The sequence below is a fragment of the Salvelinus alpinus genome, chromosome 30 (assembly GCF_045679555.1).
Source record: "Salvelinus alpinus chromosome 30, SLU_Salpinus.1, whole genome shotgun sequence".
Lineage (NCBI taxonomy): Eukaryota > Metazoa > Chordata > Actinopteri > Salmoniformes > Salmonidae > Salvelinus > Salvelinus alpinus.
The window spans coordinates 15,174,546-15,394,595 of NC_092115.1; the positions used below are offsets into that span (position 1 = coordinate 15,174,546).

At 43.3% G+C, this 220,050-nt stretch overlaps 7 protein-coding genes and 1 pseudogene across 11 annotated transcripts; 3 read left to right on the forward strand and 5 right to left on the reverse strand.

The window, feature by feature from the left end:
- Positions 1 to 572: 572 nt before the first annotated feature.
- Positions 573 to 9,728, reverse strand: LOC139560145 (protein ABHD8-like). 2 transcript variants are annotated; one of them, XM_071376689.1, is made up of 5 exons: positions 9,352 to 9,728; positions 4,439 to 5,238; positions 3,867 to 4,037; positions 3,345 to 3,561; positions 573 to 3,102 (listed from the first exon to the last, which is right to left on the reverse strand). In XM_071376689.1, the coding sequence occupies exons 2-5, from the start codon at positions 5,227 to 5,229 to the stop codon at positions 2,887 to 2,889; spliced, it is 1,395 nt and encodes a 464-aa protein (XP_071232790.1). In that variant the 5' UTR covers positions 5,230 to 5,238; positions 9,352 to 9,728; the 3' UTR covers positions 573 to 2,886. The 2 variants fall into 2 exon arrangements, with proteins under 2 accessions (XP_071232790.1, XP_071232791.1); XM_071376690.1 differs by lacking the exon at positions 9,352 to 9,728 and adding an exon at positions 5,905 to 9,305.
- A 934-nt stretch (positions 9,729 to 10,662) lies between these two features.
- LOC139560146 (uncharacterized) lies at positions 10,663 to 12,139 on the forward strand (annotated as a pseudogene).
- Positions 12,140 to 12,462: 323 nt separating this feature from the next.
- On the forward strand, positions 12,463 to 16,696 carry LOC139560147 (DET1- and DDB1-associated protein 1-like). Its single transcript, XM_071376691.1, has 5 exons — positions 12,463 to 13,038; positions 13,427 to 13,507; positions 13,745 to 13,796; positions 13,982 to 14,043; positions 14,173 to 16,696. The coding sequence occupies exons 1-5, from the start codon at positions 13,030 to 13,032 to the stop codon at positions 14,275 to 14,277; spliced, it is 309 nt and encodes a 102-aa protein (XP_071232792.1). The 5' UTR covers positions 12,463 to 13,029; the 3' UTR covers positions 14,278 to 16,696.
- A 207-nt stretch (positions 16,697 to 16,903) lies between these two features.
- On the reverse strand, positions 16,904 to 40,087 carry LOC139560144 (anoctamin-8-like). 2 transcript variants are annotated; one of them, XM_071376687.1, is made up of 17 exons: positions 39,819 to 40,084; positions 32,405 to 32,515; positions 31,639 to 31,771; positions 31,209 to 31,347; positions 30,990 to 31,086; positions 30,771 to 30,887; positions 30,431 to 30,558; positions 28,010 to 28,171; positions 26,165 to 26,317; positions 21,903 to 22,029; positions 21,193 to 21,248; positions 20,989 to 21,063; positions 20,222 to 20,884; positions 19,780 to 19,971; positions 19,303 to 19,434; positions 18,709 to 18,819; positions 16,904 to 18,274 (listed from the first exon to the last, which is right to left on the reverse strand). In XM_071376687.1, exons 1-17 carry the CDS (start codon positions 39,964 to 39,966, stop codon positions 17,600 to 17,602), a joined length of 3,219 nt encoding a protein of 1,072 aa, XP_071232788.1. In that variant the 5' UTR covers positions 39,967 to 40,084; the 3' UTR covers positions 16,904 to 17,599. The 2 variants fall into 2 exon arrangements, with proteins under 2 accessions (XP_071232788.1, XP_071232789.1); XM_071376688.1 differs by having other exon boundaries at positions 18,086 to 18,274; positions 18,709 to 18,848; positions 39,819 to 40,087.
- Positions 40,088 to 49,283: 9,196 nt separating this feature from the next.
- LOC139560189 (uncharacterized) lies at positions 49,284 to 58,823 on the reverse strand. Its single transcript, XM_071376738.1, has 6 exons — positions 57,927 to 58,823; positions 56,847 to 56,925; positions 55,482 to 56,182; positions 53,619 to 54,282; positions 53,476 to 53,536; positions 49,284 to 50,934 (listed from the first exon to the last, which is right to left on the reverse strand). The coding sequence occupies exons 1-6, from the start codon at positions 58,314 to 58,316 to the stop codon at positions 50,922 to 50,924; spliced, it is 1,908 nt and encodes a 635-aa protein (XP_071232839.1). The 5' UTR covers positions 58,317 to 58,823; the 3' UTR covers positions 49,284 to 50,921.
- Positions 58,824 to 68,031: 9,208 nt separating this feature from the next.
- Positions 68,032 to 85,196, forward strand: LOC139560463 (nuclear receptor subfamily 2 group F member 6-like). 2 transcript variants are annotated; one of them, XM_071377267.1, is made up of 5 exons: positions 68,032 to 69,084; positions 69,382 to 70,161; positions 71,537 to 71,631; positions 75,781 to 76,359; positions 83,383 to 85,196. In XM_071377267.1, the coding sequence occupies exons 2-5, from the start codon at positions 69,893 to 69,895 to the stop codon at positions 83,655 to 83,657; spliced, it is 1,218 nt and encodes a 405-aa protein (XP_071233368.1). In that variant the 5' UTR covers positions 68,032 to 69,084; positions 69,382 to 69,892; the 3' UTR covers positions 83,658 to 85,196. The 2 variants fall into 2 exon arrangements, with proteins under 2 accessions (XP_071233368.1, XP_071233369.1); XM_071377268.1 differs by having other exon boundaries at positions 75,784 to 76,359.
- A 2,516-nt stretch (positions 85,197 to 87,712) lies between these two features.
- Positions 87,713 to 118,537, reverse strand: LOC139559568 (uncharacterized). The gene is made up of 13 exons (XM_071375673.1): positions 118,244 to 118,537; positions 114,119 to 115,335; positions 111,103 to 111,311; positions 110,748 to 110,919; positions 110,400 to 110,450; positions 109,972 to 110,077; positions 106,166 to 106,917; positions 105,606 to 105,767; positions 93,291 to 93,445; positions 89,809 to 90,039; positions 89,378 to 89,549; positions 88,796 to 88,837; positions 87,713 to 88,543 (listed from the first exon to the last, which is right to left on the reverse strand). Exons 2-13 carry the CDS (start codon positions 115,238 to 115,240, stop codon positions 88,442 to 88,444), a joined length of 3,276 nt encoding a protein of 1,091 aa, XP_071231774.1. The 5' UTR covers positions 115,241 to 115,335; positions 118,244 to 118,537; the 3' UTR covers positions 87,713 to 88,441.
- Positions 118,538 to 121,848: 3,311 nt separating this feature from the next.
- On the reverse strand, positions 121,849 to 175,599 carry LOC139559653 (small conductance calcium-activated potassium channel protein 2-like). 2 transcript variants are annotated; one of them, XM_071375835.1, is made up of 9 exons: positions 174,232 to 175,599; positions 150,262 to 150,711; positions 147,520 to 147,615; positions 146,540 to 146,958; positions 135,214 to 135,355; positions 134,841 to 134,951; positions 133,830 to 133,957; positions 129,707 to 129,776; positions 121,849 to 125,618 (listed from the first exon to the last, which is right to left on the reverse strand). In XM_071375835.1, exons 1-9 carry the CDS (start codon positions 175,516 to 175,518, stop codon positions 125,304 to 125,306), a joined length of 3,018 nt encoding a protein of 1,005 aa, XP_071231936.1. In that variant the 5' UTR covers positions 175,519 to 175,599; the 3' UTR covers positions 121,849 to 125,303. The 2 variants fall into 2 exon arrangements, with proteins under 2 accessions (XP_071231936.1, XP_071231937.1); XM_071375836.1 differs by lacking the exon at positions 174,232 to 175,599 and adding an exon at positions 167,104 to 167,216.
- Positions 175,600 to 220,050: the final 44,451 nt, after the last annotated feature.

Genomic DNA, 220,050 nt, shown 5'->3' on the forward strand with positions numbered 1-220,050 from the left:
ATGTATTTTGATTTGTTTAACACTTTTTTGGTTACTACATGATTCCATATGTGTTATTTCATAGTTTTGATGTCTTCACTATTATACTGCAATGTAGAAAATAATTAAAATAAAGAAAAACCCTTGAATGAGTAGGTTTTCTAAAACTTTTGACCGGTAGAGTATATGTACAAATGACCTCAATTACCTTGACTAACCTGTACCTCCGCACATTGACTTGGCACTGTTAGCCTCGTTATTGTTATTTTATTGTTACTTTTTTTGTAAATATTTAATATTTATTTAGTAAATATTGTCGTAATTCTATTTTCTTAAAACTGCATTGTTGGTTAAGTTAAGGGCTTGTAAGTAAGCATTTCACGGTAAGGTTGTTGTATTTGGCGCATGTGACAAATACAATTTGACTTGATATGATTTGATTTGGTGGCATCTTTCTGTGAGGAGGTGAAAAGGCTTGTTTCTTATGTCTGTCACAATAAAATGGTCCTAATTCATTAATTCACACATTAATTTACATTCAATCATTTTCATTCATTCAGTCATTAATTCACAGAAGAACAAAAACAACCATATAATGTAAACATTTGTTTTATTTCATGCCAGGAAAGGCACATTCATACACTCAACTGAACATGTCCATATATCAGAACTGTATATGCACCTACATTCAGGCAGTGCAGGAGTTCTGATGTCAAGGAATAAATGCATTAATGACATTTACACATTTTGAACCACAAATGATAGCACACTGGATAGGACAGACTGGTTTTTTAGACATTTAGCGGAGGAAGCAAATGTGCGCCCTTCAATCCATATAGCTGTCGGAACAATCTATACAGTGCCTAAGCAGACTGGATCAGCAGCACTTCATGGTATTTTGAACAGTCTACATGAATACATCTTCTTTTCAACAGCTAGGTCAAACTCATTTGTTCCTCAACCTACTTGTTTCCATTACTTATGCATTATCTTTATGTACAGTTCATAACTCATCTCCTTAGAAATTGCATAATCACCTCTCATCCTTTCTCAGAATAATGCATATGTGAGTAAAGCATGGTAACAGTCAGGGAGATTGAACCAGATACATGTGTTACTGTGCTTCCTACTTCTTAATCACAGATCAAATCACACACTCTCATTATGAGACAAGAAAACGTTCACAAATGAGCACCTGAAAACTTATATCCTTTAGCTTATTATCATGGATGACCTTTGATATTGCAAGCACAAATAGATTGACTGGAGGGTAGTGGAGGACAATGCTTTGCTATACTATCTGGTAGACAGAAGAACAACATCATTCATAATGGTATTATATCAAATTCAGAGGCAAAATGAGTGTCCCTATTGTTAGTTGAATAACTAGCATCAGTATTTAATAGTAATGTTTATGGACTACTCTTACATTATTTGGATTGCCTATCACCAAAGCTTTGGTCCAGCTTCTCCTCTGTCCACAATGCCGCTTAGATTATACTCTCAGAGGACAGGGGAGGTTTTTGGATTTCTCAACTGTATATTGACAAGAAAATTCTCTAATATCTTAAAAGCCTATTCATGCAGCAACTTCAAATAGTCCAGTTAGGTTAGATAATTCATAACGTAGACACACAGTAAGCATAGGTTTCTAAATGCATAATATCAGACAACACCGCAAAATGTTCTTGAGGCAAAATGCTCCATGTTGGGTATAGATGAATCACTATGTTTCAAAAGCGAACCTGTATCCTAGACTGCAGGTGTGAATAAATGCACAGTGTACGACAAGGTTGACAGATACTGACTGCAACGGACAGATATTTAGTTTGCTTAAGGATATGTTTTAACAGCTTTACTTTGGATTGATTATATTTGATGAGGTTGTTGAACTTGTATGGCCCATTTGTTTAGGTGTGTGGTGTATGTCTTGTAGTAACTTGTTGCCATAACAATGACCAATCCATCCACCACTTCCATCCAGTCAACACTTTAGTCTATAACCTGCTTAGTAGGGGATGATTACCATGACGATGACCTCATGCAAACTGGAACGCAATGTGGCATGACAAATCTTACTCCCATAATACACCACAGTCACTCATTGACTTGTATTTTTTAATTGTCATTTAAAAAAAAACATTTATTTAACCTTTATTTAACAAGGCAAGTCAGTTAAGAACACATTCTTATTTTCAATGACGGCCTAGGAACAGTGGGCTATCTGCCTTGTTCAGGGGCAGAACGACAGATTTTTACCTTGTCAGCTCGTGGATTTGATCTAGCAACCTTTCGGTTAATGGCCCAACCCTCACCTGCCGTATTGTCTGGATAGTTTCACAGTTTTCGAAGTGAATTATTTTCCCCTTTGAAGTGAATCCATAATATGGACCCAGTTTTATAAGATCATCATTTCGTCATGACACCAATCAGCAGTGATATATTACTCACAAGATAATGGATGATAGGTAGCAAGGCGATCCACACACCATTTAATGGTCATGCCTTCCTCGCTTTTGTTCACAATGGTCCACTCACCAACCAAGTTTGGTACTGGAGAGAATTACAAATGGATATTGTGTTTTAATAACATCCTCTGGACCCGAGGTCTGTCTGATTACATACACCAAATGATGAAGCACAGACAGCTGTCAAAGGGGAAAGAGAAACACGCATCTCTGTCAGATTCCTCTTCTTTCCATCCTTTTCTTCATCCTTCTTGCCACAGTCCTGTTCAAATGCCAATTCTAGCTTGGAGCACCAGGTGCCTCCCCTCCACTTCCACAACAAACTCTGGCCCTGTTAATAACAGCTCTCAGCCTGCGAGCAGCCTTAAGACCATGTGCCACCTGCCAAAGACAGGCCCTCGGATTGGGTTTGCTCATGTAAAATGAGACTCATTATTGGTTATTTGTCCATGGGCTTGTTTGGTTTTGGTGTCTGGGCGACAACACCATTGACTATAACAGTCTTATCAGGATCAGTCTTGGCGGCGTTCTTTTTGGACATGTCAGGCTCCCATAGGAAAAACTCGTGCAGGAGGGTGTTGACTGTGTCAGGGCACTCCATCATCACCATGTGACTGCCCTCCTCGATGACTTTCAGAAAAGCAAACAGAAGGATCTAAAATTAAAAGGATAATAGTTACAGTCAAGATATATAAAACATTTTACAATACGATATTAGTCATTGAATATGATGGGCTTGATATAGGGACAGTTCATAATTCATATCATAATTTAATTTAATTCCTCTTTTGTAACAACTTCAAATTGAATTGATATAATGTATATTTTATATATGGGTAGTAGAGCTTCCTAACTCAATTGACATGGATTGGTATTCATAAATGTATGTCTCCTTACCTCGGCCATGCGTTGGTCCTCATCAATGGGCACAAACTTGTCGTACATGCCGTGCACCAACAGGATGGGCACGGTTAGCTCAGCGTGGTACACCTCATCCCCCTCGGGCCAGTACTGCCCGCTCATCATGGCACGCAGCACAAATGGATTCACGTTGAAGGCATTGCCCTGCTTCAGCAGCTGCTTCTCTTTGGCTCCCTGATGGGCAAACCCAGCCCTGAACATGTTGGAAAGACTCATAGCCATCAGTATTACTTGACATTCGAAATTATGTGTTACAGTAAATTCCTCTTACTCTTTGTATGCAGTAGAAGCTAAGCATTGACACTGTACACTACAGTATACTTTCTGTACGAAGAGTATCTTGGTTATGTTTTGTCTACAGCAATAGGTTGTTGTTCTATTTGTAAAGCGATGTGTTGTCATTTTGTCTACAAATGTTGTTTTGTCTGGCAATGTGTTGTTGATTTGTCTGCACTTCAATATTGTTTTGTCTACAAATAGATGAGATGATTTCCTTACTTGAGAAAGCTCCAGGCCAGGCAGGGGGACAGGCAGTGCAGCACACAGGAAGGCAGCTGGAAGATGGAACAGAGGCTGGGCTCCAGAGCTGTGGGCCCCCCTCCATTGATCATCACTACCTTGTGAACCTGGTCTGGATACTCATGGGCCAGGAAGGTACAGAACGATACCCTGAAAGGGATATAATCAAACGTGTAAAAACAATGTATTGGGAACCTGCTGTCTAATTGGTCCCTTCATCATCACATCGTCATAACCCTGCCCTCTAATTGGTCCCTTCATCGTGACATTGCCATAACCCTGTTCTTTGATTGGTCTCTTCATCATGACATCGTCATAACCCTGCTCTCTAATTGGTCCCTTAATTGTGACATCGTCATAATGCTGCTCTTTGATTGGTTCTTCTTCATCAGTCATTGTCAGCACCAGTTTATTATGTGTTTCAAGGCATGTTCAAATACTGTTATTAATTTACTATCATGATATTCCGTCTGTTAATTGACCTAAGACATAAGATGATACTTGGTAATCAATTGACCGTTCATTTTGAACAGAGAAGCAAGCATACTGACCCATAGGAGTGCCCAATGAGGATGTTGCGTTTACGGGCGTATTTCTTGAAGATGGCACGCATGTCTTCGGCCAGGGCGTAGAAGGTGTAGGCCGCCGCAATGTGGGGGGCCGTGCTGGCCCCGTGGCCCGCCAGGTCAGGTGCGATGACCTCATACCCTAGCCGCGAGAAGAAGTCCAGCTGGCTGCCCCAGATGTCCAGCGAGCCGCCGACCCCGTGCACGAAAAAGAGCGCCACGTCCGAGTGCGTCCCCTTGCAGCTGGAGATCTCCCTCTCCGAGTCAATCATCACCATGCGCTTGGGCTTTCGGCGACGCCGGCGAGGCGGGGGTGCGGGTTTCTGCTCCCCGACCATGGACAGGGGAGGCGCGGGTTTGGGTTCAGGAGATGTGGGCACTTCCTTATAGTCGGCCAGTTCCACCTCCACGGTGCTGCAGGGCTCCAGGTCTCCATCCTGGCACTGGACAATCTCCGAGTGCAGCACGTCACCCAGGTTCTCAATGACTAGCTGGCCGTTGCGGTAGACAGTGATCTTGCGCTTGCAGTGCACACTGCTACTGTTGTTGCTGTTTCCGCTGCCCTTCTCCTGCTCTGGCTCCTTTACTTGGTTCTCCTCCGTCACTACTGGCGCCCGGCGCTCGGGCATGATGTGGCGAACCCTGAGGACTCTACCAGGCTTCACTTCTACAAACTCGAAGGTGTCAGCTGGCTCAGAAGAGTCGACGGGCATCACCAGGCTGGCAGCCTTCCCAGTCAGACAGCACAGGATCCCATCTGTAATGCTGGTCAGCATGGTGCCTGCCTGCAGAGACACATCCATGAGAAATGCCAACGAGCTATCTTTTTCATTGAAAAAATGACATTTTCAAACGGATAGGTAGTAAGTACTGTGGTAAGAACATGAGGTAATCACAGGACGCTGGTGTCACCTCAATTGGGGAGAATGGGCTTGTGGTAATGGCTGGAACGGAATGAGTGGAATGGTATCAAATACATCAAACATGGTGTCCATGTGTTTGATGCCATTTCATTTGCTCCGTTCAAGCCATTATTATGAGCCGTCCTCCCCTCAGCAACCTCCACTGCGGGTAACATAATCTGAGTGTCGACAAAGTCTCTGATTATAAAATACTGTTTATACACAACAAACATAGTATAACAACCTAAAAAGGAGCTGTCCTCCCCTCAGCACCCTCCATTGGTAAAAACACATAATAGGAAGGATCTGGTAGGCTTAACAGACAACAAAGAATAACTGTCAACAAAGATCTTTGAGTTAAAAGTTCCCCCTGGCTCTCACCACAACAGTTCACCACACAGAAAACTACAAAACAGTTATTTGTAAATGACATTTGCTCCATGATAAACACCCTAGGGTTTCTCAATCATTAAGCTTTCAATTTAAAAAGTACCAGTTTCACACTGGGTTCAACGTCAGTTCATAGATAACAGTAAAAACAATACCCACTTCGTCTCAGTGTGGAGAAGCAGAATCAATTCACATAATGACCTAGACACAAACTAAGAATAGACAAGGCTCTTCCAAAATGGCCCCTGGACCCTAGGGTATAAATAGAATGTTAGCAATGGCACAGCTGGGTTCATGCCAACTGCTCACTGACTGTATGTATTCCATGTGCCAATGGGGTTTGGTTTTCAGTACACCAGCAGACGATGGTCTTTACGAAGACGGTTATGTCCAATAATGTCTCAAGAGGTTTTTGGCAGTCGGGTATTGGAGTATTTTATATCACACTGTTTAAATATAGACACATAGACTATCAACGGGAAGCAGAACGGAAGTGGCATATCTACAATATGTGTTGGAACTTGGATCCAGACTTCATTATTTCCTATGTACAGTAACTGTGTCTCTGCTAACGTAACCTAATTTAAACTGTTGGTCTATCGTTCAATTATCTTATGTAAAGCTGGAGTTTATGATCTATTTATGCCTAGAAATGATGATCCCGGCCATGCAAGACATTTGATTGAGTTACATTTCCAGTCAATAACGTTCACCGATATTATTAAATCATGCTCATAGCTACAGTCAGTGAGGTCTGGGGAAAACTACCACAGCCATTTTCAATTCTCAGAAAAGTGTTGCTTCCACAACAGGGAGGCTTTTCTAATGACGAGTTTGTGGAAACCCTTCCTATAAAAGCTGACCTGACACACTGGCTTTAATCAACATTTATATTTCGCTCCTGTTATTCACACCAAGGTCACACCATTGACTTATATAAATGTCAAGCCACACACACGCGCACGCACACACACCCACCTCCAATCACCTTCAACCCCGGATTCATATTCTAGCTTTATACATGATTTATTCACAATAAGGGGAGATGTGTCTAAATGATTAATACTCGCGGGTGCATTTTAAACAGACTAAGTCTCATTGTTCTATCTCTTTTCTCTTACATGTAATTGAAATGTTCATCTGTGTAATGCTTGCCATTAAAATGCTGAATAGCAGCAGATAAAACTGCTGTGTACGTATATTACAATTCCCGACCCAGATGTGTATGCTAATCGCTGACGCTGACCTAGCGAAGTTTATTAAGAAAATGAGGTGCACTGGGAAATGAGAGGCTTCTTATGCCAAAAACAAGTTTTGTTTAGCTTAACGATTTTGAGAGTGCAGGTTTGGCGAAGGCAAGTTAATGAAGTTTGGTTTAATATACAGATGGGACATCAGAAAGCAGGTAATGGGGAGAGAGGAGGGGCCATTGATCCTGGTAAATGACACCTCTGCATGAGGTGGAGCTTTATTGCTCACTCTATCCCTGCCTCCACACACACAGGGGAGTTCATTAACGTATTGAAGTGGCACACAGGGATCAATGTTTGGCTGAGGGGGAGAGGGATGGAGAGAGTAAGTGAGATGAGAAAGAGAGAGTGAAGGAGCGGGAAGGTGGATAAGGAGAGGGAAGCAGGGACGAAGAGGGTGCGAGAAAGAAGGAAGGAGAAATAGAGTGAGAAAAACAGAGAGAATTTATGGAGTGTTGTGAAGGTTGATGCATCCTGTACTATCCTGTTTCATCCAGGAGCCAAGTGAAATTTTTGATTGCCTTTCCTTGGTGCGTCAATATGGTGAGCTGCTACAAGCAGTGAGTGAATCATTAATCATATGAACATCTGCTACCATCACAACATTCAGTAGACACATCTAAATGTGTATTTATTTAACGTGATGACCTCTAAATCATGACATTAAGTTTAGGGTTCAGGATAGTGGATAATATGTCTATTAGCACTGCGAAAGCCATGACATATAGGCTTATACTGCATCTCCCTTATGTAATAACATATCATATTGAGGTTATTATATCATCTGATCGTATCAGGCTTGATATAAGACTGAACAGGAAGTATGTTGGAGGTGGACTTCCTTCCAGGGGATGAGGTGATGATTGATAAACTGCGAAGAGACTTGCACTCTATTGAATACTCTATTCGCACCCCGTAGCGCACTAAACAACCCACCGTGGTTCGCAAAAAAGGGTAGTCTCGGTTCCGATTCAATTCGTGCCGTGGTGCGGTTCGCTGCTGGTGAGAACGCAGTCCGTACAAAGGAAAATATTATTGATATTGTTTGACTGCGAGCATTTGATGAAATACACGCAGCATCATAACCTGAGATCTCTGAAACGTTCGGTGAGTAGCAGCGCATTTATGAGCGCATCCGATGAAGATTAGGGGATACCGGGGCTATACCAAGGATATAGGCTACTGAATTCACGTCGCAGTGCTGTTTCCTCCGGTCAGCCCAAAGCGAAAGTAATATGAAGATTGGGACAAGTGATGCTTCATGATAATCACAAACGGTTTTAACGTGAACATTTTTGTCTAATAAACAAATGACTTGCAGGGACACGTGGTTTTGTTTAGGAATTGTAGTTCGTTTACATTTGGCAATGTGAAACCAACCGGACCAAATGATAAAAAACACAAACGATAATAACAATAGTCGAACTCTGATTTGAACTATAGCTCAAAACTATGCGTGAAAACTACCTAAAATGCAAAGGACCTCTCGACTCAACGTCCCCTGACATTTAATCCCACGTATTAAGGTCGAAAATTAAAGTGAGATTTGAATATGAATTCTCGAGCATGGCGCTTGCAACGCTAGGGTTGTGGGTTCGATTCTCGTAGGGGCCCAGAACTGTAAAAAATACGAAAATGTATGCACTCACTACTGTAAATCGCTCTGCATACGAGCGTCTGCTAAAGGACTAAAATGTAAATTAAATGAGTTTCCAAGTGGACTGCCTCTAAATTCTCTCACCCATGTTCCTCAGCCATTTTACTATTTGATCTGCAATGCAGAATTAGGTTGATTATTCAAGCGTCATGTTTAACACACATTTGGTACGCTCTGTGCTCTAGTTTTCCACCCACACTAGGCCTCCAGTAGCCTAATACATTCTGATGCATATGTACAGTATTCAAGATACCTGGTTTGGAGGACCACTGAATCTACGATTACAATAATGTATCAAGTCTGTAAAGAAATGCAAATGTGCAGTTTATAACTAGTTATGTTTGTACTACCTATAAACATATAATGTACCACAGAGCGCAGTCAAATTCAGGTAAGACAATTGAGCATACGATAATTTTTTCAAAACTATTATGAAATATTTAACAATTTGCCAAATAGCCACTACAGTAGCCTTTATATATGGTAAGAGGACCATGAGCAAGATACAGTATATACCAACAACATAAATCAATATGGAGTTGGTGTGTTGCGCATTAATGCATCATGATTGACATCTATTTATCTGAATTCCCATTATGAAACATAAAATATACTGTTTCAGATATGGTATCAAATTGAAACAACATATAGTAATAACGTTTACTGGTGCATATGCCTATTTTTAAACGAAATTCTTACCTTACTGATGATGATCAAGGATGATGAGAAATATGATGCTCCTCTCCCATAAGACGATAGTCAATAGGTTGTTTATAATTAACTGCAGCTGAAAAATCTGTTGCATTGGTTGCAATATTAGTATAATTCAAAAGCAACCTGCAAAGGTCCTTCTGCAAGATGGAGAAGTTGATAATTGGCTTTATCTAAAGATGGTTTACATCTTACTAATCAAACAAATGGAATAAGGCTTTAAATCGAAGTAATGCACACTAGGAAGGTGTGCCAATTGCAATTTTAAAATTACCATAGTAATGACAGATAGCAATGCTTTTTCGATCAGCATCCTTCCGCGCTGCGCACACGGGCGAGATTCTACCAACCCTTTTGCCCTTGTTGTTTTCCGCATCCACGGAATTCTCCTCTCAGCTTCCTTCTGCTGTTGAATGACAAGTAATATAGCGAATAGGCCACAAACATTGGTTCTACTAAAGCCAATAGGATATCTTGTATTCCTGTTGCTATGGCCGGGTGGGGAATTTTCAAATCAAGAGATTCACATACCATAGGCATGTGTGTGTGTGTGTGTGTGTGTGTGTGTGTGTGTGTGTGTGTGTGTGTGTGTGTGTGTGTGTGTGTGTGTGTGTGTGTCTTGATATTTATACAAGTCAATGTGACATGTAGCTAGATGGGTGAATGGATGGATGAACCCATACTGATGAAATAGAAATGTAGAATACATGTGGAAAAAGATGTGAGTGAGATGAGCAGCATCAACACTGCAGCATCTGGGACTCTACAAGACTCCTTCACCTGTCCGGTCAACCAGATCATTGGCCAGGTCCTTCCTGCATGGCAAGATGGTGCTGGGGGCCATGAAAAAGGTTACCTACAACCCCCTGAAGTTTCACAACTTAATTATCATCTGAATTATCAAAGAAATGGCACATAAAGTTGTAATTAATTTAGCATAAAAAGCTTAAAACAACTACTCTCCCACGTGTGTAATACAATCATATTCGAATCTCTGGCTGTAAGCGATAACAGGCTGTAGAAAATATGTTACTATAAGTAATATATCGAAAACATGGTGGTAAATAAAACATGCATTTAGACATATGTTGTAATATGTCTATGAAATAGATAAATAACATGTTTTTTTAAAAACGTTAAAATACAAGTACTTAAATACGCATGTATTTGTCTAAAATCTCCAGACTTTAAGTGGATTATCTCCATTTCAAATCAACATCTTTGCGTTCAAACGCTTGTGACCTGCACTTCGATTGGATGAAAAACGAGAGCCAATCGTAGCTCTGAATGGAACGAGGGTGATTTTGCATTTCGATGACATTCATGTTGTGCTTAGCGCATACCCCAGTGGCCTAGCTAGCTAGCCAAGTCAGTGATAAAACCGTCTAAAATATTGTCTAAAATGAATATTATCAGGTCCTCATTTTCCCGGTTTCATGGAGTGATATGCTCCACCAGGTAAATTAGCTACGATGTTCAAATGAATATGAAAAGTGTATGTTTTAGAAGTCCTCGTGGCATGAGTTTCCACGTATACTAGGTAGCTAGCTAACGTTACTGTTATTTAGCTAACGTCAGCTGGCTAACTTTCTGGATATGTGAATGATGTTGCTGCAGCAGTGTTGCCGGCTTTCTTTGCACGTTTGATGCCACCCTCCACGTCTTACCACATCAAATGTGTTGCTTACATGCTTGGATTTACTTTAAATAATGTTTATATGTTAAGTGAACTAGCTATCCATGAACTGATGCTAACTAACTCATGACAAAACAAACTAAACTAGCTTTACATTTTCACAAACCAACAGCCATATTTTCCTAAAGCTTGAATGCGTTCGCACTCTGCTGAATAGTTTGCATGGTTAAATCATAAAACTAATAGCATCCCGTACGTTTATTATCATACAGGATTGTTGCACCACAGCTTCCAGTATCCAGTGGCCACCAGCCACGAGCACTGAGTGGTTGGGTGCTGTCCCGGGCCAGTGTACCTCCCCAGACCTCTCGGTGTGGACCTCTCACATCACAGGCAGAGGGGGCAGGGGTGTTTCAGCAACTCCCCTGGCACCACCAGCAGATTCGCACAGGGAAGCGGGGCACAGAGTATCAGCCCAAGAATATAAAGCGTAAGAGGACCCATGGCTGGATCAAGAGGATCAGCACTCAGGGTGGCATCGAGGTGATTCTCCGTAGAATGCTGAAAGGGCGAAAATCCCTGTCACACTAAGCACCCAATGGACAAACGTTTTTTGGTGAATTTATTGAAGTACCCAGGTTTTGCCACCACTGTTGAGAAAATGCATAACAACTTCAAGACTGACTGGCCCAGTTTTGTGTAGAACTGAATGTCAGTTATTGGATATGTGAAGGCAGATGTTTGTCCATGTAAATAGATAAATATTTTACACACTTTGACAAATGTTTTCCCATCATGTATTTCAGCAACTATCTTGTAGAGGCTTAGAAGAGTGCAGAGCCTTGCTGTTGCAATCAGTGAATTTGAAATGGCATATGACCTTGTTAATTCATGCAGGAGGAAAGTTGTGATAAAAGACCCGAAGTTGTACATGTCAACATACATTGGTGGGGTTGAACTAGGTCCATAATTTGAATATTGTACTTTAATAAATAGGTGCTGGGCTATAAGCATCTGTGCTATTCAGTTGCTGCTAAAATAGATAGACCTTCTGACCTTCATACATTTTAAAGCTAATACACATGTGTCATTCAAGTCTTAGTCTTGCTCAAATAAAAGCTGTCTGAGTTTCTGAATAAATATACTTTGTTTTGTTGCATGAGCGTGTGTGGTTGGTACAAGTCAGTGGGGTTTGAGATGATGCAACAAATGAAATATATACATTTCTGTGAATAATATCTACTTGTTAGGAAATTACCAATTTGAAATGATACTTGAAATTAAAAATAATGATTTTGTTGCTACTGCGCATGTTTCTGACCACCTTGCCGTCACGTTACATGTGAAGGCATCTGCTCGCCATTGGCGAGCTGGTTTCTCACGGAAACACTAGTGACCCAATGAGCATTGTACTGTGTCATTCTACGATTGTCCATCTTCTCCTGTAGCCAATGGAGCATCAGGCAAGAAGACGAGGAACGCCCATACACGGACTAGGAACAGAAATGGAGTAGATGGACTTGTTATCTTATACCTCAACTCTTGTTACCCTAAATTGCGTGCTAAGCTAGCAGTCAATTAAGTACAGTATGCTTTGTAATTCGATGCAACACAGTTTTATTTGCGTCTAAGTCAAACCTAATTTGACAAATAACTCATCTTTATTTGATTGTAGCATATTCTATACGAATTTGTAAACAACCAGTGAATGCTTAGCTACGACAAAGCACTGCCTATAATAGTAGCTAGCTAACGTTAGCGAGTTGCTAGCTTGATAGACAAGCTTGGCTAGTTAGCTAGCTGGTAGTCTTTGCTAGTTTATGAAATAATTGGAAATGACTTGGAATTGATGAACACATTCGTTGTACTTTGTGTAATCTTGAATATTTGAGAAAGCCAAGGCTAAATATCACTTTTCGCTAGCTAGCTAAGCAGGTTCGTGTTGTTGCTAGCAGATTTTCCACCCGCATCAGCTAACGTTAGCTAGCAACTTTTTTGTCTGTGTTGTCTTTCTGGGGTGAAAAGCCACAATGGATAAGGTAACGTCTCTTTTCTTTTAGGTAGTTATTAAGCTAAACATGTAACAGTTACTAACTAACGTTAGTTGGCTACCATGTTTTTAGTTTGAACTCGTTAACGTAGTTAGGAAATATTTACTTTTGGATCCTCAACTGACTTAGCTAACTAACTGGATATGACAGTTAGAAAAGAGACATGTTTCATGATATAGGCCTAATATATTGTCCCTCACTAACTACTCATCTATTTATTAGCTCGCTAACTAGCTATGTCATATGTGTAGGTACAGTAATTGCTCAGTTGGTTATCCAGGAACATGTTTCCCAATCCTACTGTTCAGACTTGAAGTATCCTAAAAAGTTTGAATAGTCTGAGCCATTTCTCACGCTTGCCACTTTTCCTAAACAGGCAGATTTTTTAAAAGGACTACCTGTCTTCAACAAAAGCAATTTCAGCAGATTTCACGCAGACTCTGTCTGCAAAACTTCAGTAAGTGTCATCCTGCCATACAATTTCTGTACGTCAATGCAATCTCAAATGAATGGGATTGCTTGGCATTTCACCTGTATTGGAGATCATGAATTGCTAAAGTCCAAAATAGATATTGTGCCAAACAATGCCATCATTTAGTTGATCTTTGTTATATTTCTTGATGTTTGAGACTTTCAGTTAGTGGACTCATACTTGATTTAAACTCTTTGTCACTGATTTCTGTATTTGTTTCAGAACCGGAGACCCTCTGTGTATCTTCCAATTCGGGAGTATCCATCAGAACAGAGTGAGTGTCCCCTCCGATTCAAATGGTACTCTGTTGCCACAGTATCTGTGCTGATGTGTACTTTGGATGAGAATTGTGTGAAGCTTGAGTAATAAAGCTTACACATTATTGATCTATATTTACAACATTAATGCATTCTTTGTGATTTATATTGGTTTTGATCTGATATATATATTTCCTTCAAGTCATTGTCACAGAGAAGACAAATATTCTATTGAGATACCTTCACCAACAGTGGGACAAAAAGGTAAAGTAATGGGAAAGTTGATACCTTGGAAAGTCATAATGTATTGTTCCTTTACACGATATGGGCACTGTATTGTTTAATGTATGTTAGCTAGTTTTCCAAGCCCTCCATGTCTTTTTGTCTTAACAGAATGCAGCCAAAAAGCGGGAGCAGGAGCACAGTGAGGGGGAGAACACTGCACCTCCGCGGAAAATTGCCAGAACGGACAGTCAGGAGTTGAATGAGGACTCGTAGAGTGCTGTGTCATCAACATGCAACACACACACAATTATGGATAAAGAAGCACACAAGCAAAGTGCATTTGACAGACAGGACAGACCACTGCCTACATTGTTCAACATGATCTTGGGACGCTGACAGTTTTGTCTCTTTGTATTTTATTTTCCCTTAACTTCGATTGGCACATAGCTGAAAAGCTCTGCCTTGATAACAAAAGACACAATAACATTATCTCCTCCCCCTCAAATTCATCGTTGCTTGACCATGTTTCTACATTTCTATTGCTCTGTTTGCTTTCATTAATTTACTTGTACTTCATCTGTACTTTGACCTGTGTTTTTTAAAGTCACGTCCATTTAATCAATTAAATTGCATGCAATTTATATATATCCTTCTGGGCTTGGAGTGAATAGAATATGGTCTCCATTGCCTCAGTTTAAGTTTGTGATTATACTGTTACACTGAAGGATGCATGAGAGATCCCCAACAATTATTACGGTGACTGGAAAATGACGACAGTGTTTAGACTTTAGATTGAATTAGTCTCAGGTTGTTATGGGGAATGCTGTCTCAAAAGGCTGCATTCGTGAAGGTGTTTATCTCTCCTGGTTTGAGTGATTAATTGCCTTAATGGAAATGTGTTTCTTGGTCATTTAAGGACCCTCCCTCTGTTTACATTGTGATGTCATTGGAGGAAATACACACTGTTAATGAGTGGGTGTGGAGAATGCTTCCACGGGGTCATATTGGGGCTCATTTAAAGGCATACCAAATGCAAACCTTTAGAGCTCGCCAGCTTGTAGTCCTAAAAAAACTGACCCCCAAAACTGTTACATTCCTATGGGAGAAAGAATGGGGTTTTGGGATAAACGCAGGCTTAGGACATCTTAATGGTTTTGTTCAATGAGATAATGAGTAAGTTAACATGACCTTTATGAATTATGAAGCCTTTTTGTCCTTGTTTTAATTACATAAATGCTTCAAATTTCACCAAAAGTGACGTTAGCTGATTAATATTATTCCATGGAACAAAACGTATAAGATTTAAGCCTGTGTTTTCCACAGACCTTATTTTTGGCATTTATCCAAAAACCCTCCCAAAACCATATTCATTTTCCCATAGGTTTTGGCCAACGAGCCATGACTGAGTTAGTGCCTACAGAAAGATGCCATTACTATTGCTCTCTATACAGTATAAAAACAGACCAATTTTGTAGCAATGCATAACAAATTATGCTCAATGTGTTTGTCAAAACTTTGTTTCCCCCTAGACTCTAGCAGCTAGATTGCCATCACATCTAGAATTATCTTGAAACAGATAAGTGTTTGTGGATATTATAACACTTATGACTGTTAACATGGTATGGCTCCACAAGTAAACATATAGCTAGCTGCCAAGACTAAACTTGGCTCAGGTACTTTGATGGCTCCACAAGTAAAACCATAGCTGCTAAGTTGCAACTTGGCATAATCGATCTGTGTGAACCTATAGTATATGTCTTGCTTTAGTCAATATGTGGGATACATGTGCAATTCAGGTGTATAGAACCTTGTCTCAAAGTGGCCCGCCGTATAAGGCATGCTGTTAAACTGTTAATGTGGGGCATAGTTGTGTTTGTAACATTATCGACAGCTGTAATTACACAAGCGGAGAGTATTGTTCCTGATCCGCTCTCTCTATCCTTCTGCTGCTACTTACAAAGATCTGGTATTGTCTAGTGAGTCGTTTATCCTGTCCAAAACTATGGGTTATAAAGTTTGTGTGTATATGGTTTGCTTCTTTAGACCATTATCAAGTAATAGTTCAAGGACTTGCAGGGTCCAGAACCTTTAGATCATTGGATCCTTGTATCTTACCTGTTTGAATGCATGTACAGTTTAAACTCTGCAGGCCATATGTTTAAGGTGGTGTCAGCTCATCTTGTTTGAGTTGATCTTGAGGCTGGCTGACGATCAGCTACCATTATGTTCCTTGGTGAAGCTAGCTGTCTACATGTGTTAATGTTGAGAGTTCTTTCCACAGGTAGACACGTGTTTTGAAGATGATGCACTCCCTCCCTCATTCAGTTCTCAACAGTAAACTGTGTGATGATCTGTATAGACATTGTGTGCTGTGATTTAAACCGTGTGAATGTGGGGCCGTGCCATATAAAAGCACTTGTCTTGGGACCTTACTCCTGTTGATTTCAATGAAAACGCTTAAAATATTTGCCCATGAAATTTTGAGGTCATTTTTTGACCATTGACTTTTCCAATGGGCAAATGTTTATTGATTGTTTCTCTTTAAAACCAACAGCTGCAAGCTAAAAAAAAAAACAGCATTTTTTTTGGTTGATCTCATATGGCAATGACCCTCTGCAAAGATGTGCTTTCAAGAGTACTTTATGTTTCAATACTTTGGATCATTGGTCTCAATAAAGTGATCTGGGATGTGTCAAGTTGCTGATGAACGTTTGTTTGTACGGTCTACTGAGCCTCCATGAGGTTTGTGTTTCCTTCTTATAATATTGGAATTCACCAAAACATATTTTGCATACACGCAAAGGTGGCTAGTAAATGAATATACCTACAGACGGCAGGAATAGGCAGGCTAGGTGATAAAGTTGCCATGGTAGCTGTGTTAAAAACGTGATGCGTTACATTTTCTGTGGTCTCATGGTGAAGTTTATTGAAGTGCGTTTTGCATCATTGAGGTACATTCACTACTTCATGTAATAAAATAATTCATAGAAAAACAAAGTCAAGAAAAATAGAATATCTCTTACAGTCACAGTGAATGTACTTATTCTGTCCTATTGCAGGAATATATGATGGCTTGGTTTAGAAGGTGCTGAATAACTGAAGACATTTATTTCAGGCATGCAGATGATTCGCCATGCTTTTAAGACATCAAATCTGATGAATGGATTGACAAAATCTTTAATGGAAACTGCCATCCAGATCTTACAGGAATGCTTTATGATTATCAGAACCACAAGTCATGCAGTCTTATAAATGTATTTAATGACGGTACTTGGGCTTCATTCAAGGGGTTAAACTGTTACAATTTGTACATAGTATCCACTTACACAGTCAGTATATAGAACAGATATAGCCTATATTTACTGTCATTTGGATTGTGGAGAATTATCCCAAAACCTGCTGCATTCTGACCTTACATTTCATAATTTAGCTTGTTCAGGATGACCTACAGGAAGTGCATTTACCACGGTGACATTTTAACAAGAATAACAATTTTATCATACTCTCCATCTAACATGGTGACATTTTAACAAGGATAAAAATGTATCTACTCTGCTTCCCTTTCTTAAATGTTCCATGTTGCCATGACGATGGACTAACACTTGGCGCCAGAGTTGTCAGTATTGCTAGATAGTCTCGTTTCTCCCTTCTCGCTCTCAGACGAGGGTAGCTCCTCGCCTGACGGGGTTGTGTTCAAGTCCTGCCTGGTGGGCTGGGTGTTAGGAGCGGCCTGGGGGCCAGAATCACCTGGTTTGGACGGCTGAGCTCCGTTTGCACAGACCACTGCACCCTCTGACCTGCTGAAGCTGAACAGCTTCCCTGGGCTGAAGGTCCTGCTGGGGGATTGAGACCTCTCCTGGTTCACGGAAGCAGTCGTCACCACGGTCCCCGGCGCTGGTGTTACTGACAACGGCTCCTTCTTCAACTCCGGAGACTTCCGGAACTTGAAGCTGAGGAAACCGGGTAGTTTTGCTTCTGCCCCGGTTGGGGACTGAGGGGATCGGGCCGTGCCCGTAGAGAACTTCCCCTGCTGGGGGAATATCTGCTTGAGCTTCATCACGTTGTTGTTTCCCAGCAGAGAGCTGGGTCTCTTGGGCTTGTCCCCAGGCTTGCCCTGGGTCTTGTCGTGGTGGTGCTGGTGGTCAGCCTTGTGGTACTCGCTCTCCTGCCGGGCCTCGGCCTGGAGCTCAGCCTGACGCTGCAGCTCCTCCTCCTCACGCCGCCTCCTCAGCTGCTGCTGGAAGTGCTGCTGGGCCTGATGCTCATGCTTCTGCATAGGAACAAGGTAATATACAATATGTGGCATAAAGAGAGCAGACACTTTCTATGACCAGCTTTAGTTTGTGTCATGACTGTAAAGTTAAACACCATATGCTGACATCATCTTTCATGATGTATGAAATTTGTTTAGTCATTAAATTATAATGACAGCGTTATGTAGGCCAACGTTACTGGAGAGTTCAAGTGAAGTGTCAGAGGCATATCCTTTTGATGCATTCAGTACAAAAGGATGCCCTGATGGACTCAAACATAATACAGTGTCTGTATGAAGCCTAATGCAGGCATACATGATTCAAATATTTTTTTTAAATGCTAAGAAAAGACACATAAAGGACACAAACTTGGAGGATGATAGTGATAGACACGGACAGTATATAACAGCTCTGTGGATTTAGCCAAGTGTTTCAACCTATGCAACTGTACCTTGAAAGCCTCCCTTCGACGGTACTCCAGTTTGGCCATCTGGTCTGCGACCCATCCAGGGATATCAGGGATGGCCACATGGATGACGTATTTGAGGAGGATGGCAAAATGCTGTCAGTCCCAAAACAACAAAGGACAGACTGAGCAAACAGTGACATAAAAACATAGAAAAGTGTCATTCATCTATAGAGTGAAAGAGTGTGATGATGCCATGCTGTGTGTGTGATGTGTAGAGGGAGCTGCTTGATCTTTTCAAGCCGGCTAGCTCAGTTGGTATAGCCTTAGACTCTTAATCACAGGGTTGTGGGTACGAGCCCCATGTTGGGCTCATGCCTTTCAGCAGCTCTTGTTCTTCTCAATTACCTCTCAGGTCTTTTTCAATTTTAAAAGACAGCACAATATGCATCTACATTATTGTACAATGCTAAAATTGATTTTCAAAACGAAATGCCATATTTGAGTGAAGGCTGTTGACTTGTGCTTAGACAGCCCCCCCCCCGCATTGTTTTATAGTCCGTAATCTGTGGGATTTATGTACAGCCTCCTTGGTTTTGAGAAAGGTGCTAAAACACAATGTCCACTACATTGTTTTACCTCCAGTACCACGATGGAGATGATGACCATCTCTGGGCTCAGCCAGGGGAAGAGACGCTGCAGCTGACCACACTGGCCAATGAGGTAACAGTTCACCATGATGGCTATCAAGCCCATGGCCTCCATTGCAGTCTGCACACAGAAAGAGAAGAGATTCAAATATCTCAGAGGGAAATTATCTTTATGAAAGAAATAGCTGTTGTCTTGCTTTTTTGAAGAATTGCATGATTTTAAAATGGTTCTCTAAGTTTAAGCTTAATTGCAGGTGAGGTAAATATGTATTTGAATATATGTCCTGGGACATACTGTACCAGGATAAACTCATAATTGGAGAATAGGAGTGCTGATCTATGATGATTTTTGCCTTTTAGATCATAATGAATAAGATTACAGGCACTAGGGGGAGCTGATCCTAGATCAGCATTCCTACTCAAAGATGTCTTTTGAATACGAGCCCAGATGTGAGCGACCACTAACCTGCCACTGTCCGATGCTCTCCACCCTCTGGCCAAAGGGCCTCTGCAGGCCTGTGCAGAGCTTCAAGGCGTCACTCCGGATCTCAATAATGTTGTTGATGAGTGCGCACATGGCAGCCAATGGGAAGGCAGAGGAGAAGAGCACGACGTAGCCAAACTGGATGAACATCTCCTGGTAGTCCTGCAGGGTGTCCTGTTGGTTCAGAGGTCAAAAATCTAAGTCATATAACTGCATGGGCTGTCATTGAATAGCATTTGTGTTTAAATCACTTTTTACTTCAAATCTGAATGCACTGTACGCGGGGTTTTTATGCACCAAATACTAACTCAAGTCCATTCAAATGCAACTAAACGTGTACAATATAAACCTAATGCACTGTGTTGCACTGATACACAGACAGCAGATCCAGTTCATAACAACAGATCTGACAACTAAGCCATACCTCATATGTCTGCATGCAGCTCTCCATCTCTGCTTGGGTGAGGATGACAGACTTGGGCTCCTCAGGCGGGTCAATCCAGGACTTTGTGGATTCTTTCTCTGGGATTGGATTTTTCCGTCTTTGACATACTACCGTGTCATAGCCACTTGGTGGGGAGACACTAGTCTCCTTGGTCTCAGATAACTCATAGTCACTGTCATCGTCACCCATCTCAAAGATGCTGGAAGGATCCATGCCCTCCTCCACCATCGTGGGACTGTCCTCCGGGAAGCTGTCCTCGGGCTGGATCGCCATGGCAACGTCCCTGGCAACGTCCACCTTCTCATTGAAGCTAATCTTCCGCTGCCTCAGTGTGTCATTTATGTCCCACTCTTCCTCTGTGAACCTGTAGCCAGCCTTTAGATCTCCTCTCTTGTTCTGTTCTGTCTGTCCATTCACAGGATGTGTGGCAAGGCCTTTGGGGCCTAGCAGGGATTGGATAGTCCATGAAGCCTGGGCCTTTCCTAGAGCCAGGCGGCTGTACTTGATCACTATGGCCTGGAGAACCTCCCACACAACCTTGGGGGTAAATACTCCTAGTTTGTGGTGCTCGTACAGATAAGGCTGGAGCACCTCCTTGATGTTCTGGAGAAACTGGCGGAAGATCAGGAGAGTGGCTAGCATCTGTGAAGAGACCGTTTGAGTGATTCTGTTATTGCTGTTCTTTAGCGAGAATCATTTTGTTCAATCATGTTTTCCATTATTCAAACCTAATTGACAGATTTTACCTCCTTTAGTCGCTCCATGTCCTTGAGGTAGAATCCGATGTAGAAAAGGCTAAGGTAAGAATTTATAAACTCAAACTGCAAAATGAAGAGAAGGAGTCTGAATGAGACATTTCTAAACATTTATATAACAGTGTTAGTCAATAATACACCCTTTGGATAATAGAGAACAGTAGGAATAAAATAAACATGAAAAGTCTAACTTACAAAAAACATTTTAATGATGAGATTATTCTCATAGGCACTCTGAAGTCTGTAGTTCTCTGTAACAAAGTGATAAGAATCATTAAAATACATCGCTCCATTTGATACTGATTACTGAACAAACCTGTATGATCACTTTGTACTAAACCTGAAGAGATCAGAGCCAGGATTCGTAAAGCGTTTGCCTTGTAGATGACATGGACAGGGAGGGACCTGATCCCAGATCAGTACTCCTACTCTGAGTCCTCACTGCTAGTCTGGAAAACCTGACCCTAGGCAAGACATAGGGTCTGGTTTCAATGATGGAATCTTTTGGCATAGAGGAACTATGTCACTGCCTATGTCGTTCAGGGGAAAATATTCCGGAGACTCTCCTATCAAACCACGAGGCAGACATGCCAGAATATGGCGATTCAAAACCAAAGTTTGCAGGCAAAACCATTGCAGTTGTTTTAGTGAAGGTAGTTGATGTAAACTAGCCACTTGTGAAATGCACTCTAAAAATAACCTCTGATCTCAATCTTGCTAGCTACTATTTAGTATTTTATTTAAGCGAATAAAGTAGCGATGTAGTTCATCTATGTCATAAAGAGTCTATCATTGAAACCAGATCCTAGTCGCTGTTGCCTAAATCGGGTTTTTGAGACTCCCTCATTGCGGCCATAATTACTCACCTGTTGCTCATATTAGTGGATCTCAGCTGAACGGCTTACCCATATCATTGAGCCAATGGGCGATCTTCCTATACACCTCACCACATACAGTCACAACGATGGCCAGCAAAATTTTAGGAATGAATCTTGTGATACTGGGTAACTCCTTAATTTCCATCACAACCTCCTATAAAAAGAAAGAAGAAATCAACCAAAAAAAGAGATATATTTAATTACAGCAAGACAGGTTAATTAACCCTTGATCCATTATCTTTGATCTTAAAAGCGCTTATCCCTGAAAAGTGAATTAGGTTCCTAGTGATTTAAACGGCAGTACACACTCATCATAACTGACACTAAGGGATCCTATAGGGCGATTGTAATTTAAAGGACATATTCCCACATTAGTCGAGACTGCATTTACGGTAAAAGTTGCATACAGTGCATTCATAAAGTATTCAGACCCCTTAACTTTTTCCACATTTTGAAACTAGTCTCCCAGTCCCTGGCGCTGAAAAACATAACCACAGCATGATGCTGCCACCACCATGCTTCACCGTAGGGATGGTGCCAGGTTTCCTCCAGATGTGACGCTTGGTATTCAGGCCAAAGAGTTCAATCTTGGTTTCATCAGACCAGAGAATCTTGTTTGTCATGGTCTGAGAGTCCTTTAGGTGCCTTTTGGCAAACTCCAAGTGGGCTGTCATGTGCCTTTTACTGAGGAGTGGCTTCCGGCTGGCCACTCTACCATAAAGGTCTGATTGGTGGAGTGCTACAGAGATGGTTGTCCTTCTGGAAGGTTCTCCCATCTCCACAGAGGAGATGGGAGAGTTCTGTCCGAGTGACCATCGGGGTCTTGATTCACTCCCTGACCAAGCCCCATCTCCCCCAATTGCTCAGTTTGTCCAGGCGGCCAGCTCTAGGAAGAGTCTTGGTAGTTCTAAACTTTTTTCCATTTAAGAATGATAAGAGGCAAATGTTTGGGTACCCTTCACCAGATCTGTGCCTCGACACAATACTGTCTCGGAGCTCTACGAACAATTCCTTCAACCTCATTTCTTGGTTTTTGCTCTGACATGCACTGTCAACTGTGGGACCTTATATAGATAGGTTTACTGCTGCTCTTTAATTATTTGTTACTTTATTTCTTATTTTTTTAGGTATTTTTCTTAAAACTGCATTGTTGGTTAAGGGCTTAGTAAGCATTTCACTGTAAGGTCTACACCTGTTGTATTCGGCGCATGTGACAAATACAATTATATTTGATTTGTGTGCCTTTCCAAATCATGTCCAATCAATTGAATTTAACACAGGTGTACTCCAATAAAGTTGTAGAAACATCTCAAGGATGATCAATAGAAACAGGATGCACCTGAGCTCAATTTCGAGTCTCATAGCAAAGGGTCTGAATAGTTATGTAAATAGTGCATTTCTGTTTTTTATTTTGAATACATTTTCAAACATTGAGGGGAAAAAATGATTTTATCCATTTTAGAATGAGGCTGTAACGTAACAAAATGTGGAAAAAGTAAAGGGGTCTTGAATGCACTGTACAGTATGGCTCAATCGGAAATGACAAGTACAATTTTTCTGCGCTATACTGTACTGCTGTACTGCTGTACTGCTATACAGTGATCCCTCGCCACTTCGCGGTTCACTTATCGCGGATTCGCTATTTCGCGGATTTTCATAATGCATTTTTTATTTTTTTTTGGTGCATTGTGCTCTGCATTCTGATTCGCTAAAAACTCACTCCCGCTTCTTGTATCAAAACATGCTACGAATTGTGCTATCATTTTGTCGTCGTGCAGTTATGTGTACGTACATAAAACAGCTTGGCAAATTTACATTAAGTTGGCCAGGAAGGAAGGAAGGACTAACGCTTGGTCGCTTAGCAACCATGGTGCGAATGGCCACTGAACTTAAGCGAGTAGCTGAGGAATGGGACCCTTTGATGAGCCGTTCATTACAGTTCTCCAACGTAATCGATGGTGGCATGTCGGTGTACAAGGATCTTTTTGCAAAGAAGAAAAAAGAGCGACAACAGCTGCCTATCACTATGCTCTTCTCCCGAACAAACACACCTGCACCGCGGGCTTCAGAAGAAGAGAACACTGCAGAGCGCAGTCAGGATGCAGCGGCCCAGTCTGAAGAGCAGTGAAACGGCCTACACGTGAGTCACTGTATTTGTATACATGTAATAGTTGCTAATTGTAAAAAAAAAAGAAGTTTTCTATTTCGCGGATTTCACTTATCGCGGGTCATTTTCGGAACGTAACCCCCGCGATAAACGAGGGATTACTGTACTGTACTGCTGTACTGCTGTACTGCTATACTGTACTGCTGTACCGCTATACTGTACTGCTAAACTGCTGAACCGCTATACTGTACTGCTAAACTGCTGTACCGCTATACTGAACTGCTGTACCGCTATACTGTACTGCTGTACTGCTGTACTGCTATACTGTACTGCTATACTGCTGTACTGCTATACTGTACTGCTGTACTGCTATACTGTACTGCTGAACTGCTGAACCGCTATACTGTACTGCTGAACTGCTGTACCGCTATACTGTACTGCTGAACTGCTATACTGTACTGCTGTACCGCTATACTGTACTGCTGTACCGCTATACTATACTGCTGAACTGCTGTACCGCTATACTGTACTGCTGAACTGCTATACTGTACTGCTGAACTGCTGTACTGCTATACTGTACTGCTGAACTGCTATACTGTACTGGTGTACTGCTATACTGTACTGCTGAACCGCTATACTGTACTGCTGAACTGCTATACTGTACTGCTGAACTGCTATACTGTACTGCTGTACTGCTGTACCGCTATACTGTACTGCTGTACCGCTATACTATACTGCTGAACTGCTGTACCGCTATACTGTACTGCTGAACTGCTATACTGTACTGCTGAACTGCTGTACTGCTATACTGTACTGCTGAACTGCTATACTGTACTGCTGAACTGCTGTACTGCTATACTGTACTGCTGAACTGCTGTACCGCTATACTGTACTGCTGAACTGCTATACTGTACTGCTGTACTGCTATACTGTACTGCTGTACTGCTATACTGTACTGCTGAACTGCTGTACCGCTATACTGTACTGCTGAACTGCTATACTGTACTGCTGTACCGCTATACTGTACTGCTGAACTGCTATACTGTACTGCTGTACTGCTGTACCGCTATACTGTACTGCTGTACCGCTATACTATACTGCTGAACTGCTGTACCGCTATACTGTACTGCTGAACTGCTATACTGTACTGCTGAACTGCTGTACTGCTATACTGTACTGCTGTACTGCTATACTGTACTGCTGTACTGCTGTACCGCTATACTGTACTGCTGAACTGCTGTACCGCTATACTGTACTGCTGAACCGCTATACTGTACTGCTGAACTGCTGAACTGCTGTACCGCTATACTGTACTGCTGTACTGTACTGCTATACTGTACTGCTGAACTGCTGTACTGCTGAACTGTACTGCTGAACTACTGTACTGCTGAACCGCTATACTGTACTGCTGAACTGCTGTACCGCTATACTGTACTGCTGAACTGCTATACTGTACTGCTGAACTGCTGTACTGTACTCCTGAACTGCTGTACTGCTATACTGTACTGCTGTACTGTACTGCTATACTGTACTGCTGAACTGCTGTACTGCTATACTGTACTGCTGAACTGCTGTACTGCTATACTGTACTGCTGAACTGTACTGCTGAACTACTGTACTGCTATACTGTACTGCTGTACTGTACTGCTATACTGTACTGCTGAACTGCTGTACTGCTATACTGTACTGCTGAACTGCTGTACTGCTATACTGTATTGCTGAACTGCTGTACCGCTATGCTGTACTGCTGAACTGTACTGCTGAACTACTGTACTGCTGAACTGCTGTACTGCTATACTGTACTGCTGAACCGCTATACTGTACTGCTGAACTGCTGTATTGCTGTACTGTACTGCTGAACTGCTGTACTGCTATACTGTACTGCTGAACTTCCGCGATATGGATTGAATCGAGCCCTAACAATACTTTGTGTTTTTTGGCGAAGGAGCTCCTTTGAAACGTGTCAACAATAAATACTATTAAAGAGAATTAAGCTGCAGTCCTCAACCTTCTTTCAATACTTCAATAGTGGACCATGTTTGATTCCGATGGCTAAGGGCTTGCTTCAATCTGCAGCACGGTTTAAATTTAAAGGTCATTTCCTACTGTGCCGACTTATGCAGGGTTTACCAATGCCTTTAAATGTCAATATATCTATTTTCTGTTGATTTATGTATCTTACCTGCATCTCCAGACAGATGAGCATGGCCAGGAAGACAAAGCAGAGACAGAGGAGACAGATGGGGAGGCTGACCATCCACCTGAAAATCGTCCTCTTCCAGGGTGGGTAGTAAAACTCCTCACAGTCTGTTATGGGGCTACACCGCTTTACACCCTGAAAAACACACACACAGTCAGACACACACCAACTAAAATGCTAGCGCCCAAAGTGGGGCTCGAACCCACGACCCAGAGTTTCACACGCTACCAACTGAGTTAGCCGGGCCTGAGGAGGACAGAGACAACTACTCCTTTAGAAGCCCCAGGAGGCATGAACCCTGCCTCTAACCCTTGGAATTCACACAACACTCTCCAAACCTATATCTCATATTACTCCCTGTAGACCCTTAAACTCTGGCCCTGTAGACCCCCTAAACTCTGGCCCTGTAGACCCCTAAACTCTGGCCCTGTACACCCGTAAACTCTGGCCCTGTAGACCCCTAAACTCTGGCCCTGTAGACCCATAAACTCTGGCCCTGTACACCCGTAAACTCTGGCCCTGTAGACCCCTAAACTCTGGCCCTGTAGACCCGTAAACTCTGGCCCTGTAGACCCCTAAACTCTGGCCCTGTAAACCCGTAAACTTTGGCTCTGTAGACCCATAAACTCTGGCCCTGTACACCCGTAAACTCTGGCCCTGTAGACCCCTAAACTCTGGCCCTGTAGACCCGTAAACTCTGGCCCTGTAGACCCCTAAACTCTGGCCCTGTAGACCCATAAACTCTGGCCCTGTAGACCCATAAACTCTGGCCCTGTACACCCGTAAACTCTGGCCCTGTAGACCCCTAAACTCTGGCCCTGTAGACCCGTAAACTCTGGCCCTGTAGACCCCTAAACTCTGGCCCTGTAGACCCCTAAACTCTGGCTCTGTAGACCCATAAACTCTGGCCCTGTACACCCGTAAACTCTGGCCCTGTAGACCCCTAAACTCTGGCCCTGTAGACCCGTAAACTCTGGCCCTGTAGACCCCTAAACTCTGGCCCTGTAGACCCCTAAACTCTGGCCCTGTAGACCCCTAAACTCTGGCCCTGTAGACCCGTAAACTTTGGCTCTGTAGACCCATAAACTCTGGCTCTGTAGACCCCTAAACTCTGGCCCTGTAGACCCGTAAACTCTGGCCCTGTAGACCCCTAAACTCTGGCCCTGTAGACCCCTAAACTCTGGCCCTGTAGACCCGTAAACTCTGGCCCTGTAGACCCCTAAACTCTGGCCCTGTAGACCCCTAAACTCTGGCCCTGTAGACCCGTAAACTCTGGCTCTGTAGACCCCTAAACTCTGGCCCTGTAGACCCATAAACTCTGGCCCTGTAGACCCCTAAACTCTGGCTCTGTAGACCCCTAAACTCTGGCTCTGTAGACCCGTAAACTCTGGCCCTGTAGACCCGTAAACTCTGGCCCTGTAGACCCGTAAACTCTGGCCCTGTAGACCCCTAAACTCTGGCCCTGTAGACCCCTAAACTCTGGCTCTGTAGACCCATAAACTCTGGCCCTGTACACCCGGAAACTCAGGCCCTGGGACAGCTGTATGAGGTTGCTGATGGAATTTGTACTTTGGCCATTGTCCTGAAGGAACCAAACGGCACTGGTAGTAATCTAAGATCGGGATTCAATCCATGATGCGTTGTACAGCGATGTCGACAATGTGTCTTTTAAAGGCAATGTTCTCAACGTTTGCAGACATTCATGGTAAACAGGGCAGATTTCAGCTCAATCGGAAAGTATCTTTCAAGGTCAAGCGCTCTACAACGTGCCCAGATTGAATCTCGGCCTAACTCTGAATGAATAGGATGCAATAACAGGACGCTCACCCGAAACTGGGGTCTAGGATCTTCAAGGGACTCGGCAGGAGTGTCCAGTGTCCCCCACCTGTATGCTAGCTCGGCTTCTCTCCGCTTCCACCTCTCCAGGAAGAGGGTCGCCCACACCACGTTGAAGAGGGCAAACACCACACAGCAGATGTCCTGGCTGGTCTGTTGGGGAGTGGAGAAGTGGGTGAGCCACATGAGATACATTCAGATTAGGGGAATCTTTCTACTAAATATCAACAAAAAATAACACTGGACATGTATCACAGAGCACAGAGATGGTAAGTGCTATGGTGGGTGAAATACAGTTTTGTAGTCTAGGCCAACACATGCATATTTTTTCACATGAATTTTAATGTGGTGATTAGGAGAGAAAACACAGAAATAGATTCCAACAAGTGAGTCATTTGTATTGTAAAACTGTGAATTCCTATTGTGTATGGTAGCTACATGTAGCCTAGTTCTAGATCTGTTTGTGCTATCTTGCAAACACCTACACTATGTCATTGTCAGATTATGGACTAGGCTAAACTACATTGTGTATGATACAGTCTTAGAAAAAAAGGTGCTACTTAGAACCTAAAAGGGTTAAAGAACCAAATTTGGTTTCAGGGATATCCCTTTTTGCTCTAGGTAGAACCCTTTTGGGTTCCATGTAGAACCATTTCCACAGAGGGCTCTACATGGAACCCAAAAGGGTTATACCTGGAACCAAAAAGGCTTGTACCTGGATCCAAAAAGGTTCTCCTATGGGGACAGCTGAAGAACCCTTTTGGAACCCTTTTTATCTAAGATTGCACTATTGACAGGTACACTACCGGTCAAACGTTTTAGAACACCTACTCATTCAAGGGTTTTTCTTTATATTTTACTATTTTCTACATTGTCGAATAATAGTGAAGACATCAAAACTATAAAATAACACATATGGAATCATGTAGTAACCAAAAAAGTATTTAACAAATCAAAATATATTTTATATTTGAGATTCTTCAAATAGCCACCCTTTGCCTTGATGACAGCTTTGCACACTCTTGGCATTCTCTCAACCAGCTTCACCTGGAATGCTTTTCCAACAGCCTTGAAGGAGCTCCCACATATTCTGAGCACTTGTTGGCTGCTTTTCCTTCACTCTGTGATCCGACTCGTCCCAAACCATCTCAATTTAATTAAGGTCAGGGGATTGTGGAGGCCAGGTCATCTGATGCAGCACTCCATCATTCTCTTTCTTGGTAAAATAGCCCTTACACAGCCTGGAGGTGTGTTGGGTCGTTGTCCATGTTGAAAAACAAATTATAGTCCCACTAAGCCCAAACCAGATGGGATGGCGTATCGCTGCAGAACGCTGTGGTAGCCATGCTGGTTAAGTGTGCCTTGAATTGTAAATAAATCAAAGACAGTGTCACCAGCAAAGCACCCCCACAACATCACACCTCCTCCTCCATGCTTTATGGTGGGAAATACACATGCGGAGATCATCCGTTCACAAAGACACGGCGGTTGGAACCAAAAATCTCAAATTTGGACTCCAGACCAAAGGACAAATTTCCACCAGTCTAATGTCCATTGCTCGGGTTTCTTGTCCCAAACAAGTCTCTTCTTATTATTGGTGTCCTTTAATAGTGGTTTCTTTGCAGTAATTCGACCACGAAGGCCTGATTCACAGTCTCCTCTGAATAGTTGATGTTGAGATGTGCCTGTTACTTGAACTCTGTGAAGCATTTATTTGTGCTGCAGTTTCTGAGGCTGGTAACTCTAATGAACTTATCCTCTGCAGCAGAGGTAACTCTGGGTTTTCCTTTCCTGTGGCGGTCCTCATGAGAGCCAGTTTCATCATAGTGCTTGATGGTTTTTTCGACTGAACTTGAAGAAAGTTTAAAAGTTCTTGAAATGTTCTGTATTGACTGGCCTTCTTGTCTTAAAGTAATGATGGACTGTCATTTCTTTTTGCTTATTTATGCTGTTCTTACCATAATATGGTAAGAAGCAAATAGGGCTATCTTCTGTATACCCCCCTACCTTGTCACAACACAACTGACTGGCTCAAATGCATTAAGAGGTAAAGAAATTCCACAAATTAACTTTTAAGAAGACACACCTGTTAATTGAAATGCATTCCAGGTGACTACCTCATGAAGCTGGTTGAGAGTGTGCAAAGCTGTCATCAAGGCAAAGGGTGGCTATTTGAAGAATCTCAAATATAAATTATATTTTGATTTGTTTAACACTTTTTTGATTACTACAGTACATGATTCCATATGTGTTATTTCATAGTTTTGATTTCTTCACTATTATTCCACAATGTAGGAAATAGAAAAATAAAGAAAAACCCTTGAATGAGTAGGTGTTCTAAAACTTTTGACCTGTAGTGTATATTGACCAGTGTGAGATCTTCATTAGGTAATGTGATGCTGCACCACCTACCTGGTCAGCCTCAGCCAGGATCCACAGCAGGAAGCCGATGACTGCAGGGTACAGCATGGAGTTGGTGTAGAAACCCAGCCAGGCAAAGTACATGCCAATCTTCACCCCAAAGTAATCACAGACGTCATCTGACACACAGACATGACACCAACAACATGACAGACAAAGACAGACACAATGGGTTATTGGCTTCAGTTAGTCAATTATATTTTTAAGAAATGTGTATCTTTCCATTGATATTGTATTTGTAGTGCAAATGATATTCTCTTATTCTATGATAGAATGATCAATTAATTGTAACAATTAAGCATGCTATATTGTCTCAACAGGTGCTGCTCACCCAAAGGCTGTCTTTCACAGACAGCTTGGACCCATGACGTCATCAGCTGACTGAGGATCCGTTGCTCGTGTAGAGGAAACACTTGATAGATTACTCCTCTGGCCATCAGCTCTGGAACTGAGATGAACTCATAGTTATCAGTCAATAACAAAGCTATCTCAGATTTTATTGTGATGCTGTAGAGTCAGGCAATGATTAAATAAAAAAACAACTGTTTACTGATTGGTTGTCCCTCCAGGAAGTGGAAGTTGTGAAGGACTTCTCCTTGTTTGGCTCGCAGGTTGTCCAGCCAGTACTTGATGATGCTCTGACGCTCCTGAAGAAAAGATAAGATCGAACAACCACAGAGTTTCAGGGAACAAGGTAAAAATCAGCAACAGGACATATATCAGAGCTGTTTAAATATGTTTGGAGATCATAGCCATAACTGATACGAACCTGGGAGGTGAAAAAGCACAGCTCGCTCTCTATGTTCTCGTATATATTATCCTCTGCACAGGAAAACCTATGTGTTCCACCTCCATACTGTGGTTTGACCACTTTGCGCATCCCTGTCAGCTCTGCACCACGCAGCAAGCTGAGGAGAGGAAGAGAAGAGGGGAGTAGGACACAAGCTTTATTTGACAGTCCTGTTTCAGACGCTATTTACCTGGTCCCATATCTGACTGTTCTGTCTTGTCAACTCCTCCTATGGTCATTGTCAAACCAAACATTGCAACAGAGCACAAACAGATCTGGAACCAGGCCACTATGTATGAATGTGATGTTTACGAATGATATGGTAACAATATTTGGTTATGACCATGTAATTAACATTTAACCATTACATTTCCGACATAAATGTCATGTAAGAAGTGGAGTGTCTTACTTCTCAAATGTGGTTGTAATAAAGAATGCGTAGCCCTGTGTGTGTTGATGCTGTCGGATCTGGATTGTAACTTGTGGGATTCCCAGTCGGATGTGGTTCAGCAGCCATAGCAAGGTGTGGTCGTCTATGGTGTCTACAAAGGAGTAAATTGTCAGTTTCTATGTCAGAATTTGTATTTCATTTATTTAAATCTATATACAGCCACAGCCCAATTGCCATGAATTAATACTGAAACCTCTGTCGCAGTCATTCAATGCTTGACATTTTTTTAACACTTCACATTCTAGTCATTCATCAGACTGATCACAGACTCTTGGAACATTCAAATAAGGAGGCTGCAACAACAACATTCTTCAATGCTTGACAGAGGTAGCAACGGTAACCGTGGGAGGGTGGACCCATGAAAAGGTCAATACAATCAAAAGAGGTAACCGCCCTAGTGTTTATGGGGTATTAATTTCATCCCATCCTGCAAGAATGAGTGCAATGATTCATATCCAACCCAATTTGATTTGGGATCCATGTGGGAAACTTGCTTTGACTAATGAGATCCATTTGTGTAAACCCACACAACATGTGTGCAGAATCATAGAGTGCCTAACTCTGACACAAACATACAGGTAATGGATATTATTCAATAGTCCCTGCAGACTGTTCTGTGTCACATCAACGAGTGATTGGCTCATTGCCCACATTGGCCAATAAGACTTCCCCTCATGATTGAGGGGACTGAACCGTGGAAGGTGAAGGTGGTGATTTAGCGTACCTGAGAATGTCATTAGGATATCACAGTCTTCCGTGGGCACCATTTTCAGCCAGGATTTATGGGACATGATGTACTGTCTGGCCTGCGAGAGGCGTTTCCCAAACAAATTATCTAAAGGGGAAGAGGTAGAGGGGACGAGAGAGAGAGAGAGAGACAGATGGATGGTAAAAATAGTCCACATCAGTCAGTACAGTGTAATGGGACATCATTTCCAGTCCTAACTTGTAGACTTGTTTACGTGTTGCTGTGCGGTTTGTTGCTAACCTTACTTTGCTACTTGCCAACTTTACGATTTTTACTTTTTAATTAACGTTTCATATTTACATTTTTTCCCTCGTTCAACTTTTTTCATTCAACTTTTTCACCCGGAAGCTTTATCGTCAGGACCTCCACCAGCCGAAGCTAAGTAGTAACATTAACCTTCCAATTGCAATCGCTGTACTCATAATATAACAGAGAACGGTCATCTTATGGCGAGGATAGCTGTGCTGCAAGCCCAGATTCAGACGCAATCGTTAGGAAAGGGTCATTTAAGTGTAGGAAAGGATGAAACAGCGTCTGTGCCACCAGTAAGTACAGATAGTAGTATAAATCCCCTCGCACGGTCCCCGCAGCTGGACAACTTTCTCATGGCTTCTGGAAGAAAATGCTGTAGGAATGCTCAACCGGTGTCGCTCATTCAGCCGACAGAAACTTTCAACCGGTTCTCCCCGTTAAGCAACGGGTCGGAGTCAGAGGCCGAGCCTTATCTGGTCTCTACTCCTCCCGTTACGGGGTCTGAGACGCCAAAGCCTCCCACCATTAGCTCTGACAAATTGAAAACCATGGTCATTTGTGACTCAATTACCCGCAGTATTAGACTTAAGACGAATCATCCAGCGATCATACACTGTTTACCAAGGGGCAGGGCTACCGACGTTAAGGCTAATCTGAAGATGGTGCTGGCTAAAACTGGCGAGTGTAGAGAGCATAGGGATATTGTTATCCACGTCGGTGTTCGCCATAGCAATCTCACTAGAATAAAGACCTCCTCCATTCCTGTCATTATTGAAAGATATTGTGATATCTCAAAATAGGGCTACTTAATGTTAGATCCCTCACTTCCAAGGCAGTTATAGTCAATGAACTAATCACTGATCATAATCTTGATGTGATTGCCCTGACTGAAACATGGCTTAAGCCTGATGAATTTACTGTGTCAAATGAGGCCTCACCTCTGGGTTACAGTAGTGACCATATCCCCCTATCGGACCTTGTAGTCATGGCAGATAATATTCAACTTTTTGGTGAATGTAATATTCACATGGAAAAGTCCACAGAAAAACTCAAAGGCTTTCGGAGCCATCATCGACTCAGTGGGTTTTGTTCAACATGTCTCCGGACCTACTCACTGCCACAGCCATACTCTGGACCTAGTTTTGTCCCGTGGAATAAATGTTGTGGATCTTAATGTTTTTCCTCATAATCCTGGACTATCGGACCAACATTCTATTACGTTTGTAATCGCAACAAATAATCTGCTCAGACCCAAACCAAGGAGCATCAAAAGCCGTGCTATAAATTCTCGGACAACCCAAAGATTCCTAGATGCCCTTCCAGACTCCCTCCACCTACCCAAGGACGTCAGAGTACAAAAATCAGTTAGCCACCTAACTGAGGAACTCAATTTAACCTTGCATTATACCCTAGATGCAGTTGCACCCCTAAAAACAAAAAACATTTGTCATAAGAAACTAGCTCCCTGGTATACAGAAAATACCTGAGCTCTGAAGCAAGCTTCCAGACAATTGGAATGGAAATGGCGCTACACCAAACTGGAAGTCTTCCGACTAGCTTGGAAAGACAGTACCGAGCAGTATCGAAGAGCCCTCACTGCTGCTCGATCATCATATTTTTCCAACTTAATTGAGGAAAATAAGAACAATCCAAAATGTATTTTTGATACTGTCGCAAAGCTAACTAAAAAGCAGCATTCCCCAAGAAAGGATGGCTTTCACTTCAGCAGTGATAAATTCACGAACTTCTTTGACAAAAAGATCACAATCATTAGAAAGCAAATGACGGATTCCTCTTTAAATCTGCGTATTCCTCCAAAGCTCAGTTGTCCTGAGTCTGCACAACACTGCCAGGACCTAGGATCAAGGGAGACACTCAAGTTTTTTAATACTATATCTCTTGACACATTGATGAAAATAATCATGGCCTCTAAACCGTCAAGCTGCATACTGGACCCTATTCCAACTAAACTACTGAAAGAGCTGCTTCCTGTGCTTGGCCCTCCTATGTTGAACATAATAAACGGCTCTCTATCCCCCGGATGTGTACCAAACACACAAAGTGGCAGTAATAAAGCCTCTCTTGAAAAAGCCAAATCTTGAACCAGAAAATATATTTAAAAAAATTGGCCTATATCGAATCTCCCATTCCTCTCAAAAATGTTTGAAAAAGCTGTTGCACAGCAACTCACTGCCTTCCTGAAGACAAACAATGTATACGAAACGCTTCAGTTTGGTTTTAGACCCCATCATAGCACTGAGACTGCACTTGTGAAGGTGGTAAATGACCTTTTAATGGAGTCAGACCAAGGCTCTGCATCTGTCCTTGTGCTCCTAGACCTTAGTGCTGCTTTTGATACCATCGATTACATTATTTTGGAGAGATTGGAAATCCAAATTGGTCTACATGGACAAGTTCTGGCCTGGTTTAGATCTTATCTGTCGCAAAGATATCAGTTTGTTTCTGTAGATGGTTTGTCCTCTGACAAATCAACTGTACATTTTGGTGTTCCTCAAGGCTCTGTTTTAGTACCACTATTGTTTTCACTATATATTTTACCTCTTGGTAATGTCATTCGGAAACATAATGTTAAATTTCACTGCTATGCGGACAACACACAGCCGTACATTTCGATGAAACATGGTGAAGCCCCAAATTTGCCCTCCCTGGAAGCCTATGTTTCAGACATAAGGAAGTGGATGGCGGCAAATGTTCTACTTTTAAACTCGGACAAAACAGAGATGCTAGTTCCAGGTCCCAAGAAACAAAGAGATCTTCTGTTGAATCTGACAATTAATCTTGATGGTTGTACAGTCATCTCAAATAAAACTGTGAAGGACTTCGGCGTTACTCTGGACCCTGATCTCTCTTTTGACGAACATATCAAGACTGTTTCAAGGACAGCTTTTTTCCATCTACGTAACATTGCAAAAATCAGAAACTTTCTGTAAAACATTATGCAGAAAAATTCATCCATGCTTTTGTCACTTCTAGGTTACACTACTGCAATGCTCTACTTTCCGGCTACCTGGATAAAGAACTAAATAAACTTCAGTGCTAAATATGCTAAATTTAATCATATTACCCAAGTGCTAGCCTCTCTCCACTGGCTTCCTGTTAAGGCTATTTCAAGGTTTTACTGCTAACCTACAAAGCATTACATGGGCTTGCTCCTACCTGTCTTTCCGATTTGGTCCTACCGTACATACCTACACATACGCTATGGTCACAAGACGCAGGCCTCCTTACTGTCCCTAGAATTTCTTAGCAAACAGCTGGAGTTAGGGCTTTCTCCTATAGAGCTCAATTTTTATGTGATGGTCTGCCTATCCATGTGAGAGACGCAGACTCGGTCTCGACCTTTAAGTCTTTATTGAAGACTCATCTCTTCAGTAGGTCCTATGATTGAGTGTAGTCTGGCCCAGGTGAAAGGAAAGGCACTTTAGCAACGAATCGCCATTGCTGTCTCTGCCTGGCCGGTTCCCCTCTCTCCACTGGGATTCTCTGCCTCAAACCCCAGGGGCTGAGTCACTGGCTTACTGGTGCTCTTCCATGCCGTCCCTAGGAGGGGTGCGTCACTTGAGTCACTGACGTGATCTTCCTGTCCGGGTTGACGCCCCCCTTTGGGTTCGTGCTGTGGGGGAGATCTTCGTGGGCTATACTCGGCCTTGTCTCAGGATAGTAAGTTGGTGGTTGAAGATATCCCTCTAGTGGTGTGGGGGCTGTGCTTTGGCAAAGTGTGTGGGGTTATATCCTGCCTGTTTGGCCCTGTCTGGGGGTATCGTCGGACGGGGCCAGTGTCTCCTGACCCCTCCTGTCTCAGCCTCCAGTATTTATGCTGCAATAGTTTGTGTCGGGGGGCTAGGGTCAGTCTGTTATATCTGGAGTATTTCTCCTGTCTTATCCAGGGTCCTGTGTGAATTTAAGCATGCTCTTTCTCGCTTTTTCTTTCTTTCTCTCGGAGGACCTGAGTCCTTGGACCATGCCTCAGGACTACCTGGCCTGATGACTCCTTGCTGTCCCCAGTCCATCTGGTCGTGCTGCTGCTCCAGTTTCAACTGTTCTGCCATGACATCTGGTGAACATCTGACATGTTCACCAGATGTTCTACCTTGTCCCAGACCTGCTGTTTTCAACTCTCTAGAGACATCAAGAGCGGTAGAGATACTCTGAATGATCGGCTATGAAAAGCCAACTGACATTTACTCCTGAGGTGCTGACCTGTTGCACCCTCTACAACCACTGTGATTATTATTACTTGACCCTGCTGGTCATCTATGAACATTTGAACATCTTGGCCATGTTCTGTTATAATCTCCACCCGGCACAGCCAGAAGAGGACTGGCCACCCCTCATAGCCTGGTTTCTTCCTAGGTTCCGGCCTTTCTAGGGAGTTTTTCCTAGCCACCGTGCTTCTACACCTGCATTGCTTGTTGTTTGGAGTTTTAGGCTGGGTTTCTGTACAGCACTTTGTGACATCAGCTGATGTAAAAAGGGCTTTATATACACATTTGATTGATTGATTGATTGACATGGGTGACAGATGGAGAAAGAGGATTCTGCCAAAATGCCAAGTCCTCATTGTCAGCTTCCCCACTCTTCTGCCCATCAACAAGGCCAAAGCAGTTTGTGACCTCATTCCGCTGTCTGAAAGTTAGAAATGGACACAGATCATCCCAAATCAGAAAGTATTAGACATGATCATTTTCTACATTGGCATGATTGAAAAAGAGTTTGGCTCCTCTTGTATAACACAGGGTCTGTGTATTTAAGTTGTTTGTACAACAGAACATTAGGCTCAGTATTTACTCTACTAAGCTGCAGTACTTGTATGGTAGCTTTGGAGCACTGCAATTGAAAACCAACCACTACATGGGAGGTACTAAACACAGGTACTAAAGTGTCCAACTTAATCCAGTCAAACCATGTGACACCAAATAATAACGAGAATGGTTGACTGGCAATCCCATAAATGTTCTGTTACTGACATGTCCTGTCCTGTCAGTAACAGAACAGTTATGGGATTGCCAGTCAATGATTCTCGTTCTTATTCCCTGCCATCTCTCTGTCTCTCACTTTCTTTCTCTCTCTCACTGTCTCTCTCTTTCACATTTACACCCACACACACATCACTAGGCTGATTGAGGGGTTGGGTTAAATACAGAAGACACATTTCGGTGGACGCATTCGGTTGTGCAACTGACTAGGTATTCTCTCTCCCTCCCCTAACGTGTGAGCCGTGTCTAGATTGTGAAGTGAAATTAATCTTGTCACTCTAACCAGGTGCCACTGTAGGGCTTTAGTTATGAACAGCATCAACTACTCTATCATTCCCCATTCTTACACAACTAAATTGTATACTTTTATCTTCACTGCCAACACTGTTTATACTTATGACAGCGCTATACTAGGTACTGCTATAGTGCTGGGACTGCTAGGTCTACTAGTAGCAACATGTCAAAAGCCATCTATCAGCAGATATAGGAAATGGGGTCATGTTCCTTTGATTGTATCTACTGACTTTACTGTGGTGCTCTTTTCCTAACCAACACTTTTACTTTATGATCAACACAATTTTGCCCAATAAACATTACAGGTCAATTGTGTGTGTGTGTGTGTGTGTGTGTGTGTGTGTACTGAATGGAGGATAATAGTCAGACAGTAAAAATTATAGAAATGCAGTCCAAAGCCTACTGAATGTGGGTTATCCCCATGTCCCCTCATCCAATAGCATATCTGGGCCTGTATTCATTAGGCATCTCAGAGTAGCAGATACGATTTATAATCGAAAAGGCTAAACTGATCCTAGATCACCACTGTACTCTCAAACGCTTTATGAATACAGGCCCTGAATATTGAGTCATTATCCCCCATCATGGACAACTTTAGCATTTTTGCTAATTAGCAACTTTTCAACTACTTGCTACTGTGTAACTACTTAGCATGTTAGCTAACCCTTCCCCTAACCCATTTAGATAACTATTTGCCTAACCCTAACCCTTCCCCTAACCTTTTAACCTAACTCCTAAACTTAACCCTAACCCCTAGCCTAGCTAATGTCAGCGAGCTAGCTAACGTTAGCCACTTAGCCACCTAGCTAGAATTCGTAACAGCATACGTTTAGAACATTTCGTAACATATTGTATGTTTTGCGAATTTGTAACATATTCTGAGTTTTGCTACTTCATTATGTATATAATACAAATTGTAATTCTAAAGATATCATACGAAATGTGTGATGGACATCCACAAATGGACTAAATGGAGTGTCTCGGGTTTTACGTATAGAATAATACCAAATGCTCTGAGACCAGGTTGATCTCCATCTCCAAATTGATAATAAAGCCATGTCCTGTGCCATACAGTTTTTTTTGGCACTGCTGCTCTTCGATGACTTTCTTCAACCATTGCAAAACATACCAGTCAGTTAGCTCTCGCCTCTACCACGTTGTGACAGAATTTTCAAAAACAAAAGGAAGTGCGGTAAAATGATGGTTCTGATAACTGCCGGCTTGCTGTGATATTGTGATACTGTGTACGGAGTATTTGCGCAAGTGTGGACGTGTAAGACATGTGTGTGATTGCTTAATGTATGCACATTTCGCAATCCATTTTTTTCAGGACAAAGTTGTAATAAAATAGCCACTTTTGGTTACTCATATCCAACATGAAATATTTAGCTTTTAATCGTACTGTTTCCGTTTCAACCCCCTTGTTTGACTGCTAGATTACTGAAATAAATAATGTAATCCATTATTTATTACAATACATAGCCGACATCATAACAATATAATAGACTGAAATGCAGTCCCATTGCCTTGGACCCATAGGCTAGGCTACACCTGTGGGACCACAAAAGACAGCTGCCACATTCGGCCCTGCTCATCGGAATGCGCACAATGCTACCGAACGCGACGCACCAAAAACAAAAACAAACGTGGCATGTAGCCTAATATGAACGGTGTATGTGATTAACCTCAAGTACTGGGGTAAATGGCATTTTGCGTGAATGTTTGAGAATACTGCATCATAGTCTAGTACCACCACAAATAGCATTGATCATTTTCCTCCCTACAACCATCTAACTTGAATTCACGCACCTCACGACGACAAATACTCTATTCCTCAAGACACTCACCCAGGACACCGAACGACATTGAATATGACTGTTTTTGCTTAGTTATCTTGTCGTCTTCAGTGGGCACCATCCTCTCCCCTATCCTGTCGCCGTCCGCGGTGCTGGTTACAGACGCGGTGGGATCAGGTGCCCCAATCGTCACGATCATGGTGCATTAAAAGACAGCGCTTCAACTATGGAAGGTGATGTTGCATGAGCATTGTATGAACAAGGTTGGTGATACCCGCCTACCCTACCTGTTCGTGCTATGACCTGAACCTGGCAGAAAGTGTTTGGTTGTAACAGGTTCTCTCTCGAGCGTTCATATGGAGAAGGTCTGGCCCTGTATTCATAAATAGTCTCAGACTAGGAATGCTGATCTATGATCAGGTCCCCAATGTCCATGTAACTCATTCATTAATATGATTTAAAATACAGAACTGATCCTAGATTAGCACTCATACTCTGAGACACTATGAATACGGGCCCTGATTGTATTGTAGAGCCAAAATAACAAACCATTCAGAGTACTTTTATCTCAAAAGGACCTCTTACCTCTCATCAAAATGATGTGATCTGCAAGTCATTATTATAGATGCTCACGAAGAGAGTCTTTGGATAGACCTATGAGAAACCCGCATTTGCAATAAATATAGTTTGTGTTTAAAAAGCCCCCCTGGAGGGCACCGATTTATAAGAGATACTTCTCAATGCCGGTATACTTTCAGATCCTGCAGTACAATGTTATGGCCGCTAGAGAGCAGTCGTGTTAAAGACGCTTCTTGTCGGTATAAAGGGCAAGAGACAGGATATCCCGATGAGGTGCCAGCCTGCTTGCTACCTTTAGGCCCTAACTAAACTCCTACAGGGAACACTGGATAAAGGATCTGGGCCCGTATTCATAAAGTGTCTCAGAGTCAGAGTGCTGAGGTCCCGCCTGTCCATATAATCATATTCATTATGATTTTAAAGGCAAAACTGATCCTAAATCAGCACCCGCCTACTCTGAGATGCTTTATGAATATGGGCCCAGGTAGCAGTGCTGCTGCTGAGCTGAGTAAATGCTCTGTAATCCACTGTCTCTCCCTACTCTGGCAGAATACCATAGGCATTGGGGCTTTCTGGTTGATGGCTAATCAATGGGGTTGATAGAGTACAGTAAATCTAGTCTGGTGACATGCCAAAATCCAACTGGATTGCCGTTGAGGATGATTGATAATCTTGTTGGGCTTTTGTTGGGGAGAGGCTATTAGTCTATGTAAAGGAAAAAGCTTTTGTATTAAGTATTCATTGTAAATGTTGGTTTAGTCTTCATTTGAATAGGATTGTAACATTCATTTTGCAATGCAAGTGAGCAATTCAGTATACTTTTTAAATTTCTTACAATAACTTGACGATTAAATATGAAAAGATACCAGGCTTCTGAGCAGCGTTACAGTACTAAAAACTCGTAGATGACTGGGTCATCTCAAATTAATCAGGTAAGAAAGTAAGACCCAGATGCAAACAATGTCAAATTAACAATGGTTTAATAATCCAAAAGGGGCAGGCAATAGACAGGTCAAGGCAGGCAGGGGTCAGTAAACCAGAAGTGGGGCAACGGTACCGGACGGCAGGCAGACAGAGGTCAATAATCCAGAGGTGAGGCAAAGGTACAGGTCGGCAGGCAAGCAGAGTGGTCAGGAAGGCAGGCTCAGAGTCAGGACAGGCAAGGGTCAAAACCAGGAGGGCGAGAAAAAGAGAGACTGCGAAAAGCAGGCGCTGAGACAAAAACCCTGGTTGACTTGACAAACTGGCAACAGAGAAACAGAGAACACAGGTATAAATGCACAGGGGATAATGGGGAAGATGGGTGACACCTGGAGGGGGGTGGAGACAATCACAAAGACAGGTGAAACAGATCAGGGTGTGACACACATTTACAGATGTGATTGATAGTAATGCAATGACAAGTGATTGACCTGACATGAGAGGCCAATTGAGCTCAGGTTGTGTTTGACAGATCCAGGGACACCATCGAGGCCCATTGTTTCCTTCCACCTGCTGCTGCTTCCACTCTTAACCTCACTCTCAACTATCAGCAAGAGAGAGGTTTTGCCCACTAATTTGTTTACTAGTCAGGCGGAAAGGTGCCAGGCAAATAGGAAGTGTAATTAGCATTCATGGTCAAAATAGCAACGTTAGTAGCCAGAGACAAAAGTGGTCAGAGTTCTGCAACCCCGGGTAGGAAGGAGGTAGCAATAATAAGCGGCCATTCCATTCTTGCAGTTTGGGTGGAGTAGGGAGATGTGGCCCCCTTGCCTTTATGGATCTCAAATTGTTGCTAAAGACACCCAGACCAGAGAAAACCCAGAGCAAACCCAGCATTCTCAGACACCACTGTGGCTCAAATCTGCATTTTTTAAAAACCTAATTGGCCTCAGATAACTGAGGATGCTCAATAGCAAATGACCGGTGGCAGAGATGACAAGCAGAGATTACCTAAAAAGGTTTTTGCGAATAGTACCCATCACGCTGAACCTACAACACGATAGAGGGATAAGCGGGCAATTCTTCATATATCAAATTAAGATGAGTAAACACAGGTTTAAAGGGGACTTTAATCTAAAATACATATCAAAGTTTTCTTCTTTTGTTGGCTGTTGTTGATTGATCCAGTTTTAAAGTCCATATTTGAGTTATTTGGTTAGTTTCAGCAGCATCTGTCTACTAGCTACTAGCTAACATTAGCTTCATAAGGCAAAAAATTAACAGAATGCATCCAATAGCACACCTCTGGGCAGAGCTCAACAGGGGACATTTTCAACCCACAGTTAGCCAAGTTAGCTAGCTATAGTTATTTGTACAGTTAGCCTAGTTAGATACCACTCCTAAACTCATAGTTTTGCTAACTACCGAAAACACTGCTTCATGCCTCCAAAATCTTTACATTTAGTTGATTGTGACATATCCACTTAATAGGGCATTCAGGCCTGCTTTGTGCTAACCTGCAGTGCAATTTGCACAATCATGCATACGCCTGTGTGAACTCTATCACATGGACATTAAAGTTGCAGTACTGTTGAAGAGTTTCAGTTCTTTTTTTATAAAGTCAGGATTGTGATAGTATGAAATTGCAGTGGTGGTGTGCCAGATATAATTTGTGCTAATTGAATAAAATAATGCTGTTTAAATTGATTATAGGTCATTTTGGAGTTTCCTTTGAGACAGATTTGGGTGGGAACTGACCCTAACCTTAGCCTAGCACAAACAGTCACGTAGTATTCACATACGCAATGTATCTGGTTCTGCATGTCCCTAGATGTCATTCAAGCATGTTATGGAATTTTCCCATTGAGGTAACAATGCTGTTTTAGACTGATAAAGTTGGGATTGCTGGGGTGCTATTTCCAATTGTTTATATATCCCATAGACGATAACAAAAGAAAACGCTGTTTGGTGTTCAAGGCTATTTCAGGGGATGTTTTTTTGGCAAAGGACAGGACATACTGAAGACTTGATGGATTATTCATTCTTCCGCCTCACAGTGTTTTTGTAAGAGTTGTTTCATGTTCTCATTAAGTGTATGGAAAGTTGTGGACGGTAGCCAACCCAGGGGGCATTGTTAATGTTGGGTTTTGTATACACCGGTGTTTGTACATATGTATGATCTTAATTTGATCACTCAGCACAGCAGGAAATGCAAACGCTTCTTAAAGTTTGTAATTTCCACTTGGAATTTCAGTCTTGATTTGCCCTAATGAAATTTTTTATTATAATCCACATAATATTTCACATTTCCCGTTGTTGCAGGATTATTTTCCTGCTTTAGCAAATTGTCTCAAATTAAGATCCCACATCTGTACCTTTCCCTCCCATCTGCCCCAATTGGTCAGACAGGTTGGCAGATAAACATAAACATGCAAATGGTCTTCCAGTAATGTCAGTAACGTTATTATACTCACAATGGGTGACGCAAATGGGGACAAACAAATAATATCCGTCTTGGATGGGTTACATGTTTTTTTTTCTGAAATCTGAGATGTGGCATTCAAAGTAGTAGGGGAGAGTGAGGTAAGTTGTCACACGGGTAAGTTGTCAAACTGTTCATACCTCCAACACTAGAGGCGCTATCTCCAAAATCAGATAGCTACTTTGTGTGACTACATGTTCTATGGTCAACTTCCTGTTCACGTGGTCAAGGTCACTCTAATCTGAGGTGAGCACAAGTTTCTTATTTTTCCCCTTCAAAAGTAAAAAATTGGCACTTTGCATTTTATGCAATAAAACTTTATTAGGTATGAATGTTCAAAATGATAATTTTGCACTGAGCAGAGGAGACAATAACATGTCTTTTGATACTTTAGCTGCAGTCCTATGTTGAGCTAACCTTGAGATTTAGCCAACATGTTAGTTTGGGGCAAGTTGTCTCAATGACCTTGGGGCAAGTCTTCACATGTGACAACTTGCCCCAGTATACATAGACACATAGAATATGCTCAAAAAACATTGTGATATTGTGTAATCAGCTCTGATAATAGTATTAAATGTTACTAAATGGATTATTATATACGTATAGTTTAGAGCAGCAGACATATCCCTGGACTACGCAAGACAGGCTCTGGCGTGTGTGTGTGTGTGTGTGTGTGTGTGTGTGTGTGTGTGTGTGTGTGTGTGTGTGTGTGTGTGTGTGTGTGTGTCTACTAACACACTACATGCCTACCGTATGAGACAGTATATCCACACACACACACTACTTTACACAGTGTCATGAATTTAGTGTGGTGTTATGAATTGCATTGTGGCAACAAGGATAGTAGACAGAGGTGGGTGTAATAAGCCTGTAATGAATTTGTAATTGCAATGAGGAAATGTGTTTTTGAAGGAAAGAAGAAAGGAAGGAAGGAAGGAAAGAAAGAGGGGATGGAAAGAAAGATGGTTAGAAATTATAAAAGAAAGACAGAGAATGGCAGCACACCACCTGCCTTAACGTTAAAGGCTGTGAGGTAGGTGAAGTTGCAGAACAAATCAATCAGGAGTACAGCGAAGGATTTTGACATAAATTACCGTACTCTGACTCGGTATTGTCAAAAGGTTACCAGAGAAGAAATTGAAAGTCAGACAATCATGCCAACAACAGTGGTTGGCTATACAAAGCCACGGCAGGTTTTTTCACCTGATTTGGACATGCAGCTTGTTCAGTGTATTACTAGGTCAGCTGACATTTATTTTGGTCTGTCGCCAAGTGAGGTCAGAAGACTTGCCTACCAGTTTGCTATGGCACACCAGCTGAAGTTCGCGCCAATGTGGGCAGGAAAAGAAAAGGCCAGCTCTGAGTGGTTTACAGGCTTCTTAAAGCGGCACCCAATGCTGTCGCTGAGCAAGCCAGAGGCAACTAGCCTTGCCAGGGCAAGTAGCTTCAACAGAGGAAATGTTCATGCGTTCTTCGACAATGTAGCATAAGTGCTACAGAGATATCAATTTGGACCAGGAAACATATGGAATGTCGATGAAACTGGGGTGACCACTGTACATAAACCTGACAAAGTGGTGGGCAGACGTGAAAGGAGGGTCACTGACCTCCGCTGAAAGGAGAACCTTCGTCACACTGGCCTGTGCTGTCTCAGCCACAGGGAATAGTATACCTCCATATTTTATATTCCCCGTGTCAACTTCTGCGATCATTTCCTGATCAACGGGCACCTGGCAGCAAAAGAGGGGAAAATCCCTCTGGGTGGATGAAAGATGTGCACTTTGTTGACTTCCTGAAACATTTCGTCGAGCATACGAAGTGCTCAAAGGAGAAGGTCTGTTTACTCCGTTTGGACAAAACCACGAGTCTCATCTGTCCATTGATGGACTCAATTATGCCAAAGAAAATGGCATAATTAAGCTGCCATTCCCACCACTTTGCTCTCATCGGCTTCAACCCTTAGACAGATTTGTCTACTGGCCGCTAAAGAGGCACATCAACACAGTGTGATACCTGGATGAGGAACAATCTCGGGAAGACAATGTCAATTTATGACATTCCTGGGATTGTGGCAATCGCCTATCCTCTGGCTACAACCCCCTTGAACATTCAGGCTGGCTTTAGGGTGGCTGGGGTACAACCTTACAACAGGGATGTATTTCTGGAAACCGAGTTTGCGGCATCCTACGTTACAGATCACCCCATTCAGAACCCATCCCTACCAGGACCCAGCACCAACCTGCCAGGCACCAGCACCAACCTGCCAGGCTCCAGCACCAACCTGCCAGGCCCAAGCACCAACCTACCAGGCCCCAGCACCAACCTGCCAGGCCCCAGCACCAACCTGCCAGGCCCCAGCACCAACCTGCCAGGCCCAAGCACCAACCTACCAGGCCCCAGCACCAACCTGCCAGGCCCCAGCACCAACCTGCCAGACCCCAGCACCAACCTGCCAGGCCCCAGCACCAACCTGCCAGGCCCCAGCACCAACCTGCCAGGCCCAAGCACCAACCTACCAGTCCCCAGCACCAACCTGCCAGGCCCCAGCACTATTCCAGCCCTGCCAGGCCCCAGCACCGACCTGCCAGGCCCCAGCACTATTCCAGCCCTGCCAGGCCCCAGCACCGACCTGCCAGGCCCCAGCACTATTCCAGCCCTGCCAGGTCCCAGCACCGACCTGCCAGGCCCCAGCACTATTCCAGCCCTGCCAGGTCCCAGCACCAACCTGCCAGGCCCCAGCACTATTCCATCCCTGCCAGGTCCCAGCACCAACCTGCCAGGCCCCAGCACTATTCCAGCCCTGCCAGGCCCCAGCACAGACCTGCCAGGCCCCAGCAATAATCCAGCCCTACCAGGCCCCAGCACCGACCTGCCAGGCCCCAGCACTATTCCAGCCCTGCCAGGCCCCAGCACCGACCTGCCAGGCCCCAGCACTATTCCAGCCCTGCCAGGCCCCAGCACCGACCTGCCAGGCCCCAGCACTATTCCAGCCCTGCCAGGCCCCAGCACAGACCTGCCAGGCCCCAGCACTATTCCAGCCCTGCCAGGCCGCAGCACCGACCTGCCAGGCCCCAGCACTATTCCAGCCCTGCCAGGCCCCAGCACCGACCTGCCAGGCCCCAGCACTATTCCAGCCCTGCCAGGCCCCAGCACCGACCTGCCAGGCCCCAGCACTAATCCAGCCCTGCCAGGCCCCAGCACCGACCTGCCAGACCCCAGCACTATTCCAGCCCTGCCAGGTCCCAGCACCAACCTGCCAGGCCCCAGCACTATTCCATCCCTGCCAGGTCCCAGCACCAACCTGCCAGGCCCCAGCACTATTCCAGCCCTGCCAGGCCCCAGCACCAACCTGCCAGGCCCCAGCACTATTCCAGCCATGCCAGGCCCCAGCACCGACCAGCCAGGCCCCAGCACTATTCCAGCCCTGCCAGGCCCCAGCACCGACCTGCCAGGCCCCAGCACTATTCCAGCCCTGCCAGGCCACAGCACAGACCTGCCAGGCCCCAGCAATATTCCAGCCCTGCCAGGCCCCAGCACCGACCTGCCAGGCCCCAGCACTATTCCAGCCCTGCCAGGCCCCAGCACAGACCTGCCAGGCCCCAGCAATATTCCAGCCCTGCCAGGCCCCAGCACCGACCTGCCAGCCCCCAGCACTATTCCAGCCCTGCCAGGCCCCAGCACAGACCTGCCAGGCCCCAGCAATATTCCAGCCCTGCCAGGCCCCAGCACCGACCTGCCAGACCCCAGCACTATTCCAGCCCTGCCAGGCCCCAGCACCAACCTGCCAGGCCCCAGCAACATTCCAGCCCTGCCAGGCCCCAGCACAGACCTGCCAGGCCCCAGCAATATTCCAGCCCTGCCAGGCCCCAGCACCGACCTGCCAGCCCCCAGCACTATTCCAGCCCTGCCAGGCCCCAGCACCAACCTGCCAGCCCCCAGCACTATTCCAGCCCTGCCAGGCCCCAGCACCGACCTGCCAGGCCCCAGCAATATTCCAGCCCTGCCAGGCCCCAGCACCAACCTGCCAGGCCCCAGCACTATTCCATCCCTGCCAGGCCCCAGCACCGACCTGCCAGGCCCCAGCACTATTCCAGCCCTGCCAGGCCCCAGCACCGACCTGCCAGGCCCCAGCACTATTCCAGCCATGCCAGGTCCCAGCACCGACCTGCCAGGCCCCAGCACTATTCCAGCCCTGCCAGGCCCCAGCACCAACCTGCCAGCCCCCAGCACTATTCCAGCCCTGCCAGGCCCCAGCACAGACCTGCCAGGCCCCAGCACTATTCCAGCCATGCCAAGCCCCAGCACCAACCTGCCAGCCCCCAGCACTATTCCAGCCCTGCCAGGCCCCAGCACAGACCTGCCAGGCCCCAGCACTATTCCAGCCCTGCCTAGCACGAGCTCAGACACAGACCTGCCCAGTTCTTATGCTAGCACCAGCTCATCCTTACCCAGCAATGTCATTGCTGACAGCGGACTACCAACTGCAGAGGACATCCGGACATATCCAAAAGCTGGCCCCCGAAAACCTGCTTGCGAAGGAAGAAAAATGGCACAAAACAGCAATTCTGACACACCAGTGAAGCAGGCCCTAGAAATGGAAAAGAATAACCCACAATCTAGCAAAAACAAGAAGCCAGCTAAAAAAAGAAAAATCGTAGAAGAGTCATCATCAGATGAAGAAGAGTGCTTCTGCCTAGTCTGTGTGGAGCCATTTTCAAACAGCCTTCCAAAGGAGACTTGGGTGACGTGTGTGAGATGCAACAAAAGGCACACCAGCCATGATGCTTGCACCTCAGGCCAGGCAATTTATGTGTGCCAGAACTGTGACTCTGAAGATGAGTCTGATTAGTCAGATACGGATGTACGTCGTATAGGCTGTTACAAAACTGTGCATTAGTGCATTAGTGTGTTTAAACACCACATCTGTTTTGTTAAGACTTTAAACATTTAAGCAAGTTATCTGCAGCATTACATTACATTCCGATTCCAACAATTACCGTGGATCTATGTGCATGCCAGAGAACATTCGATTTCAAAGTTCAAAGTAAATTGGTCGTGCCACTTAATTCATCTGTGCTCTGCCAGCATTATTGTTTTGATTGAAAGGCATGATTTGCCAGATTCTCTAGGCATGATTGTTTTTATTTTGAGTTCTTTAATGAAGTTGAATTTGGTTTTGAATTTAAAATTAAAATCAATATTCACAATTAATTAGTTGTTCTTATTTGTTGATAATCCAATGTGACAACTTACCCGACGTAGTGTGACAATTTACCTGCTGATGGAGCAAATTGTCAGAAGTGCGCACTTAACGATCTCCAATTCCCAACTGAAATAAGATATGAAGATGTAATGAATACAAAATATGTTCCCAAGACTTCCTTCTTTCGTTTGGTATGACATTTATACCATTGTGATGTATTGTGCCCAGTAAATGTTAGACAGCATGAAAAGTGTGACAACATATCTCGCTCTCCCCGACCTTAAACATGGAAGTCATCACACTTAATTCATAGAACCAGGTTTGCAAGAAGTACTCCTTAGTTTTTAATAAAAGTATATACAGTACATTGAAAACAGCTTATTTACTACTTTTATGCCTTTCTCCTGACTAAATAAACATATTCAAATAACATACATTTGTGGCTGGTCATCAAGGACATTCAAAAAAATGGAATACATCAAGCAGCAGATATTATTTTATGATATATTACAGTGCAACTGCTGTCGGTAGAAATTATGTTATACATACAGTACCAGTCAAAAGTTTGGACACACCTACTCATTCAAGGTGTTTTCTTTATTTTTTACTATTTTCTACATTGTAGAATAATAGTGAAGACATCAAACTATGAAATAACACATATGGAATCATGTGGTAACCAAAAAAGTTTTAAACAAATCAAAATATATTTTATATTTGATATTCTTCAAACCCTTTGCCTTGATGACAGCTTTGCACACTCTTGGCATTCTCTCAACCAGCTTCACCTGGAATGCTTTTCCAACAGTCTTGAAGGAGTTCCCATATTTGCTGAGTACTTGTTGGCTGCTTTTCCTTCACTCTGCAGTCCAACATCCCAAACCATCTCAATTGTGTTGAGGTCGGGTGATTGTGGAGGCCAAGTCACAGCCTTACACAGCCTATGGGTGTGTTGGGTCATTGTCCTGTTGAAAAACAAATAGTCCCACTAAGTGCAAACCAGATGGGATGGCGTATCGCTGCAGAATGCTATAGTAGCCATGCTGGTCAAGTGTGCCTTGAATTCTAAATAAATCACGACAGAGTCACCAGCAAAGCACCCCCACACCATCACACCTCCTCCTCCATGCTTCATGGCGGAAACCACACATGCAGAGATCATCCGTTCACCTACTCTGCGTCTCACAAAGCAAAATTGGACTCATCAGACCAAAGAACACTTTTCCACCGGTCTAATGTCCATTGCTTGTGTTTTTTGGCCCAAGCAAGTCTCTTCTTATTATTGGTGTCCTTTAGTAGTGGTTTCTTTGCAGCAATTTGACCAGGAAGGCCTGATTACGCAGTCTCCTCTGAACAGTTGATGTTGAGATGTGTCTGTTACGTCAATTTATTTGGCCTGCAATATCTGAGGCTGGTAACTCTAACGAAGTTCTTGAAATTTTCCACATTGAATGACCTTCATGTCTTAAAGTAATGACGGACTGTAATTTCTCTTTGCTTATTTGAGCTGTTCTTGCCATAATATGGACTTGGTCTTTTGCCAAATAGGGTTATCTTCTGTATACCACCCCTACCTTGTCACAACACAACTGACTGCCTCAAACGCATGAAGAAGGAAAGAAATTCCACAAATTAAGGAATTCCAGGGGACTACCTCATGAAGCTGGTTGAGAGAATGCCAAGAGTGTGCAAAGCTGTCATCAAGGCAAAGGTTGGCTACTTTGAAGAATCTAAAATATATTTTGATTTGTTACAAAAAATTGGTTACTACATGATGTGTTATTTCATAGTTTGATGTCTTCACTATTATTCTACAACATAGAAAATAGTAAAAAATTAAGAAAACCCCTTGAATGAGTAGCTGTGTCTAAACTTTTGACTGGTACTGTATATTGACAAACCAGAACTCAATATGAGGAGACTGGGTTTTATAGGTTTTCCTCCATTTTCCTCTGTGAAATTTCATGGATTACCCCGATACTCTGCAGACAAGAAGAAATAACAGAGATCCTTGTTCAGTTAATTGCATCGACTGCAGGCAGCAGGCTTTTTGTTAAACATTTCTCTCATATCCATGCCTCAATGGCTTGCTCCCTTACATAATATAATTTACAATTCATAAACTTAACCCCCTATTAAGATGTTTAGGGAATCTTTAGAATCAACAGATTTACCACAGAATTGAAGTTTCTATAGGCCAATTTAACTATTTTTCTTTAAAAAAAAAGAACAAATGTTTTATTTATTAACCCATCCACCCTCTTCAGAGGACAAATATCTTAGTTTTTTATAGCTTTTCTGCTACATATACAGTTGTAGTCGGAAGTTTACATACACTTAGGTTGGAGTCATTTAAAACTCGTTTTTTCAACCACTCCACAAGTCATTTTTCCAACAATTGTTTACAGACAGATTATTTCACTTATAATTCACTGTATCACAGTTCCAGTGGGTCAGAAGTTTACATACACTAAGTTGAATGTGCCTTTTAAACAGCTTGGAAAATTCCAGAAAATGATGGCTTTAGAAGCTTCTGATGGCTTTAGAAGCTTCTGATGGCTTTAGAAGCTTCTGATAGGCTAATTGACATAATTTGAATCAATTGGAGGTGTACCTGTGGATGTATTTCAAGGCCTACCTTCAAACTCAGTGCCTCTTTGCTTGACATCATGGGAAAATCAAAAGAAATCAGCCAAGACCTCAGAAAAATAATTGTAGACCTCCACAAGTCTGGTTCATCCTTGGGAGCAATTTCCAAATGCCTGAAGGTACCACGTTCATCTGTATAAACAATAGTACGCAGGCATAAACACCATAGGACCCCGCAGCCGTCATACCGCTCAGGAAGGAGATGCGTTCTGTCTCCTAGAGATGAACGTACTTTGGTGCGAAAAGTGCAAATCAATCCCAGAACAACAGCAAAGGCCCTTGTGAAGATGCTGGAGGAAACAGGTACAAAAGTATCTATATCCACAGTAAAACGAGGCCTATATCGACATAACCTGAAAGGCCGCTCAGCAAGGAAGAAGACACTGCTCCAAAACCGCCATAAAAAAAGCCAGACTACGGTTTGCAACTGCACATGGGGACAAAGATTGTACTTTTTGGAGAAATGTCCTCTGGTCTGATGAAACAAAAATAGAACTGTTTGGCCATAATGACCATCTTTACGTTTGGAGGAAAAAGGGGGACGCTTGCAAGCTGAAGAACACCATCCCAACCGTGAAGCACGGGGTGGCAACATCATATTGTTGGGGTGCTTTGCTGCAGGAGGGACTGGTGCACTTCACAAAATTGATGGCATCATGAGGATGGAAAATTATGTGGATATATTGAAGCAACATCTCAAGACATCAGTCAGGAATTAAAGCTTGGTCGCAAATGGGTCTTTCAAGTGGACAATGACCCAAGCATACTTCCAAAGTTGTGGCAAAATGGCTTAAGGACAACAAAGTCAAGGTATTGGAGTGGCCCTGACCTCAATCCCATCGAACACTTGTGGGCAGAACTGAAAAAGCGTGTGCAAGCAAGCAGGCCTACAAACCTGACTGTTACACCAGCTCTGTCAGGAGGAATGGGCCAAAATTCACCCAACTTATTGTGGGAAGCTTGTGGAAGGCTACCTGAAACGTTTGACCCAAGTTAAACAATTTAAAGGCAATGCTACCAAATACTATTTGAGTGTATGTAAACTTCTGGCCCACTGGGAATGTGATGAAATAAATAAAAGCTGAAATAAATAATTCTCTCTACTATTATTCTGACATTTCACATTCTTAAAATAAAGTGGTGATCCTAACTGACCTAAGACGGAATTTTTACTATAATTAAATGTCAGGAATTGTGAAAAACTGAGTTTAAATGTATTTGGCTATGGTGTTTGTAAACTTCAGACTTCAACTACATACATTTTACAAATAGATTTGACATATACATTTTGCATACACATTTTACATATGTGGTACTGTTATATAAAGCAGTCACATAACAACAATACATTACCAAACAAACTCTTTAATCCCAACCCTCAGACACTCTCAGCCCATCCCACCTATCACCATAGACCACCCTTGTTTGGTTTCCATGTGCCATATATTTTTTAATTGTGCTGTGATGTTTTACCATTTTTTTTTACCTTTCTTAATCGTTTATTATCCACAGATTGTGAGTTAAAGATGAAAACCTTTCCTATGAGTATTATTATATTGTTTATTGACTGACTGGCTTTCCAAATCGTCCAACACTGCTATTTGTAGGTCAATTTTAAGTGCATGTTGTGATTTTTTAACCAATTTCACTACTTAATATGGAGCAAAAACTCATCTCTAAAGTAGAGGCTCTATGACTCATTACAAATCAACATTTGTCACATTTAGATGACATTCTAATGTCATAATAAACATTTGTCTCAGCCATGTTGAATTAAAAGTTCCAGTAAGATGCTAATCTTGGCATTCTTAGCAACAGAACTTAATACATTTATTTAAGATTCACTTAAATACCCAGAGGGTATATGAACTCACTCTGAGCCGGCGTCGGCATTAGAATACTGCTGCAGCTCTCGTAAGTGTTGATTGATATGTGCTGTGGAAACAACAGAACAACAACATTAGCCATTGTTCATAGTATATCACAGTGTTTATAAGAAGTGATTTTTATATCTTACCTGAACTGTAACCGTTCGAGCTGTCCATTCCTGAACCGTTCATCCTTGTGGCGCCTGATGATGACGAAGCACTTGACCCGGACCTACCCAATCCTGTGTTACCCATCCCTGTGTTACCCAATCCTGTGTTGCCGTTTCCTGTTGCAGAAGCACCCCACCCACCAGTTCCAGCACCCAATTCTGTTCCAGCAGTTGACCCCCTTTTACCTTGCCCTGTTACACTCGACCCTTCCCCGCCCATCCCTGTGTTACCCATTCCTGTGTTACCCATTCCTGTGTTACCCATCCCTGTGTTACCCATCCCTGTGTTACCCATTCCTGTGTTACCCATTCCTGTGTTACCCATCCCTGTGTTACCCATTCCTGTGTTACCCATTCCTGTGTTACCCATCCCTGTGTTACCCATCCCTGTGTTACCCATTCCTGTGGAACCCCACCCACCTGTAGCCCACAAAGTTGAGCCTGGCTTGTTACTTGTCCCTGTCCCACCTACCCCTGCACTACCGAATGGATTTGAACCCATCCCAGTGGACTCAAACCCTCTTGAGCTTGCCCCTGCCCCGCCAAATCCATTCCCAGTTGAGCCAGGGTCACCCATCCCATGCCTGCTACCCCAGGGTCCAGTCTGATTTGGTCTGAACATCCATGGGTTACCCATTCCAGTCTGAAACATAATAAGACAAAGAAAATAATGTTTAGTTAGTACCGGTATGTGAAAATACTTCAACATATAACAATGAATCATGCTGTTTATCTAGCATATTCAAATATAATAATAGCACAAACATATCATGTTAATTATTACATGACCACCAATTGTATCTTATAGACTGTGGCACTTTACCAGCCAGTGGGGCCTTTACCTATCCTCGAGTTCCCTGCATTGTTTTTTTGGAATGAGATTGACACTTCCTCCAGTCCCATAGTGGGACCCCTGCTAAATTGATGAGATTGGTACTGGAGGAAGTGTCATAGTGTCTATTCTGATCATACACATTTTATGATCAGAAGTTTATGAAGGCAAAAATGTATGAAAGCGTGTATACTTATTTTTTTAAATGTATGTAGTTCTGTCTTTGTCTATTGATGTTTTGTATTATGTTATGGTTTATGTTTTGTATGGACCCCATGAAGAGTAGCTGCTGCTTTAGTAGTAGCTAATTGGGATCCTAATAAGATACCAAAAATAAAACATCTCTATGGTCCAAAACAGTGCAAGGCGTATTTACTTCAGAGAGCATTATGAAAGCATGATGATTTATTTTATTGTAAGAAAGACAACATCCTGTTTGAATGTGCCCATTACTTGAATTGATACAAACTAATGCCTGTACATACAGTGCAGGTTTTGACAATACATTTTCTTTTTAAACAGGCAAGTTAAATCCTTATTTACAATGACAGCCTACACCGGCCAAACCTGGGCCAATTGTGTGCCACCCTATGGGACTTACAATCACAGCTGGTTGTGATACAGCCTGGATTTGAACCAAGGTGTCTGTGTTGACACCTCAAGCACTGAGATGCAGTGCCTTAGACTGCTGTGCTACTCGGGTGCCCCCCAAGTTTAATGTAGTCCACATTAAAGCACGACAACAACCTATCAATCATTGCTTACATTTTCCACTGATGTATTTTATTATAGCTAATTATCATAAAAAATCTTATGAGGAGCTCCTGCAACTCTCATTTACATGGTTAGATCTTTTGACCAGCGTCCCAACTCTATCGCTTCACACCAATGACGGAAGCCATTTCTGGCACCAGTTTGACTTCTAAATAATTTCTGTTGTTATCTACCGCCAGTTATCACTGAGTTGGATGAAAGCCTGGTGTAATACCACGCGATAGAGCTTCCCTTACCCTGGAGCCACAGTTGACCAGTGAGGTGTTGAGGTTATTGATCTTGTCCTTGAGAATGCTGATCTCACCCTCCTTCACCTTCATCCCCGTCTCCTGTAGCTCCTTGTCCCCCTGCAGCCTTCTGCTGTCCATCAGCAGCCTCTCCGTCTCTTGGTCGTATTTCTCCTGGGTCTTCTGAAGCTTCTCGCGGTGCTCCAGGGCCATGGCACTGCGGTTGTAGCTGCACCAGTCGTAGACCTCCTTCAGCTGGTCTTTATCTGCCTGCAGCCTGGCACTGCAGCCCTCAATCTCCGACATCTGAAAGCCCACCTTGTTCAGGTATTGCTGGAACTTGTTCTCCACCTCGCGGGACAGACCGGTGCAGTTGTTGCGGATCTGGTCCAGGTGGTGGAGCTGCTTCTCGCAGGTGAGCAGGAAGGGGCTGACATTGGGCAGAAGGTTGTCGATCTTCAACAGGAAGGCTTTAGAGACGTCGGAGATGCCGGCCAGAGATTGGACAAAGTCCTGCTTGCACTTCTTCCTGTAGCCCTCCAGTTGTCTCTGCAGGAAGGTCTTGTCCTTCTGGAGGGAGATGGCCTCCAGGGTCAGGGTGTCCCGGTCCATGGCTGTGTTCTCCATCTCCATCCTCATGAACTGCACCGTCTGACTGAAGTTGGAGCTCACTAGCTTTAGCAACTGCTCCAGCTGCTGGACCTGGTTTTCTTGCATATTATTGTTGTTGCATATAAAAGTTTTTGAAGAACAAAAAGAAGAAAGAAAAAACTTTTATGTTAATACTTCGGAACAAAGATCAGATTTTGTCCGGGATTCAATCCGAGGAGCACTGTCGACATTGCACCTTATAAAGGCAATGTTCCTGCGTTTGCAAAGATTGCATTCACAGTGCAGATGTGGGCTCAATAGAAATGAACCTTTAAATCAAGCTCGCTACAATGCAGCTTGGATTGAATCCCGGCACTGCGTTTGTTTTAAGTAAATTCAGAATGGCGAATAAATCACTTTTATTATAATTTCACTATTTGTATTCTCACTTCGGTAACAACAACAACAGTGAAGACAAAAGATCATTGCAAAGTTGTAATTTGCACCATGCTTATTATTGTCCAAAGAAGTACCAGTTAGGAAACCCACTGTGCACAGATGTTAGTTTAACATCTATTCCACGTTTGTTCAACGCAATTTCCTTTACATGACGTGGAAATAATGTTGATTCAACCAGTGTGTGCCCAGTGGGAAGTTAATAGGTTTAGGAAAGCTTAGCTGTGAATTATTAGAATGAGATTCTGAGTGGACGATTGAACATGAATACTGTATGTAACACTAGTGCAGAGCAATAAAGCATTGTTTGTCTTACAGCTCTCTTACCATTTGGTGGCATGGCCCTGAAGCATTGGTTCATTCTAAGTTGAATCTGACATCTTCCCTTATCGTTTTCACACTGAGTCTGTGGATATTAATAACAGACATGCATCAGCACCACATTTTGTCTACCAATAATAATTTGAGTGAAAATTTCACCTACAGATTTAGGATCTGCAGCAACAGAAAATGTGAATTATTATGTGGATTATAGACATCTTTTTTTATTATGGACATGTTTTGTAGAGGTTGATCCATTTTTCATTTGGGCAAATCAAGACTGACATTTTAACTGTCCTTTAAAAAATAAATAAACCTTGGGTGGCAGGTAGCCTAGTGGTTAGAGTGTTGGACTATTAATCAAAAGGTTGCAAGATCAAATCCCAAAAGTAAAAAATCTGTCGTTCTGCCCCTGAACAAGGCAGTTAACCCACTGTTCCTAGGACATCATTGAAAATAAGAATTTGTTGTTAAATGGCTTGCCTAGTTAAATAAAGACAAATTGAACATACTACACTATTGAATTTTCTGCTATGCAGAAACATTTCTGCAAAAACAGAATGATCAAATTAAGATACGGCATCTGTATATGCACATTTTTGTTGACACTGTTGCAAAATAAGATATATATATCTATAGAAATTATGAACAGTCAAGCTTAAATCTGAATATACAGTGATTAGTGATTGTTAATGTTGATGACTGCATGACCACTGTTTTAACCTTTTCAGTTATATTTGCTGAAATGATCTGAAATGAAATCATATGTTATATGATATGTATAAGAGACTTGAATGTAATATTTGTAATATTAAATTACACTCAAATCAAAATCATATAGCACATGTTTTGTTTTCCTATCCACTAATACAGCTAAACTGGCATTTTAATATTCAGTAAACCAATCATTGGGATCCGACTGTATATAATGTACTGCTGTCATTGTAATGAATATTCAAAATCGACATATTGAAAATCCACCAAAGTTTTTCAAAATATGCATCCCTAAAAATCCAACACAACCTCACAAATCCCCTCTAGCATTGACCTGTGAACATTGATGACAAAACCAGTCTCAGTTCTTACCACTAGTCCTTTGAGATTGGCGATGAACATGCCAGACCCGTTTGCCACTTGACGCAGACTCATCATATACCTGTCGTTGCGCATCTTGTCAGTCAGGGTGGCGTTCAGGAGCTTCGTCAGGTTCTTTCCCTGCTGCCGGAGGTTGATGTTGTCAATGGAGAGGCGACTGAAGCTCTTCTCCAGGTCCTGGACCCGGCTCTCGGCCGCCGCGTCTGGGGAGCTCCCATAGACCAGGAAGAGCACCAGGCTGACGATGATGAGTGACTGGATCAGAGAGGAGAAGAAGAAGACAACCCTCATGTAGTAGCCACAGCTCTTCCCTCTGGGCTTCTGGATCTTCCTCCTGGCCTCCAAGCCAAACTTGGCCTGGGAGTAACTGCTTTTGTACATGACTGTTTAGCCTCTGAGGCACAGTACAGAACAGAACACCCTTACTGAGAAACAGCCAAGCCCAGACCGATTTAGATGGTTCAAATGGTGTCCACTTCTTGAGAACCAAGTAGAGAGCGTTAAACCCCAAGCACTGAACTCTTCTTTCCCAAACAAAAAGCAAAATAAATAGATAAAATGTGAGATATCTTAGGCAGACCCTGGTAGTGGAAATATCTGAGGCAGACCCTGGTAGTGGAGATATCTGAGGCAGACCCTGGTAGTGGAGATATCTGAGGCAGACCCTGGTAGTGGAGATATCTGAGGCAGACCCTGGTAGTGGAGATATCTGAGGCAGACCCTGGTAGTGGAGATATCTGAGGCAGACCCTGGTAGTGGAGATATCTGAGGCAGACCCTGGTAGTGGAGATAGTATCCCGCTTCTGAGCTAAGGTAGCACACATTGACAGCCCAAACAGTAAAGTTCCAGGCGTTTTCTCTCCTGAGCGTTATATGGTGTGAAAGTGAGAAGACAGGATTATGTCTGAGGTGTAAACATGGTCAGGAGTTTAGAACCGCCTCACCACACTTCCCACTCTGGGAACTCCTTCCTTGACATCATGTCAGGGGTTAGGATAACTCACACACACACACACACACACACACACACACACACACACACACACACACACACACACACACACACACACACACACACACACACACACAGAGAGGAGGTGATTCAGACCACATTCACACAACCTTAGCCCCATGCGGTGCCAGCTGCCCCTTTGTTTGACAGGTAGCCTAGCAGTTAAGGGCGTTGGGCCAGTAAACTAAAGGTTGCTGGTTTGAATCCCGGTGCCGACTTGCTGAAAATCTGGTGATGTGCTCTTGAGCAAGGCACTTAACCCTAATTGCTGTTATAAGTCCCTCTGGATAAGAGTGTCTGCTAAATGACTAAAATGTAAATGTCACCACATGTGACAAGAGATAGTGGTTCTGAAATGACCTGCTTTGAAGGAGATTATAATCTTAGGTACATTTTAGGAAAAGTCTTCAGGTGTAACAGTCCTATTTAACAAGGTGTGCCTACACTGTACTAACACTTTAGCAGTCTACGTAACTAAGATGTATTAGTGTGCCTAGGTATTAGGGACACTTAAATTTGATGTTTTTTGTGTCATATATGATGGTCTTAAATTTTTCTTGATCTAAACATTACATCAACCTTTACCTTCTCTGTGATAAGTTGTAAGGTCGGGAAAGGCCACTGTTAACCAGTATGTGGGGGGGGGGGGGGGGGTTAGGTACATGAATCTTCACCCTCTTGACAGGTAAATGCTCCATTAACGTTTGTTCTGACCACTGTTCTGAAGATATTATCTGTTCTGAAGATTTGATCTGTCTATATTATCTTCCTCCGTATCTCAAAATGGCACATTGTGAAGACCTACTGTAATTTCCAAGAAAAAACCCAACTGTTTTACGGTATTATGAACATGTTTTCCGGTGCACGGCACCAGAAGTTAAGTGTCAGGACCATAGCACATGTTGTTCCACAGACATTCTCATTAAGTATCGGAGCCAGCAGCCCTTTGATGCTCTGCGTCTCAACCCAACTTGCTGACGTGGGCAGCTGACAGTCAGTCTCTCAGGACACCCCAAACACAGCAGCAGAATGAAAGCCAGAACTTGTCCTGCCTGCCAGCCATTGTTGCCGTGCCAACCCTGTCTTCAGAGGAAGCAATAATTCACCAAGGAATTGGCCATCTCATCTGAGTTGTTACCATCGGGACAGATCACAGATAAAGCTTGGGAACAAAAGCAGGATATCAGGGACAAACACAGAAGTACACACAAAATGTTGAATATTGAGAATGAAATGGGCTGTTTATCTGGAGCATAAACAACTGTTATTTTTGAGGACCAGGTGTTGGAACTTAGTGTATTAAACGTTTCCCTGCGTGTACCTACCTCCTAGAAATCTATCAACTCCTTCACTGTAATCTTGTAGACGGCCGTTTAGGAATATCACAGAACAATATACTACTTTTAGTTTCCACCATATCTAACACTTTCAAATCTCAGAGGGAGAGTCTACAAGGCAGGATCATAAACATGGATTGTTATTGAATTAGAATTTGACCTATTTGAATATTTGCAAATATTTTTTTTTGATTAGAATAACTTTATTCATGGCCATAACACATACTGCCACCAAGTGTTAACTGCAACTCCTGCAACCAATTTTCCCTCCAACCAACGTACATCAGAGAGAATTTTAGAAATGGATGTGTCATGGAAGGATGGAATGAACGGGCTTCTTGGAGAAGAAATAAGTAAATATCAACAAATTTGAAGGATATACATAAAGATGGTATTCCGTCGAGGCGGAAAAACATTACAGAACGTCCCAGTAAAAAGGTTGCATTTACTTATTCATGGTCGGGCTTGTTTAGATCAGATTATTTGTCTTTAATTAATCATGGCTTGAACCACTTAGATTTTCTACAGCAGTGCATTATTTACCAGAACCTCAAAACATAAAAAATGTAGACAAACAATAAATGTAGCTTGAGTTACTGTGTTCTCGAGACCTAGTAAACTCAGTTAGAAAGTTTTCCTCCACACTGAATTACACAAATTATGGTGTGATTCTCCTCTTCAAACGATTTTAGCATCTAAATCTTGATGGGGCAAAAAAAAAAAAAGAGAGAGTGAAATGTATTCCAGCAAAGCCACTACACAACACAACACTAATCAATACATTAATTGCAGTATAGAGGTGACAAACGGTGCCCACAAACAGTTAGGTCCTACATAAAACTGTCCCAACATCTTACCACTGCTACACCTGGCTATCAGCAGAGCCTTGTCTGGCAGTGAAACAGTTCATTCAGCCTCATTTACTGCCTTTTAAAAAAACAGCTGGTACGGCTGACTTGCTTAGACAAATGTGGTTTCTAATGACAATTAAGATGTACAAACTATAGCATAAGGGGGCGACAAGCGGATGAGAGGCAATCCGTAATTTTGATTAAGACAATGAGCGAGCTTGGACAGACGTAACGTTAGTGTTTATAACTATTTGTTTAGCACTTTTGAAATGTACAGCGACAGAATTCAGAACATGGGCCGTTCTTACAGTGCTCTCCCTGTACACCAAGTCAGAACCGTAGGATAAATAAAGGGGGCATATAAGCAGACAATGAAAGGTCTTACAATATTCAATGATTACATTTCTCTAAAACAGGTTATCTTCTTATGGCTGCAATCCCGTTAACGGGATGATATGACAACAGCCAGTGAAAGTGCAGGGCGCCAAATTCAAACAACAGAAATCTCCTAATTAAAATTCCTCAAACATACATGTATCTTATACCATTTTAAAGGTAATCTTGTTGTTAATCCCACCAAAGTGTCTGATTTTAAATAGGCTTTTCAGCGAAAGCACCACAAACGATTATGTTAGGTCACCACCAACTCACAGAAAGATTCAGCCATTTTTCCAGCCAAAGAGAGGAGTCACAAAAAGCACAAATAGAGATAAAATTAATCACTTGATGATCTTCATCAGATGACACCCATAGGACTTCATGTTACACAATACATATATGTCTTGTTCGATTAAGTTCATATTTATATCCAAAAACCTCAGTTTACATTGGCGCCATGTTCAGAAATGCCTCCAAAATATCCGGAGAAATTGCAGAGAGCCACGTCAAATAACAGAAATACTCATCATAAACTTTGATGAAAGATACATGTTTTACATATAATTAAAGATAGACTTGTTCTTAATGCAACCGCTGTGTCAGATTTCAAAAAGCTTTACGGCAAAACACAATATTCAATAATCTGAAAACAGCGTTCAGCCACAAAAGCAAGTCATACAGTTACCCGCCAAATTGTGCAGTCAACAAAACTCATAAAAAGCATTATAAATCTTCACTTACCTTTGCTAATCTTTGTCGGAATGCACTCCCAGGACTCCCACTTCCACAAGAAATGTTCGTTTTGTTCGGTAATGTCCATCATTTATGTCAAAATAGCTATTTTTGTAGCGTGTTTGGTAAACAAATCCAACGTCAGGAAGCGCGTTCACTAAAAGCTGACGAAATGTTCAAAAGTTCCGTAACAGTCAGTAGAAACATGTCAAACGATGTATTGAATCAATCTTTAGAATGTTTTTAACATAAATCCTGAATAACGTTCCAACCAGAGAATTACATTGACTTCAGATGAGCGATGGAACAGAGCTCCCTCTCATGTGAGCGTGCATGGTCAAAGAATGGTCAGGTCATGGCAGACCTGACTAATTCCCCTCTCATTCGGCCCCCCTTCACAGTAGAGGCATCAGACAAGGTTCTACAGACGGTTGACATCTAGTGGAAGCCGTAGGAAATGCAAACTCATCCATATCTCGCTGTGATTTCAATAGGATCTTGGTTGAAAATCGACCAGCCTCAGAATTTCCACTTCCTGTTTGGATTTTTTCTCAGGTTTTTGCCTGCCATATGAGTTCTGTTATACTCACAGACATAATTCAAACAGTTTTAGAAACTTCAGAGTGTTTTCTATCCAATACTAATAATACTATGCATATATTAGCAACTATGACTGAGGAGCAGGCCATTTACTCTGGGCACCTCTGTGCACCTTTCATCCAAGCTACTCAATACTGGCTCTGCAGCCATAAGAAGTTATAGGCTACAGTTGAACAGTCAGAACAGTAGGCGAAATTAAGAGAGGTAAATAGACCAAATTATTAGGGTGAGGGACATGGGCTACTAACATCTTACTACACAACATACACTTAGTATTACTTTCTTAGCTACAGTATACATATCTCCCAGGCATATTACAACATTTATGAAGCAGCATACAATACATTTTTGGACTCACATTGTTGTGCTCGGCTCACTTGAACAGGAAGCAGAAGGCGGTTCTCCGAGTTAACAATTGTTTTGAGCGCGGCACAAATCATGCTTCATTGACAGCATGGCCAATGTTAAATGTTTATCATTTTAAACTTGGAGAAGAGCCCCTTAATCCCAGATTTAGGACCCCACAGCCACTGTCACTGATTCCTTCCAAACCACGATTTCCAACTTGTTGTGTAATGTTTATGTCCGATCTATAATTTATTTTCAATATTTATCTTCATATGACAAGGATTAAAAAGGATTTGACAGTAGATGGCATGGTTTGTGATAAGACTCCTGTATTCATAGGGAGTGAGAGGTATTTTGAATACTGTATGCATCAGAGGAGGCTGGTGGGAGGAGCTATAGTAGGACAGCTGGAATGGAATAAATACAACCGAGTCAAACGTGGGTTTTCCATGTGTTTCCATTGATTTCATTCCAGTCTTTACGATGAGCTCATCCTCCTATAGCTTATCCCACCAGCCTCCTATTTCAAACCATGCCTTTTAAACCATGGGATTGAGAACTCTGTAATGTAAGGATTGGTTTCCTCCAAACACCTCAACTCTCATCAGAGGATCTTCTGTGGAAAAAAAGACTGATGAATCCCCGAACTTAATCCCTCCTCAGTCCAGCAGATGTTTTCCTTTGACTCGGACAAAGGGCTTTGTTTTTATTACCAGGCTTGCCCATTCCTGTGGGGTCAAAGGTGAAGCCGGTCTCGGAGAGAAGCTGTCCCTGCAGGTCAAACAGTTTGACAGTCATTGGAGCGCGATGAAATGTCCCCCTCGTGTAAACGTCCATTATCAGTTTGTGTTGAAAACCTAGGCTACTTTCCATATGCTGCTAAGCTTGAGTACACATTCATCAACACCCAGGGTTCGAATAACACATTGACTATTGGGAGTGCCTTAGGCTGGACCAGTGTTGCGATTTCTAATGTTTACAGGTTTGTTGTTGGAGTACCCAGCACCCACATAACCCACAACAACAACAACAACAAGATATTTTGTGTGCAGGGATCATCATGTCAAAACAAAATAGAGCCTCACAAAAAATGGAGCAAACTATTTCTGGAAGGAAACTGTCCAGTTCTGTCCTCTGTCGTCAGCCAAGGATCAGTCGGCCGGTTGGACCTGCAGTAATGGAATGAAGCCGCCATGGAATCTGGATCTCAAATGACAGAGATCTAATTTATGTCTTTTAGGGGATGTATCTCTGAGTAATAATGAACTAGTATCAGGTTACACTTAGTTGGAAAGCCTTGTAGTATGTAATTATGCCATACTACTACCACTGTGTGTGTGTGTGTGTGTGTGTGTGTGTGTGTGTGTGTGTGTGTGTGTGTGTGTGTGTGTGTGTGTGTGTGTGTGTGTGTGTGTGTGTGTGTGTGTGTGTGTGTGTGTCATTTGCAGTCTTGCCTTACTGGACCGCTCGCAGAGAGTAACCGTGTTTCTGATTGGCGGTTCAAAGACCAAGGCACCCCACCCTCAATACACACACACCCTCAATGCACACACACACACACACACACACGCAGAGGCACACACAAAGCATGTGAGCATTAAACAGATACACACAAATTGTGTTATACTAAATCAGACATCAGAGGCATGCCAAACAGTAACTGCATCATCGGTTTGATCTACAGGAGCTATAATAGAGGGAGGTTGAAGTAAGGGCCTAAATTGGTGTGACGGTTGAACAAGTAGACTCTCAGGAATGTACCGAGCACTTGCTATGGTAGCAGCATGTTAATTAGTAGTAATTTAGCTTGGCAAACTGCTGCTGTGGCGGTTGAAGCCAGGAGTAGTTTAACAGACTTTAGCTAATGTAACACTAATGTCGGATTTTAAGAAATGATTGTTGTTTCATAATGCAATTTATGTATGTAATTACGTATGTAATGTATGTATGTGATTATGTATGTAATGTACGTATGTAATGTATGTATGTAATTATGTATGTAATGTATGTATGTAATGTATGTATGTAATGTATGTATGTAATTATGTATGTAATGTATGTATGTAATTATGTATGTAATGGATGTAACTCAAAAGGATTGGTCATGAAAATGTTGTGGAAGAAAAGGAAGGTCAACAGTTTCAATATCTTCTGTGCCCCCATCCCCCTCCACACACACACACACACACACACACACACACACAGCCACTCCCACAAACACACAGTCACTCCCACCCCCAAACACACACAGTCACTCCCCCCCATTCCCCTCCACACACACACACACACACACACACACACACACACACACACACACACACACACACACACACACACACACAGTCACTCCCACACGCACACAGTCACTCCCACACACACACGCTCCCACACACACAGCCACCCCACCACACACACACAGCCACCCCATCCACACACACACACAGCCACTCCCACACACACACAGCCACTCCCCCCAACACACACACACACACACACAGTCACTCCCACACACACACAGTCACCCCCCCCACATACACACACACAGCCACCCCCACCCCCACACACACAGTCACTCCCACACTCACACAGCCACCCCCCCCACAAACACACAGTCACTCCCACACTCACACAGCCCCCTCCCCCCCCCCCCCCCCCCCCCGCAGACACACAGTCACTCCTACACACACAGCCACTCCCACACTCACACAGCCACCCCCCGCAGACACACAGTCACTCCCTCACACACAGTCACTCCTACACACACAGCCACTCCCACACACACAGCCTCTCCCACATGCACACGCACACGAACACACAAAGCCACTCCTACACACACACACACACACACACACACACACACACACACACACACACACACACACACACACACACACACACACACACACACACACACACACACACACACACACACACACACACACACAAGAAGACATTATTTGGCTAATCTTGACCAACAATAGAGGTGCCATTGTCTCCTTTAATGGGACTTTCATTCAAATTAACACACACCTCTGATGACCCATTAGCCACACAGTGACCAGGACAATGCTACACTTTCCCGGTGACACACATACACACACACACACACACACACACACACACACACACACAGCCAGGGGGAAGGGTTTGGGCTCAGGAATTTCTTAGAATTATCTGTCTGTTCTAGATCTAGACAAAGAAAAAAGATAAGTTGGTGTTAGTGACACTTTTGTAGGTACAACGTCTTTCTGTGTCAGTTAAAAATTTATCATAGATTCATGACATTTCTCTGCACTTTTAGCCAGGATTGTTTTTCTTCTCCCTGCCTTTGTTTCTTTATCTAGGACAGGCATCATCTACTAGACCATCCTGGAGAGGCAGACCCACAAAGACTAACAGTTTAGGACAGGCATCATCTACTAGACCATCCTGGAGAGGCAGACCCACAAAGACTAACAGTTTAGGACAGGCATCATCTACTAGACCATCCTGGAGAGGCAGACCCACAAAGACTAACAGTTTAGGACAGGCATCATCTACTAGACCATCCTGGAGAGGCAGACCCACAAAGACTAACAGTTTAGGACAGGCATCATCTACTAGACCATCCTGGAGAGGCAGACCCACAAAGACTAACAGTTTAGGACAGGCATCATCTACTAGACCATCCTGGAGAGGCAGACCCACAAAGACTAACAGTTTAGGACAGGCATCATCTACTAGACCATCCTGGAGAGGCAGACCCACAAAGACTAACAGTTTAGGACAGGCATCATCTACTAGACCATCCTGGAGAGGCAGACCCACAAAGACTAACAGTTTAGGACAGGCGTCATCTACTAGACCATCCTGGAGAGGCAGACCCACAAAGACTAACAGTTTAGGACAGGCATCATCTACTAGACCATCCTGGAGAGGCAGACCCACAAAGACTAACAGTTTAGGACAGGCATCATCTACTAGACCATCCTGGAGAGGCAGACCAAGAAAGACCAACAGTCGAGGACAGGCATCATCTACTAGATTCAGATGCAGGCCGATTTGTTTCTTGAGTGAATGGTCGCGGTGCCGGAACATAATTACGGGCCTCCAGTTGGGGAACCCTGATCTAGGATGACCCTGGGCTTAGCGAGGCAGGGGTAAGTCTGCGTGACCTTTGGGGTTAACCTCGGACACGAATCACCATGTGCTCCACAAAGCAAGGTGATAGAGGACCTTTGTGAAATGGTGATGACCAAAACGTGGCGTTTTCTTTTAGCACAATGAGATGGGTCTTAAGCTGTCTATTCATTGACCAGGAGCTAAGATCAAAGTGCAGGCTATGATTTGCAGGGTTAATACATTACACTGAGAAAACATGTGTTGGCCTATTTCATATTACTGAGGTCAAAGGTTGTAGAGTAATCTGTGCTTTGTTATTGACATTATAGGAGGGATTCAGGGATGAAATGTTACAATTTCAAGTAGTCTATTGCATAACTTGTCTGTAGGAACAGAGTAAATAAACAAGTAACTTGACAATTTGCCATAGAAAGCCCACCCAATGTGTTGGGAGCTGAGACAGAACCATGTCTTGTGCATTTCCTGGAGGGCTTTGAGTTGTTTGCCATGGTCGGGGGTAGCTCTGGCCGTGTGCTTAGAGTCAGGCCTTGGGGTCATGCCTCTCTCCGAGGGGAGCGAACCTCCACATTCTTTTTCTCTGTGTGTGATAAGCCCCACAGCCCACTCTTTGCTCTTTGACTTCAATGTCCATATAAGGCAGCTGGTGCCATGGCAACCACAGGGCTTGAATAGCAGTGTCAAATCCCTGAGCACACACATGCCCCCATCCCCCTCCCTGCACACTCCCTCCCTCTCTCTCTATCTCTCTCTCTCTCTTGCTTGCTCTCTTGCTCTGCTAGCTCACACACACACACACAAGCTGAGGAAAACGGAGGGAGAAACCCATAGACACACAGAGAGAGGACGGTCTGTGTGGTGCCTTACAAAAGCCAATCTGTCTAGAGCCTAGTCTTCTTTTTAAATCTCAATTCAATTTTGTGGACTCTGAGGAGAGAAAGCCCCGTCCCTTCCCCCTCGCCTGCCTCAGCCACGGGAAGCACCCACACGGTCGGAGCACAGGGCTAGGCCGCAAGTCGTTAGTGCTCGGTGGGCAAGCACTGACAAAAGACTGGAGGGAGAGGCTAACACGGATGCTTAGAAAGCAGCTTCTCTGGCTTCTGAAGGGTGGAAAGGACGCTTTTAGGATTTCTAACCTAATCTGTGCTGTCTATTTTTGGAGGGACTGAAACAGAGACGGGTCTAGCCACTACCACAGAGGATATTGCTACAGCCTGTCTCAGAGACTGGTCTAGCCACTACCACAGAGGATATTGCTACAGCCTGTCTCAGAGACTGGTCTAGCCACTACCACAGAGGATATTGCTACAGCCTGTCTCAGAGACTGGTCTAGCCACTACCACAGAGGATATTGCTACAGCCTGTCTCAGAGACTGGTCTAGCCACTACCACAGAGGATATTGCTACAGCCTGTCTCTTGAACAACACACAAGGAAGAGAGGGCACTTCCTTGAGTTGAAAATCATTTTAAAGAGAGCCAGAAAGACTGGTTGATTTTGTAAAACAGAGACCGTAGCCACGGTTAAGACTTGATAGTAGTTCTTTGTGTGTCTTGAGGATTTAGCCATACAGTGTGCTGTGAAACATCAAGTTGTTTTGCTAGTGGTGACCTGGAAGAGCTCTTTTTGTCAACCAGAATGTTGCTGGTGCTCAGAGGATTGCTGGAAAACCTGTCTCTTGCCTCACTCTGTCTGTACCCTCCCTCTCCATGGCTGTAAGGGTGATCTAGCTAAAAGAAGACGTTGACATATTATATGAATATACTTGCAACGGTAAGCATACAATACAAGGCTTTTGTATTATTTCTCTCTAATGCCAGGATATAAGTAAGATATTGCAGAAAGGCAGCAGGACTCCACATACACTATAAGGAAGGTAAACTGCATGACAGTTTTACGAGGGGTGGCCACTGCTCCAGGGCTAGCGCGGTCCTTTTTCAGCCATTATTGTTGCTAGAGAGAATCGAGTGAGAGAGGATTTCCCTCTGTAATCATGTGCAAAGTGCGAGTTGTGTTGTGTTTTGGTCTCTTTTTGAAAATGTGTGTTTGATTAATTGTTTCCTGTGAAAGGTTCTGTCTCTTGGCTGAAGTGTAAACCATTCGACTGAACAGCAAGGTCCTCTAAAAGACAGCCGTCGAAGGACTTGGGGCCAAATAAATACATAACAAAAAACACAAAAAGAGTGGATAATTGAATAAGGAGAAAGAAGAAAACTGGGCATGGGGCAAAACAAAAGTTTCTAGAGTGAAAGGCGAAACAATTTCCAGGTCATAGTGGAAGGGGAGGAGACAAAACAGCTCTAGTGTTTTTTTTGGAACAAACATTCTACACCATACAATTTTTAAACCCATTTATACTCTGCATTAAAAGAGGGTGTGGGTAATTTTCTACCTTTGACTATTTAGTTTCTGACCCACTTTGAGGACCAAAAAGCCAAAAGAGAACATTTTATGAAAAGGCAGAGAATCTCCAAATCTTGAACTCTGAACAGAGGTGCACAAAGGAAATCAAAAAGTTTAGACAGCAGCAAACAAAATCGTTGGCTGTCTCCCATTCCTTCTGTGGTCTGCTAACCAAGCGATGGCCATGGTGAGTGGGGGCTGGGGAGATCCCAACGGGGGCACCAACGGGCTGGGGGAGAAGGGCTATCTGAGGGGAGAGGAGGAGGACGGTTCGCCCCAGGCCGGGGGCAGCGACATGGAGGTCGGGGACGAGGACAAGGCGTGTGTGGTGGACTGTGTGGTGTGTGGGGACAAGTCCAGCGGGAAGCACTACGGTGTGTTCACCTGCGAGGGCTGCAAGAGCTTCTTCAAGAGGAGCATCCGCCGCAACCTCAACTATACCTGCAGGTGAGACTCAATGGATAATTGTGATGATGATGTGATGGATTCTCAAAATGGATGGATAATTATAATAAGCTATTTACATTGTAACGTCGGAATTCACCTCTTCCTCCACCAAACTGTAACACCCGTCTGGGTAATTCTTATGAATAGCCTTTATTTCTGATTCCTTAGTTTGTCTGTTATCAATATCCCATCTGTACAGGCAAATGGATGCAAATAGCTAGAGTGAGTCATGCATTAATACATAGTTGACTCTGTGCAGAGCTGTTACAATCCCCACAGCAGTGTGTTTACTGGATGTGAGTCATCACTCACTTAAAGGAAAAATACACCAAAAAAACCATCTTTCTGTATTTCTTTAATTAGTCCACTGTTGATACAGTCCCAAAATGTTTTACATGTCAACAGTCATGTTTTCAAGATGCTGGACTTTCAAGAAGCAAAGTGTCACCGGTCACATCATCATATAATGCATTGTGCGTCATCATCATGATGTGGCCGGTGACACTTTGCTTCTTGAAAGTCCAGTATCTTGACAACTTGACTGCAAAACATTTTGTGACTGTATTAACAGTGATTTTCTTTTAAACCAAAACATAGTTTTTGAGTGGATTTTTTCTTTAACTGTGTGCCTTATATGATATAAAAGGTATCTGAAGAGAATAGCTGACTTAAAAATTGTATGACACTCCATCATTGCTTATAGGCAGACATCTTGATTGTCAATATTATTAGTAGACAACAATATGGGGTTGAATAGACACCTCTATTGTATTTCATTGTATTGTTCAACTCTGCATTGTGATATTTTGTATTGTATTGCGGTGTGATATTTATTGATTTACATTGTTTCCTCCATGTCCAAGAAGATGTCATACAAATGCATACGTTTTCTTGTACAAAACTATCCTCGAAGTGAGATAATTGAGTTTCCCCACTGTGGTCTAGTCATCCCTACATCAGCCACTCTGCCCATATTAAAAAATCCATGAGCATGATACAATATTAATGCCGTGGATCATCTAAGGAAAGACAGTGATTGGGCCATACACACTTATATAATCGGGTTCTGTAAATCAGCAGACACCTATAATATATTTAAATAGAAGCTTATTTTGTCTCGCATCATGTTTTATGCTTCAACTTTCTACATCTACCCTCTAGATACGTTATGCAACCATGCAGTCTGGTAACTCACAACTGCCTGCAAATGTTTTCTATCATATTAAGGTGACCTTTCTCCATTAAAGTGATAGCAGTACACATGCGCTACTATAGATTTTGCCAAGGGTTTGTAGCTGTAACAAGTGTCAGCAAAGCTAAATGTCATTATCATTGCTGTGTGGATTGGCATGACATGTTATGATCTATATTTCAGGTCGAATCGAGAGTGCCAGATCGACCAACATCACCGCAACCAGTGCCAGTACTGCCGCCTTGAGAAGTGTTTTCGCGTTGGCATGCGCAAAGAAGGTACTTATCCTGTCCACATACAGTAGGACCTTCCTTTATCTATGCACTTATCCTGTTCACATACAGTAGGACCTTCCTTTATCTATGTACTTATCCTGTTCACATACAGTAGGACCTTCCTTTTGTTATGTACTTATCCTGTCCACATACAGTAGGACCTTCCTTTTGTTATGTACTTATCCTGTCCACATACAGTAGGATTTTCCTTTTGTTATGTACTTATCCTGTCCACATACAGTAGGACCTTCCTTTTGTTATGCACTTATCCTGTCCACATACAGTAGGACCTTCCTTTTGTTATGCACTTATCCTGTCCACATACAGTAGGATCTTCCTTTTGTTATGTTTGTATGTATTCTATGCAGAATATCAGGTTATTTTGACATGGATGTTCAAAGACATGAACTCCAGTCAATAGACTGTGTCCATAGCCAAATGTATGTTCTAAAAAAAAACAATTGTTTTAAAATTGTCTTTTTTTTTACCATTACATTGACCCATAGTGTTGTCACATACAACTACACTGGCCGTATCATGGCTTGCCATCCATGCAGGCTCCATGCCGTGTCCTTTGTCATCTAATCTAGTGCCTGCGTGAGCGACTGGGATACAAGGAACAAGCCACCTGCGGCCCTGTGCACCAGTCTTTCACACACATCTCTGTCTATACCTCAACTGTTGTCTGAAGTCCCAGGTGATGAAGCCCTGTATATGCAGTGGTTGGTTAGTTGTTTTTCCATAGGCCTTTGATTAGAAATATTACATACCATCTGTATGGTAGTGGTTCCACCGTTACCCTGGTTGCCATGTCATCTTACACTGTAGGCCTATTGAAGCCCTAAGTAAAATATAGTATCCCTATGCCATTGATATGAGGCATTATTGTAGGATAAAGAGGCTGTAGCCTGAAGTTCCACAATGAGTATAGCCCACAATGACTTATTTGGGCGGTTGCAGAAAACTAGAGGAACTCTGAATGCTGCCTCTTCAGTCTAATATTGATGACTCTTTCCCTTTCAAGGTCAAATTACTCACCCGATGGCTTAATACGTTAACTACAGTTGAAGTGGGAAGTTTACATACACCTTAGCCAAATACATTTAAACTCAGTTTTTCAAAACTCCTGACATTTAATCCATGTAAAAATTCCCTGTCTTAGGTCAGTTTGGATCACCACTTTATTTTAAGAATGTGAAATGTCAGAATAATTGTCAAGCCCTGACCTTAGAGAGCCTTTTTTATTCTCTATTTGGTTAGGTCAGGGTGTGACTTGTGTGGGCAAATCTATGTTTCTATTTCTTTGTTGGCCTAGTATGGTTTCCAATCAGAGGCAGCTGTTTATCATTGTCTCTGATTGGGGATCATACTTAGGCAGCCCTTTTCCCACCTTAGATTGTGGGATCTTGATGTTGTATTGATTTTGTATAGTTGCTGTGTAGCCTGCAGAACTTTACGGTCGTTTTTGTATTTTGTTGGTTTTCGGTGTTCATTTTAAATAAAAGTAAGATGTTCGCCTACCACGCTGCACCTTGGTCTCCTCATTCCATCAACGAACGTGACAATAATAGTAGAGAGAATGATTTATTTCAGCTTTTATTTCTTTAATCACATTCCCAGTGGGTCAGAAGTTTACATACACTCAATTAGTATTTGGTAGCATTGCCTTAAAATTCTTTAACTTGGGTCAAACGTTTCGGGTAGCCTTCCACATGCTTCCCACAATAAGTTGGGTGAATTTTGGCCCATTCCTCCTCACAGAGCTGGTGTAACTGAGTCAGGTTTGTAGGCCTCCTTGCTCGCACACGCTTTTTCAGTTCTGCCCACACATTTTCTATGGGATTGAGGTCAGGGCTTTGTGATGGCCACTCCAATACCTTAACTTTGTTGTCCTTGAGTCATTTTGCCATAACTTTGGAAGTGTACTTGGGGTCATTGTCCATTTGGAAGACCCATTTTTGCGACCAAGCTTTAACTTCCAGACTGATGTCTTGAGATGTTGCATCTATATATCCACATAATTTTCCTTCCTCATAATTTTCCTTCCTTTTGTGAAGTGCACCAGTCCCTCCTGCAGCAAAGCACCCCCACAATATGATGCTGCCACCCCTGCGCTTCACGGTTGGGATGGTGTTCTTCGGCTTGCAAGCCTCCCCATTTTTCCTCCAAACATAACGATGGTCATTATGGCCAAACAGTTCTATTTTTGTTTCATCAGACCAGAGGACACTTCTCCAAAAAGTACGATCTTTGTCCACATGTGCAGTTGCAAAGCCTAGTCTGGTTTTTTAATGGCGGTTTTGGAGCAGTGGCTTCTTCCTTGCTGAGCGGCCTTTCAGGTTATGTCGATATAGGACTCGTTTTACTGTGGATATAGATACTTTTGTACCTGTCTCCTCCAGCATCTTCACAAGGTCCTTTGCTGTTGTTCTGGGATTGATTTGCACTTTTCGCACCAAAGTACGTTCATCTCTAGGAGACAGAACGCATCTCCTTCCTGAGCGGTATGAAGGCTGTTTGGTCCCATGGTGTTTATACTTGTGTACTATTGTTTGTACAGATGAACGTGGTACCTTCAGGCGTTTGGAAATTGCTCCCAAGGATTAACCAGACTTGTGGAGGTCTACAATTTCATTTCTGAGGTCTTTTATTCTGAGATTTCTTTAGATTTTCCCATGATGTTAAGCAAAGAGGCAATGAGTTTGAAGGTAGGCCTTGAAATGCATCCACAGGTACACCTCCAATTGACTCAAATGTTGTCAATTAGTTTATCAGAAGCAATGACATCATTTTCTGCAATTTTCCAAGCTGTTTAAAGGCACAGTCAACTTAGTGCATGTAAACTTCTGACCCACTGGAATTGTGATACAGTGAATTATAAGTGAAATAATCTGTCTGTAAACAATTGTTGGAAAAATTACTTGTCATGCACAAAGTAGATGTCCTAACCGACTTGCCAAAACTATAGTTTGTTAACAAGAAATCTCTGGAGTGGTTGAAAAACAAGTTTTAATGACTCCAACCTAAGTGTATGTAAACTTCCGACTTCAACTGTATAGTTGGGAATATTTAATACCTTAACTATGGCTGGAAGCATTTTATACCTTAACTATGGCTGGAAACATTTAATAGGTTAACTATGGCTGGGAAAATTTAATAGGTTAACTATGGCTGGGAAAATTTAATAGGTTAACTATGGCTGGAAGCATTTAATACATTAACTATGGCTGGAAGCTTTTAATACGTTAACTATGGCTGGAAGCATTTAATACGTTAACTATGGCTGGAAGCATTTAATGGGTTAACTATGGCTGGAAGCATTTAATACCTTAACTATGGCTGGGAATATTTAATACCTTAACTATGGCTGGAAGCTTTTAATACGTTAACTATGGCTGGAAGCATTTAATGGGTTAACTATGGCTGGAAGCATTTAATACCTTAACTATGGCTGGGAATATTTAATACCTTAACTATGGCTGGAAGCATTTAATACCTTAACTATGGCTGGAAGCATTTAGGAGGTTAACTATGGCTGGAAGCATTTAATACCTTAACTATGGCTGGAAGCATTTAGGAGGTTAACTATGGCTGGAAGCATCATAGCAGTATTTGATACAGCCACCCTCTCATCCTCCCAATGAGGGGAAATTATTTAATTTTCTTTCTAAGAGCAATAAATATGAACACAAAGGCCAGAGTCATCTTTTATCCCACTTTTGGTAATACAAATATTTGCATAGTAAAAGATGAACACCTCCTGAGGAATATTCATCTTTGAGGAAAATATATTTTAATGTAGAATTCTGCTGTGTTTGTGTTATTCCTCAAGTTAACATTCACTTGGAGAATTCTCAAGTAATGCGAGTCCTCTGTTTCGCCCATTGTTATTTAGGTATCTGTCTGTGCCCCATGGTGGCCACTTTAATCTGGAATTATATGGTGTTAATCTGGTCAAGACCGTCTGTTGATAATCTGCCAGACCTCCTACTGCAAGAGAGCATGCCTGACTCATTTTCAACTTCTCCCCCCTGCCCTCCCTACTTTTCACCCCAAATCCTAATCACTTCCGTCCTCCCCATCTCCCTGCACCTTCTTAACTCCAACCCCAACCCATACCCCTCCCCCTTTGTGCCTCCATCCCCACCCCAGCAGTTCAGCGCGGACGTATCCCCCCCTCACACTCCAGCCTCAGCCCCACGGGCACCCCAGTAGGTGGTGGTAGCGGCGTCGGAGTGGCAGAGTTTTACAACAACAACGGCGGGCAGCCCGTGTCGGAGCTCATCTCCCAGCTGCTGCGTGCCGAGCCCTACCCCAGCAGCCGCTACGGCCACCAGTACAACCAACAGGGCCAGGCCACCGGCGCAGGCGGGGCCGTTATGGGCATTGACAACATCTGCGAGCTGGCAGCCAGACTGCTCTTCAGCACCATCGAGTGGGCCAGGAACATCCCCTACTTCCCAGAGCTGCCTGTGTCAGAGCAGGTGGCTCTGCTCAGGTTGAGTTGGAGCGAGTTGTTCATTCTGAACGCAGCCCAGTCCGCCCTGCCCCTCCACATGGCCCCGCTGCTGGCCGCGGCGGGCTTCCACTCCTCGCCCATGTCGGCCGAGCGAGTGGTGTCCTTCATGGACCAGGTGAGGGTGTTCCAGAACCAGGTGGACAAGTTGACTCGGCTCCAGGTGGACTCGGCCGAGTACAGCTGCCTCAAGGCCATCGTCCTCTTCTCACCAGGTGAGTTATTTTTTTTTTTATTCTCACTATGTGGATTGAGATAATTTAGTTTTAGATTTTTTGGGGGACACGCTGAGACTTTACAACATGCATGTCAGACTTTCAGCCTACATTCCTGACTTTTTGACCTGCTACATGTTGAGACTTTTGGCTACTGTGCATACTTAGAAATTCAAACATTTGATTTGCATGATGGGACGTTTGACTTGCGTATAGGGTTGCAAGGGGAGGGTATATTACTGGAAACTCAAAGTTCTTTGTAATTTTATCAGATGACAATGAGTGGCCTTTTGGGTAATTCAGATTATTTCTGGCCCTTTGTGTGGCCTTTTCGCATGTAAAATATATCACATAATCAAATAATATCTAATACAAAATAGAATAACAAAAAAAATAGATTGACAAAGCGGTAAAACATTATCCAAAATATAAACCATCAACTTTATAAATACCATTGGTGTTTAATATGAGGGTTTCGGAATGACATATCCTTTATATATATTTGTACACACATATTTGACCATGTCAATATCTCTTTGTTGTAAATGTTTTGGCGCCAAACTGGTAGTCTGGCTAACACTAAATTCCTCTTTGATGTTGTCGGCACAATGCGTTGATAGTCAAGGTGGCTGTGCTTTTACTGGTTGTCTCGGCTCTGTGTCTTTCTCAGTCAAACACCCACATGTACAGCCCCGAGAGCCGCCCCTTTCCATTACAATCGTTGGATTTAAATCCATGAAAACTAAAGGCATAGATACGGTAAATGACTTGGTAATCTGAAATACATTTATTTCAACGGCAGAATTCAAAAGCAATTTTGGACTGACCAACTGAGATATTTTACTGATATGATAGGTAAGATATACATAACCTTACAGAGAGCCTATCCAACGGACAATCTCAGAAAAATAGATCAACTATTGGAATCAAGACTTAAAAAGAAAGTTGTTTGTCAGAAGTATTACAATGTAAATGTACATTTAAATCCTTCTGTCTGCATCAAGACATGGCGTATGAGGGTTCAGTGAGATACCAGATGGGTTGGACGATACATTTCTTGTCAATCATCTTGAAAAAACGTATACTTAAACTGAAAATCAACCAATCCTCCATCTTTAACACAATGGAAAGGTCAAATGCTTTATTAACTAACTGTTGAAAGTGCATGGGAGACTGAGAGAAACAAAATGGTGCAGTTTGAGGCCATGTGGCGGAGAGTGATGCGGGCGCTGGAGATGTGGGTCTAGGCAGGTGTGATGTAGCTAAGGTTTGTGTGGGTCTGTATACTGTCGTTTGTATGTGTATTATTTAAAAATATATACAATATATACAATACAATCTTACCCAAAATAAATAACTTTCAAATCCAAACAAGGAGAGAGGTCTCAATCAAGAGAACCAATTAAGCCCGATGCACAATTCCGGAACTGTCATGTATGTACGTACATGTGGCTCCAGAGTGGCACAGCGGTCTAAGGCACTGCATCTCGGTGAGAGGCGTCACTACAGACACTGGTTGGATTCCAGGCTGTATCACAACTGGCCATGATTGGGAGTCCCATAAGGCGGCGCACAATTGACCCAGTGTGTCCGGGTTAGGGTTTGGCTGGGGTAGGCCATCATTGTAAATAAGAATTTGTTCTTAACTGACTTGCTTAGTTAAATAAAAGGTTACATAAAAAAACATGCCGTGTCTGAGGGTGGCTCTGTTACTAATTAGTACATGTGATCATCGGTACTTGCACTTGACCCATGACCTCTGATAAAGATTGTTCTCCTACCCTCATCCCTGCCTCAGTGGTGTTAAAAGGAAAGCTTAACATTCTGAAACATGGAACACATGAGACCACTAACTACTCTGAACCTAGAGGGAAATCTACCTGAAAATTGGAGCATGTGGATCCAGCCTTTAATTCAACCTTTATATAATCGCCAGTGGCATCTCCGAGAAATCCGAAATAGTGAAATGTGCCACATTCCTGCACATAGCCAGAGATGATGCAATCAAGATATTCAATACTGTAACGACCATGGGTTTATAAGTGTGGATATCGACTCTGCCGCTTGAGCATGCTTTTGGGGCACAGTCGATAGCGCGCCGGACTTCGGGCTAGAAGGTCCAGGGTTCAAGACCTGCTCCCTGCTGTTTCATTACATTGGTGTCAGAAGTGATCGGACCTTGCATCCACGACAGTGCGTGTGCTTGACCAATGAGCGCGTTCCTATAAGACGTAGAGTTGCAAGCTAGCGCGAGGACGCCCTCTTTGAAAGGAGGGAGTAGTGTAATGGCCCTGGGTTTATAAGCACGGATATCGACTCTGCCGCTTGAGCATGCTTTTGAGGCACAGTCGATAGCGTGCTGGACTTCGGACTAGAAGGTCGAGGGTTTGAGACCTGCTCCCTGTTTCATTACAATACTTTTGATTTTGACGATGATGTAGATGACTTGGATGTATTAAAAGCGCTTTTCCGAAAGTACTGTGAGCCAAGAACAAATCTGACGTACCTGATGCATATCTTTTCACGAGAGCCAAGGACAAACAGAGTCAATTGATGCTTACTGACTCATCTAAAAAAAAAAAAACGTTTCAACAATTTACCGAGTCACTGATACGGGACAGAATTGTGTGTGGAATCACAAATGGCCAAGTGCGAGGCAAATTACTTGCCGTGCTAGTGAAGTGAGCCAGAGCCAGCTGAAAATGCTTCATGATGAAGTCGAGGTGCCCGTTCTTAAGGTGCATGAGCAAAAGAAAACACAGAATTGGGAAAAAATGCCCAGCTAGTAAAAGAGAAGTTGCAGGGACAATGCTCACGTTGAGGGTACAAATATGAACCAAAAAAAGTGTCCAGCATAAGGTCAGATATGCAAAGCATATCACAGAAAAAATCCATTACGCCAAAATGTGCTCCTCACGCACACAGACAAAAGATTCACGGGATTTACAAGGAGATGACAGCAGGAAATTAGGACATGTTCATTGGGACAATTGAGTGAAGTACAATTTGTTGCTCAGCTAGTGAATATCAATGAGAAAAATACTGAGAAAGAGCAGTGAACAGAAACACTATAAATTAACAACCATAAACTTACTGTTAAGCTGGATACAGGAGCTGAGTGTAACGTCTGTCCGTGAGAGACTTGAAAACGCTGAAAGTGAAGGACGTTTCCATGCAAAAATCCAACTGCAAGCTAGTGACGTATTCTGGCCACCAGATGGAGCCAAAAGCAAGAATACACTCAAATGTCAATACAAAGAGAAAGTGTTTGAACTGGAATGTCAAGTGATAGAACAAGATGCACCTGCAATACTTGGAAGATCAGCTTGTCTGCAAATGGGCTTAATACAGAGAATATTCAAGCTTGAACAAAGGACAGAGATGGATCATTTGCAAATGAAGATGTATTCACAGGTCTCGGATGTGTTCCATGAGTTCATCACATACAAATAGACGCAGAAGTCACACCAGTGGTTAACTCATCCAGAAAAGTAGCTGTAGCACAGAACCGCGTGGAGAACATGGATGTCGTCGTCAGTCAAACTGAGCCTCCTGAATGGGTAAACAGCTTGGTGACAATCATGAGGCCAAACAAAATACGGGTATGCATGGACCCACAGGATCTAAACAAAGCCATCAAGAGAGAACATTATCCTTTACGTACCATTGAAGAGGTAGTTGCTGAAATGCCTATCGCCAAGGTATTTTCAGTAGTTGATGCAAACCAAGGATTCTGGCAAATCTGGATGAAGAGAGCTCCCGACTCTACACGTTCAATATGCCGTTTGGGAGGTATTCATTCAAGAGACTGCCGTTTTTGGAATCGTGTCATCTCCAGAGGTGTTCCAGAGGTGCCTCGCCCAGCATTTTTATGGAAGGTGTTGTAAACGTCATGGATGATATTCTTGTCTGGGGTGATGACACAGAGCAGCACGACCGGAGACTGAGACTGCTACTAGACAGACTGAGAAGCATCAACTTGAAACTGAATAAGGACAAGTGCAAAATCAGAATGACAGAAATTCACTACATTGGACATGTGTTAAGCAAAGAAGGCCTGAAACCAGACTCCAAAAAGGACAGAGCAATACAAGAAATGCCAGAACCAGAGGACAAAGCAGTGCTTCAGAGGTTCATGGGAATGTTGAAGTATCTCGCAAAGTTCATCCCAAATCTCTCTCATGTCAGCGCACCACTGAGACAACTGCTGGAAGGAGACGTTCAGTGGCACTGGGAGTCTTCACAGGAACAAACCTTCAAAAGCTTGAAAACACTTGTCAGTAATGCGTCAGTGTTAAAGCACTACAATGTAAAAAACACAGACACTATCTGTGGATGCAAGTTCATAAGGCTTGGGAGCTGTGATCCTGCAAGATGGTCAGCCAATCGCATACGGGTCAAGATCCCTCAGACTGTCAAAAGAGATACGCTCCAATTGAAAAAGAGCTACTGGCGATTAGTGTATGGCTGCGAGAAGTTTCATCAACACCTGTATGGAAACCAGATCCAGGTGGAGTCGGATCACAAGCCCTTGGAAACAATCTTCAAGAAGTCGCTCCAGAAAGCACCAGGCAGACTGCAGAGAATGCTGATGAGACTACAGAGATACAGTCTACATGTGACAGACAAACCAGGAAAGGAGATGCACTGAGACGAGCATACCTGAAGGAACAGATAAAGAAATTGCTGGATGGTGAGCTGGATGTTAACTACATTGCTCATCAACTTCCTGTTTCAGAAGAGAAACTGCAGCAATTCAAAACAGCAACAGCAGAAGATGAAGAGTTAAGACTGGTCACAGAAACAGTTAAAAAAGGATGGCCAGACGAGGGGTAAAGTTGCAAAGAAAATACAGCACTACTGGAACTTCAGAGAGGACTTGACATACTCAGATGGACTGCTGTTCAGAAGTTCAAAACGTGTCGTTCCTCAGAAAATGAGAGAAGAAATAAAAATTCCTGGAGCACACATGGGAGTCGTCAAATGTAAGGAACGAGCAAGGATGTTCTGTTCTGGCCAGGCATGTCTAAACAGATTGAAGATGTTGTAACAAAATGTGTAGTCTGCAACTAACACAAAAACAACAACCAAAGAGAGCCACTCATGTCTCATCCAGTTCCAGAGAGAGCTTGGGCCAAAGTTGGAGTGGACCTCTTCCATTACAACGACACAGACTATCTACTATTTCTACTATTACTACTAAATCTCCAATCTCAGTGGGACAACAAGTAAACACACCATTACAGAACTAAAGTCGATCTCAGCAAGGCTTGGGTTTCTAACGTTTTGTGCTCCGACAATGGAAGACAGTTGGTGAGTCAAGAAATGTCAAAGTTCTCTATCAACAGGGAGTTCAAACATGTCACGTTGAGGCCTAGATTTCCACAGTCAAACGGCCAAGCTGAGACAGCAGTTCAGACTGTGAAGAACCTGTTGAAAAAAGCATGAGAGAGCAACGGAGATCCTTACATAGCTCTCCTAGAGTAAAGAAAATGTACGTACCTGGAATGCCTGAGGGTGGCGTTGTTACTAATTAGAACATGTGATCATCGGTACTTGCACTTGACCCATGACCTCTGATAAAGATTGTTCTCCTACCCTCATCCCTGCCTCAGTGTGCTAATATATTACAGGAGCAAATATTGCATTAATAAACGGCCTCCTTTCCAGACCAGTTTGGTCACAGCTCTCCCTGCGCTGTGAGTCACGTGGGTCACATCTGCAAGGCTACCAAACTGGTAAACTTGTGAAAACGGTTGTGAAACGTTATTGCAGTTAATTGAAAATAATGGCATTGTTGATTTATTTTCATTAATTAGGCTATTTTCTCTTGAACCATATGGTCTATCCACTACAAACTCATGGACCAAATTGACACATACAAAATGTATTCATATGTAGTATTAATTTTTGTAACAGTTATTCAAAGTATAAATTACCTAAATTACCATAGATTACCTGTTAATTACCAAAGTTAGTTAAATTTACATTAGCTTTGCAACCCTACATAATAATTTTCTTCTTTTTTTACTAACATACTGAGACTTTAACATTTCTAATGGGAAAATAGACACTGAGTGTACAAAACATTAGGAACACCTGCTCTTTCCATGGCATAGACTAACCAGGTGAATCCAGGTGAAAGCTATGATCCCTTATTGATGTCACTTGTTAAATCCACTTCAATCCGTGTAGATGAAGGGGAGGAGACAGGTTAAAGAAGGATATTCAAGCCTTGAGACAACTGAGACATGGATTGTGTGTGTCATTCAGAGGGTAAATGGACTAGACAAAAGATTGAAGTGCCTATGAAAGGGGCATGGTAGTAGGTTCCAGGCCCACCGCTGCTGAGGTTTTCACGCTGTATCAAAAATGGTCCACCACCCAAAGGACATCCAGCCAACTTGACACAATTGGCGTCAACATGGGCCAGCGTCCCTGTGGAATGCTTTTGATACCTTGTAGTCCATGCCCCAACGAATTGAGGCTGGACAAAACGGGGTGCAACTCAATATTATTATCCTAATGTTTTGTCCACTCAGTGTTTCTCTTGATGTTATCTAAGGATACCAAAGCACCTGCTGGTCAAATGACAAAACCTGAACACAGGTGTACTGGTAGATTTGAGGAGAGTGGCGCCCTCTCCTGGCATGACAGTACAAGTGCAGAGTATAATCACAGGCCAAAATGTGTTGTAGTGGATATTGTAATTGAAAGGTCTGTATTGCACACTTACCCAAAGAGTGTAATTTTTTTTACATGTCAACAGTTGTGTGCATTATTTTGCTTCAAATGACCTAAATCAAGACTTACATCAACAAAACATACAGATGATACAATGTGTAGAAGACAGGAGAACAGAGAAGGTACAACCTGACCTTTTCTTTGTTTTTGGTCAGAGTTTTTTATTTTTATTTGTTGGTGCCAAACAGAATTCTGTATGTAGGTTCCCGTCTCAGTTAAGTACTGCTCCCTCCCACTCTACTCACCTCAAGTCTCTGTCACTCCCTCCTTCCCTCTCAGATGCGTGTGGGCTGACAGACCCGGTCCACGTGGAGTCTCTGCAGGAGAAGGCCCAGGTGGCTCTGACAGAATATGAGCGGATGCAGTACCCAGGTCAGCCGCAGCGCTTCGGCCGCTTGCTCCTCCGCCTGCCCGCCCTCCGTGCCGTGCCTGCCAACCTCATCTCCCAGCTCTTCTTCATGCGTCTGGTGGGAAAGACACCCATTGAGACGCTCATCCGCGACATGCAGCTCTCCGGAAGCTCCATCAGCTGGCCCTACGTCCCTGGTCAGTAACCCCCAAAATTAGGTCTCCTTCTGTGCAGTGACGACAAGGACCACAGGTTCCTCTGAATCATCATGATCCATCTGTGTGATCCTATGCTAGCGCCAGCTGGACATCATACATACTGTACTGTCTCCATGAACTGAGCTCTCCATACCAGCCTAGTGCCAGCTGGGTCTATTGCCAGCACACCTGCTGTGCCCCGTTATGGCGACCTGAGTCAGCCATGCCATCCGCATGCCATAGTGACTAGGGACACCTTACATACAGACATTACTGTCCTGCCAATAGAGGTCACTGGAACCTTGTCTCATTTTCCACATCTCATTGCCTTCGGTGCAATGACTGTCGACATCTACATCAGACATTGGAATTCTGGTAGAAAACCTGTATTATGGAGCTATTAGTCTGTTCCATTCTGTTCCTTAAGGCTGGTTTATACTTGGTCTAACGACATGTCTATAGACAAATAGAACGCAACAAGGGTCTCTGGTCAAAACAACATTTAATTTATACTCGGGTGTATAGAGCTGTTACTGCGGCTGTTGGTTTCCTTGTCGGTGACGCATTAAAGTTCAACGTTGACCCTGTCGCAGCATCCGTTGTCATGGTTACCTGACTGAGACAGTAACAAGACAGTGCACAAGTTCTCCAATTCTTTGGTAGAATGCCCTGCTTTTATTTCATCACGCTCACAACCATAAGCTATTTTCTTTAATTAGCTAGCTAGCTTTCAATTACCTTGTAAATAATCATCTTGTTGAGTTTATTTTCCTGTAATGATTCATGCAAATTTGCTAAAGTTAAGACGTGGTCGACAATGACAAGTTTGATGTTGGACGACAATTGAATGCTCATGATGTCACTGCGACAACTTTCTACAGACATGTCGATAGAAGGACTATAAACAAGCCTCTTCACTGAAGGGTCTTCACCTAACTTAGATGGTCCTCCACCATATTTCTCACTCCTATCCCTTCAGATATGCGAACACAAACTTGATAGGAGGAAACGGGAAGGTGCTAGGGGCTGAAATGAACCTTGGACAAGAAATTACACTAAAATCTTTATCGTCCACAGAAATTTCACCAAAAACGTCATTGTCCTTGAAGAGGTTAAAGATTTGATATTTGAACTAGTAGATCAGCCAGGCAGATGAAGTGGAGATACTTACAGATGGACTCAATGACTGTTTCCATGTATCACTCATAGGGATCTTAATTGTTGCATTGGGCAACTTTTAAAAAGCCACAGTTAAATGAATATGGATTGATACCGCACAAGACAACAGAATGCTATCGATTGATTTCTTCTTAAGGCAACCTCTCTGTCATTGTTGTTCACCACAAACCGCCTTCTTTTCAATGACTGCTTTTTCAATATTCAGTATGAATTAGGACACTGCAGTAAGAGTAGATCATTCATCTGGACATATTCTTTCAAATCAACACTGTTTTTTCAATACGGACTGATATTTTAACTACAATGACGAATGCAGCTGATATGAGTGACAGGCTGATTGTTGAAACAAAAAAGTATGTAATCAAAAAGGTTGTGGCCAAATGGTTCACCTATGACCTATGACCATACTGAAAACAAAGAGCAAATGCTGTTGGTACTTTAAAAATAAATCACATCAAAACCTATTTTACTTTACAAGCTATAAGAAGTGTACATATTGTAAATGTAGGGAACCAAAGGCTTAAATGGTGTTGATGGTATAATAATTTTTTTTTAGGCCATGTTGTCTTGCTGCATGTCACAATGTTGTTTTTGATTTTTTGAGGTTTTTCATCTCTACCAAATGGGATTGGATAGTAAAGTTATTTTTTTTAATGTTGAGTTCACAGGTTCTTTTTTAAAAACCTTAATATTTTATGTAAAAATACCTCTACCATCCTTTGAAATGTGTTAAAAAAGACGTGTCTCTCCATGGTGGTGAAAATGACACTGGTGCAGAACAAGAGGCTACTCCTGAGCCAATTCTGTTCCCATCACAAAGCAATGCATCCTAGGAGCTAACTGTACAACACTTAGGTGATATGGGAGTTTATTGTCATGGCTGTATGGCAATGGGACTGCGCTTGGAGGCTACGATCCCAAAACATCACACTACCTGTGAGAGACTGAGAATACAGTGGGGAGAACAAGTATTTGATACACTGCCGATTTTGCAGGTTTTCCTACTTACAAAGCATGTAGAGGTCTGTCATTTTTATCATAGGTACACTTCAACTGTGAGAGACGGAATCTAAAACAAAAATCCAGAAAATCACATTGTATGATTTTTAAGTAATTAATTTGCATTTTATTGCATGACATAAGTATTTGATCACCTACCAACCAGTAAGAATTCCGGCTCTCACAGACCTGTTAGTTTTTCTTTAAGAAGCCCTCCTGTTCTCCACTCATTACCTGTATTAACTGCACCTGTTTGAACTCGTTACCTGTATAAAAGACACCTGTCCACACACTCAATCAAACAGACTCCAACCTCTCCACAATGGCCAAGACCAGAGAGCTGTGTAAGGACATCAGGGATAAATTGTAGACCTGTACAAGGCTGGGATGGGCTACAGGACAATAGCCAAGCAGCTTGGTGAGAAGGCAACAACTGTTGGCACAATTATTAGAAAATGTAAGAAGTTCAAGATGACGGTCAATCACCCTCGGTCTGGGGCTCCATGCAAGATCTCACCTCGTGGGGCATCAATGATCATGAGGAATGTGAGGGATCAGCCCAGAACTACACGGCAGGACCTGGTCAATGACCTGAAGAGAGCTGGGACCACAGTCTCAAAGAAAACCATTAGTAACACACTACGCCGTCATGGATTAAAATCCTGCAGCGCACGCAAGGTCCCCCTGCTCAAGCCAGCGCATGTCCAGGCCCGTCTGAAGTTTGCCAATGACCATCTGGATGATCCAGAGGAGGAATGGGAGAAGGTCATGTGGTCTGATGAGACAAAAATAGAGCTTTTTGCTCTAAACTCCACTCGCCGTGTTTGGAGGAATAGAAGGATGAGTACAACCCCAAGAACACCATCCCAACCGTGAAGCATGGAGGTGGAAACATCATTCTTTGGGGATGCTTTTCTGCAAAGGGGACAGGACGACTGCACCGTATTGAGGGGAGGATGGATGGGGCCATGTATCGCGAGATCTTGACCAACAACCTCCTTCCCTCAGTAAGAGCATTGAAGATGGGTCGTGGCTGGGTCTTCCAGCATGACAACGACCCGAAACACACAGCCAGGGCAACTAAGGAGTGGCTCCGTAAGAAGCATCTCAAGGTCCTGGAGTGGCCTAGCCAGTCTCCAGACCTGAACCCAATAGAAAATCTTTGGAGGGAGCCGAAAGTCCGTATTGCCCAGCGACAGCCCCGAAACCTGAAGGATCTGGAGAAGGTCTGTATGGAGGAGTGGGCCAAAATCCCTGCTGCAGTGTGTGCAAACCTGGTCAAGAACTACAGGAAACGTATGATCTCTGTAATTGCAAACTAAGGTTTCTGTACCAAATATTCAGTTCTGCTTTTCTGATGTATCAAATACTTATGTCATGCAATAAAATGCAAATTAATTACTTAAAAATCATACAATGTGATTTTCTGGATTTTTGTTTTAGATTCCTTCTCTCACAGTTGAAGTGTACCTATGATAAAAATTACAGACCTCTACATGCTTTGTAAGTAGGAAAACCTGCAAAATTGTCAGTGTATCAAATACTTGTTCTCCCCACTGTAGGTCCAATAGCCTATAGGTGACTAGGAATTACCTCATGCCTTTCAAAAAGATGTGGCATATCTTTACTCACCCACTGACTCACTCAAACACCATATCACCCAGAAAAATGACAAAAGATAAATGTACTATTATTAATGTTTTACTATCTTTTACTGTTGTTGCTGAGTTCTTTAGTTTTGGAATTGTTTGTGTATGAAAGCATTATTAAAAGGCCAAAATGACATGGTGAGTCTGTGGTTTCTTTCCCTAGTCAGTTACATCCATAAGAATGTCAGTTAGACGTTGGCAATATTTTTGTACTCAGAAATTACTACTGTAAAGTACACCCTTAAGAGATGTAATACATTGCATTACATCATTTATTAATGTCTGAAAACAATGTATAAACCATGGGAAGACTAATTGATCAACAAACCTGTTGAATTTGCATCAGACTCTCTTCAAAGAAAAACTACTAATGTACTGCATGATCACATTGCAAGACATAATATTCTACAATAATTGTATATTTCATTCTAAAATATGTAAGTTGTTATTCTTCATTAAATACATTAAAGTTAGAATATTAGAATGCATACTTTTTTGTAGTTAATAATCGGTGAAAACATACTTTTGCAATGTTACACAGAGCAGACAAAAGAGACAAGAACAGATCAGTATAACAATTATAAAACAACAAAACAGAAAAAGATTACACAGGAATATTACATCTCTTTCAAAGCATAAGAATCCATAGTAAAAAATGTAACAGAATGAATCACGAAAATGTCTCAATCATGCCCCACAACAAACATTCACCTCAAGTCAAAGGTTTCCCTTAACATACACGTTCAATGTGGTTGTTTCAACCTCATAATCTACATCTACCTATTGTAAGTCCATTCAACTGTTGCCTTTTGAACCTGTGTGAAGCAGCAACAGTCAAAGTTACTATTGTTCACCATCAAACAATATCCCATAAGAGCATGTGTAGGTGTCTTTTGTCGAGAACTGCTGGACTGGTACCATATAGTATGGAGTAGTTGTGGATGGTACAGCAGACCCAGGCTGCTTCAACAAAGGCCATTGTCATAGTTCTTCACTAGGCGCTTGATGTGGAATAGGTTCTGTCTCAGGTCTTTGCTTCGCTGCTTCTTGGCATGATAGTCTGCTGTCTGCAGAGGAGAAATGCAACACTACAGACCTTAGATATCAAACATTTACAATTATATATCAATTGGTCAAGATACAGTCAGTGAATAATATCATTACATAATACACATGATATAATATACTCAATTATAATATATTTATAAATTACATAATATTATAAAGTTAATACCTCCCAAAATTAAATAATTGTTCCTAAAAAAAATGGACAAAGGAGACGTATAGGGAGTGAGTAATTATTGATGATTATAACTCACCCGCTTCAGGCCCTTGAGAAGGTTGTATTCATCAGCCACTTCCTAAGATATAAAGGATAACTCTCAAAAACATTACTGCTCAACGGGGGGCTATTCATTAAAGTCAGTTTATGCGCAACGATGAGGCAAACGACACACAAATTCGTTTTCCAACTCATAAGGCCAGTTTCCGGCGCATTCCATCTAAACTTATTTTTATTATTTGCGTATCATTTAACTGATTCATTCAACTACAGAGCAAAGGTTAAAATACCACTTACTCCTTAGTAGTACAGATTTGAGGTGAAATTACCGAATGCTTGACTCCTTTTACTGGGAGAGCCGAGTCTTCCCCTTCATCTGATTTTGTTCTCAAAAAGTAGTTATAAATGTATTTCTTTAAAGTAAGCTTTTGTGTGTGTGTGTGTGTGTGTGCTGTAATAGTGCTTGTTTCAATGAATTAGCAAAACTTAAATTAGGAGATAACGATGTAGTTGCCAATTATACATTTCTACGCGAAATATCAGGAGAATATTAGACCGTAAAGAAAACATAGCCATATTATTTTTTGCCAGAAAATGTAACAGCATATGTTTTCTTTACCTGGTACTTGGCAGTCCCCTCCTCCAGGGTTTCCAGCTCTCGGCTCAGCTTGTGCATCTGTTCACTGATGTCATCCATCTCGGCACACAGGCTTTTGTAGCTCGCCAGGTCGGAGTCAAACTCTTTCTTATACTGTCGTCGTTGGCTGTCTGATGTTATCTCAGGGTACATGCTGAAGAGACACATTACACAGGAATAAAGGAGACACAGGTCATTCCATTTAGATCAATGCTGCAATTTTCTTGAACGCTTTCTTGAATGTAGAGAGCTTTGGAACAAAATGGCCTTCTGTCATGCTTTCCCACTAGCATATCTGACACAGCACACACAGCAGATAACGGTTGGATACTGTCTGTTTGTTTAATCTATCACGCCATCCCTCGTTCCATCCATTCAGCCATCAATCCATCTTCTCAACAAATACAGCCCACCTATGCATGTGGTCACTTTGGTCTTGGTCCAGTTCGTTACCAGTATCCCCACCAGTGGTGTAGCCGGTCTCACACTGGGTCTCCTCCTGGGAAGGGGGGGTAGGATCCCGTTCCTTTTCCCTGTGAATGGGGTACTTCTTCAGGCTCTCTGCCTCCACAGAGGGGCTGGATCTGACCCTGGTGTGCCGGTACAGGGGCTCAGGCACACGTCCATTGGTGTTGTCATAGTAACTGGAGATAATATCAAACTGTCAATAAAGCTAGTTCACCTTTATAACTACATGATTACATTATGGTGTTATTCTTTGGACCATTCAGTCAATACTGCATGAACACTGGGAAAATAATTTATCTGTATTGACAGCAAAGCAGAAGTGGAAGGTGGCAAATTGATAACCAGCAGGCAGAGAAAATCTAATTTTAATAAAAAAGTATTTATTCATTTTCAAACTGTCATCAACAATTTTTGTATCGTTTTCCTGTGTCTAACCAGGCTTTACAGCCGGGGGTGAGTAGTAGGGTTCTGGTAATATTATTGTTACCAATAGGACAAGGCCTGGATTAAATCAGATCAAACTTTAACCGGCGATAGCCAACACCCACATAGCGGTTGTTTTGGCGGTGACGGATGCCCCGAGTGGCACAGCGGTCTAATGCACTGCACCTCAGTGCTAGAGGCGTCACTACCGTCCCTGGTTCAATTCCAGGCTGTATCACAACCAGCCGTGATTGGGAGTCCCATAGAGCGGCACACATTTGGCCCAGCGTCGTCCAGGTTAGGGTCCGGCCAGGGTAGGCCGTTATTGTAAATAACAATTTGTTCTTAACTGACTTGCCTAGTTAAATAAAGGTTAAGTAAAAAATTAAAAATAAACGCAGAACTGCGTTGAAGTCATCAAATCAGTCAGCAGCTGCTCTTGATCATTGTCACGAAGCCACACCCATCCCACTCATGTTAGAAGGCTATATAGACATAATTACGCTAAAATGTAAAATAATTAAAGAAAATAATGAGGATTTTGTTAGCCTAATCGAGGTATAGATTATATCTCACATTCCAGTGCTCGAACGTATTAACAAGGCTGCATGGGATTTCTCTTAATGCACTCCGTGCAGCCAATGGCAATGCCCACTTTAGGTATAATGCCAGGAGCCGCTTGTGGATTTGACAGCTCTAACACAGTTCCACCTCCGACGCCGCCAAAACAACCGCTATGCAGATGTTGGCTAAAGCGGATCTGATTGAATATAGCCCTAAGACTATTCACTCTAGGTCAAAACTATTCACTCTACATCAAGACTATTCACTCTAGGTCAAAACTATTCACTCTACATCAAGACTATTCACTCTAGGTCAAAACTATTCACTCTACATCAAGACTATTCACTCTAGGTCAAAACTATTCACTCTACATCAAGTTTATTCACTCTAGGTCAAAACTATTCACTCTACATCAAGACTATTCACTCTAGGTCAAAACTATTCACTCTACATCAAGATTATTCACTCTAGGTCGAGGCTATTCACTCTAGGTCGAGACTATTCACTCTAGGTCGAGACTATTCACTCCAGGCAGAGACTATGGGAACTCACTATGGGTTAAGGCTATCCACTCCAGGCTGAGACAATCCTCCCCAGACTGGCCTATTTACCTAGACTGGACTATTACATTTAGGGTACCAGTCAAAAGTTTGGACACACCTACTCATTCAAAGGTTTTTCTTTATTTTTACTATTTTCTACATTGAGGAATAATAGTGAAGACATAAAAACTATGAAATAACACATATGCAATCATGTAGTCACAAAAAAGTGTTAAACAAATCAAAATATATTTAATATTTGCAATTCTTCAAAGTAGCCACCCTTTGCCTTGATGACAGCTTTGCACACTCTTGGCCTGGAATGCATGTCAATTAACAGGTGTGCCTTGTTAAAAGTTAATTTGTGGAATTTCCTTACTTCTTAATGAGTTTGAGCCAATCAGTTGTTTGGCTCAAACAGCTCAAATAAGCAAAGAGAAATGACAATCCATCATTACTTTAAGAAATTAAGGTCAGTCAATCTGGAAAATTTCAAGAACTTTGAAAGTTTCTTCAAGTACAGTCACAAAAACCATCAAGCGCTATGATGAAACTGGCTCTCATGAGGACCGCCACAGGAATGGAAGACCCAGAGTTACCTCTGTTGCAGAGGATAAGTTCATTAGAGTTACTATCACGCTTGAAGGTAAGACCCAGATGCAGACTGTGTCGAAGTAACAAAGTTTATTACAACAGGGGCAGGCAAATGACAGGTCAAGGCAGGAAGGGGTCAATAATCCAGAGAGGGTGTAAAGGTACAGGACAGCAGGCAGGCTCAGGTCAGGCAGAACGGTCAGGCAGAACGGTCAACCAGAAAACTCGTAAACAGGGGCAAGAAAAAGGTGGGAGCAGGGAAACAAAATAGTGGTAGGTTCAATGAACAAAACGAACTGGCAACAGATAAACAGAGAACACAGGTATAAATACACAGGGGATAATGGGATAATGGCCTCAGAAATTACAGCCCAAATAAATGCTTCACAGAGTTCAAGTAAAAGACACATCTCAACATCAACTGTTCAGAGGAGACTGCGTGAATCAGGTCTTCATTGTCAAATTGCTGCAAAGAAACCACTACTCAAGGACACCAATAATAAGAAGAGACTTGCTTGGGCCAAGAAACACTAGCAATGGACATTAGACAGGTGGAAATCTGTCCTTTGGTCTGATGAGTCCAAATTTGAGATTTTCAATTCCAACCACCGTGTCTTTGTGAGACGCAGAGTAGGTGAACGGATGATCTCCACATGTGTGGTTCCCACAGTGAAGCACGGAGGAGGAGGTGTGATGGTGTGGGAGTGCTTTGCTGGTGACAGTCTGTGATTTATTTAGAATTCAATGCATACTTAACCAGCATGACTACCACAGCATTCTGCAGTGATATGCCATCCCATCTGGTTTGTGCTTAGTGAGGCTAGCATTTGTTGACCCAAACACACGTCCAGGCTGTGTAAGGGCTATTTCACCAAGAAGGAGAGTGATGGAGTGCTGCATCAGGTTACCTAGCCTCCACAATCACCCAACCTCAACCCAATTGAGATGGTTTGGGATGCGTGGGACCGCAGAGTGAAGTAAAAGCAGCCAACAAGTGCTCAGCATATGTGGGAACTCCTTCAAGACAGTTGGAAAAGCATTCCTCATGAAGCTGGTTGAGAGAATGCCAAGAGTGTGCAAAGCTGTCATCAAGGCAAAGGGTGGCTACTTTGAAGAATCTATAATATAACATTTATTTTGATTTGTTTAACACTTTTTTGGTTACCACATGATTCCATATGTGTTATTTTATAGTTATGTCTTCACTATTATTCTACAATGTAGAAAATAGTAAAAATAAAGAAAAACCCTTGAATGAGTAGGTATGTCCAAACTTTTAGACAATATCAAACCCCATGACTCACATATTGCCATTGTAGGTCTCCTCACTGTAGATGCTGACTGTTCCGGCTCCGTCTGAGACAACACTGTTCTCTGCCCTGAGGTCAGGGACGGTCTTCTCTGATAAGATCACAGTAGGGGCCCGCTGAGTGCTCTGCCCCTCTGCAACATAGTCCACCTGAAACAATGTAACAACATTGCTATTAGCCTAAATATTTCATATGGATATTGGTATGATAGAGCTTTTGAGGGTGTTTTGCTGTGTCCTGCCTCGAACGCTATGAACCAGAAAGTCTCATGCATCTTAACCAGAATGTCAAGGACATTCTCATAATTATACTGGTCTTACGCTGTAGACCACTTATACTACCTACACTATAACAACATCTCCACCCCGTTGATCCTCAACACTGGGTCCCCACAAGGGTGCGTTCTCAGCCCTCTCCTGTACTCCCTGTTCACCCACGACTGCGTGGCCATGCACACCTCCAACTCAATCATCAAGTTTGCATACGACACTACAGTGGTAGGCTTGATTACCAACAACGACGAGACGGCCTACAGGGAGGAGGTGAGGGCCCTCGGAGTGTGGTGTCAGGAAAATAACCTCACACTCAATGTCAACAAAACAAAGGAGATGATCGTGGACTTCAGGAAACAGCAGAGGGAGCAGCCCCCTATCTACATTGACGGGACAGTAGTGGAGAGGGTGGAGAGTTTTAAGTTCCTCGGTGGACACATCACGGACAAACTGAAATGGTCCACCCACACAGACAGCGTGGTGAAGAAGACGCAGCAGCGCCTCTTCAACCTCAGGAGGCTGAAGAAATTCGGCTTGTCACCAAAAACACTCACAAACTTTTACAGATGCACAATCGAGAGCATCCTGTCGGGCTGTATCACCGCCTGGTACGGCAGCTGCTCCGCCCACAACCAGAAGGCTCTCCAGAGGGTAGTGAGGTCTGCACAACGCATCACCGGGTGCAAACTACCTGCCCTCCAGGACACCTACACCACCCGATGTCACAGGAAGGCCAAAAAGATAATCAAGGACAACAACCACCCGAACCACTGCCTGTTCACCCCACTATCATCCAGAAGGCGAGGTCAGTACAGGTGCATCAAAGCTGGGACCGAGAGACTGAAAAACAGCTTCTATCTCAAGGCCATCAGACTGTTAAACAGCCATCACTAATATTGAGTGGCTGCTGCCAACATACTGACTCAACTCCAGCTACTTTAATAATGGAAAAATTTATGTAATCAATTTATCACTAGCCACTTTATATTATATAATATTTACTTACCCTACATTACTCATCTCATATGTATATACTGTACGCTATACCATCTACTGCATCTTGATGTAATGTATCACTAGCCACTTTAAACAATGCCACTTCATATAATGTTTTCATACCCTACATTACTCATCTCATATGTATATACTGTACTCTATACCATCTACTGCATCTTGCCTATACCGTTCGGCCATCACTCATTTATATATTTTTATGTACATATTCGTATTCATTCCTTTACACTTGTGTGTATAAGGTAGTTGTTGTGAAATTGTTAGGTTATATTACTTGTTAGATATTACTGCATGGTCGGAACTAGAAGCACAAGCATTTCGCTACACTTGCATTAACACACGCTAACCATGTGTATGTGACAAATAAATGTGATTTGATTTGATATACAGTGGCTTGCGAAAGTATTCACCCCCTTGGCATTTTTCCTATTTTGTTGCCTTACAACCTGGAATTAAAATAGATTTTTGGGGGTTTGTATTATTTGATTTACACAACATGCCTACCACTCTGAAGATGCAACATTTTTTATTGTGAAACAAACAAGAAATAAGACAAAAAACAGAACTTGAGCGTGCATAACTATTCACCGCCCCCAAAGTCAATACTTTGTAGAGCCACCTTTTGAAGCAATAACAGCTGCAAGTCTCTTGGGGTATGTCTCTATAAGCTTGGCACATCTAGCCACTGGGATTTTGCCCATTCTTCAAGGCAAAACTGCTCCAGCTCCTTCAAGTTGAATGGGTTCCGCTGGTGTACTGCAATCTTTAAGTCATACCACAGATTCTCAATTGGATTGAGGTCTGGGCTTTGACTAGGCCATTTAAATGTTTCCCATTAAACCCCTCAAATGTTGCTTCAGCAGTATTCTTAGGGTCATTGTCCTGCTGGAAGGTGAACCTCCGTCCCACTCTCAAATCTCTGGAAGACTGAAACAGGTTTCCCTCAAGAATTTCCCTGTATTTAGCGCCACCCATCATTCCTTCAATTCTGACCAGTTTCCCAGTCCCTGCCGATGAAAAACATGGATGGTGTTCTCGGGGTGATGAGAGGTGTTGGGTTTGTGCCAGACATAACGTTTTCCTTGATGGCCAAAAATCTACATTTTAGTCTCATCTGACCAGAGTACCTTCTTCCATACGTTTGGGGAGTCTCCCACATCCCACATGCATTTTTTCTTTAAGCAATGGCTTTTTTCTGGCCACTCTTCGATAAAGCCCAGCTCTGTGGAGTGTACGGCTTAAAGTGGTCCTATGGACAGATACTCCAATCTCCACTGTGAAGCTTTGCAGCTCCTTCAGGGTTATCTTTGGTCTCTTTGTTGCCTCTCTGATCAATGCACTCCTTCCCTGGTCTGTGAGTTTTGGTGGGCGTCCCTCTCTTGGCAGGATTGTTGTGGTGCCATATTCTTTCCATTTTTAATATTGGATTTAATGGTACTCCGTGGGATGTTCAAAGTTTCTGATATTTTTTTTATAAACCAATCCTGATCTGCACGACACTTGGCATCGCGTATGGTGATCTTAGGCTTGTGTGCGGCTGTTCTGCCATGGAAACCCATTTCATGAAGCTCCCAACGAATACTTATTGTGCTGACGTTGCTTCCAGAGGCAGTTTGGAAGTCGGTAGTGAGTGTTGCAACTGAGGACAGACGATTTTTACGCCCTACGCACTTCAGCACTAGGCGGTCCCGTTCTGTGAGCTTGTGTGACCTACTAGTTCGCGGCTGAGACGTTGTTGCTCCTAGACTGTTCAACTTCACAATAGCAGCACTTACAGTTGACCAGGGCAGGTCTAGCAGGGCATAAATTTGAAGAACTGACTCGTTGGAAAGGTGGCATCCTACGAACGTGCCACGTTGAATGTCACTGAGTGCTTCAGCAAAGCCATTCTACTGCCAATGTTTGTCTATGGAGATGTGAGTGGTGTAAAACTTGCCGCCATTGGACTCTGGAACAGTGGAAACACATTCTCTAGAGTGATGAATCATGCTTCACCATCTGGCAGTCCAACGGAAAAATCTGGGTTTGGCAGATGCCAGTAGAATGCTACCTGCCCGAATGCATAGTGCCAACTGTAAAGTTTGGTGAGGGAGGAATAGTGGTCTGGGGCTGTTTTTCATGGGTCGGGCCCCTTAGTTCCAGTGAAGGGAAATCTCCCAACATCAGTGCCCGACATCACTAATGCTCTTACATTTACATTTAAGTCATTTAGCAGACGCTCTTATCCAGAGCGACTTACAAATTGGAAAGTTCATACATATTCATCCTGGTCCCCCCATGGGAATTGAACCCACAACCCTGGCGTTGCAACACCATGCTCTACCAACTGAGCCACACGGGACCTCTTGTGGCTGAATGGAAGCAAGTCCCTGCAGCAATGTTCCAACATCTATAGGAAAGACTTCCCAGAAGAGTGTAGGCTGTTATAGCAGCAAAGGTGGGACCAACTCCATATTAATGCCCATAATCTTGGAATTAGATTTACGACGAGCAGGTGTCCACATACTTTTGGTCATGTAGTGTTTATTCAATTGATGTAGTTCTGTCCTTGAGCTGTTCTTGTCTATTAATGATCTGTATTGTGTCATGTTTCATGTTTTGTGTGAGCCCCAAAAAGACTAGCTAACAAATACAACAGGACTTTCTGGGAACACTTTTTTGAACCACCAGTGTATCATGCATTATAGACAGTGCCATCTAAGAATTGTTATAAGCAGTCATAACAGCTGATGGTCAAGGCTCTTATATAGAAAACCTTTAATGCATTCATAAAGGCTGCAAATGTATTCATAATACACACCATAGTTGTCCTCGGATGGCATAACCCAACATCAAGCACTTCCAGCAATGATCTACAACATCATTAGGAGCAGATAGACTGAACAGTCTGTCGAGACTAGAAGTCTGTGACATGGATCAGATGGGCTGCGCGCCATTACTGTTCCCAGCTGGAATACGTGTAATACCTCAAAGGCACTGTCTAGCGAAATACCTTTTTTTATTTTTTGAATTAATATGGTTTATTTTAATATAACCACAATGTTCTTTCAATATGGGGGCTAATTCATTTTTTAAAACTAAAATGAACAAAAAAAGAAGCTTATTTTCACCGACACCATTTCTGTGAAATGAAGCGGTACTATTGCGCCTTGCAGACAGACTGATTAAGAAGAGTATACTGTAGAGGTTTGCAGCAACACCAAGGCAACTCAATGCTTTAATACATTATACATGACATTTGCATTATATATGCTTCCCTGCAAGGCAAGCAGCTCATTGCAATGAGGGTGCATCGGGTTAGCACCACACAAGAAGCTGCCAGATACTTGGGATAAGATATAGGCCACTGTGGAATAATTGATTGCGAATACATTTTCTAACAGTTTGAGATCTATAGCACGGGATGTAATACATTCTACCAGAGAAAATGGAGGAAGTGGGGCTACTACGGAGTAAATTAATTACTGCTATACATGTGGGTACCAGAGTGAAGAGTCCATCACTATCAGTGCTCTGATCGCACTGATATTCTCACTGTCTATAATAACTCAACGTAGTGAACTCTCCAGGGACCCAGACAGGTCATGTATGAAACCAGCTCCTCACAGGAAGCCAATACTACTGTATGCTCTATTTCGAGGTTATAATATTTTAGTGAATTGTTTGTGCTAGGAAATATAATTTCTGAACAAGGGAATACAAATATATTTATTTGCTAAATCATATTTATTTTTGGATTCATGTTTTACAAGCTGTCTAATTGCTCTTTCAATGTAAGGTTTTTTGTGATAAACTAGAAAAACATGTCCAAATGGCCAATGTGTGCCATATACCTGCTTAAACAACTCAGGGCCTGGATTGTCCGAAACCATTTTGAGTAAATACACAGTCATGATAATAGGACCCCATTACCTTATATGGGTCCTCACAATGCCTGTTATCACCTGGCTGGTTAATGATCAGTCTGAGTGAAACCAGGTGTGCCATAAACAAGCACCTGACAGCCAGTGAGAAGAGGTAATGTTACTCTATAAACTACAGCAGAGAGGAAGTGGCGAAGCAGATAACTGGGCCCCAAATCAGTGTTCTCCAGCAGGTGGAGGTTTTTTATGGAGGTCAATGAGTGTCGAATTTGGTAAACAAAACATTGAATGGCTTTTTTGATCAAATAAAAATGTCTTAATGATTAGGTTGTTACGAATGACCTGATATAAGTAGTACACGTGACATCCCAGCAATTTTGAGAAAAAACACTTTATATCGGCGTTGTGCCTGGTCATCATTAGTTACCACAGCGACAAAGAGAAAACCCCCTTTGTGGCAACTAGTGGAAACCATTCACTGTTAAAATAGAAATACTCAAAACACCATCATTGTACAGTAAAACCATGAAAAGTAGTGCACCTAAGGTGAGATCTGGTGTTTGTATAAGGGCACAAGGCGAGACCCAGATGCAGACACGGGAGGCAGATGGTTTGTCTTTGATATTTATTAATCAATCCAAAAGAGGTAGGCAAGAGAATGGTCGTAGACAGGCAAAAGGTCAAAACCAGTTCAGAGTCCAGGAGATACAGAGTGGCAGGCAGGCTCGAGGTCAGGGCAGGCAAAATGGTCAGGCAGGCGGGTACGGAGTCCAGAAAACAGGCAAGGGTCAAAACCGGGAGGACTAGCAAAAAGAGAATAGAAGCAGGAGTACGGAAAAACACGCTGGTTGACTTGAAAGAATTACACGACGAACTGGCACAGACAGGAAATACAGGGATAAATGCACCAGGGAAAATAAGCGACACCTGGAGGGGGTGGAGACAATCACAGGGACAGGTGAAAGAGATCAGGGTGTGACAGTTTGAATGTAAACCCATTCACTTTTTCACATTTTGTTACGTTACAGCCTTATTCTAAAACGGATTAAATTATTTGTTTTCCTCACCAATCTACACACAATACCCCATAAAGACATAGCAAAAACAGGTTTTAGACATTTTTGCAAATTTATTACAAATAAAAACCCAGAAATTCCTTATTTACATAAATATTCAGACCCTTTGCTATGAGATTCGAAATTGAGCGCAGGTGCATCCTGTTTCCATTGATCATCCTTGAGCTGGTTCTACAACTTGATTGGAGTCCTGTGGTAAATCTGTGGTAAATTCAATTGATTGGACATGATTTGGAAAGGCACGCACCTGTCTATATAAAGTTCCACAGATGACAGTGCATGTCAGAGCAAAAACCAAGCCATTAGGTCGAAAGAATTGTCCGTAGAGCTCTGAGACAGGATTGTGTCGAGGCACAAATCTGGGGAAGGGTACCAAAACATTTCTGCAGCATTGAAGGTCCCCAAGAACACATTGGCCTCCATCATTCTTAAATGGAAGACGTTTGGAACCACCAAGACTCTTCCTAGAGCTGACTACCCGGCCAAACTGAGCAATCGGGGGAGAAGGACCTTGGTCAGGGAGGTGATCAAGACCCTGATGGTCACTCTGACAGAGCTCCAGAGTTCCTCTGTGGAGATGGGAGAACCTTCCAGAAGGACAACCATATCTGCAGCACTCCACTAATCAGGCCTTTATGGTAGAGTGGCCAGACAGAAGCCACTCCTCAGTAAAAGGCACATGATAGCCCGCTGAATCCCAAGCGTCACGTCTGGAAAAAAATCTGTCACCATCCCTACGGTGAAGCATGGTGGTGGCAGCATCAGGCTGTGGGGATGTTTTTCAGTCTCAGGGACTGGGAGACTAGTCAGGATCAACGGAAATATGAACGGAGCAAAGAACAGATCCTAGATGAAAACCTGCTCCAGAGTGCTCAGGACCTCAGACTGGGGCGAAGGTTCAACTTCCAATAGGACACCGGCCCTAAACACACAGCCAAGACAACGCAGGAGTGGCTTTGGGACAAGTCTCTGAATGTCCTTGAGTGGCCCAGCTAGAGTCCGTACTTGAACCCGATTGAACATCTCTGGAGAGACTTGAAAATATCTGTGCAGCGATGCTCTCCATCCAACCTGACAGAGCTTGAGAGGATCTGCAGAGAAGAATGGGAGAAACTCCCCAAATACAGGTGTGTCAAGCTTGCAGCATCATACCCAAGAAGACTCAAGGCTGTAATTGCAGCCAAAGGTGCTTTAACAAAGTACTGAGTAAAAGGTCTGAATACTTCATATTTTTCATATTTTTTATTTCGATAAATTTCCTAAAAAAATCTAAACCTGCTTTTGCTTTGTCATTATGTGTTATTGTGTGTAGATTGATGAGGGGGGGGGGGGGGGGGGAACTATTTAATCAATTTTAGAATAAGGCTGTGACCTACCAATATGTGGAAAAAGTGAAGGGGTCTGAACTGAATACTTTCCAAATGTACTGTATTTCAAAACAAGTACTCGGAGCCACCCAAGTGGTTCTTCAGTATGAATAATTGTGTTTTGAAAACAATTGTTGGTGTTTCAATGCATGTAAATGTTTTGGCATATAATAAAATGTTTTTAAATTGCAAATGGTTTATAGCATAAATATTGATTGATTATACATTTTGTTATACCGGAAGTAACAAGGTCAAATAAAATGTTATTGGTCGCATACACATATTTAGCAGATGTTATTGCGGGTGTAGTGAAATGCTTGTGTTCCTAGCTCCAATAGTGCAGTAATATCTAACAATACACACATCTAAAAGTAACATAACATGTATAAAGTGAGCCTTCATTGCTGGTAATCATGTGAGAAAGTGGATGTGAACCCAGGTTCCCTGCTTGTCAAAACACTGCCTTAGGCCACTCAGCCTGTTGTGCTGAACCACCTTTGTTACACTGATCACATGGGGCCTGATTCAGGCTTAACATGGACTCAATAAAACATTTACTGAAGTCCCATTTTTTTTAAAGTGCACGTTAAATCAACTTATCTCAAGTCTGAATAGGGCCTAAGGAGAATGTTTTTTGGTGAAATTTCACCTTTATTTTTTCATATCTTCATATCAGAAGACGAATGTTGAGATTAAAGGCAAAATGTGAACTTAAACATTGTGCTTCTGTAGTGTTCAGAATCCCCCCAGTCTGAAGCATAGCGGTGGAGGGAGGGCATTCAAAACTCTATGGTCAAGTATAAAAACAGGCAAGTTTGCAGGCACCTTCCCTGTATTTGGGTCCTTCACAAACTCCGACAGGTGAGCGCAAATAAGAACATTTATTTTGTGTAGCATTTTGGATGCTAATTGTCCAAGTAAAACAGCCATTTTGTTTCATTGATCAGTTTTCTTGATGCTACATGTAGTTAATTGACACGTCATTGTTTGCACCTTTTGTGCACTTGTTTTATATGCAAATGAAGGCCAGCTTTTGAGATAATACTGCTGGCTTGTTTGCCTACTAGTTTTATGAGTTTTATCTACTGTTTGATGTATACCCCACATGCTATATGCTACACTTAACAGCCACTGCGATTGAAGCCTGCTCTAGCTTTGGCCTACTACACCACGTGTTATTTCATCCCACTTTTGACATTCATATTGTTATCTTGTTGCTATATTTGCATAGCTTAATCAAGTATTTGCTTTTTGCATGTTATTATGTTTAATAATTGTATTCATATTGCAATTTATTAATATAATAGCATTTGATAACCTAATTTTACATTCATGCACTATCATTATGGCTTGTTATTTTTTGCTATTTCTGTCTCCCTGCAGAAAATCATACACACACATATATAGATATACATATATACTGTATATATGTATATATGCCAATATACTGTATATACACAACGTTACCCACCGGCTGGCCAATCAAGACCAGCATCAAAGACTAATGCCAGCTGAACTGTCAACTGTCAATCATATCATCTAACTCAACTGTACTGTGACTCAATTAATCTGAACAACCTTCCATGTACCATCATCTGAATTTAAAGACTCAGGTCAGGACATTAGCATAATGGATGACTGGTGGATCGCATTTAGCCCTGGGCTGAAGTTTTTTTACAAGTGCTTTTTGCCCTCCAGAACGTCCTCATTTCATCGGGGAATGGACTCTACAGGTGTAGGATCTTAATTTGAGCCAGTTTGCTACAGCAGGAAAATAATCCTGCAGCAACAGCAAATGTGAATTATTTTGTGGATTTTTTGTAGAGTTTGATACATTTTTCATTAGGGCAAATCAAGTCTGACATTTTAAAGTGTAAATTACAAACTTTAGAAGCCTTTTTAAACATACAATACACTAAAAGTTAGCCTTTTCTGCTGTGCAGGAAAATTCTCAGCAACAAAAATGCTGAAATTAAGATCCTACATCTGTCAAGTTGGTTGGATGTCCTAAGGGTGGTGGACCATTCTTGATACATACGGCAAACTGTTGAGCGTGAAAAACCCAGCAGCGTTGCAGTTCCTAACAGAAACCGGTGCGCCTGGCACCTACTACCATTCTAGAATGGTAGTAGGTGGTAGTAGGTGCCATTCTACCTCTACTACACCCTCTGAATCGCACACATACACAATCTATGTCTCATCTTAAATATTATTCTTTAACCTGTCTCCTCCCCTTCATCTATACTGATTTAAGTGGATTTAACCTTTAAAAGTACATATGGAATTGTTTTAAGATGGTCATACCATCGTTCATTTAGCTATTCGATTTTGAATGTTAGGACCCCTTTAGGTATAAAAATAATAATTTGAAACGATTGAATTTGGCCTTTACTACTAGCCCCTAGAAATGCACTGAATAACACATTCCTAAATGCCAAAAAAGACAGTCAAAAAATAAATCAGAAGGAATAAGGTTTTGAAGTGTCTGTCCTATATCAAGGAGATATAAGAAAACTCTATTTTTTTATGGACACATATTTAACCCCTTATTTTTGTTGGCACAAAACTACCTCCATACATCCATTCGTTTGTATGGGTTACATTCAGACGTAAGTATTTAGAAACTTTTGTTATTTCCCAAATACTTATTTTCCACCATAATTTGCAAAGAAATTCATTAAAAATCCTACAATGTGATTTTCTGGATTTTGTTTTTCTCATTTTGTCAGTCATAGTTGAAGTGTATCCTATGATGAAAATTACAGGCCTCTCTCATCTTTTTAAGTGGGAGAACTTGCACAATTGGTGGCTGACTAAATACTTTTTTGCCCCACTGTACTCTGCTGAGCAGTACAGTCATATCTGACTAAGATCATGGTGTCAGAAGTGATTGGAACTTGTCAAATATAAAACAGGAGAGATGTTCCTTTGAGTTTAGAGTTTAGACTGATCAAAAGTAGCTAACAGCTAACTGGACTCTCATGTCTCTTCCTTCATTGAGCAGAGCCAGAAATACTTTTGAGGAGATGGGAAACTCCATTGTAATCGTATTAACGCCCATTGTGTACGTTGCCCATGCTACGTCAATGGGCCGCAAGGTGCATTCTGGGATAGGAGAGCGCTCCTTCAAGGAGTGAACTACATTGTTGGTTAAGGGCGTGTAGCTAAGCATTTCACAGTATTTGGGCGCATGTGATAAATTACATTTGATTTGATTTGATTTTATTTGAATGAGAGTAAATTGGACGCTAGCTCAAAAACCCAACATTAGCATGAGTTTCGTCAACAAAAAGTACAACATTACAAATATTTTCCATGATGTGAGATAATTAACTTGCTATCTGTAATATTGTCTAGCTTTGGCATCGTGACATTAAGGTACGTTCAAGGAAAATAGGCATGTTTCTCGACTCATACCCTAACTTTGAGAAGGGATTATGACAACGTGAACGCAATTTTCCGACGGTCTGCTTGGCGTTATACATTCCTCTATTTCTTGCCTAATGGAATTCCTATCTCCTCCTTTCTCTAATATCTCTGGCAGAGCAGCCCAAGTGGAGCCATTGCTATGTATACACAGAGTCGCCATGAGCAGAGTGCATGCAGAGCGAGCTACCTGCGCGCAGGGAGGGATAGAGTGACAGACCAAGGCGATTTCAGGTTTTCGGACAGGGCCTTAAATTTGGCAGAAGCAATCGGGCCTGGGTAGGGTTGAGCCTGAACGTCACAGGCATGGGTAGGACTCAGGCGTAAAATTCATGGCTGTGCAGGGGTCTAGTTAGCGCTCCCAATCTCTGGCAAGGTGTTGCACAACTCTTGATTATGTGGTGTTACATCACACCGTCATGTTTCAGAACACCTCAGGATGAATGTTTCAGTCCACCTTAAATCTGTCTCAATACACTCAGAACCATGTGTTTCAATACTCCAGCAAAGTTAACGTTTCATCTCCTTTAAGGTGGTAGCAGCTCAGTTGCCACTAGTTTTAGTGTTACAAAGCACTTCATTTTTAGTGTTGTGCCTGGTGTTTACACGCATATACCCCCTCTCATTGGCTAGAATGGTCCAACCTGACCTTGCCTCCTCCCAACTGCCTTCCATTTTTTAAGACATTTGTTTTCATTGTTAGAGAGGCCACTTGAGTATTTGGTCAATATAATGGATAATCTGTGACCACAGCCACTTAATGATCACACCACAATGCCATGTTTATTCTTCCAACCACTATGTTGAGAGCTTTTATAAACTGGATGGTTTGAGCCCTGAATGCTGATTGGCTGACAGCCGTGGTAATTCAGACCGTATACCACAGGTATGACAAAACCGTTATTTTTACTGACCTAATTATGTTGGTAACCAGTTTATAATAGCAATAAGACACCTCGATGGGTTTGTGGTATATGGCCAATATACCACGGCTAAGGGCTGTTCATAGGCACGACGCAACACCTCTTCGGGCCTTATTGCTTAAATATCACCACAACGCAATGTTTATTCTTCCAACCACTTTCTTGAGAGCTTTGCTATTGCTCTAGTTATCCAGGTGACAGGTTGGGACACAAAGGAATTAATTGTAACGCACTTGGTCAAACATGTGGGCTGTTTGTGATGTAACCAACCACATTATGGATGTTCTTGGCCAACGTGAGTAGGATAGGACTACTGCAGTGAATTTCTGGACATTTTTGTACCGCAAGAAATCAAATTTTCCACTTACCCAGTCCTGTACATCATTTCGTTCAGGTGGTCTGAGCAGAGGTCGGTCCCAGATAATGTTGGGTTTGCCGTGGCGCCAGATCTTACTGCGGGTTTTGTAGGCGTAGTATGCAGCTACACACAGCGCCACCACTACTAAGAACCCAAGCACCAACGCCACAGCCTGAAACGGAGGGTAAATTAGATGTGTCCTCATCACTACATACAGTATGATTAATTTCTTTAGGTGAATGAAAGAGTATCTATAATTAAATGTAATATGATTAGCCACAATGATTGCCATTTATTACAACAGCTATCCAACTGAGAAAACAAAAAGGTGTCAAAAGTATTTCATAGCATGTACTGTAGTAGTAAACTGTTAAGGTTTATAAAGGAAAGATGTACAGTGCTCTCCGTAATTATTGGGACAGTGAAGCATTTTTTCTTCAGTCTGCACTTTAACTTCATGGTCATTGTTTGATTTCAAATCCAAACTTTTGGAGTATAGAGCCATAAGAAGAAAAAATGCTTCACTGTTCCAATAATTACGAAGGGCATTGAAGTAAAGCTTTGACCCACCTCTTCAGGGTCCATGTAGCAGTAGTGTTGGAGATACTGGTTGTACATGGGGAAACCCCCAGGGAACCCCACTCCCACACTCCCACTCAGACTGGGGCTTCCCTGCATGTTCTGGCACATCATAAGCATGGGGTTATAGAGCATGCTCTGAGAGCTCTGCGACATGGGGTTGACACCGATCACAAACACAATGTCAATGATGCCCTGCAGCACCGCCAGGACGACGTCACAGACTAACACCGTCAGGTAAAACCTCCGACCGCGCATAGCAGGCGACCGAGAAAAACTCCCCACAAGGAAGCCCAGAGAAACCAGGAAGTTAATGGCCGCCATGGATATCATGGCTGACTTGGCCGAATACGGGGTCATGTAGGAGCTGGAATAGCCATAGCTGCCTCCGTAATAGCCACCAGTGCCACTGCCAACCCCCATAGACCCCGTTCCATAGCCCCCCATTCCTATTCCTGCTCCGTGCATGTCCCAGACCAACGTGGAGGCTACACAGGCAAAAATGAGGAAACACAAGATGACTGTTGCTCCTTCCATTGTTTTGACAAACCCAGGAGCAGAGAACCATTTGTAGAAGTGTTGAGGCCTATCTTCCATATAGAATGAGTCAGGGGGAGGAGGGTAGGGGTCAAAGTTGCTCCTTGGGGAGGGCACACTTCTGTGGGTGTAGAATCCATTGGAGGTAGCAGTGTAGGGAGGACTATAGATGGGTGGGTTGTCGTAGTGCCGCGGCTCATACATGATTCAGAGAGAAGGGAGGCCTGCAAAACAAGACATACATTTTATTATGTCACACTAATGTACTATCATAACAAATCACATCTTATCGCAAATTATATAAATGATATCATGATATCAAATGACATCACGTGCTATTACATCCCATTGGACTGACACATTGGATAGATCTGGAGTGTCTCTCTTCTCTCTGTGTGTTTGCCCAACCGACGGTATTCTCATTAGTTTTGTTGCCAACAACACTCCCTCTCCCTCAGTGAACAGCACAACTCATCAGTCCACTGCAACTCAACCCAATGGACCTCAATAATTTAGACAGCCAGCAGCAGCAGTGTGTGCAGTGATGCGTGGTGTTTTCCACTGTGCTCTCTACCTCTCAGCTGCTTAAGTCCAGGTGTCATGTGTCCTGTCCGCATGTGATGAATATACAAGGGAAGGGTACAATATAAGCCATGTAATGATGATAGTGACTATGCCCTCACGGTTACATCTGACTGTCACCACTCTAACCTGAGCTATGTTTAGGTCTACACACACACACACACACACACACACACACACACACACACACACACACACACACACACACACACACACACACACACACACACGTTGGTTTTACTATCCAAGTGGGGACCAAAACATTTATTCCCATTCAAATGACTATTTTCCTTAACCCTAACCTTAAACCCAAACCCCTAACCCTAACCATAAACCTAACTCCTAATTCTAACCCTAACCCTAAACCTAACCCCTAAGCCTAAAATAGCATTTTTCCTTTTGGGGACAGTGAAATGTCTCCACTTGTCAAATGTTCCTTGTTTTACTATCCTTGTGAGAACTTTTGGAACTCAAAAGGATAGTAAAGTTAGAACATACATCTGTGGTCTCTGATAGGCAGGATACAGTAAATAATTCAAGAGCTGAACTCATGAAAGGCTGACAGGCATCAAAGCAAGCAAGTTCAAGGCTTCAGTCATACAAAATACACGATACTGCTATATTCACTGGCCACAGTCCATATCCTGTATGAAATTATTATTACTAATGGTGAAAACTAATTTAACATGCTTTTGCATACAATTCTAAAAATAGGCCTGCACGCCACAGTAAAAGCACAAGAATATGTGACCAACCAACAAACATGCAGGCCTATAAATATAAACATGAAGGTCTAGTTTTTTTGCGCCTCTTGTGTGGCATGATCTCCAAAAGGCCTTAAAGTTGGTGGATTTGGTGCCTTTAGGACAGGGATGCTCAACTACTGATGGATGTGGGGGCCACCATTTCAGTAATGGGATAAGACTCGAACTACCAATTGGATATCACGAAAAAGTGGTAAGAAGTACAAAATAAAGAATAAAAAATATTTTACAAATATATATTTTTTTTAAGTCAGCTGACATAGGCTAATTAAGTGCAGTCAGTGACTGACATAACAAGAGAAACTGCTGATGCACATTAAAAAAAATCGAAATTGCACCTTGTGTATTGTACAGTTGAGACTGTTGAGAGTTGAATAGTAGAATACACAAGGTGCAATTTCTACAAAACAAAAACAATGTATTTTATTTTGGGGGGGAAAGGATATGCGGGCCTACATAAATTGCCCATCCCTACTCTAGAGCGATTCAGGCTGATGTTAGAGGGCCTTTTTACTGAAGAATGTGTTCGTTTTATATGATTGTGTTTCTTTCTGTTTTTGCTTTTCATGTACTGTGTAAATTATGTGTAATAGATATGTCGTGCAATTGTTGTTTGTTGATGTGTTGTTTATTAATGTGTTAGACTGGTCGTCATTGTAAATAAATAACAATTTGTTCTTAATTTACTTACCTGTATAAATAACGGTGAAATAATATAAATTAACAAGAGAAAGCCTAAAAAAACGCAACCCTTAAACGTTTAGCAGCTTTTCTGCTCACACAAACAAAAAACAAAGAATTGTATCCTATATGCTACTTTAATTTTCCACGGTTTATCAGATGGAGTCATTACATTACATTCCAAATTCCGTGTCACCAACACAGCCTGTCAAACATAATTGTAGTACCAACTGATAACGTTCACTTACCTGAAACGTCTGTAGGCTAATGTTATTGAAAAACGGTCATTGTGCAAAAAATATTTTTTAACATTACAGCTATTATCACTTCGAATATAGGCCTACTTTTCGAAGCTTTTTCACGCATGTAGGCTACATCTCCTGAAACTATTAAAACGTGTGCGTGCACTGCCTGTTCTCTTGGCTGCTCCAATGCGCATGGCGGTGCGCAAGGATCTCAACCAGTCTATGGCCTCAACACAGTAGACTTTTCAAAAACTATCGCGCTCTCCTTCAAAATGTGGAGACTGGAGAGAGAGCCACCTTAAACTGCATGTCGCTTATCACGTTTTTCCAGATCAGTAATATAAAGGTGGAGGAGAGATACAACACATCTGGAAGAATGTGCATCTGCTGTATAGGCTTACCTGCAAAACTATTGACAGGAATAGATTTTTATAAAAATATATATACAAGTTACAAAAACAAATGTTTTTTTTATTCTTATGGATTCTTTAAAAAAATGGAAGTATTGCATATGTCATTACTGTGTTATAGATTCAAGTGGATTGTTGGTTCCCTACTGCCCTTTTAACGTTTCATATTTAACAATTCATATAAAGAAAATACGAAAAAACTCCACGTTATGTAGTGTATATGTAAAGCCCTGCAAATGCAATGCTAGTCAATGAAATGTGAATTGACCCTGTTAGCATTGTCCACACAAGTCCAAAGGTACACAATTGCGCTCTGGGTTGGTTTACGAGTTCATTCACTCCATGACTGAAACTCACTCACAATATTTCTGGGCAAGTAATCTTTACAGTAGCACAAAACATGCTGTAGGCTATAATGGAACAACACACAGTTACTGATTTGTACAGACATTTACTGAAATCTAAATAAACAACACACCAAAAAAACCAATGGTGCTTCAATAACGAAACAATCAAAGGCGTGACAGGATAATGATGGTCCTTTTGTTCCCTCTGTATGCTATTTCTTCAGGTCCGACCCTTTGCCAAGCTGTCCTGGTCGAAATTGCGGATCCTGTTCTTGATGTGGCCTAATTTAGCTTTCAGATAGTCACAGCGTCCCTTCTTCTCCAGGAAGGCAGGGTCCTGTGAAGTCAAAAAGAAACACACGTCGTGTTGACTGCAGCTCCATCACTTCTCATCTTTCTCCACATCCTGATTCTTTTTGTAATGTAAGCGGTGTTAAATGAGAAATCTAGAGGCCCCGTTTCAAAGTAGCAGCAATATTATTCACATGAATGGGCAGCTTTATTGAAAAAGCAAATATTACCTGGGTGTTTACACAACAGTAACAATTCTACTACATCTCAGTTGAACGTTAAAATGATTGCTGAATGATTTTTGGAATTGTTTCAGCTTGAGTGAGGAAACGTGAGAGGAATGTTAGGGGTCTCCATTCACCACATACACTTTTGTTTTGCTCATACTTCTTCAAAATCCGCTGGATTCTCTTCTGCTCCTACATAATGGACAGAACAAACACCCACAATTAAATTGGTTAAAAGGAAAGAAAGATATTCATGTTTAAAAATAATATTATGCAGATGTCACATGCTATTTTTAGTGGAAGCCTTTGTGCAGGGAATGGAATGGATTGTACCTCTCATTGCTCAGTGACAGTGACAATGAGATAACAAAAATATATTGAGTTCAAGCGTAGTTACACTTCCAGAAAAAAGGAAAGGGGTATCATATCATAGTGAGATCGAAAACACCATCGAGGCCCAGATTTGCAGAGTTAGATGAAATCACTCACCTCATGACTATTGCCATCTTTGAGGAGTTTGCCCATCATGGCATCCAGCTCTCTGAACTTCATGAAGGTGGTACTGATGTCTTTGTGAAGGTCCTTGTACTCCTGATACTGGTCGTTAAAAACAGCTTTGTATTTTTCCCTTTCTTCCATAGAGAAGATTTCTGGATATTTACTGAAGGGATAGGGTAAGACACAAGGCTATGTTAGATAATGTCTTATTACATATCATTATTACACCTAGTACAATTTAACCAAATATGAGCACTTCCTGTTGCTCCATGTGTACCTCAGCACGAGAGCCTCACATCCTTACCCAAAATCAGTGTCAGGATATTAGGCAAATCCTCTCACTCACATTATATAGTCTGCGATGACTCTGGGCTTCTGGGCATACCCTGTGTGGTTGGCTCTGTTCCGGCTGCCTGGCTCCTCCTGATGGAAATCTGTGATGTGCAGGCGTTTGGTCGCCCTTACTGAGCTGTCCATCTCATCCTCAAACACAATCCTCTTGGTCTGGCGATTAGGAGGTTTGGTCTGGGCAACAGAGATGGACCTCAGATGCTCCTGAAGCCAAAGTTGAAGAATTATGTATCATGCAACAACTCAAAGTATATTAGATACCAAAGCATCCAATGACACATGTACACTGTGCTGAAATGGTGAAAACAACCTCCCTCATATGATGATTGCAACTGCGTGAAGTTATGTACAGAACCAGTCAAAAGTTTGAACACACCTGCTCATTCCAGGGTTTTTCTTTATTTTTACTATTTTCTACATTGTATAATAATAGTGAAGACGTTATAACTATGAAATAACACATATGGAATCATGTAGTAACCAAAAAAGTGTTAAACAAATCAAAATATGTTTCATATTTGAGATTTGTCAAAGTAGCCACCCTTTGCCTTGATGACAGCTTTGCACACTCTTGGCATTCTTTCAAACAGCTTCATGAGGTAATCACCTGGAATGCATTTCAATTAACAGGTGTGTCTTGTTAAAAGTTAATTTGTGGAATTTCCTTACTTCTTATTAATGAGTTTGAGCCAATCAGTTGTGTTGTGACAAGGTAAGGGTGGTATACAGAAGATAGCCCTATTTGGTAAAAGACCAAGTCCATATTATGGCAAGAACAGCTCAAATAAGCGAAGAGAAACGACAATCCATCATTACTTTAAGACATGAAGGTCAGTCAATGCGGAACATTTCAAGAACTTTGAAAGTTTCTTCAAGTGCAGTCGCAAAAACCATCAAGCGCTATGATGAAACTGGCTCTCATGAGGACCGCCACAGGAATTGAAGACCCAGAGTTACCTCTGGTGCAGAGGATAAGCTAGCCAGCAGCAGCATACCACCCTGCATCCCTCCGCTGGCTTGTTTCTGAAGCTAAGCAGGGTTGGTCCTGGTTGGTCCTGGTTGGTCCCTGGTTGGTCCCTGGATGGGAGACCACATGCTGCTGGAAGTGGTGTTGGAGAGCCAGTAGGAGGCACCCTTTCCTCTGGTCTAAATCAAATATCCCAATGCCCCGGGGCAGTGATTGGGGACATTGCCGTCTTTCGGGTGGGACGTTAAACAGGTGTCCTGACTCTCTGTGGTCACTAAAGATCCCATGGCACTTATCATAAGGGTAGGGGTGTTAACCCCGGTGTCCTGGCAAAATTCCCAATCTGGCCCTCATACCATCATGTCCACCTAACCATCCCCAGCTTTCAATTGGCTCATTCATACCCCCTCCTCTCCCCTGTAACTATTCCCCATGCTGTTGCTGTAAATGAGAATGTGTTCTCAGTCAACTTACCTGGTAAAATAAGGGTTAAAACAAAAAAATAAACGTTTCTTAGAGTTACCAGCCTCAGAAATCAGCAATTAACTGCACCTCAGATTGCACCTCACAGAGTTCAAGTAACAGACACATCTCAACATCAACTGTTCAGAGGAGACTGCGTGAATCAGGCCTTCATGGTCGAATTGCTGCAATTAAACATCTACTGAAGGACACCAATAAGAAAAAGAGACTTGCTTGGGCCAAGAAACATGAGCAATGGACATTAGACTGGTGGAAATCTGTCCTTTGGTCTGATGAGTCCAAATTTGAGACTTTTGGTTCCAACCGCCGTGTCTTTGTGAGACGCAGAGTAGGTAAACGGAGGATCTCTGCAGGTGTGGTTCCCACCGTGAAGCATGGAGGAGGTGTGATGGTGTGGGGTTGCTTTGCTGGTGACACTGTCATGATTTATTTAGAATTCAAGGCACACTTAACCAGCATGACTACCACAGCATTCTGTAGCGATACGCCATCCCATCTATTTTGCGATCAGTGAGACTGTGATTTATTTGACCCATTTATTTTTCAACAGAACAATGACCCAACACGCCTCCAGGCTGTGTAAGGGCAATTTGACCAAGAAGGAGAGTGATGGAATGCTGCATCAGATGACCTGGCCTCCATAATCACCCGACCTCAAACCAATTGAGATGGTTTGGGATGCGTTGGACCGCAGAGTGAAGTAAAAGCAGCCAACAAGTGCTCAGCATATGTAGGAACTCCTTCAAGACTGTTTGAAAAGCATTCCAGGTGAAGCTGGTTGAGAGAATGCCAAGAGTGTGCAAAGCTGTCATCAAGGCAAAGCTGTCATCAAGGAAAAGGGTGGCTACTTTGAAGAATCTAAAATCTAAAATATATTTAGGTTACTACATGATTCCATATGTGTTATTTTATAGTTTTGATGTCTTCACTATTATTCTACAATGTAGAAAATAGTAAAAATAAAGAAAAACCCTTGAATGAGTAGGTGTGTCCAAACTTTTGACTGGTACTGTATATATTTAACTGTATTGTTCAACTTTATCAATCATATGTATTTCGTCTTCCTACAGAGATGAAACACATATGGTAGAGAATCATAATTTTCCTATATGTTGTCTTCAATTGAAAAACTAAGCTTATTTGGCTACATTGGCTACTCCTCCTGCTGTTGTTTTGAGATCTATGTCGTTTTTTTACTCATTCCTCTAAGAACTGCTTGATCTGACACCATTCCCAAAACAACTTCCAGATGGCAATTTCTTTTATAATTCTTTTTTATTTAACAAAGCAAGTCAGTTAATTATGAACAAATTCTTATTTACAATGACTGCCTACCCCGGCAAAACCCTAAAAAGGACGACGCTGGGGCAATTGTGCGCCGCCCTATGGAACTCTCAATCACGGATGGTTGTGATACAGCCTGGAATCGAACCAGGGTATGTAGTGACACCTCTAGCACTGAGATGCAGTGCCTTAAACCAATGTGCCTCTCAAGAGTGCCCATTCTATTGCCCATTCTATTGCCAATGGGCAATAGAAATGCCATTAGTCAACCACCTACCTGATTCTCAAAGAACTCCATCTCCCTGCGGGTGGCCTCATGCCTCCACATTTTCAGACACACCAGGAAGCTGATGAGGTACATCAGCATGTTGATGAAGATGAAAGCCGTGCCAGCCATCTGTCCTCCGTCAACCCGACACAGGCTGGACATTATGGGGTTAATGCCAATGGTCATGTAACACAACCCCCCACGTTTGAGGTCATTCAGGTACACGATACCAGCCGCCATGTAGAGGAGGAACAGGGCGACGTTGATGATGCCTTCTGTGAGCGGCCACCAGGGGGAGTCCAGAAGAATAGTACGGTAGTACATGGTCAGCCCTATCACCAGTAGGAGAATGGTTACAATCCACGTCACCCCAACCACCGCCATCACGAATGGAGTCATGGGTCCATTATAGGAGTACCCCGACGTGCCATGACTATTGTTATACAGTCCATAGGCGTTCGACCACTCACTGTCCTTATAGATGTAGGCACAGACACAGGCAAGGACCATACCCCCAAAGAGAAGTTCAAACCCAGCCAGGAGTCTCAATAACCCAGGCCAGGATTTCATATAGGAGTACTTAAGTTTGTAGACTTCCACCTTCTCCGCATAGTACTCAGCTGGATGGATACTGGTCAACTCTGATTCATCTGGAAGATAATGTAGTTGGTCATTGTCTATGGGACTGTCCCTCAACAAGGGCCTACGGGAACTCTTGCTGGAGGTCCCCAGTGAGTCCTGAGTGTCCCAGTACCTCCTCTCTATTATTGGGCTGACAGGTGGACTCACCCTGGTGCCATTGGGCACAATCTTGACCCCATTGGAGCTCAGATCAGAGTCTGCATCACCTTTCCCCAATTTGTGGAGAATACTGCCCCATGATTGGGGGAGGAGGGTTCTCAACCTGCCCTTTAGAGCCCCCTCGTCCCCACCATCACCCACTCCTTGTACATGTGGAGGAGTGATGGATGAGTGGGCAGTGGAGTTTGCATCATGTGAAAGGTTATCCTCAAAGGTTCTCTGAGGTGTTAGCTCTGCTTGGCCATTGTTCGAGGAGATCCTCTTCGAAGAGGAGTTCCCATCCACACTCTCAGGGTCTCCGCTCTTGAATATCTTACTCCAGTTTTTCATGCTATGGGCTGATATACAGTAAGTGGGCTTATTTAATCATTGAGGATAGAAGAAAGATGAAGAAAGTTTAAGTTCATTTTCTTGTCGTAGAGGAACTGTGTGAATCAAAAAGGAACAAAAAACAAAACAGGCTTAGGCCTACTGTAATAGGGATTTAGCATTTTTGAATATGTATGCTGTGTATTTTTTCACTTGTAATAATTGTTGATATTAACTAACATTTTGACCAATTAATCCTATATTTACATTTTCATTTTAATCCTTTTGTAGATGCTCTTGTCCAGAGCGATTTACAGTTAGTGCATTCATCTTAAGATAGCTAGGTGAGACAACCACCTATCAAAGTCATAGTCAGTACATTTTTCCTCAAAGTAGCTATCAGCAAAGCAGTGCGACACTCTTCGAAAAAAAGGTGCTATCTAGAACCTAAAATAGTTATTCAGGTGTCCCCATAGTCCAAGTCGATATTCATGGCCTAAGAAGGAATTCCCCTCGACCACGACCAAAAAAATGGGGGAAACAAACATTATTTCCCATTGACGGCTATTGTAAAAGAGCCAACTTCGTTGTAATGTTTTTGTTTTACAGAAATAACAAAACATGCCGAAAAGCTGCTGTGTTGTTCAAAGTAAAACCAGGTCAAAAATATCGACCTACGGTTCGCAACGCTCCCACATAGGGAAATAGATATTGCGAGAAGAGCCCTGTGGCTTCAGGCTATTCGGCGTGGTAAATGTGGGGACCCGGTGTCCAAGTAGGCTACACGTAGCTGTGTGTGGAAAACATTTCATCACAGGTAAGACATTTAACTTGTTTAGTACAGTCTGTTTGTAACTCCACTCATTAGTTGCAACTGTATACAGTGGTGGGAAAAGTACTCAATTGTCATATTTGAGTAAAAGTAAAGTTACCTTAATAGAAAATTACTCAAGTAAAAGTCACCCAGTAAAATACTACTTGCTGTAAGTAAAGTAAAATATATACTTAAGTTTCAAAAGTAAATGTAATTGCTAAAATATATTTAAGTATCAAAAGTAAAATTAAAATCATTTAAAATTCCTTATATTAAGCAAACCAGAAGACACAATTTTAGTTTTTATTTATGGCTAACCAGGTGCACACTCCAACACTCAGACATCATTTACAAACTAAGCATTTGTGTTTAGTGAGTCTGCCAGATCAGAGGCAGTAGAGATGACCAGGGATGTTCTCTTGATAAGTGTATGAGTTGGACAATTTTCCTGTACTGCTAAGCATTTAAAATGTAACGAGTACTTTTGGGTGTCAGGGAAAATGTATGGAGTAAAAAGTACACTATTGTCACGTTCCTGACCTATTGTTCCTTTTTCTTTTATTTATTTAGTTGGTCAGGGCGTGAGTTGGGGTGGGTTGTTTTTGTGTGTTTTGTCTAGTCTATGGGGTGTTGTATGTGTATGGGGTACAGTAGAGTTGTCTAGTTATGTCTATGGCTGCCTGGATTGGTTCACAATCAGAGACAGCTGTCATTCATTGTCTCTGATTGGGAGCCATATTTAAGGCAGCCATAGGCAGTAGGCTTGTGTGGGTAGTTGTCTATGTATGTTCTATGTTGCATGTGTGCACTTAGTTCAGTTTAGCTTCACGATCGTTTGTTTTGTTCATTTTGTAAGTGGTTGTTTTTTCCTTCATTAAAGAAGATGTATTTTTCACGCGCTGCGCCTTGGTCCTCTCTCTCTCCCTTTGACGATCGTGACAACTATTTTCTTTAAGAATGTAGAGAAGCAAAAGTATAAAATATATATAAATAGTAAAGTAAAATACAGATACCCCAAAAAAGTATTACTTTAAATCATTTTTGCTTGGCTGTGTAGTCCATTTGTTTGTGTTGTTGGTCTTGGCTAGTTTAATGTTCCAGTCGGTAGATAGTTATCACTCACGTGGCTGCTAGCACCATCATGAAAAGGGTCATGAGGGAAGCCCTACAAGATTTCGTTTTTTTTAAGAGAACACTTGAGAACAGGCAATGTTGAAAAGTAATCTTTAGATGTACTTTTCTTAAACGTAGCTTTGTAATTGACTAAAACAAGCAGACAACAAGAAAATAGTGCCTGAAAAAGGTCAAGTTTTTGCTGTGAGCCAATGGGGTAACCTAGGTAACCACAGCTTGTTTTCCCCACAGGCAGGCGGGGCTGCAACATTCTATTTAATACTAACTGGGACTATAGGAGAACCCTTTGAAGAACCCTTTTTGGTTCCAGGTAGAACCCTTTTGAGTTCTATGTACAACCCCTTACAAAGAGGGCTCTACAAAGACCCCAAAAGAGCTCTACCTGGAACCAAAAAGGGTTCTACTATGGGGCCAACCGAAGAACCCTTTTGAACCCTTTGCTTAAAGTGTAGAAAAAAGTGTGAGTGAGAGAGTGTTAGTGCAAGAAAATGGGTGTTAATAGTTTTTTATCTCTTATTTTTCCCTATATGACATCATTTTCTACTCACCCCCCTTTATTATAATGATGTGGCACAGATATGTTACTATAGGTCAGCTAAAAATAGAGCTCCACAAGAATGTTTGATCTTGAGAAAGAAAATTACTGTGGCGGAATGTTTATGAAACACTTTTTTTCTTTACAGCACATACAATAGCCTCTCCCTCACAGGAGTCTGAGGAAAACTCATTTATCACATTGTGCAGTCAATGTCAGAAACAGTTCAGGTTCTCAGCGGGAGCATGCTGTTTCCAGCTCCTCGCTTCCAACTCAAGAAAGGAGAAAACAAAATTGCTTTCTGGTTTAAACCGTGCATTTCTAAATTTCTACCTGCTACAACTCACAAGACAAAAGAGGCTTAAAACGTACCTTTGGCTCACAATAAACTGACACGTAGGCTTAACGTCTACACAAATTATCAAACTATAACTTCAAATAAAGTCCTAATTAAATCCCGCTATGATTTTCTTTACATGGAAAGTTAGTTTTATATGTGATGTGGAAGTTAGAAACTTCCTTTAAAATGTAGGCAGCTTACCTTGTTGTTGCTATGGACAAGTTCCACACTGAGTAGCACAACTGTGATGCAGAAACTGTGATGCAGAAACTGTTCTCAAAATGATGTGATGCAGAAACTGTTCTCAAAATGGCTGCCCCTCCAGCAGGCCCAGCCAGCTCCTCTCAGGTGACTCTGTGTTATCGCAGGCGGTCGAGCTGAGAGGGAAGCAGAGCTTAAATATGAAACCTGAACAGCCCTTGTGTTGGTGCTGCCGGGTGGCTGGCACCGCTAGGCTAATCTCTGTGGGAGAACGGCTATAAATATTTACATCCAAAACCTAGATAGTGACAACTCTGAGAGAACACTGCTCAAACTTCTCTGACGCTCAGTGTATTTGACCTCGGCAGGTATTTTGAATATGTTTTGGAAGAGAATAGTATTTGACCTCAACACGTGTTTTGAATGTGTTTTGGAAGAGAATAGTAATTTACCTCAACAGGTGTTTTGAATGTGTTTTGGAAGAGAATAGTAATTTACCTCAACAGGTGTTTTGAATGTGTTTTGGAAGAGAATAGTAATTTACCTCAACAGGTGTTTTGAATGTGTTTTGGAAAAGAAAATACTTCCCTATTAAAGAATTATGTTTATTCTGAAAAAGGTTATCTCCTGTAATACCAAATCTATTCTGTGAATTCATCAGGGGCATCTCTCCAGTTTGATATCAATCCTACCCTATTAATCATATTACAACCACTATCTAAGATCTGCAAAATAGCTTATCCCATTATCTATAATTCAATTATATTCTCATAACCATAAACATAGCCTAAGTCTGGCACTAGAGGCCAGCATACTCCAGTTATTAGGCTTCTCTCTCTCTCTCACACTCTCTCTCTCCCTTTCTTTCTCCACTCTCTCCATTTCTCATTCCCACTCTTATCCCCAATTGCACAGAGAGCACAACCCCAGCAGCGATGTTCTTGCCTCTCATGACCGTGTTTTCTCAGTCATGTGTAAAAAGGCTTTGGGCCTGATTCCTCCCCACCTGCTTTGGGCCTGATTCCTCCCCACCTGCTTTGGGCATGGATAACAGGGCTGTCTTTACTGACTCTCAGCTTCGTCAGGTTCAGTGGAACGATGCAGGCCCTGAATCAAACCGGCAGCTAGTAACACCTCACCTGTAGTGAGGTGTTTCCCTCCAGGGTTAGAATGATCTAGGAGCTGCTGACACTGAGCTAACTAGAGCTCACTTCCCTGCATTGATATAGAGCTGCTATAGAGTGTAAGGTATGACATTGGTGCCTTATGCTTGTCTCTTTGTGTGCATTTTCTTCAGAATCTGCCACGACTGTAACATTAGTCAAAACAATGGCCAGCGCTACCTGTATTGACTTGATGCAGCCATCGAGCCATCAGTCAATCAATTTGACTCAATCTTACACCACTCACAGAGGTTCATGTTACATTCCACACCATTTCCGTGTGAAATAAGATTTCAAAACCTAATGATATCAAGATATCATTCTTGTCTTCTCTCAACTTTGCACTTAGAGCAATTCAATTCTGTGGAACTCACTAACATTCCAACTGGCACTATCATGAGTGTGGGTAGGAGAGTGCACTGTGCAATGACATTGTTTAATCATCCAGCTAGCTTTTCCTCCACAGTCAACAGTATTGTACATGTGTGCACATTGATATGGGGAGAAACCTCAAGGCCTCAAGGACATCTGAAGTGTGTACTGTACAATATTCCTCTATTCAGCTGCTGTTGTGTTGATGTTGTGTTCTTGTGGAAGGTGAAGGCCACTTATTCAGTTGAGAACAATGTCCAGAGCACTGCAGATAGAAATGTAACATAGATAGAGAATGAACAGAAGGGAACTCTTTTCCGCACGACAGACGATCTGATCTGTTTAATACATTACGTTTCTTCGTTACAAATATTGTTTTTATTCTAAGTGAATTTCCTGTTTATTAAATGTCATTTATTGGTTTCGGTGACTTTGATCACTGAATAGAGGTTGATGTATTATGGGATGTCAGAGTGTTGCCGAGTGATGTCAGTGTTCGGTATTACCGTAGATGGACATGTTCTGAAAACCAATTTGCAAAATTGAAAACATTTTATGCGAGGCTTTCTGAACGAGAAGTGAGATATGATCCTAGATCTGAATTTATAGCCTTGGTTGAAGTGGTCGTGTGAGATGGAGGACATGTTCAACACACACACATAGGCACACACTGCTTCACGGATCAGGTCCTGACGCATGGTGCCTGAATGGGCGTCTCTCTCTTCACAGCTAAATTAAGCAGAGAAGCCATGGCAGCCTGCCACAGACAGACAAGCTAATTTGTAACATTTCATCCTGTTTCCCTCAGACCTTCTCCGGGTGAGCAGGATGATGGATGCAGAAATTGGAGATGCTCACTCCAAGAAACATCTCCACAGAAAGCCCCTATACTCCTCCCTCTTCTCCTCACCACTGTCCATCGAAAAAAAGACTGAAAATGTGGATCAATTCCTATCCTCTTTGATATCCCCAAGTGTGTGCCCAACCACATTAGCCGAAAGTGATTGGAGCAGCATTAGCATATTGCAGCTGGTAGTAACCTTCGGGGCAGACAGGGAGAGGCAGTGGGAACATCATTGAATAAATGCCTCCCTCTGCCAGCGCTGACGTCCCATAGGGACCTTTTCACACTCCATGTTCTCGGTGAGGGTTACATCATACAGAGGGGTGACACTTATTGGAAAAGAAGCGTGTCATCATTTCTCCCATCGGCCACTCTGTATAATTAGCGTCGAAGGATCATTTTATACATGTTGACATAAATAGCCTCGTTAAGCCGGGCCCGTACATTAATGGGTGTGGCCCCGTAGCCTTGCATTTGTGACGACAGCACATAGTTAACCTTGGAACCGGGCCTAAGATGTCGGATGTCCCCCGGAACACTGTGTTTATGTTTCTATCAATAAGGACTTTGTGATCATGTTTTAGGACGTTCCCTTCCACAGTGTTTATTTACGGGAGTAGCGCAAGTTGTCTGTGGCTTACACGGGACCATTCTGTCTCTCTGTCGGCACTTGGCACAGTATGTTCCAGTTTCTCTGCTCCTGGAGGCTCCCCTCAAAAACAAAATTGCTCACGAAAAGTTGTGGAAACTGTAAAATATTGTAGTAGGATTTACAGAGGTTCCTAATAAAAAAGAAATCGAAGTAAAAAAACAACAACAAAAGTGACATAAATCTAAATGCAAATCGTCAAGCCATCCAAAAGGTTTTGCTCCATCGTCATTTTTGCACAGAACCATGCAAGGGACAGGGTTGGTTTCTCAGTTTGGTCATTATCGTGTGCCAGTCGCCGTCTCCCAGCAAACTTCAAGACATGCCATTACTACTCAGAACTGATGCCAAAATCACACTCAGTTACATTTACCACATGAAATTGTGTTATGATCCCTTATTCTATCTATACAGTCAAAAAGGAATCTGAGGTACTGTATGTAGGCTCTACTGTAGGTGTGGTTGCAGAGGAAGTGAGGGTGATCAGTTACACCTACTTGTTTAACCTAGAGGTATTTACAGTACTTAAAGTCAAAATATTAGTTATCCCATTGATGACAAAAAATGGAGAGCGAAATCCTAGCTGAAGATAGTATTTAATGACCAGATGTTCGTTCTCCTCTTTTTGGTACAACTGTCACCTGCAAAAGAAATAACAACACATACAGAGAACATACCATCACCGAATGCCAGCCATTAAAATTGGTTTATTCCGCTACTACAAATGCATTCTGTGGCAGTGTACACATAACAATGGTATACATTACTTAGTTTTCATCCTGTTATATCTAGTCTAAACACAATCAGATGCCAGCTTTGCCTGTTCTTTTAGATAGAAGTAAGAATGATTGTATTCAGATTATTTTCCTCACCAGATATTATCAGCATATTGATATGAATTTCTCTCTCTCTCTCTTTGAAAAATTGTGGCATTTTTGGCAAGGACTATTTTCAGAAAACGAGGACTCTATTTTGCTGTAACAGCTATTGGAATGATGTTTGGGCAGTTAACGTTTAGAAAAACCCTGGGGCATGTCATAAAGAAATATGATGTCTACAACTGAAATTCTCTATCATAATGTGAAATACAGAGAGCAATACCCTCTCTATACATTACTTTTCTATTTATATTTCTGTAATGTCCTGAAAGTTGCGCCTCGCTGCATCTGCCCCTTCGTTATTACATTTGTCCCATTTGTTCTGTGACATCCACAATGAGGTCATATTCACGGGACACCCACTCTTGCTGCTTCTAAACCCCATGGGGCAAAACGGACATCTGTCAGTAAATGAGGTATGGCTCTAATCTCTTTCTCTCTCTTTCTCTCGCTCTCTCTCTCTTTCTTTGCTTCCTCTCTACCAGCTGAAGTACCTCTACTCTCTGGAGAGGACATTCAAGCACCTGTGATGTCTGTTTACTGGTGCTATATTAAGTATCATGCACTAAATGCAATCTGAAGAGGGACAAGGGGGTTCCCCCATCTTTTGACCAAATTTTCCTACCATCAAAATGGTTGTTGGAACAAAAATATAGTAAAACATATAATTGGGTATGGAGCTTTTGTTTTTGGTGATGACAGATGAAGGAGTTAAATCTCAAACATATGAAGAGGTTAACGCTGGTATGCCTGGAACAGGTGAGAGCACAATCAAGTAACCCTCCAATCAACTCAAAGGTGTAAAAGCTGATTTTAAAGAGAGACTATAAGCAGTGGCGGACTTGCCAGGTGGACTGGTCCATTTTTAGCACAATGGGCCTGTCCAACTTCGTTTTTTGTGCAAAATGACAATTATCTGGCTTATAATGGGGGCCTCAAGGGCCGTTGTGTTAGAAATGGCAGAGACGATTTCTGGTCCCAGTCCGCCCCTGACTATACAGTAATAGAGTGATATCCCTCAGTTGGAGTGGATGGTTAGTGTGTAGAGGGGCAGTGAAGAGACATGCTTGATTAAGTCCCTTTCACAGCAAGCTGAACATGTTATTAAACCAAGAGCTCTCTCTCTGGACAGCCTGACCATTAGTGGATGCTTACAGGTACAGACTTGGTCGACTGTTTGGTGGACGACAGACTACAACATGTCTAACTGACTTTCTGATAAGGTTTGTTCTCCTTACTAAAGTCATATCGTAATGCTGTGTTTTCTTGATTGATAACGTTCACTTATTATTTTTTAAATGGGAGATCCATTACCCTTTTGAAGGAGGTCGAGGTAATAAGTCATTTGGACACCTTGTGGTACTGTGAACTAATTTACTGTCTCTAGCCATCCAAGTAGCTAAGTACTTTATTTGTATTCTTTCAGGATTTTTTTTTTCATAGAGATTTTTCTTCACGCCAATTTCAGACAGGGAATGCATTTGTTATACTGTAACACATTACTGCAACTCTCTAGATTTTCAACTCTAGAAATCCTAGGTTCCCCCCCAAAAAAGAAATCGAAGTAACAACAACAAAAGTAACATAAATCTAAATGCAAATCGTCAAGCCATCCAAAAGGTTTTGCTCCATCGTCATTTTTGCACAGAACCATGCAAGGGACAGGGTTGGTTTCTCAGTTTGGTCGGTATTGTGTGCCGGTCACCGTTTCACAGCAGACTTCAAGCCATGCCATTATCTGAATACCTGTGGAAGCTCTGATTTGTACACTCTTAGGAAAAAAAGGTGCTATCTAGAACCTAAAAGGGTTCTTCGGCTGTCCCCATAGAAGAACCCTTTGATAAACCCTTTTTGGTTCCAGGTAGAACCCTTTTGGATTTTATGTAGAACCCTTTCCACAGAGGGTTCTACATGGAACCCAAAAGGGTTCTACCTGGGAGCAAAAAGGGTTATCCAATGGGGACAGCTGTAGAACCCTTTTGAAACCCTTTTTTGTAAGAGTATATTGAAAAGGTAGACTACATTTCATAGTTTTGTGTGAGTATGAGTGCGCAGCATCGAGCTGGAAGTGAACTCTCTCCCTCAAACACATTCTCTCTTTTTTTCTCTCTCTCACTCTCTCTCTTTCTGACCTATTCCGTTAGCATAAGTTTAAAAAAAAACGTTTTCAAAACATTAAGAGATATTGTGTAATGGAGGCAATGTTATGCATTACATTAAGACAATTTCTATGAGTTTTTGAAGAGGAATGTATCTGAAAAAGGAATGCAATGCTTGTATTCAGTGTTAACATCGTAAAAAACTTGCTCTGAAATTAGTAATTAAATAACCCTCTACTATTTGTACATTCAGGCACTGAAAAATCACATGTCAATATGTAACTAAAAAAGATAGTCGCTCTCAGCTTTCCCTTGGTAAGAACAAGGAAACGGAAACTTCGAAATTGGCATTCGTGTACATTTTCCTACTCAGTAGTAATGTCATGTGCATTCCCCTTGCTCTCCTTTTGTGTGACCCCCCCCCCCCCCCCTCACCTTAAGTGCGATTCAACAATGAACTGACGTCAGAGCTTTCAGAGGCCCTCTTAAACCGTCACCTTGGCTTACGGGGAAAAACCATGACACCTGTCTTGTAAAAGGGAAGTCCACCAGTTTGAAGTGTCTCTCCGTGTGGACAAAGGTGTCATCTAACCTTCTCAGACCCCGTAGACTGATCTGACCAGGCCAGGCAAGTCCAGGCAGACCCTCCACGGACGGACAACCCCCCCCCCCCCCCACTCCTCACTGGGTTAAGGACGCTCCGGTGTGATAGCCAGCTCTCACCCCAGCAACCCTGAACTCAGTCAGTTTAACTATACAAGGGCTTTTACAAAAAAAGCTAACTTGAACAGCCATACAATGGCTAAAACATAAACCATATCTCTACTTGTCTCGGTTTAAGTCGTTTAGGTTATTGTTTAGTGGATGTGTCAAAGTTTTTAATGGTTTGCATTGGAGCAGTTTCTAGTTCAGTCCCACGCTGGAAGTTCAGTCATAATGGTGTTGGTTTTTGGATGTGACGTAGAGGGGGGCTTAGGGGGGTTAGGGGAATGTTATGGGTCGTCATCGGGGGTAGTGCGGTTTAGGGTCGTTTTGGGCGGTTCCGAGGGCGGGGGCTAGCCGCTGTCAGAGGAGGTGTGCGGTGCCGTTGAGGGCGAGCGACGCCGGCGGGCTGTGGAGGTCCAGGAACGCTCGGAACGCTCGGAACGTTCCGAGCGCTCTGAGCCCAGTGAGGTGGGCCGGAAGCGGTGCAGGAAGCCGTCCAGGAATTCCTGCTGCTGCTGGTTTATGGCTTGGGAGATGAGGCAGGGCAGAGCCTGTAGGCTGCCCGTCACCGAGTCCAGCTTTTCCTCCAGCATGCCGATCCGCTTGTCCAGTTCCTCGCTACGCTCCTGCAGCTCCGACACCAGGTCATACATCACATTCTGGGTCTGCAGGAGGAGGAGGAGAGAGACGAGGTGATGGATCTATTATGGTATATGCTAAATGTATTTATTGTGTATATGAAATGTAGTCGTTTGACACTTGCCATAAATTGCTCTCAAAGCATATGCATGTCAATTCTGTATGGTATCATTATCACTATATGATGCATATTAGACTGGTAGCTTTGAACTCACATCAGTTGCAAATGACCCCTTAAGAGGTAATAATAATGAACAAAGTAATAAATAAATAAATCATGCTAGACTAAACAACTAACTGGAATCAGAATCTATGGATGTCAATATGAGAGTTGACAGGAAGAGAACTATCTGGGTTAGAATGGGTAGCAACTAGGGAAAAAACTAATTGGTAGGGATCTTTTCTTATCAATATCACCACAGCTTTTGAACACTCAATAAATTAAACTGTATTTTTTGTTTTTTATACTGGGAGGTGATTATGCAACATTATTATACAGCATAACACAGCAATACAAGTAAAGTAATACACAGTAATACACAAAAATGACAAACGGCAACATAAATAATGTAGTTATGATTATTTATTTAATATTAGCAGCAGATTTTCCAGAGGGAAGCGAAAAACCATAAACCCATTTAAGCCAATATGGATATGATAAAAAATTATGTTGGATGCTAACCGCCGATAAACTCCACAGAAGAAGAGGCTGGGGTGACAATGCCGGTAGCTCCCTAGGGACAATGGTAGACAGTGTCCTTCACCCCCCCACCCCCGACTGTCGGCACTGTTTCCGCAGTTCTGTTAATGACAGTGAAGGCAGGTGTTCTGGCAAGTGTTAGAGAAGGACACTGGGTGCTAGCTAGCTAGTTAGCTAGCCAATTAGGACTCCGGTAGTCAGCAGGCGGGATGGGTAGCTAGCTAACACACCGGTAGACCGTGTACTTCGCCCCCGCCTGTTGCCCCACTGTGTGCTAGCTAGTTAGCTAGCTAGGGGGACTCTGTTACACAGCAGGTGGGAGGTGGGGGCAACACCGGTAGCTAGCTAGTTAGGACACCGGTAGACAGTGTGCTTCGCCCCCGAAAAACTCAGCTAATAATTTTGTTTCCCTTTTCTTTTGACCCACATTTTAAGTCGAATAGACAATCAAGGGAAATCCAGAATATCAAAAGTGTCACACACGGGGGGAGATGTTCCTGCAGATGCTCACATGCTCACAACGCCCTGAATTGCGAGCCGTATTAACACACTATTGTCAAGACGTGCGCAGTAATACACACACCACAGTCCCTGGCCATTGCCACTCAATGATGCTCTTTTAAGAGCCACCTAACACTGTGCGTGCGTGGCCCGGGACCTTCAGATCCCATGGCGGTGACGTTAACGCTTATTCTACGAACCCTGTCATGAACACATTATCTTAACACTATTTAAATGGACAGTCTGGTGATGACAGGAAGTCAGTACTGATTGAACATTTATTTGTCTTGCTTGGTTAAAAAAATTATCTAAAACAGTTGATGTGTTGAAAACAGTCACATAGCTAACCAAGTTAACAAGCATGGCATTTTCTTTGGCCTGCCCAAAGGTCATGCAAGCAAGCAATTACAGTATGTTAGTGTTGTTTAACTTGGCTGCACCCGCACCCCCTGGCTACTTTTTACATGGATGGCGACTTCAGGTTTTTGGGAATACATTGAAAAGTAACTTGACACTGTGTTAGTCAGTCTGCGCAAATTTGGATTATAATGACAATAAAGAAAATTGCATTGACAGAGGAGGGAGTGTACTGAATAAAGGCATAAGGTAAGGGCTGTAACGTTAGCTAGCTGAGCAAGCCAGGTTGACTGGTGTATGGAGTAACGTTAGCTAACGTTAACATTAGATGAGTAATAACGTAAACTCACCCCATTCCGTACAAATGTGCGTGACCGTGACATTCAAACGAGGCTACAAAGAAAACTAATGGGACTGTAGCGACTGTGTTGACTTCAAAATCGGGGGTGTCAACTAGGTTTCTATTCAAGCGTTGATCGACATGGTAATGGCTCTATAGTATTGGAGAAAAGTTTTAAAAAACTGACCCTCCGTTACATCTTGACATGTCATTGACTTGTCGTAACGTACAGCTGGCATAAAGCAACTATTTCTGTCTTACAATCTCTCTCCACCAGGTGTAGCACTCTGGTGGAGGTGTAGCACTCTGGTTTTTAAACGATGGTCTCTCATCGTTTAAAAACAAGAAATGAACAGTGACAGGGGTAAGGGGGATACCTAGTAATTTTTTTCGTCATCATTGCATGCGATCATCATTCTCAAAGCCGCTGTTTACTTCTAAGATCACTTTAGCACCGCCCTAAAAACCCGGTTCAAATTCGACACAAAACTTCAAATAGGTATATAATGACACATTATATAAACTCTTTATAGTGTTTTATTTACATTTTAGAGGCGATAAGGTGATAAGTTGGACAGATCAAGTGAAAAAAGCAATTTTCCCACACGACATCTGTCCTTCTCACTATCACGCATTAGTTTTGCTTCCCCACCCGCCATTTTTAAAAAGACCCGACAGGGCTCATTGCCTGCTTGAATTATGCAGAAACGGGCAGTGTTTAGGTCATGTAACTGATTTTGTTGGAAAGGGGAGAAATTGTGCTTTACAATGGTATTGACATTACAGTTGATCTGGAAGTATTATGTTTTTGGGGCGCTAAAATAAGGGCAATTGTACGGACCAAGGCGATGTACGAGTTTACGTTACTCATTGCATGTATTATACATTAGCAGCATGGCAGTTTCCCAAAGTTTAGTGTTGACTATGAACTTTACTAAGCTAGCTAGCTGTGCTTTGTGGAAGAATGTGGGAGATGTTGTTGTGCCGGTGCTTCGCTAACTGTCCACACAGCTAAAGTTACAGCCTTGTTGGCTTGTAGCTAGCTAGCTAACATTACTGGCTATTGGTAGTTGGCTAGCTAACTGGCAATGGCAGCTATCTAAATTGTGCTTATTTGTTTGTGCTGTGATTGCATGCAAGTGCCAAGGCCAACAGTTTGCACAGATGGTTTTAGCCATGTGAAAAACTTTCGATAGAAAAATAGCTAGCTAGCTTCCTTTCCTTGTAGCTTGCCTCATCGGAATGGTGTTAGCTAGCTGCTAGCGCTGTTGCTGTGCAACCTAAGTGCTTTGGTCCTATTTTAGAACTGAGATTTGGCTGAAAAGATGTTAGCATAGTCAGAAAAGCTAGAAAAGGGTAGAACATCGTTGGTTGTTAATGGACATAAATGAGAATGTGAGAGTGATAAATTATACATTTAATATAAACTGTTTACCCTACAAACTTGTTTTGTCCAAATGCTGGAAAGTCTAATGGTCACTTTATGGACGCTGTCGCTCGGGGCAAGAAATTGTCTTTTAAAAATATGGTATGTGGTTCTCGGGCGGCTCATGACAAGAGTTGTGTTGTGTCCCTCCAGTCAAATTGATTTGTGAATGTTCATCGACTTCGGTGTCATATTGGCATAGATATTATGGTAGGGAGATTTGAATTTAACATTGGGCTTCAACCAATGCATATACTGTTAGGAGCTATCGCCACCACAATAATACAGTTTGTGTTTTGGCAGTGTTCTACCTCCTTATATTCCACCGGTCATAATAGCAGGACAATTCAGGATCAAGGATGTCTTGTCAGGATGTTGACTAATACCACAGGACTCTAGCCCCTCAATTAAGTTAAGAGAATGCATTTCTCCGAGCTAATTGGTCATTTTTCATCATCTGTCATTAGCTGTCATTAGCTGAGTCATAAACTGAGGGGATAATCTACTAACGAACATAAAAGAGTTTAGGTGTTATTTACATGGCTATCCAATGCTCTATTCCCTAAGCCAAGACAGGCTGCTTTAACTGCAGGTGAAGAGAGACCGGTGGGGGTCTGGCAGTGCAAACACACATTAAAGCACCAGCTTCTGAACATTTTAAAATAGAAACCTGGAGTGCAAATGCCACACACATCAATGCTGCGGCCGGCGTCCAGCTGTGAACCTTTGAAAAACCCTGCCGCATGGCCTTTATAAGCCAGGGCAGGGGCCTGGATCTGGGTCTTCTTACCTTAGCCAGGTCCACTAGCGTGTTGGCCTGATCATTGAGTTTCCTCTGCTCCATCTTCACACTGCGCAGTCTGGGCAGAGGCAGGGGGGGTGAAGAGGGTAGAGAGTGGGGATAGGGGGCAGAGGCAGGCGGGGTGAAGAGGGTAGAGAGTGGGGATAGGGGATAGGGGCAGAGGCAGGGGAGGTAGAGAGTTGGGATAGGGGGCAGAGGCAGGGGGGTGAAGAGGGTAGAGAGTGGGGATAGGGGGCAGAGGCGGGGGGGGGTAGAGAGTGGGGATAGGGGCAGAGGCAGGGGAGGTAGAGAGTTGGGATAGGGGGCAGAGGCGGGGGGGTAGAGAGTGGGGATAGGGGCAGAGGCAGGGGAGGTAGAGAGTTGGGATAGGGGGCAGAGGCAGGGGGGTGGAGAGGGGAGAGAGTGTAGAGAGTGGGGATAGGGGGCAGAGGCAGGGGGGTGGAGAGGGGAGAGAGTGTAGAGAGTGGGGATAGGGGGCAGAGGCAGGGGGGGTGGAGAGGGGAGAGAGTGGGGATAGGGGGCAGAGGCAGGGGGGGTGAAGAGGGTCGAGAGTGGGGATAGGAGGCAGAGGCAGGGGGGTGGAGAGGGTAGAGAGTTGGGATAGGGGGCAGAGGCAGGGGGGTGAAGAGGGTAGAGAGTGGGGATAGAGGCAGGGGAGGTAGAGAGTTGGGATAGGGGGTAGAGGCAGGGGGGTGGAGAGGGGAGAGAGTGGGGATAGGGGGCAGAGGCGGGGGGGGTGGAGAGGGGAGAGAGTGTAGAGAGTGGGGATAGGGGGCAGAGGCGGGGGGGGTGGAGAGGGGAGAGAGTGTAGAGAGTGGGGATAGGGGGCAGAGGAAGGTAGAGAGTGGGGATAGGGGGCAGAGGGAGGGGAGGTGGAGAGGGTAGAGAGTTGGGATAGGGGGCAGAGGCAGGGGACGTAGAGAGTGGGGATAGGGGGCAGAGGCAGGGGGGTGAAGAGGATAGAGAGTTGGGATAGGGGGCAGAGGCAGGGGGGGTGAAGAGGGTAGAGAGTGGGGATAGGAGGCAGGGGAGGTGGAGAGGGGAGAGAGTGTAGAGAGTGGGGATAGGGGGCAGAGGCAGGGGGGGTGGAGAGGGGAGAGAGTTGGGATAGGGGGCAGAGGCAGGGGGGGTGGAGAGGGGAGAGAGTGGGGATAGGGGGCAGAGGCAGGGGAGGTGGAGAGGGTAGAGAGTTGGGATAGGGGGCAGAGGCAGGGGGGGTGAAGAGGGTAGAGAGTGGGGATAGGAGGCAGAGGCAGGGGAGGTGGAGAGTGTAGAGAGTGGGGATAGGAGGTGGAGAGGGTAGAGAGTTTGGATAGGGGGCAGAGGCAGGGTGGGTGAAGAGGGTAGAGAGTGGGGATAGGAGGCAGAGGCAGGGGAGGTGGAGAGTGTAGAGAGTGGGGATAGGAGGCAGAGGAGGTGGAGAGGGTAGAGAGTTGGGATAGGGGGCAGAGGCAGGGTGGGTGAAGAGGGTAGAGAGTGCGGATAGGGGGCAGAGGCAGGGGGGTGGTAGGTGGGTGGAGGAGGAAGGTGGAGGGGGGGAAGAGCAACACATGTTTGTCAGAAGAACTCTCTCTGGTAGGACGTTGAGGAGAGAGAGCAGCCTGCATGCATATACAAGCATTCCCAATCCTGATCATCGCCAAACCAATACATGCAAAAACGCAAAAAAAATCTATGAGTCAAATAAAAGTCCAAACAAAATACCCCCCCCAATAAAAAATACAATAAATGTAAATATTATCAAAAATAGAGCCTTTCATAAAGGTGACATGCCTTTATGTGTGCTCCCAGCTGTCACACCCTTACAGCTAGCTCAGTGGCAGGCTGTCAGAGAAACGTCAGTCATTGGGTGAGCTTGCAGTGACTTGAGAGTGACGTGCACTTATGGTGTGGAGGGTGTATGTGAGGGAAGGGCCATACCCTGTGAATGTGTCTTACAGTATCTATACCAGTGGTACTTTTCTATGACAATGGCTGATAAAACACTGAAAAAAGTGATTACTTTAAATGACTGATTTATGATATTTATGTACTGTACTACACTTCCTAAACACCGCATCTGCATTCTTGATCTGGTCGCCTTTGGAAAAGTGATTACTTTTATCGGATTAGGTAAATAAAGGTTAAAGATTTTTTTAATCACTTTCAATGAATATTTAAATACCTTGGGAGGATATTTGTGCATTGGTTTAAAGTAATGACGTCAGTGATGACATCACACCAGTCAATCAAATGGGTCAGAGCAGCTCACAGATCATTGCACCTGTACATAGCCCATCTGTAAATAGCCCATCCCCATACTGTATTTATTTATTTATTTTGCTCCTTTGCACCCCAGTATCTCTACTTGCCCATTCATCTTCTGCACATCTATCACTCCAGTGTTTAATTGCTATATCGTAATTACCTCGCCACCATGGCCTATTTTATTGCCTTACCTCCCTTATCTTACCTCATTTGCACACACTGTATATTTACTTTTTTTCTCTACTGTATTATTGACTGTATGTTTGTTTATTCCATGTGTAACTCTGTGTTGTTGTATGTGTCGAACTGCTTTGCTTTATCTTGTAAATGAGAACTTGTTCTCAACTAGCCTACCTGGTTAAATAAAGGTGAAATAAAAACGGATCGACATCCTGGTGACTTGAGGCAGGCAGAAAGTTCCCCAAAGTGCTAATTCTGAGGCAAGGGCATTCATCGATGTGCAAATGAGGAGATCACAGCAAAGGCTCTGTTTTCAGCTTCATCTAACTAGATAGGCTACCAGCAAGGCCCGTTCTTTCCTATCTAGCGTCTGTGAAGGAAAGGCATCTGAGTTGGGTACAAAAATGACTCTAAAGCTGGTTTCCAGGGTACTTCCTGCTAGGGTGAGTTAAGATACTAGGCCACTGCAGTTGTGTTCTTTATTGTGAGTGTCTGATATGTCTGAGTGTTTATGGCAATAAATTTAAAAATCCTCAAAACAAAAACAGACTTTTCAAACCCTTGAGATAAGTGTTAACCACAAAGTCAGGAGCAAGGATGGGTCTGCCAATGCAGGTTAATATAGCCTACATATTGTATCTATATTAATCATGGTAACATCATAGATGGCGACTTCATTGATGAATGGACTCCGGCCTAGCCAACAAGCCCCAACAAGCTCATACTGCCAGATGCCTCTGACTTTCTTCAGACACCCCACTACCATGTCATCATCAGTGGTAATGTTGATGCTTTTTGTCATTCCATTCAGAGGATGGGGGTAAATGGAACATTAAAATAAAACCAAAACAATCGGCATCCAGCATTTGAAGGTTCATGCATGTCAAAACGCAGACATGGAGAGAGAGAATGTAGAGGAAACAGGAGGAACATAGAAGACTTACTTCTGAGCTCTGCAGTGATAGAGCAAAACAAAGACAGAACACAGTACAAAGTTTTAAACCCCACAACATCCACGAAACAAGTGAACCATTACACTTCTCACTGTAAGCACAGGGTAAGGGTTGAGGAGGGGCAGGGGGAGGAGGACCATTACATTACAGGGTGTGTGTGTGTGTGTGTGTGTGTGTACATAGCATTTGTTAGGTGCGGTATCCAGTGTGTGTGTGTGTGTTCGTGTTTTAGTACACAACTAAATAACACATCTAGCTAACCGAACACACAGAATATTGTCACAGGAAATGGCTGAGAGTAGGAAAGGAAGGACATTATAACAAAGACCACCAGTGACGCCGCTGACTAAGTGTGCTGTTAATTAAGAAAACACAAGAGTGGAGGCTGCTGAGGGGAGGACGGCTCATAATAATGTCTGGAATAGAGTCAATGGAATGGTATCAAACACATGGTTTCCATGTGGTTGATACCATTCCATTGACTCCATTCCAGACGTTGCTATGAGCTGTCCTCCCCTCAGCAGCCTCCACTGATGCACATCTACACAAAAATACGGTTAGCAGTGCAACTAAAACCACTACTACTGTTACTAGCTCTACAACAAAGAGCAATAAAGACAATAACATGTATTTAACAACTTAACAACAGGTGTTAAAAACAACTGTATGTGTCCACATAGGCTTCAGACATGCTTACGAGGGAGTCATGATCTTTGGGAAACAACACTTACTGATGGATAGCCTGTAGAAACTTGCGCTGGTGTTTCCGCACCTTGGCATGATCGATCTTCTTGACCAACTTAGTGTGTTTGTAGATGAGCCATGTTTCCCTGAGTACATTGGCAGCTGTGTTCTTTACCTGCCGACCAATGAGGAAACGCATGTGAACCCTCGGGCAAAGGCAGGGTGTCCCGAACAACTGCCTGTTCATAACATAATAGTCTATGTGGATTTACTTTTAGGGAATTGAGAAAGGTAAACTGAATTGAGAAAGGTAAACTGAATTGAGGAAGGTAAACTGAATTGAGAAAGGTAAACTGAATTGAGAAAGGTAAACTTAATTGGGAAAGGTAAACTTAATTGGGAAAGGTAAACTGAATTGAGAAAGGTAAACTGAATTGGGAAAGGTAAACTGAATTGAGAAAGGTAAACTTAATTGAGAAAGGTAAACTGAATTGAGAAAGGTAAACTGAATTGAGAAAGGTAAACTTAATTGGGAAAGGTAAACTGAATTGAGAAAGGTAAACTGAATTGGGAAAGGTAAACTGAATTGAGAAAGGTAAACTTAATTGAGAAAGGTAAACTGAATTGAGAAAGGTAAACTGAATTGAGAAAGGTAAACTTAATTGGGAAAGGTAAACTGAATTGAGAAAGGTAAACTGAATTGGGAAAGGTAAACTGAATTGAGAAAGGTAAACTTAATTGAGAAAGGTAAACTGAATTGAGAAAGGTAAACTGAATTGAGAAAGGTAAACTTAATTGGGAAAGGTAAACTTAATTGGGAAAGGTAAACTGAATTGAGAAAGGTAAACTTGTAGGGATTTGAGAATGGTAAACCGATGAAAAAAAACTTCTTACCAGGGACATAAATTTGTTTTACCCTGTTCCATCAGGTACTATAAAAGACAGTTATTGTATTATTGTAATATAACCTCCCGTACAGTAAGGGATGTGACATTTACAGTAGTGCTCAGTGGTGGAAGATCAAAGATGCCACTAGAATGAGAGCGTGAGTGACTCACTCGTTTGCAGAGTTGTGTGTCCATCATGAAGTTGTGGACATGCTTCTCAGCCTTGGTCAACTCCAACTTCCTGGCTACCACGGCGACCACCAGCGCAGTGCAGCCAGCTCCCTATTGGTCAGAAACATAGTCAGGCCCAGAAATGAAATAATGTGAAGGGTGACTGTTGAGTTATTGTATTAATAGTGAGGTGACTGCTTGGAGGGAAACATTTCAAGATGTTGAGCTGCTCTAGAATAAAGCAACAAGTTGAAGAAATACATGATGTCAGATTAAAAACATGGCTGTTTCGTGGGAATAATATGTCTGTTAGTCATGCAATACTGCATGAAACACACACAAAAATATGAATTTCCAATGACAAGTAACATACCATGATCCCTGTAAGCAGACATACGCCTTTACCACAGTACGTGTTAGGTACCATGTCTCCGTAGCCAATCGAGAGGAAGGTAATAGAGATCAGCCACATGGCTCCCAGGAAGTTACTGGTCACTTCCTGTGTGTCATGATACCTAAAGTAAGGAAGAGAGAAACAGAGGAAGATACCCATCAGTGACACCCAATACTGTAAAGGAAACCTGAGCATGCTGGAGAGGTCGTGAACTAACAGAGGTGGTTGAAGAAGCAAGAAATGACATGTGCATAGTGTTTCACCTTTTGTCATGCCTGCACTACACATCTAAAAAGCACCCAATCCATGTTGGAAACAAAATGGTGAAACGTTATGAAGTTGTGCCGTCACATTCCAATATACTGTAGCTGTTCAGTCAATGCTCTGTGGTAAATTAAGATACACATTCAATCATTCAATGAGTAGCCAAATTAAAATGATATGGAAGGGAAAACAAAATTGATTTCAATAATCCTTTTAAAGAATCGAATTAAATGCTGATGGCGGTTTGAGAATTCTCCACAGCAAAACACTGAACATTTACTGTATGTATCAGTGTCTATAAAACAACTTGAGACGATGGATGATATCAATTGAGAAGCATTTAAAAATAGACATGAATCCAGACATACATCTGCTACTCATTAGCATAGAAATTAAAATATTATGGAAGATGATTGGAATAAAGAAAGTGACATACATTAAGTTATGCAGCTATGCATTTAAGCGTTATGAGAACCGCAGGCAATTGATCTTTTAAGTTTGAGTCTTACAGGATTTGAATCTAAACTAACCACTTTCATCAGCACTCATCCCCCAACAAATTCTAAATCACCCAAATCATTTGCTCTACAAGAGAGGAAAATATATTTGACCATCGAAAAGAAAGGAGAGTGTCAATTCTCATGTCATCTGGTCTTTTAACCCTGGCCATCTCTTCTTACAACACAATGGGGGAAAAACTACTTTGGATCTGTAAGTTTGAACTGCCCCAACAAAGGTTTGGTTATGAACATCATCCCTTCAAAATGTGTCACTTCATTTCATCATTCTGTTTGCTGAAAATGGCAGAAAACCATGCGATAGCCAATGCCCCTTAAAACACACCGTCTAAACGGGACCCTTGGGACGTCCCAACTGACTTCACCCCATTGAAGTTGACATTTAAAACGGTTAACGTAAGGGTTAAGGTTAGGGTTAGGTAAGGGTTATGGTTAAGGTTAGGGTTTAGGGTAGGGACATCCCAAGGATCCATGATAGCACTAACCCTAAAACCACAGCAGATAGATAAAAAACACCACCTCAAATGTCAACATTGATGATGACATTACCATCCCCTTTGCATTGTGGGATAAAGTCCCAAAATTAACCCATCCAGCCCAACCCTACCTTTCTTTACATACTACATCCCTGATTGGCTAAGGTGCTGTCTAGGAGGAGTCATAATACTGAGGCTCATTGTTCAGCTGGTTACTAACAGCTCTCAAAAGTACACAGGATGACTATTAAGGATAAAGAGGATGACATTTCTGCTCCCAGAGATTTTCTTCAAAAGGGATCTCCTAATGACTTGATTATCCAGCAGTGACCCAGCATGTGGAATTAAAATGTCCGGAACAATTTAATCTAATCAATGCAGAAATACAGTTTGTAACACCTGGGGCAGATGAACCAAGTTTAGAACTCTTGAAAATTCTTGAAAATCTCCTCCTAGACAGTTCACTTTCATTAAGGAACTAACCATGCATTCAGCAGTTGTTGCTGAACTCTGATCTCCTTAAAAGAAAACTCCATTCAAAAACTATCTTTTGGTATTTCTATCATTAGTCCACTGATGATACAGTCCCAAAATGTTTTGCATGTCAACAGTCAAGTTTTCAAGGTGCTGGACTTTCAAGAAGCTCAATATACAGTGTGTCACCAGCCATATCATTATTTTTTACCTTTATTTAACTAGGCAAGTCAGTTAAGAACAAATTCTTATTTTCAATGACAGTCTAGGAAGAGTGGGTTAACTGCCTTGTTCAGAACAACACATTTTTACCTTATCAGCTCAGGGCTTCGATCTTGCAACCTTTTGGTTACAAGTCCAACGCTCTAACCATTAGGCTCCCTGCCGCCCCAATCACGACGATCCAAAATGCATTATATGATGATGTGGCCGGTGACACATAGCTTCCTGAAATTCCAGCATCTTGAAAACATGACCGTTGACATCCAAAACATTTTGGGACTGTATCAACAGTGGACTAATTAAAGAAATACAGAAAGATGGTTTTTGAGTGGATTTTTCCTTTACGTCAACTCTGCTTTCATGCTCAATGTCAGGAAAAACAACATGATCCTTTTTTCCTCAGAGTCAATAGTGTGGGTTCAAGCGACTGTATGGCATGCAAAAAAGCACGTCGATACAATACCATGCAGGCATTAAAAAGATGTTTGCATCCTGCATGCTGAAAAGCCAGTATATTGAGAGCAAAGAGAGCAACGACAAAGTGAAAACCATCCTTGACAAATATCACAATATTGTCAAGTGCATGGGGGTTGAATATTTATATAGCCAGTCTCTTATCTGTACGCTGGAGACCAGTAAAAACGCATTAAGAAGCTCAATGTTTTTGACTTCCCTGTCTCTTTCACCTGGATTGTTAGGGCTGGATTCAATCCGTATCGGGGAAGTATGGCGGAAAATTTGTGTTAAAATGTAAATGCGTTTACCATGAATGCAGTCTCCACGAGGGAGGGAACATTGCCTTTAAATTTCAATCGAGCTATAACGTGATACTTCTGCGATACGCATTGAATCCAGCACCGTTAGCCTTCAATAGCATTCTCTCTGACAAGGCTTAGAGCAAGGGGGACAACACTATAGTGACTAATTCGCTAATTTTAGACAATCTGTGACTAAAACAGGCAAATACATGAGTCATTCCAGATCACTAACTCTGTGACAGAACCTGGTGGAAGTCGTGTCTGTCAACATATTACACAGCTTCTTATTTTATCCCCTGATTCATGTGATTCATGTGATTCATGTGAACTTAAGTTGTAAAGAAAGAGGTGAAATATGTCCTGAAAGTTATTTGCTTCTACAGTGGTGTTAATTGCTTATTGTATCATGATGAGTTCCACTCAATCACTGGCTTCATCAGGGTTGGGTAAATATCTGGTTTACACACTGGAACTGTCTCAAATTGCATGGATGCTCTTGACGGCACCAATTACGCCTTTGTAGGAGGAGTACTTTAAGTGCCGTAGTGTCCAAATTATTCTAGGCTGGTGCAAGCGATTAGAGCACGACAATGCTAGAGGTTTGTTTTCCATTTCCGCAATGGTGTAACATTGCACAGTGTATGGTTTCCCTGTATCACCATGTATTTGCTTTAAGAATACTCTTATTGTGAATCTCTACATTTATGACTGGACATGGTTTGGTGTGGATTTTTTGTTTTTAGATGGGTACAAAACTGTAGATCGGTTTTCCCCCAAATCCTTGAATCTTGCAGAGGACTCAGACAAATGTCCATAGACTACAGTGATATGGGCACTAGAAGCTACGGATGCAGAGCCAGTCGATGGCATTTTGAAGCTCTCAATATACTGTGTAGAGTGTTGGCATAGCATGGACAAGAGCTGGCACCACTTTCGACCTAGTGTGAGACCAGAGGTCTGAAATAAATTGTCTCCCACCCTTGCAAAACATCCCATAGAAGTAGGCTTTGTGTTGTAGACATGTCATTGTTTGGAAGATCGCTCCCTCAAAAAACTCTGTGTTCCCTTACTTTGTCAGCAACTCTATTTGCAAGTACGCACAGATGAGAGCACTAGACCTAAATTACTCCTTCCAGAAAGGGCTTTAATGTGTGTTAGACTACAGGAATACCACTTGATTCACAGTGTTGAAAACAACCTAACCGGTGACACATTGCAATATATCTACTGCGTCAGCCAACACAAGAGAGACCATTGAAGAATGTCAACATCATAAACAAGTCACTGTTCTGGGTGGTATTGAAGTACACAACTCACCCCTGTACGTCCTGTGTGGCTCAGTTGATAAAGCATGTTGCTTGCAAAGCCAAGGTTGTGGGTTTGATTCCCATGGAGGACCAGCACAAAAAAAAAGTATGAAAATATATGCACTCACTACTGTAAGTCACTCTGGATAAAAGCATCTGCTAAATGACTAAAATTCATGGGAATTGGTTAAAATGGATGCAGTGATGCTTTTTCCTCTTCATTAAACCCTGGCCATCCCTTTATGTCATCTGGTATTTTAACCCTGGCCATCTCTTCATGTCATTTGGTATTTTAACCCTGGCCATCTCTTCATGTCATCTGGTATTTTAACCCTGGCCATCTCTTCATGTCATTTGGTATTTTAACCCTGGCCATCTCTTCATGTCATTTGGTATTTTAACCCTGGCCATCCCTTCATGTCATCTGGTATTTTAACCCTGGCCATCCCTTCATGTCATCTGGTATTTTAACCCTGGCCATCTCTTCATGTCATCTGGTCTTTTAACCCTGGCCATCTCTTCATGTCATCTGGTCTTTTAACCCTGGCCATCCCTTCATGTCATCTGGTCTTTTAACCCTGGCCATCTCTTCATGTCATCTGGTATTTTAACCCTGGCCATCTCTTCATGTCATCTGTTTTTTTAACCCTGGCCATCTCTTCATGTCATCTGGTCTTTTAACCCTGGCCATCTCTTCATGTCATCTGGTCTTTTAACCCTGGCCATCTCTTCATGTCATCTGGTCTTTTAACCCTGGCCATCCCTTCATGTCATCTGGTCTTTTAACCCTGGCCATCTCTTCATGTCATCTGGTCTTTTAACCCTGGCCATCCCTTCATGTCATCTGTTTTCTTAACCCTGGCCATCTCTTCATGTCATCTGGTCTTTTAACCCTGGCCATCCCTTCATGTCATCTGGTCTTTTAACCCTGGCCATCTCTTCATGTCATCTGGTATTTTAACCCTGGCCATCTCTTCATGTCATCTGTTTTTTTAACCCTGGCCATCTCTTCATGTCATCTGGTCTTTTAACCCTGGCCATCTCTTCATGTCATCTGGTCTTTTAACCCTGGCCATCTCTTCATGTCATCTGGTCTTTTAACCCTGGCCATCTCTTCATGTCATCTGGTCTTTTAACCCTGGCCATCTCTTCATGTTAACTGGTGTTTTAACCCTGGCCATCTCTTCATGTTAACTGGTGTTTTAACCCTGGCCATCTCTTCATGTTAACTGGTGTTTTAACCCTGGCCATCTCTTCATGTTAACTGGTGTTTTAACCCTGGCCATCTCTTCATGTTAACTGGTGTTTTAACCCTGGCCATCTCTTCATGTTAACTGGTGTTTTAACCCTGGCCATCTCTTCATGTTAACTGGTGTTTTAACCCTGGCCATCTCTTCATGTTAACTGGTGTTTTAACCCTGGCCATCTTCCCCAGAATTCTTTATCTCCGTCTCTCACCGTATGTGGATGAGCTCATGCAAGAAACAGATGGTTTGTCCCAGGGACATACAGCGGCAATGCCTGACAATGTGTCTTCTAAGCCAGGGTTTCCCAAACTCGGTCATGGGGCCCCCCTGGGTACATGTTTTGTTTTTTTGCCCTAGCACTACACATATTTGAATACCCTGGTCTATGCTGTATATTATAGGTTGAAGCTTAAGCTTTAGATTTTGGGAAGGACCGAGTTTGGGAAACCCTAATCTAAGCTATTTGAGGAATGAAATCAAAATGACATGAGTATTCTGAATCTTCCAAACCCTGTTGTCAGTTGTGGTACTAAAAAGTAACATAGAAACATTTGCCAAAAACATTGGTTGGAAAGAATTGTTAGAGATCTCAATAACTGTTAGCTATAAAGACAACATTATACAGGAGTAGACAATACTGCCAAATACATTATTCTTTGTTCCTTCTATGGCATGCTGCATGCAAGTCTGATTAAACCTGAAATTGAGAAAAACTGGTTCAACCAGTTATTGAGAACGCAATACTGTATATTGAGCAGCAAGCAGTATTTTTATTAGTATTACCCTGAGCAGGCAAATTGTTGGACAGGCTAATTTGCTCCTAACATAAGCCACTGCAGTGGAAAGAACATTAAAAGGGGACTTTTATATGCCTTAGCTTGTCCGTGTACTAACAACAGTCTTCTCTACAGGAATTCATCATATCAAGCAAACTCATCGTAGCACATTAAAATAATTTTAAGTAGTCTCCTTGATTTAAATGAGAATTTGAGCAGTGGCAGAGATTATTTTGGGACAAATTTGTTGAAATGTAAGAGGGGAGGGTGTCAGAGGCGGTAAACATACAGATAGGATTAAACTCAACTGGGGATGACCTAATTAAAAAAACTGCAGACCTAATTGTGCTCGCATCATCCAGCCAAAATGCAAAGCAAGCACTCCAAATGGATTCTAGCAAACATGTCGAGTCAAGATGAAAGTCTATCTTTTCATTATCATTTACTGAACAAAATGGTAATAAAATGTATTTGAAACTAAGTCTCACAATATGACGCAAGCGATACATGCCGTAGCACAGCCAACGCAACAAAAAATAGCAAAAGTAAAATTATCAGATGGCAGAAGACATAACAACACAGAACTTCCCTACAGGATATCTCCTTCAAACAGCCATTGTGGACTTAAGACCAAAGCTAAAACTCTTTCGTATAGCCTTATAGCCAGCCTCAAAAGCTTTCTTTGATGAACGTCAACATCATCGTGTTCCGGAACTTTGTTAGGTCATGCTTGTCCATTGTCAATAATAACTCCTGCATGGAATATCAACAGGCATGAAGAACAGAGTGTGGAGGTATACTCCAATGGTACACAAAATACAACTCAAACTCTGCTTGAAGGTCTACCTGGACTATCTGTCACACAACATTCCGTGTGTACAGTTAGTGTGTGTACAGATCATTCTATATCACAACATAATGAGAAAGATTATTTTGCAAGTTTATGAATGTCTAGGCAATTCATTCCTTCATATAATAATAAGGTTTTACACACATCTCTCAAGTCACGATATGGCCTGCAGTTCATTAACAGCCAAATCCCAACCTGAGAAAAGCACACAGAACATGACCTTTCACACGGACACTAATGTGGGATTTACACAAAACTTTTAGTTGTGGTGAAAGTTGAAGCGCACAAGTATCTCTGGTTAGGATTCCGCTCTACATGGAGCTGTGTACTGTGTCTTCCGGTCAAGTGACAACACACACATGATATCGGTCTGTAACCGGCCAGTAACTCAACCCTGTTAATCTGTGGTGAGGGAAAGTCTCTTAACTTTCCAAAGCTTGTTACATGGCCAGAGGTCCCCAGGAAGACCGGGGTGAGAAACGACTGTCTCATGTAACCTCGGAGAAAAAAAGTGTTTAGTTTCAGAGCGAGAGAGAGAGAGAGGAGATAGGACCGGAGGGGGGACAGGCAAGGCATGCAAGTGTATCTGAGTTCTGACTGGTTTAGGCCTGCTGGTTATGAATAAGGAAAGATAAATACGTGGGGGAGGGGATGAGGAAAAACTGCAAGCATGCCACGTTAGATGGGTACAGTAGTAGGAAATCTGCAAAGGATCATGATGCCAAAGAGGAGGAGTTTGATAAGAACGCCAAGAGACTGAGGATCTTAAATAAAGTAGGGGAGCTCTGGAGCTGTATCAAGGGGGGCAGAGACCCGCATTGCTTCCCTCTACTGTACCATCACGGTTCCTGCCAACTCCGCCACTCAGCCAACCACCCCTCCTGTCCCCTCCACCCACCATGTGTCTTTCATTCGGCAGACTATTCCAGACAGACTCCGTGCTCGTCCAATCTCACACCGTTCTGCCCTTTGGCTTAGGAGCGTGGTCAATGTAACAGTGCATCAGCAGATTCATTTCCAAACTCACGCACAGCACTTTGGAAAACAAGCGCCTCTTTTTTTGAGTGGGTTGGAGTGATGGGATCGAGAGCAGTAAACATGAAGACTCCCATGCTGTTTCATTGTTTACCACGGGTGAGAACTCAATCCATGTTATGAAACTTCAAACTGGAGCCACTGCATTTGCCTTGAAGAAACAAACTCCTCATGACTCAATTTTGGAAACTGTGCTAGAACGGATAGCAACACCCTCACTATTCATCATCCTAGCTGAAGAGCTTTTCGTGAAACACTTCCGGGTTAATGGGGTTATTATAATATGGTTAAATGTTAGAAATTTGGTTTAAAAAAAATCTAAATCGAGCTTAAGTCCACATTAACGACTTTGTACCAGACAAATGGCTTGATATTTGTTTTCTCCTCAAATAAGCACGGATGTTTTGTATGAATATGTATCTCAGATTAAATTCCTTTGCCACGTCTTGAGCAAACTGAATCAGCTGGCAGAAGTGACAAAGCCTGTAGAATACCTAACGATTACGACATCATTCAATCAATTATTCGAGGGGAGACACATAATGGAATGGTAATGTGCGAGAACACAAAGGACTAAAAAGCTTTTGTTCCTCAGCAAATCTTGGAAGTAGATGCTGAAAAGAGTGGGCACCATATGGATCTATAACAATTACATAAGGAAGAGGAATGAAAAAAGACAATTGCCCTCAGGCTTGCTGGTGAAGGTGACTTGAAGGAGCTGCTCCATTTTAGCACAATCTCCCTCCTCCTCCTCCTCCTCCTCCTCCTTTTTGCTACCACAAAACAGTTTAGAAAGAGACGCTTGGTTCAAAGTGCTGCTCAAATCATAGGTTTCGCCTATGCTCCTAGCCACTGAATGTATTTTTCTTTGTTGACATATTTTGGGGGTTTTGAGGATGGGTGCCACATTCATGCCGACTAAGGGGGGATACCTAGTCCCCCTTTGCCTTACTCTGTTTGGAAAGGATAGCAGTTTTTTGGGGGGGGCTGCCCCTCGCCCAATCCCACCCCCATCCCTCACCCACTCAGGGCAGCAGTGGCGCCAGCTCGGTGCAAAATGATAGGTTTTCCACGGCTAGAGAGCGAGGACTCACATGGTATCCCTATGGAGCAGCATAGTGGGGAAATAGAAAGTACAACATAACATTATAGACACTCACACACACACACACACTCACACTCACTCACACACACACACTCACACTCACTCACACACAAGACACACAAACACTTACCCAAACACACGGAAACATGTTATTTTCAAATTGAAACCATAACTGGACTGCCTTATATTGCATGCACTGCTGCGGACTAGTTTGGCACGGAGCGTGTGGTGGGCATATCATCTATCCTGACCCCATTAGCCACCTGAGATATTTCATGGTGTTGACTCCAGCCGCATGTTGCGTCCAAGTACCATAGACATCCGACTGTAGAGCTTGGTTACATTTCCCTGTGGTTCTATGGTTTTCCTTTGTAATGTTGAAAGATTACCAGACAGATACAACACCATCAACAATGTCATCCATACGTTCTATTCATGCTTTTCACAGTATTTGGCAACACCTGTATCTTTCATGGTTAAATCTAAGACAGGAAAAAAACTGTGTCCATCCTTGTGACGGTATCTCTTTAAGGCTTTATGCAAGTACCTTCAGCAATACACTATTCATTCCTGTAGACTTGATGAACAGAGTGTTCTTTTGAATGTGTGCCAACAAACTATTTGGTGAAGTTGGATTCGAGTTGCACCTCACGCTACTTCTTTTCCATTTCATGTGGAGGTGGAGCCAAAGGTCAAACACTGTTTTCTCTGCTGGTCCTTACGTGGCTCCAGGGTGCAGGGGGAAGTGGTTAGTGAGCGGTTAAGAGAGCAAGGAAGTATGGGATGGAAAGGGAGGAAATAAAAAGCAAGCAAAACGTAGGAAAGCAACTCACCGTCTGACTGACTGAAAGATTGGCAGCGAGCGTTCCTGTTGACTGATTTGACTGTTTGACTTACAGCCCTTTTGTCATAACGAAGTATTACAGGAGCTGACGTCAACCCATCCCACCTCCCTCAGCCCCTACACACCAAAGAAGACAACTTAACATCAAAGTAATGATAAACTTCTAATTGGTCTGAAAAAGCATGCTCTTCCCTGCCTCCTCCCTTTACTCTGAGATCTGTGAGAATCCCCACCGCCCCCTTGAGAAAAAGCCTGATGTGAACGGGGATCCTTGGGGCTGCTCAGCATTACCAAAACAAACCATTCAGCAAACAAACAATTAGACACTCATGAATTATGGAAAAGCTGCTAAAATAGCGTTAAAACAAGGAGTAGGGACTCGTGGAGTGATCGCTGAGCTAATGAAACCCTCTTTTTTTTGTTACCCAGGCAGTGGTGTGTGTGGGGGTACGACACATCAATACATTACTTTGGGCTAGTGAGCATGAACAGAACACGACAACACAACTGGACACAGAGAACAGAAAGCGGGAAGGAGTGAGAGGGAGAGAAGGGGGAATGAAAGAGAGAGAGAGAAGAGGGCAGGAGAGAGACAGAAGTGGGGGAGGGAGGGAGAAAGAAAAAGGGGGGTACGGAGGGGGAGAGAGAGAGTAGTGAGGGAGAGAGAGAGAAGTGGGGGAGGGAGAGAGAGAGAGAGAGAGAAAGGGGGTACGGAGGGGGAAAGAGAGAGAAGTGGGGGAGGGAGAGAGAGAAGGAGGGAGAGAGAGAGAGAGAGAGAGAGAGAGAGAGAGAGAGAGAGAAAGGGGGGTACGGAGGAGGAAAGAGAGAGAAGTGGGGGAGGGAGAGAGAAGTGGGGGAGAGAGAGGTGAGAGAGAAGTGGGAGAGAGAGAGGTGAGAGAGAGAAGGGGGGAAGGAGGGAGAGAGAGAGAAGGGGGGAAGGAGGGAGAGAGAGAGAAGGGGGGAAGGAGGGAGAGAGAGAGAGAGAAAAGGGGGAAGGAGGGAGAGAGAGAGAGAAAAGTGGGGGAGGGAGAGAGAGAGAAGGAGGGAGAGAGAGAGAGAATGAGGGAGAGAGAGAGAAGGAGGGAGAGAGAGAGAAGGGGGAAGGATGGAGAGAGAGAAGGAGGGAGAGAGAGAAGGGGGAAGGAGGGAGAGAGAGAATGGGGTAAGGAGGGAGAGAGAGAGAAGTGGGGGAGGGAGAGAGAGAAAAGTGGGGGAGGGAGAGAGAGAAGGGGGAAGGAGGGAGAGAAAGAGAAGGGGGAAGGAGGGAGAGAGAGAGAAGGGGGAAGGAGGGAGAGAGAGAGAAGGGGGGAAGGAGGGAGAGAGAGAGAAGGGGGAGTGCCGACACACACAGTGCACAACGATGGGGGTGTGCGTTTCTGTGGCGATTGGCTGGGTTTTTCCCTCTTTAGGGAACTCCCTAGCCGTTTACCTCTCGCAGACTCGCACCGTCCAGGCGGCGATGATCCAGGAGGAGATGCTGAAGACCAGCAGCACGGTGCCGGGGCAGATGGTCATGAGCGTCTTCATGACGAAGCGTGTGTTGAAGTTGATCTTGTTGAGGGCGCCAATGCTGCGCGACGAGGCGTCTGTGAAGAGCTTGCTATGCAGCAGCATGACGCGGCCGATCAGGTAGAGCCTGAGGAACATGGGGATGGAGAGGATGATGTCCACGTCGGCGTTGGCCGTCGACGGAGTGTAGGTGAAGGCGATCCGCGCCGTCCAAGTGAAGCGGTAATGGCCCGGGATGGGGTGGATGGCGCACACCAGCAGCTCCAGAACGATGAAGAAGATGCGCTCGTACGTCATGGCTATCCTCCAGTCGTCCGCCCCATTGTCCACCATAAACAGCTGCGGGAAAAGCAAAAAGTAGTTTAGTTATGCGTTATTTTACAGACTTTACCTACTTTATTTTACAGTAGTTATAAACTTTATTTTTTAGTCTTTATATACTTTATTTTACAGTAGTTAAATACTTTATTTTACAGTCCGTAGTACATACTCTGCTGTTCTATCTCGTGTGTAATGATGTTCAAGATGTCAGAGAGACCTCTTTGTTGTTGTAATTTTGCAAACAGACGTGGCAGTTTCACCGCTGTGGATTACAGCTTTAATAGATGCCACTCTTTACATTTTAAAGAGCCTTAAAAAAAGTACCAGTTATTTCAGTCATTTTCTGTAAATATCATAATATAAATCAGCTGAATTAGGACTGTAAAGTATCTAACATACCCAATTAAGTCGACCTGTTTAAATGTTGAATACTTTAAAAAAAAATCCTCAATATTAGGCATCATCACACTCAATAATCAAACTCAATTTTCAAGCAATTCAGGCAATCACCACACCAGCCCATAAATTATAACAATGAAATGGTATTTCCTGCCAAATTGTTGCATTATTTCGACTCACCTGGATTTCCCGGGCATGGTACATTATTATAAGACCAAGCAATATAACAGTGGAAAGGCTGATAAGGCATTTCAGTGCAAATGAGTACGAAGATTCCTGTAGTGAGAGACAGACACACAATACATATAGTTTAGAGATACAGTGATATTGAGGAGAAATATAAATATATGAAATAAATTATGAATATTTATTGACGATTACATAGCATGTGCAACCTATGTTGACTTTCAGAGGAGTAGTCATACCTGGGCTTCACCTCAGAACTGTAAATGTAAAAGCATTAATATAAGAAATCTTCAACTTAGATGTTTTTGTTGTGTGAAATAATTTAGGCAGTCTTCATGGTGAGCAAAACATGTTGATTTTAGAAATATTGTTGGATGGAGCGAACAAGAGCAAGATAAATCCATCTATCTTCTATCTTCCAAAAAGGTTTCCCTCTGGAGTGAACGTAGCTAGTAGTAGGGAGAGGAACACTGACACTGAAAACACCACATATTATTAGCTTAAAACGAGAGAGCTGAGGAAAAGGGTTTGAACTAAAAACAACAGCACCACAAAGTGTTGTCTCAAAACATGACAGTAGCAGGAAGTAAAGGTCAAACATTGGCTCTAAACAGTACACAAATGATTTATTCATCAAACCCACCACTGGATATTTTCAATCTAATAGTAGCCTAGATGCAGAAACAGAGCAGTTATGTTGTGCATCTTCTACAGTAGCGTTAGCAGGAAGCGACCCACCGTGAGCGGTGCATGTGATGAATTGATCGTTTGGATGCTAGAGCTGCAACGCCTATAAAGGGGTCATAGATCTTTGGAATAAGGACCTGCACTACTAGACTTCCCTCTGTGGGTAAAAAGTGATTTGATGAATCAGCTGTAATAATGGTGGGGAATAAAACATGTTATATAATGATGGGGGGGGGGGGGGGTTATAATCACAATCCTGACAACAGCGACAAAAACAACAATAGGAATCATTGTAAATAATCGTCAGGGGCGATTGTAAAAGCTGCCCATTGCTATGTTGTCAAGGCCCGCGGACGACCAAGTCGTTATAAATGGATATTGATATGCTCTCTTGGGGTGGGGTCAAGTAAGCATGCATTAGAATATGAGCCATTACACTGATCATGCAGCCCCAAGATATAATAACAGGCGGGGAGAAAATTAGCAAATGTATTTTTAGCAATCAGCTAGATTGCTTTGCCCCTCAGGTCTCAGGCACCTCTCAAGACCCTATAATGTCTGAAATTGTTTTGAGAAGTCTCCAGTGAAATAACATTGAGTAAAACCAATTCATCCACCTGACAGAAGTATGAAGGGGTTTCAGTCCCTTTAACACATCAACCCCCCACCACACCTCTTTAAGGGTTGGGAAAAATCTTGACTGACTCACATGTCCATGTGATGTGACATGCAAGATGAAAAATGACTCGTCCTTATTGTAGCGCATTCTATATGGTAGGAGTGCTGTGTCACTCAGGGATAGGATCAGTTCAACTTAAACTCAGACCAACTCGACAATTCATCTAAATGTACTACAACAATGGGTTAATAGAAACCTTATAGACACCTATATGCAATGTTGAATTTAACAATCCAAATAAATGTGTAGAATTGGCTGGACTTAACCAAAACATTGCTGCTCAATCTTACTTTACCTCATGCAGTTGTAAAGAAATTCAGTAGCCGTTCCAGCTATTACTTAGGCCAATCAATGCTGGCTCGTTGCATTGACTATGTGGTGAAGCTAGCCAACAGTGCAGTCTTGTAAACATCGGGGCCAAACCTTTCCCTAAGTGCACTGTGACAAATGTTTGGTACAGAAAGCACTGCTCAAATCCAAATTGATTGGTTGATGGAGCTAACGACAGGTCAGGGAGTTGTGACCGGGTCATGGCGACCCTGAAATGACAACAGCGTGCCGCCATGTTGGGTTGTCCTGACACTCCCACGTGCTGGTCAGAGATAATGTCAGACACTTTGAAGCAGCTCTCTCTATTCTGATTGGGCAGCGTTGTGTTTGCCTGCAGGGCAGGCTTCAAAGTGACTCTCAGAATACCAGCAGCAGCCGAGTGAAAACAGTCCTTTGGCCAAGCTCTGACCTTTTTTGAATCGCAAGCATTGTCATTCTACTTACACAAATATCTCTGAAGATCACTATGTGTTCACCATGTTTAACATGACTTCCTATCTAAACATAGCATACTCCGAGTCGTTATTCACGTCATAAACAAGTATGGGGGAAAACAATTGCCGTTTGCCATCTGCAGCCATTAAACATAGCCTAGATTTACGTAGTTATAACTTCAAGACTAAATCATTTTTGGGGGAGCCCTCATAGGATTACAATGTTGTTTTGATTATTGCTTGAACAGTTGCTAAGATTACATTTGGCTGTGATAGTTGCAAAAATCCTATTTTTGGATGCAGCAGTTAGCTAGAATGCTAATGCTCATTGACATTTTACTGGTTGAATTTGAAGTGTAATGCAGTTGATTTGTGAGGATGACACAAACAATATATTAAGCAGGACATTCATACGAGCCTTACAATCCAATTATAATTCAAAAGTAGTGTGAAATGCATTCATAAGCAACATGAGGCATTTTTTGCTGCCGGTCTATGAGAACTCCCTCGTGTTTTCCCCCACAGTGGGGAAATTGTGTATAGCGACTCAGAGAATTGCAGCATTGGAGGTATTCAACAAACAAAAAGACCACCCACACTAATTACCTTGCCGTAAACTCCCCAGGACAGTTCAGTCTCAGTCACCATGACGACGATCCCGAACATTCCAAAGATGAGGGCGTAGTCACTGAGTCTCTTCCGCTTCTCAAAGAGCGCCCTCCGGTGGCCGAGCCTATAGCCAATGTCCTTGTTCTTCTTCACAGGAGCACCGTTTCCGTCCCTGACCAGGCTCTCGTTGGACGCCTTGCTGGGGTCCTCGCCGTTGCCCTTGGATACCACCACCTCCAGGCCGGAGCTGTGCAACGTCTGGAGGGGCTGCGTCTCAGAGTCGAGCTCTGCTAGGTTGCGCCGCGACGACGCCAGGCTGCCCAGTGGTCTCACTACGCCGCCATTGTACTTGCAGGTGTTCATGGCTATCTGAGGGAGTCGGCCGCTGCTCTCGGAGAGGCAGGGCTTGGATCCAGCATGGCTCAGCTTCTCCTGCTCAGTGGTTGCCTGGCAACAAAAACACAAGAGGTTGTTAGAGAAACAAACCACCAATCAGTCTGGTGTCAGAGAATGGGAGGAGCACCTTTCCTTTATAACTTCAATTTGACTAATGTCCCATGGACCGGAGCGGTCCACAAACCAGAAGCACGAACCAGAAACACTGCCCTGCACTAAATCAGTGCAGTCTCTGTGTTGTGTGTTCTGTTGTACATTGCACTCATATCAGCTGTCCCTCAAGAAAAGCGCATCCACATCTGCAGGGCAAAAGCACATGAATAATGAATGGAGATGAATGTATAAATAAAGCCATATAACTAATAGTGGACCCTACAAAGTGCAGAAAATGTCCTCTTTGCGCAGCACAAATTTAGTCATGAAAGATTAATGTGCTGCGTGACCTTGTTTCCTGTTAAAGAAACACTCTTTCCTGCAGAGCCCAGAGATGGGGTGTCCAAAAAGACTGAGTGACTGAGTGAGTGGTGCTTCTATAATCAGAGAAGCAGGAAAAACTGAATCAAGAGTTTCTGCAAGGGGAAAACAAGAACATTCTTTACTCAAAGATGTGTCTTCGTCTCCTCTCTGTATATCAAAAACGGCATCTAAATTGAAGAGGGATCCTGCTCAGCCCTTACTGTGCCGTCCCGTGTGGCTCAGTTGGTAAAGCATGACATTTTCCACTCCAGAATTGTGGGTTTGATTCCCACGGGAGACCTATAAGAGAAAGTATGAAAATATATGCACTCACACTACTGTAAATCACTCTGGATAAGAGCATCTTCTAAATGACTCAAATGTAAATCCTTGATCCAGAGTGTGATTGTATTGCAGCGCAGGTTCAAGGAGAGGTGAAAATTAAATTTGGTGGGAAAACAGAGGAACTGAGGAGTTCCACGGACCTTGGAAGTGGAGGCATGTACAATGGTAGTTGAGTGTGCATTCCAGTGGCATCTACACAGCTCTTCTGGGACTTCACTTAGATTATCATAATGACTTGTTAAACTTCACATGGAACAGTGCATTTTCTGAAATAACGGGGGGTGTTTGACAACACTGCCTTTCATTTGGCTTGAGTGAGCTCCCTAATGCCTCTAAATGTGTTCGGAAATAAACTCTGATTCTCCATAATGGAAATGTACTACAGTAAGTCCGGCCCACTGACGCTATCTGCTAACGCAGACCAGACCAGACTAAAGGTTAAGGATTAGAGGGAACCATAGTGTTCTAATCCCCTTTACTCTTTTAAATAGCTTCATCATCGGAGCCATTAAGACCCTCTCTATGAAACATATCTCAGATAGGGGCGCATTCCTACTATAAACGCAGCACCAATAAAGGTCGCTTGAAAGACCTTAAATTTCATTTGATATTATAGCACCTCTCCTTTCGCTTACAAAGATGGGACAATTACAGTTCCCTGGCGATGGCTATTTGTCATCATTATTTCCCCCAATAAAATAACCATTCATGTGTTTTATTTCATGAAAATAAAACACAATGACAAAGATTGTCATTTAATCGATCAAAGCAAATAGACATGACTTGACTGCCGTATCAGACCAAGGGAAGTCAACTAAAAGCAGCCATGGCAGGTTATTCCAATAACATAATGAACAGGATTGATGGAGAGAGATGAGAGATGGAAGAATGCGCTTCTGCCCTTGGCTTCGGTCTCCATTTCTGACCATTATGCTGCAGACTCTTTTGGTGGTTGAAAATATACCACTGACTGCTGACTGACTGACTGACTGACTGACTGACTGCTAGATGGGGGTGTCCATATCGTCTAGGAGACAGCACAAGAGAAATACAAGAAGGTAAGATGGAGGTACAGTAATACATAACCTTTTTCTGCAGGCAAATCTCACATGGATATCCCAAAAGAGCTCACACTGTACCTTCCTCTCAACTCACAACACATAATATACAGTTTACATCTTATCTACTGATTCTCTATTGTGATGTATTTCAGTTCATCCTATTTGACTTCCAAACAGAATAAACAAAACATATGATGTATTTAATAATATCCACTTAAAACCACACTCTTTGCCTTGCTGAGTGTGCTCTTTCCTGTTTCTCACCCCCGACAATAATGCTGCGTCCCAATGGCACCCTATACCCTGTATAGTGGACTGAATGAGGAATAGGGTGCCATTGGGACACAAAGTGTTCCATGAGGGGCACAACAGGCCGCGGTTGACCTTGTCCGCTGATCCTCCTTCAGAAGGAGACACAGGATGGCTGTCTGCCCCGGCGAACGCTTCAATTTCATTCTGAATGGCACACAGCATCCATCCCGTATGAAATGGAGCCTCCTATTTAAATTGAAAAGCCACAGTGCAGAACAGTTTAAATGAAGCACTGCAACTCTCTGCCTATCTCCTCCTCTAACTCCCTCTGTCTTCTCTTTCCCCACTCTCTCCTCCTCTAACTCCCTCTCTCTCCCTTCCTCCCTCCCTCCTTTACCCGTCCCTTTAACCGGCTCCAATCTAATAGAATACCCTCCTCCGTTACCCGTCCCTTTAACCGGCTCCAATCTAATAGAAGACCCTCCTCCTTTACTCGTCCCTTTAACCGGTTCCAATCTAATAGAATACCCTCCTCCTTTACTCGTCCCTTTAACCGGCTCCAATCTAATAGAATACCCTCCTCCTTTACTCGTCCCTTTAACCGGCTCCAATCTAATAGAATACCCTCCTCCTTTACTCGTCCCTTTAACCGGCTCCAATCTAATAGAATACCCTCCTTCCTCCTTTACTCGTCCCTTTAACCGGCTCCAATCTAATAGAAGACCTTCCTCCTTTACTCGTCCCTTTAACCGGCTCCAATCTAATAGAAGACCTTCCTCCTTTACTCATCCCTTTAACCGGCTCCAATCTAATAGAATAACCTCCTCCTTTACTCGTCCCTTTAACCGGCTCCAATCTAATAGAAGACCTTCCTCCTTTACTCGTCCCTTTAACCGGCTCCAATCTAATAGAAGACCTTCCTCCTTTACTCGTCCCTTTAACCGGCTCCAATCTAATAGAAGACCTTCCTCCTTTACTCGTCCCTTTAACCGGCTCCAATCTAATAGAAGACCTTCCTCCTTTACTCTTCCCTTTAACCGGCTCCAATCTAATAGAAGACCTTCCTCCTTTACTCGTCCCTTTAACCGGCTCCAATCTAATAGAAGACCCTCCTCCTTTTGGACGTGAAGGAGCTACTGCACCACCGTTTTTAATGCACACACAAACCCGTGAAATTGAAAAAGTGCACTGTACAGCCAACCTGTGTGTGTGTGGGTTTGTGTGTGTGTGTGTGTGCATAAGCGTGTGTGCATGTGTGTGAGTGTGTGTGTGTGTGTGTGTGCGTGTCTTGGCCAAGTATCGGACAAGGCCTGGAGATAGACTGTCTGTAGCCAGGGATAACTGAAAAGCTCAACTGGACAATGGTGGGGAGGGAAAGAGGCAGGAGTGTGTGTGCGCGTGTGTGTGTGCCTGCCTGCTGCGTGTGGCTGCATAATATGTGTATTCGGACATGTGGCACATGTGTGGAGGGGGCCAACTCATACAGAGAAAATGGAGGGACACGAGGGGGGGGGGTGGAGAGAGCGAAGGAAATAAAGAGAGGACAGACCCCTGGGGACCTCCTCAGCCTGCCCCTGTTGAGACGAAGAGCTATAGGCTATAGCTGACGGTTTGTCATGTTGTCATATTTCTGTGACAGGCTAGTAGGCACCAGGGCTGGGCTTTCCTACCCAACCAACAGGGCCAGCCAGGGTCTCTGTATGTCTTACTAGTAAACATGTAAAACACCACCACCCATTCATACTATGCCTGTCTATGTGGCCTTGAAAATGGTCTAAGGAAAGGTGTAAACGTACTTTGATAGACAGTATAACAACGACGTTTCAATGTAAACGGTGCGACCAATTGCTTATAGAATCCTTCCTGTGTACTACACTGTATGTACAGTGTACACGGTAAACAGCATAGCCTCAAAACTCATTCTGATTGGCTGGGCCTGGCTCTCCAGTGGGTCGGCCTGGCTCCCCAAGCGGTTGGGCCTATTGCCTCCCAGGCCCACCATGGCTGCGCCCAAGCCCAGTCATGTGAAATCCCCAGCCCAGTCATGTGAAATCCCCAGCCCAGTCATGTGAAATCCCCAGCCCAGTCATGTGAAATCCCCAGCCCAGTCATGTGAAATCCCCAGCCCAGTCATGTGAAATCCCCAGCCCAGTCATGTGTGTAATCCCCAGCCCAGTCATGTGAAATCCCCAGCCCAGTCATGTGAAATCCCCAGCCCAGTCATGTGAAATCCCCAGCCCAGTCATGTGAAATCAATTGACTGTCTTCCTTGTATGAACTGTAACTCAGATAAACAGTTGAAATTGTTGCATGCCGCGTTTATATTTTAGTTCAGTATATTTGTAGTCTTTCTAAGAAGGTACAACCCCATGTACAACAGTCAGCGTTTCACCGGAGAATAGACAACCCAGTAGGAGTTCAGTATGGGTCGTCCTTTCAGCCAATCCTGTGGTTAAAATCACTGCAGTTTGATAACAGGCACAATTATAGGCTTCCTGAAGCGGCATTATCATCCCCCTTGTCTCCTCAGATGAAAATAAAAATTAATTATGTCCAAAACAAGAAGGGAAAAAAACAACAGAGACGACAAGACAGGTATATTGCCCGTGTTGAAGGGTCATTGTTCGGGCTAATAATGCACTGGGCGTTCAGCAGCATCACAATAGTGCACTAATTAGGACACACAAAGCTGTCCCTCGAAAGGAGACACACACTCTTAGAAAAAAAGGTGTTACAGTATCTAGAACCTAAAAGGGTTCTTCGGTCGTCCCCATAGGAGAACCCTTTGAAGAACCTTTTTGGTTCCAGGTAGAACCCTTTCTTCGAAGAGTGATCAGAGTGTTCAAACTAAAGGTTGTGGGGCTCTCTTGGGAGAAATATACAGTAGAAACGCATTAGTAGCATGTCTTACTTCATCAATTCCAGACAATTCAGAGAATGATTTGGAATTCAGTTCTCATTTTCTAAAATTGTTCATAGATCTATGAGGTGTTCTCATGAAGTCATGAATTGAAATTTTACGGAATTTCCTGGAAGTTTTCATTGACTTGACTCCCTGAATTTATTGATACGTTGATCACGACATATGTGCTGAACACATTCAGGGAGTCAAGTCAACGATAAATGTAAACATAGATAATGCTGGTGCATACTACCCGGGTATTAGTAGTGTTTAGTACCCGGGTATTGCTAGTATGCACTACCAATACCCGGGTATTAGTAGTTGTATGTACTACCTGGGAATTAGTCATGCGTACTACCTGGGTATTACTCGTGCAGACTAATACCCGGATATTAGTCGTGCGTGCTAATACCCGGGTATTAGTAGTTGTGCATACTACCCGGGAATTAGTAATGTGTACTACCAGGGTATTAGTCGTGCGTACTAATACACAGGTATTAGTCGTGCATACTGCCCCGGTATTAGCCGCGTGTTCTACCCGGGTATTAGTAATGCATAGTACCCAGGTATTAGAAATCATGCGTACTACCCAGGTATTAGAAGTTGTGTATACTACCCAGGTATTAGAAGTCGTGTGTACTACCCAGGTATTAGAAGTCGTGTGTACTACCCGGGTTTTAGAAGTCGTATGCACTACCCGGGTAGTAGCTGTGCGTACTAATACCAGGGTAGTAGTTGTGCATACTAATACCCAGGTAGTATTGTGCATACTGCCCGGGTATTAGAAGTCATGAATACTACCCGTGTATTAGTTGTGCGTAGCAATACCCGGGTAGTAGTCGTGCATCTTCAAAGTGGTAGGCATGTTGTGTAAATCAAATGATACAAACCCCCCAAAAATCTATTTTAATTCCAGGTTGTAAGGCAACAAAATAGGAAAAATGCCAAGGGGGTGAATACTTTCGCAAGCCACTGTAGCTATTAACATCACCACGAGGAATCGTGTTGGAAATCCCTCGTCTTTGTGACAACATGGCCAGAGATGCATATGGAGGTTGTTGTTAGAACTCGGAGGGAGAATCTTCCCAAAGACAAATGAAATGCATCCCAGTATCTTTGTGGAGGAAACGGGCATTTCAACAGACGGTAGGGAGCAATATGCCCTTAACGCTTTTCAGGGAAGATCGTGGCATGGAGATAATATTCTACTCCGGTATTAGTTGTGCGTGCCACCCCGGTATTAGTTGTGCGTGCCACCACGGTATTAGTTGTGCGTTCCACCCCAGTATTAGTTGTGCGTGCTACCACGGTATTAGTTGTGTGTGCCACCCCGGTATTAGTTGTGCGTGCCACCACAGTATTAGTTGTGTGTGCCACCACGGTATTAGTTGTGCGTGCCACCCCGGTATTAGTTGTGTGTGCCACCACGGTATTAGTTGTGCGTGCCACCACGGTATTAGTTGTGCGTGCCACCACGGTATTAGTTGTGCGTGCCACCACGGTATTAGTTGTGCGTGCCACCACGGTATTAGTTGTGCGTGCCACCCCAGTATTAGTTGTGCGTGCCACCCCAGTATTAGTTGTGTGTGCTACCCGGGTATTAGTTGTGCGTGCTACCCCAGTATTAGTTGTGTGTGCTACCCGGTATTAGTTGTGCGTGCCACCCCAGTATTAGTTGTGCGTGCCACCCCAGTATTAGTTGTGCGTGCTACCCGGGTATTAGTTGTGCGTGCCACCACGGTATTAGTTGTGTGTGCCACCACAGTATTAGTTGTGTGTGCCACCACGGTATTAGTTGTGTGTGCCACCACGGTATTAGTTGTGCGTGCCACCCCGGTATTAGTTGTGCGTGCTATCCGGGTATTAGTTGTGCGTGCTACCACGGAATTAGTTGTGTGTGCCACCCCAGTATTAGTTGTGCGTGCCACCACGGTATTAGTTGTGCGTGCCACCCGGGTATTAGTTGTGCGTGCTACCACGGTATTAGTTGTGCATTCTACCCGGGTATTAGTTGTGCGTGCTACCCGGGTATTAGTTGTGCGTGCTACCCGGGTATTAGTTGTGCGTGCTACCTGGGTATTAGTCGTGCGTGCTACCCGGGTATTAGTTGTGCGTGCTACCTGGGTATTAGTTGTGTGTGCTACATTTACATTACATTTACATTTAAGTCATTTAGCAGACGCTCTTATCCAGAGCGACTTACAAATTGGTGCATTCACCTTATGATATCCAGTGGAACAATCACTTTACAATAGTGCATCTAATTCTTTTAAGGGGGGGGGATAAGAAGGATTACTTTATCCTATCCTAGGTATTCTACCCGGGTATTAGTTGTGTGTGCTACCCGGGTATTAGTTGTGCGTGCTAACACGGTATTAGTTGTGCGTCCTACCCGGGTATTAGTCGTGCGAGCTACCCGGGTATTAGTCGTGCGTGCTACCCGGGTATTAGTCGTGCATTCTACCCGGGTATTAGTCATGCGTGCTACCCGGGTATTAGTCGTGTGTGCTACTCGGATATTAGTCGTGTGTGCTACCCGGCTATTAGTTGTGTGTGCTACCCGGGTATTAGTTATGCGTGCTAACACGGTATTAGCTGTGCGTGCTAACACGGTATTAGTTGTGTGAGCTACCCGGGTATTAGTCATGCATGCTACCCGGGTATTAGTCATGCGTGCTACCCAGGTATTAGTTGTGTGTGCTACCCGGGTATTAGTCGTGCGTGCTACCCGGGTATTAGTCATGCATGCTACCCGGGTATTAGTCATGCGTGCTAACCGGGTATTAGTCATGCGTGCTACCCGGGTATTAGTCATGCGTGCTACCTGGGTATGTAGTTGTGTGTGCTACCCGGGTATTAGTCATGCATTCTACCCGGGTATTAGTCATGCGTGCTACCCGGGTATTAGTCGTGTGTGCTACGCGGGTATTAGTTGTGTGTGCTACCCGGGTATTAGTCATGCGTGCTACCCGGGTATTAGTCATGCATGCTACCCGGGTATTAGTCATGCATGCTACCCGGGTATTAGTCATGCGTGCTACCCGGGTATTAGTTGTGTGTGCTACCCGGGTATTAGTTGTGTGTGCTACCCGGGTATTAGTCGTGTGTGCTACCCGGGTATTAGTTGTGTGTGCTACCCGGGTATTAGTCGTGTGTCCTACCCGGGTATTAGTCATGCGTGCTACCCGGGTACTAGTCATGCATGCTACCCGGGTATTAGTCATGCGTGCTACCCAGGTATTAGTTGTGTGTGCTACCCGGGTATTAGTTGTGTGTGCTACCCGGGTATTAGTCATGCGTGCTACCCGGGTATTAGTTGTGTGTGCTACCCGGGTATTAGTTTTGCGTACTATCCAGGTATTAGTTGTGTGTGCTACCCGGGTATTAGTTGTGTGTGCTACCCAGGTATTAGTTGTGTGTGCTACCCGGGTATTAGTTGTGGGTGCTACCCGGGTATTAGTTGTGCGTGCTAACACGGTATTAGTTATGCGTGCTAACACAGTATTAGTTGTGCGTGCTAACACGGTATTAGTTGTGCGTGCTAACACGGTATTAGTTGTGTGTGCTAACACGGTATTAGGTGTGCGTGCTAACACGGTATTAGTCATGCATTCTGCCCGGGTATTAGTCGTGTGTGCTACCCGGGTATTAGTTGTTATCCCTACCCGGGTTTTAGTTGTGCGTTCTACCCGGATATTAGTCATGCGTTCTACCCGGGTATTAGTCGTGTGTGCTACCCGGATATTAGTCGTGCGTGCTACCCGGGTATTAGTTGTGTGCGCTACCCGGGTATTAGTTTTGCGTACTACCTGGGTATTAGTTGTGTGTGCTACCCGGGTATTAGTTGTGGGTGCTACCTGGGTATTAGTACATAATGCTTCACAGCTCTAGACTGGCTGGCAGATTTGCAATGGTCCTCACCAAATGTGGAATTTTAATGTGACAGAATGTGACAAAAAAAAATAACAAATCCTGACTTTTCTCACCAAACTAAACATTGATGTGTGACTCCAATCCTAGTATAATTTAGTCTTGCTGTTGAATATGCAAATGCAACGAGGCCAGCATTCTAATGTTCTGCTTATCCTCTCTAGCACGTTCCTCTTTGCTAATCTTTGCTATTGGCCCATTCCCCTCCATAGAATCCAATTAACGCTTGATTGCTTGATTGATGCTAGATTGTTGTATATATTCTAGATTAGGTGGAATACCCTACTAATACACACACATGAACACTAACAGTCTCTCCCAGCGTGTCCCTCTGTTTTCGCAGTAGGAGTCGGCCCCTCTCCACACACACACACACACACACACACACACACACACACACACACACACACACACACACACACACACTTTAAACCAGTAAAGGCCCCTCTGTTTTCGAATGTACAACATTTGCCGACTCATTAGACTACATCATCCTATTATGCAGCCTTTGACTATTCATGACATCATAGGGACAAACAGTCATAAATTCTACTCGGAGGTTATTAAAACAGGCAATAAATACCCTTTCATTGGTGCAGTCAGTGCTTGACTTGGGCAGGAGATCACCGGAGCTGAGTACCGGCACCTCAAATGTTCTACTGCTTAAACTCCTATTCCTCCTATAGAATATTAGCTCAACAGTATATAAAACAGTACCCGGAACCTATTTCAGTCCAAGTCAAGCACTGGGTGCAATCACACGACTTTGTCTAACAGTGCTGAACTTACTGTCTCAGAACGCAACTTCAGTGGTCATTTTGAGCCTCCACTAAATTCCGACAGTGGCCGAAACATCCATAGCAGGGAGTGCCCAGCACAACCTATAGCATAGGATGAATCAATACCATAACAAACTCAGAAAAGATTGACTGGAGAACTCTGTGGATACGTCCAGCCTTAGATTTATGATATGAAAAGGACAAGAAAACAGAGTTTTAGTTTGGAGAGGGAAAGAGAGAGAGAGAGAGCGAGAAAAAGAGAGAGAGACAGCAATGCAAAGAGCAATGGATTAACATGGAGATTAGACCCTAGTTGTACTAAGTGCTTCACACCTGTTTTTGTGGTAGGCTTTACCCTAATGCTGTATTCCTTCTTGTAACATTAGTTCTACCCTTTTCACCTTTATGTTAAATTCTCTTGGGGAAAAGACAGCTGCGAACCTTGTTCCTGGTGCAACTGTAACCACCTTCACAGTACATCGATACCCTACCCAGGCAATGGCCGCTATACCTCAGAATCCAGATGGAAAATGACAGAAACACACAAGACAAAACAAGATATCTGTCCTTCAGGTCTATTCTAAGAGAAAGCCCTTACGACGTGTGACATGGCTCTGACTCCGGCAGCACCCAGCAGAACCCCCCCCCCCCCCCCGCACTGCCCGGACAATTACAGTCAGTACACTAACACACAATACTACTCACACAACCTGTGTTGTTTTGATTTTTGGAGGCCCAAATATAATAGAATCCCTATATTCTCCATAGGATTCTCCCAATGCCTGGCTATTACGTCCGACATTCTCCAAAGTTCTGGGAATTGCGCTCACAGTGCCCAGATACAGTTTGCTTCTATGATGTGTTTTTAATTGTAATACAATTAATTGCTGCTGTTTTTAATGCCCTCGGGATCCTTTAGTGTACATTTATTATTTAAAAAGGTTTTTCACTTGAGAAGAGAAAAGAGAGAAATAGGATGGAGGCGGTTAGAAAATGGACACCCCCGGAACTGGCCATGAAAGGGTTAAAAAAGAAGCTGGCACAGTGACAAAAGGACTTGTGAGGGAGTCTATTAAAGGGGTTAAGAATCAGAAAGCCCTAATGCAGAGCGGTGCGCAGCTGTATCCCACTGGTCACACACTGGTTGAATCAACGCTGTTTCAACGGCATTTTTTATTTTTTATTACGTTGTACCAACATGGAATAGACGTTGAATTGGCGTCTGTGCCCAGTGGGGACCACAACGGGGGCCTTATCTAGAAACTCAGAGAGGGGAGGTTCCATATTCTTCTCATCTATACTTGTTTTAGTGTTGCACAACACAACAAGGCCTTAGCGATGGAAATGTCTATAGCTACACTGACTGCTCACCGTGATAATCAAACCACGTAGTGACCACTTAGCGATGAACATCATCATCGTGTGTGTTTAAACCAGCATACCAGCATATCAAACTACATAGCTATGAACATTGTGTGTGTGTGTGTGTGTGTGTGTGTGTGTGTGTGTGTGTGTGTGTGTGTGTGTGTGTGTGTGTGTGTGTGTGTGTGTGTTTACAATAACAAAAGTCAAAAGTTTGGACACACCTACTCATTCAAGTTTTTTTTTCTAATAGTAATAGTGAAGACATCACAACTATGAAATAACACATGGAATCATTTAGTAACCCCCAAAAAAGTGTTAAACAAATCAAAATATATCTTATATTTTAGAATCTTCAAAGTATCCACCCTTTGCCTTCACTACTAATGTAGAAAATAGTACAAATAAAGAAAAACCCTTGAATGAGTAGGTGTGTCCAAAATTTTGACTAGTACTGTATATCAAACCACATACAGTGCCTTGCAAAAGTATTCATCCCCCTTGGCGTTTTTCCTATTTTGTTGCATTACGACCTGTAATTTAAATTGATTTTTATTTGGATTTCATGTAATGGACATACACAAAATAGTCCAACTTGGTGAAGTGAAATGAAAAACTAACTTGTTTAAAAAAAAGCTCCACAGCGGAGACTGGAGTATCTGTCCATAGGACGACTTTAAGCCGTACACTCCACAGAGCTGGGCTTTACGGAAGAGTGGCCAGAAAAAAGCCATTGCTTAAAGAAAAAAATAAGCAAACACGTTTGGTGTTCGCCAAAAGGCATGTGGGAGACTCCCCAAACATATGGAAGAAGCTACTCTGGTCAGATGAGACTAAAATGTAGCTTTTTGGCCATCAAGGAAAACGCTATGTCTGGCGCAAACACAACACCTCACATCACCCCAAGAATACCATCCCCACAGTGAAGCATGGTGGTGGCAGCATCATGCTGTGGGGATGTTTTTCATTGGCAGGGACTGGGAAACTGGTCAGAATTGAAGGAATGATGGACGGTGCTAAATGAAGGGAAATTCTTGAGGGAAACCTGTTTCAGTCTTCCAGAGGTTCAACTTCCAGCAGGACAATGACCCTAAGTATACTGCTAAAGCAACACTCGAGTGGTTTAAGGGGAAACATTTAAATGTCTTGGAATGGCCTTGTCAAAGCCCAGACCTCAATCCAATTGAGAATCTGTGGTATGACTTAAATATTGCTGTACATCAGCGGAACCCATTCAACTTGAAGGAGCTGGAGCAGTTTTTCCTTGAAGAATGGGCAAAAATCCCAGTGGCTAGATGCGCCAAACTTATAGAGACATACCCCAAGAGACTTGCAGCTGTTATTGCTTCAAAAGGTGGCTCTACAAAGTATTGACTTTGGGGGCGGTGAATAGTTATGCACGCTCAAGTTCTGTTTTTTGTCTTATTTCTTGTTTGTTTCACAATAAAAAATGTTGCATCTTCAGAGTGGTAGGCATGTTGTGTAAATCAAATAATACAAACCCCCAAAAATCTATTTTAATTCCAGGTTGTAAGGCAACAAAATAGGAAAAATGCCAAGGGGGTGAATACTTTCGCAAGCCACTGTAGCTATTAACATCACCACGAGGAATCGTGTTGGAAATCCCTCGTCTTTGTGACAACATGGCCAGAGATGCATATGGAGGTTGTTGTTAGAACTCGGAGGGAGAATCTTCCCAAAGACAAATGAAATGCATCCCAGTATCTTTGTGGAGGAAACGGGCATTTCAACAGACGGTAGGGAGCAATATGCCCTTAACGCTTTTCAGGGAAGATCGTGGCATGGAGATGACAATGGTATGCTAACACCCAGGAGCATCATGCACCCATGTATTTTTTTACTTTTTTTATTTAACCTTTATTTAACCAGGTAGGCTAGTTGAGAACACGTATGAAGTACGTGAGGTTGGAAACAGCTATTTCCTGCAACCTAGAGCCATAATCTTTATGCCTAATTCTATGTCGAAAATGTTTTTGCCTCAGTACAAATGACACACTGGTATAGCTAAGCAATAAGGCCCGAGGGGGTGTGGTATATGGCCAATATACCACGGCTAAGGGCTGTTCTTAAGTGCGACGCAATGCGGAATGCCTGTATACAGCTCTTAGTTGTGGTATATTGGCCATATTTCACAAACCCCTGAGGTGCCTTATTGCTATTATAAACTGGTTACCAACTTAATTAGAGCTGTAAAAATAAATGTTTTGTCATACCTGTGGTATACGGTCTGATATACCACGGCTGTCAGACAATCAGCATTCAGGGCTCGAACCACCCAGTTTATAATTTATCATAACCCAAGACTGAAAGACAATTTGTATTTTCTAAAGTCTAGCAACCTTGCCAGTAGGCATGCCAGCTAAGATAGTTAGACAAGCTACTCTAACTTGATTGAAACCTGAAAATGCTCGGTAGCTAGTTATGAGTGTTTTATTTATTCATCAAGAAGGAATCATAGGGTACATAGCTTAATTTACAAACATACCTTCTGTGAGGCCTGCAAAATCAAATCAAACGCTGTGTGTAGCTCGACACTTTCTCTCCTCCTCCACTGACGATACTAAAGATTTTTATAACAAAGATTGACCACAGCCTGTCGTTTCCAATGGGAGCAAATAGTGGGCAGAACAAGCAAGGAGGTAGGCAGAGCCAAGCACGAGCTAGCGAGATCCTATTGGCACGTTCTAGCATACATATTTCTGTTTGAGAACGCCTACTCTGTGAAGTAAGCATGTGCAATAACTCATTTTGCCTTTAGCAAAGGGTAAAGCCTACAAACTTTGTCCACTCATAACAGATTCTAGTTGTGGGAACAGAAAACTGTATTAAGAACAAATGTTCCATTGATGAGATAATGTTCAGAATGTCGGCCAAAATATCTGTCCCATTGTACTATCTGTGACGATACAGTCTGCGCACACTAGAGTATCTAGTGTCCTATCTAGCATATCTTTGCTCTGTGGTGCACCTTGGAAGGAACCACTTACTGGTCCAGTCAGTGTGCCCCCTCCAAAAAATATCACTGACAGATATTTTTCATAAATAATTATGATAAAAACTGGGCCTAAAAAAGAAGTTTAGTAATTAATTCAACATCTGAAAAATAAAAAGACTGGACAAATCTGAGGGGGCACTTGCACCTCTGCTAACACCCTCCCACACACATAAGTAGCCGACACAGTCTCTCTCTCTCTCTCTACATTTCTCCATCTCGCATGCACACACAGGCGCATACAAACACAATTATATACGTAACATAACATGTTCCATTTAGCAGACGCTTTTATCAAAAGCGACTTACAGTCATGCGTGCATACTTTTTATTTACATACGGGTGGTCCCGGGAATCAAACCCACTATCCTGGCGTTGCAAGCACCATGCTCCATCCAATTCAATCTCCTAAACAGATACTGGCACTAATGAAATCATACTGTACTGCAATGCTTCAATCAACTGAGACTGTGGATCGACAGAGTCCCATTCGAATGATGTGAAAGTAAGAACAACGGTTTTAACACTATGCAAACAATGATTCACCATTGTGATACTCATTACATTTGTTCTATGATGGGTACCCAAATATGTAACTATTCTTTGCATTCTGAATAGTTCTCCTTGCTTTCTATAAATTCTAATAAATACCAAACCATGTCCAGTCTGTATAATAAGTCCATGGCAGAAACAGCTAATATGTATATTTCAGTGTGAAAGGGGTTTAAATATCCTCCTACTACCACAGGTCTCTGTGGAAATGTTACAAACTCATATTCGTATCCTTTGTAAACAGTGGTTCAAGGCAGTTATGAGCATGAAAACTCGACTGCACCTTTTGTTTTACACAGAATATGTATTCATCTGCCCAAGGGTTTTTGGTGAGGTTTACAACAGCACCTTTCTGTTTGATACGGAAGAAAATGAAGTGGTCTCCAGTCAAATCAAAAGCTTAGGGCCCCAGGACCTTAGCCGGGGTTAAGACTTCAAACCGAAGGGGTGGAATACAGTGCCTGGGTAGCCGCACAAAGGCAACACGCTACAGTACACATGCACTAACTGGGCTAAATGTAATTCACAACGGTGAGAGATGCTTTCAGACACGCATATTTTAGTGCAGTCAAGGAACCGTGAGTTGATTTAGTGTAAGAGGCACAGTAGTATGAAATGAGACATACAGTATCCTATCTCTGCTGTAAGGGCTATCTCATTCAATCTTACAGTGTATTACAGTGAATTGCAATTTGCTGTAATATGAACTAGTGTTACAATAATTGTTCAGAAACACCTGCCAACTGGTACGGTTTCACTATGGCAGATGTAATGAAACACATCCCAGCGATAAGTTTTTCCAGTCTCTATCTCATGATGAATGATCAATATCAAATTGCAGTGCCATTATTCATACTCTCCCGGTTCCTGACCACTGATCATGGCCCTAACACAGGACGTAGGCAAGATCAATTACATAATTAGCCACCAAGCATATGCATGGCTGTGATACATTATGTGGTTGACTTAACTTGGCTACGATTGCACAAAAATTACCATAAATGAACCTGGGTCATTTGTTACGAAATGTGCTATGGCGATTGTGTGGACACAGTAAAACATGTAAATACAAAATAGAAACTAAAGAATAATGTCAGGTTACAACATGTATTAAAAACAGGAAACAAGAATCAGAGGTCAAATATGCATGAGACAAGCAGCAGAGGTCAAATATACACAAGACAAGCAGCAGAGGTCAAATATACACGGAACAAGCAGCAGAGGTCAAACATACACGGAACAAATTGCACTTGAGTAACCAGAGCAAAAATATCTTACATATAGAGTGATGGTGGGCTACGGCTGTACTGCTCTGGGCTATTGAGGAAACCCCCCACTCTTTGTATCTAACTGGACTCTGCACGTAATTCAATACACCTCTTCTTGTGCAAAATCACTCAGATGAAACGCAACAGAGCCATGTGAACTGTTGAGCGGATAAGAAGCCACCTCCTATTAGGACCCTAGCAGTCGCCCAGTGTGTGTGTGTGTGTGTGTGTGTGTGTGTGTGTGTGTGTGTGTGTGTGTGCGTGTGTGCAATGTGTGTATGAGCAATATGTGTGTACAGTGTATGTCAAACCTTGGAGGGCATTTTTCCCTTCATTCTCTGTACGCAGGCAATGCCATAGAGAGGCCTAGATATACAATGCCAGGTTTTCCTCACCATAGCAACAAATATGGAAACACAAATCTATTTCAGTGAGCGAGCGTAGAGTAGCAGCACTTAAATGCAGAACAAAAAAATGGGAAAAAACACAATAAATTAGCGAAGGCCTTTAGGTTAGTACTCACTCCCTCCTTCATGCCGGACGCACAGGAAAATGGTGTTTCCCATCCACCTCCCCAATACAATGTGAATGTGTTATCAGAGATCGTGCAATTCACTCCCAGCATACAGGATGTGGCCTGGGTTCCACCCCTGTTAATGAAGGAGGGTGATGCTTGTTCAATGGTGTGTGTTTACTTACAAGGTGTTGGCTGCGCTGAGCTTGAGGACGGGAAGGTAACCAATGGAAACATGCACGACACTGCACGCCTAATGGAGCTAAAACAAAGGGCCTTGTACAAGAGGCCTGGTGATGACCGATACAAGAGGCCTGGTGATGACCATAGGCGGAAATCCCAGGGGGGACGGGGGGGACACGACCCCCCCATCCTGGGAAAAATATGATTTGTCCCCCCCAATCTATCACTGTAAACATAACTATGTAATTTCAGTAATATTAATAATACGCAATGAAAGCAGTTGTGCTGATTATAGACACTTAATAGCGCCTTTTTAAGTTTCAAAAGATTGCGACCACCCCGCCCTTTGCCTCACAATGGTTTGATCCACTGCCAGTTCTTTAGCTGGCAAGGTAATAGAGGGTTCGTATCTACTGTCCGAAAGGCACATGTACGTAACTGACGTGAGGTTAATCCAGTCAATCGCGCCATAGCAATGTTTAAATTTTTATGTTGGCAGGGTTCACACACTAGCTGAATTTGCAGAGCTAGCGCGCAAACTAAAGCAAACATTAACTAGCAAGCTAGCTAGTACCTATTCCATTAATGTGGCGTCGTCAAAGATGGGATCTTTGCTATCGTCAGTTTATTCCAAGATCAGCATGCAGCTGTAGTGCTTCAAAGTCCCTGTGATAAGGTTAGCGATAAACTGAAGTCCAAACTGAACAGAACTACACTCTCTTATACCATTGTCTTAAATATATTTAATGGTCTCGTTGCAAAAGCTAAATTGTTGCTAGTGAACTTTTTTAAATTTATTTTATTTCACTTTTTTTTTAAAGATTATAGCAAACACCACAGAAACGGAATTGGTGCTCGCTAGCTTTACAAATTCAGCTATTGTTGGAAGCCAGCCAATATGAAACAAACTATATTAAAATTAGAAAAGGTTGTAGCATATGTTGTGTAAATGTGTGTGTGTGCCAGGTAGAAAAATGGCAGAAAAAGGTAAAAAGACGGACATCAGAGTATTTTTCAGTACACCAAAACGCAAAGTAAGAACTCTAGTAGCCTAATATCTCAAAGACGAGTTGATAAAATGTTCATAAGAAAGAAGTGAAATGCTAATGGAATGTTTCACAATGATGTCATTAGGCAGAGCAGGCAACAGATGGCACACAGACAGCAGAGCTGGGGACAGATAGGCAGGGACAGACTGGCAGAGACAGGGAGTCTCAGGTAAGTTTGTTGAGTCTTTGTTTGGCAACATTATGAAAGGTTCTCAATTTTTTTTACTTGTAAAATAGGGACATAATTGGAAAATGCCATGGATACCCCCGCTCTCAACTTAAACTGATGACTAAACTAAGATTTGTTTATGGCAATGGTATTGCTGTTGTGATTAATTGTGTAGTTTTGGGTACCGGTAGTTAGGAGTACGGCAAACACCTTATTTCTTTTCTAGGAGACAGACTGAGTCAGTGAGGGTGGTGAAAGGGAAAGAGCCAGGGAGAGAGACTTCAGAGAACAATGTCACAGCCACGGCAGGACCAGGTGTCACCCTTGTTGCCAGCAGCACCAGTATAGGGGACAGTGGCACAGCATTGTCCAGTTACCTCAGTGATGGCACAAAACCATATCAGCCACACCCACAATTTTTGAACCGCAAACTTTTGCCAACAGAGTGTTGACGTTTCAAGAGGCCCCAAAGCACAGAATGAAATTCTGAACATCATGGCCAATACAATCATTCGAGGCATTGCAGCTGAGATTAGGTCTCTTCCGATTGTACAATTTTCATTAATTGTTGATGGTACTCAAGATGTCTCTGGTGCTGAACAGGAGAGTGTCTTTTTGCATTATGTTGACCATGACCTTGTCCCTCACGAGGAGTTTATTGGGCTATACAGGGTGTCGGAGACAACAGGCGAGGGCATTGCGAAAGTGGCAACTGAAGTGTTGTTGAGGCTCAATTTGCCCATGTCTGGCTTACGTGGGCAGAGTTACGATGGTGCCTCAAACATGGCAGGAAAATACACAGGTGCACAGGCAATTGTGAGAAGGCAGCAGCCATTAGCCCTCTATGTCCATTGTGGAGCACACTGTGTAAATCTGATTACACAGGCTGGCTGCTCAGCCTCCCCACTGATCCGGGATTCCCTTTCTTGGGTCCATCAGTTAGGTGTCCTCTATGGCCAGTCAGGAAAGTTTAAGAGCATGTTTGAATCAATTGCCACGTCCAAAGAAACACATCTGCCCACCCGGAAACCCCTATGTCCAACAAGGTGGACTGTGCGGAATACTGCTATTAGAGCTGTGCTAGGGCAGTATGAGCGGGTACTAAGCAGCCTAGAGGAGAGTAGTTTTTAGTACATGACAGTACACTTACAAATTATTTATTTCATGTTATTTTATTTAAAATTGCATACTTTGTGCGACATACAGTGGGGAGAACAAGTATTTGATACACTGCCGCTTTTGCAGGTTTTCCTACTTACAAAGCATGTAGAGGTCTGTAATTTTTATCATAGGTACACTTCAACTGTGAGAGACGGAATCTAAAACAAAAATTCAGAAAATCACATTGTATGATTTTTAAGTAATTAATTTGCATTTTATTGCATGACATAAGTATTTGATCACCTACCAACCAGTAAGAATTCCGGCTCTCACAGACCTGTTAGTTTTTCTTTAAGATGCCCTCCTGTTCTCCACTCATTACCTGTATTAACTGCACCTGTTTGAACTCGTTACCTGTATAAAAGACACCTGTCCACACACTCAATCAAACAGACTCCAACCTCTCCACAATGGCCAAGATCAGAGAGCTGTGTAAGGACATCAGGGATAAAATTGTAGACCTGCACAAGGCTGGGATGGGCTACAGGACAATAGGCAAGCAGCTTAGTGAGAAGGCAACAACTGTTGGCGCAATTATTAGAAAATGGAAGAGGTTCAAGATGACGGTCAATCACCCTCGGTCTGGGGCTCCATGCAAGATCTCACCTCGTGGGGCATCAATGATCATGAGGAAGGTGAGGGATCAGCCCAGAACTACACGGCAGGACCTGGTCAATGACCTGAAGAGAGCTGGGACCACAGTCTCAAAGAAAACCATTAGTGACACACTACGCCGTCATGGATTAAAATCCTGCAACGCACGCAAGGTCCGCCTGCTCAAGCCAGCATATGTCCAGGCCCGTCTGAAGTTTGCCAATGACCATCTGGATGATCCAGAGGAGGAATGGGAGAAGGTCATGTGGTCTGATGAGACAAAAATAGAGCTTTTTGGTCTAAACTCCACTCGCCGTGTTTGGAGGAAGAAGAAGGATGAGTACAACCCCAAGAACACCATCCCAACCGTGAAGCATGGAGGTGGAAACATCATTCTTTGGGGATGCTTTTCTGCAAAGGGTACAGGATGACTGCACCGTATTGAGGGGAGGATGGATGGGGCCATGTATCGTGAGATCTTGGCCAACAACCTCCTTCTCTCAGTAAGAGCATTGAAGATGGGTCGTGGCTGGGTCTTCCAGCATGACAACGACCCGAAACACACAGCCAGGGCAACTAAGGAGTGGTGCCGTAAGAAGCATCTCAAGGTCCTGGAGTGGCCTAGCCAGTCTCCAGACCTGAACCCAATAGAAAATCTTTGGAGGGAGCTGAAAGTCCGTATTGCCCAGCGACAGCCCCGAAACCTGAAGGATCTGGAGAAGGTCTGTATGGAGGAGTGGGCCAAAATCCCTGCTGCAGTGTGTGCAAACCTGGTCAAGAACTACAGGAAACGTATGATCTCTGTAATTGCAAACAAAGGTTTCTGTACCAAATATTAAGTTCTGCTTTTCTGATGTATCAAATACTTATGTCATGCAATAAAATGCTAATTAATTACTTAAAAATCATACAATGTGATTTTCTGGATTTTTGTTTTAGATTCCGTCTCTCACAGTTGAAGTGTACCTATGATAAAAAATTACAGACCTCTACATGCTTTGTAAGTAGGAAAACCTGCAAAATCGGCAGTGTATCAAATACTTGTTCTCCCCACTGTACTTGTCCATAGCTGCTGTTTGAAGAGTTGAGACACTGACTGAAGGATATTTTGTTTGATTTATTTGGGTTTTTCATTGAAGTAGTTATTTTGCTTTTAGAACTGTACTTATTTTAAGCTTTTTGTTCTTGTAAAGATATTGTAGTAGACTCAGGCCAGTGGCACATTTAATGACTATATAAATGTATCAGAAAAAGTCAAATTAAAAGGTCAATTCAATACGGAGACTAACTTTGTGATGGTTCTCAATGGAGATTATTTTAGATGAGATCACACCATGTTCATTGTATTTATGAAAACTACACCCATACAGTGTACAGTACCATTGCTACCTACTGGCCTTTCTTGATATTGCTAGTTGTAAGTACGAATACCTGCATACATACTGGACTGGTAAGGAGCACTGCTATAACTATTATTAGTAGTAGTATTATAATGATTTAAACATTTGAACAAGTTGGTTAAACCCTTCAGTTAACTACTGTACCTATCAATTATTCAGTTGTAGGAATTATGGTTCCTCAATATACATTTAACATATTACAACGTAGGCTATGTGTTACAGCACTACTTTTGGTGTCCCCCTCAGGAATTGCTCTTGAGAAAATGTAATGTAATTGTCCCCTCCAAGGTTGATATCAGATTTTCGCCCCTGGTGATGACTGATACAAGAGGCCTGGTGATGACCGATACAAGAGGCCTGGTGATGACTGATACAAGAGGCCTGGTGATGACCGATACAAGAGGCCTGGTGATGACTGATACAAGAGGCCTGGTGATGACCGATACAAGAGGCCTGGTGATGACCGATACAAGAGGCCTGGTGATGACCGATACAAGAGGCCTGGTGATGACCGATACAAGAGGCCTGGTGATGACCGATACAAGAGGCCTGGTGATGACCGATACAAGAGGCCTGGTGATGACCGATACAAGAGGCCTGGTGATGACTGATACAAGAGGCCTGGTGATGACCGATACAAGAGGCCTGGTGATGACCGATACAAGAGGCCTGGTGATGACCGATACAAGAGGCCTGGTGATGACCGATACAAGAGGCCTGGTGATGACCGATACAAGAGGCCTGGTGATGACCGATAGAGGACTCAACAAATCCATTTCTTCTGGCAAAGGTTGGAGCCTTAACAGCACCGCTAATCATAATAAAATAGGGGATCTGTCGACATGACAGGCTCTTGAATGTCTGCTAAATGACTTAAATGTTAAATGTATGTTGAATCACACAATAGTATTAACTAAGTTTAATCACATACCCAACATAAATACTGCACTAATAGTGATAGACTTGATTAGACAACTCTTGGAAAACAACTAGTCTTGATAAGCTTCTGTTTTTATTAGAAAAGAACATATAAAAACTGAGCAAAAAAGCGAAAGCCAACAAGGGAGCAAACACAGCAGCACAGCCTCGATATAAATACAAGCAATATGTCACACGGTATCAAGTTGTTGGCAGTGGCACGGTGATATATACAGTATTGACCTCCTATAGCTCATATAGGGTGATTATAACCAGTTTGTCAGGAGAAGTACAAAGGCTTTACTGTAATAGTGTAATAGCTTTCTCCTTCATCTCTCCACCCATCCTGCTGATGACACACATGACCCCATCTTCCCTTTAGAGGTATACAGGCTGGCAACAGGAGCCAGTCAGCAGCCGGAGCCACTGTCCTGTCCAAGGGGACACCTCTGTACCAGTAAGTAGAAAGATTTAAAGAGTACTTACACAAGGCTCACAATGGGACCAGCAAGGTACCTTTCAAAACACCAATGTTATTGAGGCTGGACACAATATCAGACTGCCATCAATATGGAGCAGCTATTGAGTTTCGGGGTGAGTTGCAGGATACTGTAATTGTATACACTTTATCTGTCTCGCGCTGTCACAATTGTTTTGTTTAAGGGATTTCAAAACGGGGGAGCCAACCTCATTAAGGGCAAGTCAATAAGATTGAAGCAGGAAGCTCGAGGGAAACATGAATAGATAAGTATGTGAGTCTATCAGAACAGTTGCAGTAGTTGTTAACATGTCTGATAGACTAGAAAAGCTTTTAATACGATTGTATAATGTAAGTCATTCAAAAATAGTTGTAATCATTTTAGTTCTGGTCATTTTATGATGAGTGAGAATGCATGCACAATATGAAAATCCATAGTTGAATGTAAAAGCTATATAAATTCACAAGAGGGACATTTTTTTAATGATTTAAAGCCAGATTTAAATAAAATAATTATATTATTTACAATAGCACAATCTCTGATGCAAAGATATTTTGGCATTTATTTCCCACCCTGAATTTACTGTTAGGCTACATGTATGTTATGTCATGGGTTAGCTTTTTCACAGTATGTGTATCCAAACATTTCATTAGTTTGTACATTGCAGTACAAAGCATCCAATGAAAAACGGGACTATGGTAAGGTGCTTAAACACAATACGTGTTGTCATAACTGTGGCACTATGCCAAAACGTGTAACAGGAGAGAGAAGCCTACTGTGAAGATGCAACAGACAGTTATCTCCGGCTGCGAGAGAACAGATGACATTTTTTCAACAGGCAAAAAAAAAAGACTCGCTGTTCCTGCAACATGGAACAGGTGTGTGTGTCTGTGTGCGCGCGTTGTTCGTGCGGAGGGTGTCATAGGTTATATGAGTGATTTGTGAAGAAGCAGTAGCACAGTTACATAGATCCTTAGTAACGTTACCTGTGAAACATATAACTACTGTCTCCATCCATACAAATAACCCACATACAGCGCTGTTATATAAAAAATAAAAAAAACTATGTGGCAGGCGTGGCCATGGACTAGAAATGTTATAGGTTAAAGTCAATTTACAGGTTACAGCTTTCTCAGAACCTAATTGTTAAATCTCAACGGTGCATGAGCAAATTAGAAATGTACCTGATAATGATCGATTAGTATCCGCTCTTCTCCCTTATGCGGGCTCTCCGGCCACAGGTGATAGCTGGAGCCGTAGTTAGGGCTGCTCTTGCTGCTACTGCCAGTCGCAGACGAGTTCCCCCCGTACGGCTGCGTTGGTGGGTTTACACGGGAGTCGCGGCAATGTTGTTGCGACTGATTGGCTTTGTTCGTTCGCCCCGGCTTATTGCAGTCTTGGTCACAGTGCTGCGGACGCTGGGGACATAGCCCCAGTGCGACTTGCTGCTGCTGATGCTGTTGCAGCAGTGATGCCTGGTTATTCCTACATACCTCTCCTGAGCCGTTGGCGCAGTAGTTGATAGGCAAGCTGCTCCCCACCAGTAGCTGTTGTTGAGCTCGCAATAGTGTCTGTTGCTGTAGCTGCTGCAGGTCCTGAGCCTGGGACTCGAATGCTCGCCGATTAGCCTCGATTGACTCACATACATTTACAGTGCGCCCTTTCTGCGAGTTTGCTCGGATTGCTTCAGGGGAGGGGTCCCTGTGTCGGAGTCTTTGACTGTGTTGCTGCAACAACTGCTTCTGGTCTCGGTAGCCTCCTCCTCCTCCCCTGCAGTGTTCCACGATGCTCGCCTGTTGGTAATTGGCACTGCTTTGGAAATGTTCCCCGCGATTAGATTCCTGCAAAAACAGCAAAGAGGAAGACGTTGGCGGCAGCGGCAAAGATAGGGAGGGCTGCGGCGGGTGAGTGAGGGGCTGGCGCTGGTGAGAAAGGTTCGCCTTCTCGGAAAAACTGCAGTGGCAGCTCTGACTAACAGGCTGTTCCGACTGCGGCTGCGAGCCGACTGCGGCCCAAAGGTTCTGCTTCAGGTGCGCTGGCTGCCCGTCGGGTTCACAGACCCGGTGTGACGGTCGCTGGGCGATGTCGTAGTTTGTCAGAGGTGGGGGTTCGCCGTGCTGCGACTGACAGGCATGGATACCTCTCCGAGGGGGTTGGCTCAGACAAGGCAGTTCGTTGTTCTGGTAGTGCGAGGTGGTAGTTGAACGCTCTCTGAAAGACGGAGGAGGGGGCGGCAGACTGAAAACTGGAGCGACTGGGTTTGGGTCTCGGCTCTGCGCGCTGCCTTGCTCTTCGTCTGGGATTTGGTGCTGATGGACAGCTCCCGCGTATCGATGCCGCATCCCCTTAAAAGCCGAGTCTTGCTGTGGTTGCTCGTTTGCCTTGTATAGCTCCGACACCCGTTCATTGCGATCAGTCCCAGCAGAATAGAGCCGACTCGTCTCATTGGTAGGTTTGACCAGGACCTGCATTAAAACGCCACCTTACGGACAAAACACCGCCTTCGTTAGAATATTGGTAACCAAATATGCACACAGGTTAGAGGATATTCTTAACGAAAACAATACGCGCAATAGATTTATCACATTTGATGCGATTGCGAAATAGGGATGAAAGTGATCTACACAGTATAAGGCCAATCGTTTATAAACGCATTGGATCTTGACTATTGACTTTCCACTGTTGCCACAACAACCATGCAGACAATCACTTTCTCTCCAATTGAATCTTCTTTAACAGTCTCTACCAAATGTGCCCCTTAAATATCGTACCACTACTACTTACTCGGTTGTATCACTACGATAGTTTATAGGTCTGTAATACGAGTTTTCTATAAATCCCTACATTCAATCATTCAACATAAGCATGAAATGAAAGGCCTAATAATAGCCGCTAATAAAACCCATGACACCTAACCGACTTTACGCACCATCCTCTTTGTTTACACATGGTCCACGTAGTCCATTCGAGAAATCGTCAAAAATACTCCTTTGTTATAATACTTGAGAATTGCAGTTCAGTGTTCAATATTTAATCAAGACTAGACATGGTTTTGGATTACCAGGCAGAAAGATTCGTCATGATCTATCACGCACAGCCTGCATAGTCGAACACAACAAAATGTGTAACCAGAGGTGGTCACAACGGCTTTATAAAACACCTTCGTATTGCGTTACACACAAAGCATAATGATATAAAAGCATTTTGTTGTTTGGTAGCATGGTAGGATGTGTTGTGTATACCATTATGAGACAACCTGCTGATAGATCCGAGGGAGGGAAAGAGCGAGAGCGAGGCGGGGCAGAGACAGGGGGAGCGCTGTCCAGGGTTCTGAGAGTTAGCTATGAGCGAGCGACAAAAATAGACAGTGTCAACTAGCTGAAGGACAGCACTCAAGGAGAGTGGAAAGGGGGAGGCTGAAACCCCAAATGGTCTGTGAATGACCAGTGATACGACAGAAAAGGATGGGGTTGTTGTTCACTATCTATTTTGAAGTGGAAAAACACATTTCAAAATAGAAACTGACCATAGCCTATAGGCCTAACTTTTCATAATACTGAAAAATGACATTTTGACAGTTTATGTAAAGGCTGAGTGGGTGGGCAAGAGAGAAGGAGAAAACTTTTTCCATCATACATTAGGAGTACTTCTTAATAAGCTAAACTTTCCCAAGCTGTGTCAACCATTTTGAGTTTTGATGGGGCTCAGACTGCAGATGTGGACTCTTTCCTTCAATAGTTGAGGGAAGGCTTGCGTACACTGTTTTATAGCTCCTGTGAAAGACTGCAGGAATTCGGAGTAGTCCCGGCAGGAGGAACATTAGAAACCTGACCATTCTCATTAAGTAATTGGTCGTTGTGACCTGTGTGGGTTCCTTGGCAAGATGGAGTTTCATTTGCTGGTTTGGGAAGCAATGTCACTGCTGCCACATAAATAATGAAATCAAACTTTACAACTCTTACACAAACTCAAACGTCCACGAACATGAGCACACACACACACACACACACACACAAGCACAAGCAGAAGTGTGCACATACCCAAACACGCACACACACACACTCACTCACTCACTCACACACTCCACTCCTCCCACCCTCTCTCTCTCTCTAGCAAAAGCAAAAGATTGCCATGCCTCTTTAATTCCTCTTGGATTGAGCCCACATACCGATACCCATCCCTTTTAGCTTGGCCATTTGCGTTAGGAAGTATATTGTGTGACATCCCGTAAGAAATACTGCAGAAGCCCAATAACACATAAATGGTAGTGTAGAGAACATGGATGAGGGGAAGTGAAGGGATTACATGTAACACAGGAAGCAGATAAGAAGACTGTAATTACAGTGAAAGAAGAAGAAAGACGAAGCCAGAGCAATGCAGCGACAAAGGTTTCTCCGTGAGAGAGCGATGACGTTGTACGTAATAAGAGCAGGTGCAGGTTAGAGAAAAGATTATGAAATTGGGGAGAAAAAGGGGGGTAAGATACAACTACAAAAAATAAAAGATTTTTTTGAACAGTAGCGAGATAGAAGATATCTTGTGATGTGGTCAAAGACAACAAAATGAAGCACCTCATGATGTAAGATACAGGATAAGACTACAAGGACACAGAGGAAATAGTAACGTTGTATTGATCTATCAATTCACATCATATGTGTGTATAACCTGTACTGTAGGTATGCTATTGCATTCTGTAATAAAGATTGCATTTGAGATCAGAGTGCTCTTAAGACTTGGTCTCCTGCCTGTGTAAGATCGCACTATTAAAAGAACAACGAGCACCAGGAGAGTAGTAGAATCAGGAGAGGAGAGTAGTAGAATCTCTACTACAGGAGAGTAGTAGAATCAGGAGAGGAGAGTAGTAGAATCTCTACTACAGGAGAGCAGTAGAATCAGGAGAGGAGAGCAGTAGAATCAGGAGAGGAGAGTAGTAGAATCTCTACTACAGGAGAGCAGTAGAATCAGGAGAGGAGAGTAGTAGAATCTCTACTACAGGAGAGTAGTAGAATCAGGAGAGGAGAGTAGTAGAATCTCTACTACAGGAGAGTCGTAGAATCAGGAGAGGAGAGTAGTAGAATCTCTACTACAGGAGAGTAGTAGAATCAGGAGAGGAGAGTAGTAGAATCTCTACTACAGGAGAGTAGTAGAATCAGGAGAGGAGAGTAGTAGAATCTCTACTACAGGAGAGTAGTAGAATCAGGAGAGGAGAGCAGTAGAATCAGGAGAGGAGAGTAGTAGAATCTCTACTACATGTAATTACACATGAACAAGGGTGTAATAACAAATCCTGTGGTAAAGCTAAACAGTTTTGACTTAGTTTGTAAATCCACTGCCTGGATCTCACAATCAATATGAGTTGCGGAGGAATCACCTGGGCTTAAGAAGATGAAAGGTATACCCCCCGCCCCAACCACAACCCACCATGTCTCGTCAGACTCAATACCTATGCATGTGTACAATCTTAGCACCTTTTTTTCTATCTAGAACCAAAAAGGGTTATTTTGCTGTCCCCATATGAGAACCCTTTGAATAACTCTTTTTGGTTCCAGGTAGAACCATTTTGGGTTCCATGTAGAACCCTTCCACGCAGGGTTCTACATGGAACCCAAGAGTTCTACCGGGAACCAAAAACGGTTCTACCTGGAACCAAAAAGGGTTCTCTTATGGGGACAGCCGCAGAACTCTTTTGGAACCTTCTTTTCTAACAGCGTAGCATCATGACTTGATTCTGTTAAACAGTGCCTGTCTGTTCTCTGAGTCCAACAAACTCTGTGTAAATCTATCCATGTGTAATGAGAGTTGCCCTCTCCCTCGTATTCTCTTTATACTCACTGTGTGAGACGGTGGAGCCGAGAACTGTTGTGGAAACAGCAAAGAGGAGAGAGATTAGGGGCTGTACTGAGAGGCTGTCCTTTTTACATTTAAATAATCCTTAAGAGTCTATTGATGCACCCGTGCGTAACATTATAAAACAATTCCCATTCAAATCCGTCAGTTTAAGGTAGAGATATTTTTTTTGCATGGGCTGCGTCTCAATCCACCGCATCCTCCTATGTCAGCCTTCTGCATCTGCGGTGGAAGGTGGTTGAGCTACAGCAGTGTTTGTCAAACCATGAGACAGCCCGAAAATCGGTCTCTCACGAAAACGTCTGTAGCGCCCGAATGGTTCTCCGTTTTGCTCTATGACCCCCACAAACCCCACGGGACTCATCTGAAGTCGGTAACGCTGATGTGTCAGCATCTGTCTGAAGTATCCGAACCGTTTGGGCTACAAACTAATATCACCCCACTGTGGAAAGGGGAGACTCTCATGAACATGATGGTGTTTCCCGTTGTTTCTCTACGAGTCATGGAACTCGTCTGAAGGCAACCAATACAAATTAATGGAAGTATGGGAGGTAATTTTGTGCCAACAAAACAAGGGGTTAAAGTCCTGAAACCTTATTCCTTATGATGAATTTTTGACTGTCTTTTTTGCCATTTATTTCAATGTGTTTCTCTGGGCTATACCTAACGGGGTCCTAAAATTCCATATCAAATAATGGCTTAGCACTTTTAGAGGTTTTAAAGAGACGCCAGGTTTCAAAGATATCGCTGCTCATCACCTTATATGGAAGGGAGTTTTCTTTCAAGGTTTTGATATCATGTTTTTTTCTTCTTTATTTCACCTTTATTTAACCAGGTAGGCCAGTTGAGAACAAGTTCTCATTTACAATTGCGACCTGGCCAAGATAAAGCACAGCAGTTCGACACATACAACAACACAGAGTTACACATGGAATAAACAAACATACAGTCAATAACACAGTATAAAAAAAGTCTATATACAGTGTGTGAAAATGGCGTGAGGAGGTAAGGTAATAAATAGGCCATTGTAGCGAAGTAATTACAATTTAGCAAATTAACACTGGAGTGATAGATGTGCAGATGGTGATGTGCAAGTAGAAATACTGGTGTGCAAAAGAGCAAAAAAAGTAAATAAAAACAATATGGGGATGAGGTAGGTAGATTGGATGGGCTGTTTGCAGATGGGTTGTGTACAGCTGCAGCGATCGGTTAGCTGCTCAGATAGCTGATGTTTAAAGTTAGTGAGGGAGATATAAGTCTCCAACTTCAGCGATTTTTGCAATTCGTTCCAGTCATTGGCACCAGAGAACTGGAAGGAAAGGCGGCCAAAGTAGGTGTTGGCTTTGGGGGTGGCCAGTGAGATTTACCTGCTGGAGCGTGTGCTACGGGTGGGTGTTGTTATCGTGACCAGTGAGCTGAGATAAGGCGGAGCTTTACCTAGCAAAGACTTATAGATGACCTGGAGCCAGTGGGTCTGGCGACGAATACGTAGCGAGGGCCAGCCGACGAGAGCATACAGGTCGCAGTGGTGGGTGGTATATGGGGCTTTGGGCACAAAACGGATGGCACTGTGATAGACTGCATCCAATTTGCTAGAGTAGAGTGTTGGAGGCTATTTTGTAAATGACATCGCCGAAGTCGAGGATCGGTAGGACAGTCAGTTTTACGAGGGTATGTTTGGCGGCATGAGTGAAGGAGGCTTTGTTGCGAAATAGGAAGCCGATTCTAGACTTAATTTTGGATTGGAGATGTCTAATATGAGTCTGGAAGGAGAGTTTACAGTCTAGCCAGACATCTAGGTATTTGTAGTTGTGCACATATTCTAAGTTAGAACCGTCCAGAGTAGTGATGCTAGGCGGGCGGGTGCGGGCAGCGATCAGTTGAAAAGCATGCATTTTGTTTTACTAGCGTTTAAGAGCAGTTGGAGGCCACTGAAGGAGTGTTGTATGGCATTGAAGCTCATTTGGAGGTTTGTTAACACAGTGTCCAAAGAAGGGCCAGATGTCTACAGAATGGGGTCGTCTGCGTAGAGGTGGATCAGGGAATCAAGAGCGACATTGTTGATATATACAGAGAAAAGAGTCGGCCCGAGAATTGAACCCTGTGGTACCCCCATAGAGACTGACAGAGGTCTGGACAACAGGCCCTCCGATTTGACACACTGAACACTATCTGAGAAGTAGTTGGAGAACCAGGCGAGGCAGTCATTTGAGAAACCAAGGCTGTTGAGTCTGTCGATAAGAATACGGTGATTGACAGAGCCGAAAGCCTTGGCCAGGTCGATGAAGACGGCTGCACAGTACTGTCTTTTATCGATGGCGGCTATGATATCGTTTAATACCTTGAGTGTGGCTGAGGTGCACCCGTGACCAGCTCGGAAAATGGCTGCACAGCGGAGAAGGTACGGTGGGATTCGAAATGGTCAGTGATCTGTTTATTAACTTGGCTTTCGAAGACTTTTAGTTCTTGCTGTCCAGAATCCTTGGGACGTCCCTACCCCATTGAAATTGAAATTTCAAATGGTTAAGGTAAGGGTAAGGTTTAGGGTTAGGTAAGGGTTAAGGTTAAGGTTAGGGTAGGGGTGAGGGTTAGGGTTGAGGGTTAGGGTTTAGGGTAGGGACATCCAAAGGATCCCAGATAAATTCATCAAATACAATTTTATTCGTCACATGCTTCGTAAACAACAGGTGTAGACTAACAGTGAAATGCTTACTTACGGACTCTTCCCAACAATGCAGAGAGAAAGAAAATAGAGAAATAATAGTAAAGTAAAACAAGTAATAATAAAAGTAATAATAAATACATGATTAACGATAACTTGGCTATATACACAGGGTACCAGTACCGAGTCGATGTGCAGGGGTACGAGGTAATTGAGGTAGGCAACGTGACTAGGCAACAGGATAGATAATAAACAGTAACAGCAGCATATGTGATGAGTCAAAAAAGTTTGTGCAAAAAGGGTCAATGTAGATAGTTAAATAGTTAACCAAATAGCTACCCGGACTATCTATTTAGCAGTCTTATGGCTTGGGGGTAGAAGCTGTTCATGGTCCAGTTGATTCCAGACTTGGTGCATCGGTACTGCTTGCCGTGCAGTTGCAGAGAGAACAGTCTATGACTTGGGTTGCTGGAGTCTTTGACAATTTTTAGGGCCTTCCTCTCACAGTCTCGTATCGAGGTCCTGGATATCAAGGAGCTTGGACCCAGTGATTTTCTGGCCCATACACACTACCCTCTGTAGCCTTGCGGCTGAATGCCAAGCAGTTGCCATACCAAGCGGTGATGCAGCCAGTCAAGATGCTCTCAATGGTGCAGCTGTAGAACTTTTGAGGATCTGATGGCCCATGACAAATCTTTTCAGCTTCCTGAGGGGGAAGAGGCATTGTCGTGCCCTCTTCACGACTGTGTTGGTGTGTGTGGACCATGATATATCCTTAGTGGTGTGGACTCCGAAGAACCTGAAGTTCTCGACCCGCTCCACTACAGCCCATTGTTGCAAAAAATTTTGTGCATAATGTTTCTGCCATCCTTTCCTATGACCGAAAAGACATTAAGAACAGCGATCACTAGCCTCGATTTGGATGAACAAGTCGGCGGCACAGGACATTCTGCTCACCCCGGACAAGGCCCTAATCCCCAAGACTCGGAAAAGGAAGAGGCGATATAAGAGAGGCCGACATAGCTGTCTATTTACCACCACAAACCAATGCTGGCACTAACACCGCACTCAACAAGCTGTATAGAGCCATAAGCAAACAAGAAAATGCTCATCCAGAGGCAGTGCTCCTAGTGGCCGGGGACTTTAATGCAGGGAAACTGAAATCCGTTTTACCTCATTTCTACCAGCATGTCACCTGTGCAAGTAGAGGTGACAAAACTCTAGATCCCCTTTACTCCACACACAGCTCTCCCCCGCCCTCCATTTGGCAAATCTGACCATAACTCTATCCTCCTGATTCCTGCTTACAAGCAAAAACTCAAACAGGAAGTACCAGTGATGCGCTCAATAAGGAAGTGCTCCGATGAAGCAGATGCTAAACTACAGGACTGTTTGGCTAACACAGACTGGAATATGTTCCGGGATTCATCCGATGACATTGAGGAATTTACCACATCAGTCTCCAACTTCATTTCATAAGAGAATTGACAATGTCGTCCCCGCAGTGACCGTACGCACATATCCCAACTAGATACCATGGATTACAGGCAACATCCGCACTGAGCCATCAAACAGGCAAAATGTCAATACAGGACTAAGAACGAATCCAACTACACCGGCGCTCATCGGATGTGGCATGGCTTGCAAACTATCATGGATTACATAGGGAAACCCAGCCTTGAGCTGCCCAGTGATGTGAGCCTACCATATGAGCTAAATGCCTTCTATGCAAGCAACACTGAACCATGCATGAGAGCATCAGCTGTTCCAGATGACTTTGTGATCACACTCTCTAGCCGATATGAGTAAGATCTTTAACTTCTTATGGGCAGGTGGGATGGTAGCGTCCCACCTGGCCAACATCCGGTGAAATTGCAGAGCGCGAAATTTAAACTACAGAATTATAAATATTTAACTTTCATAAAACCACAAGTGTAATACATCAAAATAAAGCTGAACTTCTTGTTAATCCAGCCGCTGTGTCAAAAAGGCTTTACGGCGAAAGCACACCATGCGATTATCTGAGGACAGCGCCCCGCATACAAAACCATGAAAAATATATTTCAACCAGGCATGTGCAACACGAAAGTCAGAAATAGCGATATAATAAATGCCTTACCTTTGATGATCTTCTTCTGTTGGCACTCCAAAAGGTCCCAGTTACATCACAAATGGTCCTTTTGTTCGATAATGTCCTTCTTTATATCCATAAAAACTCAGTTTAGCTAGCGCGCTTCAGTCAATAATCCACCCAGTTTCCCTTCATCAAAATGCGTACAAAATTAATCCCAAACGTTACTAATAAACTTTTCCAAACAAGTCAAACAACGTTTATAATCAAACCTTAGGTACCCTAATACATAAATAAACAATACAATTTAAGACGGAGAATCGTTATTGTCTTTATCGGAGGAAAATACCAAAGAATGCGCTCTCATTCACGCGCTTGGAAACACTACAGCCAAAATGGGAGCCACTTAGAAAAACTACAATTTCTGGCATATTTTTCCAAAAACCAGCCTGAAACTCTTTCTAAAGACTTTTGACATCTAGTGGAAGCACTAGGAACTGCAATCTGGGAGGATTTCGCCTTATAATAAAAGTGACAGCCATTGAAAATAGTGGTAGGCTGAAATAGAAAACTTTGGGATGGTTTGTCCTCATGGTTTCGCCTGCCATATCAGTTCTGTTATAATCACAGACAATAGAAACTTTAGAGTGTTTTCTATCCAAATATACGAATTATATGCATACCCTAGCTTCTGGACCTGAGTAACAGGCAGTTTACTTTAGGCACGCTTTTCATCTGGACGTGAAAATACTGCCCCCTACCCAAGAGAGGTTAAACAGGTTAACATTCACAAGGCTGTAGGGCCAGACGGATTACCAGGACACGTACTCAGAGCATGAGCTGACCAGCTGGCAAGTGACTTCACTGACGTTTTCAAACTCTCCCTGAACCAGTTTGTAATACCTGCATGTTTCAAGCAGACCACCATAGTCCCTGTGACTAAAAACACCAAACTAACCTGTCGAAATGACTATCGCCCAGTAGCACTCACATTTGTAGCCATGAAATGCTTTGAAAGGCTAGTCATGGCTCACATCAACACCATCATCCCAGGCACCCTGGACCCACTCCAATTCGCATACCGCCCCAATAGATCCACAGATGACGCAATCTCTATTGCACTCCACACTGCCCTCTTCCACCTGGACAAGAGGAACACCTACGTGACAATGCTGTTAACTGACTGCAGCTCAGCATTCAACACTATACCTTCCAAGCTCATCACTAAGCTGAGGACCCTGGGACTGAACACCTCCCTCTGCAACTGGATCCTGGACTTCCTGATGGGCCGCCCCCAGGTGTTGAGCGTAGGCAACAACACATTGGTGGTAGGCCTGATAACCGACTACAATGAGACAGCCTGTAGGGAGAAGGTCAGAGATCTGGCAGTGTGGTGCCAGGAAAACAACATCTCCCTTAACGTCAGCAAGACAAAGGAGATGATCGTGGACTACAGAACGCCCCCATTCACATCGACGGGGCTGTAGCACTAACGATCATGTTATGGACAGGAGTGATGGCCATCTTGGATTGCTCTCTGCCGATTAAAATAGACTTCGGTCCATTTGTACGACTTCACTCGAGTGCGATGACTAACAACGGTAATTGTTACGAGCAGTGAGGGGGTGAGGGTCCTTGGTACAATTTTATGACACACATCCAATGTAAGTAATGCATTTGTAGAGCATTGGTGTCATTAGCATGATGAATGACCCCTGGACTCTGAGATAAGAGACAGTGACTCAAACAGGCCTGCCCGTCACACACCACACCTCTAGTGAGAGAGAGGGACAGAGAGAAAGAGAGAGAGACACAGACAGACAGACAGACAGACAGACAGACAGACAGACAGACAGACAGACAGACAGACAGGGGGAGAGACAGACAGGGGGAGAGACAGACAGACAGGGGGAGAGACAGACAGACAGGGGGAGAGACAGACAGACAGGGGGAGAGACAGACAGACAGACAGGGGGAGAGACAGACAGACAGACAGACAGACAGACAGACAGACAGACAGACAGACAGACAGACAGACAGACAGACAGACAGACAGACAGACAGACAGACAGACAGGGGGAGAGAGAGCGGGGAGAGAGAGCGGGGGAGAGAGAGCGGGGGAGAGAGAGCGGGGGAGAGAGAGAGAGAGACAGAGAGAAAGAGAGAAAGAGAGAAGGAGAAAAAGAGAGAAGGAGAAAAAGAGAGAAGGAGAAAAAGAGAGAAGGAGAAAAAGAGAGAAGGAGAAAAAGAGAGAAGGAGAAAAAGAGAGAAGGAGAAAAAGAGAGAAGGAGAAAAAGAGAGAAGGAGAAAAAGAGAGAGAGTGACAAAGACAGAGACAGAGAGAGAGAGAGAGAGAGAGAGCGAGCGAGAGAGAGGCATAGGCATCGTCGGCCAGGCAGATATCATCAGGCAGCAGCACTGGCAGCCGACCACCCAATGGTTGGAAATAATTGATCTCCGACAGCTAGATCATCAGTTAGATTTGCTAAGGCTACTCAAATAACTAAGCATCTCGCCATCATTCAGGGCGAGGCAGGTACATGTGACAGCGTCGTGAGAGAGGAAGCCTACTCTGTAAGTGACGAGGATGACGTCACACGCCAGTGCAAAGATAATGGTGTGTTCAAGACAACTCGTTAAAATTAACGTTTGTTTTTTCCTAGATCTTCCTTTTGGTTGATTCTAATACCAAGTGGGAAACTCATCTTTTTACAACAAGTTTCCAAGTAAAATATGTCTGAGTTTTCCGAGTTCCGAGTTGTCTTGAATGCGGCATAAGGAACCAATAACCAATTAGTCACCATGGCCAAGGGATCGCATCCTTGCCAATACGCTGCCTGATCGTGATCATGTCTTCTTGTTAGGGACGGGGTGCGAGGTCAGTGTCCCCTGTGCTGATATGAGGTATGAAGTTTTGAATGAATGGATGAAGGGAGGATGAGGGGCGGATTATAGTTATAAAGCAATGCAGTGGGATTCCTGTCAACAAACCAGAATGTACAGTACTCTAACTGTACAGTGAACGACAAAGGAAGAAGCTCCCTGATGCTCATTGCTTATGATTAGATTTTCCCCCACTGGGCTGAATCATCAGATTCCCTCCACTGAGCCAATTGTGGTCCCAGAGGAAGCAGATTGGAGGTACAGTCAAAGACAGGAGAGTGGAGACGTTAAATGGGACAAGGACAATGAAAGAGAAGTTTACTCTAAAGGGGGTCTAAGGCTTGTGATGTCAGAGATTGCCATGACCAAGCTCTGTACACAACACTGCTTTCAAAGTGTGTGTTGGTGGAGAGGTCTGTGTGCGATAGAGACTATCTGGGCGGAATATGGAGATGAGGTAGAAGAGAAACTCATCATTCATGTGAGGTTCAAAGACTTACCCCGAGCCTCTCATCCCTTCTGAGCCACAGCAGCAACAGCAACACACAAAGGAGGGAACTGACCACAGCAAGCAAGCACTTAGAACCATGGACCCATATAATCAGCTTGGCCATTGAAAGTAAACAACAGCCTTCCTGCCTTAAGTGCTACAAATTTAGCCCTTAATGCAAAATCACATGCCAAGCCTTGAGGGCTAAAAATGTACTTTGTAACTGCTCACACATTTTCTCCTCTATTCAGAATCAGTTTATCATGCATTTTCTTCAAATCACTTTACTGTTACTCTAGTAAAAATAATATAATTTCTCTTAATAGAATGTGAGAGAAAAATCCAACCTGATTCGTCTGTGGGTTGTGCAGGCTTTTCCTGGAGGAAGACACATCAACGGAGCTTATAAACGACAGGAAGAAAATCAATACTCTTACCCAGCTAGACACTTTGGGTGAATAGGCTCTCCCACTGACGGTCTCTTGTCGCCTGTGCTAATGAGTTCTGGGGAAAGAACCCGGTTAAATAGTGCTGCCAAGTATGTTTCACTGTAACATTGGAAATGCAGCGTTATTATGTCTAATTATTCCGACCATGGGTGTTCATTTTTCTCTCATATTGTTGCGCCACGTGCATCACACTGGGCAAATAACTGGTTGAATCAACGTTGTTTCCACTTCATTTCAAATTGAATCAACGTGGGAAATTAATTGGATTCGCTAAACCTCATTTATTAATTTTTTTAATCACCCAACTTCGAACCTAAATCCAATGACATGTGAAATAGTTTTATTTATTTTTATGGTGAATTCACGTTATTTGATAACTCGACCAAAAATCTCAACTAGCAGTTGAAATTACGTCTACGTCCACAGGTATGTGTGTGCTTTGATAAGGACAGGCTTCCAGAGCATAAACATGTTTTTTTATTTGCCTAATTGTGGGGCTTGCGTGTGTCCGTTATAAAAGCTTATTTACACCATCCTGACATGAAATGAATGATATGGGGCGTTCAGTGTGATTTACATGGTCGGTATAATTTTGATTTTAGCAATCCATGCTGATATACAACGTTGATTCAACCAGTTTTTGCCCAATTTGGAGAGGCGAGGGTTTTATGATCTTGTGACGTTTCTCTTCTAAATTGATGTGGGGATTCCTGGTTCTATTTTTAGATCTTGGCAGTGGGGGGGGGGCGCGGGGGTTCCCATGCAGGCAGACTCCAACTGCTGTTCGAACACAAAGCTCTCCACCGTGAGGCTTTGAATCGTCGTGACCAGGCAACTGGATCAGAATGGAAAAACAGATAAGGGCGCAGTGTCATTTTCTCCACAGAGAGCTTTTGCCTCTTTCGGCTGCTGACGTTGTTGCCATTTTGCTGGTATTCATTTGATACAATTCTGAAATCTGGTCGTCATTGAAATGTCGGAATGCATGCAATTTAAGCCTAGACAGTATTTTGATAATAGCTGTCCATTGTTTTGTTTTCTTTGCATAGCCTATGCCTCTTTTTCGCAAGAAGGTAAAATACCAGATTGGAAGTCAATGGCATATGAATTGTAGAAGGAAGATTGATATAACCTTAACCTAAACTAGCAGTGAGGGTTGCCTAAAATAGAATTTCAACTGAATAAACAGTATTAAATGTTTGTGTGTGTGTGTGTGTGTGTGTGTGTGTCCTTACTCGAGATGAATTGTATTTGATTTAGGCTACTGTAAATCTGAATATTCCACCCAGCATCATGGTAGTGCATCACTTCTCACACTTCCTTCTCAAGGTTGTGTGCACTGGTAAACAAGACACATCTCAGGTCTGTCTTGACAACATGGCCATGGGGAATAAAAGACAGACAAAAACAAACTACACCAGACCAGTGCACAAATACATATTCAAAATCCTCACCAACTAAACTACACTAGCTAGGATTTACTCTCGCTTTGCCAATTGCAAAAATAAAATAAAAACTGCGCTTCTGTCTGTGTGAGAGAGACAACGAGAAGGGTTTATAGAGAGGTGATCTCACCAGCAGATTATTTTTAGCTCAGCTGCTGTGTTGGCGGCGAGGCTTTCAGGCCAGACTCATCGCAGATTTCCCTGTCATATGCAGGGTTAGGACCCTGGGGGACTCCCCAGCATATCATAAAAGGCGGGAGATAAGTACCCAACTTCATTATTCAATCAGGCACATAATCGTAAGTGTGCCAAACTCCCAGGAAGTAACTCAAGCAAATGACAGCTTTAGGGACCTTATTGTGCGTGACAAGACAACAGCGGTATGAAGAAACCAAAATGATGGTGTCCATAAAGTGAGAGAAAGCAAGAAAATCAAACAAGGACAATTTGTCATCACACCATACAGTTTATATCTTTGTTGCACTGTGGTTTCGACGCCTTAAATTCAACCACATGTTGTTGTTATTGTATGTGTGACTCATCTTAGATGAAATACATCATGATTGAATTACATATGCATGCATGTGTAGGCTACGAGATGACTACAACATCTTTAAATTGCATGGAAGTAGCCATTTTCACTTCCTTCTAAAATTCAAACACTTTGACCTACACTGAATTGACTTTTTCCTTCCAAATTATAGCCTAACTCATGAATGGTTGTACCTAGATTTTAATTTATCCTGTTTGAAGCTAGATAATTCATACTTGGCTATTCGCAGTGCAAAACTATTATAATTAATTGTTTACACATTTTTATAGATTTCAATTGATCAGTAATGATAACGTATCTTGAATGTGAAAGGGACACCTTAATGAAAATTAAACAGATGTCATTTTTTAACAACCTCACTCGATAGGAGACCTTAGTTTATTTAGTCAAGTTTCAGGATCACTGTGTCTGTAAGCAGAGCTGAGACTCAAAATTCAAAATAAACCTTGTGTTTTTCTCCCCACAAGCCCCAAATGAAGGTCCAATCCTGCAGTTGGAAAACACTTTTGGACAGAAGAAAATGGAGGGAGGGAAAGAACAGGTCCAATGAGGTAAGAGATAAAAAAACAGGAGGTAGCCTGATATTGAGGAGGGAGGGGGAAAAACAGATTGTATCAGAAACGAGGGAGGAGAGCGATAGAAAGTGGAAAAGGAGGGGGGTAAATTCAGATGTTGTGGCCGATAATGCTGCCTTACATCCTAATGAAAAACCCCAGATCCTATCTGGCCCCTGGATGGTTTCATCCTCTCCCTGTGGTAGCAGAGATTGTAGGGCTGCTGTGTGCTCCTCCCGACGGGGTTGGCTGAGTAATCACAGTGGAGGATTAGCTAACTCTTCTCCTTAGTCTTCTTAGTCTCCTGTTCGCCTAAGAAACTGACTGGGCTCCTCTGCGCTTCAGTCCTTACCCCACAGCACTGCAATCAGAGGTGCTTGCTGTTCTGTCCACAGGTTTACAGTTATATGTTCTGCTTTTAAAGAAGAAGGGGTGGTGTGATAATTAGCGATTGGGGGTTTGGGGAAATCTGATTACAGAGCTTTCTGAACTAATAAGCAGGCGCTTTTTAGTGGAAAATGTGTCTTGTCACACTAAAGGAGTCATTTGTTCCCAAAATTGGTGATTGACTAGCCTGGACAATCCATTTGTGTTGTCTTGTCAACTCCTATGGTCTTTGTCACGCCAGGCTAGTGATTGACAGCATCTTAGGCATCATTTGCATTCTTGCTGGAGAAGTCATTATGGGTGATCAATCACGTATACAGTACTGTAAAACACACTACAGGTTTGACTATAGCAGTTACATTTGTCTATAACATATAATGGAATAGTAAATTATGAAAATTACATTATTCAAGATTATGCTAATGGTCGCATCACACTTATAACTGTATGGGATTGGAAAACACCAAGAGGGCCAACAGAAATGTACCTGTCCAGCTGTCTCTCAACCCACAGCACCTCTATTTACCCTCTATCCCTTCACAACCCTGTTTCTCTTTAGAAGGCGTCATTTTATTTTCAGTTTTTTTTTCTCTCCTTTCCTCTGAGGAGTCATATGATTTCACAGGATATTAAGTGGATGGGATCTGTGGGAGGGGGGTTGATCTGGCCTAATTGTAGACGTTGGTGACTTTCCCTGCGAGTGTGAAGGGCAAAGGGAGTGTTTCTCAAATCATAATCCCCCTGACTTTTGCAGAAAAAGGATTAACCGAGCGCTACCCTGAGCGACCGTGCACAGGCTCCCACTGCCTCTTGCGTCCATTTAAAGGGATACTTCTGGATTTTGGCAATGAGGCCCTTTATCTATTTCCCCAGAGTCGGATGTCTCCACGAGCATTTTTAAGGAAGTTGCTAACTAGTGCTAGTGCAATTGTTAACTAGCTTTAGAGCAATGACTAGAAGTCTATGGGTATCTGCTAGCATGCTAGCAGATATCCATAGACTTCCAGTCATTGTGCTAACGCTAGTTAGCATTGGCTCGCAAAACTACCAACGTCCAGAAGTATCCCTTTAACCCTATTTCTACTCAGATTTAGACTCTGAAAGAGTCAATGGGCTCCCGAGTGGTGCAGCGGTCTAAAGCACTGCATCTCAGTGCAAGAGGTGTCTATCACTACAGTCCCTGGTTCCATTCCAGGCTGTATCACATCCAGCCATGATTGGGAGTCCCATAGGGTGGCGCACAGTTGGCTCAGCGTCGTCTGGGTTTGGCTGGGGTAGGCGGTCGTTGTAAATAAGAATTTGTTCTTAACTGACTTGCCCAGTTTAATTTTTTTTTTTTATCGTAAAATAAGCTTTCGATATCCTCTGTCTTTGTGGCCGAAAATACATTTCCATACGGCAAAGAGCCTGTACTGTACCATCCTTTTTTTAAACTTTTTTTATTTCACCTTTATTTCACCTTTAATATTCTATAATGCAATTTAGTATCATCTCCTTTGTATGGGACCAAATGGCATTGTGCCCCCTGTTGTATACAGTAGGGCTTTACACATACCATATCAATACAGTAGGGCTTTACACATACCACATCAATACAGTAGGGCTTTACACATACCATATCAATACAGTAGGGCTTTACACATACCATATCAATATAGTAGGGCTTTACACATACCATATCAATACAGTAGGGCTTTACACAAACCATATCAATACAGTAAGGGTTTACACATACCATATCAATATAGTAGGGCTTTACACATACCATATCAATACAGTAGGGCTTTACACATACCATATCAATACAGTAGGGCTTTACACATACCATATCAATACAGTAGGGCTTTACACATACCATATCAATACAGTAGGGCTTTACACATACCATATCAATACAGTAGGGCTTTACACATACCATATCAATACAGTAGGGCTTTACACATACCATATCAATACAGTAAGGGTTTACACATACCATATCAATACAGTAGGGGTTTACACATACCATATCAATACAATAGGGGTTTACACATACCATATCAATACAATAGGGGTTTACACATACCATATCAATACAGTAAGGGTTTACACATACCATATCAATACAGTAGGGCTTTACACATACCATATCAATACAGTAGGGGTTTACACATACCATATCAATACAGTAGGGCTTTACACATACCATATCAATACAGTAGGGGTTTACACATACCATATCAATACAGTAGGGCTTTACACATACCATATCAATACAGTAGGGGTTTACACATACCATATCAATACAGTAGGGCTTTACACATACCATATCAATACAGTAGGGCTTTACACATACCATATCAATACAGTAGGGGTTTACATATACCATATCAATACAGTAGGGCTTAACACATACCATATCAATATAGTAGGGCTTTACACATACCATATCAATATAGTAGGGCTTTACACATACCATATCAATACAGTAGGGCTTTACACATACCATATCAATACAATAGGGGTTTACACATACCATATCAATACAGTAGGGCTTTACACATACCATATCAATACAGTAGGGCTTTACACATACCATATCAATACAGTAGGGCTTTATACATACCATATCAATACAGTAGGGCTTTACACATACCATATCAATACAGTAGGGGTTTACACATACCATATCAATACAGTAGGGCTTTACACATACCATATCAATACAGTAAGGGTTTACACATACCATATCAATACAGTAGGGGTTTACACATACCATATCAATACAATAGGGGTTTACACATACCATATCAATACAATAGGGGTTTACACATACCATATCAATACAGTAAGGGTTTACACATACCATATCAATACAGTAGGGCTTTACACATACCATATCAATACAGTAGGGGTTTACACATACCATATCAATACAGTAGGGCTTTACACATACCATATCAATACAGTAAGGGTTTACACATACCATATCATTACAGTAGGGGTTTACACATACCATATCAATACAATAGGGGTTTACACATACCATATCATAGGAGGTGACCCTATGTGTTCTTAATGGCTCTGACCCAAGGTGAGTGAAGACAAGACCAGCCAGCCGTACACAAATAGTGATGGGAAGTTTGGTTCTTTCTAATGATCTTTTATTGAGATCATTTTGATCTGAGTAAACAACACTTATACAACACCATTCACATGACTGAGTAAACAACACTTATACAACACCATTCAAATGACTGAGTAAACAACACTTATACAACACCATTCAAATGACTGAGTAAACAACACTTATACAACACCATTCAAATGACTGAGTAAACAACACTTATACAACACCATTCAAATGACGAATGGCAGTTTACGTCTGCATCACCTCTGTGGAGGTAAAGGGGAGGTATGAGGGGAATCCAGCCCATGCCCACCGTGGCGTATTGGGCAGGGCATGAGAGTTTGGCGGTGTTGCCGAACTGATGGTTGATTGATGGCGCACCATGACAACCTCTCGTCAGGGGTCACAGTGCACAAGGGTGATGCTCCGCGCGATGACGGGTGACTATGAAACACCACATAAAAATCGAACCCGGTATAAAAGACATTCCTCAGTCTTTTCTTAATCGTAATGTATGTGAAAGAAATTTGTTTCACTATCCATTCCGCATGGACAGTGATGGATGCGAGAGGGGGAGAGGGAGATGGAGAGAGGGAGGGAGTTTTCTCATTGTGTGTGGATGACAGACTGTGGGAATGTGAGTGAGAAAGGAGTCCCCTGTCGATTTACGCTGGTTGCCAGCATCTCTGTCACCTCTCTCTCTCTCTCTCGCTCTCTCTCTCACTCTCTTTCTCATACTATCTTTCTCTCTCTCTCATACTCTCACTCTCTCTCTCTGTCTCTCTCGCTCTCTCTTCACTCTATAATACTCTCTCTCATACTCTCTCTCACACTTTCTCTCTCTCTCATACGCTCTCATTATCTCTCTCTGTCTCTCTCGCTCTCACTCACTCTATAATACTCTCTCTCTCACACACTCTCTCTCTCTCACACAGACTCTATCTTTCACATACACACACTAAGAGGTGTTATGAAATGCCTGCTCACAGTCACGACATGTGCTCTATCACTGTGTCTCTAGGAAAGAAGCTCCAATACTGTTCATGCAATGACTGATGGTTCATGGTATGGCACCACACCGACGGTTCATGGTATGGCACCACACCGATGGTTCATGGTATGGCACCACACCGACGGTTCATGGTATGGCACCACACCGACGGTTCATGGTATGGCACCACACTGACGGTTCATGGTATGGCACCACACCGATGGTTCATGGTATGGCACCACACTGACGGTTCATGGTATGGCACCACACTGACGGTTCATGGTATGGCACCACACTGACGGTTCATGGTATGGCACCACACTGACGGTTCATGGTATGGCACCACACTGACGGTTCATGGTATGGCACCACACCGACGGTTCATGGTATGGCACCACACCGATGGTTCATGGTATGGCACCACACTGACGGTTCATGGTATGGCACCACACTGACGGTTCATGGTATGGCACCACACTGACGGTTCATGGTATGGCACCACACCGACGGTTCATGGTATGGCACCACACCGACGGTTCATGGTATGGCACCACACTGACGGTTCATGGTATGGCACCACACTGACGGTTCATGGTATGGCACCACACCGACGGTTCATGGTATGGCACCACACTGACGGTTCATGGTATGGCACCACACCGACGGTTCATGGTATGGCACCACACCGACGGTTCATGGTATGGCACCACACCGACGGTTCATGGTATGGCACCACACCGACGGTTCATGGTATGGCACCACACCGACGGTTCATGGTATGGCACCACACCGACGGTTCATGGTATGGCACCACACTGATGGTTCATGGTATGGCACCACACCGATGGTTCATGGTATGGCACCACACTGACGGTTCATGGTATGGCACCACACTGACGGTTCATGGTATGGCACCACACCGACGGTTCATGGTATGGCACCACACCGACGGTTCATGGTATGGCACCACACCGACGGTTCATGGTATGGCACCACACCGACGGTTCATGGTATGGCACCACACTGACGGTTCATGGTATGGCACCACACTGACGGTTCATGGTATGGCACCACACCGATGGTTCATGGTATGGCACCACACCGATGGTTCATGGTATGGCACCACACTGATGGTTCATGGTATGGCACCACACCGACGGTTCATGGTATGGCACCACACCGACGGTTCATGGTATGGCACCACACCGAAGGTTCATGGTATGGCACCACACCGACGGTTCATGGTATGCCTGTATGTTACTTACAGCATTACTGGTATTCAGTGTTCTGCTCAAGGTATCAGCAACATTATGCCCATTGAGTGTAAATCCTAAAGATGAGGGATATTTATTACATGCAATTTATGCAAATAAAAATACATTTAAATCAAAACTGCCACATGCTCAGACCCAAGCATGCACACACACAGTCAGATACACACATACCATCCCTAGAGTATTGTTAGCCTATCAAATTGATTTGTTGTCAGGAATATCCCAGCAGCTAATAAATATTACATAGGAAGCGGATAAAGCCTCAACCGAGGGAGGCTCCGCAGTAAGCAGGAAGGCAGGTGGTGTTGCACACTCAGCAGTGAAGTGCTGCCCACAGAGAGATTCCCCGCCAGTTAAGTATTCCCTCACCATGTGTTGCATGATGGGTGGCTGTCATGTGGCTGAAAGAAAGATGTATTCATCTGTATCTCCATGAAACCTCCCATTGGATTTAACAGCAATTGCCTTCTCATCATGAACTGCACAGGATTGTATTGCAAAGTCTCGACCGCAAAGAGGGATTTCAGGGCTTACAATTGTACTTCTGTGAGACGAGAGAAGGAAGCTGTGCATCAAAGATTCGGAGTGTGTGTGTGTGTGTGTGTTTGGGTGTGTCTAAAAGAGGACGGGAAAGAAATGCTGAGCATACATTTGACATGCAAGTACTCAAATAGCATCTCTCCAGACCTTTAATAGAAATGTAGAAAAGGGAGCAAAAGCCTTGTTTGGGGTGTTCCCATTCCTTAAGTTTTGTCTTCATGGGCAGAATCCTAATTTCAGCACATCATGCGTAAATCCGATTTAGCCATAAATCCTGCAATGATGTCAGTGGGAAATTTGTGGGAAATTTGAGTTATACATGTTTAACTGAAGTTAGCATTCTGCCCCATGAGAAGAGCGCGACCCTTTGTCGTAGGGAAATGTATTCATCTCCACTATGTCTATCCATTGTACTGCATTATCATTACAGGGTTACAGAGTTTTTCAGGCGTTTCAGTACCTCAAAAGTCCAACTGAGTCCATATTCCACGCCATCTGTTGTGTAGATTCCGTTAAATGCACAGGGAGAAATTTGCAGTCCTCATTTCCAAATAATGGGAAAGATTGGCACCTTCTAATTAGCATAATGTAGGCTAGCAGAATCTACACAACAGATGGCACAGAGTATGGACTCAGCTTGCCCATAGACCACAGTGAAGGTATGAAAGCCTGCCAAACTCTGATTTGGGGGTGAACTATCCCTTTAATGCACCAAAACTATCCCTTTAATAGACCATTGATATTCATATGATAGGTTCACGTAGTAGGACATAGACAAGGCATGACCAGAACTAATGTTAACAGTTTCTCAGTGAACAGAGATACATTTCTTTTTATATCATACTTACAGTCAAACTGTATTGTAAAAAAAAAAATATATATATATGGTATTCCCACAAAGCTAAAGGGAGAAGCATGTAAATCAATGGAACTTGAAACTAACTACCTTGATCTGACAGCTGGCTAATTAGATTACCTGCTTCTGGTAATGAGCTGGCTGAGAGAGGCGGGAAATGCATTAACTGATAAGCTGGGCCTTGCTGCACTAGCCTGCGTTTAGTATACGTGCCACCCATTATCTGCAGGCATGCATTAGCATAGTGTCAGGCCCCAGACAGAGACCCAGACCCTGGCTCCTACTACGACACCACAGCAGCAGCTCCTCCTGCATTGTGTATTGATGAGTGCGGCTGGATAAGGTGACAGTGTTAAGTGAAACCAGAGGCCCCGTGGTATCAGGGTGTGTGATTTAACATATTAACGGGCTCCCTTAACAAGGCAGGCCTGTCTCTACTACCAAAGCCTGGGAGAGGAGAGACCCTACAGCTTCTCACTCGCTCGTCGGCATCCACCACCACTGCAGAAAGAGAGAGAGAACAGCAACAAGATTTGTGACCTGTTGCCACAAGAAACGAGTGAAGAACAAACACCATTGTAAATACAACCTATATTTATGTTTATTTATTTTCTCTTTTGAACTTTAACTATTTGCACATAATATGACATTTGAAATGTCTTTATTCTTTTGGAACTTTCGTGAGTGTAATGTTTACTGTTAATGTTGTTATTGTTTATTTCACTTTTGTTTATTATCGATTTAACTTGCTTTGGCAATGTAGACATGTGTTTCCCATGCCAATAAAGCCCTTAAAATGAATTGAATTTAAATTGAATTGAGAGAGAGAGAGGCAGAGAGGGCACCCCCATTGGAGTCTTAATTATTCCTAGCAGCCAGAGCGAGCAAGAGAGAGAGAGAGCAGATGAGCAAATGAGCTCCCGCATTTTTCAGCATGTTTTTGCAAAAAGATAGATAAACTTGTATTTTTCGGCAAGGACATATACAGCATACACCATAACCTTCACTCCAAATCCAAACTCCAAACCTACAAACTGATGTTGGACAAAATGACCTGGAAGGATTCCTACTACCAAAGATTCTTATTTCCAAGCTATAGAGCAAACGATCTGGCAGACAAACAACAGTAACCTGAAAACACCATCCAACCTGGAACCGAGTGAGTCATGTTTAGTCTGAAGCTACTTTTAAAGCCAAGAAGAAAAATACATGACAATGATATATTTTACTTTATGAGGACTGAATGCTAGGTTAAGGCTACCAAGCTTGCTAGGAAAAAACATACACTACCAGTCAAAAGTTTTAGAACACCTACTCATTTAAGGGGTTTTCTTTATTTTTACTATTTTCTACATTGTAGAATAATAGTGAAGACATCAAAACTATGAAATAACACATATGGAATCATGTAGTAACCAAAAAAAGTGTTAAACAAATCAAAATATATTTTAGATTTGAGGTTCTTCAAAGTAGGCACCCTTTGCCTTGATGACAGCTTTGCACACTCTTGGCATTCTCTCAACCAGCTTCACCTGGAATGCTTTTCCAACAGTCTTGAAGGAGTTCCCACATATGCTGAGCACTTGTTGGCTGCTTTTCCTTCACTCTGCGGTCCGACTCATCCCAAACCATCTCAATTTGGTTGAGGTCAGAGAATGGTGAAGGCCAGGACATCTGATGCAGCACTCCATCACTCTCCTTCTTGGTCAAATAGCCATTACACAGCCTGGAGGTGTATTGGGTCATTGTCCTGTTGAAAAACAAATGATAGTCCCACTAAGCGCAAAGCTGATGGGATAGCGTATCACTGCAGAATGCTGTGGTAGCCATGCTGGTTAAGTGTGCCTTGAATTCTAAATAAATCACAGACAGTGTCACCAGCAAAGCACCCCACACCATAACACCGTGGGAAACACGGTGGGAAATACACATGCCGAGATCATCCGTTTATCCACACAGTTTCTCACAAAGACACACTCTTGTGTCTTTGTTGGAACCAAAAATCTCCAATTTGGACTCCAGACCAAAGGACAGATTTCCACCGGTCTAATGTCCATTGCTTGTGTTTCTTGGCCCAAGCAAGTCTCTTCTGTTTATTGGTGTCCTTTATTAGTGGTTTCTTTGCAGCAGTTCTACCATGAAGGCCTGATTCACACAGTCTCCTCTGAACAGTTGATGTTGAGATGTGTCTGTTACTTGAACTCCGTGAAGCATTTATTTGGGCTGCAATTTCTGAGGCTGGTGACTCTAATGAACTTTTCCTCTGCAGCAGAGGTAACTCTGGGTCTTCCTTTCCTGTGGCGGTCCTCATGAGAGCCAGTTTGATCATAGCGCTTTAGGGTTTTTGTGACTGAACTTGAAGAAACTTTCAAAGTTCTTGACATTTTCAGTATTTACTGACATTCATGTCTTAAAGTAATGATGGACTGTCATTTCTCTTTGCTTATTTTAGCTGTTTTTGCCATTATATGGACTTGGTCTTTTACCAAATAGAGTTATCTTCTGTATACCTTGTCACAACACAGCTGATTGGCTCAAACGCATTAAGAAGGAAAGAAATTCCACAAATTCCCTTTTAAGAAGTCTCACCTGTTAATTGAAATGCATTCCAGGTGGCTACCTCATGAAGCTGGTTGAGAGAATGCCAAGAGTGTGCAAAGCTGTCATCAAGGCAAATGGTGGCTATTTGAAGAATCTCAAATATAATAAATATTTATGGTTACTAAATGATACCAAATGTGTTATTTCATAGTTGTGATGTCTTCACTATTATTCTACAATGTAGAAAATAGTAAAAATAAAGAAAAACCCTTTTGACCGGTAGGGTCAACTTCAATTAGCACCGAGGTGTGAAGTGAGAGGTGTCAAAGCCCTTGAGCCAAACAATGGCAGAAGAGTTTCACAGCCTACCCTACCCAAATGCAGAAGCCTTTGAAGGGCCCTCCCGCTGTTCAGAGGTCATTACAATACAGTATCCTCTGGATGTAAAAAATTATAAGGTACAAAAAGAGTACAAAAATATGCTCCTTTTGGAAAATCAAGAGACCATTTTTGCTGACTATTATAAAAATTGAAACATAAGCAACTTAATCTTCCACACAGACCATCCCCTGGCATGGCACAGTGCTATATTAACACACTACCCCTCTGTTAAGAGGGGGGGTGTTAGTGATGGGTGGAAACTCAGGATGTTAGACAACGAGGACTCTGAGTCAGCCAATGTTAACCTGTACAAGTCTGGAACAGTAATGGTACAAGGGCAACCCCAAACATTTCAGCTAGACTTTCACATAATCAAAGAGATAGCTCAGCAGGATAAGTTCTCTCTTGAGAAAGATACCCCCACCCCGAGCGTGCCAGACCAGACCTCTTCATTATACAACCCCACAGACGAGCAACCCCAAGCGGAAAGTCAACCTCCCAGCACAGAGTACTACTCCCTCACTGAAATGAAGGATACATTTACCCAGCTGGAGGTAAGGCAGGTGGAGCTGGAACAGCAGGTGATTACACTCCAGTCAGCACAAAAAATAGTCCAGCTCATCAACACCCCCTCAACCAGACCTGGAGAGCTGGAGGTGGGGAGAGACATATCTGCACTCTGGACTGTGGTGAGACAACATCAACAGGAGAAAGAGCAGGAGCAGGAGAAGAACTGAGCACTAGAGGAGAGGATCAGAGTGCTGAACGAGAGGGTGAGGGAGATGGCGTGTGACAGAGAACAACCATTAGAGAGCTGGCCACCCCTGCTGAGAAGCCAGCAGAACAGTCCACCCCAGACCCTGACCATAGCCTCGACATCACAGCAGGACAGACACATTAAGAACCCCAAGCCCAGGGGATCCCACTCCCTCTGAGCACCCCCCCCCCCCTGTCAAATGTTTACCTGGCCTACCACTCAACCCTGGACTTGAACAGCCTTTACAACCAGGTCCACCTATACAAAGCAGCAGTGTCCACCTTCACCCGAACCCTAAAGGAATTCGCCCTCAATCACAGCCCCAACACCTCACACAGGAGCAACAGATCAATAGACACCCCGCTCAGAACAGCGAGACAACATAACCAACAAAAATGGGTCACAACTCCTGCAGCTCTGTCGCACGCTGGGAATGTAAATAGTCAATGGTAGGCTTCGAGGGGACTCCTATGGTACAGTTGTAGTGGGAAGTTTACATACACCTTAGCTAAATATATTTAAACTCAGTTCACAATTCCTGACATTTAATCCAAATAAAAAATCCCTGTTTTAGGTCAGTTAGGATCACCACTTTATTTTAAGAATGTGAAATGTCAGAATAATAGTAGAAAGAGTGATTTATTTCAGCTTTAATTTCTTTAATCACATTCCCAGTGGGTCAGAAGTTTACATACACTCAAATAGTATTTGGTAGCATTGCCTTCACATTGTTTAACTTGGGTCAAACGTTTTGGGTAGCCTTCCACAAGCTTCCCACAATAAGTTGGGTGAATTTTGGCCCATTCCTCCTGACAAAGCTGGTGTAACTGAGTCAGGTTTGTAGGCCTCCTTGCTTCACACACTTTTTCAGTTCTATAGGATTCTATAGGATTGAGGTCAGTGCGTTGTGATTGCCACTCCAATACCTTGACTTTGTCCTTAAGCCATTTTTGCCACAACTTTGGAAGTATGCTTTGGGTCATCGTCCATTTGGAAGACCCATTTGCAACCAAGCTTTAACTTCCTGACTGATATCTTGAGATGTTCCATCAATATATCCACATAATTTTCCATCCTCATGATGCCATCTATTTTGTGAAGTGCACCAGTCCCTCCTGCAGCAAAGCACCCCCACAACATGATGCTGCCACCCCCGTGCTTCACGGTTGGGATGGTGTTCTTCAGCTTGCAAGCATCCCTCTTTTTCTTCCAAACATAACGATGGTCATTATGGCCAAACAGTTCTATTTTTGTTTCATCAGACCAGAGGACATTTCTCCAAAAAGTACGATCTTTGTCCCCATGTGCAGATGCAAACCGTAGTCTGGCTTTTTTATGGCGGTTTTGGAGCAGTGGCTTCTTCTTTGCTGAGCGGCCTTTCAGGTTATGTCGTTATAGGACTCGTTTTACTGTGGATATAGATACTTTTGTACCGGTTTCCTCCAGCATCTTCACAAGGTCCTTTACTGTTGTTCTTGGATTGATGTGCACTTTTCGCACCAAAGTACGTTCATCTCTAGGAGACAGAATGAATCTCCTTCCTGAGCGGTATGACGACTGCGTGGTCCCATGGTGTTTATACTTCCGTACTATTGTCTGTACAGATCTGCGATCTACTATTGTCTGTACAGATCTGTACAGAGTGGTACCTTCAGGCGTTTGGAAATTGCTCCCAAGGATGAACCAGACTTGTGGAGGTCCACAATTTTTTTTCTGAGGTCTTGGCTGATTTCTTTAGATTTTCCCATGATGTCAAGCAAAGAGGCACTGAGTTTTAAGGTAGGCCTTGAAATGCATCCACAGGTAAACCTCCAATTGACTCAAATGATGTCAATTAGCCTATCAGAAGCTTCTAAAGCCATGACATCATTTTATGGAATTTTCCAAGCTGTTTAAAGGCACAGTCAACTTAGTGCATGTAAACTTCTGACCCACTGGAATTGTGATACAGTGAATTATAAGTGAAATAATCTGTCTTTAAACAATTGTTGGAAAAATTACTTGTGTCATGCACAAAGTAGATGTCCTAACCGACTTGCCAAAACTATAGTTTGTTAACAAGAAATTTGTGGAGTGGTTAGAAAAACAAGTTTTAATGACTCCAACCTAAGTGTATGTAAACTTCCGACTTCAACTGTATATCAACGAATTGGCGAGGGCACTAGAAGAGTCTGCAGCACCCAGCCTCACCCTACTAGAATCTGAAGTTAAATGTCTACTGCTGTCTGTCCCCAACCAAGAAGGGCCTACAGCAGCATCTAGATCTTCCACACAGATTCTGTTAGACCTGGGCCCTGACAGTAAATCTCAGTAAGACAAAAATAATGGTGTTGCAAAAAAGTTCCAGTTGCCAGAACCACAAATACAAATTCCATCTAGACACCGTTGCCCTAGAGCACACAAAAAAACTATACATACCTCGGCTTGAACATCAGCGCCACAGGTAACTTCCACAAAGCTGTGAACGATCTGAGAGACAAGGCAAGAAGGGCCTTCTATGCCATCAAAAGGAACATAAAATTCGACATACCAATTAGGATCTGGTTAGAAATACTTGAATCAGTTATAGAACCCATTGCCCTTTATGGTTGTGAGGTCTGGTGTCTGCTCACCAACCAATAATTCAAAAATGGGACAAACAAATTGAGACAGGCTAAAGTTCTCTGTACGCAGAATTCTGTAAAAAAATATCCTCTTTGTACAACGTAAAACACCAAATAATGCATGCAGAGCAGAATTAGGCCGATACCCGCTAATTATCAAAATCCAGAAAATCCAGAAAAGACAACCACCTAAAAAGAAGCGATTCCCAAACATTCCACTACAAAGCCATCACCTACAGAGAGATGAACCTGGAGAAGAGTCCCCTAAGCAAGCTGGTCCTGGAGCTCTGTTCACAAACAGACCCACACAGAGCCCCAGGACATAGCTCAGGCAGTGGGAAGCTCTCTCATCCATTTATATGCAGATGATACAGTCTTATACTCAGCTGGTCCCTCCCTGGATTTTGTGTTAAATGCTCTACAACAAAGCTTTCTTAGTGTCCAACAAGCTTTCTTTACCCTTAACCTTGTTCTGAATGCCCCTCTCCACACTGGTGTGATTACTCCTCTGAGGGTTTAGAGCTTGAGGTAGTCACCTCATACAAGTACTTGGGAGTATGGCTAGACGGTACACTGTAATTCTCTCAGCACATATCAAAGCTGCAGGCTAAAGTTAAATCTAGACTTGGTTTCCTCTATCGTAATCGCTCCTCTTTCACCCCAGCTGCCAAACTAACCCTGATTCAGATGACCATCTTACCCATGCTAGATTACGGGGACATCATTTATAGATCGGCAGGTAAGGGTACTCTCGAGCGGCTAGATGTTCTTTACCATTCAGCAATCAGATTTGCTACCAATGCTCCTTATAGGACACATCACTGCACTCTATACTCCTCTGTAAATTGGTCATCTCTGTATACCCGTCGCAAGACCCACTTGGTTGATGCTTATTTATAAAACCCTGTTTGGCCTCACTCCCCCCTATCTGAGATACCTACTGCATCCCTCATCCTCCACATACAACAACCGTTCTGCCAGTCACATTCTGTTAAAGGTCCCCAAAGCACACACATCCCTGGGTCGCTCGTCTTTTCAGTTCGCTGCAGCTAGCGACTGGAACGAGCTGCAACAAACACTCAAACTGGACAATTTTATCTCAATCTCTTCATTCAAAGACTTAGTCATGGACACTCTTATTGACAGTTGTGGCTGCTTTGTGTGATGCATTGTTGTCTCTACCTTCTTGCCCTTTGTGCTGTTGTCTGTGCCCAATAATGTTTGTACCATGTTTTGTGCTGCTACCATGTTGTGTTGCTACCATGTTGTCATGTTGTGTTGCTACCATGCTATGTTGTTGTCTTAGGTCTCTCTTTATGTAGTGTTGTGTTGTCTCTTGTCGTGATGTGTGTTTTGTCCTATATCTATATTTTATAGATTTTTTTTATTTTTAATCCCAGCCCCATCCCCGCAGGAGGCCTTTTGCCTTTTGGTAGGCCGTCATTGTAAATAAGAATTTGTTCTTAACTGACTTGCCTAGTTAAATAAAGGTTAAATAACATATAAAATAAAGGACAGCAACACAATTAGACCCAACCAAATCATGAGAAAACAAAAAGAGAATTACAGAGCAAACTAGAATGCTATTTGGTCCTTAACAGAGAGTACACAGTGGCAGAATACCTGACCACTGTGACTGACCCAAACTTAAGGAAAGCTTTGACTATGTACATTCTCAGTGAGCATAGCCTTGCTATTGAGAAAGGCCACCGTAGGCAGACCTGGATCTCAAAAGTAGACAGGCTATGTGCACACTGCCCACTAAATGAGGTGGAAACTGAGCTGCACTTCATAACCTGCTGCCAAATGTATTAGAGACATATTTCCTACAGATTACACAGATACACAAAGAATTTGAAAACAAACCCAATTCTGATAAACTCATATCTATTGGGTGAAATACCACAGTGTGCCATCACAGCAGTAAGATGTGTGACCTATTGCCACAAGAAAAGGGCAAACAGTGAAGAACAAACACCATTGTAAATACAATCCATGTTTATTTATTTTCCCTTTTGTATTTGAACTATTTGCACATAATATGACATTTGAAATGTCTTTATTCTTTTGGGAGTGTAATGTTTACTATATTTTTTTCCTTCTATTGTTTATTTCACTTTTGTTTATTATCTATTTCACTTGCTTTGGCAATGTAAACATACGTTTCCCATGCCAATAAAGCCCTTAAATTGAACTGAATTGAGAGAGCGAGAGAGAACCACCAATGGAGTCTTAATTATTCATAGTAGCCGGAGCGAGCAAGCGAGAGAGAAAGAGCACCCACCCATGCAGGAGGATGAGGGGGCGGTACATTAACGATGGGGGGGCAACTTTAGACCTTAAACTTGTAAATTATTTAACGCAGCACTTAAAGGGGCGATCCTTATTTCTTTTTTAAGGAGCTGCATTCTGTCTCTGAACTCTCCCACAGCGCTGTTGTGCCATTGAACTGGTAAAGTTACACAAGGAGGTGCTGGTTAAATGGCAGGTATTGAATGGACTGCTCATGTTTTAAAGGCTCCTGCTGAGGTGGAAGGAGACGATAAGACTGACAAGGATATCAAAGGGGCTGCTGAATGATAAAGCTCTCAGACCAGAGCCCATGGACATTATACTGGATGTGGCCATACATAGAGAATATACTGGATGTGGCCATACATAGAGAATATACTGGATGTGTATAAGGGCACAAGGCGAGACCCATATGCAGACGCAGGAGGCAGATGGTTGAGCTCCGATATTTATTATAACACAAGCGATAGGCAAAAGGCAGGTCGGGTACAGGCAAGAGTTCATAAACCAGGTCAGAGTCCAAACAGGACAAGGCGTTAGGCAGGCTCGAGGTCAGGGCAGGAAGAATGGTCAGGCAGGCGGGTTCAGTGTCAGGACAGGCAAGGGTCAAAACCAGGAGGACTAGGAAAAACAGACTGGGAAAAATAGGAGCTAAACGCTGGTTGACTTGGCAAACAAGACGAACTGGCTCAGAGAGACAGAAAACACAGGGAAAGTACACCGGGGATGATGAGTGACACCTGGAGGGGGTGGAGACAAGCACAAGGACAGGTGAAACAGATCAGGGCGTGACAGTACCCCCCCTCTCCCTCTGGGGCGACACCCGGCGTCCTACCTGGGCGCATACCTGGTTGACCGGGGTGTTGGCGGTGGAAGTCGGCGATGAGGGCTGGATCCAGGATGTCTCTAGCAGGAACCCAGCACCTCTCCTCTGGGCCGTAACCCTCCCAGTCAACCAGGTACTGGAAACCCCTGCCCCGTGGTCGAACACCCAGGAGCCGTTTTACCGTGTATGCCGGATGGCCATCGATGACACGGGGAGGAGGGGTGGGCCTGGAAACAGAAGACAAAGGGCTGTGAGACACGAGCTTAATCCTAGACACATGGAAAGTAGGGTGAATACGGAGGTTACGGGGTAACAAAAGACGGACAGCAGTGGAACTAAGGACTCTAGAGATGGGGAAAGGACCAATGAAACGGGGGGACAGTTTGCAGAACTCCACCCGGAGGGGCAGGTCCCGTGTGGAAAGCCATACCTTCTGCCCAATGCGGTAAAGCTGGAGCTGGAATCCGGTGGCGGTCTGCTTATCGACTATACCTGGAGTTGGTCTTGAGAAGTGCCACCCGAGCTCTTCTCCAGGTTCGTCGACAGCGGCGGACGAACATCTGGGCTGAGGGTACGTTGACTTCCTGCTCTTGTTCTGGGAAGAGCGGAGGCTGATTCCCCTTTGAGTGCTCCATGGGGTGAGTCCCATGGCCGAACAGGGAAGGGTGTTCCGGGCATACTCCACCCAGACGAGTTGTCTGCTCCAGGTAGTGGGGTTGGTTGAGACAAGTCATCTTAGGGTGGTTTCCAGGTCCTGGTTAGCTTGCTCCGACTGGCTGTTGGATTGGGGATGGAATCCGGACGAGAACTGTGGACCCTGGTTGGAGACCATGTCCAACGGGAGTCCATGGATCCGGAAGACATGCTGCACCATGAGCTGGGCCGTCTCTTTGGCAGAGGGTAGTTTGGGGAGAGGGATGAAATGGGCGGCCTTGGAAAAATGATCCACTACCGTCAGAATGACGGTGTTGCCATCAGATGGAGGGAGCCCAGTGACAAAGTCCAGAGAGATATGGGACCAGGGACGATGAGGGACAGGTAGTGGCTGAAGGAGGCCAGAAGGAGCTTGCCAGAGAGTCTTGTTCTGAGCACATACAGTGCACGCGGCGACGAAGGCAGAGACGTCAGGAACCATTGTCGACCACCAGAAACGTTGTCGGAGGAAGGCTAGGGTTCGACGGGAACCAGGATGACAGGTCAGCCTGGAGGAATGATCCCATTCCAGGACTGGACTGAATTAGGGACAAACAACCGGTTAGCCCGGCCCCCTTCAGGTTCAGGCTGGGAACGTTGTGCATGCGGACCAGGGTTTCAATACCTCAACCCACTGAATCCGCAAAGCATGAGGTAGGGAGAATGGTCTCAGAGACAGAGGAACTGTATAGGTGGGAGAGGGTGTCAGGCTTCACATTTTTGGACCCTGGGCAGTAGGAAATGGTGAAGTTGAATCTGGTAAATAACAAAGCTCACCGAGCCTGCCTGGAGGAGTTAAGGTGCTTGGCTGTACAGAGATATTCCAAATTTTTATGGTCAGTCCAAACCAAAAATGGTTCTGTTCCTTCCAGCCAGTGCCTCCTCTCCTCCAGCGCATCTTGACCGCCAGAAGTTCTCGGTTTCCTATGTCGTAGTTCCTTTCTGCAGGATTGAGACTATGGGACTGGAAGGCACAGGGATGGAGCTTTTGGTCCTGGGCAGATCGCTGGGACAGGATGGCCCCCACTCCAACATCAGAAGCGTCGACCTCTACCACAAATTTACGGGACGGGTCTGGATGGACGAGGATGGGTGCGGTGGTGAACCGATGCTTCAGGTCCACAAAGGCTCTGTCAACAGCTGGGGAGCATGTGAACGGTACTTTAGGAGAGGTGAGTGCAGAGAGGGGGGCCGCCAGGGTGCTGTAGCCCTGAATAAAACGGCGGTAGAAGTTAGCGAACCCCAGGAAACGTTGTAACTGCGCTGAAGGACTTATCTGACGTGGAGAACGTGTTCTTGGGCAGAACGGGGAAAAAAACAGGATGTCGTTAAGGTAGACGAACACAAAAATATTTTGCATGTCCCGGAGCGCATCGTTTACCAGGACCTGGAAGACAGCGTGAGGTGAGTCCAAATGGAATGATCAGGTACTTATAATGTCCGCTGGCTGTGTTGAATGCTGTCTTCCACTCAACTCCTTTGTGTATCCGAACAAGGTAGTAGGCATTCCGAAGGTCCAGCTTGGGAAAATGGTGGCCCCCTGGAGAGGTTCGAAAGCTGAGGAGAGGAGTGGTAGGAGGTAACGATTCTTGATCATTATGTCATTAAGACCCCGGTAGTCAATGCAGAGACACAGGGTCTTGTCTTTCTTCTCCACAAATAAAAACCCTGCGCCGGCAGGAGATGCAGACGGACAGATTCCTCCAGTAGCCAGAGAATCCTCAATGTACTCCTCCATGGCCTTGGTCTCCGGGCCGGATAGAGAATATAGCCGACCACGAGGTGGTGTGGTGCCGGGGAGGAGATCAATAGCACAATCATAAGGACGATTCGGGGGAAGAGAAGTAGCATGTGCCTTACTGAAGACCTCCAGGAGGTCATGGTACTCTGTGGGAACGGCAGTGACAGAGGACATCTCGGAGAAGACGGAGCCCCTTTAAAGCAATGGGAATGACAAAACGGGATCCAACCCAGGATGGAACTCATGGTCCAGTCAATAACAGGGTTGTGTTTTTGGGGCCAAGAAAATCCCAAAATAGGAACATGGGGGGATTCGTGAGGAAGAACTGTATTGTTTCACTGTGATTTGCTGAAACTTGTAGGTGAATGGGAACTGTGCCATGGGTGACTCTTCCAATTGAGCGGCCGTCCAGTGCACTCGCATCCATGGGAACAGAGAAGTTGAGTGGGAATACCTAATTCAGAAACTACGGTAGCATCCATAAAATTTGGATCAGCCCCAGAGTCAATGAGCGTCCAGAGAGACTTAGACTGGTCTCCCCACAGCATAATAACAAAAAAAGGTGTGCGGGAGATGGGAATTAGAGGACTCCCAGTTTGGCTCACCAGAGTACTTGTACCCACTAGAGAAAAAGGTTTCTAAACAGGGCAGGTGGCTATATAATATCCCGCACCCCCACAGTACAGACAACAGTTAGAACTCAGCCTACGTGAGCGTTCCCCAAATGATAATCTAGCTCTTCCCAGTTGCATAGGCTCAGGAGCAGCAAAAATTTCCTCAGAAATACAAACTTCGGGGATTTCCGGATTCCTTAGGACATGCACCAGCATCAGCAGATGATCGAGTGTTCCCGAGGCCCGACCTCCTCTCACACTAGCGTTCTCGTAGTTGTAACAGTATAACTTTGGACCGTCCCCTCGCCCCGACCCGGGCGCGAACCAGGGACCTTCTGCACACATCAACAACAGTCACCCACGAAGCGTCGTTACCCATCGCTCCACAAAAGCCGCGGCCCTTGCATAGCAAGGGGCAACAGTACATCTAGGTTTCAGAGCAAGTGACGTAACTGATTGAAACGCTACTAGCGCGTACCCGCTAACTATCTAGCCATTTCACATCCGTTACATAGGCGCCCATCAATCCTAATCGAAAGGCCGATGAGGGAATCAAGGTCCAATGGTATTTCCCGAGCTGTGAGCTCGTCCTTTATCCCCTCCGACAGTCCGTGAAGGAAGGTGTCGAACAGAGCCTCCGGATTCCAGGAACTCGCACGCCAATGTGCAAAAATTTACTGTGTAGTCTGCCACACTACGGGAGTTCTGATGTACCTGCAGTAGTTTGAGCCGCCTCCCTCCCGGGCACCGGAGAATCGAAAATCTTCCTCACCTCTGTCATAAATTCCTCCAGGCTATGGCACACAGCGGATTGCTGCTCCCACACAGCCGTCGCTCAGGAGAGTGCCCTTCTGGACATTAGTGTAATTAAATACGCTATCTTTGACCGGTCCGATGGGAATGAAGAGGGCTGAAGTTTGAAAATGAGGGAGCACTGGGAAAGGAACGCCCGGCAAGTTCCAGGATCGCCAGCATAACGTTCCGGAGGAGGTAAGCGGGGTTCTCTGGGAGCCGGGGTAGGTTGAACAAATCCACCACTAGTAGAGAGGTTACTGAGTGGTTGGGAGGTCTCATATGCGACGTGCTGCCTATGAGCTAATTCAATGATTTGTTATGTTACCGCCTTGAACCCTTGGTCGTGGCGTTCTGCCAGAGAACGAAGCCCTTCCAAAAGGTCCCGAAGTAGCTCCTCATGCTTCCCAATGATGGCTCCCTGCAGGGAGACAGCGTGACGGAGCTGGTCCAAGTCTGCTGGGTCTGTCATAGCCAGTTCGTACTATAAGGGCACAAGGCGAGACCCAAATGCAGACACAGGAGACAGATGGTTGAGCTCCGATATTTATTATACCACAAGGGGTAGGCAAAAGGTAAAGGTAAACCAGGTCAGAGTCCAAACAGGACAAGGCGTTAGGTAGGCTCGAGGTCAGGGCAGGAAGAATGTTCAGGCAGGAGGGTTTGGTGTCAGTACAGGCAAGGGTCAAAACCAGGATTACTAGGAAAAACAGAGACTGGGAAAAATCGGCGCTAGGAGATAAACGCTGGTTGACTTGGCAAACAAGACGAACTGGCACAGAGAGACAGAAAACACAGGGATAAATACACCGGGGATGATGAGCGACACCTGGAGGGGGTGAAGACAAGCACAAGGACAGGTGAAACAGATCAGGGCGTGACAATGTGGCCATATATAGAGAATATACTGGATATGTCCATATATAGAGAATATACTGGATATGTCCATATATAGAGAATATACTGGATATGTCCATATATAGAGAATATACTGGATATGTCCATATATAGAGAACATACTGGATATGGCCAAATATAGAGAATATAATGGATATGGCCATATATAGAGAATATACTGGATATGTCCATATATAGAGAATATACTGGATATGACCAAATATAGAGAATATAATGGATATGGCCATATATAGAGAATATACTGGATATGTCCATATATAGAGAATATACTGGATATTACCAAATATAGAGAATATACTGGATATGTCCATATACAGAGAATATACTGGATATGGCCATATATAGAGAATATACTGGATGTGACCATTGAGGAGTGGAAAACCATTGCCTGGAACATGACAGTGAGTTCATTTAACTTGAATGGCCTGCACAGTCCCCAGACCTCAACCCAATAGAGCATCTTTGGGTTGAGATGGAATGGGCTGTTAGCAGCATTAATGGACCACCGTCCAATCTGCAGCAACTGCATGATGCCATCGCGTCAGCACGGACCAACATCCTGTGGAACGTTTCCGACACCTTGTAGAATGCCTCGAATAATTCAGGTTGTTCTGGAGGCAAAGAGGGGTCCAACCTGGTACTAGATGAGTGTACAGTTGAAGTCGGAAGTTTACATACACTTAGGTTGGAGTCATTAAAACAGATTTTTCAACAACTCCACAAATTTCTTGTTAACAAACTATAGTTTTGGCAAGTCGGTTAGGACATCTACTTTGCATGACACAAGTCATTTTGACTGTGCCTTTAAACAGCTTGGAAAATTCCATAAAATTATGTCATGGCTTTAGAAGCTTCTGATAGGCTAATTGATATCAGTTGAGTCAATTGGAGGGGTGTACCTGTGGATGTATTTCAAGGCCTACCTTCAAACTCAGTGCCTCTTTGCTTGACATCATGGGAAAATCTAAAGAAATCAGCCAAGACCAGCCAAGACCTTCACAAGTCTGGTTCATCCTTGGGAGCAATTTCCAAACGCCTGAAGGTACCACATTCATCTGTACAAACAATAGTACGCAAGTATAAACACCATGGAACCCCGCAGCCGTCATACCGCTCAGGGAGGAGATGCCTTCTGTCTCCGAGAGATGAACGTACTTTAGTGCGAAAAGTGCAAATCAAACCCAGAACAACAGCAAAGGACCTTGTGAAGATGCTGGAGGAAACCGGTACAAAAGTATCTATATCCACAGTAAAACAAGTCTTATATCGACATAACCTGAAAGGCCGCTCAGCAAGGAAGAAGCCACTGCTCCAAAACCACCATAAAAAGCCAGACTACGGTTTGCAACTGCACATGGGGACAAAGATCGTACTTTTGGAGAAATGTCCTCTGGTCTGATGAAACAAAAATAGAACAGTTTGGCCATAATGACCATCATTATGTTTGGAGGAAAAAGGGGGAGGCTTGCAAGCCGAAGAACACCATCCCAACCGCGAACCATGGGGGTGGCAGCATTATGTTGTGGGGGTGCTTTGCTGCAGGAGGGACTGGTGCATTTCACAAAATAGATGGCATCATGAGGCTGGAAAATAATGTTTATATATTGAAGCAACATCTCAAGACATCAGTCAGGAAGTTAAAGCTTGCAAATGGACAATGACCCAAAGCATACTTCCAAAGTTGTGGCAAAATGGCTTAAGGACAACAAAGTCAAGGTATTGGAGTGGCCATCACAAAGCCATGACCTCAATCCCATAGAAGATTTGTGGGCAGAACTGAAAAAGCGTGTGCGAGCAAGGAGGCCTACAAACATGACTCAGTTACACCAGCTCTGTCAGGAGGAATGGGCCAAAATTCCCCTAACTTATTGTGGGAACCTTGTGGAAGGTTACCCGAAACATTTGACCCAAGTTAAACAATTCAAAGGCAATGCTACCAAATACTATTTGAGTGTATGTAAACTTCTGACCCACTGGGAATGTGATGAAAGAAATAAAAGCTGAAATAAATCATTCTCTCTACTATTATTCTGACATTTCACATTCTTAAAATAAAGTGGTGATCATAACTTTGACATAAAACAGGAAATTTTCACTAGGATTAAATGTCAGGAATTGTGAAAAACTGAGTTTAAATGTATTTAGCTAAGGTGTATGTAAACTTCCCACTTCAACTGTACCTAATATTTGTAATAAGAGTGGATTTGTTGTTATTTCAGGTATGATTATCAAAAGAAGAATGAGACTAAAAATAGAAAACTTACATCAACTAAGTGTTTGAAGATTTGCATTCAAATTACAGAAAGCGACAGAAAGCGACAGACAGATCAAATTAATAGCAAACAGCACCAGATAAGCACAAGCATTCAGGAGTATTTTGTCAACATCCAATTGGCAGTAAACAGCTCAGTCACAGGCTGGATAGAGGGATGGAGGGATGGAGGTGCAGTGGTGCGATGGGGAGCAGCTGTGACAGAGCAGCTGGGATAATCGTGTCTAGGGCCTTGCCCGTTCTCCCTCCCGCTCTCCCTCGCTCTTATCCCCCCCTATCTCTCTCTCACCCCTCTCTCTCATCCCCCTCTCTCACCCCTCTCTCTCACCCCTCTCTCTCACCCCTCTCTCATCATTCCCTCTTTCACTCTCTCTCTCACTCATACACATACCCCCTCTCCTCCTCTCTCTATCTCTCTCTAAGTCTATGGCAGGTCACATTGTCTAGCGAGAGGTGGAGGCATTTTCCTGGCACGGGTGCCCGCCGCAGCATTCCAGGGCAGACTTGGGCACAGCTGAGTCTGGGTGCCCGCTCCAATCAGTATCAACAGTAGGCCCCTCGGAGAAGACACCCGCCACAGCATCGAACATTAGAACGAGCACAGGGACAGATAGTAATTGCATCATATTAAGAGCTGGCGCTGCCAAGTGAAATGGCATCATGTCGGAGTTATCTCAGCATACGGAGCGATAGCATCGGCGTAGAGTAAACAGAGACAGAGAGCGAGAGACAGACAGACAGACAGACAGACAGACAGACAGACAGACAGACAGACAGACAGACAGACAGACAGACAGACAGACAGAGGGAGAGAGACCATTGCGTCAGAGTTAGAATATAGAAACAAGGTAATAGTAGCACCCTGTTAAACATGTTAGAGAGAGCAGAGAATAGTAATGGCATCAGCCACATCACCTCACAACCAACACACTATAATGTTCCATTACACAAAGAATACCCTTCACTCAGTCCCCCCTACCTTACTGGCACAGAAGGATAAGAAGACTGGAAGGATTCCGCGACATTGCTGTTACCTGTCAGGTAGTTTGCAAGTGCTGTTATTGTGAAATGGAAACGTCTAGGAGAAACAACGGCTCAGCCACAAAGTGGTTGTAAGGGGTGCGTACTGGCGGCAGGGAAGTCAGGTGCAGGAGAGCAAAAACTGAGTTTACAACGGAGCAGTTTAATACATAAAACCACCGGCATCCAGAACAAACAATCAATGGGTACAAAACCCGTCGCACACCAGATAAACGTGCACATGCACTTAAAATAAACAGTTCCGGACAAGGACATGGTGGGAACAGAGGGTTAAATACACAACATGTAATGAGGGAATTGAAACCAGGTGTGTGGGAAGACAAGACAAAACAAATGGAAAATGAAAAGTGGATCGATGATGGCTAAAAGACCGGTGAAGCCGACCGCCGAACGCCGCCCAAACAAGGAGAGGAACCGACTTTGGCGGAAGTCGTGACAGTGGTATCCCACACAAGCACACAGAATGGGACCGGCGAGTGCTGAAGTGCGTGGTATGTGAAAAATCATCTGTCCTCGGTTGCAACACTCACTACCGCGTTCCAAACTGCCTCTGGAAGCAACATCCGCACAATAACTGTTTGTCGGGAGCTTCATGAATTGGGTTTCCATAGCCGAGCAGCCGCACACAAGCCTAAGATCACCATGCGCAATGCCACGTGTTGGCTGGAGTGGTGTAAAGCTTGCCGCCATTGGACTCTGGAGCTGTGGAAGCATGTTCTCTGGAGTGATGAATTACGCTTCACCACCTGGCAGTCCGACGGACGATTCTGGGTTTGGCGGATCCCAGGAAAACGTTACCTGCCGGAATGCATAGTGCCAACTGTAAAGTTTGGTGGAGGAGGAATAATGGTCTGGGGCTGTTTTTCATAGTTCGGTCTAGGCCCTTTAGTTCCAGTGAAGGGAATTCTTAACACTACAGCATACAATGACATTCTAGACGATTCTGTGCTTCCAACTTTGTGGCAACAGTTTGGGGAAGGACATTTCCTGTTTCAGCATGGTTTGTCGAGATTGGTGTGGAAGAACTTGACTGGCCTGCACAGAGCCCTTACCTCAACCCCATCGAAACCTTTGGGATGAAGTGGAACTCCAACTTCGAGCCAGGCCTAATCGCCCAACATCAGTGTCCGACCTCACTAATGCTTGTGTATGAATGGAAGCAAGTCCCTGCAGCAATGTTCCAACATGTAGTGGAAAGCCTTCCCAGAAGAGTGGAGGCTGTTATAGAAGCAAATGGGGGACCAATTCAATATTAATGCCGATGATTTTGGAATGAGATGTTCGCTGAGCAGGTGTCCACATACTTTTGATCATGTAGTGTATATGTGTGTTTTGGCACGGTATTGACCTGACTACGCCAATATAATGACTTGCATGTGGATGAACATACTATAGGGCCAGGAGGGATTAGGGGAATGCATTTCATTAATTGACTGTCGTTTATAGTGTAGTAGTGGTAGTGGTGGTAGTAGTAGTAATGGTGGTGGTAGGGGTAGTAGTAGTAATGGTGGTGGTAGTAGTAGTGGTAGTAACGGTAGTGGTAATAGTAATGGTAGTGGTAGTAGTACTGGTAGTGGTGGTAGTAGTAGGTGACATGGTAGTGGTAGTAGTAATGGTGGTGGTAGGGGTAGTAGTAATGGTAGTGGAAATCCTAGTGGTAGTAGTAATGGTAGTAGTAATGCTAGTGGTAGTAGTAGTGGTGGTAGTAGTAGAAATGGTAATGGTAGTAGTAATGGTAGTAGTAGTAGTAGTAGTAGTAATGGTAGCAGTTGCAGTAGTAATAATGGTAGTGGTAATGGTAGTAGGGGTAGTGGTAGCAGTAGTAGTAGTATCAAATAAAATAAAATTTATAAAGCCCTTCTTACATCAGCTGATATCTCAAAGAGCTGTACAGAAACCCAGCCTAGTAGTAATGGTGGTAGTGGTAGTGGTAGTGGTAGTGGTAATAGTAGTAGTGATAGTGGTAGTGGTAGTAGTAACGGTAACTGTAATGGTAGTAGTAATGGTAGTAGTAGTGGTAGCAGTAATGGTAGTGGTAGTAGTTGTAGTGGTAGTGGTAGTAGTAGAAGTGGTGGTAATAATAGTATTAGTAAGTAGTGGTAGCAGTAGAGGTAGTGGTAATAGTAATAGTAGTAGTAGTAGTTGTAGTGGTAATATAAGTAATAGTGGTAGTAGTAGTAGTAGTATCAGTAGTATCAGTAATGTTAATGTTAACAGTAATGGTAGTGTTAGTGGTAGTATTAACGGTAGTCGTAGAAGTAATGCTAGTGGTAGTAGTAGTAGTGGTAGTAGTAATGGTGCTGACAGAGAGGGCTGCCTCGCTTCTTTGCAGTATTTCGTTTTTTTATGTATTATTTCTTACATTGTTAGCCCAGAAAATCTTAAATGTTATTACATACAGCCGGGAAGAACTATTGGATATGAGAGCGACGTCAATTTAACAGCACTGCGACCAGGAATATGACTTTCCCGAAGCAGATCCTTTGTCCGAACCACCCAGGGTATTTGAAGTGATTCCAAAGGCTGACCCAAAACAATGCAGTCGGAGAAGAGGCAGACGGAGCGGTCTTCTGGTCAGACTTCGGAGGCACACACACCACCCACCGCTTCGGAGTATATTACTTGCTAATGTCCAGTCTCTAGATAACAAGGTAGACGAAATTAGAGCAAGGGTTGCTTTCCAGAGAGACACAAGGGATTGTAACATACTCTGTTTCACGGAAACATGGCTCTCTCGGGATATGCTGTCGGAGTCAGTACAACCACCTGGATTCTTTGTGCGTCACGCCGACAGGAATAAACATCTCTCCGGGAAGAAGAAGGGCGGGGGTGTATGTTTCAGGATTAACGTATCATCGTGTAAATGTAACAACATACAGGAACTCAAGTCCTTTTGTTCACCTGACTTAGAATTCCTCACAATCAAATGCCGACCGTATTATCTCCCAAGGGAATTCTCCTCGGTTATTATCACAGCCATGTATATCCCCCCTCAAGCCGATACCACGACGGCCCTCAAGGAACTTCACTGGACTTTATGCAAACTGGAAACCATCCTGAGGCTGCATTTATTGTAGCTGGGCATTTTAACAAAGCAAATTTGAGAACAAGGCTACCTAAATTATATCAGCATACTGACTGTAGCACTCACGCTGGTAAAACACTGGATCACTGCTACTCTAACTTCCGCGATGCTCCCCCGCCCTCCTTTCGGCAAATCTGACCACAACTCCGTTTTGCTCCTCCCTTCCTATAGGCAGAAACTCAAGCAGGATGTACCCGTGCTAAGGACTATTCAACGCTGGTCTGACCAATCGGAACCCACACTTAAAAGATTGTTTTGATCACACGGACTGGGACATGTTCTGGGTAGCCTCAGAGAATAATATCGAAGTATACCCTGATTCGGTGAGTGAATTTATAAGGAAGTGTATTGGAGATTGTACCTACTGTGGCTATTAAAACCTACCCTAACCAGAAACCGTGGATAGATGGCGGCATTCGCCCAAATCTGAAAGCATGAACAACAGCATTTAACCATGGAAAGGTGACTGGGAATATGGCCGAATACAAACAGTGTAGTTATTCCCTCCACAAGGCAATCAAACAAAGGAAATTTCAATATAGAGACAACGTGGAGTCGCAATTCAACGGCTCAGACACGAGATGTATGTGGCAGGGTCTACAGACAGTTATGGACTACAAAAGGAAAACCAGCCACGTCACCGACACTGACGTCTTGCTTCCAGACAAACTAAACACCTTCTTTGCCCGCTTTGAGGAAAATACAGTGCCACCGATGCGGCCCACTACCAAGGACTGTGGACTCCTTCTCCGTGACTGACGTGAGTAAGACATTTAAAAGTGTTAACCCTTGCTAGGATGCCGGCCCAGACGGCATCCCTAGCCGCGCCCTCAGAGCATGCGCAGACCAGCTGGCTGGTGTGTTTACGGACATATTCAATCTCTCCCTATCCCAGTCTGCTGTCCCCACATGCTTCAAGATGGCCACCATTGTTCCTGTACCTTAAAAGGCAAAGGGAACTGAACTAAATGACTCACTTCTGTCATCATGAAGTGCTTTGAGAGACTAGTCAAGGATCATATCACCTCCACTTTACATGTCACCCAAGACCGACTTCAATTTGCTTACCACCCCAATCGGTCCACAGACGATGCAATCGCCATCACACTGCACACTGCCCTATCCCGTCTGGACAAGAGAAATACCTATGTAAGAATGCTGTTCATTGACTATAGCTCAGCATTCAACACCATAGTACCCTCCAAGCTCATCATTAAGCTTGAGGCCCTGGGTCTCAACCCGGCCTGTGCAATTGGGTCCTGGACTTCCTGATGGGCCGCCCCCAGGTGGTGAAGGTAGGAAACAACACCTCCACTTCTCTGATCCTCAACACTGGGGACCCATAAGGGTGCGTGCTCAGCCCCCTCCTGTACTGCCTGTTCACCCATGACTGTGTGGCCATGCACGCCTCCAACTCAATCATCAAGTTTGCAGACGACACAACAGTAGTGGGCTTGATTATCAACAACGACGAGACAGCCTACAGGGAGGAGGTGAGGGCACTCGGAGTGTGGTGTCAGGAAAACAACCTCTCACTCAATGTCAACAAAACAAAGATGATCGTGGACTTTATGACACAGCACAGGGAGCACCCCCGTATCCACATCGACGGGACAGCAGTGGAGAAGGTGGAAAATGTTAAGTTCCTCGGCGTACACATCACGGACAAACTGAAATGGTCCACCCACACAGACAGTGCGGTGAAGAAGGCGCAACACATATTTAGGTAGGCATTTCCCCATTTGTGTATGTGGGATCTTGTCTTGTCTACACACCAGTAGCTTCACGTTTCGTTCAGTATTTTGTTGTTTTTGTTCGGTGTTCATTTAAATAAAAGAAAATGTACGCCTACCACGCTGCACCTTGGTCCAATCCTTACGATGATCGTGACATATACATACACTTAGGTTGGAGTCAATTAAACTCATTTTTCAACAACTCCACAGATTTCTTGTTAACAAACTACAGTTTTGGCAAGTCGGTTAGGACATCTACTTTGTGCATGACACAAGTCATTTTTCCAACAATTGTTTACAGGGGTCAGAAGTTTACATACACTAAGTTGACTGTGCCTTTAAACAGCTTGGAAAATTCCAGAAAATGATGTCATGGCTTTAGAAGTTTCTGATAGGCTAATTGACATAATTTGAGTCAATTGGAGGTGTACCTGTGGATGCATTTCAAGGCCTACCTTCAAACTCAGTGCCTCTTTGCTTGACATCATGGGAAAATCAAAAGAAATCAGCCAAGACCTCAGAAAATAAATTGTAGACCTCCACAAGTATGGTTCATCCGTGAGAGCAATTTCCAAATGCCTGAAGGTACCACATTCATCT

Excerpts from the sequence above, each read along its gene's own strand:
- LOC139560145 (XM_071376689.1), bottom strand. The coding sequence starts at position 5,229 with ATGCTGACCAGCATTACAGATGGGATCCTGTGCTGTCTGACTGGGAAG. Across the intron at positions 4,038-4,438 it reads CTCATTGGGCACTCCTATGG|GGTATCGTTCTGTACCTTCC; the intron begins GTCAGTATGCTT and ends TATCCCTTTCAG. Across the intron at positions 3,103-3,344 it reads AGGACCAACGCATGGCCGAG|ATCCTTCTGTTTGCTTTTCT; the intron begins GTAAGGAGACAT and ends TTTTAATTTTAG.
- LOC139560147 (XM_071376691.1), top strand. Across the intron at positions 13,797-13,981 it reads GGAGTATCCATCAGAACAGA|TCATTGTCACAGAGAAGACA; the intron begins GTGAGTGTCCCC and ends ATTTCCTTCAAG. Across the intron at positions 14,044-14,172 it reads ACCAACAGTGGGACAAAAAG|AATGCAGCCAAAAAGCGGGA; the intron begins GTAAAGTAATGG and ends TTGTCTTAACAG.
- LOC139560144 (XM_071376687.1), bottom strand. The coding sequence starts at position 39,966 with ATGATCGTGACGATTGGGGCACCTGATCCCACCGCGTCTGTAACCAGC. Across the intron at positions 30,888-30,989 it reads CCTGGAGGGACAACCAATCA|TTCCAGAGCTGATGGCCAGA; the intron begins GTAAACAGTTGT and ends AGTTCATCTCAG. Across the intron at positions 26,318-28,009 it reads ATCCTAGACCCCAGTTTCGG|GGTGTAAAGCGGTGTAGCCC; the intron begins GTGAGCGTCCTG and ends TGTGTTTTTCAG.
- LOC139560189 (XM_071376738.1), bottom strand. The coding sequence starts at position 58,316 with ATGTACAAAAGCAGTTACTCCCAGGCCAAGTTTGGCTTGGAGGCCAGG. Across the intron at positions 54,283-55,481 it reads TGGTCAACTGTGGCTCCAGG|ACTGGAATGGGTAACCCATG; the intron begins GTAAGGGAAGCT and ends ATTATGTTTCAG. Across the intron at positions 53,537-53,618 it reads CTCGAACGGTTACAGTTCAG|CACATATCAATCAACACTTA; the intron begins GTAAGATATAAA and ends TTGTTTCCACAG.
- LOC139560463 (XM_071377267.1), top strand. The coding sequence starts at position 69,893 with ATGGCCATGGTGAGTGGGGGCTGGGGAGATCCCAACGGGGGCACCAAC. Across the intron at positions 71,632-75,780 it reads CGTTGGCATGCGCAAAGAAG|CAGTTCAGCGCGGACGTATC; the intron begins GTACTTATCCTG and ends TCCCCACCCCAG. Across the intron at positions 76,360-83,382 it reads CATCGTCCTCTTCTCACCAG|ATGCGTGTGGGCTGACAGAC; the intron begins GTGAGTTATTTT and ends CTTCCCTCTCAG.
- LOC139559568 (XM_071375673.1), bottom strand. The coding sequence starts at position 115,240 with ATGAAAAACTGGAGTAAGATATTCAAGAGCGGAGACCCTGAGAGTGTG. Across the intron at positions 90,040-93,290 it reads GAGACCTACAATGGCAATAT|TTACTATGACAACACCAATG; the intron begins GTGAGTCATGGG and ends TATTATCTCCAG. Across the intron at positions 88,838-89,377 it reads AGGGGACTGCCAAGTACCAG|GAAGTGGCTGATGAATACAA; the intron begins GTAAAGAAAACA and ends TTTATATCTTAG.
- LOC139559653 (XM_071375835.1), bottom strand. The coding sequence starts at position 175,518 with ATGCAGGTCCTGGTCAAACCTACCAATGAGACGAGTCGGCTCTATTCT. Across the intron at positions 147,616-150,261 it reads CCTGGGGAGTTTACGGCAAG|GAATCTTCGTACTCATTTGC; the intron begins GTAATTAGTGTG and ends CTCTCACTACAG. Across the intron at positions 125,619-129,706 it reads CGCTAGTGGACCTGGCTAAG|ACCCAGAATGTGATGTATGA; the intron begins GTAAGAAGACCC and ends CTCCTCCTGCAG.